Source organism: Micromys minutus (assembly GCF_963924665.1).
Source record: "Micromys minutus genome assembly, chromosome: X".
Lineage (NCBI taxonomy): Eukaryota > Metazoa > Chordata > Mammalia > Rodentia > Muridae > Micromys > Micromys minutus.
Genome location: NC_137970.1, coordinates 2,865,634 through 3,153,991, shown reverse-complemented (window position 1 = coordinate 3,153,991; position 288,358 = coordinate 2,865,634). Strand labels below are relative to the sequence as shown.

General features: G+C 39.6%; 3 protein-coding genes and 2 pseudogenes across 6 annotated transcripts; 2 read left to right on the top strand and 3 right to left on the bottom strand.

Annotated features, from left to right (window-relative positions):
- Positions 1–39,378: 39,378 nt before the first annotated feature.
- LOC308415824 (U2 small nuclear ribonucleoprotein B''-like) lies at positions 39,379–45,165 on the bottom strand (annotated as a pseudogene). Its single transcript has 2 exons — positions 45,100–45,165; positions 39,379–40,087 (listed from the first exon to the last, which is right to left on the bottom strand). The product of its transcript is annotated as a U2 small nuclear ribonucleoprotein B''-like (transcript).
- Positions 45,166–57,046: 11,881 nt separating this feature from the next.
- CHST7 (carbohydrate sulfotransferase 7) lies at positions 57,047–87,080 on the top strand. Its single transcript, XM_080910505.1, has 2 exons — positions 57,047–58,627; positions 85,998–87,080. The coding sequence occupies exon 1, from the start codon at positions 57,133–57,135 to the stop codon at positions 58,588–58,590; it is 1,458 nt and encodes a 485-aa protein (XP_080766631.1). The 5' UTR covers positions 57,047–57,132; the 3' UTR covers positions 58,591–58,627; positions 85,998–87,080.
- Positions 87,081–94,843: 7,763 nt separating this feature from the next.
- Positions 94,844–258,052, bottom strand: SLC9A7 (solute carrier family 9 member A7; the record flags this gene model as incomplete). Of its 2 annotated transcripts, none has more annotated exons than XM_080909638.1 (17): positions 94,844–95,095; positions 98,372–98,477; positions 107,115–107,197; positions 121,429–121,492; positions 129,163–129,222; positions 140,444–140,597; positions 141,275–141,386; positions 143,590–143,703; positions 143,802–143,890; positions 144,098–144,203; positions 144,649–144,790; positions 145,654–145,759; positions 157,864–157,976; positions 162,957–163,033; positions 167,590–167,667; positions 169,622–169,821; positions 257,725–258,052. In XM_080909638.1, the coding sequence occupies 17 exons, from the start codon at positions 258,050–258,052 to the stop codon at positions 94,844–94,846; spliced, it is 2,184 nt and encodes a 727-aa protein (XP_080765764.1). The 2 variants fall into 2 exon arrangements, with proteins under 2 accessions (XP_080765764.1, XP_080765765.1); XM_080909639.1 differs by having other exon boundaries at positions 144,098–144,212; positions 144,661–144,790.
- Positions 115,517–116,706, bottom strand: LOC308414411 (carnosine N-methyltransferase-like). The gene has a single exon (XM_080909640.1). It carries the CDS (start codon positions 116,698–116,700, stop codon positions 115,708–115,710), a length of 993 nt encoding a protein of 330 aa, XP_080765766.1. The 5' UTR covers positions 116,701–116,706; the 3' UTR covers positions 115,517–115,707.
- LOC308414413 (small ribosomal subunit protein uS10-like) lies at positions 190,795–191,124 on the top strand (annotated as a pseudogene). The gene has a single exon. The product of its transcript is annotated as a small ribosomal subunit protein uS10-like (transcript).
- Positions 258,053–288,358: the final 30,306 nt, after the last annotated feature.

The window sequence follows — 288,358 nt, the reverse complement described above, 5'->3', positions numbered from 1 at the left end:
AAGTTACCTTTCTGAAGATATGAGTTTTCACACTTCTTTTAACACTAATCATCTTGATACCTTGGGACACTAACAACTTCGGCGGCTCTGAGATTATTATGACCTCTGCATGGTGAAATAACTTCCAGACTTTCCTGACTGTGTCATTCATGGAAACAATTCTTGACTGCACTCCTTCATTCTCTTTCTCACTGTCAGCAATGGTGATAAGCAGCATCCTCAGCTTTGTTGAAGATGGTAGAGATGTCACCCACTTGAGTACGCAGTACAGAGGAACATTGCCTATCAAAATGCAGTATCTATAATTGGCTCTTACATGAGTGAGGTAGGGACTGTGTCTGAATTTCTTAATCTATTTATTCCAACAGCTCAGTCTACCTAGAGTAGTACAGGCAAATGTCCTTACCAACACTAAGCATCTTAACGGTCTCTGTAGCTACACTTTCCCAGACTAGCTCCACATGGCAAATTAATTTAAGGATCTGGTCTGACCTTTTTCAATAGGATGACTGCAGCCGAGTTTTTGGGAAGCAAAATTGTTTGTTTGGAACACTCTGAAAGTGAAGGGGAGAGAGGAGAATGGAGTTTATCCTTGTTTTTCCTGTGAAGTCTTAAATAACATAATATTGAATGTAACTCCCAACAGTAAAAATATAAAGAATGCTAAGCGTCACTCTCCGACAAGCTGTGATGCAAAGATAACTGTCAGATCAGGCCACAGTCCAGCTGCCTGAGAGAAGGATGAGACCAACTGAGTCAGCTGGAAAGAATACTGTGATCCAGTGAACTTCTTGCAGGCTGTATAGTGTACTCCAGGTACCTAGTTTTTGTGACCTATCATCGTTGCTCTAGTGGACTGTGTCTTTGAGTCATTTCTACCCTTGTAAGTAATCCTTTGCCCATATCCCTGTAAGTAACCCAAATAAAGCATACTGGTTCACTAAGTTGGACTTTGTGGTATCTGACTTTAGCTTAGGGTGGGCTCTCTGGAGTAAGTAGATGCATTTTATGTCTCCCCAGGAAAGGTCACACAACAAATGAAAATTGAATGCCTGGTGGATTCCATGATCACCTTTTACACAAAAAAAGTTTTCTGTGAAACTTTCCAGTTGCTCAAAATAATGGCTTGAGCACAGAAAGAACTAGATACATCTGGGCTTTGCCCCACCCAAGGAGACCTGCAGGGTTACTAGTCAGGTAAACACAGAGCATGCCCTTGAACTCTTGTTCCCAGAACCTGACAGGCAATGGCTATGCGCCATTTCACACTAGTTTCTAATAAGTACAAGCCCAGATGGTGTAGGGCACTAAGAACCAAAGTTCCTTCACCTCTTACAGGATAATTGGCTATCTGAGTCTCTTCCCTCATTTCCAGAGGATACAGTACTGCAGCTCCAGCTCCAAAGCCTCCAGGCCTCTTTCCTTTTGCATGAGCCACTTCCTTCTGCTCTTCCAGGTCCTGAGCAGCTATACCTCATCACGGATGCCTGTGGCATGAATCTCCTTTTTCTATCCCTAGGGCCCAATGAAAATAGAAGAGAGTGTTCAGAGAACAGGGCAGGGAACAAGCTTGGGAGGACCACTGGGAGAGCAAGAGGCCTTTGGTCTCAGATCCAGCACTGTCAGAAGAAAGGCTCCTGTGGGCTACCGTGTATAGTACCAGCAACAGTGTCAGCCCCAGTTCCACTGCCAATCCTGGGCTCGTATGTATGCATTGTGCCTGGCCTGGCAGCTACAAGAGTTAGGGAAAAATGAAAGAGCTGGGTTTCACCAGAAATCTGGATGTGGGAGAGTGTCACTGGCTACTGACATCCACCACAGAGGTTTCAATTGGGCTTTGTCTGAAAAGAAAGTGACAGCATTGATCCAGAGGGGTGGTGGGCCAGGGGGTTGAACAGGTGCCCCACAAGAGCCAAATGACGCAGGGCTCAGAGGTTTGTGGGCAGCTAGTGAATGAGAGATACAACCCTACAAAGACCTGTGCAGGAGTTTCACATCCCTACCTACAAGAGTGGCCATGCCACCACTTCCTTTATCTGAGCTTCCCCAGAAAAAAAAAAAAAAAAAAAAAAAAAAACAGAAGAGCTATGAAGAATCCCAAGGGTGTAAAACCGAGGCATGTACCTTCCTCTCAGTGTAGCCTTCTTATGGACCCCATATTTGTTTATCATGTATATCGTTTCCTGCCAGCCTCCCCACCAGGACTAAAAGGTCCGGAGAAGAATAGACTCTTGAGACTGTGTGCTGATGTGTCTCCAGGTCATACAACAAACATATCAAAGGCATTTTCAGATTAGTTCTAAAATGAGTAGAAGTGGGATAGTAGGCCTACCAGTTAGTTCCAGAGCCTTACAAGACTCCTTGTAAGTCTCAACTCCTCTTGAACCATTGGGCAGATTATAATAGCTAAGTACCACTTGAGTGTTAACTCTTGAAACTAAGAGAGGCATTGTGTCAATTCCTTGGAGCACGTGGGTTGCTAATGGAATCTCCAGGGTTCACTGTTTGCAGAGAAGTACTGATCACACTATCTATGCAGTTTAGAAACCAGCCCAACATCACCCTGCTTCTTCATTAGTCTATAATGTCCCAACCATCCTGAGACCTGGTGTGACGATATTCTTGACTGTCAACTTGATGACATCTGGAATTAACTAAAGCCCAAATGACTGGGCACACTTGTGAGGTATTGCATGTAGTTTTAGAAACATGCTTGCTCTGGCTAGGCTCTGGGATCAGTACCACTCACCTGCTGTCTACTCAGTCCCCATAGCTAGTCAAAACTTTCCTGAGTTCACAGCTATGTTCCAAGAACAGTTACCACCATGTTGCTGACTGGCATTTTCCTGAGATCACTCCCTGGTCCTTAGCAGCTTGCTAAGCTGCGCAACAACTGTCCCTCCTGGGAGTGTGAACATCTTCATGGAAGCAAGGGGAGGAGAAAGGAGTATGGGATAGGTGGGGAAAGGGGATAACATTTGAAATGGAAATACATAGAATACCCAATAGATAGGATTAAAAATGAAATGTCAGAATTCTATTGCAGAGTCTATGTTCTTTACAATGCTTTATGTTGCTTGTAAAGTTGACAAAATCTAGAGACACTTAGGATGCAAGCCTCCATGCACACCTGTGAAGAATTATCTTCACAGTAGGGAAGCTTCTGGGTATCCCTATGAGGTGGTTTCTTGATTGGGTTAAAGTGGGAGAACCCACACTAGATGGGGACAGGATCCCTGGGCTGGCTCTTTAACTGTCTAAGTGAGCTGAATGCTGGCATTCATTGCACTCTACTCAGAACTGTGCATGCAATGTGACCAGTTGCCTCAGAGTGTGAACAAGATCTTGAAGTAGGATCCCCAGTTCTGGGAAAAGCCTTTCTTCAGTTGTTTCTGTCAAGGTACTTTATCACAGTAACAGAAAAAGAAACCAAGTTCTTCCTGTTCCAAAATCTCAGCAAGCTCATTCTCACATTTCATGCTTTCCCACTTTCTACCACCGCCACCACAGGGCCAGCCACACCGCATCATCTGAGCAATAAGTCTGCTTTTAGTACTCCATGTTATTAGAAGCCTTTTCTTGCTTTAGGCCCCACTTGTTGAAAGCCAGCAACCTGGTTTAATGTGGAGATCTTTGATTCACTTGCACTTGAGCTTTGTACAAGGAGATAAGAAAGGGTCTATTTTCATTCTTCTGCATGCTGAGTGCCAGTTGAACCAACACCATTTGGTGAAGAGACTGTCCTTTTTCCATTAAATGTTTATAGCTCCTTTTTCAAAAATCAAATGACCATAGGTTTGAGAGCTCATTTCTGGATCTTCTATTCTGTTCCATTGGTTAACGTGCCTATCTCTGTACCAGTATCATGTGGTTTTTAACACAATTGCCTTGTAATATAGCTTGAGGTCAGGGATGGTGATTCCCGCAGATGTTTTCTTCTGGGCATATACCCCAGAGACACTCTAATATACAACAAAGATATATGCACCGCAATGTTCATAGCAGCTCTATTTATAATAGCCAGAAGCTGGAAGGAACCCAGATGTCCTTCAGTAGATGAATGGATACAAAAATTGTGGTATATTTACACAATGGAGTACTACTCAGCTATCAGAAACAATGACTTTATGAAAATCCTAGGAAAATGGATGCATCTAGAGAATATCATCCTGAGTGAGGTAACACAGTCACAAAAGAACAGACATAATATGCAGTCACTGATAATTGGATACTAGCCCCAGAAAGCTCTGAACACCCCAGAAACAATTCACAGGCCATATGAAGCTCGAGAAAAACAAAGGCCAAAAAATGAAAGCTTCAGTTCTTCTTAGGAAAAAAATAAATGTATAACACCCTCTCAGAGTGTGGTACACCTGGACCTTAAATCATTATTAATCCAAGAGCTAAGAATATAGCCTTGTGGCAATTCTTGGTATTCAAAGATCATTATGCTTAGTCTATACTCACCAAGAAATCTGTTTCCATGTTACATTCTGTCCTACATGTACTTCATGCTTATGGTAACTAGTGGGATTTCAATGCATGCTATCAAACCTCTAAAAGAATTAAGTACTGACAAAAATATTCATATAGTGTTGTGCCAAAATGCCTTTTAAATATATATATATATATATATATATATATATATATATATATATATATATATATCCCTCTTTTTTAAAAATAAAGTTGTAAGAGAGAGAGAGAAAAACAGAAAGCCAGCAACCTTCAGTGTCTATACATATATACATATATATATATATATGTATATATATATATATATATATAGAGAGAGAGAGAGAGAGAGAGAGAGAGAGAGAGAGAGAGAGAGAGAGAGAGAGAGAGAGAGAGAGAGAGAGAGAGAGAGAGAGAGAAGAATTTCTAAGTATGGACAGTATGCTTACCAGCACCTTACCAATGCTGTATTTTTCTTTTGTGAAGTTAGAAGCATGTCTTTGAGTCTGTGGTAGTCTTGGGCATTGTCCAGGATCTAGCCTGCTTCTAAAGAAAGCATTGGTTTAAATATGTTAGGGCCATCCTTTCTTCACCCCTTTTCTTTATTGTGGCACTAACCTTTATAGTTCCCTAGGGTGCAATTTTTTTTTAATTTACCATCTTGTTTCTCAGATGGGGAATGAGGCAGACTTTCCTTTGGTTTTCCTCATGATGAAAGTTTCACTTTTAGTCCAACTGCCAGATCTATGAATTCCAGTTAGACACTTAGAGGCTTATGAAATGAGATGCAACAGATTACTATGAATAAATTTCACACCAAAACTCCACTTATTTCCAGGGCCTAATAAGCTCTGACTCTGCCAGAAAGGCTATGATGATATTTAGGTGTGTATGTATTGATGTCAAATCATGTGGCTGGTAATTCTAGAAATTATGGGTAGCTCCTTTTTTATGTTATTTATTTATTTTTTTGAGACTGTCTCTTCTGTAGTCTTGGCTGAATGAGTACTTCTTATCTAGACCAGAGATTCTCCTGCCTCTGCCTCTTAGGGTTAAAGGTATGCACCACCACACCCAGCCTAGATAGTCCCATTTACAAGTATATAGTTATCCAAATAAATGGTCTTTTAGGGATGGATTAGAATAAGGATTATAACATAAACTGATGGTTTAAATTAGATTGGCCTCTATAGATTCATATATTTGAATGCTTAGAGAGTGGCATTGGAATGTGTGGCCTTTTTGGAGTAGGTATGGTCTTGTTGGAGGAAGTGTGGCCACTGTGGGTGGGCTTTGAGGCATGCTCAAAGCCATGCCAAGTGTTTCACTCGGCCCAACTCCTGCCCATCAGGATTAGAACTCCCAGCCATTCTCTAGTAGCATATCTGACTGCCTACCTCAAGGCTTCCTACCATGACAATAATGAACTAAACCTCTGAACCTGGAAACCAGCCCCAATTAAATGTTTTCCTTTGTAAAGGTTGTCATAGTCATGATGTCTATTCACAGCAGTGGGATACCAACTAAGCCATGCCTATTACAGTATTGTACAATCTTTTCTCTGAAGAAGTTTCTGGATCTGAAGATGGACTCAGGTCTAAGAACCAAGCAAGGGGATTTTAGTTTTTAACAAGGCAATTCACTTCAGACTTAAGATTCTCTGATTTTTTCCTCCTTTCTTGTTAGAATATTAACCAGCTACCTTATTAACTGCCCACCAGTCTTACTCCTAGGGTTATAGCTGCAGAAAAAATTGAATTCCAGAGAAAAGGTTTAGGCTTTTATGATTTAATAAGATATTCGCCACAGCTTTGTGAAGATGTCCCTTAGCAGAAAAAGGAAGTTCCTTTTATTACTGGTTTGCTGAGACTTTCTTTTCCCTCTGCCATGAATGTTTTCTGCTAAAAACACAAGTTCATTTGTGACTTTCCACAGTGTCATAATTTATTAAATAACAGTAAATTCACAATGTTTATAGGTTTCCATGTCAGCAATTTGTCACACAACCTGCCTACCCTAGTAGCTAGGCTGAGACAAACACAGGTTCATTATTCCCATCTTAATTATTAATACTCACCCATCAAATAGCATAGTAAATACATCTGTATGCATGTATAATAGGTACAGAAAAGATATGAGTTAAGGAGGCTCCAGTAAAGTTCGACAGGTTTCATCACTGGACTGAGAAGGACTCTGTGGTGATAGGGGTCTGGAGGAAACTGCTGTTGGAGCAGCTGGAGTCAGATTTGAGAGTAAAGAAGATATTTCAGCTGCCCCAGAAAATGTTGAACAGGTCAGAAATAGGAAATGGAGGAGGGGCAGCGAAAAGCTGGTTAGATTCAGGTTCAGATAGACACATAGGTGAACAGGCAAATAGGGTACCAGTAGGCAGTGTCAGCAGCAGGGGACGTAGCCAAGCAGAAGCCCCAGAAATAGTAAGGAGACCCTCAGTTCTTCGTCCTGTGCATACCAGGTATCAGATGACAGGTTGGTGCGGGAGTCACGCCAGCACAGTGTTAGGATTCCATCACTGCATGGGCTTGAGATGAAGGAGTCGTATCCTTTCCTTCGTCTGGCATGTCTGATAAGTTCTAGGCCCTATTTATTTTTAATAGGATTTTAATATACTCATATGCCTCCACAGTTTCAATTCACTAAATAGACATATAGGGTGGCTCTGCTTCTACAGTCATGAAAAACTCAGCATTTATCAGCCTGTGCCTGAAAAATAATGCCATTTCTGGCTCAAACCAGGGACTGTAGTCATTTTTTTGTGCCTCAAAATGTAGTCAAAAACTGTTCTTAAAATGGAGTCTCCCTAGCACAGTGCAAAGCCTGAAAACTGACTGTTATATACAATATGAAGTAACTTAGAGTATAGCCTGATTATAACACTCCCCATGAATATATTTCTGGCAATTAATTGTCTTGTGATCATTGAGATGATCACATCGCTTTTCTTTGTTATGGTAACATATTTAGTTATATTCAATTTCAAATAAGTCAATCTGGTATTACACTGTGGTGGTTTGAGTAAGAATGGCCTCCATAGGCTCACAGATTTCAATGCTTGGTCACTAGGGAATGGCACCAATTGAAAGGATTAGGAAGTGTGGCCTTGTTGCAGTAGGAGTGGGCTTGTTGGAAGAAATGTGTCAGTGGGGGTAGACTTTGGGGATTCAAATGATGAATCCAGGCTCGGTGGTGTTGCTCTCTTCCTGTTACATGCTGTTATGATGAGAACTCTCAGCTCCTCTCCAGTCTGTGTGCTACCACGCTCCCCACCATGATAATAATGAACTAAACCTCTGAACTTTAAGACAGCTCCAAGTAAATGTTTTTCTTTAAAAATGTTGCTGTGGCCATGACGTCTCTTGACAGCAATAAAATGTTGATTAAGACATACATCATTATACATTAGTTTTCTTTGTTGTGCATAGTCACTGAAAGTCTGTCCAATTAGTTTATCAGTCTTCTCGTTCTTGAAAAGAAATTATATAAAACACTTGGGAATTGAAACCTCTGAGTCCTCTAATAATGCCTTTTTATAGTGGGCACGGCTTGAACAAGTAACCAGACAATTGACAATTCTCCTTAGCTTTATATCCTGCTTGTACAGATTCTCAAGTTCAGCCAAATGTGAGAATGTAGGTCCTTCTAGTGAGTGAGCACTGCCTTCATAATGGTTCTAGTCTGTTTTTCCAGCAATGCTTGAGAGTGTTTGAAACCTTTACTGAAGTGCTTCATCTACAAGCCTCTTGCCTCCCCACTTCCCCTGACATTCTGATTAAGATGTTTGCTTCACTGCCATCTATCGCCTCAGGAAGAGGAGTTGATCTTATTTGCCTATAATGAATGAGCACTTATGCTCAGCTCTCTTTCTCCAAAAAGAGAAAATATAGTCCAGTATCCCAGCCCAGGGAATTGTGCCAACCACAGTAGGTTTATTTTCCCATTTCGATTTGCCTACACAATATACCCCACCCCCCACACTGAGGTATGTCTAGAGGCCTTTGTTTCAAGTGGATTGTTCTAGTGTTCATCAAGGTAACAGTTAAGATTAACTATCTCAATCACTGTGATTGCAATATCTCAGAATATTAACTTAGAAGAAAGATTTATTTCAGATGATAATTTCGTGTATTTTGCTCTATACTCACCATGTCCCACTGCTCTGGTCCTGAGGCAATGCAGAACATCATGGCAAAAACGCGTGGCAAAAGAAAATCTACACTCATTCCAACATAAGTAAATAAAAATATGAAAGCTCTCCAACCCCATCCATATAGCTCCTCATCCCGTCTTTCCCCCCAGTTTCCTCTCTCCATCCACCTCCGATGTATATTTTTCCCCTTCTGAGTGAGATTCACACATTCTCCTTGAGGACCTCCTTATCACTCAGTTTCTTTGTGTCTGTGGAGTAAAGCATGGTTATCCTTCACTTTATGGGTAATTTCACTTCTTAACACATACCAGATGTGTCTCTCTAGGTCTGGGTTACCTCACTCAGGATGATATTCCCTAGTTCCATTCGTTTGCCTGAAAATTGCATATTGTCATTGTTTTTAATAGCTGTATAATATTCAATTGTGTGGAGGTGCTTAGTCCTTCTGGAACTAGATGTCTAAAGACAGACTGGTACCCAAGGGAGGCTTCCCCTTCTCTGAGGAGCAAGTAATGAGGGAAGGGATTTGTAAGGTCAATACTAGGAGGAGAGGAGTCAGGGGGCTGCTGTGGGGATGTTAAAGTAAATAAAAATATAGAAATAAAAAAAAAAAGCTTGGGTCCCAAAATTTCCTTTAACCCCATGCCCTTCAGTAATCTAAAGGGGGGGAGGCAAAAATAAAAGCAAATTTCTAGCACTTTAGTAATCATCTACTGTCTACTTACAGCCTGCTTGTGCCTTATACAAACAGAGTCTAATGACCCATAGTAGCTCACTCCAAATAGCCAGTATCAGGAAGAACAACTGCTGTCATAAAATTGACTATGTAACAAGATTCTGAGCTGCCAATCTACTCATATATATATATATATATATATATATATATATATATATATATATATATATATATATGAAATAAATTTTCATAACTGCTATAAAAGGACACAACTTCCTCTGAAATGTATAATTCAACATCTTCCCTACCATGCATCTGTCTCTGAATTCACCTGTTATGCTTCTGTCTCTCCAGAAGTGTTTATTATTTATTAGAACTGTTATATGAATTCTGCCCTGGCAAGTACTTGCCCCAGTGCCTTCAGCTTGTTAATTCCTGCACAATGCTAACTGTTCTATGAGATCCTGAAGTTGAATGATGTACAAAGGACCGATTATTCAATACCAATTTATTGACTTAAAGCACTACTTGTACTGTTCACTTCCAAGCATGACTTCATTTAGTACCTTGAACAGAATTCTCTGAAGAAACAACTAAAATGATGGGACAGTGGCCTTAACAACCAGACCAAAGAGTTGAGACCTGTCACATATAACATATGCCTTTAAAACAGCCACAAAAGCTGTAAACTTTTATGTGTTTGCTCACCCCACATTGTGGATTTAGAGGATAAAATGAAAGTGCAAACTGTACCCAGGATCAAGGCCTTGCAGGAACTTTCCTGAGTTTTTCCCACTGGTAAAGACAGCCCCTCTCTTCTCTTGTCACTGCTGTCAGAGTACTTATTCCAGAAAGATTTTCACAACAGGCTGACCAGCTACATACTAATACTCTCATGGGCTGCTTTAGTATATAGGCCTTTGATGGGCATTTAAATCCAAACCATAAAATTTGTTCTGTTTTGGTTATCTAAATTCATAGATATATATCATATTTTCCTGTCTCTTCATATCTTGATGTTGGATGTGAAGCTACATTGCTTCTTGCTGAATTTGTTTTATTCTTTTAAAGACTGTTGTATTTCATTCTAGTAAGCAGCTATGGCAGTTGTGGATGCACCTCATTTTTGCAAGGCTTGCATTAGCGTTTTGAAGGTTGATGGTACTCAGGTTGATGATACTTAGGTTGATGGTACTTAGGTTGAGGATACTCTTCATCCTCAAAATAATCTGTAATCACTGCTAAGATATTCCCTCCACCTAAAATCCCCATTGCCTGGAGTGATTAACAAGAATTGGCCACTCAGACACAATTTCCAGTCCCACAGGTCTTTGGGAAACTCTTCAGCTCACAGTTTCCGTAATTACTCCTGTCTAGGCCTAGTGGAGCTTCACCCTGCACGTATTCAGAAGCTCAAGAAATTCCATGTAGACTTGTATCGATCTCTTTTTGACAACAGATTCCTACCTTATTGTGAGAGACCAGATTTTGAGTTCAGACTCCATCTTAGAGAACCTGAGCTAAGGTTTAACCCCGAGTTAACTAAAAAGCCAGCACTTTGCACCAGTTTCCTGGTTATCCCCCTAACAAACCTGCACTTAGCAGCAGTTTCCAGGTCCCCCCCCCCAACAAACCTGCACCTAGCACTAGTTTCCAGGTTACAAGCCTGCCCCTGGCTCTTCACTTCCTAACAACCACCCATCAGGAGGAAAGCAGAAGTTAAGTGGATCATTTGGCTTCCAGCATCAGCCAATTATTTTAAAGGGCTGCAAAATTTCATAACAGTGCCCCTCCCCTGCACGCCAATCAGATTTGTGCCAGGCTAGAAACTCCCTTGCTTGTTTGCTTACCTCTACAAATGCTTGCTTGTAACTGGGCTCAGGCTTCACCTTTCTGTCCTGCCTCATCATGATTGGCAGTGTGGCCAAAGCTCGAGCTTAAATCAAAAGCCCCTCGTGTGATTGTATCAGAGCCGATTCCCTGTCGTCTTTTGGGGTCATGAATGGGCACAACAGAAGCACCATGTCCTGAAACTTCTAGCTATCTCAGGAGCTGAGTTCTCCGCAACTCTGAGCCACCATAATGTTCTTGGTGCTCCCTCCGGTCGGTCTGTAAAGTGCCTCCAGGCCTAAACCAGGGCAATGAAGGGCTCACACCACCTGTTTCCTTTTCAGTTTTATAACCCTGCACTACTTTTGTTCAATATAGAAAATGACTACCACAAATATCTCTAGCTACCCTCGCTAACTGTTTATAACAGGTAGGTAATTTCACACCTGGCTACTTTCTGGTGACGAATTAAATTTGGCATATTATGCTTTGTACTTGGGGAATCTGGAACTTCTGGACCTCCCAGCTTGATCTCTTTTACTTTCATGTTTTAAAGTTACATCAGTGACCTCCATGTCTCTGGAGCTGACCTGACTGGAATGGCCAGGGAAGAAAGGCCAAACTTATATGCATATGTACAAAAGAAACCTAGGACACTCCAGCAATAGCCAGGAGACTCAAGGTGTTAGTTTAACTGTGTTCTTCTGTGTTACTTTTCAAAGTCCTTTATCAGCATCATGAGATGTGATTTTAAATTAGAATCTTGCTTTTCTGGTATGGTGCGATATCCAGTACTTGCTGTGGGAGAACTGGGTTCTGATGATTCCAAGTTGTCTTGGTTTCTGTTGCTTAGGTTATTGAACTTGCCTCTCACCATCTGGTTATCTGCAGTCTCTGAATGGAGCTTGTCCCTCTCGTGGGCCTGTGAACCTGTGATCTTAGGAGTGACAGCGCTCCTTGGAGACCACCTCTCTCTGGGCATGTTTTGGTTCTGGACTTCCTGAGACAGCCTTAGCTTTGGGCACAGATGGAGAGGGGAAGATTCCTGTCCAAGGCCACCCCATGGCTCCTGCACCCCTTGCACTCCTTGTCTCTCTTTGACAGTCAGTGGAGCGAAAGTGGGGTTTCACCTGTGGGCTTAGGAGTGAGAGTGCTCCTGTGAGACCAGGTCTCTATAGCTGGGTTTTGGATCCAGAGGGCAGTGGAACAGCCCCAGCTCTGGGTGCAGAGACTGCACAGTTTGGAGACTGGCAGTTTCTTTATTTGTCTTTAAATATAGTAATCCTAATTTATGCTGTGTCCAGTCTGCTTTAAAACCCTATAAATCAGTGGTTTGCAACCTTCCTAATGCTGTGACCCTTTAATACAGTTCCACATGGTGTAAGGATCCCCAAACCATAAAATTATTTCCATTGCAACTTTATAACTGTAATTTTGCTACTCCTATGAATCATAATGTAAATATCTGAGTTTTCCAATGGTCTTAGGTGACCCCTGTGAACGAGCTATTCTACCCCAAGTGGGGTCACAACCAAAATGTTGAGAGCTGTGCTAAAAAGTAAAGGTTTGGCTATTATATATTTTTCTTAATGTACATTTTTTAGAGATTCTCCCTTATTTTTATTAACCATTATATTCACTTAAATTTTGAATGATATCCCCCTTTCTGGTTACCCTTCCATAAAATCACCATCCCATTCCTCCTCTGCCCCCATTTGCCTCTATGAGGGTGCTTCTCCACCCACTCATTCACTCTTGCCCCTCCCCTCTAGCATCCCCCTACACTAGGGCATGAAGCTTCCTTCCTCTCCCATTGATGTCAGATAAGGTCATTCTCTGCTACATATGTATCTGGAGTCTTGGCTGCCTCCATGTATACTCTTTGGTTGGTGGTTTAGTCCCTGGGAGCTCTGGATGGTCCAGTTAGTTGATACTGTTGTTCTTCCCATAAGGTTTCAACCCCCTTGAGCTTTGTCAGTCTTGCCCCTAGCTATTCCATTGGGGTCCCCAGGCTTATTCCGATAGTAGACTGTGAATATCTGCATCTGTCTTGGTCAGGTGTTAATAAATCCTCTCAGAGGATAGGCATATCTGGCTTCTGTCAGCAAGCAGTTCTTAACATCAGCAATAGTGTGGGGGATTGGTGTCTGCAGATGGGATGTGTTCTAGGTGGAGCATTCTCTGGATGGCCTTTTCTTCGGTCTCTGTTCCATTCTTTGTTCCTGTCTTTCCTTTGGACAGGAACATTTCTGAGTTAAAAATTTTAAGATGCATGGGTGGCCCCATCTCTCAACCATGCTTACCTACTGGAGGTGGTCTCTACAGGTTCTATTTCCCCTTTATTGGGTATTTCGGCTAAAGTCATCGCCATTGGCTCCTGGAATCCTTTCACTACCCTTGAGTCTGTGACTTTCTAGGGGTTACCCCCAGTTCCCCATCCCCCATTGCTACATGTTTCTGTTCATTTTCCTGACCCTATGTACTTCTCTCCTCTCCCCTACAATACCTGTTCCCTCCCCCCTCTTTTTCCTCCTCCTCTTCTCTTCCTCTCAGGTCTCTCCCTTCCTCTACCTCTGCTGATTATTTTTTTCCCCGTTTTATGGAGGATTGACACATCTACACATTGATGATTTTTCTTCTTAAGCTGCACATGGTTTCTGGGTTGTATTGTGGGTATTCTGATATTTTGGCCTGAAATCCACTTATTAGTGAGTTCTGGTGGCAGGTCCTCAGTTGTCTTTGTGGGCTCAGGTGGGGGAGCTCTGGTGAGGCTGCTCTGGGAGCTCAGCCCTTTGCCCACTGGTCCTAATACTAGTGGTAGGGATCTGGCTCTTTCTCCAGGACAAAATGAACTCTTTTCCAGCAAGTACAGCACCCTCTGCTCACTGAGAACTCACGGTGTGCACTCCCTGGGCCTTTGTGTTAGGTTCACCTCTGGTGTGGGTGTAAAAGCGCCTGTGGAGCTGATATTTCAGAACAGCCTTCCCCAGGCAAATCATGATTCTCTCTTCCACAGTTCCAGGCACTGCCTCCAAGCACTCTCTGTCCTTTGGGTGCTCACTGCACAACCTCACTAGGTCTGTGCCCCTGATTACCTGCTGGTATAGCAAGGTCGTCATTTTTAATAGCTGAGTAGCACTCTATTGTGTAAATGTACCATAATTTCTGTATCCTTCTATTGAGGGATATCTGGGTTGTTTTCTGCTTCTGGATATTATAAATGAGGCTGCTATAAATATAGGAGCATGTTTCCTTGTTATATGTTGAAGCATCTTTTAGGTATATGCCCTGAAGTGATATAGCTGTGTCTTCAGGTGGTACTATTTCCAATTGTCTGAGGAACCACTAAATTGATTTCCAAAATAGTTTACCAGCTTGCAGTCCCGCCAAAAATGGAAGAGTGTTCCTCTTTCTCCACATCCTTGCCAGCATCTGCTGCCACCTGTGTTTTTTATCTTAGCCATTCTGATTGGTGTGAGGTGGGATCTCAGGTTGTTTTGTGCTTCTTACCCATTCAAGATTCCTCAGTTGAGATTTCTTTATTTATCTATGTACTCCATTTTTATAAGGGTTATTTGGTTCTCTGGAGTCTAACTTCTTAAGTTATTTTTATATTTTGAATATTTGCCTTCTATTGGATTGGTAAAGATCTTTTTTCAATCTGTGGGTTACTGTCTTGTCCTGATTACAGTGTCCTTTGCATTACAAAATATTTTCAATTTTATGAGGTCCAATTCATCAATTATTGATTTTAGAACATGAGCCATTGGTGTTATATTCAGGAAATTTTCTCCTGTGTGAATGTGTTTAAGGTTCTTTCCCACTGTGTCTTATATTAGATTCAGTGTATGTGGTTTCATGTGGATGTCCTTAATACATTTAGAAGAATTTTGTACAAGGAGATAAGAATGGATCAATTTGCATCCTTCTACATGCTCACCTCCACTTGAGGCTGTTTTGCTTGTTGAAAATGTGGTCTTTTTTCCCTCTAGATGGTTTTGGCTTCTTTGTCAAAGATCAAGTGACCATAGGTGTGTGGGTTTATCTCTGGGTTTTTAATTCTATTCCATGGATCTACCTGCCTGACTCTGTACCAATACCATGCAGTTTTTATCATGATTGCTCTGTAGTACAGTTTGAGGACAGGGAAGTGATTCCCCCAGAAGTTCTTTTATTGTTGAGAATGGTTTTGCTATCCTGGGATTTTTTTTGTTATTCCAAGTGAATTTGAGAATTCTTTTCAAATCTCTTTCTATCTCTGTGAAGAACTGAGTTGCCCATAAACATAAAAGAAGCCTAGAGAACACCAAGCAGATTGAATCAGAAATTCCTCCCATCACGTAATAATAAAAACATCAAATGCACAAAACAAAGAAAGAATATTAAAAGCTGTCAGGGTAAAAGGTCAAGTAACATATAAAGCAAACCTATCAGAATCACCCAAGACTTCTTAACAGAGATTCTAAAAGCCAGAACATCTTGGGAAGATGTCATACAGACCTTAACAGAACAAAAATGCCAGCCTACCCTACTGTACCCAGAAAAACTCTCAATTATGATAGATGGAGAAATCAAGATATTGAATGACAAAAAAAATTTAAACAATATCTTTCTACCAATCAACCCATACAGAGGATAGTAGAAGGAAAACTCCAATACAAGGAGAGAAACTACACCCAAGAAAAAGCAAGAAATTATTTCCCAACAAACCCAAAAGAAGAGAACCAAACAAATATAATTCCACCTCTAATAAGAAAAATAACAGGAAGCAACAATCATTGATACTTAATATCTCTCAGCATCAAATGACTCAATTTCCCAATAAAAAGACATAGGCTAACAGAATGGATAAGTAAACAGGATCCAGCCTTTTGTTGAATAAAGAAAACACACATCAGTGACAAAGACAGACACTAACTCAAAGTAAAAGACTGGAAATTTTTTTCCAAGCAAATGGTGCCAAGAAACAAATGGAGCAGTAATGCTAGTATCCAATAAAATAGACTTTCAACCAAAAGTTATCAAAAAAGATGTAGAAGGACACTACATATTCATCAAAGGAAAAAATCTAACAAGCTGAACTCTCAATTCTGAACATCTATGCTTCAAATGTAAGGGGCCCAAGTTTGTAAAAGAAATGTTACTAAAGCTCAAAGCACACATTGAACCTCACACAATAATAGTGGAAGACTTCAACATCTGACTCTCTCCAATACACAGATCATGAAAACAGAAACTAAACAGAGACACAGTGAAACTAACAGCAGTTAGACATTCTCTTATAGGTACAGATCTGAATCCCAGAGGAACCCAATGGATTTTCCAAGATCTTGTATACCTGGCCTGCCATAACGCCCACGGTTGGCTCTCTTCAAGGGAAATAAAAAAACATTTTTGTTGCCTTTCCACTGTGAAAGACCAGACAGACTCAACTCAGCTTCAGATTAAATTATTTTATTCTTACTGCTGGCAGATGGATGAGCCTTAGAGCCAAATCAAGAGTATCTCATGCCAAAGGGGGCTAAAGTGAGAGTTTATAATGTGAACATCACAATGCTCTCCTGCACTATGGGATTCACAGATGGATGAGAAATTACTTTACTCCCCTCTATTGTTTCTAACCCCAGAGCTGGTTCCACAGTGATAAGCAAATTCAAAATAGCCAAAGCAAGTGGTTAATTATCTCTCAATCATAGCACTCCTCCTCTTTCCCCTCCTCCTCCTTGTCATTTTGTCCCCCCCCCAAGACAGGATTTCACCATGTAGACTTGTCCTGGAAGTTACTTTGTAAATAAGGCCAGCACCAAACTCACAGAGATCCACTTCCCTCTGCCACCCAAGTGCTGGGATTAAAGCCATGCACCACCACCACCAAGCTAACACTATTTTTATTTTTATATCACAGCAGTTAACATCTGTGGGCTGCTAAAATCTCATAGGTATTTCAGGACAAAGGTCAACTATTATTAAGATGTGCCTGGTACCTACTTAAGTTTTTTAAATAATCTTATTGGATATTTTATGTATTTACATTTGAAATGTTATCGCCTTTCCCAGTTCCTCCTCTCCAATCCTCCCTCCCTCTGCTTCTATGAGGATGCTCCCCCTCCTACCCATCCAATCTCACCTCATGACCCTGGCATCCCCCTACACTGGAGTGGCCATTCTAATATCAAATAAACAATGAAATCCCCATCAAAATTCCAACCCAATTCTTCATAGAGTTGTAAAGAGCAATGTGCAATTTTATCTGGAATATCAAAAGACCTAGAATAGCGAAATCCATCCTCAACAACAAGAAAACATCTGTGGGAATCACTATCCCTGACCTCAAGCTATATTACAAGGCAATTGTGCTGAAAACTGCATGGTACTGGTACAGAGATAGGCACATGGATCAATGGAATAAAATAGAAGATCCAGAAATGAGCCCTCATGTATATGGTCACCTGATTTTTGACAAAGGAGCTGTAAACATTCAATGGAAAAAGGACAGCCTCTTCAACAAATGGTGTTGGTTCAACTGGCACTCAGCATGCAGTAGAATGAAAGTAGACTCTTTCTTTTCTCCTCGTACAAAACTCAAGTGCAAGTGGATCAAAGATCTCCACATTAAACCAGGTACACTGAAACTATTAGAAGAGAAAGTAGGGAAAACCTCAGAACACATAGGCACAGTAGAAAATTTCCTGAACAGAACACCAATGGCTCAAGCTCTAAGGTCAAATATCAACAAATGGTACTTAATGAGATTGCAAAGTTTCTGTAAGGCTAAAGACAATGTCAAGAAAACAAAACAGCAGCCAACAGAATGGGAAAAGATCTTTACCAACCCCACATCAGATAGAGGCCTAATATCCAAGGTATACAAAGAACTCAAGAAGCTAGACACCAGAGAATCAAACAACCCTATTAAAAATGGGGTACACTGCACAACCGGCACCTAGAATTCCTCTATGACCTTGGCAAGGGGGCTGCAGTTATCAGGAGCAAAGAGTCCTGGGCACCTGGGTCAGAGTATTCCTGGAATGAAATGGCTGGAAGGGTGCCCTTCAAGTGGGTGATGGGCCCTATGTGCTAGGAAAATCTCCGGTGCCACACACCATGCTCCACCTCAAGGAGCCTCTCTATGTTGGGGGAGCTGCTAACTTTAACAAGCTGGCTTGGGGGCCACAGTGTCCTCTGGCTTCAATAGTGCCATCCAGCTGGTGTCTCTAAGAGGCCATCAACTGCTGACTCAGGAGCATGTGTTACAGGAAGTAGATGTCTCACCTTCTGCAGACTACCCTTGTACCCAGACCTTGGGCAACCCCTGTCTTAATGGGAGCTCATGTGTCCCGAGGGAAGCCACTTATGTATGAATGCCTGTGACCTGGGGGCTTCTCTGTGCTGCACTGTGAGAAGGAGCTAATTGAAAAGTCAGTGGTGGACCTAGAAACACTGGCCTTTGATGGGCAGAGCTACACTGAATACCTCAATGCTGGGATTGAGAGTGAGAAGGCGCTGCAGAGCAACCACTTTGAACTGAGCTTACACACGGAGGCCACTCAGGTATTGTCTTGGCAAGGCCACAGAACGTGCAGAAAACATGGCTCTGGCCATTGTGGATGGGCACCTACAACTGAGCTATGACCTAGGTTCCAGCCAGCTGTGCTGCGCTCCACTGTGAAGATCAACACCAACTGTTGACTTCGAGCCAGGGCTCATAGAGAGCACAGGGAAGGCTCCCTTCATGTTGGCAATAAAACCCCTATGACTGGCTCTTCCCCATTGGGTGCCACACAATTGGAAACAGATGGAGCCCTGTGGCTTGGATGTGGAGAGCATTTTTGGCACCTCTGGACAGTTGATGGTGGAGTAATATTAATATTATTTCAGGACATCTTGCAACTGGCCAAGGCAGGAATCTGGCTTCTGTACTATGCCCAGTAAGGGCTAGTATCAAGCACATCTACATCTGAAGTTCAGGCAGGGCTCTGAAGAATAAGGCTATAAGGAAGTACATCTACATCAGAAGTTCTTGGCAGGGCTTTTAAGAATTCAGTATAGGAAGTACATTGGAAGTGCATAGGGAAGTACATTTGTATTTGTAGCTCCAGGCAGTATCCTTAGGAATGCAGCTCAGGGCAGGGTGGATTTCAGAATGTAAGTATCCATTTTTGTCTCTGACCTTTTTCACCTGACCTCCAGTAAGATGTTTACAGGATCTTTGGTTGTTACCTCCCTTGATCCTCAAGTCAGCCCGAAGTCTTGCTGCAGCTTTAACTAACTTGTCTCTTTTCTTAAATCCTCACTCCGGCTATGGGAGACCCATGTTGTTTGCCAGAGCTGGTCTCAGACACTTGGAGACCTGCAGAAGCTTCCTGTGGAGCAGGCTCACCCCAAGCCTATGGCACACGTTTTGTGGGCTGTCTGCAGGACGTGGTAGTGGGTCAACTGCATCTGCTGTAGGACACTGTCACCAAACCAGAGCGAAGACCCCGCCTCTCTCCCTGAGCTGCCACCAGAACTGCCACCTTCTCTACTGTAATTATTTTATATTTTTGTAAACTTGTTGCATTTTTATATGGTTTTCTTGACTGTGCGTTGGCCAGAAGAACAGCTGGCCTGGCCTCCTTTCTGTCGGGGCCTCTTTGCTACAGAGACAAAGTGGTGCTGAGGGACTCAAGTAGACCATAGACTTCATAGCCCTGGTCTTTGAAGGTGGCCTTAGGACACACTCCTCTGCCTAAGGTACCATGCTTCTGCCCCTTGCACTGTATGTTGCTGTCCACTTGTATTGGTCCATTGGGTCTCCTGGGCCATTTCTAGGCCTTGTTTGTGTGTAATTAAATGTGTTATGAATGAGAACTGTGTCCCTGAACAGGAGGGGGCTGTTGGGTTTGAGGGGGCCCTTCATTAAACCTTCATCCATCAAAGACCCAATGTTACCCAGTGTCGGTGATCCAAGGCTAAAGGGAGCTGCATGGTGTATTGTTACTAACTCCAGGTCAATGTCAAATACCATAAAACAAAGTCTGAAAACCTTTTTCAAAAAGGTATTGTACCTGTGGAACTCATTTTAAAATGTATCGCAAAGTTCTAGTGCTTGAAAGAAACTGTGGCAAACAGTGCAAGATAATTAAGAAATAAATGCAAGTTGGTAGTCAGTCAATCGAAAAAAAAACTGGGATACAGACTTAAACAAAAAGTTCTCAATCGAGGAATATCGAATGGCTGAGAAGCATCTAAGGAAGTGCTCAACATCCTTAGCCATCAGGGAAATGCAAATCAAAACAACCCTGAGATTCCACCTCACACCAACCAGAATGGCTAAGATCAAAAATTCAGATGACAACAGATGCTGTTGAGGATGCAGAGAAAGAGGAACACTTCTCCACTGTTGGTGGAGTTGTAAACTGGTACAACCACTCTGGAAATCAGTCTGGTGATTCCTCAGAAAATTGGACATAGTACTACCTGAAGACCCAGTTATTCTACTTCTGGGCATATACCCCAGAGAAGCTCTAACATACAACAAAGTCACATGCACCACAATGTTCATAGCAGCCCTATTTATAATAGCCAGAGGCTGGAAAGAACCCAGATGTCCTTCAGTAGATGAATGGATACAAAAATTGTGGTATATTTACACAATGGAGTACTACTCAGCTATCAGAAATGATGACTTTATGAAATTCTTAAGAAAATGGATGAATCTAGAGAATATCATCCTGAGTGAGGTAACCCAGTCACAAAAGAACAGACATAATATGCAGTCACTGATAATTGGATACTAAGCCCAGAAAGCTCTGAACACCCCAGAAAAAACTTACAGACTATATGAAGTTCAAGAAAAACAAAGGCCAAAAAAAAAAAGATCACAAATCATTATGCTTAATCTTTACACACCAAGAAAAGTGTGACTATTTCCAGGTTACATCCTGTTTTATATGTACTTTATGCTCATTGTAACTAGTAAGATTTTAAGGCATACTATCAAACCTTTAAAAAAATCAAGTACTGACAAAAATGTATTCATATACTTTTATGCAAAAATGATTTTAAAATCTGTACATTTATCTGTTTTTTAAAATAAAGTTGTTCAATTAAAAGAATAACTCTGTTAATTTATTTTCTATGTGAATCTCCCATCTGCCCAAGTGGACACACACACACACACAACATATATATAATGCTCTTTTTGAGCATTAGCCAGAGCTTTAAAAATGCTATATTATTATTATTATTATTATTATTATTATTATTATTATTATTATTATTACTATTAAAGAGCTTATTTATCTCTAAGTGTGCAGAAAGAGACTGCTCAGAAAGAAGGAATTTTATTTTTATAAATCTTTAAAAATTATTCACCTTTTACCCATTTTGGCTTTATTTCTTTCATATGCATAGTAACTTACAGTACGTTCTACTAATTCTAGAATCAAAATTATCTAAGTTTCCTGTATCAGTTTTCTACTAATGCAGAAGCAATTCACTTACTAGCTTGAAACTATCCATTTATCAGCTTAAAGTTCTGTGAGTTAAAAGTCCAGATAAGCTTAGCTAACTTGTCTCACAAGGAAAAAATAAAGTGTAGGCTCAACTATGTTCTTATTTGGAAGCTATGTTAAAAAATATGCTTCTAATATCAGGCAAGTTGTTGGCTGCATTCTGTTTCCTGTGGTTGAAGGTGCGAGGTCTTCATTTCCTGAATGGCTAAGCCAGTGCCTGCTCTCACATCCTGGAGGTCATTTTTAGTTCTGTGCCATGAACCTTCTCCATTTTAGCAACAATAACAACAACAAATCTTCCTTTGTTGAATCCTTCCCATCTGACTTCTTGTTTTTCTTTGGCTAGAGAAAATAAACACTCTTGCTTTTAAAGGGCTTATCTGAAAAGATTAGAGTTCCTCAGCTTATCTCCCTTTGACAAGGTAGCACTATCACAAAAGTGACATATTCACTGGTTCCACCAACACACAAAGGATAAAGAGAATTTTTAAAGGAAGTGGGTCCCTGGGGGCTATTCTGAAATTTTCTCCCAGCAAGACTATTACTGTCATCTTCTTAGCTGATTACTGAGCCTTTTTCACGACCTACTAATCTTTTTGTGATTGAGGCACTGTATATCTAAAAACTATTGAGGGTGGGTGAGTAAATTGGTTCAGTGAGTAAAGGCTCTTGCTGCCAAGCCCAGTGACCTGGGTTTGATTTCAGGGACCCACATGGTAGAAAAGAGAATTGGCTCTCATAAGTTTTCCTCTGACTTCTACATGTGTACTGTGGCACGTGGACATGGGCCTCCCTTCTCCTGGATACATAGATAGATAGATAGATAGATAGATAGATAGATAGATAGATAGATAGATAGATAGATGGATGGATGGATGGATGGATGGATGGATGGATGGATGGATGGATGGATGGATGGATGGATGGATGGATTGATGGATGAATAGACAGACAGATAGATGATAGATAGATAGATAGATAGATAGATAGATAGATAGATAGATAGATGATAGATAGATAGATAGACAGACAGACAGAAAGATTTGCAATTAAGAGAACTATAGAGGCTGAGATAGTCCAGTCTTTCCCACTATAAGTTGTGAAGTAAAGTTAGGAACCTATCACCTGAGACCAATGGAATAAGACAAATCCAGCTAATGTTCATCACTTTTTCAGGAATTTTTCTTCCTGTACTTTTGCTCAGAGTCTTTTATTTCCCTCTCTCCTCAGACTTTATTTCATTCTTTTCATGGGTTTTGACCCAAGTTCCTTTTACTTTTTCCCTGAGATTGTAGCATGTACCTTCCTCTCATACTGCTCTGTTTCAAAGTACAGAATTGATCTCTGTAAATTATTTTCAGTAAGAAGTTCAAATCTCATAGTTTTATACTGTGTTAGCACACTTACATAATATTCTTTAAAATCCCAAAATTTCAGGAGGTATTAACTGCTACCAAGGTTTAAGAAGAGAAATATAGTTATAAAATGGTAATATAGGGGGTCATTTAGTGATAGAAATATGTTTTATATCTTGATGTAATTAAGGACAATACCCTTGAAACAATCTTGTACTATAGTTTTTCAAGATTTTTCACTATTGTGGGAATAATGGGTAAAGTGAACAGGAACTTTGTAGTATTTTTTTATAATTGTATTAGAAACTACAATAATACAAAAATAAAAAGCTTAAATTTTAACAAGTAATCAAACATCCCAAAGTGGGGGAAAGGTGTAAAGTAGAAAATCAAACAGGGAGGAAGAAAAACCAGGGAATAACACTGATAGGATTAAGTCTAAACATAGAGATAATTTAAAAGGATAAAAAGACCAATTAATAATCTTTACACCTGTGTAACATTCATTCTGATAAAAAAAAATCCTGTCAGACTAGAAGGAATGATCCTTAACTGGCTATGAAAGACTAATGCACAAGTAAAATTATATCTAATGTTGAGAAGTAAATGTGTTTCCCCTAAGACTGGGGTCAAGTCAATTTAGTAACCTTTCAGCTTCTTACCAGAATTACACTGACAATCCTAGCCAGTAAAACAAAAAGAAGTAAAGACATCTGAATTATAAAGAAAGAAGTCGTCTTCTACACTGATATGAATGTTTATGTAGAAAATGTCAAACCATTTATAAATCTAACATATGGGTTTAAGATGGTCCCAGTATACAAAAATCAATGAAAGGAAATCAAGTACATTTCTATAAATTAGCAATAACCAATTAGAAAATGAAATATAAATAAAAAATGTTTGTGTACATACAAAGGCAAACAGGACACACACATACCATTTCTATTACCTTATAAGAACATAAACACAGTAAATTAAACAAAATATTTAAAGACTTGTCTATTCAAAAGGTATAAAAATATTGCCAAAATAAAAATTAGAAAGGCCTAAGTAAAATGGGAAGCTATACAATTTTATAAATTAAAAGACTCAATATTTTTAGCTTATCAGTGGTCCTGATCCAAAGCATTCCCAAACCTCAATGTAGCATATTGGTTTGTTTTTTAACTTTATTATGAAAAAAAATGCTTCAAACAAAACTGCTTTGCAGCAGTTTAATAGCTGATTCTAAAATATGTAAGTAAATATAAAGGATAACGAATAGACTAAACATTATGACAAGAAAAATAGGCTCGCTAACTCATGCTACATGCTTTGAGCATGTAATATAAAGCTATAGTCATAGTGTTCTAGTAGGATACAGACTGACACATGTGTTCACATAGTTTTCAAAAACATTACAATGTAAATTAAGAAGGAATACACTTTTCAAACGTGTTAGCTAAAATAATTTCAAATGCATATTCAGAAATTAATATAAATGAAAACCCTTAGATCAAATATAGAACACTTATCAGGCAGATTTAAAAGTGAAAACAAAGGGGGCTGGAGAGGTGGCTGGGGGATTTAGAGGACCTGTTGTTCTTGCAGAGGACCTGGGTTCAGTTTGCAGCACCTACATGGTGGCTCACAACTATCTGTGACGACAGTTCCAGGGATCCATTGCCTTCTTCTGACACATGTGATGCTCAGCCATATGTGCAGGCAAGACCCTCACATAAAAATTTCAAAACATTGAAAAAAGTTATAGATCTCTTGGGAGAAAAAGACTGTTACCATAAATTAGAGACTTGATAAATGGGACATTAAAAGCATGGTTATGAAAGGAAAACTTGGTAAATTGTACTTCATCAAAAATAAAAACACAGTTTTGAAAACATTTTTGAGAACGAAGCAAGCTGTAGCCTTGTAAACAGGCAGAAAATAGAGGTGGTAAAGTTTTGTAACTAGAGTACACAAAGAATTAACACTACAAACAACAAAAATGCCAAAAGAGTACAACAGACACAGACACTCAGCCATAGAAGTTACACAAATTGTAAACAAGCTCAACATCATTAATTATTAAATAAGTGTACATTTCAGTCACACTGATAGCCTTCAACAGAATTACTAGAAAGGTATACGAGTAGTAGGAAAATAAAATGGTATAACCACACTGGAAAATAGTTTCGTCATGTTGTACAAAGTTAAACATAAGCTTACTATGAGATCAAATAATCTCACTCTATCTACTAAACAAATGTGAAAAGTGAGCTCATATAAATAAATGCACAAGATGGTTTACAAGCTTGAATAATAATAAAAGCCCCAAACCAGGAAATTCAAATGTACATAAACTCTGGTCAATTAATGAGCAAACTGGAATACTACTTAGCTATAAAAAGGAACAAAGAGCTGATAAACGCTACAACATGGATAAATCTAAAAGGCAATTTAGTTGAGTGCTAGCCGTATCATGCATATGACATATCAGAAAGAACTAAACTTAGAAAGGAGATAAAGCTTTAGGTGGTTTGAGGATGGATAAGAATTAATTATATTTATTGTGATGGTGATGGTTTTAAAATTATATTTAGAACTGTGGAACTGGGGGTTGGATAAATTTCTCCGTGCTTAAGTACGTACACTGCTCTTCATGAGTACTTGAGTTCAGTGCCCAGAGCAAACATTTGGCAGCTCACAACCACCAATAACTCCAGCTTCATGGATATCCAAACACCTTTGGCCTCCAGAGGCACCTGCACTCAGGTACTCATACACACACACACACACACACACACACACACACACACACACACACACAAAACACACAAAGACAGAATTTAAAAGAATAAAACTAAGTCTTTAACACTATAGAACTGTATAAACAGGGAAGATTAATTTCATAGTATTTACATTATAATCCAATATATATCATTGTTAAAAGCATTACATTAGCAAAACTACATAATAACTATAAAAAGATAATACATACCACAGTGCTAATGTAGTTTGTTTCACTACAATTGTTCATAAGTGCTAATGTGAAACAAAATACTAAGAAAGATTGAATTCTAGCTAATTGCATGCCCGTGAAAGTTTTTGAGGTCAAGCATACCAATCTCACTCTGAAATGCACTGCAAGAAAAGTGGAATTACTGGAAGGAAAAAGAAACGGGCAGACAAGCAGAAGAAAATACAGTTCAACATTCATTGGAGAACTTAGGTCAAAGTAACAGATGGGCACTTGATGAGTTTGTACCACTGCACTGGACAGCTATGGCTATGGCTAGGTGTCATTTTATATATTTTGAGCCATTTTATTATACATATATATATATATGATATATATATGTTCATATTCAGGTAATTTTGTCATAGAAATGAACATCATATAAAACTTACATGAAAACTGTAATAATAAAATAAACTTTGAATTATGAAAAAGGTACTTTTAATTTTGATTTTATTTTTACTTAGTTACTTTATATTGCACTCACTGCCCCCTCTCAGCCCCTTCCACAATCCTTCCCCCATCACCCTTCCCTTTCTTCTCTGAGCAGGTGGGAGAACACCTGGATACCTTCCCACCTTAGCACATCAAGTCTCTGCAAAGCTAGGCGATTCCAAAGTGGGGACTTTAAAAGCTAGGTGTTTATTATTTCAGAATGACCACATAATTACCCCACACTTCATCTGTGGGTGGACGACATAATCCTTGAAAGAGACGTCAAGTCTGGATGAATGTGGGAGAAATGCCAGTGGGTTGCATGTCCCTTGGCAGGTTGTCTAGAAGTAAGCGCACAAGTACCCTAGCTCCACGGCAGACTCAGTCCCATGCCCGGAATGATAGCCTTCGCTCTGTGTAATGGACATGTGACAGGCCCAGTCTTAATATAAGTACCTACAGCTCATAGCAGGATTTCAAACAGTAAAATAAGACATGAATACCAGAACTCCCTAGAATGTTACTCAAGTACACACTAGATTTTCTTGAAGGTGGGGGGGGGCATGTTTCTGTGCATGCGTATGTGTAGAGGTCAGCCGTCAACCTGGGGTGTTGTATATCTTATTTTTTGAGACAAGATTTCTCATTGGACTAGAACTTACTGGTTGGGCTAAGCTGGCTGGCTGTGAGCCATAGGAACCAGCACTGGGATTGTAGGCACAACTCATGCTCTGCTTGTGTGTGTTGTGTGCATGTTTCTATGTGCATAGGTATGAGTACTTGTTCATGCATGTGTATGTGGAATCCAGAGAGCAATCTTGGGTGTTGTTCCTTAGGTGCCATCCACTATGTTGGGGAAGGGGTAATATGGTCATCATTGGCCTGGAGTAGACCCCACTAGTTAGGTTAGGCTAGTTGGCCAGTGAGCCCAAGGTAAACTCCTGGCTCTCCCTTTTGAGTGTTAGGATTACAATACAGGCTTTCACACCCACCAGCATCAAGTGGGTGCTGGGAATCTGAATTCTGGCTCTCACACTTAAGCATATTGAGCCACCTGATCAGCCACAGTCCAACCTTTTTTAACATGGGTACCATGGCTTGATATTGGTTCTTTTCCTCGGATACATTCCCAGCTTAAATTATTTCTTATTTGTATATTCTATGTGTGATGGTGTTTTCCTGAATGCATGTATGTGTAGAAAAGGGTGCCTGGTGCCCCTGGAGGCCAGAAGATAGCATGAGATCCCATGCAAATGGAGTTACAGGTAGTTATGACTCAGTGTGGTTGCTTGAACTTGAACCCAGGTCCTCTATAAAACTATCTGATACTCTTGACCACTGAGCAATCTCTCCATCTACCATACTCAGCTTTTTTATGTGCTTTCTGGGGATTAAACATAGGTCTTCATACTGCCTTTATATAGACTGTGCCTGGGAGTACTTGCTGTCCTTTTCAAAATACTACTAAAAAAAAATTTTCACTCTTGTGTTTCTGGTCTTTGCTCTCCTACTCTTATTTTCCCCACCTTGCCCCTCCTCTCTCCATTCCCTCCCCCCACTCCACATGCTCATGGCAGGCCTCTACATCTCTATGCCTTCTCTCTCTCTCTCTCTCTCTCTCTCTCTCTCTCTCTCTCTCTCTCTCTCTCTCTCTCTCTCTCCTCTCTCTCTCTCTGCCTCTACTACCCTCTTAACTGCCCCATGGCCTGAATAAACTCTATTCTGTACTATATAGAAAAAGAATACCATGCACAACTACTACAAATCCAGGTATCACTGGAAATCAAGGATGCCAACCAGGCATCCTTAGTATTTACTAAGCAGCGGATGTGGATTGCCCTAAGCCATGAGGAGAACATTACAGTTGCTAGAAGTCATCACACTTTTGAGAAGCTACAGAGTAGTAGCAGCTACATGGGCTGGCACATGGAGACGCTAGGATATGGAACACTTACTGAGTAGCGCTGGGCTCTGGGGAAGCCATGCAGAAAGTCACAAGTAGATCCTTAAGTCCTGTATCTGACAACAGCTAATGCTCTGAGGTGAATCTCTAAATGCAGTGCTTCTTGTTTTTCTTATGCCTGCATTTGCTCCCCAAGGCTTGTTAAAATGTGAGTCTGATTCAGTAATTGAAATGAGATCAGAGCTTCCTTACTTCTCTGTCTTGAATCTGACCTAGGTCCCTGGCCCATGGGCCATGCTCTGAAGAACAAGAGGATTTTGAACAGGCTTCTTTGGGGTGAACTCTTGAAGAGGGCACTGAAAATGGAAGGAGAAAAAGGAACCAAGAGATCTACAGTTCCCAAAACGTTATAAGCAGCCCACTGCAGATAACAACCAGTTCAACTAACCAATAGAGGAAGAAGGATGCTCAGAGCTGAGACTTGGTTTATGGAAGGATGACACTGTGAAATGACAGACTATCTCACGTTTCTTTACTTTCTGATAAATAATAATAATAATAATAAAATTACCTAGGATTTAGTGGAAAGGAGGTACTGAGAAGACAAGGTAACAGAAAATATAAAGCAAGATTGATTAAAAAGCAGAAAGAAACAGCATCAGTTTTAAGGATGACAGTGTTGAGTCTCACGGTAAGACAGATGAGAACAAGGTGAGGACCTAGCTGGACTAAAAGTCACTAGCAAAGCAATGCTGTTGATAGACACTCTACTGAACAAGATAGAATAATTTCCAAACCAATTTAAGACAAAAAGGGCCCAAAGTAAACTCAATCAAGAGAGCATCACTGCTTTACCCACATCTCTTCTGCTGAGAACGTAAAATCCCAAAGGTGGGGATGGGGGTCTGAAAGTTCCTTTCTCTAGAAAGGAGAGGAATGAGATGAGGCCGGATTGGGCACTTCTCATTAGCAAACCATTGGGCAAGAAAGTATAGATGAGATCAGGCAGAGAGCATAGAGAACTGGCAAAGACCTACAGGCAGGAACTCTGGTGGACATTCCCCAGACCAGAGCCATGTCCACAAGTCTCAGGGGCCAAGAAGAGCTCCCACAAACATCCCAGGGACCAAGCAGCCTCCCTCACATGGTCTGAGCTACCTGGCGTATGCTCACTTGGGTTCCTCTTGTTCCAGCCTGAAAACTACATTGGCTGGGTAATCAGATAACCTGTCCAGGGGAGGCAACATACGTCTTTCTTACCAATGATTGGTACACTCCAGACTAAGGCCCACAGCTGCTTGCTCTTTGAAGGTGGAATAATCTCTAAAGATGGCTGCCGTCTGTGTGACGCCTTGGCCTTCCTGTAGAGTATTGGCCTAGAAGACAAGATCACCAATATCCCATCCAAAGTTCACCTGCAACTAGGGAAACTGGACAGTGAGCCTCGACCCGAACTCACTGAAGGTTTCATGTCCTTCTCGGCTAAAGTATCTGGGAGTGGGAGACACTACTGGTGGCATCATCTTATATCCCATCATGCAGCAGCCCCTCACTCACGGACAGCATGTGGCTATAGTTCTCAAGCATCATATTCCTGTAAAGGTTCTCCTGGGTAAGTGTCCCAGGTCACACAGCTAGGAATTGGGAATAAAAATCTATGTGGTCTACTTTAGTACCTAGTCTTAAATGCTATGAAATAAAAATAGTTATATAATTTAAATTATTTTAAATTTCACAGAGGAAACCCATCATGTGTTAGAAAGATTTTGCCCTGAAAATTCAATTCACTCAGTACACATTTATTGAATGAATGTAAGTAGTACAGACGTGTGTGTGTGTGTGTGTGTGTGTGTGTGTGTGTGTGTGTCACTTCATATATTACCTCAGGCTATAAGGACTTACATTTGATCCCTTGCAACATGCTACCCCCTGCCAGAGACACTCTATCTTCTGAACTCAAACCTTAATTTAGCTGGAGAATAAAAGAATACTTACAAACACAACTCTGACAGCCAGACAGAGGGAGACGACTGCTGTCTAGTGTGGGCCCTGTGTCCAGGTGGCCCAGAGATCAGGAAGTTGTCTGCTTGAAGCTGATAACGCAGGCTTTATAAAGGATACAGAGATAGAAAATGCTAAATATAGATCCTAAATCATCAGCACTGTGTCTAATCTTAACTCATCAATCATGAGACAAAGAGCCAGAGAGTTTGTGGTCTGAGCACCCAAATCAGACAAAAGGGTGAGAGGTTTGTTTGTGGGTTTGTTCCCACCGAAGAGTAACTCCCTTCTATAAATGCCCCAATTCCTACCAGAGATCAAATTCCACTAGCTCCTGCTCTGAATCTCATTCTGCCATGCCACACTTCAGCTGGCGGTGTTCACTTCAACATGACCATGGTTACCCACAAGAACCAAACTGGACATAGTAGGCACTAGTTTTCTCAGAGAGGCAGAATATTGAAGGCAGCAAAGCCAAAGGGCAGTAACAACAGGTTTCTCCTGCAGGAGGGCACGTTGAGGTCACCATTAGCTATGGTTCCAGACTAATGAGCTTGCTGCTGACATTCAGCATCCCCTAAAGGATAAGTCCACCAACAAGTAGTCCAGGACATGATTCAAATTCATAACTCAAAGTATACCCTCTTGTAGAAGTTAATCATGGTTCTTCTTCCCAGTCCCATGCTCCCAGAAATGAGACTCAGACTCAAAATATATTTACAAACACCTTGGCCATATAGCTTACTAGAATCATAGCTTAATATAAACCATTTATTTTAGTATACATACTGCTATGTGGCTGGTTACCTGTGCTCAGGTACATTGTACCTGTCTCCTCTTATCTTTCCAGGCTGATATTTTCACACTTAGCTTCATCCCAGAATCCTTTCTGCCTCCCAGATGTCCCACCTTTCATTTCATGCCTAAGCCACGGGCCATAGGAATTTTAATTGACAGGTGTATATACTGAATGTATATTTCTCACAACACTGTAAAGTCAAGCCATCAAAAATCTCTGTAGAACAGATGACATTCTAAAAAGGCAGGTAGCATTATTGTAGGAGGGAAAACACAAAAACCTGGATTACTTTCCCACTCTGGATATTTATTTGATTTATTTTTATGTGTCTGGTGCCTATGGAGGCCAGAAGAGGCTGTCAAATGCCCTGGAACTGAAGTCAGTTGTGAGCTGCCATGTGGATACTGGAAATTAAATCCAGGTCCTCTGGAAGAGCCACCAGTGTTTTTAACTACTGCACGCTCTAGCCATCTCTCTAAAATTTTTTTAATGGTACCATAGATGGATTAGATATTTAGCTGTGTGTAAGATAGTCATAAAATTATTAAGCATTCTTATTACTTGGCTTTTCTTTGTTGTTGTTGTTGTTGTTGTGATGAATGCCCAAGAGAAATAATCGAATGGCAGGGAGCTTTATTTAGGTTCCCACTTTCAGATGTTTTCGTCCCTGGTTGGTAGCTCTGTTACTTTGGGCTTGTGGCAAAGCCATTTACTAAAGAGCATGGTACAGCACAGCTTCTCACCTCATAGCAACCAGCAAGAAGATAGCTCAAAGAGTAAAGAGCAAGGAATAAAAGCCATCCTTTAAAGCTATTTCCTCAAAGACTTAACTTCTTCCAACAGTGTTCCTCTCCTAGTCTCCAACACCCCCCAATTAGACAGCAAGTTATGAATTCTAGAGGCCTAATTATAATGTTATGTTGGCTAGTTTTATGTCAACTGGATACAAGCTAGAGTCATTGGAGAGGAGGGAACCTCAAAAAATGTATCCATAAGGCTGGGCTGCATTCAAGCCTATGGGTGTGGGAGGCCCAGCCCCTTGTAGGTAGCACCCTCTCTTGGTGGTGATTGTAGGTTCTATAAGAAAAAGCAGGCTGAGCAAGACATGGGAGCAAGCCAGTAAGCAGTACCCCTCCGTGGCTTCCGTATCAGCTTCTGCCTCCAGGTTCGGTTCTGAGTCCCTATTATCCTTAGGTTTGGTCTTCTCATTGTGTCCTGGGTATCCTGGATGTTTTGGATTAGAATCTTTTTGATTTTTGTATTTTCTCTGACTGTTGTGTCAATGATTTCTATGGTGTCTTCTGCACCTGAGATTCTCTCCTCCATCTCTTGTAGTCTGTTGGTGATGCTAGCATCTATGACTCCTGATGTCTTTCCTAGGTTTTCCAACTTCAGGGTTGTCTCCTTTTGTGATTTCTTCATTGTTTCTATTACTATTTTTAATTCCTTCAGCTGTTTGTGCTTTCCTTTAGCTCTTTAAGTTGTGTGTGTGTGTGTATGTGTGTGTGTGTGTGTGTGTGTGTGTGTGTGTTTCCTCTTTAAGGGCTTCAACTTGTTTTTGTGTATTCTCCTGGTTTTCCTGTACTTCTTTAAGTGTGTTATTTATGTGCTTCTCAAAGATCTCCATCATCATTGTGAAGTATGATTAAGTCTAAATCTTGTTTTTCTGGTGAGTTGGGATATCCACTATTTGCAGTGGTGGGAGAACTGGGTTCTGATGTTGCCAACTTGTCTTGGTTTTTATTTTTTAGAGTGTTGCGCTTACCTCTTGCCATCTTGTTATAGGTGATGCTAGGTGATCTTGTTGTCTCTTACTGGAGCTTGTCTGTTCTGTGTGGGTCAGTGGGTCCATGGTTTCTAGAGCAAGATTGTTTCTGGGTGTTCCTTTCTCAGGGTAGGTTGTGAATTCCGATGGCAGAGCCCAGTCCTGATGTACCTGGGCCTAGTCTGACCTTGGGCTGGAAGTGTGCACTCCCAGGCAGTACAGAGATTTCTGGGCCGGCTCTCCCAGGGTAGTTTGTGGGCAGAAGAAGTTGACTCACCCTTCCACTTAGGATGGAAAGTGCTTCTGCAGCTCTTCTGAGCTCCCAGGTACTTGTGGGTGGGCGGGCCACTGGTCCTGATGAAACTGGGCTGAGTCTGGCCTTGGGCCGGAAGTCGTATGTGTTGTTTAATAGTTAGGTTTTTAGTTTGGAAAAATGAAAACACTTCAGAAATAGATATGTTGATGTTTTACTGACAATTTCATCATGTCTGATGTTGTTGAACAATATATTAAGTAGCTTTGTGGCAATTTTTGGTATTCACAGATCATTATGCTTAATCTATACCCAACAAGAAATCTGTTTCCATGTTCCATTCTGTACTTCCATGTACTTCATGCTTATGGTAACTAGTGGGATTTCTAGGCATGCTATCAAACCTCTAAAAGAATTAAGTACTGACAAAATTATTCATATAATGTTATGCCAAAATGCCTTTAAAATCTGTAAATGTGTCTCTCTTTTTAAAAAAAATAAAGCGGTAAGAAAAAAGAATTTAAATGTCAATGATACTGTCAGAGACTTGTTTTTTTAAAAAAAAAACAATATATTAAGAAGACCAAGTGGTAAATTTCGTGTTGTGTATATTTTATCTCTTCCATACCCAGGAAACAAGATACACATGTGTTCAGAAAGACTCCAAACAGAAAATTCTGTCAGGAGATGGTCATTCTCCGGATGTGACTCTAAAATCTGGCCCATGACTACCTGAAGAAGTGCCGTATTTACTTCTTTCTGTCATTTTTGTTCTTCTTTTGGCCAATTTCCAGAGTCCTGGTTTACTTTGTTTTTGTTTTATATCTTATTGGTCATATATATATAAGTAAACCACTGCTTAGATTTTTTTTTAGATAAAAGCTATCACTAGCCTGGAACATACCATAGGCTGTGTTACATAGGCTTTCATAAGATTAAACAATATATTTCATAAATAAACTCCATAGGTTGGAACTGGCCATAAGCCAGGCCCATGGACAGTGAGCCTCAGTGGTCTGAATAGCTCTATCTCCCCAGTGCTGGGGTTACATGTTCATGCTGTCATACTCAGCTCTTTAGCAATATTCTGTATATTATAGTGCCCAGTACTTTAAAACATTTAAAAAATTTTTATTATATGAGTGTCTTTTCTGCATGTATGTCTACAGAAAATATACATCCTCGGTTTAGCATGGCTTTTTGAAGGTGGAATTAGTTAAGCTTATCTCTTAGCCATACTAAAAGTTCAACTAGGATAGTAGCTGATTTGGCTTCCTAATTCTTCCAAGTTAAGTGCTAAGTGAAAGAAGCTGAAGAGGAGAGAATGGGTGAGTGACGCACCCCTGCCCCTAGAAAGCTTACCTCTAAAATGTTTTTTGAAGGGCACTCTATGGAAATAGCCCATTAAAGAAAACATCACCCCAAACACAGGAGAATACTGAGTACTAATTGTCTGTATGATCTTGTAACTCATCAGCAACTGAGCTGATGTGGTATCTTGCTACAAACAAAAATTCCACCCACTAGAATCTATTCTAGATAATCACGTAGAATTAAAATAGCTCCTAACAGTCAAACTGAGTTGCACCTCTCTACTTCACCCAGCAGATGGAGACATTTTATAAGACATGAGAAAATGTTAAAGCATTTCTAAATATCTAAACTAGAAATTGTCTTTTATTTTCTTTCTCCTTTGCCAACACTGAAATCATTTACAAAATGGCATTAATCTAGAAGTTACATCTCTCTCTCTCTCTCTCTCTCTCTCTCTCTCTCTCTCTCTCTCTCTCTCTCTCTCTCTCTCTCTCACACACACACACACACACACACACACACACACACACACTCACCAAGAACAATTCTAAAAAGCAATAGAAAATTGCAAGTTCTTTCATCCCTTGTTTGCATAGACTTTTTATCAGACATTGTCTTATTTAGCATCAAATCACACACATCTACCTAGTTACTGACAAAAATAGAAGAATAGGACATGTAAAAATGGGAAAATCTATCTTCTCAATAATTGCTTTCTCTGTTTTCTTCTAACTACTTTCTTCAGCAAAGTTTCCTGACTCTTCTTTGTCTTTCTTATTAGTTATTTAAAATTATAATCCCCACCTCCACTCCATGTAAGTTTTCATTTCCTGCAATTTCAGTTACATGCATTCAACTATTGTTCAAAATTGTTGAGTGGAAAAATTCATACATAAGCAACTCATGACTCCTAGATCACATCATGTTCCAAGTACTGTGATTAAACCAAAGGCCTCCCTACTTTGACAAGCCCTACAAATAAATAATCCTTGGTCAAGAGTATTCATAGTGGCCGCCATCCCTACCAGCAAGTCTCTTATTAACCACCTGGGTTATCAGATCATCTACTAAAACATCATGATGCTTTGTTCAAAACGATGTTTGGCAACAAAGAGCAGGCCAGCCATACCAAAGAGAAACTACTAGAAGTATTCACCTATACGCAAAGGAGAAAATTCTTGACTTAAGGAAAGAAAATATTGTATACTAAGGTTACTAAGATGTGTAGAACCATAAGATGTTTTGAGACTAAGCAGAGCTTGTGTGCATGTGTGTGTGTGTGTGTGTGTGTGTGTGTGTGTGTGTGTGTGTGTGTGTTATTTTTGTGTGTATATGTGAGTGTGGTGAATGCACACACATGGAGCAGGGGCAGACATCTGGTGGCGGCAGGAGAGGGTCTCCCACTGAACCTGGAGCTAGGCTAACAGTCAGCAAGTTCCACCAAGCCTCCTGTCTCGTCTTCCCCACAATTCTGGTGTTACAGGCACATACAAAATCATGCCCACTACTTTAAAACATTTTTAAAGTTTTTATTATATGAGTGTTTCATCTGCATGTATGTCTATGCACCATGTACATGTCTGGTGCCTGCAAAGGTCAGAAGAGGATGAAATATTTCCTGGAACTGGAGTCACAGATGGGTGTGAACTATAATGTAGATGTACAGGATTGAACCCAGATTCTCTGGAAGATCACAGTGATCTTAACTTCTGAATTATCTCTCAAGTCTTCTGGGTTTTTTGTTGTTGTTGTTTTTGTTTTTTTAAAACAGGATTGCTGGAATATGAACTCAGGTTTTCATAGTTTTCAGCAAGCACTCTCATCTACTGAGCCATATATCCAGCCCACACACCTAACTTTTATTAAAATTTCATTGTGGCTCCGTAGTTAGAAGTACTCATTGCTTTTACAGAAGATTGGGGTTCAATTCACAGCACCCACATGGCATCTTGTAACTCTCTGTAACTCTAGTCCCAGAAGATCCAATGAGGTCTTGACCTCTTTGGGCCCCAGGCATGTATATAATGCACATAAATATAGTCATGCAAACCACTCATACATAAAAATGAATCATTAGTTATATCAAAGTGATTTTATATGGGGACTTTAAAATTTATGTGGAATAGCACAATCTATAAAACAGTATTTCAGGCAGAATGAATAATATGAGTTCAAATTTAAAAGCATCAAACTGTCTTGCAGATTTTTATGGAAGCCACAATACTCTGGCTACAACACACAGAGTTAAAAGCACTGTAATGTAGGATGGAGAAGTGATAGGAAATGGGACAGCAGAGACACACCGGAGCCACACACACCTTACAAGAGGCAGTAAGAAACACGGACAGCATTACCGCCATCTTGTCACTTAAAAAGCCTCACATCAAGTGTGGAGCCTGTAGAAGACAGAAGCAGAGAGATTAATTAAGAGAAGATAGGCTGGACAATGCTGGTGCATGTTTTTAATCCTGGCACTCAGGAGCAGAGGTAGGCAGATATCTGAGTTTGAGGCCAGCGTTCTCCACAAAGTGAGTTCCAGTAAATGGTGGCTTACAACCATCTATAACTCAGAACTCCAATTTCAGAGGATATGATTGACCTAACCACTATGATCACCAGGCTTGTACACAGAGTACACATACAGGCCACAGACAAAATTTTATACACATAATCTTGAATAGATAAATAGAAAAATATTTTTTAAAGAAGAGATGGTAGATGTTCGACTGGTGGTCTATATCCATAATCTTGAGAAATTGAGGCAGGAATATTGTTAGGAATTGAAGATCAGACGAGGTTTTTTAGTAAGACATTTTTGTGACCAAAAATATGTTAGATAATGGATCACACAAAATATAGACTCTTTGTGAGTTGATGAACAGTAGTTTCTTAAGAGGGGAAGCATTTAAGATGAGACCTTTAAGAAACAATAGGGGAGCTGATGCTATGGAACACTGAACAATAGGAGCAGCATAGGGACCTATTGTCACTTTTGCATGACACCTGACAGTTGGCAGGACCTACTGTTTTGTTCACTAAACAAAAGCCCCAAATGTAGCTGCCAGACTTCAAGGAAGATGAACTGAGACATGTTCTGGAGGAGCTGAAAACTTCATATGAACAACACAAGTCTGATGAGAATGAAGCAAAGCTAGCTAGATGAGATGACCTGACACCAACCAGAAAATTTTGGCATTGGTTAATGAATGCAGTCTATGCTATAGCATTCTACACTCTGCACTAAGGCTGGGTGCTTTGAATTAGAGCACTCGGGTGGAAATGCAGGAGCATCTTGCTAAGTGCTTTTCAGTTCCCCACATATACTGAAGAAATAGACTGGTTGCATCATAAAAAGTCTTTTGCTACTTAAGAGGCCACTGGGAGGAGACAAAGGTTTAGATTCACACAGGATGTGAAACTTCCAAAACACTAATATATTATAGTGTCTAAAAGACTATCAGTGTGGAGAGTTCTTAAAAGCTAAAAATAAATCTACTATATGACCCAAATATACCTAAAGGACTAGACATCATGTTCCTCAGATACTCACTCAACTATTCTTACTGCTGCTCTATTCACAGTGGCTAGGAAATGGAAACAACTTAAATTTCCTTCAGCCAGTGAACGGATAATGAAAATGTAGTACACACACTGTAGAATACTATTCAGTTGTAAAGAAAGATGTCATCATGAACTTTGCAGGTAAATGGAATGAAATTTGGAAAGATCATATTGAGTGAGGTAACCCAGATCCAGAAAGACAAATGCCTCATGTTCTTTCTTATTAGAGGCTCTTAAATCCAAATTTTCACACATAAGCACACATCCAAGAGTAACTGCAGAAACATGGGAAGTAAAATAGGACCATTTTTCAGGCAGAAGAGAAATCAAAAAGGGACAGGACCTTTAGGACCAGAGGCAGACGATAAGTCCCTGTTGCTGAAGATACCATGCCTTTCAGAAGCAGGGCCCAAAGATCCCTGAGCTGAAACTGACCTGAACGACCTCTCACTGAAGACTAGATTTCATGATAGTAGAAGGCACTGTCCAGGAGAAAGAAGTTTGTTGCAGCCAACAAAAATAAAAAAGAAGTAGAGATCTGAAGACTGCTTTGACATCAGACATGGAGATGCAGTTTGGAGTTTGCCAGCTGGCTTCTTTACTTGCTTTGGGAATTATAGTTAAGTGATTGGATGAATCTCAAAAGAGACTTTGAACTTTGGACTTTTAACATTGTCAAGACTGTTATAGACTATGGGGACTTCAGAAGTTGAACTAAATGTATTTTTTTTTATTATGCTATGGCTAGATATGGCCCCATAGACTCATGTGTTTGAACGAACCTATAGGGGCCAGGGAGTGGAATGTGATAGTTTTTATGTGCTTGGCCCAGGGAGGGAGTGATACTATTTGTAGGTGTGACCTTGCTGGAGTGGGTGTGTCACTGTGACCTCAGGCTTTAATACTCTTTTCTTAGTTGCCTGGAATCCAGTATTCTGCTAGCAGCCTTCAGATAAAGACATACAACTCTCAGCATCTCCTGCACCATGCCTGCCTGGATGCTGCCATGTTCCCACCTTGATGACAATGGACTGAACCTCTGAACCTGTAAACCAGACCCAGTTAAATGTTGTCCTTATAAGAATTGCCTTGATCATGATGTCTGTTCACATCAGGAAAACCCTAACAGAACCTAACAGAAAACCCTAACTTGCACCATGCAAGTTTCTAAAGGAGGGAGGGAACCAACAGTCTTTTTTTTTTTCAGTATACAAATAAAAGTTTACTGTACAAAATTAAGGCTTTGTACTAAGGGTGACTCTTTCTCCAAAACTTCACCTTCACTTTCAACCATTAAAAATGACTTGACTGAATGTGATCAAAATAAGAACTATAAACAATACCAAGTCCTTTAAAACTGGCCTTCCACATGTTACTTCTTGGCATAGTTAATCTTCATGGCATGGGACGGTGTGATCTTAAACCCTTGCAGAGCATCTCTGGCAGCTCCGGCCTGCCCATCATTCATTTTCAAATTCTACAAAGGCAGTGTCATGTCTCCCCAGTACCAAGCGAACTTCCTTGGAACCAAGGAACTGGTTGAACATGGATAACATCATCTCATTCGTCTCCTCTGGTATTAAAGAATAGGATAGAGTTTGGAGGGTAATGGTGCTGCATTTCCTTGGGTATTAGCTGCATTTGGTGTCCCTGACCAGGCTTCTTGTTTGCAGCTGCTGCAGCCTGTCCCATGCTTTTAGCTTTCTTCTTTCCGTTTTTCTTTTGTCAGTGAAGGTAACGTGTATTTTAGATATGATATCGGAATCTGTTTTTGCGTACAGAATTCTCATTGGTTTACCATAAATTGGAAGTACTGTGACTGCCTCAAAGCATTTTTGGATGAGCCCAGTTCCTTAAATATAACAAAAGCCTGTCCCCTCATTTTCATGGTCTTTAAAGCCACAATATTTACCATGTGTCCAAACTGAGAAAACAGGGCATACAGTGATGTTTTCAATTCATTTTTTTTTAATTTTGCCATTCATGTTGCTGATATAAATCATGTAATTTGGTCTGATATCTGTGTTTGGGTAAAATCCTTCAAATAGCCTGAAGTCAGTACTGTCTGCTTGAAGCCAAAACTGGAAGAGCCCCAGTTTTCTTCATTATTAATTATTTCATTTATTTACATTCCAAATGTTGCCCCCCTTCCTAGTCCCCCTTCTACAAGTTCTTCACCCCACCCCCTCTCCCCTTTGTTTCTGACAGGATGCTCCTTCACCTACCCTCCCACCTCACCTGGCTCACATCTCCCTTCCCTGGAGCATCAAGTTTCTACAGAATTTAGCACATCCTTTCCCACTGAGGCCAGACAAGGAAGTCCTCTGCTACATATGTAGTGGGGGCCACAGACCAGCCCATGCATGTATGCTGCCTGGTTGATGGCTTAGCCTCTGAGATCTCTGAGGGATCCAGGTTAATTGATATTGCAACCAACAGTCTTACCAGCTATGACAACTATGAACCATATCAATGACTAAGATGTCACATAACCCTAAGAGTGCGACAGTGATGCTCATACTTTGACAGTATCAAACAGCTCTCTCATTGAACTTAAGACTTTTTAACAAGAGTCAAACCATGCCTCATACTAGAAACTTGGATGACAATTCAATGTTAGTGAAGTCATGAATATTGGAGTAGAACCTACTGTAACAGGCCCCCCAGACTTTAGCACAGCTGACTCCATGATGAAAGTGTCATTGAGGCTGTAAAACTAAGCACATAGACATAGTACTGGATGTCAAAACTAAAATATCAAAAAAAAAAAAAAAAAGGAAAACATCAAATTCCAAATGTACCAAACTTGCTTTTTGGATTTTGTAGCTCTGCTCTGGCTAAATGTTCTTGTTAATGGAAATATGCCAACCCAAGACATGTCTTGTGTGTGTGTGTGTGTGTGTGTGTGTGTGTGTGTGTGTGTGTGTGTGTGTTTAAAACTTAACCCCAAAGAAAGGCACTGGGCTCCACTGGGATCCCAAACACCCAGTGTAGTTGCCAGCTGGCTAATAATGGCTTTCTATTGGCTGACACATATGTCTAAATAGTATTCTCTGGTGAATACCCCCACAATATTGCAATCATTGCTTTACTAAACCAGTTTACTTTATAATAACAATTTAAATATTTGTCCTTATACTAACAGATAGGTACTCTCCACCCCTCATTAAGGAAACTTAATTTTGTAACAGATGGAAACCACTACAGAAAGTCACAACCAATCAAAATGCAGAGTTGTGGAACCCAGTGCCAATGGATACATTTACAAAACATCCCTGCTCCTATGGTTCAGGGAACACTTTTGAAAAAGGGGTGTAAAGACACTAACAAGACAAAGTATCAGGGAGTTTACTGTGAGGTTGTATTTCCTTGTAACATCAGAATCCATACTGGTAGGTCTCATCAACATAATCACCCAAACATGAGTTGAAAAAGTATGAAACCAGTGAACATGTCCAACTGGATGAGGAAAATCTCAGAGGCTTCAATAACACACGAAGAACTACAGGCAACTATGAAATGCTGAGTGAGAGAAATAGTATTGTCCAGGGAAGAGCACACCATTTGGTATCCAATACCAATGGTCAATCCTGAAAACATTCATACAAGTAACATAAAGACTGACAATTTCATGTACATATATGCATATATGTGTATCTGCACATTTAAGTATACATATAAAGAGTGTAATAACAAGTAATGAAAGAAGAGGTCATGAATTTGAAAGAGAGCAAGAAGGGGTTCACAGGAGGACTTGGAGAGAGAAATGGGGAGGGAGTAATGTTATAACTATATTATTATCTCAAAAAATTAAGTTAAAAAGTCTATAGAGAAGTTAAAATTGACAGTAATACTTCAATCCTGTTTGAAAAAAAAATAACAGCATTTTTTTTTTGCCTTGGTATAATTGAGCAGCTGATAAAGGTTTCTAGACCATTCACTGTCGTGACTGCTTTACATGCCCACGGGCAGGGTACTTCTAGGCCTGTCTAGGTGTGAAGCTGAGGCTAGCTCATGACATCTGCAGTCAGAACTTCCCACCCTCATCCACCTCCTCCTTTGGTTTTAAATTCTCAAACACGGGCCAGAATTGGTGGCACATGCCTTTAAATTAGCACTCAGGAAGCAGTGGCAAGAAGATCTCTATGAGTTTGAAGCTAGCCTGGTCTGCAGAATGAGTTCCAGGACAACTGGTGCTACATAGTGAGACCCAAAAAACAAAATTTACAGGCACATTTTAAGAGAATCCAGAAAGGCTCTGAAGTAGTTAATTATGGCATTTTGGAATATAAAGATAACATTATTCAAAACAGAAAATACATCAGGATATTGTCTTAGTCAGGGTTTCTATTTCCGCACAAACATTATGACCAAGAAGCAAGTTGGAAGGAAAGGGTCTATTCAGCTTACAATTCCACATTGCTGTTCATCACCAAAGGAAATCAGGACTGGAACTCAAGTAGGTCAGAAAGCAGGAGCTGATGCAGAAACCACGGAGGGATGTCACTTACTGGCTGCTTCCCCTGGCTTGCTCAGCTTTCTTTCTTATAGAGCCCAGGTCTGCCAGCCCAAGGATGGCTCCACCCACAATGGGCTGGGCCCTCCCCCCTTGATCACTAGTAGAGAAAATGCCTTACAGCTGGATCTCATGGAGGCATCTCCCCAACTGAGGCTCCTTTCTCTGTGATTAACTCCAGCTTGTGTCAAGTTGACACAAAACCAGCCAGTACAGATATCTTATTTTTCAATGATTATACAAAAGTTAGCTTAAGAGGCCTGGAAAGATGGCTCAGCAGTTAAAAGCACTGACTGCTCTTACAGAGGAACCAGGTTCAATTCCCAGCAACCACATGGCAGCTCACAACTGTCTGTAAATCGAAGATAGGACACTCACATACATGTGGGCAAAACACCAATGCACATAAAATAAAAATAAATAAATGATTTTTAAAAGAATTAGATTGAGATTAAAATAAATTTGAAGTTTATGGGTGTCATCCTGATGTAACTGTTGAGGCAGAATTGAAAATATGAGGAAAAACTAGAGTTTAAAAGTGGTATTTGAGAGTAAACAATATAATTTACTAGAAGAATCCAAGGGAGTTAGAAGTGTCAGATGGTCTACTAGAACAAGAAGAGGAGTCCATGAATGTTGTGGTTTCTTAGGTTAGTTGGATACTCAGAGAGATTTAAAAAGAGCAGCTTATAATGTGGCAAGGTAATCACAAAAAGTGGAGCAGTGTTTAAAGAGAAAAGACAGTCACACCTCCTCTTGTCATGAAACCTCTATATTCCTCATAAATAATGATACCCAAACTACACCAGTTATTCTTGTCTTACTTGGGTCAGTTCTGGGGAACCCTGTCTGTTACCACATAGGAAAGCCAACATCTTCTGCACATGAGGGACTGAAGGCATTACAAAAATGTCCTGATCTATACTATGTAATAACTATTTTTCCTTTCTGTTAAAAAAAGGATTAAAAGGAACACACTGAAAAGTAAGTTCAACTAAACTTTAGATTCCAAAAATAAAATAAAGTAAAATAAACTTTAGATTCCTTCTAACTAGATAAATTACATGTATTACAATATGGAAGGAAGTTGTGTAGATGTATAAAAATGTAATTAAAATTCCAGGGCAAATCATTCTTTGGCTGAAAATTATTTGTTCATTTAAGTTTCTATCCCAAAACCCAAAGTGCCCTGGCAAATGTTCTGCTATTGAATTTAATCAGAAACTCAACATCTTAAAAGAGGTGTGTTGTGCAGTCAGATTGGCCAAGATCCAAAACTCAGATGACAACAGATGCTGGCGAGGTTGCGGAGAAACAGGAATACTTCTCCATTGTTGGTGGGGGTGCAAATTAATACAACCACTCTGGAAATCAGTCTGGCGATACCTCAGAAAATTGGATATAATACTACCTGAAGACCCAGCTATTCCACTTCTGGGCATATACCCCGGAGACACCTTAGTACACAACAAAGATATATGCACCACAATATTCATAGCAGCTCTATTTATAATAGCCAGAAGCTGGAAGGAACCCAGATGTCCTTCAGTAGATGAATGGATACAAAAATTGTGGTACATTTATACAATGGAGTACTACTCAGCCATCAGAAACAATGACTTAACCAAATTCTTAAGAAAATGGCTGCATCTAGAGAATATCATCCTGAGTGAGATAACCCAGTCACAAAAGAACAGACATAATATGCAGTCACTGATAGTGGGATGCTAACCCCAGAGGCTCACACTGCCCCAGAAACAACTCACAGACTGTATGAAGTCCAAGAAATAAACAAAACAAAACAAAACAAAAAAAATAGTCATGCTCAATCCTTATCCACCAAGAACACATTGACAAATTCCGGGTTGTACCCTGTATTACATGTACTGTCTTCTCATTGTAAAAAAAAAAAAAAGAAAAGAAAAGAAAAAATCTTTACACACCAAGAAAACGTTGACTATTTCCAGGTTGCATCTTGTTTTACATGTACTTTATGTTCATTGTTACTGATGGGATCTTTATCACACTATCAAACCTTTAAAAAAAAAAGTACTGACAAAAATGTATTGTATAATTTTATGCAAAAAATGCTTAAAATCTGCACATTTATCTTTGTTTTGTAAAATAAAGTTGTTAAAAAAAAAGAGGTGTGTTGTAAATGTGACCCAGATTCTCCTGTAAGAACAAAGGAAATACTTCCCTTATGCTAGCAATGTTGCCAGGTCCTTCTGGGACTGTCTTATCCAACAGGATCTGTTTTGCCCCAAATTATATCTCCTACAAGTCAGCCTGCAACTCATACACCTAAGTGACATGGGCCCTGGTTTCTCTTCTTGACTCGTCACAACTCTGAACAGCTATTTTATTTTCTAAGATTATCTTTCAGTGGAGCAAGAGAGATTTTAAACTTGAATTTCAACGCAACTGTAATGGTTTAAATAAAAAATGACTCTCATAGGTTCGCATATTTGAATGTTTACTCACTAGAAAGTGAAACTCTGAGAACGATAGGATATGTGGCTTTGCTGCAGGAGGTATATCCCTGGAAGTGTGTTGTGGGATTTCAAGAGCCCGCACCAGCTCTAATGTCTCATCTGCCTGCAGTTCATGATGTAAAAGTCTCAGCTGCTGCTCCAGTGCCATGCTTGTCTGCTCCCCAACAATTATGATCATGGACTAACAGTCTAAAACTATAAGCAGGCCCCTAATTAAATGATTTATTTTATGTGTTGCCTTGGTCATAGTGTCTCCTCACAATAATAGAACAGTAACTAAGACACCAATTTCTCTCTCTGCATAATCTTGTTTTGTTTCTTTCCCCTCCCATACTCTCCTCTTCTTTTTCTCTCATTCCCTCCTCTTCCCTTAAACATGTGTTACTTTCAGTGGTTCGTTTTAATAAACTTCCTGTATTTAGGTTGCAGAGTATGATTCTTAAAGAACTCAACTTATACCAGACCAAATTGAAAGAGCTTGGTCATGGATTGTAGGCCAACCATATACCAAACATTCCATGCATTTGACCTCTGAAATTCAAAATTGTTTGATCACTGAATGAAAAAAACAACTGAAAGAGTATTATAAAATGTTTTGAACTTCATTCTTAAATTTACCTACAATGACTTGTTTGGTGTGTGGTTTTATGACTTTGGGCATGTATACTTACATGACTTGGTGCACAGAGTTCACTGCTGGAATGTGTGCTTTGGGCGCATGTACCCTGAGTTGACAAAACATAACACAAAATGTTCTAATTATTCCCTTATCTCTCCCTTTGTAATCATTTTCTCTACTTAACTCCTAGCAACCACTAATCAGCTGATTGTCAATATACTTATACATGTTCCAGAATGCAATATCCATGGAATCATGGAGATTTGGAAGCTTGTCTCATCACACAAAATACTGCATTTGAGGTGCTGTGTATGGATGTGGGTGGGTGTGGCATGTGGCAAATGGATGTTTTGTCTGCATATATGCTTGTCATGAGAGTGTCAGATCCCCTGAACTGGAGTTATAGACAGTTGTCAACTGCCATGTGGTTGCTGGGAATCTAACGAAATCATCTGGAAGAGCAACCAATGCTCTTAACCACAAAACCATCTGTCCAGCCTGAGTGTTCTACTTTGTATTCCTGAATTTATTCCATTTTGTGGATCCCTAAAGTTTGTTTCTTTCTTTGCCAGGTGAATGAAAATGGAGTTGATTCCACTTTATTTTTAGCAATTATGACTAATGATGTTAGAAACATTTGCACATAGTATTGTATGTGAGCATAAGTTTTTGTTTAAATGTGTAGGCATGAAACAAGTGGGTCACATCGGTGTTTGTAATTGTATGGTAAAATGAAGAACTATTATTTTTCCTAAAGTAACTGAACTGTTGTTCTGCATTGCAATCAGTAGCATATCAATATTCCAGTACTGTAGTAATTGTATTGTCAGATTTTTTTAATTAATTAATTAATTTGTTCACATCCCAACACCGCTTCCCCTTCTGATCTCTCCTTCACTGATTCCCTTCCCCCTCCTCTCCCCTTCACCCGTGAGAGGTGGGTATCCACCCCCCAAGGCACATCAAATCTCTGTTACATTAGGCTCACCTTCTCCCACTGGTGCCACACAGAGCAGCCGTGAAGAGTGATCTGCCTGTCTGCTACATACGTACTGCAGGTCATGGAGCTCATTCCAGCCCTTATATGTTGTTTGGTGGCTCAGATTCTGAGAGCTCCTAGGGGTCTAAGTTTTTTACTCTGTTGGTCTTCCTTTAGGGTTTTCATCTACTTCTGTGCTTTCAATCCTTCCTGTGACTCTCCCATAAGTCTCCCCAACCTCCATCCAGTGTGGGTATCTGCTTGTTTCAGTCCACTGCTGAGTAGAACCTCTCAGAGGACAGGCTAGGCTCCTGTCTGCAAGCATACCAGAGCATCATTAATCATGTCAGGGATTGATGCTTGCCCATGGGATACGTTTCAGTGCTGGTTATTGGTTGCCCTTTCTTTTCTCTGTTCCATCCCTGCATTTCTTTTAGACAGGACAAATTTTGGGTCAAAAATTTTGTTGGTGGGTTGGTGTCCCTATTTTTCCTCTGGGGTCCTGCCTAGCTACAGGAGGTGGCCTCTTCAGGTCTCATGTCCCTCCCTACTATTAGGCATCACTGCTAAGGTCATTTGCATTGACTCCTGGGAGCCTTCCTTCTCCCAGGTCTCTGGGACTTTCTAGAGATCCACCCCATCCCACCCCAGGCAGCTTCAGATTTCCATTCATTCTCCTAACTCACCGAGCACCTTTCCTGACTCTCTCTACACCTGATCCTGCCTCCACATTCCCTTCCCATTCTGGGTGGCACAAACCACAAGCCAGCTGGTAGGACATGCTAAAGAGGCAGAGGCAGGAGGATCTGAGTTCAAGACCACTTTGGTATTATTTGGTTTTCAAGCGATTATTAGAGGTATGAAGTTTTTCTACAAAAACCTGTTAGGTGAAGACTTGGTCCCCATGTATTGGATCATAAGCATTCTGACTTAATCATTGTGTTGATTCATTGATGGATTCTTAATTTGACGGACTTATTGGAGGTAATGGAAACTTTTGGAGGTGGGGCTTAGTTGGAGAAAGTAAGCTACTTGGGGCATGGTCTGGGGACTGTATTAGTCTGGGTTTTCTAGAGGAACAGATATGATAGGTATGATGAATATATATGTTCAAATATATATATATATAGTAGAAATATTCATATATGTGCATATGTATGAATTTATTATATTGGCTTATGAGTTGTGGTCTAGCTAACTCGAAAATGGCCCTCTCCCAATGGAAAGGCCAAGAATCCTATAGTAGTTCAGTCCACAAAGCTGAATGTTTCAACTGGTCTTTAGTCTCTGCTGGAATTTTGAAGACATAGTTTCTAATACCAGTGAATAGATGTCTCAGCAACCAGATAGATGAACTTGTCAGTAAGAATAAAGGTAAGAGGGCAAAAAGTGAACGTTTTCTTCTTCCATAATTTTTTCTGTAGTTGCCACCAGAAGGTGTGGCCCAGGATTGGGATGGATCTTCCTGGCTCTGGTTATGCTTAAGGTTCTTCTGCTTCCTGACTACCTACTCGATATAACCAGCTGCTTCATAACTCACTGCCACAACAGTGAGTTTCCACTGCCATTATTGACTATATGCTTCGATCTGGTAACTCAAATAAATTCTTCTTCCTTTAACTTGTTTCTATCAGATCTTCTGTTATAGTGATGAGAAAGGAAACCAGTGCAGTATCATATGTTACTGTCTGACTGATCTCTGTGCCAGCATTGCACCGGCCTATCTTTTAGGCCTGAGACCATTGTAAATCAAAGAGTATATGGCTGATCTGGTATTTATACTTCTCTTTTTAGTAGCGTATAGAGTACCTTCCTGTACCACAGATGCTAAAACATAGGGGTGAATTCTTTATGCAGGTACCAGCTCAACTTCTCCATATTCAATAAATTGTACAAGTATTGTCTTCAGCAATGGAGCCATGCCATAAGTTTGTAGAGAGCAATCTATGTTCTTGGCAACAGCCTGGGTTACTCGGGGATTTCTATGGGAACCCTTCGGCCAACAACTCAATTAGATGTAACCTAATCCCATGACTGGAAACTTCATTGGCAAGAAATGGCCAGTTGTGGATCTGCCACTGCAATTATTTGTTGATTTCAGTTAAGTTACCTTCATATACATATATATTTTAGGAATATTCTACCATATTAACTTTCCTTAATACAAATATCTATTAATGTTATGTCTTTCCCTGTATTCTCTTCCTTATCCAACTTTTTCCGAATCTTCACCTGATCTTCCCATTCCATCCCCTCCCCCCAAACATAACTTTCTATTCAATATTCCTTTTTTAGGGAGACATATCTCCCCCTCCCCATTCCTCACTTTGTATATAACATATTTGGTTCTACAAATTGTAGCTTGGATATCACTGACTTATAAACATACAAGGGAATGCATACCATATTTCTCTTTCTGGATCTAAAATACCTCACTCGGGATGATTTTATCTAGTTTCATCCATTTGCCTGCAAATTTCATGATGTCATTTTTTTAGTAATGTAGTAGTAGTAGTAATAATAGTAGTAGTAGTAGTGATAGATTTACAATTCAGTCATTGCCCCCACTTCCTACCACCCCATCCCACAGTACCTCATCCCATTTCTTCTTCTTTTCTCTAAGAGAATGCTTCCCCCAACCAAACCTCCCCCATCCCCAGGGCATCAAGTCACTTGAAGGTGAGGTGCATCTTCTTCCACTAAGGCAAAACCAGACAGTCTTCAGGTTTATATGTGTCAGGGGCCTTGGGCCAGCTTCCTTGTTGTATAGTGTATGCTTCCTGGTGGGTGTCTGGGAGCTCCAAGAGATCAAGGTTAGCTGAGACTTCTAGTTTCCTATGGAGTCACCCTCCTCTTCAGCTTCTTCTGTCCTTCCCCTTAATTCAACCTTGGAGATCCCTGGCTTCAGTCCAATGCTTGGGTATAAGTATCTGTGTCTGTCTCAGTCAGCTGCTGGTTGGGCCTCTCAGAGGCCAGCTATGCTAGACTCTTTCTGTAAGCACACCATAGCATCAGTAATAGTGTCAGGCCTTAATGCTTCTCCATGATATGGATCCCAAGATGGGTCGGTAACTGAACTACTCAGTCTTCTCTCCATTTTTTCCCTGTAGTTCTTTTAGACAGGGGCAATTCTGGATCAGAAATTTTGACTGTGTGTTGGCATTTTTTGAACAGTTAATAATCCATTGTATAACCTTACCACATTTTGTTTAACCATTCTTCTGTTGAGGGATATCTAGATTGCTCAGAATTTATGACTACTATGAAGAGAACATCGATGAATCTAATTGAGCAAGTGCTTCTGTGGCAGGGTTGAAGCATCCTTTGGGTATACAGGTAAGAGTGACATAGCTGGATCTATAATTCCTGTCCTGAGGAACTGCCACATTGATGTCAATTGTAGCTGTACAAATTTGAACTCCCACAAGCAATGTATGAGTGCTCCCCATATTCTATATCCTCGACAGCATAATCTGTCACTTGTTTTATTTATCTTAGCCATCCAAATCAAAGTAGTTTTGATTTATCTATCCCTAATGGCTACAATATTGACATTTCCTTTTCTTCTTTTGTTTTTTGGGGAGTTCTATGTTTATATCTCTACCCCATTTTTAGTTGACTTATTTGTTCTCATGATATATAGTATTTTTAGTTCTTTATATATTTTGAATATTAGCCCTCTATAAAAATCTTTAGTAGTAAAAAACCTTTTCCCATTCTGTAGGCTGCTACTTTGTCTGAATGATAGTGTCTTTTGTGGTGAAGAAGCTTTTCAGTTTCACGGGGTCACATGTATAATTGTTCTTACTGCCTGTGTAAATTGAATTATTTTATTGTAAGTGTAAGTAGGAGATTAATCTGGTGATAGCATTTATTTTGTTTATGCCACTTCCCAATAACCACACAAATAAACCAAGATTTATTTCAAGCTGCACCTCAATACTAGACAATTACGTGATGTATAATAACCTCTATGCTAATCTGGCTGCCTCCCAGTCCCATCCCATGATATTTGCATATTATTGTTGATCTGGTTAGGGTTACTCTAAGATATATTATTTGTGGCTATTGTAAGAAGTGTTGTGTCCCTGATTTCTTTCCCAGTCTTATTTGTGTATAGGAAGGCTACTCAGTTTTGTGAGTTAATTGTTGAAAGTATTTATCAGCTGTAGGCATTCCTCAGTGGAATTTTTGTGGTCGTTCATGTATACTATCACATCATCTGCAAATAATGATATTGTGACTTCATCCTTTCCAATGTGGATCCTCTTGATCGCCTTCACTTGTTTTTCCTTCACTTGTTTTATTGCTCGACCTAAGACTTTAAAGTACTGCATTAAGTATGGAGAGAGTTAACAGCCTTGCCTTGTTTCTGGTTTTAGTGGAAATGCTTTAAGTTTCTTCCACATTTAAGTTGATGATGGTTATGGACTTACTCTAAATGGCTTTATTATGTTGAGTTGTGTCCCTGGTATCCCCAGTTCTCCAGTACTTTTATCCAGAATTGATGATGGACTTTGTCAAGGGCTTTTTCAGCACCTAATGAGATAATCATGTGTCCCCCCTCAGTTTGTTTATATGATAGATTGCACTTATTTTATATGATGTATTACACATATTGATTTGCATATTCTGAACCGTTCTTAAATATCTAGGATGATCACTACTTGATGGAGGTAGATGATTTTTTTTTCTTAGCTAAGGTTTTATTGTTGTGAAAAGACACCAAAACCATCTCATAGAGATTGGCTTACTATTGCATATGTTTAGTTCATCATCATTATGATGACATGTTGGCAGACATGGTGCTGGAGAAGTAACTGAGAGTTCTACATCTTGATCCATAGACAGCAGAAAGAGATTGTGAGCCACTGGCTGATGTTTTTGATGTGTTCTTCGACTTCATTTACAAATATTTTATTGAGAAATTTTGCATCTATGTTCATAAGGTAAATTTATCTGTAATTCTCTTCTTTAAGGTCTTTATGTGTTTTTGTTTTGTTTTGTTTTTTGTTTTTGTTTTTTGGTATCAGGGTAACTGTGGACTCATAAAACCTGTAGGCAATGTTTTTTTTCTGTTTCTACTTTGTGGGGCAATTTGAAATCAAATTTAGAAAACATTCCATGAGGTGCTAAGAAGGTATATTATATTGTGTTTGAGTAAAATGTTCTATAAATATCAATTAGGTCCATTTAACTCATATGTTAAGTTAGTTCCAGCATTTCTCTGTTTAGTTTTTGTCTGATGACCTGTCTATTCAGGAGAATGAGGTGTTGAAGTCTCCCAGTATCAGTGTGTGAAAGTCAATATATGATTTAAGCTGTAGTAGTGTTTTTAATGTTTTTAAATGAACTTGGGTGGCCTTGTTTGATGCCTAGTTATTAAGAACTGTCCTTGCCCTTCCCTATTTCTTCTGATTTTGGTTTGAAGTCTGTTTTCTTCTTGGTTTGAAGTCTGTTTTGTCAGATATTAAAATGACTACACCAGCTTGCTTCTGAGGTCCTTTGTTTGGAATATCTTTTTACATCCTTTTACCCCAAGGTAATATCTATCCTTGATGTTGAGGAATGCTTCTAGAATGCAGCAAAAGAACTGACTGGTTTCTGTATTGATTCTATTAGTCAGTGTCTTTTTTTAATGGACATTCTCCGCATTTGCATTTTACCTGTTATCCCCTTTCCCCAGTCCCCTCCCTCCTCCTCCTCCCATTGCCTCCATGAAGGTGCTCCCTCTCCCAACCATCCTCTCCACCTCAGCACATTGGCATTCCCCCACACTGGGAAAACAAGCCTTCGCTGGACCAAAGGCCTCTTCTCCCATTGATGCCAGACAATGCTATTCTCTGCTACACGTGCACCTGGGGCCATGGGTCTCTCCATTCGAACTCATTGGTTGGTGTTTTAGTCCCAGGGAGCTGTGGTGGGTTTGGTTAGTTGATTATTTTGTTCTTCCCATGGGGTTGCAGACACTTTCAGCTCCTTCAGTCCTTTCTCTAGCTCCTTCATGGGGGTCCTCGTGTTCAGTCTGATGGTTAGCTGCAAGAATACTCCTCTGTATCAGTATGTTTCTGACAGAGTGTCTGAGGAGTTATACATATCACGTTCCTGCCAGTAAGCACTACTTGGCATCAGCAATAGTGCTTGGATTTAGTGGCTGCATATGAGATGGATCCCCTGGTGAGGCAGTCTTTGGATGATCTTTTCTCCAATCCCTGCTTCTCTATTTGATTCTTTATTTCTTCCCATGAGTGTTTTGTTCTCTTCTAAGAAGAACTAAGGCATTCACCTTCTGGCATTGCTTCTCTTTGAACTTCATAAATTGTGTGAATTGTTTCTCGAGTAATCAAGCTTTTTGGGTTATTATCTGCTTATCAGTGACTGGGTTACCTCACTCAAGATGATAGCTTCAAATTCTATCCATTTGCCTAGGAATTTCATGAAGTCATTGTTTCTAATAGCTGTGTAAATGTACCACAATTTCTATATCCATTCCTCTGTTGGAAGTACATTTAGGTTCTTTCCAGCTTCTGGCTACTATAAATAAGGCTGCTATGAACATGTTTGAGCATATGTCCTTGTTAGATGCTGGAGCTTCTTTTAGGTATCTGCCCAGGAGTGGTATAGCTGGGTCCTCAGGTAGTGGTAACTATGTCCAATTTTCTGAGGAGCCACACTCTGAAAATCAGTCTGTGCCTTTATATTGGAGAATTGAGACCATTGATATGGAGAGATATGAATGTTTAGTGTATTTTAATTCCTGTTATTTTGTTATTGTGTGTGTGTGTGTGTGTGTGTGTGTGTGTGTGTCCTCTTGATTTTCTGGCCTATGATAATTTAATTCTTGTGTTTTCTTAGGTGTGGCTAACTTCTTCAGGTTGCAGTTTTCCTTCTAAGGCATTCTGTAAGGCTATATTTTAGATAGATATTGCTTAAATTTTATTTTATCATAGAATGTTTTATTTTCTTCATCTATCATGATAAAAAGTTTTGCTGGTTGTAGTAGTCTTAGCTGTTATCTGTGGTCTCTTAAAGTCTGTAGCACACATGTCTAGGCCCTTCTGGCTTTAGGATCTCCATTGAGAAGTCAAGTGTAATTCTGATATGTCTGCCTTCATGTTACTTGTTCTTTTTCCCTTGTGGCTTTTAATATTCTTTCTTAGCTCTGTACATTTAGTCTTCTAATTGTTATTTTCTCAATCGACTTTCTTTTCTAGTCAGTCTATTTGATATTCTGTATGCTTCTTGCATCTTGATAGGTATCTCTTACTTTAGGTTAGGAAAGTTTTTTTCTATGATTTTATTGAATATATTTTCTGGGCCTTTGACCTGGAATTCTTTCTTTTACTGTATTCCTAATATTATTAGATTTGGTCTTTTCATGGTGTCCCAGATTTCCTGGATGTTTTGTGTCAAAAATTTTATACAACATATTCACCATGTCCTCCTCCCTTGTAATCCCTTCCAGATTCACCTCCTCTCCCTTGTCCTCCTGTTAGCATCTAGACTACGCTCTGCTCCACAGTCATGTGGCAACAGCTAGGTGTGCCTGACTCATTATAAAAGGGGCTGCTTGCCCCTCCTCCCTCTCTCTCTGCCTTTCTCTCAAACCCCCATCCCTATGCCATGAATAAACTCTGTACTATACCACCATGTTGCTGATACCTCAGAGAAGAAAGGGGTGTCTCACTATGGGCCCCCAGGGGGAACTCCTTCCCCCGTACTATACCACGCCTCCACTAAACATATCCCTTCCTTTTTATCTCTTTATAAAACACAACACCCCCATGACTTCATATTCTGTTTGTTCATATTTTTTTGATTTTTAGAGATGACTATATTGAAGCACATAATATAAGTGAAACTACTGCTCCTCTAGAACCTCTGGTGGCCATGCTGGTCACTGTGATTCTAAGGTGTTACAGCTGGGTACGACTACTGATTCTTTTTCCCTGTTGGTACCTTTCATGGCTGCTTCCTGTATTATGAGAGCTATTCCTCAGTGAGGAGGCCTCGAGGTCATCTTCAAATCAGTTCCTCCAGTCCCACTTGTCATGGATACCAACATATTTATATATACTGACCAGGAGAGCCTGTGATAAACCTACTATGTACCTAAAGAGTCCCATTCATCCAAAAACTCCTGCCAACACTATTGTGGGGTTTTCAGCAAAGGATGTGGCAAGGTCTTTGGAACTAGGCCATGGACAGGTCAGGAAGATGCCTAACTTTGCCTTTGTCTTTACTAACAGTTTGGCGAGCACTACACTCAAGATGAGTAGCTAGAGCGTGGTCCTTGCAACTACTACCTTGTGTCTGTCAGCTGTGTCACTTTCAGCTTTTAGTAATTTTAAGTTTAATCTGCCTCTTGGGTTTCCTATTACTTTTTCATCTGTTATTTGGTCCAAGTCTCTTATGTGTTCTTATAAACCCCCATTTTGGGGGGCGGTGGGCGGGATTCACTATTTTCCCACTCTGGTTCTGTAACACCCTTGTGTACATGTGAATTAAACTGTAGGAACAATCCCTAAGAGGCGGAACCTTAGGATAATGGGAACCAAAACTTGGTCAGTTCAAAAGAGTAAATTGAACTGTCTGTAAAATGTGTAGAGTGCTCTAGGAGGGTACATTCCTATGCAAGAAACCACTTAGAATTTCACAAAGGCTATTATTAGATCTTACTCATTAAATTTGTTGCACGAATCCAGCAATGTATCTTGGCCCACACCAATCACAGTGTAAGGTACAGGTGGATTTTTTTAAAAAAATTTATTAGATATTCTCTGTATTTATATTTGAAATGTTATCCCCTTTGCCCACCCTGCTCCCATTCCCCCCCTCCCCCATACCTGTCCTCACAAAGGTGCACTAGCTCCCAATCACCTCAGTGCCTTGGCTTCCCCTACACTGGGAAAACGTGCCCTTCCTGGACCAAAGGCCTCTTCTCACATTGATGCCAGACACTGCTGTTCTCTGCTGCATATGCAACTGGAGCCATGTGTCTCTCAGGGCGTGCTCAATGGATGGTGTTCTAGTTTATGGGAGCTGTGGAGGATTTGTTTGGTAAACAATGTTGTTCTTCACATGAGGCTGCAACCCCCTTCAGCTCCTTTACCCCCCCCCCAGCACCCTCACCCGGGTCCCAGCGCTCCCTCAGTCTGATGGTTAGCTGCAAGCATGCTCAGCTGCATGACTCTGCAGAGCCCCTGAGGAGGCACCACTATCTGGTTCCTGCCAGCAAGCACCTCCCAGCATCAGCTATAGTGCTTGGGCCCTGGTGGCTGCACATGGGGTAGATTCCCAGGCGAGGCAGCCCCAGAAGGATTCAATCCCTGCTTTTCTACTTGATCCTCAACCTCCTCCTGTGAGTGTTTTGTTCTCCCTTCCAAGAAGAACTGAGAAGAAAAGAAGGACATTTTGGCCTTTCTTCTTCTTCTTTTTTTAAATTGAACAACTTCATTTTAAAAAACAAAGATAAATGTACAGATTTTAAGCATTTTTGCACAAAAGTATATGAATACATTTTTGTCAGTACTTAATTTTTTAAAGGTTTGATAGTATGCATTAAAATCTTACTGGTTACAATGAGCATAAAGTACATGTAAAACAAGATATAACCTGGAAATAGTCAAAGTTTTCTTGGTGTGTTGGCCTTTCTTCTTTTTGAGCCTCACAAGGTCAGGTCTGTGAATTGTTTCTTGGCTATTTCAAGCTTTCTGGGGCTAGTATTCACTTATTAGTGACTGCATACCATGTGTGTTCTGTTGTGACTGGGTTACCTCACTCAGGATGATATTCTCTAGTTCCATCCATTTGCCTAGGAATTTCGTAAAGTCATTGTTTCTAATAGCTGAGTAGTATCCCATTGTGTAAATGTACCACAATTTCTGTATCAGGTGGCTATCTTTTATCTTCGTTGAACTTAGCAATTTTTGCTACATTCTGGATAGAACACAGTCCCACCGCGGCATTGGTGGGGGCACTGTGTGTAGATGGGGGCAACCAATCATTTGCTTGGGACCAGGATGGCAAGACAGAAAAAAAAGTGTCATTCTCTGGGTGGGGATCATGTCCAGTCACTGGATGCCTTCTGCACACACGACCCTTCCTTGCCTGAAGTTGGTTGGCTAACAAACTTAACTTCGTTTTGAAGGAGTTAGGGAAAGGGAAAGGGAAAGGTGGAGGGCACTCAGTGTCCCTGCCCTGTGGCAGGCCTGTCCAGCTCTAGTGAGGCAATGAGCAAACCTGGGAGCCTAAGTGGGCGGGGAGAAGCTGGGTACCGTGGGCAGGGCCTGCTGCTACCGAACCAGCCAATGAGCGCTCTCAAGAGGCTGAGCCAAGAAGGAGGCTGAGTGAGCGGCCACCACTGCCTCCCAAGTTTCCTGTGGTGGATGCACCGCCCGGCCGCTCTGCTCCACCCAGGGTTGAGCGAGACCAGGAGCCGCAGACTCTGGGTGGGTTTTCACAACAGAACTACCAGGTGCCTACTCTTTTCTGGGGGTAGGGGGATTCGGTGAACTATGAAGGGGCGGCGGCGGCGGCGCCGAGAGTACTGCAAGTTCACGCTGCTCTTGGCGCTGTACACGCTTCTGCTATTGCTTGTCCCCTCTGTACTGGACAGCGGCAGCGAGCAGGACAAGGGCGGCAGGCACTGCCCGGGCCTGCAACGCAGCTTGGGTGTGTGGAGCCTGGAAGCGGCGGCGGCCGGGGAACGTGAGCAGGGCGCCGAGGTGTGGTCCCAGGCAGAAGAAAACCCGGATCGATCCCCCGGGTCCCCTGGAAACTTCAGCGCCGTCGGTGAGGCGGTGGCCCAGGAGAAGCAACACATCTATGTGCACGCCACCTGGCGCACTGGCTCGTCCTTCTTGGGCGAACTCTTCAACCAGCACCCGGACGTTTTCTACTTGTATGAGCCCATGTGGCATTTGTGGCAGGCACTGTATCCGGGCGACGCGGAGAGCCTGCAGGGCGCGCTGAGAGACATGCTGCGCTCCCTCTTCCGCTGTGATTTCTCCGTACTGCGCCTGTACGCGCAGCCTGGGGACCCAGCGGAGCAAGCACCGGACTCGGCCAACCTCACCACGGCCATGCTTTTCCGTTGGCGGACCAACAAGGTTATCTGCTCGCCCCCTCTGTGCCCCGCCGCGCCCCGGGCACGCGCGGACGTGGGCCTCGTGGAGGACAAAGCCTGCGAAAGTACCTGCCCGCCAGTGTCACTCCGCGCCCTGGAGGCTGAGTGCCGCAAGTACCCTGTGGTGGTCATCAAGGACGTGCGACTGCTCGACCTGGGCGTGCTAGTCCCCCTGCTGCGTGACCCGGGCCTCAACCTAAAGGTGGTGCAGCTCTTCCGAGACCCGCGGGCAGTGCACAACTCACGCCTCAAATCGAGGCACGGACTGCTGCGCGAAAGCATCCAGGTGCTGCGCACACGCCAGAGAGGTGACCGCTTCCACCGGGTGCTGCTGGCGCACGGCGTGGGTGCCCGTTCGGGAGGCCAGGCTCGGGCCCTGCCCTCAGCGCCGCGCGCAGATTTCTTCCTAACCAGTGCGCTCGAGGTGATCTGCGAGGCCTGGCTGCGGGATCTGCTATTCACCCGTGGCGCGCCCTCCTGGCTGAGGCGTCGCTACCTTCCGCTGCGTTATGAGGACCTAGTGTGGCAGCCCCAAGCCCAGCTCCGCCGCCTGCTGCGTTTCTCTGGGCTGCGGACCCTCGCCGCGCTTGATGCCTTCGCGTTCAATATGACCCGCGGCTCGGCCTATGGCGCCGATCGGCCCTTCCACTTGTCTGCGCGGGATGCTCGAGAGGCTGTGCACGCCTGGCGCGAGCGTCTGAGCCAAGAGCAGGTACGCCAGGTGGAGGCCGCCTGCGCCCCCGCCATGCGACTGCTCGCCTACCCTCGCAGCGGGGATGAGCGCGACGTGAAGACCGTAAGGGAAGGGGAGTCGCCACTGGAAACCAAGGCCAACTGGGCCACGTAACACCGGATCCCTGAACCCTGCCCTGGGGCGTATCTAGGTAAGGTGGCTCTAAACAGGACACAGGACAAGAAATGGTGTGTGTGTGGGGGAGGGCATCGTGAAACAACCAGCAGGTTTGGGATAGAGGAATTAGAGGGTTGTTAGAGGGGGCAATGCTGTCCTGAATCTCAGATGTCAGATCACATCCAAAGATCACATCCTGCTTGGTAGATTTGAGGTGCTTCAATTGGTTCACGTCCTTAGCTACCCCGCTTCTCGGAGAAGGACCTAGAAGTGAGAGAAATAGTGTAAAAGTAGCTGAAGAAACCTCTGGGCCTCTGCTCTCCCAGCCCTCTTTATAAGGTATCAGAAGTCCAAAGCCAGTAAGAGAAGAAAGTTGAAGCATCCCAAAGCAACTTGAAACTGATAACTAACTTGGAGTGGAGTATGGGGTTTAGAAAGCCCTTCCAGACGTATATTTGAGAAATAGGTGCCGTTTTGTCCTGTGGGACAACTTTTTGCTGTGCTGTCTGCTGTCAAAAGAAAAGACAAAACAAGACGTCATGAAAAAGTCTGAATTTTGCTCCTATTTATCCTTAAGTTTTCTGTCTGATGTTTCTTTGTCTGTCCTCTACAGCTCCAGGGCTTTCCTCCTGTGTACTAAGAGAAGCCACTCTTGCACCAGTTTCTGCACGTGTGCGTGTCATCGGTCCTATTACAAACAAGTAGAACTGACATCCCTGTCCTCTGGCTTCCCTGTATCCTTCTCCCTCTTTTCCTCCCCTCTTTCAGAGGCTGACTGCTGTTTGCAGGATATCTGACAAAAGCTGCTTGGTCAGCTTCCTCCGGTGCTCTAAGAAGGCTGGGCTGGGTTTTCCCCAACTCCATTCAGGCAATTTTTTTTGTTGTTGTTGTTTTTGGATAGAGGGTGCTTTAGACTGGCAGTTAACAATTTGTTAAGTAAAGCGCTCCTTTTGTCATTCACTATAAAGTCTATAAAGTGGTTGCTAAAATGGCCTCAAACAGTCTCTCCCTCTCCCCTCCCCCTCTCCCCCCCACGAGTGTGTGTGTGTGTGTGTGTGTGCGTGTGTGTGTGTGTCCAGTATCGAGTTAACAGATGGTGTGCAACACTGGGCCAAGGGAAGATTGTTCTGCATGATACTCAGCATAGGAATCTAGTCAGTGGCATGGGAATGCATTTCCCCAAACACTGAATTGGAAGAGCGCCTGCTGCCTTCTGTACAGTACAGAGCAGAGGAGGAAGCAAAGCAATGCAGGGAGGCCGGAAGTGACTTAAGTTTCCATTCATTATTTTATAGTGTAATTCAGTATTCCCCTGGGATGGACTGAAGGGACAAAGGTTGAAAATGTTAATGAATATGGATTTTTATTTATTTATCTTTTTTTTTTTTTTTTTTTTTTTTGGTTAATAGACCTAGGGTTTTAGAGTGGTTTTGGGAAGCTGGCTAATTGAATTTGCTTCTCCCAGTAATCAAATCAGTTTTTATAATTGCTAGGAAGTCTGTGTTCTTTCCTGATTTTCATAGAGAAGGAAGGTAAGACACAGGGTGACTCTTCATCTTAACAAAAACATCCTATCATCTGCTAAGCCATGTTTACATAGGGAAAATAACGGTTCCTAACTCACCATCACAGACTTCAAGAAACTCAGTCCCCGGTCAAAGCTGCAGCATTTTATGGTTTAAAGACATGAGACTTCCCTAGAAACTCTTGTTCCACATCCTTCTTGCAACTTGTTATGACACACTAAGTGATGCCCAAGACAGGGTGATAGAGAGGAGTGTAGAGGACTTTGTACAAATGGGTGTGGGTGACAGTTACTCTGGCCAAAGATGGTGGTGCTGCTGTTTGGAAGACTGATGTGGCTTCTCTGTAGGGCTGTGGGCACATCTGGGTAGAAGTTTTAGGCTCTTGTAAACTTTGGTGACTGAGCTTTTCTGTCTGCATTGGACACCTAAGATCACTATATGGATACATTAAAATGACTATTCCTGGCTCCTAGAAAGACAATCTTGTTACAAAGCTCTTTCTCAGAACCCACCACCTACTAGCTGAATTCATTCTCACTGGCTAGAACTAGCTCACATGGCTTGCCCTATGCCAATAATTGCATAAGGGAATGGATGCATTTTGAGTGGCTCATACCAGCGATTCTCAGTGCTGAGTGAAAGTTACAGTTGACTTCCCCTAATCTTTAGTGAAAAAAAATACGGGACAATAAATATCATTTAGTAAGAAGGCAATGTATTTGTTGGCATTTGCACGAAACAAGTCTAGGCGCATATGGAAGAAAAACCACAGTGGTGCTCGAGTGTGCTGCAGATGACGAGACAGGGCAGGTTATGTGCTCACTCCTTTCTCTACTGCTGTGGACAGATCTGTTAGTGCATCTGTAACACTAGTTACACCTTTTCTTGAGATAAACATATTCAGCCGGTCAAAGGAGGAAACCGCCACCCAGAGTGGGTACCAGGCCCTGAGTGAGAGAGGCCTTCAACGATGAAAGTGTTGCTTAAATCTATGGATGGGCAGGGTTTTAAACAGCAGAGCTAAGTACTAATTTTAAAATTATTTCAAGTGTGATTATAGAAAGAGTATCTTGTAAATTCAACTTTGTACATTTATATATAAATATATATTTATATGCACATAAGATCCAATTTTTAAAAACTATATATAGCGGTAAAGTGGTGCTCCATTCTAGGAATGGAGACTGGTGGGTGATCATACCCTTTTGTGCTGTCAAACTTTTTTTTAACCTCATGTTTCCATGATTTCTACACATTTGACAGACCCTCGTTTAAAAACTAGGAACACTTTATTTTAAACCTATGGATTATTTTATCACCCAAAAATAGTGAGCTGAGAAGAGGAAGGAGATAACACGTGTTCATCAAGGAACACAGTGCACAAAATAGGCACTTACTGAGTGAGTATCACTTCATTTTGGAATCTTGTGGAAATCCTCATTCCACTGATTGTGCTGGAGATGGAACCCAAGGCCTTGACCAAGCTAGATAAGCCTTTTACCACTGTACCATACTCTCAGCTCCTTGAAGTTTTTAAGGCAGGGTTCAGAGCACTCTCTAAAAGTTTGTTTTTAGTTCTTCTTTTTCTCATGAATACAAATGCAATATAAATCCTGGAAGCGATGCCTTTAAGAGAAAAAAAATATTCACAAGCAGCTGTTTTAGAATTCTTTAAATATGCCTCTTCTTAGCCCACTCCCAGCATGAGAAGCACAGAAGGAATGAAACTAAAGACACTAGTTGGGCTTGTTATGTTGCATCTAACATTCTGGTCAACAGGGTAGTTCCCAAGCAAAGCTCAGTATCTTTCTGTCAGGTCTTCTGACTCCCATCCTCAGTCTTCCAAATGGAACTGAAGGAACTGACCCTGCTGAAAGCAGAGTCTCAGGGTGAGTGCAGTATAGCATAAGAAACTCTTCTGGCCCGAGTTCAAGAACACTGGGAAGTGCTAAATTGTTTGGAAGCTGAACAGGAAGCCAGTTCAATTGGAAAAAAGTTGCAGAGCTCAGTGATGGCTTCAGGAGAATTAGAATTCTGCTCCCTTCCCCTTCCATGGCCAGGCACCCAGCCAGCAGCCAGCCTGATATTTGTGCGGCTGATCTTGTTCATAGTAAAGACCATTCTGCTAGATGCTAAGAATAAATTAGAATTTCAGCCAGTGGTGAATATTTTTAAGAGCAGAGGGTAAGAGGCTATGAAAGAGAGCCATCACATTAGACTTAAGCTCTGACTATAGTCTGAGTCAACAGGTCTCCTCTCCTGAACTGAACTGGACGATAAAGACTACCTTGTAGAACCAAACCCTAAGGTAGGCTTGGAGAAAGACATAATTTTGCTTATAGATTTGAAGCCTTTTCTGTAAAGATGACCTTACAGCTAGAGTGCTAAGATGCTGGGAAGGCAATCTGAGGAAGGCAGTTTCCCAGTTGAGATTCCTCTTACCAAATAACTACATCTTGTGTCAAGTTGACAGAAAAACTAACCAAGACATTAGGATATAATGATGATTTTGAAAAATGGTACTAGACACAGAAAAACTAGTGGGAATGTGTTTGGCTAAGAAATCCAAACAGGTTTGTTCAGTTTTAATGACTAGTGCTACTTATTCTTGTAGACAACCATAGGCGTGATGAAAATTGTATTGCAGGCCAAAATTAGACCTAAATTTAAATATTATCCATTACAATTGGTTCCATAATTGCTATACAATGTATCAGGAATGTCACAGATAGGTGTAGCCTTTAATGGAATTTTCCTACAGTTAGGGCTATTTGTAAATGAAAACTTCAAGTCAATAGGAAAGCCTACAAACTTAGCATTTGGATAAAATCTAATCCCATTGGATGCCAAAATCTGTCAATGCCAAAACATAGCACTCACCTTAAAATGAACAAGAGGTAGTTTTGGTTGGTGCAAACCATGTGTGATCCTGGCACCAAACAGATTTATGCTTATCGCAAGTATCCTATCCCAGGGATAGCAGTTTTATGAAGTTGTTACAGTGACAGAACAGAACATACAAATCAGGTTAATTTCAAGAAACATTGGTGGGAATATTGAGGGAGTGGGTTACAGCAAAGGGGGAAAACCTATTCACTCAGAACATGGTTACCTGATAGCTTCAGAATGAATGTTAGTTCCAACACCCAACAGGGAGGTACTCAGGGAATGGCTATTTAAGGGGAGTAAAGGTAACTCTAGGTAATTTGCCTCCTGTTGTGTGGCATTCTGGCTCTCCATAATTACTGAAGTTCTGACCAGTTAACTCAGTCTTATAGAGCTTTTAGCACACTAGTGCTGCTTTTTTCCCCTAAGAACTTTAGTTCACACCCATGTGGGAACCAAATGGCTATCTGAGTAGGTCTAAAGTCTGGTCACTTCCCAGACCCTCTTAAGCCTTTTCATCTTCAAGTGGTGGCTAGCCAACATCTGCAGGGGGCGCATCTGAATAGATACTATAAAACACTGGCCCATTCCTTTACTTCAGTTGAGAGCAACTTTACTCAAAATAGCACCACATTTGCCAATGGGATATCTCAGAACTGTTCAACAAAAGGAAAGACAAACTCAGCTGCTTTTTGCCAAACAGGCAAACTCAGCTGTTTCCCACTTTTATTGTTTGTTTTTTCTTTTCAGTTTTATTTTTAAAACTGAGGCATAGTGGCTGGGAATTTGGCCGAGTGGCAGAGCATTTGCTTAGCATATATGAGGTTCTGGGTTCAGTCTCCAGCTAAGAAAAATACATAAAATCATAAGGACTGGGAACAGCAGAGTATTTAAGTGCACTAGCTATTGAAGAGAAACCAGACTCAGTTTCAAACACCAACACCAGCTAAATCTACTGCAGTTCCAGGGTATTTGATGGTCTCATTGGGCACTTACACGCTGCAAATAAAATCATGCAGGCATGTTTTTCTTCTGAAACGAATACATTTTCTTCTAAAAGGAATCTTTAAAACCATAATTGTATGCAACAATGTCAGTTTTATTAGTACCATTTTGGTGTGTCTTCATTTGTTCTCAAACTAGATGAGAAATTTGAGGAAACTCTAGTTGTAGGTGTTATAAGATTACTTCCTTCCACTTTAGTGGAAGACATATAGGAGCCATTTCATTTTGCCTTGGCCTAGGCCAGTCCCGGTACAAAAGTGACCAAGTGGACTAAAGTCTCACTCTGAATTCCCACCATGATGGCTAGATGGTCTCCGTAATCATTCTCTCTGGGGCTACCTGGGTCCCTAGCATCCCCCCAACCGCCATATAAACTTCCCAGGCAAGAATTTTCTGATTTGGTTTGGTTTTGACTCAACCCATTTTTTTTACCTGAAAATTGTTTCAAATTAAATAAGGCTGAGACTGGGGTGAACTAGTGAAATCATGAACCAACAGTCCCTAAATCTCTCAGATTGAAAGTCTGGAAGTTATATTTGAGATTTATGTTGGTTGAAGTCTGTTTCCAGGAGCTCTCTCTCTCTCTCTCTCTCTCTCTCTCTCTCTCTCTCTCTCTCTCTCTCTCTCTCTCTGTGTGTGTGTGTGTGTGTGTGTGTGTGTGTACACCAGCGTGTGTGAGTGCACACAAACCATTTCTAATTATACTTCCTTTCAAACTGACAATAAAGAGATGTTGGTGCTCCCACACTGTTGGCATTTTGAGAATTATCTTACCATTGCCTCTAAGCAAATCTCTTACAACAAAACAACTTAATGGTTCTATTGTCAACATCATCAGTCATTTCCTTTTTCCTTGGCCCAGTATTTCACTGATTTGAAGCACAAGCAGGAAGGTTAAAAAAGTTTAACCTGGACTGACAGATAAGCCTCAGATGTTAGATTCATTCACAGTATGGTTCCCAGTTGGGGAGCTGGGAGATGCCCCAGAGCTCACGGCCCTAGAAAAGGAGACTACCACACTGGCCCATTTGCTCTGGGGGTGGTCTGGGAGGAAGGTTGCAACAATAAACTGAGTAGTAACGTAGCCCTGAGGATGCGACATACTGAATACACGGAAGTCTCAGCTCTCAGCCCAAGTGTTAAGGGCCAGTTCTAACTTTGAGCATCTGTTAAATAGTTTGGGGTGGTCAGTCTCCAGGGTTCCTCACCTGGCAGGAGTAGATGTGGTGGAACAGGACAAAGAAGTGTCAGTCTCAAGTACATAATCCCCACTTTCCAGGCAAGAACAGAACATTTGAAAAGAAGAACTGCAGGTCCAAAGTTCTAAGTGGTGTGTCTGAGGGAGAGCCCAGATCAGACTGTGGCTCCTTACCTGGCCTGAAAGGGACAGAAAGCCCACAGAGAATGATGGAGCAGCAACTTCATTTGGTTGAGCCTTCTGTTCTCAAACTTTAAAACCGGCAGGAAGTTTATTCTTGCCCCTCCCCCTCCTAGCTTCAAAGGTTGGAAACCGGCTGATTAAAACACTGAGTCTGTCTTCCTGAGTTATTCTACTACAGCCAGGGGAGGCTCAGCAGGGCCAAAAGCCTGCAATTGAGGCAACACAAACTGCAGCACACCCAGAAGGAAGTTGCTCTACGATGGCGCTCAGGCCAATTCACTGGAATATGACCAGATCTTTAAAGAAGCAACTCCATTTTAAAAAGTGAAAGCTAATTTGTGATTTCATTGAATACTAAGAAATAACCTCACATGACAATGCCATGAGTTAAGACCAGTCCTTTAAAGATCAAAACGAAAAAGTGTAGAAACCTTTTTCCTTTTTTTTAAACACAAGGTGCTCTGTCTTTTATTAATGATATGTTTTCTGTTATACAAGCTAGATTTCTAATAGGCTCAACTTGTTCACAACCCAATGGATCTATACTTGCTTCAGGCAGGGGAACACATGTTTTCATGCTCCCCAGACTATAGATCAAGAAAATTGGGAGCTTAGCACTGAGTTCTTCATTGTTTTCCATCTGCTGCCCGGAAAACAGGACAAAGTAAGATACTGGGGTCAGGGTAGCTTATTGATAAGTAGACTGTTTCATTTAAAACTATACACTAAATTTCATATTTCATTATTCCATATGAACATAGCCCCATAATACTCTTAAATTGGAGTCTAAAGACTGGAGGGATGGCCTGGTGGTTATAAACACTGGCTGCTCTTTCATAGGACCTAAGTTTGACTCCCAGAACCCACAACCTTCTATAACTATAGTTCCAAAGAATCTGGCACTTCTTCAGGCTTACATAATATGTGTAATACATTTAAATACACGCTACATATATATATATGCAGCTAAAATACCCATACACATAAATGAAAATTAAAAGAAAAGAATTGGAGTTTAGTGCTTATTAAATTCTTAGTATCTATATTTAGGGTATGTTTGGCTTAAAAGTTTTGGGAGGAACATCACACCAAACATTCATGGGCATCTTTATGTTTTGATCACAACAACTAGTAAGAAATTAGTTGATAGTTGATTAGCATCTCCTTGGGAACTGTCAGATCCATGCAGGTCTAAGTCAGCAGTAGAAGCTATCTATTGTGGCTCAGTAACACTGAGAACCTAAGGCAGAGGAGAATACCTAACACAGGAGAATAGGAGCCCATTCCTAGCATGAAGAAAGAAAGAACCTTTGGGAGATTGCTACCTACATAATGCTCTGAAGGCTGCAACAGTTTTCCAGCATATCTTCTCTTCCCTCATCTTGTCTTGTTCCACTAGTGATTTAATTGAAAGTTTGAACTTGAGGATCTGGCTATGCAGCTCAGGGATAGAATCTGTGCTTAGCAGGCATAAGACCCCGAGATCAACCTATAGCAGTACCACAACGAAAAACTGAAGCATGGAGAGACCCATGGCTCCAGGTGCATATGCAGCAGAGGATATCGTTCTCTGACATCAATGACAGGAGAGGCCTTTGGTCCACCAAAGACTCATTTTCCCAGTGTAGGGGAATGTCAAGGAGCTGAGGTGGGAAAGAGCGGTTGGGAGAGGGAGCACCTTCATGGAAGCAGTGGGAGGGGGAATACGGATGGGATTGGCAGAAAGGGGATAACACCTGAAATGTAAATACAGAGAATATCTAATTAAAAAGAGGGGAAAAGAACTGAAGTTGAATGAAAATGTTAAAGGTTTACTTTATAATACTAACTAAAATTATTCTCTAAAAAACAGTAATGTACATGCCTGTAATCCCAGCATTAGGGAGAAGGGAGGATTGGGAATTTCAGGTTATCCTTGGCTACATAGCTAGTTTGAGGCCAGCTTGGTATGTATGAGAACCTGTTTTTAAAATAACTAAGAAAAGAGTAATAAAATATTTGGACATAAAAATCTTTGCTCAAAAGATACAAAAAATGTATGGCCCAGGGGCTGGCTTGAGAGGATTCTCTATAAATGGTTGTTAGGAAGTGAGATCTGACTTGGCAACATTTAGCACTTGGTTAGTCATGGATAAAACTCCCCTGTATTCCTGCCAGGCTTATTTCTGGATCTTAAAGCAATCCAAGTGACGCTCTAGATATATACTACACAAAGAAACAGTGGTAAGATTTTTTTTTCTTCATTTTCCAGTTTGAATAATTATAGATTCACAGGAAATTGCAGGAACAACATACTCAGGTCTAGGGTAATCTTTACCTAATTTTCCCCAAGGGGATATCTTATAAATAGATTAATATCAATACCAGGAAGTTGATTTTGATATAATCTACAGAAAGTATAATTACTTTCAAGTTTTACATACATTTATGTGTACACATAAACAGACATGTATGTGATTGTATCACATACTAATTTCTGGAAACACCACTATAACCAATATAGAATCACAGTATCAACACAAAGAAATTATAGTGCCAACTGGTTATAGTTATGTACCCAACCCCACCCTACCATTTTCCATAGAAAACACTGATTTGTTCTCCAGCTCTATGTTTTTAGTTTCAAGAATGATGTGAATAGAATACTATTTATATAACCTTTTGATATTGGCTTTTTCACTGAATACAGTTCTTTGCAAGCACTCAGTCAGAATATCTTGTATGGTGGTAGTTTGTTCTTCATTGCTGAATAGCATTCTATGTTATCAGTATAGTACTTAAATCATTTACCAATTGAAGGACATTTAAATTATTTTGACCTTTTAGAAATAAAGCTGCTATGTGTAGTAATGTACAAGTTTTAAAAATATTTTTCCGAGTATGTTCATTGCACACAGTAATATGCTTTATAGATATTGTCATACAAGTATAGTACTCACCTGACTTATAGCATTTAATATGATTGTCTTCAGCTGAATCTATTTTTCAATAAATAACGTAATTTCATTCTTCTTTACGGCTGGATGAAACTCCATTTTATATGCACACCACAATTTTCTTATCCATGATTCCATATGTTGGCTATTGTGAATAGTACTGCAGTAAACACAGATGTGCAAGCATCTCTGTGGTATGATCATTTAGAGTCCTTCAGTTATATAGCTGGGCCAAAGGAAGAGACAGGCTCATGTGTAGCCCAAGATGGCCTCAAACTTCCAATCAAGTATTACCTTAAACTCCTGATCCTCCTGCCTCCATCCCCTGAGTGCTGGGATTATGGGTGTGTACCAGCACTCCCAGTTTTGTGATGTGCTGGGGATGGAACCCAGGGTTTCCTGCATGGTAGGCAAACACACTACCAAATGAGTTTCATACATCTCCAATCCCTCCTTTTAGTTTTTATGAGGTGTCTCCAAACTGACTGTTAGCTGGCAGCCAAGTCCTCCCAGAATTCCTCAATCTCTACCTGTTACAGGGCACTCCTGGATGGCATACTGTGCGCCCTACCCTGAGCTCTCCAGCCTACATATTGAGCTGGGTTTCCCTCTCCTCAGCTCCTCTGGCATCTACATAAATCTGCCATTTTGACTACTCGGGTCCTCTCCCCCTCCCTTCTCGATCTCCTCACATGGCACCCACTCAGCCTGGTCATGTTCACTCTGGACTCTGACAGATGTCCCTGTCTCTGCATATGCTATTCCTTTTACCCACGAAAAACCTTCCCCTGCAATGTACCTAGAAGCAGTCATATTCTTCCTTCCTTCCTTCCTTCCTTCCTTCCTTCCTTCTTCCTTCACTCTCTCCCTCCCTCCCTCTCTTCTCTCCCTCCTTCCCTCCATCCCTTCTCCCCCCTCACTCTCTCTCTTTCTTTTTCATTCACTGACTTTCACAGTGGTTGCACGTTTATATTGCCACCAGCATCCTTCAACCTCTTCATCCTTGCCACTGTTTATTACTTATGTCCTTCATGATTGACTGGTGATGAAATCTCAATACACCTCTAGTTTGCAGCTCACTGAGGGCTAAGAAGACTGAAGACCTTAATATATACTTGTCTGTTTTACATATTCTTTTGAGAACTGTCTCTTCACATCATTGGCTTATTTATTCATTAGATTGCTTGGTTTCTTTTTCATAGTTTTCTGAGTGTTTAGCATGTTATAGATATTAGTCTATGACCAGCTTTATAGCTAGAGAAGGTTTTCTCACATTCTGTGAATGTGTCAGAGGATATCTATGATGAACATAGTCTAACACATCATAAACTTACTTAAACTATTCTATGATTTTATTTTGCAGTTATGACTATAACTAAATTATGCAACTCCTGAACATGATGTTTGTAATTGAGAATATGATGTTGCAATGCAGAAAGATTGGACATGCCCACTAGACTCTGTTTTGATTGAATTCTTTCTTTGCTGTGCAGAAGCTTTTTAATTTCATGCAACCTCATTTGTCAGTTCTTGGCTGTATTTCCTAAGCTACTGGAATACTTCTGCAGAAAGTCCTGGCATATAAGTATATCTTAATGTGTTTACTATCTTTTTTCTTCAATCCCTTTCAGAATTCCAGGCCTATAAATCAGGCCTTCGATGCATTTTAAATTTATTTTTGTGCAGGGCAAGAGATATGGATCAAATTTTATTCTTCTAGGTGCAGATCAGTTTCCCACCACCATTTTGGTTAAGAGGCTTTCTTTGCTACAATGGGTTTGTCAAAATTCAGACGACTATAGCAGCATGGGTGTCTTAGCCAGGGTTTCTATTCCTGCACAAAAATCATAACCAAGAAGAAAGTTGGGGAGGAAAGGGTTTATTCAGCTGACACTTCCATATCGCTGTTCATCACCAGAGGAAGTCAGAACTGGAACTCAAGTAGGTCAGGAAGCAGGAGCTGATGCAGAGGCCATGGAGGGATGTCACTTACTGGCTTGCTTCCCCTGGCCTGCTCAGCCTGCTTTCTTATAGAACCCAGGTCTACCAGCCCAGGGATGGCACCACCCACAATGGGCTGGGTCCTCCCCCCTTGATCACTAGTTGAGAAAATGCCTTACAGCTGGATCTCATGGAGGCATTTCCCCAACTGAGGCTCCTTTCTCTGTGATTAACTCCAGCTTGTGTCAAGTTGATATACAAAACCAGCCAGTACAATGGGCTTGTTTCTGGATATTCTGTTATTCTATATGATTTTGCGGTTTTGGGCTTGTTTGTTTGTGTAGTGGTGTGGGTGGGGTGGGGGTGAGGGTGTGTGAAATTGAATCTGGTCATACTTCCAGAATTGTTATTTTGCTTAAGATTTCTTTGACTATTGAAGCATGTGCAAGGTTTTGTAGAGGTACTCAGTTCTTAAAAATGAATGACCAGGAAAGTAATTGTTAAATTATGGGGACGTGTACTTTTAATTTTCTGAAAATACACCAAACTGTCTTCTAGGATAACTGTACACATTTACATTCCCTCCAGCAGTATATGAGCTCAAGTTACTTCATTTCCTCAAGGGTACTTTGTATTGTGACCATGCTGCAGCTGTTTTAAAGAGCACATAGTGACATCTCATTATAGTTTCCATTTGCATTTTCCTGATGACCAGTGATGTGGAACTTGTTTTCAAGTGCTCGTTTGCTATCTATGACCCTCCTTTTTGGTAAAACGCTAGTCCAGATGTTTTGCCCATTTCTAATTAGACTTTTAAACTATGTCAAGGGCTATTTATATATTTTTAGATACAAGTCTTTCATCAGCTATTTGGTTACAAATTTTTTCTCCCACTGTTTATTTTGCCTTTTTATTCTAAGATGTTTTGAAAAGCTAATGGTATTTATTTATTGCAATGCGGAAGACTAAACTCAGGGTCTCATACACAAACCAAGAAAGCCGTCTACTGATAAACAGCACATCCAGCCCCAGAATGCCTTTTGTATTGTTCAAATATATGACTCCTTCCTCCTACCTTCAGACCCCTTCCAACACATGTGCAACCTGGCTTGTTCTTTTTCATTCTTTATTTCCTTGTTTTGAAGCTCTGTCAAGACAGCGTTTCACATTATAACTGTTGTTTTGAGCCTATGTACCCTGCATTGGCCTTGTCATGGCATCAATTCTCCTGCTGTGGGTTCTTGATGGCTGGGATTATAGGTGTGAGCCACCAAACCAGGCTTACAAAGCCTTTTAAAAGTCATGTGATTTCTCCCGGTCCTCTAAGATAAACTTTCTGATAACCCAGTAATGATTTTTTTTTATTATCCATTTCTGCTGATAAAAGTTTAAAGTGTTTTTCTCTATGCCAAGAACTTCTAGATATTGGGTTTGCAACAGTGAACAAGGAAGGACTTAAGAGAAAAATATGAAAACTGTGAGGTTTAAATGGGTCTGAGCAAACTTCTAAGGACCTGAAATTTCAGTTGAAGTTTAAAAGACCATGACAGAGAGAGGAAAGGTAGATCATTTCAAACAGACTATAGAGGATCTATAAAGGTTCCAAGGTAGGAAAGAGCCTGACATCATGAATATGACCAAAGACTAGTACAACTAGTTTGCTGAAGGGATGGCTCACTGCTTAAGAGCACTTGACACTCTTGAAGAGGACCTGGGTTTAATTCTCAGCCCCTACATGGCAGCTTATCTTTAATGCTAGTTTCAGGAGACCCAACAAACTCTGCAGGCAACAGGCATGCAAGCAGTGCTCAGACACCTAAGCACGCAAAACATCCATGCATAAAAAAATTAAGAAAACAGGTCAATGTGGCCCAAGCACTTTCAGAAAGTTGCATTGCTGTTGGAATTTGTCTGCACTTAGGTCTTCTATATTCTTAACCCTGCTACCAAATCCCAAGAGACAGACACTGATTGAAGAATCCCTTAAGAGAAAAGATTTTATCTCCCAAACATTATTAATTTTGCTAAGTCTAATTTATCATTTTTTTCCTTTGAGGAGAATCCATTTGATATCATGCCTAAGAACTCTGCCTAATCCTATGGTTCTGAAGATTTACTCCTATGTTTTCTTTCTAAAAGTTTTTTATTTTGCTTTGCTTTTAATTCTATAGTTCATTTTGAGTTTTTAAAAATATGGTGCATAAATTTTAGATCAAAGATTATTTTCTGCTTATTGCCTTACTGTAGGGAAATTTCTCCTAATTAATTGATATCGAAGAGAAGGAGGCAGACTTTCCAGGTCTGAGAGAGGAAGAGGGGACACGGGAGGAAGAGTCAGCCCCTTTTTACAGTAAGGCAGAAAACAAGAGACGGCAGGATGTAGACCGGGAACTCTTAGACCTGGTGGTGACCTCTGCCACCAGAGGATTTCCAGCATCGAATAGTTGATGAGTTCAGGATGATAGATTCCCTGCCCAGCAGTTGTATCATCTGATGATTTTAAACTAAGATTGTCTGGTGTTTTTTATTCACAGCAACTCGGGTAGGCAGGAGGGAAAGAACATAGCCAGGGCAGAATTCAGCCAGGCTTTGGAACTGTAAGATTGGGCAAAGGACCAAGCTCCAGGGGAGAGGTAACCACAGTGGAGCGTGGGCTGGCGAGAGTGCTCCCACAGTTGGTGGGATGGTGGGATGGTGGGCTGGCAAGGGAGTGATCTCAAAGCTCTGGAGAGGCTGAACCAGTGTTTGTGGGAGAGACATTGGCGAGGAGGAGCACACAGTCACAGTCTCAGGCTATGCACTGGACTAGGAACAGAGACCACTAATGCAGGTGCATAGCCAGAGTTAGCATTGGTTTCATTTTAAAACTACATGCTACATCGTAGGGTTTTACTGCTGTGAACAGACACCATGACCAAGGCAACTCTTATAAAGAAAGAACAACATTTAATTGGGGACAGGTTTGCAGGTTCAGAGGTTCAGTCCATTTATCATCAAGGTGGGAACATGACAGCATCCAGGCAGACATGGTGCAGAAGGAACTGAGAGTTCTACATCTTCATCTGAAGGCTGCTAGCCAAATACTGACTTCCAGGCAGCTAGAATGAGAGTCTTATAACCCACACCCACAGTGACACACTTACTCCAACAGGGCCACACCTTCTAATAGTGCCACTCGCTGGGCTGAGCATAAACAAACAATTATACTTATGGCTATCTAATTGCTCTGAAGTGGAAACTTAAGGGTTCTTTGGAAAGTCAGTCGTGTTGGATGGCGTTTTGCTAGGGCAGAGATGTGAAGGAGTGTTTTTCTGAAGTGAACACAAATGAATGGCTAAGGCAGACTCATGAGGGAACATTTTGCTGAGGCAGGCACAGGAGAAAAGATGTTCTGCTAAAGCAAACACGTGAAAAGATACGTGATGAAAAATTATTTGCCAACAACACTCATGTATTGGTTGGCTTTACAGTGAGTAGTTGAGCTCTATTTGTTGGGACTCCATGAGAGAAACGCACCAAAATAACACTGCTCTAACATCATTTGTTGAGAAGACAAGAACATGATTCTTCTTCCTGTAAACTTCATCTGGACCTTTGTAAAACAGTGTCCATACACTCAAGATCTAATTCTGACTGTTCCTTCTGCTCCATTGACTGGGAATCTGCCCCTCAAACTACACAGGGTTTTATACAGCTATGTAGTGTCTAACATTAGTTTCAATGGTTCATCCGACTTTATTACCCCTGCCAAATGTACTAACCATCAGTTTTCTCAATTTCCCCCTCCGCTCTTTTTCATAAAAAAATATGTATTTGGTTGTGTGTGTATGTGTGTGTGTGTGTGTGTGTGTGTGTGTGTGTGTGTGTGTGTGTGTGCATTAATTTTTCCTACATGGACATATGTGTTTCATGTTGGTGCCTGGTGCCTTCTAAGGCCAGAAATAATGTCTGATTCCCTGGAACTGGAATCTCAAGCATCTCTGAGCTGCCATGCTGGTGCGGGTATCTAAATCCAACTCTTCTTTGTGCAAGAACTGCAAGTGGTCATAACTGCTGAGCCATCCCTCCAGGGTCTTTTTATTATTTTTTTAAAATAAAACTATCTATTTTAGGGTGAAATTTAATACATGTCACTATATTATAACTTGATTTTGTAGCTTCCATTGGTCAATGTTAGCTGTTTCATTTTCAGGAAGCTGCTGAGGAATCAGCTCTTTCCACACAGGTTTGAGAGGGGTTTATTGAAAACTCTGCAAGTTCCTTCTATAGAGTGAAGTAGAAACTTAAGAGTTCTTTGGAAAGTCAGTTGGATGGTGTTTTGCTGGGGTAAACATGAGAGAACGTTTGGCTGAAGTGGAGACAGGAGAGAGGACATTCTGGTAAAGCAAGCACTTGAAAGGACATGTGATGACGAGTTCTTTGCTAATGACACCAACTGCTTTACATTTTATAGTTGGGCTGCATTTGTCAGGACTCCACAGAGAGAAAAAGCACTGAAAAAAAAAAAAAACTTCTGGGGGTTGCAGTTTCTTGCCAGGCTGATTATCAGTTGAGGCAGACCCATGGTGAGGCAAGGCACGTGGAGGACACATGATGTTTGGAGAGAGTTTAAAAAGGAGTCAATAGACAGAGACAGAGGCTCGGTTTGGCTTGCTCATAGAGCTAGCTGTGCAATTCTTGTTGGTCTTCCCTGATCTTCCCTTCCCTGAGAGAGACACAGCCAAGAACTTCTCGTAGCATTCCTCCAGGTCCCTTCTGATGACTTGAGGATGAGGCCTGACTGTCTCTGCTGGGTAGTGCCACCGCTGCTGAGTCATGTTTGCTCTCCTGACTCTACTGAACCGAACCACTGATGTATCCGTGAAGTGTTTGCTGGTGGACTGAGCTTCCACTGCTGACCTGTGAACTGAACTGCTGGTTTCCAGACAACACAGAAGGGGGTTGCTGCAAAGAACCTTTTTTAAACAGGTCCACTTCCCCCTGTTTTCCACTACCTCTGGTGGCTGGTGGACTAAAAGGGAGGTTGACATGTTTAAGAACCATCATTTAAAATTGGTTTTGAAAAAGAAAGTAAAGTTAACCTTTTCATCAGTCACATTTATTTTAAGATTAGTGATATCTTTTTGTTTTGCTTTTTTTAAAGCCTCGATACTTTTTTGACTGGCTTTGTGAAATAAATTCTTAGATATCTGCCCTTTAATTTGTTCTTGGCCACTGTCAGACTTTGGGGAGTTGTTTTTGGTTTTGGTTTGTTTGGGTTTCTTTATTGCTGTTGTTGTTTTAAGTGCTTGTGCTAGTGTGTATGAAGGCCAGAGGAAAACTTCGGGTGTCATATTTTAAGATGTCATTTATCTCCTTTGAAAGGTGCTCTCACCAATTAGACTAGACAGGCTGCTGATCAAGCTCCAGCTTATCTCTGCCTCCTCAGCCCTGAGATATAAACCTCTACTACACCCAGCATTACTACATGAATTTCAGGGCTCAAACTTGGGTCTTTATGTTTACAAGACAAGCAATTGAGTGATTCAACTATCTCCCCAATCTCTAGTGTCCATCCTTAGTTTTCATGTATTTTAAAGTAAACTTCTAAATATCTTTGATGGAATTTGACAGGAATTTGTGATCTTAGACGTCTGTTTGGATGAATAAACATCTTTACATTTATTTTGAGATATGAATTCCCAATCCTGTTTGTACGACCATAGTGCTGGGGTTACAGGCAAGCACCACCACACCCCACTGAAACTGTCTTTGAATCCACTGACAACAGTACACATTTCTATTGTTTTAACTCTTGTTGGGCTTCTTTTGGTGATGTTTATAGGTTTCAGGACAATTTGAGTTATACTTATTTAAGTAACTAAATGTAGTATGAATTTTAAATTTGACATAAACATAATCATTTCTAATTTAGAAAAACAAGATTTTTTAAAAATGTATGGATCTCATGGTTTATCCATTGAGATAGCTCAATGGATAAGAGCTTGCTACTAAAGCACTCTGAGCCTCGGCACAATGTAAAAGTTGGGCACATGTATGTAAACCAAGTACTATGACGCAGAGACAGGAAGATCCTAGAGGCTCATTTCCCAGCCAGCCTAGTTGAAAGGTGAGCTTTAGGTTCACTAAGATGTCCTTTGTTAAAACATTAGATGGAAGACTAGACAGATGTGGCTCAGAAGTTAAGAGAGCTGGCTGTTCTTCCAGAGTATCAGAGTCCAATTCCCATATCAGCTCACAACCATGTCCAAGTGGATCTGACACCATCTTCTGGTCTCTGCAGACACTAGTCACTCTTATGGTATACTGGCATACATACAGGCATATAAATAAACATATAAATACATAAGTAAATATGGAGAGAAATGGACATCTGAGATAGAAATGGACATCTGGTGTCAGCTTTCTGACCTCCATGTGTGAGTTTATGTGTTTACGTTACACACACACATTCACACACTGATCTTTCATTTTGAAGACTTGCTGCATTCTGTTATTTTGCTGTTAAACATTCATAGTATTTTTATGTATATCACCATGTCACCTGCAAACAAACATATTCTTTCAACTATAGTTTTTCTCCTTTTATAATCTTATTATAGTGGCAAGGACTGTGTATGTCCTGAATAAGAATCTGGCTTGGCCAGTGGTAGTGGACTATCATTCAAGAGTGAAAACTGCAAACATCTTTTTCTTATTCTTGATCTTGTAAAAAGATTTATTTCTTTATTTATGTAAATGGGTGTGTTGTTTTCTTGTACATCCACATGACAGAAGGGAATCAAATCTGACGTGGTTGCTGGGAATTGAACTCAGAACCTCTGGAAGAGCAGACAGTGCTCTTAATCACTGAGCCACTTCTCCAAACCCTTATTCTAGATCTTAAGAGAAAAAAGTTTGGTTTTTAACCAAAAAGAATAAGTCTACATGTAGGTTTATGCAAATGTTCTTTATCAAGTTGAGGAAGTTTTTTTTTTGTTTTTTTTTTTTTACCTAGTTTGCTAAGATTTTTATTCTTAAATCATAAAAGGTTGCTAAATGTGCTCAGTCTTTTCTATATCAACTGATACAATCATATTTTCTTCTTTTTTTGTCTTCCTTTATTAACCAGACCATTCTCTGAGTGAGATAACCCAGTCACAAAAGAACAGACATAATATGCAGTCACTGATAATGGGATGCTAACCCCAGAGGCTCGCACTGCCCCAGAAACAACTCACAGACTGTATGAAGTCCAAGAAATAAAGAAAACAAAACAAAACAAAACAGAAAAATCTCTATACAACAAGAAAACTTTGACTATTTCCATGTTACATTTTGTTTTACATGTACTTTATGCTCATTGTAACTATTAAGTTTTCAATGCATACTATCAAACCTTTAAAAAAATCAAGTACTGACTAAAAATATATTCATACAGTTTTATGTAAAATTTATTTTAAAATCTGAAAAAAAAGTACTGACAAAAATGTATTGAATAATTTTATGCAAACAATGCTTAAAATCTGTACATTTATCTTTGTTTTGTAAAATAAAGTTGTTAAAAAAACAGATACAAGTGCAGATTTTAAAAAGCATTTTGGCATAAAACTATATGAATATATTTTTGTCAGTATTTGATTTTTTAAAGGTTTGATAGTATGCATTGAAATCTTACTAGTCACAATATGCATAAAGTACATGTAAAACAAGACATAACATGGAAATAGTCCAAGATTTCTTGGTGTGTATAGATTAAACATAATGATTTATAATACCAAGAATTGCCACAAGGCTATCTTCTTAACTCTTCTATTATTAGTGATTTAAGGTCTAGGTGTACCAGACTCTGAGAAGGTGCTATACATTTACTGTTTTTATTCCAAGAAGGACTGAGACTTCCACATTTTGGCCTTTCTTTTTTGAGCCTCATATGGCTTGTGAGTTGTTTCTTAAGTATTCAGAGCTTTCTGGGGCCAGTATGCAATTATCAGTGACTGCATGTTATGTCTGCTCTTTTGTGACTGGGTTATCTTACTCAGGTTTATATTCTCTAGATACATCCATTTTCCTAGGAATTTCATAAAGTCATTATTTCTAAGAGCTGAATAATACTACATTGTGTAAATATGCCACAATTTCTGTATCTATTTCACTGTTGAAGGACATCTGAGTTCTTTCCAGCTTCAGGTTATTTTAAATAAGGCTGCTATGAACATGGTGGAGCATGTGTCCTTATTGTATGTTGGAGCATCTTTTGAGTATATGCCCAGAATTGGAATTACTGGGTCTTCAGGTAGTACTATGTCCAATTTTCTGAGGAACTCCCAGACTGATTTCCAGAGTGGTTGTACCAGCTTACAACAGTGGAGGAGTGTTCCTCTTTCTCCACATCCTTGCCAGCATCTGCTGTCATCTGAGTTTTTGATCTTAGCTATTCTGACTGATGTGAGGTGGAATCTCAGGGTTGTTTTGATTTGCATTTCTCTGATGACTAGGTATGTGGAGCATTTCCTTGGGTGCTTCTCAGCCATTTGATATTCCTCAGTTGAGAATTATTTGTTTAGCTCTGTCCCCCATTTTATAATAGAATTGTTTAATTCTCTGGAGAATGTCTTGAGTTCTTTGTGTATATTGGATAGTAGACCTCTATCAGAAGTGGGATTGGTAAAGATCATTTCCTAATCTGTTGGCTGCCATTTTGTTTTCTTGACAGTGTCCTTAGACTTATAGAAACTTTGCAATCTCATTGAGTCCCATTTATCGATTCTTGATCTAGAGCACAAGCCATTGGTGATCGGTTCAGGAAATTTTCCCTTGTGCCTATGTGCCTACTTTCTCTTCTAATAGTTTCAGTGTACCTGGTTTAATGTGGAGATATTTGATACAGTTACACTTGAGCTTTGTACAAGGAGATAAGAAAGGATACATTTTCATTCTTTTGCATGCTGAGTGCCAGTTGGACCAGCACCATTTGTTGAATAGGCTGTCCTTTTTCCATTGAATGTTTTTATCTCCTTTGTCAAAAACCAAATGACCATAGGTGTGAGAGTTCATTTCTGGATCTTCTATTCTGGTCCATTGATCTACCTTCCTATCTCTGTACCAGTACTGTGTGTGTGTGTGTGTGTGTGTTTTTAAACACAATTGCTTTGTAATATAGCTTGAGGTCAGGGATGGTGATTCCCGCAGAAGTATTCCTCTTGTTGAGAATAGATTTCAATATTCTAGGTTTTTTGTTATTTCAGATGAACTTGCAAGTTGCACTTTCCAACTCTATAAAGAATTTAGTTGGAATTTTGATGCGGATTGTATTGAATCTGTAGATTGCTTTTGGTAAGATGGCCATTTATACAATGTTGATCCTTCCAATCCATGAGCATGGGGGATCTTTCCATCTTCTGAGATCTTCTTCAATTTCCTTCTTTAGAGATTTGAAGTTCTTGTCATACAGTTCCTTCACTTGCTTAGTTAGCATCACACTAAGATATTTCATATTGTTTGTGACTATTGTGAAGGGTATCTTTTCTCTAATTTCTTTCTTAACATGTTTGTCCTTTGAGTAGAGGAAGGCTACTGATTTGTTTGAGTTCATTTTATACCCAGCCACTTTGCTGAAGTTGTTTATCAGTTGTGAAAATTCTCTGGTGGAATTTTTGGGGTCACTTAAGTATACTATTATATCATCTGCAAATAGTGATATTTTTACTTCTTCCTTTCCGATTTGTATCCCTTTGATTTCCTTTTGCTGTCTAATTACTCTGGTCAGAACTTCCAGTACCATGTTGAATAGGTAGGGGGAGAGTGGGCAGCCTTGTCTAACTCCTGATTTTAGTGGGATTGCTTGAAGTTTCTCACCGTTTAGTTTGATGTTGGCTATGGGTTTGCTGTATATTGCTTTTATTATGTTCAGGTATGGGCCTGCTTTTTCCAAGACTTTTAACATGAAGGGGTGCTGAATTTTGTCAACTGCTCTCTCAGAATCTAGTGTATTTTTTTTGATTGTTTATATGGTGGGTTATGTTGATGGATTTTCATATATTAAACCATTACTGCAGCCCAGGGATGGAGCCTACTTAATCATGGTGAATGATCAATTTGATGTGTTCTTAGATCAAAAATTTTATTGAATATTTTGGGGTGTTGAAATCTCCCACTATTATTGTGACTGTTACAATGTATGTTTTGAGTTTTAGTAGGGTTTTTTTTTTAATGAATATGGGTACTCTTGTATTCCATCTATTATTCTTTGTAGGGCTGGATTTGTGGTCAGATATTGTGTAAATTTAGTTTTGTCCTTGAATATCTTGGTTTCTCCATCTATGGTGATTGAGAGTTTTGCCGGATATAGTGACCTGGGCTGGCATTTGTGTTCTCTCTTTTATTTTAAACAACTTTATTTTAAAAAACAAAGATAAATGTACAAATTTTAAGCATTTTTGCATAAAAGTATACAAATACATTTTTGTCAATGCTTGTTTTTTTTAAAGGTTTGACAGTGTACATTAAGATCTTACTAGTAAAAATGAGCATAAACTACATGTAAAACAGGATGTAACGTGGAATTAGTCAAAGTTTTCTTGGTGTGTAAGGATTAAGCATAATGTTTTTATCTTTTATTTATTTATTTTTTTCTTGAACTTCATATAGTCTGTGAGTTGTTTCTGGAGTGTTCAGAGCTTTCTGGGGTCAGTATCCAATTATCAATGACTGCATATTATGTCTGTTCTTTTGTGACTGGGTTATCTCACTCAGGATGATATTCTCTAGATGCATCCATTTTCTTAAGAATTTGGTTAAGTCATTGTTTCTGATAGCTGAGTAGTACTCCATTGTGTAAACGTACCACAATTTTTGTATCCATTCATCTACTGAAGGACATCTGGGTTCATTCCAGCTTCTGGCTATTATAAATAGAGCTGCTATGAACATTGTGGTGCATGTGTCTTTGTTGTATGTTGGGCCTTCTCTGTGGTAGATGACCAGAAGTGGAATAACTGGGTCTTCAGGTAGTACTATGTCCAATTTTCTGAGGAATTGCCAGACTGATTTCCAGAGTGGTTGTACCAGTTTACAACCCCACCAACAGTGGAGAAGTGTTCCTCTTTCTACACATTCTCGCCAGCATCTGCTGTCATCTGAATTTTTGATCTTGGCCAATGTGACTGGTGTGAGGTGGAATCTCAGGGTTGTTTTGATTTGCATTTCCCTGATGGCTAATGATGTTGAGCACTTACTTAGATGCTTCTCAGCCATTCGATATTCCTCCAATTAGAACCTTTTGTTTATCCTGAGTGAGATAACCCAGTCACAAAAGAACAGACATAATATGCAGTCAATGATAGTGGAATGCTAACCCCAGAGGCTTGCACTCCCCCAGAAACAACTCACAGACTGTATGAAGTCCAAGAAATAAAGAAAACAAAACAAAAAAAAAATATTTACAAAACAAGAAGACTTTGACTATTTCCATGTTGCGTTTTGTTTTGCATGTACTTTACGCTCATTGTAACTATTAGGTTTTCAATGCATACTGTCAAGCCTTTGAAAAAATCAAGTACTGACTAAAAAATATATTCACATAGTTTTATGTAAAATTATTTTAATATCTGAAAAAACAGTACTGACAAAAATGTATAATTTTAAGCAAAAAATGTTTAAAATCTGTACATTTATCTTTGTTTTGTAAAATAAAGTCGTTTAAAAAAAAAGAACCTTTTGTTTAGCTCTGGACCCCATTTTTTAATAGGGTTGTTTGGTTCTCTGGCGTCTAGCTTCTTGAGTTCTTTGAATACCTTGGATATTATGCCTCTATCTGATGTGGGGTTGGTCAAGATCTTTTCCCACTCTGTTGGTTGCCGTTTTGTTTTCTTGACAGTGTCCTTATCCTTACAGAAACTTTGCAATCTCATTAAGTCCCATTTGTCAATCTTTGACCTTAGGGCATGAGCCATCTCATACTGACAAAGTTACAGTACTTCTGAAAATTAGTACTTTTCATCCAGAATATCAAGTATATCAAATATAAATGTCTTTTTAAACATTTTTCAAGATAAGGCCTCACTTTGTAGCACTGGATGTTCTGGAACTTTCTTTGTAACCTAGGCTGGCCTGAGACTTGCAGAGATCCACCTGCCTCTGCTCCTGAGTGCTTCTACCATTGTTATTTTATTATATATTCTCTGTATTTAAATTTCAAATGTTATTTCCTTTTCACCCAGTTCTACCACCCCTACCCCTCCACTTGCTTCCATGAAGATGCTCCCTCTCCCAACCACCCTCTCCACCTCAGTGCCTTGGCATTCCCCTACACAGGGAAAAAGCACCTTCACTGGACCAAAGGCCTCTTCTCCCATTGATGCCAGACAATGCCATCCTCTGCTACACGTGCACCTGGAGCTTGTGTCTCTCCAGGTGTGCTTATTGGTGTTTTAGTCTGGAAGGTTTGGTTGGTTGATAACGTTGTTCTTCCCATCGGGTTGCAGACCCTTTCAGCTCCTTCAGTCCTTTCTCTAGCTCCTTCATTGGGGTCCCCTTGTTCAGTCCTATGGTTAGCTACAAGCATCCTCAACTGTATCTGCAGAGCCACTGAGGAGGCATTCATATCTGGCTTCTGCCAGTAAGCAATTCTTGGAATCAACAACAGTGATTGGGTTTAGTGGCTGAACTTGGGGTGGACCCCCAGATGAGGCAGTCTCTGGATGATCTTTTCTTCAATCCCTGTTTCTCTATTTGTACCATTATTTCCTCCCATGAGTGTTTTGTTCTCCCTTATAAGAAAGACTGAGGCATCCACCTTCTCGCCTTCCTTCTTTTTGAGGTTCATAAGGTCTGTGAATTGTTTCTTGGATATTCAGAGCTTTTTAGGGCTAATATCCATTTATCAGTGAGTGCATACCATGTGTGTTCTTTTGTGACTGGGTTACCTCACTCAGGATGATAGCTTCCAGTTCTATCCATTTGCTTAGGAATTTCATGAAATCATTGTTTCTGATAGCTGAGTAGTGCTCCATTGTGAAAATGTACCACACTTTCTGTATCCATTCCTCTGTTGAAGGACATCTTTCAAGCTTCTGGCTATTATAAATAAGGCTGCTATGAACATAATGGTGCATGTGTCCTTGTTATATGTTGGAGTGACCTTTGATCAGCAATGGAATAACTGGGTCTTCAGGTAGTACTATATCCAATTTTCTGAAGAATTGCCAGAGTGATTTCCAGAGTGGTTGCACAAGCTTGTAATCCCACCAAAAATGAGGAGTGTTCCTATTTCTCTGCATCCTCACCAGCATCTGCTGTCACCTCAGTTTTTGATCTTAGCCATTTTGATTATTGTGAGGTGAAATCTTAGGGTTGTTTTGATGACTATGGATGTTGAGCATTTCTTTAGGTGCTTCTTGGCCATTTGGTATTCCTCAGTTAAGAATTCTCTGTTTAGCTCCATTTTGTATAGGTTTTTTTGTTTTTTGTTTTTTTTTTTTTTTGATTCTCTGGAGTCTAACTTCTTGAGTTCTTTGTATATATTGGATACTAGCCCTCTTTTACCCATCTGTTGGTTGCAGTTTTTTCCTCTTGACAGTGTCCTTAGCCTTACAGAAGATTTGCAATTTCATGTGGTCCCATTTATCAATACTTGATCTTAGAGCATAAGCCATTGGTATTCTGTTCAGGAAATTTTTCCCTGTGCCTATGTGTTCTAAGCTCTTCCCCACTTTCTCCTCTATTAGTTTCAGTGATTTAATGTGGAGGTCTTTGATCCACTTCGACTTTGAGCTTTGTACCAGGAGATAAGAAAGAATCGATTTGCATTCTTCTACATGCTTACTGCCAGTTAAACCAGAACCATTTGTTGAAAATGCAGTCCTTTTTTCATTGAATGTTTTTTTAATTTTTTCCCCAAATATTTTTATTGGAAATTCTCTGCATTTAGATTTCAGATTTTATGCCTTTCCCACAATCCCATCCCCCGTACTCCTTCTATTCCATCCATGAAGGTGCTCCTTCTCCCAACCACCCTCTCCTACCTCAGCACCTTGGAATTCCACTACACTGGGAAAACCTACCTTGATTGGATGTTTTTTAGCTCCTTTGTCAAAGATCAAGTGACCATAGGTGTGTGGGTTCATTTCTGGGTCTTCAATTCTGTTCCAATGATCTACCTGCCTTTTTCTGTACCCATACCATGTGGTTTTTATCACAAATGATATGTATTATAGCTTGAGGTTAGGGGTGGCGATTCCCCCAAAAGTTCTTTTATTGCTGAAAATAGTTTTTTGTTATCCTAGGGTTTTCATTATTCCAAATGAATTTGAAAATTGCTCTTTCTAGCTCTATTTAGATTGAGTTTTAATTTTGATAAGGATTGCAGTGAATCTGTAGATTGCTTTTGGCAAGATGGCAATTTTTACAATGTTGATCCTTCCAATCAATGATCATGGGAGACCTTCCCATCGTCTGAGATCTTCTTCAATTTCCTTCTTCAGAGACTTGAATTTCTTGTCATATAGATATTTAATGTGCTTAGTTAGGATCACACCAAGGTATTTTATATGATTTGTAACTATTGTAAAGGGTTTCTTTTCCCTAACTTCTTTCTCAGCATGTTTGTTTTTTTCAGTAAAGTAAGGCTACTAATTTCTTTGAGTTAGTTTTTATATCCAGCCACTTTGCTGAAGTTGTTTATCAGGTATAGGGGTTCTTTGGTGGAATTTTTGGGATCACTGAAATCTACTATCATATTATTTTCAAATAGTGATATTTTTACTTATTCCTTTCCAATTTGTATCCCTTTGATTTCTTTTTGCTGTCTAATTGTTCTGGCTAGAACCTCCAATACTATATTGAATAGGTAGGGGTGAGAGTGGGCAGCCTTGCCGAGTCCCTGATTTTAGTGGGATTGTTTCTAGTTTCTCACCATTTAGTTTGATGTTGGCCTCTGGCTTGCTGTATATTGCTTTTACTAGGTTTACCTATGGACCTTGAATTCATGATCTTTTCAAGACTTTTAACATAAAGGGGTGTTGAATTTTGTCAAATGTTTTCTCAGCATCAAATGAGAGATGATCATGTGTTTTTTTTTTTTTCTTTTGAGTATGTCTATATAGTGTATTACGTTTATGGATTTCTGTATATTGAACCTACATCCATGAGATAAAGCCTACTTGATCATGGTGAATGGTCATTTTGATATGTTCATAGATTCTGTTTGCAAGAATTTTATTGAGTATTTTTGCATCGATGTTCATGAGAGAAATCGGTATAAAGTTCTCTTTCTTTGTAGAGTCTTTGTGTGGTTTACATATGAGAGTAATTGTAGCTTTAAAGAATGAGTTTGGTAGTGTTACTTCTCTTTCTATTTTGTGGAACAGTTTGGAGAGTATTGGTATTAGGTCTTCTATGAATGTCTGAGGGAGAGAGAGGTGAAGATTTATAGATAGCCTACCTGTTTCCCAGGGCAGAGTTCCAGAAGCTCTTTTCAACAGACATCCACTTTGGTAGCTGTTTAGAGCACAGCAATATTTGCAGAGGGGCCTGTATTACCTTCTTCTCTTCACCTTCACTAAACACCCCAAGTCATATTTTCTCATTGTCTGCTTTTACAAACCAAATATACTAGGTACTGATTTGGTATGCATTCTCAATACTCAAAAATATATAACTTAGATGAAGAAAGCTATAGTTTAAATCACCAAGTTCAACAGACTGTGGATTTCTATGAAGGTCAAACGTCCTTTGTGTTTTCCCTTCCAGGTCAGTGGCCATAAACCGGTGAGCTCAGCATGCTGCACCAACACTGGAGAGGCTGCACAGTGGAGGCAATCAAACACTGTCAGACACTGGGACTGATTTGGTACCAACTGCTGTGCAAATCTGCTGGCCAGGAACATTACAAGCTGTTAAGTAATGACAGACACATTGGCTGAGATGAAGTTTCCAGAAAGGAAGTGATGGTGCAATGTGGATATTTGTAACCATTAAATAGGAAAAGCTTTACTTCCCAGGCTGAACTTGGCCCAGCTTAAGCCATTTCAACAAGGCATCCTCACAACAAAGAAGAGATGTGATCTGGTTCCATTTCACATCAGCAGATGTCTGGAGAAAACCATCAATGTGAATAAGGGCCACATGCAGTTATGTCTACCTTGATTAAATTACTTTATAGTAAATAAAATGTCTGGGTGATGTTGTTTCCGAAGGGCCTCATCCAGCTCGCCTTCAATTACCAGTCTTCATTCAGAAACATTTCGAAACAGTTTTCTCTGGTGGGTAGGAGAGCTGTAATAAACTAAAACTTTTTGTTTTCAAAATTTTCTATCTAGTGCTTTTGTAAATCTGCAGCTAAATGACATACTAATGACAGGATTTGGGGGAGGGGCTAAGCAGATTTCGGTAAGTGGCTCAATTGTATGAATTCAATAAAGGTAGTCTATATAAAAGGGTTATAAGAATCATGAAGGAAACTGTATATAAGGTTCAAGAATTCCCTTTTTAATTTGTATTTTATATGTGAGTGCTTTATCTACATGTATGTCTGTGTGCCATCTCCATAAAGGCCAGAAAAAAGAATAAGATCCCTTGGAACTGGAGTTACAGATGATTTTAAGCTTCCATATGGGTGCTAGGAATCAAATCTTAAGTCCTCTGGAAGAGAAGCCACTGTGCCTAACCACTGAGCAATGTCTATACCACTTGGATTACAAAACGTTAGCCATCATCCTATAAGAAATTAAGTCACTGGCTAGAGAGATGTCTAAGATGGTTAAGAGCACTGACTGTTCTTCCAGAAGTCCTGAGTTCAATTCCCAGCAACTACATGGTGGCTCACAACCATCTGTAATGGGATCCAATGCCCTATTTTTGTATGTCTGAAGATAGCAACAGTGTACTCATATAAATAAAAATCTTTTTAAAAAAGAACTTAAGTTACAAGGTCAAGTTTATACCCTTCGGTCTCACAGATTCATGCTGGCTGCCAACTCCTAGTGAGCATTACAATCCCCACTGTCAACCCTGTCTGTGCAGTTGAAGCTGGTCTCAAAATTGTCCCTGCCTACTAAGTGTGGCATTACAGGCGTGTACCAGTATGTCTAGATGACACCCGATTCTTTTTCCCTAAAGCTTTATGTGTATGTGTTTGCCTGTATAAGTTTATGTGTCCCACATTCGTGCAGTACTGGCAGAATTCAGAAGGGGTCATTGAATTTCCTGGAACTGAAGTTGCAGGTGGTTATAAGCTGCTCTATTTTGGAACTGCAAAGTGCGTCCTGATCTTTTCTGCAAGAATAGCAAGTGCTCTTAGCCAGTGAGCCATTTCTCTAACCCCCATCATACCCTATTCCAAGGTTGAAAGTTTAATATTCTCCAACTCAGGGATTGGCAAGGGTTTTCTTACTAAAAGGTCAGATAGTAAATAGTTCAGGCATTCTGTGCCACAGAATCTGTATCCTGACTCCTCAGCTCCCTCACTGTAACATAAAGCAACTCTAGATAGCATGCTAAGCAACTGCTGTAATGGATAACAATAAAACTTCATTTACAAATACAGGTTGAGGGCTGGATTTGCTTAGGGTTCAAGTAGATCTTTTCAAGTATGGTTTGAATGTATTCCCCAGAGGGAAATAGTTCCAAAAGTAAGTAACTTCTCAGTGAGGACAAGAAACATGATGGAAATAGGACCACACTGTATACACAAAGCAGAGGGCACTCTGAAAACACAACTCATCAGCTCAGCCACTTCATCTTTTTATTTTGAATTTTATTTTTAAAAAAAGCTTAGAGAAAAACATGTTAAGTATCAGTAAAGAACAGGACACATGAAGCTAGCTTTACAATAGCAATCTAGACAGCTCTAGGAAAATGAGAGTAAACGGTGAGGGGCAGAGAGCACAGCAAGGCTCCTACTGCAGTTTTCCCTATTGCACATAAAGGTTGCAGATAATTCCCCGTCTTTTATTTTCACAATGAAAACACACTTGTTATCATCTATAACATTCTTCCCAAATACACTATGTCAGCTCTCGATAAAAAGTTCCCCCAGAATGTCCCATCGTTGTGTGTTAAATTCTCCCTATTCTACTTTAGGAAATTTCTTTCCAGATACTCAATGAATCTTTATGGTCTTCTCATTTAATTATTTTAGTGGGCATAGTAAAACATGCCCACTAAAAGTAAAAGGAGGATTATGTGGATTTAGGTCCAAAAGGAAAGAAAACCTAGAAGGTAACGATGCTACTGTGAAGTTACACTTTGAGTGTAACTTTATACATTCACATATTGACTACCCACGAAACAGAAAAAGCATCCTCTGTTCCCCCAAGGCCTGCAAGTAGAATCATCACAGTCATCCCCCAGACACCCATGCAGGTAGTTATCCATGAACACCAGGACAATGGTTTCTGAAAGTGCTTTCAACCACAAAACTTCAGTGCTTTATGCAAGTCTCTGCTTCCTTTTCAGTTTCAGGTTTATTTTTTCCAGCATACACAGGCCCAGACAAATTTCCACTGGCCAAGAGTTGAAGGTGGACTGAGACACCATTATGGTGATGTGAGAAGATGTCCTTCGCTGTGTACTCTCATTTCTACTTCTCCAAAAGCAGCACTGCAGACAAACCCTCCTTGTAATGCTCCCCAATGCTTGGGTGGACAAAACATGGCTGCCCATATGTTCCAAAGGACCACAGTTATAGCATACCCGGCTTAGGAAAATAAAATGAACATTAAAAAATTGATTTGCTCTTCACAATTTGTCAGCAATTAATAATAAGATGTGTCTTCTAATTTAATAAATGTCCATGAAAACTGGGAGTGGAAAAATTTTGCTTTTAGGTCCTGTTTTGAAAGTATTGTCAAAGAATGGTTTTATGGTTTGACATAAGCACCCTCATTCCTATTATACCCTTCTCTGGGTTGTTCAACCTAAGCTTTAAAGGGCGGGTCATTTTAGGTATCAAAGAGATATGGGCAGCATTCAGATGTGTTGCTTCTAAACTCTTGGCTACTAGATTCAACTTACTACATCAGAAGACAGCAGCTGATGCTAGCAAGCCAGAGTCTCACTTAAACACAACAAAAGAGCTTTGTCATTCAACACACAGGAGAAGGACTGCCCCACCTTAATGGAGTCAACATCAAAAGGCAGTTGTGAGAGTGTCAAACCCACTCCTGGTATAACTATGAGCTCAGCAAGGTGCCACCCTAGCAGCTCTCCCTGCAGATGACATTAGACAGATGGTGCTGTCAGCTCCTGGCTACTTTTATTCCCTTAGAACTCATACTGAGAATAAGGAAGGTTACACGAGGATGCTCTGCACGTCTGGTGAGTTGCACAATTGTCTTCTGATTTCAGTGGTGTCTCTGTACCTGGGAACCAGTGGTTCACATTAAATAAATGTGTGATTACATTCACTTCTACTGGAGACAAAGCAAACGAGAGTCTATGCCAGAGCAAATATGAGGCAGATCTTTGCCCTGGAAGGATTTGTCCACTTAGAGCTGAGATAATTTTTTTCTCAAAAGAAGTCTTATTTGTCTATGGAACCACAAGGCATTTGGAGGTCTAGGGGTCTGACCCAGGGTGCTCCTTGCTGTTTGCTTGATGAGACATTTGATATCATAGTGTGATTAGTTTTGCTCCAAGGCCATTGTCACCCTCGGAAGTACCCTGCTTGGTTGGAGTTGATATGCCCAGTCTATGGTGTTGCTAGGAAAAAACACAAAACCTGTAAGTGTGGGATTTCCTTTTCTAGAAAAGCTTAGAATTTCCAGGTAGCTCCACAGAAGGATTATGACAAGGAATAAGTGGGTTTTTACGTTCTCTTTGTCAGAACTATACCACTGCTGGTATGTGATGACAGTGACCCCCTCCCATGCTGCTAGCACTAAATGAGGTCACTCTTATTCTGCAGAATAAGACGTGGGAACTAATAAGACAAAGTTTGACTACAAAAAATGGACTACTAAATTAATTCCATATCGAATTGGAATGACAGCTTCCCAGGATCCTTTGTCTGAATACTCAGCAGCTTGATTAGTCAAAGGAAATCCTCCCTTTCCTACCCATAAGTTGGAATGAAGACGACAAGTCTGAAAGTCTTCTATGTGAATACACAAATCCCCCTCCTCTCTCCTTCAAGTCTATTTTCATATGGAAAACAACCTTGAATTCTGAAAAATGAACACAAAAGGTCTACAGTGCCCTAGTCTGCATTAGTAATCAGTTTGGGTTTTTGGTTTTTTTTTTTTTTTTTTCTTTTTTTTTTGTCACTAACAATTACAAAATAAACAATCACTTAACTTAGCAGGTCATTTCAACTAAGCTTCCTTTCAAACAAGATTTCTTACAAACTTTATCCAAAAGGCTCTCAACCCTTCTGTATTCCATTAGCTGTCATCTACCTCAACTCAGAGTGAAGGGTGACTTGGCTGACTTTCTCAGACAAACCTGACCATTACTCAGCAATTCCAGTCTGGTTCTAGAATGCTAGCTGGCTTTGAAATAGGCAGTTTATGGGCTTTGTGGCATCCTGATGTTCTTCATGCAATCTGGGGACAACACTTCAGTGTAGAACCATTTCTATAAGTAGCTTCATCTTTGCAGGTGACTCCTGGGAAGTCAGGGTGAGGCTCCACATTTTATAAGCAAAGATCAGGACCATGTCTCAAAATAATTTACTTTCATTCACTGAACAAAAACTCAAATAAATAACCAAAATTCTAGTTTTCCTTCTGTCCTGGCAAATGCCAATACTTTCATATTTTACTGTGTCAAAGTAATGAAGATTATAAGACCCTTTAAGAGAAACACAACAGGATTATACTAAGACTAGGCTGCTAAGAGGGTTAAATAGGCAATGTCACTAATGATGTCTTAGTGCTTGTGGGGCACTATTCTTTTCTGTATGCAACAAGGAAAAACATACCATGTTATAAAAGCATCTTTTAGAAACCAGGTTACCAAAAAGTGCTTAGCACTGTAAGAGAGGGGAAGAAACTTTTTCCAAGATTTCTCTCAATATTTTACTTACTTTAGGAGTAGGTAATATATGATAGCTCATCCAGAAAGAATTTAAACTAAAATGCTACATTTCAAACCATGGCCATATTAAGCAGGTGTAGTAGCCTCTCTACCAAAAAATGGCCTCACTTTGTGTGGCACTCAGCATTAAGACATATAAATTATAAATTCCTAAACTTATAGAAAGCAGAATTTTCTACCAGGTTATGTCCCATTACTTTGTTCCCTTTTCCTCATGTAGCAACTAATATTGCATGTATGCATCAGCTCAATGTCTGAAGTTCTCTCTAGGCCTTAAGACTTCTATGGAGCACAGCTGGCCTCATCAGTGCTAGAGGAGCAGGCAGCTCCAGTGTGTACTGTTTCCTTTGGTGCCTGTGCTGCTTATAGGCCTGCAGAAGGTGGTCCTGACTCTGTAGCTCTGGGGCCTTGATAGAGATGTGTGTGTATCACAGCAGCTGTTCTAAGAGTTTAATTGCTGTAATGGGTTCATCAGATTTCTAATGATGGAGACTCAATAACTGGGACAGTTCCACCAGGTCTGATGGCAGAAAGCAAAAATATCTCAGTATATCCAGGAAATAAAGATGTCTCAAGCAAGCTTATTCTCAATGGCAAATGCCTTTCTCACAGTATACACACAAGAGAATATTGACCCTTCCATATCTTGATTAAGAGTTGACTAGTTTTAATTACATGGAGAATCCAAGAGTAAAATGACAAAGAAAGAATAAAGTATGGGTTCTGCTTTAAACTCTCTGGGTGAGCTATTTGTCCCTCACAGGAGAAACCTTGTACCTTAAGAAAATATGAAGACAATGAATCCAAAGATGGGAGGTGCTGTGGGTCATCTTCAGACCTGCTAAGCAACTCAGGAGCAACTAGAGTCCTCCACAAGGGTAGGGGTGGGGGAGCTTATGATGAAGGAACAAGAATCTACTGAAAAAAGAAGAAGGATGGTGTACAGAATTTATGAAGACATGTTGTAGGCTAAGCTAAGCTGTACAACCAGAGAACAAGAGCATGACATATAAAGGCCTGTCCTCACCAACTTACTATGAATGAGAAGAATGAAAATCACTCACAGCCATTATGAATTCTTTGAGAACTGGTGTAAACATAGGCTCCCAGAAATTGGGCAAAACAGAAGTGAGGTACAAAGAGGAAACTATTCATCTGAATGACTATGAATATCATCAGCAACACATTCTAGTGGAGAATGCTGGGTTTCTTCCCTTCAAAAGGAAACACAGAGAAACAGCAGATGATACAGGAAATTACCTGACAGGAGACCAAACTAGGGAGATGAGCATACTGGGCATGTGGGGTCTTTCCCACAAAATCTTGAGAGAGCAGCTTAAAAGCACAAGAAAATGGTGGAAAATATTGAAGTTACATAGAAAACTTGATAACCAAGTCACACAGTGTATGCTGAGAAGATTTGAATGATAAAGCTGTATTTTCATGACAAGACTGAACATTTAAGAAACTCAGGAAGCCAGAGTTAGATTCAGCAATGTAAAGAAATGATCAAAGGAGCAGCATTTCCAGCAGCTGCTCGCTACTGATTGTGATGCTGCTAGAACTTCATTCACAACCATGAAAAGAACTTTCAGACAAAGAAGCTTTCCAGAAGCCAGGTTTCATCTGGGATTGAAGAAAAAGGCATTCTATGAAGAAAAAGCCAGCTGGTTAAAGCAACATTTTAAAAATAGTACTGTCTTTGACCACTAGAACTCAGATAATGTGAAGCTTTGTAACACTTTCTGGAGAAGTTCTTTCTGATTTGGAAAATCTTAGGGCAGTTCATTGCCCCAGCAAAGTAATCCTCACAGTGTATGTACATGTTCTCCAGTTTGCAGGACGGATTGGACTAAAGCCCATCCTGCTTCACCTTCTACTTCAGACGTTAGCAGACAGGATTCTACCTATCAGAACACAGCTGAATATATCAAACGTAATTCCTGAAGAAAGTAAAGGAAGTCAGACTAGAAGAAAGGTTCAAAACTCAGATATGGAACATGGCAACAAGACCTGGTCCACAGGAAGGTTGCTATAGTGAATGCTCCTTGACCAACACCAACTCATACATAAGGAGATAACTCATCTTCGATTCCTGGAGTTATCAAATTTCACAAAAGAAGGTGGGGTCAAAGTGCCAGCTACCTAATAGTTTTAAAAAGTCAGATTTGGGAGTTTTTGTTTGTTTGCTTGCATGCTTGTTTTGTTTTTGGACTTTCCTATCTCTCCTAAAAGAACAGAAATGGTAACTCATTAAAAGGCTTTGGATGTGCATGTTTAGTAACAAAAGTTCCGATTGAAACAAAGCACCAGAATGATTTTCATCTTCTAGGTGTTGAAAATATTACCAATGGGGAAGTAATTATAAGTATCGAAGTTTTTGTCATAGAGATAGTTGACATTGGAAACTCAGTGTTTACTTGAACATACATATTTTTATAATTTATAGCAAAGCAAGTTCTATATTCTATGTAGTGTGATTTTGGAATTACTTTGTTTGGATTTTTTAAAGTAAAATTTATGTAAAATAAAAACAAAGGCTTCAATCTTTACTTTGCAGGTTAATTTTTTCACATTAAAATCTCTTTCCTCAAACTATAGTCTATGGCCTCTTCTGTTTCTTGCTGCCTTCTCTTCCCCAGATAACAGCAATTACATGTTATCTTGAACCCTGTGGTGGACACACCTCAGTCCTTATCAGTTACCTTCTAGGCAGTGAGTACTGCCGTGGTATCATCAGCAGTTTCCCAGTACCTCACGCCCTCAGCTTAATTCAAACAGAAGAACGAACATGATTTGCCTTTGGTTTTAAACATTTTAGTAACTCTTTTATAGAGATTTCCAGAGAAGGAAGTAGACTTCTCACACACCCCCAAATATTAAAATGCTCTTGGAAAACCCCAGTGCACACAGTTTTTGCAGCGCTAGGGTGGAACCCAGGGTCTAGTGAGCTATAGGCAAGTACCCTAGTACTTTCCAACTGAGATAAAACTCCAGCCTATGGACACACTTACTAATCCTCAGTCTAGGAGCAACACAAGGAGAACAGGCAAGACAGTAGGACACAGCCGTGTAAGTCTTCAGAGCCAGAGGTTCCACTATCTGCTGCAACACCAGCATCTGGCACCACTGGAATTCTGATCTCAGTTTCTTTTCTTCATTGTCATTTGTCTAACTTGTCCTCCCAACCTGATGTTTCTTGAGCCAGGTAGCCTGGCACGATAGCATAGCAATGAAGCCCCTTATCTGCCCCACCATGCTCAGATGCTAAAGGAGGATGAAGTGAGAGACCATTAAAGCATGCTATGGTTTTGTTTAACTCGGAAACAGTATACTAGTATGTGAAAAAGTGGAAATAGGTCTGCATTTGTCTTTAATCTAGAGACACTTCAGCTTTACCATCTGAGTCTTGGGTTAAGTGTTGAATGGTAAGATCAAGCCCCGTTGAAACAGAAGCATTAGTTTTAACAGAGTCAATGCAACATATCGAACACACTGGGGCATTTGGCCATCCTCACCCTTAGGAAAGCATCCCTGATCCCTCAGGATTTACAGATAAGTCATGCATTTTCCTGCAGTGGAAACACAAGGGGGGTTCCCCGACTGGAAACCTTCTGATCTCCCATTCCCAGGTCTCGCTCAAGTACTTCCTCGGAGCTGTTTTTTGTTTTACGACCACACTCGAGACTTGTGGAGGCTGTGTAGGAACTTGAGGAGCCATTTGCTGTCACGGTGCTATCTCCATAGGTCAAGGTGAGGTCACCTTCCGTCAAGATGAAATCAGAGTCATCTTCTCTCAGTGGCTCTTGGTTCTGAAAGGTACATCCAACAAAAGGGGAACCTGAGATTTTCCAGAGCTGTGTCCAACCTAACCCCAAATTCTTATATCCAAAAAAAAAAAAAAAAACAAAAAACAAAAACAAAAAAAAAAAAAAAAAAAAAAAAAAAAAACCAAAAAACAAGGAATTGGGAGGCTGCAGAAATGGTGCAAAAGAACTCTTGATCCTTTTACAGAGAAGACAGGTTCAATTCCCAGCTTCCAAATTAGGCAATTCACAGCTGCCTGTGATTCCAATCCTAGGGAATCCAAAACCCTCTTCTTACCTCTGTGGGCACCTGCACACATTTGGTCATGCTCATACACACATACTCAGGCACACAAATACATATATACATAAAAATCACCTTTTTTTGAAAAAGAATTTTATGAAACCTGCCTGCCTACGTCCTTTGTATGGTCACTATGTAAGAACTAGAGTGTTCTTCCCTGAGCCAGGACTTACAATACCAGAAGCAGCTTAGATTTCAGGTGCATGATAGCTCAGGGGTTGGTGTCTAAAGGAAGCAGGCAGGCTGGCTCCATTCTCAGCTTCCCCACCCAAATAGAAATAACTGGCTCTGGCTCTCTCCTATCTGCGCACGTCTTCGAGGTGGGTCTGCTGCCTGTTTCTACATGAAGAAGAGTTTCTGTAGTCTGCAGTGGCAAGAAAAGCCACAGTGAGCATTTCCTCCTTGTTTTCCCTCGACTGTCTTCATAGCTTCAGCTGGAGGAAGTGAACGACTGAAGTGAGTATGCACTTTACCTGCTGGAAACCTCACATGATCTCCCTACCTATGAAGGACATACACACTAACGTCAGTTTTTGAGTACTGTCTCCACTTTTTTATAGTTTATATTAATTGTACAAAATAACAGGTTTTTAGCATGACTATGACATGATGTCACAAGCCTCATGCTCTCAATTTTTTTGTGCATGAAATTATTATAAATATATAGTTAATTTCAGACTATATGTACAGGGCATATTTGGGACATACATGAGTTAAGGTTAGAGTGGAAATAATGGAGGATGAACACCTCAGAACTCTCCAAGTAAATTTTACCAATTAAAAATATCCTATAGGTGATGGGTAGGAAACATACAATAGCTGTCAAATGCTCATGAGACCCACCCAGTCAGCAGTCCTCCCCTGGCACTAACTATAAGAAACCCTTTTGTCTCTCTCAACTTCAGATTCTTCAACTGACAATACTGAAAAGGCTTTGCTTTCACTCAACAGGAGGCCTTGACATATCTGGAGGGAGCTGAAATGCTGGGCAGAAGAGCCTCAGCCCAAAGAATCAGCAATAGCACCAAGGTCAGCTCTTCCCTTGGTGGTTCAAGATTGGATGGGTATGTGGACCCCAGAGCCCAAACATTCCTAGACCAAACCTTGAGTAGTCTCTTTAAGTGGTGAGAGACATACTTGAAGTACATGACTGAGTTTGTACATGTGTTCATTCATATCACTGAACCTTACTGAGTTTATGCCGTCATCCTTCTAGTCTGCATATCCCTAGTCTCTAAACAAAGGGGACAATTAGTAAGCCTTAGATTACAGGAGTATTTTTAATAGTGAAGCTTTTATTTTAAATGCCCTCATCACAGCATTTTTTTACTTTTTCCCATGTCTGGGATGAAACCCAGGTTTCATAACCACAAGGTAGTCATTCTTCCATTGAATTAAATTCCCAAAGGCCTATTTTTCTTATAACTTGAAGTAGCCTATTCCAGGGGGTCACAAGCGAGGTTTCCCTTGTACAGGGCAGAAGGAGCTAGGGGTGCTGGTCAGCTCAGACATCTTTAAGACACAGCAAGTGAAAACGTGAAGAAAAGACAAAGGCACAACCCACTCTCCCAAAAAGACAGCCCACATTCTTTACAGGTACAAAGTTCTGATACCTTTGCCTATGCATCTGTGCTGCATGTATGTGTAGACATGTGCATATATGCATGCACCTACACATGGAGGCCAGTGGTTGCTTGAGTATCTTCTTCAATTGCTCTCTTCAGTTGAGACAGGGTCTCTCACTGAGCCTGGAGTCCACTTATTAATTAGGTTATTAATTAGGTTACAAATATGCACCACCATGCCTAGCTTTTTATGTGAATGCTGTGGATTCAAACTCATTTTCTCATGCTTGTGTGGCAGGCACTTACTGATAGCCTCTCTGTCATAATGGCTGTATTTCTCTAAGGGGGATAAGGAAGAGCACACACTGCCCAGTAGCACTAGGTTTCAGATGCACCATGACTTGGTATATGTAATCTTTGTTCTCAAAGGAAGAGTGTGACATCTATTAAACTGCTGCTTTCATCCTGGGTCTTGGGTGCAGTCGCCCTTATCTACTATCCCAACTACGCTAGCTTTAGCATACATACCCCTTTCTATGAATGTGTGCCACCTTTCCTGACCCCACTAACCTGTTTCAACTTCTTGAGAGCCCTTCTCCCTCAGACCTTGGGATGGCCTTCTGATATCTCATCATTGGTTAAATCAACTGCAGATTATTAACTATTTGGAGACCCATCTTAAATCTCAGTTTTGTCAGCTACTAATCACGGGACCACAGACAGCCTGAGTGACCCCTAAGATTGTACTCTCCTCACTATATTGCTGCAGCATATTCTCCTTTGCAGAGTGCTGAGAAGGAAACTAGCCTTTGGCATCTATGAGGCGGAACACAAATCTAAGAAGCTCTTTTCCCTCGGGCTAAGGACTCTATTATAGTGGGATGATGAGAGAGAGATGGAAGAGAAGGATTTTCTGTCTCCCTTTTTACTACTTCATTGTAGACAGCTGCTTGCTCTCTCTATCTATGTGCCCTTCCACCCACATTGGGAGTTCAAGTTCAGCCCTAAGTCTAAGACATCCACAGCAGGAGCATTCTTTTCTTAACTGTGGTGAGTCCATTTCTAGCACCAGAAAATGATAAGACAGAACCTAAACAAGACATGAATAAACTACTTTCAATTGAATCCTTAATTTGGTGTGCTGCCTTGTGGTTTATCGTATATTTTGATGAACCTTATTTAATGCTCATACCAGCTGGCACTAGTAGGCCCATAACACAGAGAAGAAAATGGGTTTAGCTATGGTTTCTTCTTCAGTAGCCTGTGATGGCTTGAAATACAATCTGGTCACTTGTATTCCAAACCACAGCTACTGTATTTGATGAGCAAAATCAATGATCTGGAGGTTTGAGTGTGTCATTTCTTCCAAAGGAAGAGACTACCCTTTAAGTAGCACCTACAAGTTTTACTTACATCATACACCTGGGGACTGGTCAGACATCGAGCTAGCAAGCCACACCAGGCTGGGAGAGTGGTAGTCAGCGGGGGACCACTGTGGGTGAGAATGGGCTTTAAGTAACTTTAAAAAGGAAATTAAGGAAAAAATGGCTGCAATTAAAATAATACACAAAGTATAAGCATTTTTAAAACCCAAAGTAATAAATTGTCAGTCATTCTACCACAAAAGCCTCCCACTCCCCTTCTTTCAGGACAACACAGAAAATCCTAACAGCCGTAGGAAGCGAAGATGAAAATCTACCTCCATGGTGTCTAAGTGCATATGCGTAACTTTTAGTGATTTCTAAAAGTCAATTAAAAGAATGTCAAATTAATTCAGTCAAGCACAACAGTACACACCTGGAATCCCAGCACTTGGAAGGTTGGGGCCAATATGGACAATATGGAAACAATCCAAATCAAGCAGGCAAACAAACTAAAAGAACACTGAACCTGGTGGTAATGCTGCACACCTTTAATCCTAGCACTTGGTAGGCAGAGGCATCTGGATCACTGTAAATTTGAGGCTGCCCTTGGTCTACAGAGCTTGTTTCAGAATAGCCAGAGATGTTACAAAGAGAAACCTGTCTCAAAGGAAAAAAACAAACAAAACACACTGGATCCATTAGAGTACATTGCTTACTAATTTGTTTACTCTAAGCAGAAGACTGAGGTATACTTCTGGTTGTGAACTATTTGACTCTTAAACAATGAAACAACTCTTTGTTAAAAGATGGAAACAAGGGCTTGCCTGGAGCTCTCTGCAGACAGAACAAGCTGCTGTGTGATTACTGGCTTTAAGAGCAGGCTTGGGTGCCTACACCTTCCACTAGGGCAGATCATCATCTTGTCTGCCCTTCTGAAGAACCCACAATCTGAAGGCCTCCCAGGAGATCTGCTGCACCCAGGGCTACAGGTCTCCCAGGAGAACTGCAGCAACACAGGGACACAGGAGGAAAAATCCAAACAGAGACATTCAGGCCAGTTAACACCAAAGATAACCAGATGTCAAGAGGCAAGTGCAAGACCATAATCAACAGAAGCTAATAAATATACTTTGGTATCATTAGGACCCAGTTCTCCCACCACGCAAGCCCAGGGGATCCCAACACACCTGAAAATCAGGAAGCTGACCTAAAATCCTATCTCACAAAGATAATAGAGTTCTTTAAGGAGGATATAAATAATTCACTAAAAGAAATACAGGAAAACACAGGTAAACAAGTAGAAGTCCTTAAAGAGGAAACAAATCACTTAAGGAAATACAGGAAAACACAATTAAACAGGTAAAGGAATTGCATAAAGCATCCCAAGACATAAAAGTGGAAGTAAACAATTAAAAAAACACAAATGGAAGCAAACCTGGAAATTCAAAAACCAACAGAATAGAGGAGATAGGAGAATCTCAGGTGTAGAAGATAAGTTAGAAGATATTGATACAATAGTCAAAGAAAATGCAAAGCATTCAAAAAACCTCCTAACCCAAGACATCCAGGAAATTCAGGACACGATGAAAAGACTAAACCTAATAATAATAGGAATAGAGGAAAACAAAGATTCCCAGATCAAAGCACCAGAAAACATCTTCAACAAAATCATAGAAGAAAACTTCCCCAAACAAAAGAAAGAAAGAGATGGCCAAAAATGTACAAGAAGCCTACAGAACACCAAATAGAATGGGCCAGAAAAAATTCCTCTCAGTACACAATAAAACACTAAATGAACAAAACAAAGAAATAATATTTAAAGTTGTAAGAGAAAAAGGTCAAATAACATATAAAGGCAGACCTATCAGAATTATACTAGACTTCCCAACAGAGACACTAAAAGCCAAAAGAGCCTGGATAGAGGTAATGGAGACTGCAAGAGTTGCCTAGGCAACTAAAACATTCCATGAGAAAACCAAATTTAAACAATATCTATCTACCAATCCAGCCCTACACAGGATTCTAGAAGAAAAACTCCAATACAAGGAGGATATTTACACCAAAGAAAAAACTAGAAATTAATCATCTCACAACAAAGCCAAAAGGAGTGAATCACATACACACAATGCCACCTACAACAACAAACATTATAATTATCTGTCTTTAGTATCTCACAATAACAATGGACTTGATTCCCAATTAAAAATATATATATAAGCTAACAGACTGGATAAGCAAGCAGGATCCAGCATTTTGTTTCCTACAGGAAACACACATCAGTGACAAAGACAGACACTACTTCAGAGTAAAAGGCTGGAAAAAAAATTCCAAACAAATGGTCCCAAGAAACAAGCTGGAGTTGTCATTCTAATATTGAATAAAATAGACTTTCAGCCAAAAGTTATCAAGCAAGATGAGGAAGGACTCTTATTTATCAGAGGAAAAATGCACCAAGAAAAAGTCTCAATCCTGAACATCTATGCCCCAAATGCAAGGGTACCCACATTCATAAAAGAAACTTTAATAAAGCTCAAAACACACATTGAACCTCACAAAATAATAGTGGGAGATGTCAACATCCCACTCACACCATTGAAACAGAAACTAAACAGAGACACAGTGAAACTAATAGAGGTTATGAACAAAATGAAGTTAACAGGTATATACAGAACATTTAACCCAAAAATAAAAGACTCACTATTAAGTGGATTATTAGCCCAAAAAATACAGAATACCTAGGACACCACAGAACTCAAGAAAGTTAACAAGCACAAAGGCCCAAGTGAGGATGCTTCAATCCAACTTGGGAGAGAGAAGAAAATAATCCTGAGAGGCAGAGGGAGAGAGGGACCTGGGTGAAAAAGAGGAGAGGGAAAAAAGGAACATAATCAGGTGTGGGGGGAGAGACAGGAGAAAAGCCCTGAGGGCTAGCAGAGTGAATAGAAATATGGTACCTAGGGGGATGGGAAGTGGGGGACCCTCCAGAATGTACAGAGTCCTGGGAGGTGAGAGACTCTCAGGACTAAAAGGGAGGGACCTTAGATGAAATGCCTTACAGTGGGGAGAGGAAACTTGCAGAGTCTACCTCCAACAGAAAGACAGGGTATCAAGTGAGGGATGGGGTTGCTATCCCACAGTCAAAACTCTGACCTATAATTGTTCCTGTCGGAAAGAACTGCAGGGGCAAAAATGGAGAAGAGACTGAGGGAAATGTGGTCCAATAACCAGCCCCAAGTTGGGATCCATCTCAAAGGGAGGCTCCAAGGCCTGACACTATTACTGATTCTATGGAGTGCTCACATAAAGGGACCTGTCATGACTGCCCTCTGAAAGGCCCAACAAGCAACTGAAAGAATCAGATGCAGATATTTGTACCCAACCAATGGACAGAAGCTGCTGCCCCTCTGTCTCCCATGGTTGAATTAGGGGAAAGCTGGAAGAAGCTGAGGAGGAGGGTGACCCTGTAGGAGGACCAGCAGTCTCAATTAACCTAGACCCTTGAGATCTCTCAGACACTGGATCACCAACCAGGCAGTATACACCCGCTGATATGAGTTCTCAACACATATCCAGCAGAGGACTGATGAGTCTGGGTTCAGTCAGAGAAGATGCACCTAATCCTCAAGAGACTGGAGGACCCAGGGAGTGGGGAGGTCTGGTTGTAGGGGGAAAATCCTCTTGGAGATGTGGGAGAGGAAAAATAGGATGAGGAAGTGTGGGGAGAGGAACCAGGAGGGGAGCAATGGCTGGACTGTAAAAAAATAAAAGTGTTTTTTTTTTTAAGGTGCAGGCTTGTGGATGAATGTGGGCCCCTCCTACGCAATTATTTTTCTTCTGTTTTTATCTATCATGTCATGAATCAAGCCTTACTGTCTATCCCAGCCTCAGACACATCAAAGATAAGCCCTTTTACCAAAGATAAGCCCTTTTGACTGACGTTGAGAAGGTCTAGAATAATTTCCTTTAAAAATACATATTTGGGAACATATACAATTTCTTAAAGTGTATTCATATTTTGCTATTATACAAATGATGTGTTTCATCGTGGCATTTACATGCATGTGTGTCATTTTCCTTTGTTTTTATTTGTCCCTTTTCCCCATCTTTCCTATCCTATTCTTGCTGGTTCCCTACCTCCCCCAAATAGTCCCTGCCTCTGTTTTCATATCACCTGTATTTATCTTTCTCTCTATTTAAAAATATCTAATTTTCTTTTAAAAGCTAGTTTAGTTCAAACTTCATTATAAGAATCTTGCAAATACAAAACATCAACCCACCAAAATAAATCAGACCCAAACTCTATGCATCAGAATGAACTTCTGTACAGTTATAATGGTCATTCTGAAGCTGTGGGGCTTCACACTGGATTTCACTGGACAATATACGTTTATGCATTTATCTGTCATCAAAATGCAAAATAATCCAAGGGAGTTAGAATTAAAGCCCATAGAGGCCAAGTGACATGGGCCCCTCTGTAGCCAACATTCTTCTCTCAACATGTCTCTGAACTTTTATTTTTGCTAATTCTTGAAGTATTTTCTTCAACTTTATTTTCCAAATCAATGATTTGTTCTTTACTATGCACAACTATTCACTACCCTTGAGGGAGGCATTACTCTTTGAAAACTTGAAACAGGGTCATACTTAGTCCAGGCTGGCCTTGAACTCCTGATTCTCTTGCCATAAGCATGTACCACAAAATTTATTTTTAATTTCAAAGATATTTTTTTCTTTTCTTTCAACTGTTTTCTAATAACTTGTCTTTATTTCATGACTGGAAAAAATCATCTATTTCTAAAATTGCTATTTTGGGTGTTTCTTATTTTTTTCTAAGACAAAGTCTCACAGTCTCACACTCAGAAAATAACAGACTGGCCTGTAACTCATTATTTAGGCTAGGCTGTCCTGTAACTCATGGAAATCCTCTGCCTTGGCCAACCGAAGTGCTGAAATTAGGGGTTTACATCAATATCAATATCATCATCATGCCTAGATAGAAGCTTTTAAGAGTAAACATCTGCAATTGTTTAATTACTTCAATATCCCTACTCCCTCGTGTATTTATTCAGTCTCTTAGTTCATCAGGCATGATGGAGACTCCTATTATGGTATTAAAAACAAGAACAGGGACGGTTACTCTGGGCACAAAAAATCTTTGGTCTCTACTAACACCCCTCACTGTCAAGGATTTCTACTGTCTCCAGATGTCTAAGGACTGAGGAAAAAGTGGCTACTAGTTAATCTGTTGACAAGAAGAAACTGTGACAGCTGTTCCCAATAGTCTTGAGTAATCAGCTAGGCTAACTGGCTAAAACTAACTTTTATCTTTGTATTCTGTCTGCTATAATCCCTTCTACCTTTCCTTAGCTTTCCAAGTTACCAAAAATAACTCTTTTGTCGTTTCTGTGAGGACTTGGAAAAGAAGGAAGAGTACGTAGACACTGAACCTTTCATTTTAAACTGAAAGTTTATCTGCACCATTTTAAGGCCTGTAGGGAAGGAGGCTCTGTAGACCTGTGGAAGTAATTCATGTTCAACTCAACTGTCTCATTTTTTGAGATGTGGTCTCATGTTGCTTGGGTTGGTCTCTGTAACTGTTTGAATGAGAATGGCCCCATAGGCTCAAATATTTGAATGTTTTGTCCCTGGGTTTCAGGAACCTTTAGGAAGGATAAGATTTGGCCTTGTTGAAGGAGTTGTGCCACTGGCGGAGAACTTTATGATTTCCAAAGCCCAAGCTATTCCCAGTCAGCTTTCTCTAGCCAGCTTTCTCTCTCTGTCTCTGTCTCTCTCTGTCTCCCTCCCCCTCTCTGATGTAAGCTCTGAGCTACTACTTCAGCACCATGCCTGTCTGCCAGTCTGCTGCCATGCTCTCACCACAATGGCCACGGTCTCTAACTAACCCTCTGAAACATCCAATAAATTCTTCCAAGGTCATGGTATCTTATCACAGCAATAAAAAAGTAACTAAGACACTCTTCAACTCACTGTATACCCCCAGAAAGTTTCTATGGAGCTTAGACTGGTCCTGAGTTCATGTTCCTTCTGCTTAAGTGTCATGATTACATGTGGGCACTACCCTGGCATGCCTGCCCAAATTTTCTTCTAATAGCAAAACTAAATTTTCTGGATTTGTGATAATGAGGAAGTAGGATGAATCATGGGTAACTTCCTCATCTAAGCATCTAAGCAGACTATGCCTACTTTAGTTTCTGTTCCCTGAATTAAGAAGTAGAAACCCCAAATTCTCTAAATTTAAACTCAGATGTGACTTTAGAGCTCACTTCTGTTTCTCTTCAAAGAATCAATTATCACTTTACCATTTGTCCTTCCTTGGATGCTCTTCAATAGTCTCTATCTTCTCCAAACCCAAGAAGCAACACGGTTTCTGGATCACCATTTAAACAAAGTTCACATGACTTTAAAGAAATCCCTGCAAGTTCTGTTTCAGAGAATAATGAATATAGCAACTTAGACTAGCCTTTCTATTAAGAATGGGAAATCCTAGCCAACAGAAAATTAAACAAGGCAAAGGCCTTTGCTTGATGGCTTCAGAAAATGGCCAAGGCAATGAAGAGAGCTTAAGTCCAGGAGGAGAACACCAAGTATGTGAGCCTGACCCTTGTCAAGCCCCAGTTCTCACCAAGCTTAGTATCTGACAACCTCAGATGGGACAGGCTGAGGCTGATGGAAAGTGGAGTTTGAAGGCCTACTAAGGAAAAAGGTGTAAACATCCCAAGCTTTAGGTTGGAATCCTAGATGAAAGTACAAAGAGAAAAATTAACCCCCAAAGGAACTGAACCTGGCATCAAGTCTCTTTTCTTGCTGCTTGGGTACAGGTGACCTGGAGCTGCTATTGCTTAGGTCTAACTATACAGCAGTCCTAAATTGAAATCTTTAAATCATCTCTGAAGGATGACATCATTCAGAGCATCTCAAATCATATCTAGATGTGGCCCTTGCCCATGTTTGTCACTCGGCCAATGAAAACACACACAGGAGATAAAGAATCTAGACTCTGAAGGTAGTTTAGGAAACTGGCTTTATGACATTGAGACAGGCAATGATTTCTGAAGGAGGACACAAAAGATTCTAACCAGAACAGAATTAATCAACCAGACTAAGAGCTTCTATTCCTCAAAAGACTTAATTGGGAAAGTGAATAGACAATGTACAAATTGGGAGATGATATATTATCATATATAACCAGCAAAAGGTGCATAATCAGATACATAATGGACTCTTATGAATCACTAAGAAAAATTCAAATAGATAAAAAAAGACAAACAGGCAAGAAATGTAAAGAAGCATTTCATTAAGAAAATAGCCAATGGCCAGTAAACATGTGAAGAGAGTCCTCAATCCTGTGAGCTGTCACAGAAATAAAAATTAGGGCAACAATAAATTATACAATAAAAGTCAAAAGAGTGACAATTCTTGCTGAATATGTGGAACTGGAACTTTCAGACACTAGGAATGTATGAAATAGTATCACCACCTTGGAAAACTGTCTTCTAATATTGAACCTACAAATGCCTTGTGCCACAGCAATTTTCCTCATACTCCCACTGAAAACATACACACAGTAAGTATATCAAGGACACATATGGATAATAATGTTCACAAAAGTTTTCTTCAAGAAGGCAATAATTTAAGGTCCATCAACAATAGAATGAAAATGTGGGATAGGTATACAACGAAACACTATGCACCAATAAGAACAAATGTGCTAGAGCAAAACACGACATGGATGAACCACACAAATAAACCAGACACAAAAATAGGCACACCCAGTATAACTTCACACACACACACACAAACACACATACACAATATTTTCAGTTATATATACATTTATAATACATGTCTGTGCCCTTACGTTATATATCATATATATAGCAAAACCGTAAAATGTTACTAATGTCAAAAACTGAAAAAAAAAAAAATGACGTGGCTATACTTGGGAAGGAAGAATAATATCGCTTCATGCCAGTTTCCATGTTTCTTGACTGGTTTAACATTAAAATGAGCGTGTTTATTTTGAGACAGGGTCTTACACAGCTTAGGCTGGCTTTGAACTCATTATGTAGTCCAGGCTAGGCATTATCTTCCAGTCTTCCTGCCACCATTTTTTGAGTGCTGAGATTACAGGTTTATGCTTTTACAGTTGGCTCTTAGTGTATGTGTTGACTGATAACATTTATAATTCAGTTATGTTTCTCTTCATCTTTTATATTTTCGGTAGAATATTGCTTTAACATTTTCTATGTCTTAAAAATATTCATAATAAGCCATCTACCCATTTGGTTACTGTATCAATTCAAAATATCATTCAGGTTTTTTTTTTAATTTGACTTAACAAGAATAGTGTGTGCCCTGCATGTGGCCATATTATGCCAAGATAACATTGGATATAATTGGCCAAATTTCACCAATAAGAATAATCCTTACTACAAAGATGTCCCAAGACTCCCTTCCCTTCCAGACTGCAGGGAAGATCACTATATAATTTTAACTAGTTTACCTACAAAGATACAAAGCTTTTGATAGCCACATGAGTCTGCCAGCCTATAGATTAACTGTTCTGAAATATCCATATTCTTCTTTGCTGGAGAGATGTTTACCTTGACCATCTATGATTGAAAGATCAATGCATTTGTCCCAAGAGAAGAGTGAGTGTGCCTGCTCTGTGCACACCTTTCCTTATTCATCAGGAGTGTTACCCACTGACCATTCAGCAAATGGTTGTTGTCAGCAATGACTCCTGAGCCCAGACAAATGCAAAAGGATACTTATGATCAAAGCTGTACCACAGCCTGAATATCCATGCACTTTCCTGCTTTGTCCGGCTTCCTCCAACAGAATCCAGGCCATCCTAGAAGAAACCAGAGAACACTAATTAGGGAAAGGGGCACTGAGAAGATGGAGAAAGGCTAGTTTTGAAACCCTAAATATTGTGTTTTGCCAAACTTAAGATTGAACCCAGAGCCTTGCACAAGCTAGGCCATTGCTCTCAACTTGGGCTCATCCAACTAGGTCAACTACAGCTTTCACAGAGGTAGAGTTCACAGTGGAGCACCATACACTACTAAAGATGCAGTTCTCAGTGGTAGAGAATTTATGTTTCATGTACAGGGCCTCGAGTTCAATGTCTAGAACATCTGCAGAGATATATTGAGAGGCAATATGCTAGCAGAAATCAAGCAAACCCAAAAGGGGGAAAATCAGTTCCCAAAGTTAAAAGGTCTAGTCATATTTGTGGGTAGATGGAGACAATATTAGCATAAACTCCCTTTTGGCATTTTTATTTTAATTTCCCTCCAAGAACCTTTCAGGAGTTACTTGCCCAAAAGTGATTTATATCCTTGCAGGACAAAATTGTCATGGCCAATAGTAAAGAAAGCTTATGTAAAATCAATGTTCCAGGTTTTCCCAAAGTTAGCTTAGTGAAAGGACAGTGCTGAGATTCCTGATTAACTAGCCTAGGGGCTCTTTGTGGTGCCAGTCCAGGTTAACAGGACTACACATCTCTCTACTAGCTTTAGGGGGTAGAGGCAAGGAAACAAGAGCCAGGCTACAAATTATGGAATTTTTATCTATTATAAAGTAGCAAGCCCGTCGTTCCTCTCAAACATCCTCAACCCTTAATTTTCAATATCTGTAAGATCAGGCATTCATTTGAGGATTAAGATGTCTTTTCTACATGAGTAGTTTATAAGCAGTCCAACTAATATAAAGATTAGATTGACTTCAGCAGTTTGAGGGTACTGTTGGGGGTTCTATATTGCTAGATAACAGGCTCTCCAAGTACAAGTATTGGTGAAACACACCTATTTTTTATAACCATCCTTTTTAGTACAACAGAGAGGTGCAAGTGTGCAAAGGAGGCACATTCAGCAACATATACTAAAGCTGGAACCAAATCTACAGGAAGAGTCATTCTGCAGTGGTAACAAAAGTGTCAGGGATATTGGAGAAGATGAATATACAGGATAGCCTTCCATGTGACATGAGCAAGACTATTTAAATTCCACCATCAAAGATCATTTAAAAAATATTTTCCATGGTATTTGAGGAATACATACTGATGGATATGGAACTGGACTAAATACACCCTTCTGTGGTTGAGAAATATACCAAGGAGAAACTACACAAACCAATTTTATTTAAAAATTTTATAAATCCATGTGGGAGAAAGGGGACAGAAAAATGTCATTTTTTATACCTATTGCTCCTCTCTAAGTAAGTGCTAACTAATGACAATGCTAGAAAGATATTTAAATGTTACATGACTTGGTGAAAAATATAATTTCTAGGAGTGGGCAAAACACTAAATGATACTATGGATATTATTTAAAAAAACAGTTATCTTCCCTTCTCTCTCTCTCTCTCTCTCTCTCTCTCTCTCTCTCTCTCTCTCTCTCTCTCTCTCTCTCTCTGTGTGTGTGGGTGTGTGTGGGTGTGTGTGGGTGTATCCTCTGTAGCTGCAGTTACAGATAGCACACAGGTACCCAAAACTGAAGCAGGATCTTTAGAGCATCAAGTGTTTCGTCTGCTGAGGCATCTTTCCATCCCCACAAAATTGTACTTAGGAAAAGGATGCACATCATCAAGAACACTATAAAGAAGGGGCTTCTTAAACTTTTTCCATTTGTGTCTTCTGTTCATCTAGAAATACTTTACATGGCCCTAGTTATATATAAAGTCAAATACTTACTGAAAATAAGCCATAAAGACTTATCTTAAAATAGTTCTTTGATATACATATAATCTACCACTTCTAATGCTAAAGATGAAATTAACTTTCATACAAATGAGATGAATATACTTAAATGAATGTAAATCCTGGCTGAGTATTTGATACTATAGGACATAGAGCATCTTCAACATTTGTAAGAAAAACATTTTAATTTTAAAATTGTTAATGTAGGGTTGTTGGTTCACATAAACATATAGCACAAAATATAAAATATGTTAAGGTCCATTTCAGAAACTGCTAGAAATTTTATCTAATCCTAAGTCAAAATTTATCTATTTTTTCCACACAAAAACTCAAAAGGGAAGAAAAATGGGCCACAAGTCACAAGAGTAAATTAGGAAAAAAATCCTAAGTGCTAACTTTTTTAAAGTTTAGTTTCTAGCTCCAAAGAGATGGTCCCAGAGGCCTGATTAGGGACAGGAAGAACTTTGCTCTACATGTAGTGGCTTTGAGGAAACCAGGGCAGGTTTCAACTACTTTAGAGCCCAGAAGTCAGGAGAGCCTTTCCTGTGGCCTTGGAACTAAACAGAGCTGATGGGGTAGCCACTGCAGAGGCAGGTGGGGTTTCCTTCCCCTGTACTTGGAGATGGGGTGCCCATTCCCTTGTTGTCCACAAAACAGGCAGAACTTCATTCTGTCAACATGCCTGTCTGTACTTTCCTACCATAACAGTGCTTTAGCTCAGATCACTTCTAGAGCCCAGCACACTCCTTCCTTCCTCTTGCTCTAGTACACGAATACCCCTTCCTGGTCAGCCCCTAATGGTCTTTCAAGTCTCTATAAGTATAAATGGGACCATCAATGTCCCCTTCTTAAAAGGATGCTGGATCCTGTGTTGTTCTTTTGCTTTGTGAGCCTAGACAAGTTACCTCACCTTCCTGTGCTTCAGTGGGCATATTAACTAGGAAATATTAATTATTACCAATGCTCTATGACTAAGAAACATATATTTGGTTTTTCCCACTTCATTACACAATGCTCCTAAAACTCTTGTGATTTCCTAACCAAAGAAGATTGTTATTTTGTTATTTATATTAAGTAAGTTTCAACTATTCCTGAGTTTATGTTATCAAGGTCATTTTTTAGAATCTGAGAACTAGTCACCACAGGAACCAATTATGTGACTAAGAATCAACATTTAGTTCTAACCCCAACCTCCAAGAAGGGAAGAAGAAATGGGGATTTAGTCAGTCACTTAACCAACGGACTCTACGTAATGGAACATCAAACAAACAAACAAAAATCCTTAAGTGATGGGATCTAGAGAACTCTGAGTGCTGGTGAGGTTCCAGAAGAATGATCTACCAGCAAAGAACATGATGGCTCCAGACAGTTCTAACCTGTCATATTCATTTATTTCTTCTGTTTAGTTATTCATAGGTTGTGTGGTTTACAGTACAATAGTAATGGTGAGCAGAGTGCTTTCCTGACCTCTGTGAACCACTGCATCACACCAGAGAGACAGAGAAGGAGGCTGTGGGAACTCCCACTTTATTACAGTCACTCAGAAATACAGGTCACAACTTGGGAATTACAACTGGCAACTGAAATGGATTTTACATGTCCATCAGGACCATTATCTGGCATTTCTCCATGGTACCTTAAAGGACTGAAAAAAAGGTAGGCCAAGAGCAGGTATCTGACAGGTCAATCGAGTTCTCAGGACTTCTGGCCCTCAGATGGCTTCTGGCCCACCTAAGCTACCTGATCAATATCCTTTCTGGAATTTGGACCTTGAGATTCCTGATCCTCCTGGAGGGAAGACAGGCTTTCATGCCATTTTCCTAGCTGAAAAGGTGCTTAGGAATTAAACCTACACCCTTTGCTGTGCTAAAACAGCATCTGCCAGCTTAGTGTCCATCACAGTGGGAGAGAATAAAAGTAAATATGTATTTTGATTTGGACGTACTCTAAGTACAGAGTTGTAAAAAATGAAGTTTGGCAGGTTTTCATTTTCCTCTTAGAGGCACACATGATCTTTAAGAAACCTAAAACAGGGCTCTGTGTAGTGGTACATGCCTTTAATCCAGGTGCTGAGAGGGCAGAGGCAGGTAGATCTGACTTTGATGCTACCCATACAGAACTAGTGAGTTGCAGACATCAAGGACTACACAGTGAGACCTTATCTAGAAAAAGACAAGAAAAAATCCAAAAAAACAAACAAACAACAACGAATGAATCTAAGACAGTATCTAATATGTGACACATAATAAATTCTGTCCCATTATCATTTTTTAACCATGTAATTTTTTGTGTGGATTATGTATTTGTAAAATATTTGTATTTCTAAAGGGAAGATATGTAACTTTGAACACATCCTTCTTGGGGAAAACATCTAGCCATTAATGTCATTGGGCTATATCATAAGGCTTCTTACACTAGGGATTTTTAATCTTCTAAGTCTCTTTATCATCATTTTGAAGCACTTAACAAGAGTATCTTTTTATACATGTATTAAGTACTTACCAAGTACTAATGTACTAAGTACATCATCATGCAAAATTCTAGACACACAAAGAAAAGAATGTCTTAGGACCTATCTCCTTTCACAGAAGAGAAAGCAATTTTACACACACACACACACACACACACACACACACACACACACACACTCACACGGGAAGGGGAGGGAAGGGGAGGGGGGCATCATGAAGAAAAAGAAAGCCAATTTAATAACTGAACAATGACAAGCAGTACAGTGTTGGTTTGGCTTCTCTGAGAACTATTTCACAGGCACTCCAAGGAGTGTAAATGGGAGCATCATCTGATGTTGTGTTACAGTTTCTTGCTGCTTCCTGCATTCCAGAGGGATGTCAGCTGAGACAGATGCATGTACTGAGGCAAGACATATGCTGAGGGAAGACCCGTGGAGGACACAGGATGTCTGCAGGGGGTATAAAAAGGACTCAGTGAACTGTAACTGAGCCTGAGCTTGGCTTGCTGGTACAGCTAGCTGCACAATACTTGTAGGTCTCACATCTTCACTGATCTTCACTTACCTGAGAGAGGCACAGCCAAGAACTTCTCCTAGCATTCTGCCTGGTCCCTCCTGATGACTTGTGCCAAGGCTGAGGTCTGACTGTCTCTGCTAGGTCGTGTCACCATTGTTGCTAACCCGACTATCTGAACTGGACCACTGGTGTATCTGTGAAGTGTTTGCAAATGGATTGAGGCTGCTACCGCTGACTTACGAACTGAACTGCTGATTTCCAGACAAGACAGATGCTCCAAAGAACCATTTCTAAACAGGTCCACTTCCCTATCTACTGGATCCTTTCATTCCCACTACCTCTGGTGGGTGGTGGGCAACAAGGGAGGTTAAAGCACTTAAGAATAGGTTCTGAAGGAAATTAAAGTTACATCCTCCAATTCTTGTGTTTCCCTTAGACTCCCTTTCTACAATATACTGACAAAACTGAAATAAGTTTGATCCTTATAACTTAAAGAAAAAGAGGCAACTATTTTCCTATAACACTGTCTATAACCCCAATTTAAAGTTACTGATTGGAGTTTTGGATGAAAGGGACTAAACTAGATCCTGATTAGATCCCTGAAGGGAAAGAGAAGCTCAGGGAGGGAGAAAAATAAAAGACAGGCAAACAGAGTATCTGTTAATAATCCTGTTCATAACACACACTTTCCCAGGTCAGTATTCAAATGGCTCAGCTCACAACAGCCCTTGGAGCTATATATGCAACAGGACAATAGTCTCCTTGCAGCAATAAAAATGGACTGAGACACCCATTACTTACAATAAAATCAGAGAGGTTACTCAAGGAAACAAGAAAACCCTGCTGTGTTATCCAACAGGCTAGTTGAGGTCTTCATAAAATTAAAGTTACCACAATTCCCCCTCCCTGTATCTACCATCTCTTTTTTTTAGATGCTGGCCAGAACCTAAGTATGTCTTTTCTGGCACTTTGAGCTGCCTTGCTTTTTCTCTAAACTCTGTGTCCCTGACTGATAAGTCACAGACCTCTGTGCTAGTAACTCAAATGCCATGACACTTACCTTTCTTTTTTTTTCCCTTAGAAGATTCCAAGTTTATTATAATGAACATGAATGAAACAAAGTGAAAATAGATACTGTACACCTTGGCAAACTCAAAGCTCAAATATTCATTGAGTTTCTAGACATTTGAGATTGAGTTGAGAAATGTGCCAAAATATTCTCCATTATAGCTACCTTTACATTGAGGGAAACAACCAAGAACTGTTATAGCAACTGGTAGACTTTAATATTTAATGAGAAATTAAGTCCATGTACACATTAAAAATATAGGAAATTTCATGCAGACATGAAGCTTCCAATTCAACTTTTCTGGTGACATTTAGAATGTGAATTACATATAAAATCTCATACACTTTACAGTTCTCACATATGATCATTTCATACTGTGAGTTCTGTAGCCTCTCTGTATATTTCATATGCCCTATCTTGCTCATTGATTAGAACCAAAATCTTCACCTCAGAAAATGTAAATTTAAAAACAACAAGCACAGGGCCACCTTATAAAAATGAGAACATTTGTGTACAGCACTAATCTAAGGAAAAAAATTTTAAATTTCAAGGCTTTCACACTTCAATAGCTAGACCTAAATATAAAAAATACAAAATTAAACTCCTCCAGTGACACTTCTTTTATTGATTTATACCATATCTTCAAGTTTAGAATATATTAACTTCAAAAGCCAGAAGAGAAAAAGTGATGCAAATTTATAAGAAATATCTTTAAAATATTCATGATATGAAGAAAAAAATAAATGAAATAACGGATTTCATAGTTAAGTAAAATACATAATTTAGAAATGTCAGTATTAATATTAAAGAGTAACACATAACAGAAAAAAATACCCTTAGGTAACAAACCCTCTGGTGTCAGTCTGTTCTTACTTTTGTTAAAAACAAACAAACAAACAAAAAAAAAAAAACAACTCAATGAACAAAAGCATTCCTAAATAACAACTTAAAGGATGCATTCCTTGCCGTTCACTGGATGTCTTTTAAAATACATTTTTTAGGTTAGTTTTTTTTCCCTTTAAAAAAATAATTGAGAGATTTTTTCCCCCTTGTACATAGTGATAAGAATTTCCACCAAATGAAAGTAGTGAGCAATGGAAGAACAAGAAATGATTTTAAAGAAAACCAAACTATAGATTTACATAGCCGACAAAGTAAAAATTGCTCTGTGGAGCCATGTACTGCATAATGGAAGGACAGATGACAAAATTCCATACTGTGTAGAGCTCCCCTAACTAGAAAGATGCCAGAGCGTATAGACTCCGAACCTAAGCAATACAAAGGCTCAAAGACAGACGGTAAGGTTCCTGTCAAAGCATGGCAACGAGCAGTCAGTCACAGTACATGTTAAATCCATCTGATCTGGAGGTCTCAGAGGTCACACATTTGTAAAACACTCAGCAAGAACTTTCTTGTACAAGTTAAAATACCACCCACCTCTGCGTTCCTGGCTAATGGAAATGGAGTAACAAACTTTAAAACTAACAAGGAAAACTAAAACTCCCACTGAACGAGCCTCCCTAGAGGTAGAAAATTAAAGCAGCATGCACTGTCTCAATTCCAACTCTATTAGGGAACAAAATTAGTTTTAATCTGAAATTCCATGAATGGCTGCTGCCTAGGATACTGAATACACAGACCACAGGCATTAATTTTTCCCTGAATTTCATACTCAGAACGTCTCACATTATTCTATTATAATTTTCACTAGAATACATGTTAACTAAAAAGTGCTTGCTTTCATAAGTCACATACTTTATAAAGACATCATTGTAAACATCACACTGACAAGCTTTGTAATTTCTAATTCAAAATTACGTATTCAGATGGTTAGATTTTATTCTTATTTTACCAGTTTCTTAACACTGCTTTAAAAAAAGAAACTTTTGGGCCTCCAAATATTTATATTTATACATTTCAAAGGGATCCAGGAATATAAGTTTTAGTTTAACACAAGACTTTCTCTATTACTGTAGTTCATGAATTTTAACCTCTGATAAAACTGACTTAGCATTTCATACATGACATGTTTGATGCTTTCTAAATGCAGCTGAGCTAAAAAAAAAACTAATTTGAATGATGAGAGAATAGTTTCAGATTCTCTTAGTATACTTTACTTAGGTCCAATGAGAACAAAAGTTCCAGTTCAGATGCTGAATGACAGAAGAGCCTTTCAGAGTAGCACAGGCAGTGCTAACGCAGCAAGGAGAGCACTGCGGACTTCAGTACCAGTCGTTACTTAAGATGGCAGACTTGCAATAGCTTCATGAAAAGTAGAGTTTGTTTCTTTTCTTAAAGAAAGAAAATTCTGGGCTTCAAAGAATAAAGTACTTGAAGATAGTTCCTCCATTAGATATCTGCAAGGGGGATATTTTCTTTATATATATATATATTTTTTTTTACTTGTGTGTTATAAATTTGCATGGTATCGTATATTTCTGAAAAAAGCAATAGACATCATTAAGAAAATAGACACTATTTTTAAATTTTGTTAGGAATAAGAAGGCACCACTGATTTGAGGTTGTGTCCTGTTGTCATTGACAGTTGACTGTGAGTTGTTTATTTTAGCATTTACTCTTATTAAATGTTTTTCTGGGTAATACCACTATTGTGGTTTCCGGACCACAAACAAAACACATTCATAGTAGTATTTCATCATAGAGAGATCATTCACAGTATATGTTGACAATACAGATTCTTTTTCCACCTCTAGCTGGAATCCATACTGCAGAACAACGTTTTTAATATCCTCATAGCTCAATTCTATAGACAGTTCATTTGTCAGATTTTCAAAATGGTATAGTAGAGGACCAAGATTTATCCAAATTCCACCTGGCTTGAGTATTCTCCATATTGTATCAATATAATCAATTACATTGTGAGCTGTGTCTATGAAGAAACAGGTGGCAATACAGTCCCAGGTATTGCATTCCGAGTAAATCTCCTGAAAGTCTCTTGCTGTCATCGAAAAGTTTGAACCAGAAGGAAGACTATGGGGGTCAACATTAGGGAAAAAAATGGGTCGAATCTGATCAGCTGACCTCCGATTATTGCTAAACTGATGGATCCAGGGATAAAGTTTGTATTTGTCAACTTCAGAACATCTGTTGAGTACAAAGTTGGAAGAAAAGAGCATAAAAAAACTCCATTCATTTCCTTGACAAGCATAACCTAGCATAGCTATTTCCCAGGCCAGTCTTCCTAGTCCAGCACCAGGTACCAGAATATTTACTTTAGAAGGATCCCATCTCTCTTTTGGAAAATTTTTGATAATCTCTTTAATGATTGGCTTATAGCAGGCATCCCTTTCTGCTTTCCCAGTTTCACTCCAGTCTCTTACAAACTGTTTCAGTGTAGATTTTAACTTATCCATGTCAAATGTAGATGCTGGCATAATCTTTCCATTGGCGTCTTCTCCATATTTCTTATTTTCAAACATATGTATGCAATCATTCACAATGGTCAGCAGTATTTCCTGATTGTGATCAATGCATTTCCGGACCTTGTCCAAGTGAAGAGGGAACTGAGGAAGCAGTTTCTGCTGGTTATCTGGAAGTGATCGAAACTGTCTTTCCGTCCTGTTCACTCGTTCTTGCATACTGGTGCCGTAGTAGCGGAACGCGTTGATGACCTTCCAGAAGTGCTCGTGCTCCAGCCGCTCCTCGTCCTCCGTGGTGCCGCGCGCGGGGGGGGGGGGGGGGGGGGGGCCCGGCAGGCGTGGCCGAGCCCAAACGCCCCGGCGGAGAACTGCACCTCCACCTCCTCCCCGAGTCCGCCATCCTGGGCCAGCTGAGACGCAGCTGCATCGCCGCTGCGGCCCAGGGCGTGACCCGCCTGCACTTCACGGCTCCCGAGTCGACACTTACCTTTCTTTCCCTCATTGTCCTTTTCTGCTGAGATTTATAGTTTGCACGCCTTGGAAGTTTTTTATTTTTAAATTTTATTTTATTTTATGTAAATAAATGTTTTATTTGCACATATATTTGTGTAACATGTGTGTACCTAGTGCCCAAAGAGGTCAGAGGAGGGCCGTAGGATCTCTTGAAACCAGAGTTTGGATGGTTATAAACCACCATATAGATTGTAAGAATTGAATCCAGGTCCTCTGGAAGAGCAGTCAGTGTTCCTAAATGCTAAGCCATCTCTCTAGCCTTAGAAATTTTCTTTTAAGATCTAATAAATTGCCCTAAAGTTTCTGTTTGAGTCTTAAACTATTTTATTAATAAGACCAAGAATCCTAAAATGAGACCCCAATTTTCATGCTATCACTGATAACCACAATGGGATGCTTCACAATTCAGAGAGCAAGGAGGGATTGAACACAGATCTTCAAGCTTACCGTCAAGCACCATTGCTTCTTAAATGCAAAAATGGTCTTATTTATATAACTCTACCAGTAGTTGTAGCCTTCCTTTATGCTTTAGTTTTTGTCATTGGCTTTCTTTCAGAATAGTGACATGATATAAACTAAATGGTAACAAGTTTGCATTTTAAATGGATTTTACCATTGGATTCTTCTTGTAATTGTTCTGTGTTTTGTCATATCCTCAATATGTAGCCATCAACATGTTGACTTTTTTGACAGTGTAAGGAGTATCATTTTTAAACTCGAAAATTAAATTGATGACAACTGTCTTCCAAGACCTCCAACCCTAGACATGAAAACAACAACCCCTCACGCAGAGAGGGGTTAATTAATGTGCAAAACAAATGCTGGTTCACAGACAACAGAGAACATAGCAGTTCCAGACTAAAGTCCTTGTGCTGCAGGGATTTCAGCCAATCTCTATGACAAGGGATCCTCCCTGACAGGTACGTAGAAGAGGGAGGGAGTTCACAGTAATTCCTGGTCAACAGCATAGAAACAGTTATAGAAGATGCAGCACCGTCCTTCAAGTCTAACCCTCTAAAAGTCAAGGGCCCACAGTTCTCAAAGACTTGAGGCAGGAGAAAAGAGCAAAGAAGGCAGGCGTGGAAGGCCTTACAAAATTAATATATGGGGAAAAAAACAAGCCGACAAAGGGGAAGGGCAGAAACTCCCTGAATAGAAATAGAACTTATTAAAATGGCTGGCACAAGCTGGCACTCCAGGTAACCCATGGCTCCATATGGTACTCAAATAAGTACAGAGATTTAAGATTTAATGAGACATGAAGTTATATGTAGAACTGGATGTTCTGACCATGTGTGGAAAAGCCTGCACTATGCAAATGAATCAAAAAGCTCATACTATATAATCATGTCCTTAAAGTCAAAAAAACAAAAACAAAAAAAACCAACCCAACTATGTATAGTAGGACCATATAAGGTACTAAACATTCTCTTTACTCTGGCCCACTTCTTCTCCCTTCTCGGTGTTCTATCTCTTAATAAACTATCTCTCCTACAACAATATGTCTCTGCTCAATTCTTAGTTCTGTAACACAAACAAGCAACTGGAAACCCTCCAGAGGCCTCCTATCCCACTATCAGCCAATTTCCCAACAGCAATGGATCTGACAACTTGAATGAGCTTGCAAATGTTTTCTCAGCCAAGACCTCAATACTGACACACTTTGACTTTGGCTCTGAATCCAAGAATTTAGCTGAACCCACCATATTTCTGCCAGAGATATCTTTAAGGAAAAAAAGACAATGTGGCCTATGTTTTTAATCCCTGCACCAGAAGGCAGTGGCAGATGGCCTCAGTTTGAGGCCAGCCTGGTCTACATAGTGAGTTCTTGGCCAGCAAGGGCTATGTAGAGAGACTGTGTCTAAAAAGAAAAAGAAAAAATGGAAGGAATGAAAAAATGGAGGCGAGAATAGTAATAGAGTATTAATGCTGAAGGAAGTCACTTCAGCAAGTGTTTCAAGTTAAAATATTTTGGGGTGGCTAAAATGTCAGATTTTGGCCATCGGGAGATTCTAGGGACAAATCAATCCAACTTGCTAACCAAGTTCTCTGTGAATACAACTCTAAACAGTTTATTTTCCATGGTTTTCACTATCTCTATGTAAACACAGGTTTATACAATACACACACACACACACACACACACACACACACACACACTTTTCCTTTCCTGGACACTCCATTAACTTATCTATTTCTTTGTTGGCCTTGCTAATGTCGTGGCTGGAGTTACCCAGAGGGGGCCTCACCAATGAGTGGTCTGCTGGAAAACTTGAGGAAGGAAATGAATGATGTGTCAGCATGTCTGGCCAACAGAAATCCCAGCTGTGTCTGATCTGGCATGAAAGCACCTCTCTAATAGGATGAGAAGCTACTAACCCCGAATCCAGGCAGCTTGCTTCTAGCTGAGCTTGTTTTTGTTTTGGTTGCAAAATTGCCAAGACCTCTAGAAAAACAAACCGTGTTTTAAGGTTTTGTTTTGTTCTGATGAATCCAGTTTGCCAGGAACAAAAAGAAGGAGTCTGCCCACAGTATTCATAAGCTTTCCTCACAGAGCCAAGTCTCAGCTAACTGCTCCTAGCTTGTAGCTCTGATACAGTTTGCAGCTTGGGCTTCTTGGAGCAGTAAGAAAAACTGTTCTGATTGTAGAAAATGCTTTTCCTTACTGTATCATAACACCTACCTACAAACAACTATTTATAAAACAAAGCCAAGAGAATTGCCCTTTCTAGAAGGAAACAAATCTCTGGATTTTCCCCACCTCTAATTCTAGTTTCATGATATCATCAACCAGGGAAACCACAAGAACCTGGGATTTCATCCACAAATGAGAAGCCCACTGGTTGCTTTGGTTGTTCTAGTCATTGAACACTCCAAAGCATGCTGTCATTCACTCCTTGGACCAAGAAGGCCAGGTGAGGAAGATGTGTAGAAACCTGTTTCTGTGTGAAGATTGAGTCATACAGGGGCTCTCGGGAAACTACAAGCCAAGTCAGCCTACTGTTTCCATCCTGACAGTAATCCTGAATGCTTTCAAAAGGCCAGCAGAACTGACTCTGAAAACATCTCCACGACTTCATGTGGAACTTTAGAAGAGGTCAAGGGAAGCTGTGACACACACCCAGTTCCAGGCAAGCAAACCAGAGGCCATAAGAAAGTAGCAGAAATCACTGCCATCCACATCATGGTCATCTTAGACCTGCCAGTAACCCAGAACTGACCTATTTGTCCAGGGTATCAAGTCACTTATCCTACCTGGAGAAAAGGTGCAAGTATGAAATACCAGAACCAATGCTTAAGAAAACTGCCTCTCGAAATTTCCATGGTTAAGTGACAGTAAGTTCATCATTATAACTGTGTAGATGTTATTGTGGCAAGAAGCTTAATAGTGAGCAGCAGGGATGTGAGACAGAAAAGAGACCCTTTAGTTCTCCGATTCTGCCTTCCACCTTGCTGGCACCCAGCAATTCCCATGCAATCATCCAGGCCACCTGAGAAATAGCATCATCTGAATGTCAGAGCCAGATGATTCCTGCTGCCTTAAGTCTAATCCCTTTGTGGCCTGTACGTTTAAGGATGCCTTGGTGACTATTTTCTCTCTATATTCAAACTCCTTTCTCCAGTTTCAAGCCAGTGAAATTTATAAAGAAGTCTCTGGTTAAAAAACAAAATTCTGTAGAAAACTAGTATCCCAGCATATACTGTCCCCAGTAGCTAAACTGTACTACAGATGAAGCAACTAAACACCCCCTCCAAATCACACATACAGCTATTGCTGAGACACTTGAGTGTATGTTTCTTCTACCATTCACATTTGACTCCCTTCATGTGCATTCTGTCTTCCGCTCAATCAACAAATCTGCCGACTTTGTGTTGAGTCAGCCTCAAGTTCTTTCCTATGGTAGATGTCAAGCACATAGATTCACCTCAGTAGAAGGTGGTCCCAAGACTTGATGGGGGCTCTTGGGGTTACACTGCTAGCAAAAGTTGACTTTTAAAAGTAACATTGTTGCTGTTAACATTGCAGCCTGTGGGTCTTAGGATACATACACTAAGCACTGCTGCATGAAACCAACCATGCCAACCCATTTACATTTTTTGCAGGTTCTTGAGTGCAGAGAGAGAGAGAGAGACAATATGCACCACTGAGAATGCAGATGTTTTGACTAGTATGGAATTATCTGGATAGAATCGCTCCTCACCCTGTTATCTTGTTTACTTATAAAATGCATTACTTCCTCATTACTTTGCCTAAGGTGACTCATTTAAGACTCAATTTTCAGCTTCTAACCTATAAACCTGAGTTTACAGCAGCCGTCCAAAAGGTTGTTGTCGAGATGACAATGAGGGAAGCCAGATACGAGGCTTCAAGTAAATGTTCAATTTTAGCAATTTTCAAGTTCCTTTCCCAGGAAGCAGCACTTTGTGACTTACCCCTTGTAAGACTTGAAAGCTGTCATTGTTAGGAGGTGGGTCTTGATCTGGATCAACACCAACTCTAAATGTCATCAAGGAAAAAGACAAGGAGAAAAAACAGAAAGCATTAGCTTGGCCCATGGCAGCAAATATCTTCCCAACGCAGAAGGAGTGGTTAGCTTCAAGGAGAGAAATCCAATCATGCAGAAGCAGATCCACACCACAGCAGATTGAGAAGAGTCTGGGGTTATAAGTACTCATGCCCTCAGTGAGGTGTCTGGGAAATATGCTAGTAGCTTTCCATTTGCCTTCCTATACCAATTGGCCCCTGCTACTAAACCAAGGGTCTCTTCTGCTTGTCTGCTTCCTCACCTCTACCATGAACTGCTTTGATGACCACAGTACTTTTTGTGAAATTAGACAGGCACATAAAGAAGCCAGGGAATGATCTGTAGTAAACACCAGCATGGCCGCCATTACCATTTACTGTAGTCTCTTTATTGCCATCTTTCCACTTCTCCATCCCACATCTTACTTCATGACACAAATGAAGCCGTGGCATTAATACATTTCTTCTGACGTCTTATGTAAATGCCTGTGTATGTTCACATGCACATATCTGTGGATGCTTGTGCATGTGTTGTGTTTACATGTACAAACACCTACAAACACACACACACACACACACACACACACACACACACACACACACACACACACACACACTGGTAGACCACAAGGCAAACAGGCATCATTCTTCAAAAGCCATCCACCTTGTTCTTCAAGACTGAGACATTTGCCCTAGAAATTACCAATTAAGTTATACTGGCTGGCCAGCAAGCCCAAGAGATCTGCCTATCTCCCCAGTGCCAGGATTACAAACATGCACCATCATATCCAGCTTTTGACCACAGGTTCTGAAGATCAAACTCAGGACCTCATGCTTACACAGCAACCATTTCACTGACAGCCATTTCCCCAGCCTTCCTTCTCCTAACTCCATTAGTATTAATAATAATGAAATGTCTCCTTTACCAAACCTGAGTCTGACTTCTTTGAATCATCTTCCTAACTATGACCTAACTTTTGGACTTCTTCCCTTTACATCACCAGGTTTTATCAAGAATCTTCTTAAACTTGTTTAGCCATAACTCCCACCTTTGATATCTGATCCCACTGCCATCTCCCAAATGATATCTGATTCCCATGGGCTGCCTTTGGGAAGAACACCTCCTGATATTTCCTCTTGGCATGTTTCATCCATAATTCCCTGTAATTCCCATCCACTGCAAAATCCCACCACCACTGACTCTACCTCACTCATAGTGATCCTCACTAAAGCCTACCTTGTCTGCAGTATCATTAACTGAGGTCTTGGTATACTTTTAGTTCTCATATTCACACATCCTCCCTATCAAAGATGAGCAGAGAACTCATATATTTGAGAGCAACTGAAGATTGTATATATAGATATACAGAGACAGACAGAGACAGACACAGAGCGAGACAAAGAGAGAGAGACAGACAGACAGACAGACACACACACACACACACACACACACACACAGAGAGAGAGAGAGAGAGAGAGAGAGAGATACTAAATGGCAAAAATTCACTTACAATAAATTACTGAGATGCACCAGGACAGCTGCCCTAGCTTTGCCATATGCTACCTATGGATGCATGCATGTTAAGTCTTTAGAGCCATATCTTCCCTATTCTAAGGCAGAACATTATGACACAAATAACAGAGATAACACAGAACAGTGGGAAAAGAAAAATAGCCATGAAAATCCTGTACTCCTTTCAATCTCCCAGTATATCAATTATTGAACATTATAAAATACAGCAGAACATCACGCTTTCAGCAGCCAGGCCATTATAAGCTTGAAGAGGGAAACCTTGCAACCTAATAAAAGGATATTTTAGTCCAGCAAGCAGAAACTGTACTGGACATACAAAGCTGCAAATGCAAACTTATTTTTTGTTTTCCTCTTCTTCATCACCAGTAACACCTGGGATCTTTCTAATGAAAAGAGACTTCTAGAAGAAAAGATGCATGAACCTCTACTTAAGAATCTGAAAGGCCTCCCAAAAAGTCACCTAAGATCTTTAGGGCACACTGACAATCTGTATGAAAATGGCTGGAGGTAAAATTGCATCCAGAACTTCTAACTGTTCTTCAACTCTCACCTGTTTTGAAGAGCCCCTTAATATATAATCCACTAAAACATCCTCTACATAGTGCTCTACAAGGTATCCTTGGTGGCATCTATAAGGCCAATAGAGAGGAGTTTACTATTAGACCTTATGAAGCAGCACAAAACTACTTTGTACCAGAGAAATCTACTGAAAGTGAGCTTCCCGGTGCAGACTCAGAAGAGCAGTATCTCTCAGAATGGTAAGGTAACATGTTTGTCCTCAAACAAGCCACAGAAAGACTCCTAAATGGATGGGGTAACCAAGAATATGACATTTCAGATCTGCCAGTAAGAATTTCTCCTCTCTGCACTCAGGATTGTCAAAAAAAGTTTGCTTCTTAAATGGCTTCTGCATCAGTACATGTAAAGCAAACTAATTTTATATGAGCCTAGATGAAATAGGAAGCCCACAGGGAACACTGTACCGTCTCAAGGAAAATAAAATTAAATATAATAAAAGATACGAAAGGAAAATCAGCTTTAGTCCTGTAATCTTTACTACAAGAAGAAAACATTTGACAAAATTATTTTGTTTTGTGGACACAGAGTAGCCTATTTAGCCTTGCCTGGCCTGGAATTTACTGTGTCAACCATGCTCTGAACTTGTGGTGATCCTCCTGCCTCTGTCATCTGAGTTCTAGTAAAACTTTAAATTGATTTTGTTTTAAAAAGAACTACTGGTAATAGCTAAGATTTATCTATATTAACTCAAATCACAGAAATACTGATGGAACTCATCATTTGCATTAGGTCTATGTGGCCAGAATTCCAAACAGAGCATAAAATACTATACTCAAAACACTTTATGGTAAACTCCAGAAATTAGAACCATCTTAACTTCACCACAAACTCATGACATTCACAATTTGTTCAGAAAACCTGAGAGTCCAGGTCTATGCACTATGACAGAACTTTCTGCAGTGTTCTTTACCCGCAGTGTCCAGTTCTAGCACCTGCTAGCCATGTGTGGCCTCTGAGCACTTGTGGTATAGTTATTATGAGTGAGAAATTACATTTTACACCTTGGTTTTTAGCTAATTAAAACTTTAAATAACCATATATAGACAATGAGAGTATAGGTTTTCAATCAACCCTGACTTTGGCCAGGTTGTCACACTGTCAGCACTGTGCTTTGTCCGTGCTAACACCCAGGTTCTTGTTAAGGTTCTGTAGGGACACAAGTTCAAATCTACACAAAAGAAGAAACTCTCTTGAACTGAATACCTAGACACTGAAGAGACTGCTTCCTTTATCCATACGTGAAATAAATTCCCAAACCCTCTATGTTTCTGTATGGAGACAACTCATTGTCTTAGAAGAGTGGAAGAAGCAGAACTAGAAAGTCTTCATGCTCTGTCCTCAGTGCAATTAGTAGTGAATGATTTCACTGCTGGCCCATTCATATGGTGGCAAAAGATCACTCTACTGATAACTTTTTAAAATGGATAAAGAAACTGGGCATTTTGACACTACAGGGACCTGAGGTCCATATTGTACAATAGCTAAGTGACTAAATAGAATGTCACTAATAAATGGGCAGCTCTCACCAACATTTACCTCCTAAAAGGATGCAACAAGAAACGTATAATAACACTTTACAGCATTTTTGACAAAATGACCGTTTGCCTCCGGTCATAATGAAACGTGAGAAAAATCCCAATTATAAGATGTTTTGTTAAGTAACTATTCAGAATACTTTAAAATCGATATTATAAGAGAGCATGAAAAGGGGATAAATTGTGACAAGACAGTAAACAGACATGCCAATAAGCATACACGTTTGTTGGGTCTTGCATGTGGAAAATTCATGTCACTTTTCTTAGGTGCAATTCCACAGGAGCTTGAGCTCCAGAAGCGTTTAGGAGTGGACCTGGGACACCCGACTCTAGAATAAAAAACTGACAAATTCTAGTGAACTGCTGAGTGCGAGTTAATAACAGAGTAGTCAGAGCTCCAGTCTTTCTTTTTGGGAGGAAAACTTAAATCACAGTTAAGAATATTTAATTATACCTTAGGTAAAGATGTTTCAAAAATACATCAGGCTATTTTCCTATTTGTAATTAATTAATACTGATAATTTATAAATTCATTTTATTTCAGGGTCTGAAAAACACAAATTGTAAAGATTCATAACATGGGGCACTAGAATTGGTAAGTACAGGACAAAGAAAATTTTTCTTCTTCATAATTTCAGAAATAGTTTTGCTGAAATTGTTTTCTCCGAAAAGTGACGGGCACAGAGAAAGTCTTGAGTTGATGAGGTGCTAAGCAATGCAGCCATATTTAGATCCAGTTGTGCCACTCTGTGGTGACTTGAAGCTCTAGAGACAGTCCTACTCAATATCTGATTTCCTCACCTATATCAGTGTTTTGTGTGGAAAATCCAATCTTCACTGGAGCCCCTTGCTATCTGCCTAATGTCTGAGATGTATAGAACCTAACTGTACAAAGCCTAAGGGAACTGTCTGGCTCCTCCCAGTCTGACTCATGGGGTCTTATGGAAGTACCAACTACTAATATAATGTGCTAAGGTAGTAGAATTCAAGAAAGGAAATAAATACCTCCTTTTCAGCTTAGCGTGGCTTTATAAATAACTCCAGGAAGACAGATGGGGCCATGACACAAGGGTTGTTCTGTATTTTCCCGATTTGAGGATGTTTATTTTAGAGTGACTTAATTTATTTTCTGGCATTTGGAAGGGCCAATCCTCAAGAATGACACACAGTATGCCGGGATTCCTAAAAAGGCCTCCACCCTTGGGGCACAGCCCAGAACCAAACTGATCTCTGTGAATAAGAATATAGCAATGGGCCAGGACACTTGGAATGGTGCTAAACAGCAAGTAAGAGACAGACACAGGCTTTTGATTACAGATTCAGAGCCCCCTAAGACTTAGCTTTTTCAAATTGCTGGTTTTGGCAACTGTTTGAAATATATTTATCTCCTTGTTATATCTGGGATGTTACAAAAACCTTAAGCTTTATTATATCATATTATATTTCAGCATCCAAATACATCTGGGGGAGTACACTGCAACAGACAGATCAGTCCTTTCCTCCAGAATGAACTCAATTACCCTTAGGTTCATGAAGAATGAGACAAATGTAGAAATTCTATGCCAAATAAGAAAAGGAAGAAGTCAAACAGATGTGTTTTTTCTATAATAAATAAATACACCAAAGTTAATAACTTTCATTCTAGAACAATATCTCATCTACTGTGGTTAATGGATAAAATGCCATGAAATCCCAGAAAAAAAATCTGTTTTAGCTAATACTTTTTTAAAGGAAGTTCTGGAGATTAAATCCAGGGCCTCAGGCACATTAAGCGTGCATTTCACCACTGATAAATATTTCTAGAAACCAATAATTTAAAAACATATGAATAATCAAAGTTCTTGTTAATCTGAGAAATATGAGACATGAATATTCAGATAAATCTTGAGCATCAAATTATAATCTGAATTCGCTTGTGTCCCAAGTAGTACTGGCCTAAAAACTTCTTCCTTGAAGGTAGGATACTTCATTAGAAAGAGTTCTTCTACAGCTCACCTAGTAAATGTGTGTGTATGTGTGAGCATGTGTGCACATGTGCACGGGCATCCACACATGCACTTTGCAACAGTAATAAGCATGAACCCAGTGAGATATTTCAACATTTCCATGAATTTTATGCATGCCATTACAGAATATATCTGGGCTGTATTTCAAGACCCACACCCTACTTACAGATATTGTTTCCTTCATCTTGTCTTTTTTTCCTACTATTTCTTTATTCTTATTTCTATCATCACAGTATAGTTTAATTTTGTAAGTTACCTTAAAAACTTATTTTGGTTTTTTATTAGATACTCTGTATTTACATTTGAGATGTTATCCCTTTGCCCCCACCCCACTCCCATCCCCCCACCCCCTCCACTTGTCTCCACAAACGTGCACTTTCTCCTAATCACCCCTTCCACCCCATTGCCTTGGCATTCCCCTACCTTGGGAAAATGTGCCCTCCCTGGACCAAAAGCCTCTTCTCACATTGATACCAGATAATATTATCTTCAGCTACATATGCAACTGGAGCCATGGGTCTCTCCAAGTGTGCTAAATTCCTTCACCCAGTCTTTAGTGAGAAAAATAGTTTCCACGTTCTGAGTTCAAGCCAATTTTGCAATGAATAGACCAGGAAGAAACCATATTATCTGGAGATCCAGAAAGGCAAGAACACTGGATGTTCTTCTTTTGCTCCAATATCACCACCCTTAAACACAATGACATCATACACAGTTGGATGTAGGCCAATAAACAAACTGTTAGTGAAAACTTCATCATTTTGTTTACTTTAAAAATGTTCGTGTAGGGCTGGAAAGATGGCTCAGTGGTTAAGAGTACTGGCTGCTCTTCCAGAGGTCCTGAGTTCAATTCCCAGCAACCACATGGTGGCTCACACCCATCTGTAATGGAACCCAATGCCCTCTTCTGGTGTGTCTGAAGACAGTGACAGTGTACTCATATAAATAAAATAAATAAATCTTTTAAAATGTTCATATATCATCTAAACCATTGTGAGAAATTATAGATACACAAATATATACTTAAAAATACATAACACTAAGGCACAGCCAGCCGAGACAGGAACCTAGCCTAACTGTCCTCTGAGAGGTGCCATGCAGAAGTCAATGGAAACAGTGCAGAGACCCACAGCCAAATATTAGATGGATCTTGGGGAGTCTTGTGGAAGAGTCGGGAAAAGGAGTGAGAGACCTGAATAGGACAGGACTCTACAGGAAGACCAACAGAATCAACTAGCCTGGACCCATGGGAGCTCCCAGAGACTTAACCACCTATCAAAAAGCTAGTGTGGGCCGAACCTGTGCCTTACTGCACTTATTTGGCAGAAGTGCAGCTTGCTCTTCATGCAGCTCCTCCAACATCTAGACTGGAAGCTGTCCCTAACTCTGTAGCCTGCCTATGGATCCAGTTCCACTAACTGGACGACCTTGTCTTGCCTCAGTGGGAGAGGATGAGCCTAGTCCTGCAATGACTTGATGAGCCTTAAGATGTGACTCCCCGAGGGGGCTCCCCATTCTCAAAGGAAAAGGGAAGGGGGAAGGATCTAGATAAGGGGTACTAGGAGGAACAGGTGAATATATATCCCAACACTGGCACTTAATTAAGACCACGTAGCTATCCTCTAGTCAAGGATGAAATATTAAATTCTAGTTCTCTGCATTAATTACAAGCCTTATTTAATAGATCAGAAGCAGGGCTTTCTAGGAAAAGTATAGGTGTCTCTGAAAATGAGCTGAATTCAGGCTTTGGGGTTGAAAACACATGGTTCAAAATGTGGAAAGAAAGCACATAATTTCAATAACATTAACACACAAATCAACGTGGAGGAAGGACAGAAAAGAATTATTAGAAATTATTTTCCTGTTGCCCATGGGGTAAGGATTGGGTGCAGTCAGGAAGGAAAAAGCAAACAGCATAATGAAAAATCATTTGAGTTAGAAGAGAGAAACAAAGCCAGTGGATTATTTTCTGAGTAGTCCCTGTGTCACCTGAAGTACTGCCATCGGTGCTCATTCTGGTCCTCTTCAGAGAGCTCCTCCACACCAACTCTGGGCAGCAGAAGAAGGAAATGTGAATGTGATAGGACAACACAGCTCCCAGGATTTATGGCATCTCCCCTGGACCATGCCTGGAAGAAGGGCTATCTCATCTTCACCAAAAAGTCATAGTCCCTGTTTTGTTCCAGTGCTGAGGATGGAACTCAAGGTCTTGAAAACACTAGGTAAGTGGCAACCATGGAGCTACATAACTATCTTTGGTTATCCCTATTATCTAAAATCCAAGAGCAGAGAGGTTGCTAAATTTAAAATAACAGTGCTAGAAGCTAGGTCATGAGAAACAACTGATCATGATGTTAAGCCTCGCAAAACAAAATACAATAAAATCAGACCAATAAGTGTACAGTATATAACTTAATCTACAAATAATTCTGGACATCATCTGTTCCATAAAATAAAATATGTTCATATAAAAACAGAAAATTATTACTAAACAATGAACATATATTTAGAATATGTGCATATTTTATAGCTAGTTAACAGAAAGCACTATATTACTATATTACTGAAAACACTATATTACTGAAAATCAACAATACTTATAAGACAAAAATAGCCAATTTTTTTCTAGATAAGCAAACAACATTGTTCACCTGAAGCCCAGGAACCCAACTCTGGCTCTTCTCTTTTCTTTGAGGTCACTGGCTTGATGTGGCCTTTCACTTTCCTTAATGATTTCTAGACTATTCAGACAACATTGAACTCCACCATCCTGCTACAGCATGGCTTTGCAAACCCATCACTATGAACATTTAAATCCACAATTATTCTCTGTTGGGAAACTATTCCCTTGTGCATGCAGAATGTTTAGTAACATCCCTGCCTTCTATTACAGAATTCCAACAGCAACTACCCCCTCTGTCCCAGGAGATAGACCTTTTTGGCTAAAAAAAAAAAGCAGTTGTTTTTGGTTTAAAATATTTTCAGATGTTCACAGCTGTTTCCCAGGTAGAAAATTGCTCTTAGTTAAAAACACTGCACTAAATTATGTGCTCTCAATGGGGTAATATAATTCTGTGGGTGTGAAAACTGGTTCTTGTGGAATATACATAAAACCAACCGCCTAAAATGCACATTGGATAAGTTTGAAGCCATCCTAAGCATTATAAAACACAAAGAACATAAAGATATGGCAGATCTGTGGTACTAAAATTTCACTGCGGTTATAGTGTGTAGCTTTTGCTACCCGCTTTAAGCTCCAGATGGACCATGATACCAGCCTAGGTTCCCTCAAATCTGCAGATGAAACACACACACACACACACACACAGAGAGGGAGAGAGAGAGAGAGAGAGAGAGAGAGAGAGAGAGAGAGAGAGAGAGAGAGAGAGAGAGAGAGAGAGAGGCTTATTTTTATATGCTTTAGCTCAATGGCCGGGCTCCTCTAAGCTGTCCTGGGCTATCATTCCCTTCTTTCACTCCCAGCTCAACACCCAGATCTGCCCTCAACTTAGTTGTTTCTAATCCCCTGCCTGCTACCCCAGGGCAAGTTGGGGAAGTGGCCAATGGCCACTCCACCCTAGACCTCACATGTCTGGTGGTTTTATCTTCCTCTGAAGCAAGGTTAATTCTTCTCCTCTTCTGTGTCTGGTAGCCTGCCTGCAGGAAACTGGAAATCCCACCTATTCCACCCAGCTCATTGATTCCACTAGCATCTTTATTGATTGATCATGAAAGTTCAGTGTTCACATGCAGATCCTGATCAAGGCATCACAACTATCCCCTATAGTTAGTTGATAAAAATGAGAAACATTGTAATAGACAATGCTCAAATTCTCATTATATTGTATTCTTTGGAAAATGCAAGAGACCATGACTTGTCATAAGGTGATACTTTCAATTAATTACATGGTCAGAATGAAAATATGCCTTAAACCATAAATTACTATAGCAAACAACAGAAAAATAAACCAGGATTTCTTGAGTGTAAGATTTGTTGTTGCTTGAGTGATTATAATAATAATATTAATGACAGATAATATGACAGCTAAAATTTAGTGAGTCCATGTGTCAGACAAATATTGAATGAGAAAATGCTTTGGGTGTTCTGGATGTAGTGGTAACACTGGGGATAGAGACCAGAGCTTTGCACATTCTAGGCAAGCATTCTGCCACAAAGTTGCACCCCTTTTCCCCTAGTACAAGAATTCTTCATATTTACTTCTAATTACATTGTATCACCATATTATGCTTGTCACTATTTAATTGGGAAGAAAACTGAGAGTTGGAGGTAAAATGATTTGCCCACACTCATAAAGGTAGGAATGGTAGAGGTACCCTTCTAAGGCAGACCTGTAGACTTAGGGACTCAAGTTCTTCCTGCTAAGATACTAATTCTGAGTATAATGATACATCTTAGAAAATATCAAGACACAAATCCTGTTATGTAAAGAGCCTGAGGTTTCTTCTCATCTGCATTCCTTATGTTATCTTGAAGAAAATGTTCCCAGAATGTCTCAGCATGAAAGGATTAACATCAGAGAGTTTGTACTTGCCCTTAAATGACTATATTACTTCCCTGTGGGCTGTGAAGGTTACTTGTTCGTTTACCTAGCTAAATGGGTGTCCTTTCACTGCCTCCCTACCCACTGTGCTCCCAGAAAACAGCCATCATACCACCACAGTGTGCCTGTGATCACAGAAATTCATCTGTTGAAATAATTCCATGAGCCCTCTAAGTTGCCAAAATTATGCCCTTTGTAAATAACAGCACTTACTCAAGAAACTAAGAAGAATAAGCAGTTTATATCTTAACTAAAATATTTGAATATTTAAAATATTACATTTTAAAATATCAATCATCAAATATTAATTTAAAATGTATAATTTGGGCTTATTATGGACACGAGTAACCTGGGTTTGGAATTATAGTTATACTCATATTTTTCTTCATAAACAGTCTTGAAGTTAGCAATGGTCAAAAAAATCTGAACTAACCAGGGATGGGGGCATATTTAATCCCAGCATTCTGGAAGCAGAGACAGGTGGATCTCTGTGAGTTTGAGGCTAGCTTGCTCTACACAGTGAGTTCCAGAACAGCTAGGGCTTCACGGAGATGTACCCCCCCCAAAAAAAAGGAAAGAAAGAAATTACAACTAACATCTATTTATAGAAGAACTGTAAAATCTGCCTTAGTGCTACTTCTGAGCAACTGCCTATACTCATCAGCAGTTGAAGAAATAAGGAACAAGTAAAAGAGTAGGCCCTACTTGAAAATTATCCTACTAAGTTCACAGGGTTCAAAATACCATTGTGAATATCAGGGGGTTTCTGAGTCAATTTAAAATAAGAACTAGGTTACAGAAATACTTGAGGTCACTAAGTAACAGCATAAGCCACAAGCCAAGAAAAGCCAACCATTCTCATTACCTTATTTTGGAAGGAACTTCTTTTGGTGCAATTTATGTAAATGTCAGTGCCTACACTTAATCATTACTAACACATCTGGAAAAAATATGAGTGGGCACCATATATATTTTTCAACAATAGTAAATATTGCTTCACTTGGAGTGTGTGGTTGAGCTGAGAAAAAAAAAACAAAAAAGGGTAGAAATAAAATACAGGAACAGAAATCAGTAAAATGAAAATCAGAAAATTGGTAAAATAAGTGGAATAAACAGGTAATAAAAACAAACAAAAATGCTTATATGACAAAAAACACCCACCAGCCAGGCATAATGGGATACACCTTTGAACCTTGCACTGGAGAGACAGAGGCAGGTAGATCTCTGTGAGCTCTATGACAGCATGCTCTACATAGTGACTAACAGGACACTCGGTGCTACATATGAGACCCTATATCAAAAAAAAAAACAAAAACAAAAAACTCTCTTCCCAAACCCCTAGGAAGTCTGAATTTTAAAAAAAAGGAAAAAAAATATACATTATTATGAGCAAAATGTGAAATAATACTACTAATACCAATACTACTACTACTACTACTACTACTACTACTACTACTACTACTAATAATAATAATAATAATAATAATAATAATAATAATGAAGTAGATATCACTGTAGACCCCAGAAACATCTAAAGAACAATCAGAGAACACTGTGTGTCCCTAGCACAATAGTTAGGGTTACTATTGCTGTGATGAAAGACCATGACAAAAAAGCCAGTTGGGATTCTTCTCTTCTTTCTGCACAGAAGCCTCATCTCTTCTTACTCTTTCTCCTCTCTCCCCATGGTAACTCCTGCAGCCTCAAGCCTTGGAGCCAGTGAGCTCACCCAAAGGCAGCTTCTCAATAAAGCTAACTTTAATATAACCTAAAAATGTTTTTAAAGAGAAAATTGTGGAGGAAAGGAAGTATTTAGATTACACTTCCATATTGCTATTCATTTCATCAAAGAAAGCTAGGATAGAAGCTTAAACAGGACAGGAACCTGAAGACAGGAAACAATGCAGAGGCCATTGAGAGGTGCTGCTTACTGGATTTCTTTCCCTGGCTTGTTAAGTTTTCTTTCTTCTAGAATCTAGGATCACCAGCCCAGGGATGACACTGTCCATAATGGACTGGGCCCTTACCCCATTAATCACTAGTTAAGAAAATGCCCCATAGTCTTGCATACAGCCTAATCTTATGGGAACATTTGCTTAACACAGGTTCCCTCTTCTCAGGTGACTTTAGTCTATATAAAGTTGACATAAAATTAGCCAGTATACTATGAATAACATTAACTTGACAGTGCATATCAAACTGAACAATTTCATAACATATCACAGTTCAGTTAATATGAAATATATAATCTAAACAGCTTCATTAAATGACATAGTTTAAAGATTTCTTAAAAGAAGTCTTATGGCCTAGATTGTTTCATTGAAGAAGTCTACGAGAAAGTAAAAGAAAATAACTAAATACATAAAGAAGAGTAGAGAACATATCCCAATTTATGTTGAGGGGCCACATTAACCTGATTATCTAAACCAGACAAATGCAGTAGAAAAAGGAGAACACAAAAATTAAGCAAGAATTTGCTCATAGAGTTAAGCATTATTCAAATAACATAACATAACCATGTAGGGTTTATTTCAAGAAAGCTAGATCAGTTCAAAATTTGAGAATTTGAGAATTGATCACTGCAATCTACCAAAATAAAGAGCTAAACAAAAAAGCAACTGATGTCAAAAATAAATTTGTTAAGATTTGCAGGATGGCTCAGTGGATAAAGGCATTTCTTGCCAAGACTGTTGAGCTGAGTTCCATCCCCAAGATAAACACAGTAGAAGAACTGACTCTCCAAAATACTGTCACCTGTCCTCCACATGTATACAATGGTATGCATTCCCTGCCCCCGAATAAATACAATGTAACTTTTAAAAACTAAAAAAAAAATCAATTAAGTAAACATGAGATCGATATTTATTCAAGCTGATGATGAACAGCTACAAACCTTAGAAGCTATGATGACACCCAATGAGAAAAAGCAATATGTCTCTGTTAATGTTAGGAGCTGGGTGACAACATCCACTAACAGTACTTTTATTAAACATAGGACTGAGAGTCAACCAGAGCAATAATGCATGAAAAGAAAGCCAAAGGCACATTGGTTGAAAAGAAGAAAATGAAAATATTTCACTTTGCATACTGATGCAAATAATCCAGAATTTTTTATCAATGTAGAAAATCCTTAAGACTACACACACACACACACACACACACACACACACACACACACACAAACACCTCCTAGAACTAAAAAAGAAATAAGCAAGGTGGCAGGATATAAATCTAATAAAACTTGCACAGCATTTTTATGTTAAAAATGACAAAATACTAATATAAAGAAACAACGGAAGGTTAAAATAAATCGGGAAGCATACTATATTCAGAGACTGGAGGACACAACATGATGAAGACACTGAGAACTCTAGTTGATAATATGCAAAAGCACAGCAAGATTTTATTTACTTTTCTTTTACCCATTTTTGAGGCTTTGTACACCTCTCTGTGTATACCTCTTAGGCTAGCCTAGAATTCCTGCATCAGCCTCCTAATTGTTGAAATTATAAGCATGTCTAGCTACAGAATGACTTTTTCTAAAGTTTATATGAAATAAAACTAAAATACCTACAATTTTGAAAGAAGACGAGGACGAGGAGGTAGTGGTGGAAGCAATCTGTCTGCCAGATGCAAAAGCATATTGTGTAACTATAACTCTCATTTTTTGAAAATCAACATAAATCTGTTGCAGTAAATATTAAAAATGGAGGGTTTACCTCTATACTGGCTCCTGAGGTCTCACTCCATGGGCATTGCTTAGTATGGAGCCAAACACACAGACTTTGTCACTCCATCCATAAGCTACACTCTCCATGCAATTCCCTTCCCAGGCGGTTAGCTCCACCCATCCTGGTGCTTTTGCCCCCACATGTTTCTTTACCCCACTGCCCAGCACAAACTTGACTCTAATGCCTGATGGCTTTTCATAAATATTTATATATTACATTCTCAATCCACAAAAACTCTATACCATAAGATTACATCAAATGAACAAAGATACAAACTGCCCTTCTATATGAGATAAAAGACCTATAGAATCCCTTAAAATATTCATATTTACCTATCCCCAATGAAGTCCACCTGGATCTAAGTCTGCTTTCACTAGCTCCATCTTGCTTTCTCCCTCCATCTTTGTTCCTCTTGCATTTTCCTACCTTTTCTCCGCCTATTCCTCCACTGTCCAATCATGTATCGACTTAACATAAATCTACATAAATCAATGAACCACAACCAAATTTTGTGATCCCCAGGTACATAGATAACTTATTTCTGACAAATGATCAAAGTATTTCAATGGAAAACCATGGTCTTTTTATTATACCACAACTAGATAGCCAAAGACAAATAAGACACAACCTTCTACCTCATTCAAACATTAACCAAAGGCAGCTCATAGACTTAAATGTAAGGTATAAAACTAAAGGTGTTTAAGGAAATAGCAAAGAAGAAAGTTTTAAGAGAGTTTGATGATTTCTTTAGGCATGGCACCAAAGATATGATCCAAAAAGGACAGATGGCAATTCTTCAACATTATGACTTCTGCCCTATGAAGACTCTACCAAGATTTCAATACAAGAAAGTGCAAAAATTTTTACAAACCATGTTATCTTACAAAACACTAGTATCTAGAATAAAAACATTTCAAAACTCACCAAAAACAACCATTTCAATTATAAAGTAAACAAAAGACTTGAACAGCTAGTCATGAAAGAAAAGATGGGAGTAATAATAATCACATGAAGAGATAGTCAACATTATTAGCCACAAAAGAGATGCAAATTAAGACCAACATGAGACAGTACTACCTATTAGAACTGGTAGAGAGAGTACTGGTGAGGATACCAGGAAACCAGAGCCTCATGTGCCAATAGTAGCAATTTAAATGGTAAAGCCACTCTGGAAAACTGTTTAGCAGTTCCTTAGAAAGTTACTCATTTGGTATCTTATATGTCAATCATGTTCTGGAAGCTGTATAATAGATATATGAATGCCCACATTAATATAAAAACTTATCCAGAAATATTCATTGTTGCTTCATTTATAATAATCGTAAACTAGAAACTAACCAAATGTCCTTCAAAGTGTGAACAATTTAAACAGACTCTGATACATTCATGTCAGGAGTATTATCCAGAAATAAAAGGAAACAAACTTTGACATATATAATGACCTACGTGGATCTCGAGGGTATTATGTTGAATGGGAGTAAAAGTCAATCTCAAAAGATCATAGATTATTTGAGCTCTATAGTTATCAAAATGAGAAAATTAAGGAGACAGAGACCAAATTAGAGGTTGCTGGAGTTAGGGAATGGTAGGAGGTGAGTGTGACATAAAGGATAGAGCTAAGGATATCTTTATTTTGGAACAATTTTATAGCTGAACACAGTGGTGCTTGCAAAAGACCTAGATGTAATAAAATAGTATCAAACCACACACATAAACCTACTTCAGTTCCTGGTAGTGATATGATACAACTATGTAAGCTGGGATCACAGGAAACATACATAATGCATACCCTGGACTCTCAGTTCTATAACTATTTTAGAATAAAAAATATGCTGAATAGCTTTTATGCTCTGAAATATTCTGGCTCACATATGAAAGAAACCTGAGTGATATTTCCTCAAATTTGATAATTTAGAAAAACTCACATGACATTATCAATGAAGAATAGTGAGGTCGAATCTTTTCTAAGACACAAATAATAACAAATTTTGATCACTCATGCCCCAAAGATTGATTTTTATTTCTTTATGTTATCTATGGTTGATACGACAAAATTATATGGAGAAGGGATTAAAAAGTAAATCCTATTTTAAAAAGTGGAATAGAAATATTCTAGGAACTGTGGGTTTTCTGCTCAACAACATTGCTCACTTCTTACCATCTCCATGATAAATACAAATATCACAGACACTAAGAAAATAAAATCTTATTTATTAACTGTCTGATAACAATACTTCTTGCTTGAGAAGTCTTTTTTTCTGAGCACTAATTATGCCCAGAGGGTAATGCTTTGTGTACAGTTGACCCTCTATATCTACAAGCTCTGTGTCTGGAAATTCAATCAATCCAATATTTAAAATATTGCTTATGTACTGAGCATATAAACCTTTTCTCTTGTCATGATTCTCAAAACAGCATGGTAATACAGTTGTTTATATTACAGTTATATTGTATGAAATCTCAAAGGCTTTTCAAGACCATTTAAAGTATTTGAGATGATAGGCATGGGTTCTGGACAAATACTACCCCACTTTTATAAGAACCTTAAGCATCTACAAGGCTTATTTTCCATAGGGAGTTCAGGAACAACATTCCAAATGCCCAATTATACATTCATTCATATATTATGTTGCATGTTCTGTAGGTAAAGAAGGGATTAAAGAAGTTAGATCATGGGGATGTGTTTCACTGGTACAGCACTTGCCTAGCACGCTTGAAGCTTTGAGTTCTATCACCAGCATTAATAAAGTCAGACACATTGCCTTTGTTCTTAGTTACATGATGGTGACTTATAGTTTTTAATGCATCTTTGAAGTCTATGTTTTCTCAATTCCTGGGAATAGCAAAAAGAACAATGAGAGGCCTGGAACCTTTACACAGTTTAGGAATCTGCTTTAAAGTACTCATATAAAATTACACATAACTGTGAATGTTTCCTGAATACATAAGTGAATTTTTATGAATGGAATGAGAAATTAATTATAATAGACTTCAAAGTTTTCAAAAACTCATATAGTATATATAGTATTATAGCTATATAGTATTATTCAACATAGCTATTATTCATATAACATAGTATTATTCATATAGCTATATAGTATTATTCAATATTTTCAAAATCCCACAATGCATATAAATATTATAGTGTCTGGGGAAGTTACAAAATTGTTTATTACCTGTCTAAATAATTCTTGATACAAGATGAGCACCCCTACTCCAAAAATCTGCAATCTGGCATAAAGTAACTTCACAGGTCACTGAATGCAAAGACTCTCAGGGTCATACAGGGTACACACTGTCAATCATCTGTCTTGTTCTCATGCTGCTACAAAGAACAAAGACAGTACCATCTGATGTGTCAAGTTGAAAGCCACATAAATATATGTTCTTTCTCCGGGTCTATATTCCAAAGGATGGACTGTGTTTCTTAATCTAACCCTTAGTATTAAAACTAGGAAGTTGAAATTCTAAACACTCCAAGTGTTATAAGGAAGGCAATTTTTAGCACCACAACCCTTCTTACAGATGGACAGTGCTGTGTATAAACCATGGCAGGACTTCCTGGAGTCCAGTCCTGCCTCATCCTCTCAGGATTCTATGACCTAGGGCAAAATTGTTGCTCTGTGTCTAATTTCTCAACTCCAAAATAGACTGCATTATCTCCACTATGGGGATGTTGTGAGAACCATCTTAATATATACACATGGAGATGAAAACAGCAGCAGCAACACAAGTATTAGTGAGAATCCTGATTATCACCAAGAAGCCCCTGCCTTGGTTTGCAAACAGAGACAAACTAGCCCAAAAATGGCATAACTGGCAGTAGCCAAACACAAGATTCTCTGCCTACCATCACCAATCCCTTCCACCTCAGGTGGAAATGGCTATTCTCTTAAATCCTGCCTTTCTCCTCCTAAGTGTGTAGGAGCTTCAACTGTCTTTGGCAGAGGAGGGAAGGCAAACTGAAGATCAACAGAGAAATATATACTGCCACCTTGTGGCTTTTTAGAGAGTGACTCTTCATGCATTTGCATTACCCAAGTGCCTAGTGGATAGGTCATAGTCACCCTGTGCAAACTACAGCAGGTGGCCAGAGTACGTCCTGCACTACAGAATGCAGAGGCAGAGTTTAAACACTTGGATGCAGAGGGCCCTGGGGGTACTCTAAACATAGGGCCTCCTTTCATGTTGAGGTAAACTGGAGCTCAAAGACATGAGGGATTGGAGATCGGCCATTGTTGAGTCTCTGGATTTCTGTTTCAATTGGTGCATTTTTGACTATACAGTAATGGTGTGGGACACAGTATGGAAGTCAGACAGCCTTTATAAAATAAAGCTCCTGAATCTGTGTATGGGGACAAGATCCTGTAAAGTTGATGCTTAGGAAGTAGAGGCAGGAGGGTCAAGGGGAAAAAAAAAAGAAACTCTGTCAACATCCTTCTAAGTTGCAGACCATACACAAAAAAGATGTCCCAAGGCTATGACAGATAAGGGTTACATAGAAAATACTATCTCTTTTTCTGCCCAGAAGCAAGAAGAGGCATGGGGTACAAATGCCAAGAAAGAAAAAACTCTATTTGAGTCTTTTAATTTCTGGCTAAGGAGCTTCTACTTCTGGGCCCGGCTTCCATCAGAAAGAAACAGGAAACATCACCAGGGCTACAGGTCTGTTCCCTTTTCCTGTAGCTTTAAGGACTCTTCCACAAAAGTCACTGCCCTAGTCAGAGCCAGCTCATTCCTGTGTATACTGACTATTTTAATTTTTTTTCATTTTTAGAATTTAATGACAATTTGTATCCTGTAAAATCTCTATACTCCAAATTTTAATTAAAAAAATACATTCCTAAACATACAGGTTGCTTAAACCAAAAGAATAAAATCGTTCACAAGTACAGCACGCATGGTGCTTCTCAATATTCTGAAGAATAGTGACAACTGACACCTTCAGACACAAAACTGACGTGGTTCCAAACTGACCTTATATTGAGCCATGACAGCATGGGTGTCGTGCCTCCACCGATGACCCACACAGTGAAGAAGACAATGAGCAGTGTGGTTGTGAACATCATCTGCCGGGCATAGGATGCAGTATCACGGATGGCCAGTGCAAATGCCATCGCTCCTCTCAGACCTGTGGGAACCAAACAAGAAGGTCTTTGGGTGATTTCGGGACATGGCAACTACTCCTCAAAATTCATTGCCACATGTGGTGGTAAAAACTCTAGCCACATGCTTTGGGAGCCAAGATGTCTAACTCAGGGAGAATCACCTTAGAAGTGTATGTTCTTTGCAGCTGGCTTTCACAGAATTTCCAGTGTGAGAAAAAAAAAACAGCACCTTCTAGAACACTAGCTACTATTACTATTTAAATGTTTCTCTTGCCAGTGAGTTGAAAGAAAAAGGAACATGCATAATAACAAGCTCGCTAAGTCTTCTATCCAAATACCACCCTGTCAACAGAAATGCTGGCTCAGTATGAATATGTCAAATGCACACTTGTGGAAAACAGGGTGGTATTTTTCTTAGCAAAGGAGGGGGTAGCTCACAGAATAGTGAAAAAACTGGTTGACCTGAAACAGGTTTTTTGAGACAGGGTCTCATATAGCACAGGCTGACCTCAAATTCAATATTTACCTAAGCATGTTTAAATTCCTGATCCCTTTTCCTCCCCCTTCTTAGTCTGTGATTACAGATATGTGCTACCAAGCCCAGTTGATTATATTCTAATCATATAACTGTTTGCTAAATAAAATTTTTATTTTCTTTATATATCCATATATATATCTGACTCCATGTATATATGTTTACCTGAAAACATCATCATGTGCTGAAAATTCCAGCCAATCTTATGCCTCCGGCCCAAGTTGAGGAAGAAGGAGAGTGGGTAGATATGTGCAGCCCTGCCCAGGAAGATGGCAACCTGACCACCAGGTGAGGTTAAGGAGACACACATTTCCAGGATGGCATACTTCAAAACACTCTGATAGACCATAATATTTTAGCAGCTGCCAAAGAAGCCAGAATACCTTGGTTCCCCCTGCAACAATCTCTCAGGAACAAAATGGGAATCATTTGGTCAACGTTCCCACTCCTTAGTTCATTAATTCCAAGCTTATAAACACGTAACTTTTGAATTAAACTGAACTGGTATTGGCAGAGTCCTTAGTTTCTCAAAGAAAAAAAAATGAGCCCAGAAATAATCTAAAGTATCATGGCAGGAGCTCGGACTAAACAAAGCACACACTATGTTGGGCTCTATTGGAAATAGAATGACAAGGAAAAAAGGAAGTCTAGATTCGAAGTGCAGAAAGTTTGCTGGGAAAGAGCCAGCAAGCTTCATTTGCAAGTAAACATCAGGGAGTTCAAGGCCCAGGGAGCACCAGAAAATTAGAAGTGAGGAAACTGGTATTCTTACCACAAAGAGACATTCACTCATACAAATGAACGCAGAGACAGTTCTCTGCCTATGTAGCTTTACTACCCTTTGGGAGTATAAATTGTAGAAAAGGATGAATAGGAAAAAGGAGTTCTACTGTGCAAAGCAAAGAATTCAGGGAAACTGGGTATCTTTTCCTTGCCAAGTTTAAACAGCACCCAACAGAGAGAGCTGCACAATCCCCTGGTCAGAGAAGGAAACTCAAGCAGGAGCCAGCAAACAGAGAGCTTCCGTCCAGCTATGCACCAGCTGCAGGAGCCACAGCTGTTTCAGACAGAAGCCAGGGCCAAACTATCTTCTACTTCCTCCAGGGTAAAGTGTAAAGTGTTTTTCTGCCTTTTTGTTTTTTCTTTCTTCCTTTCCTTGTTTGATTTTGCTTTTGACAAAAGGAAATGGGTAGTGCTTGTAAAGCACATTCTATCTCAGAGGTGAAGGAAAAATTCTCAAGTGGTCAGAAGTTTTTCTGGATTCCCAGAGGATGTGGCTGACCCAGCCAACGGGCCCTGATCCGTAAACAAAGCCCTCCTCCCACTATCTCTTCCAGGATGCCATGCAGGAAATACAAATCAGAGCAACATGCCAAGTCTTAGTGGAGAAAACTAATCCCACGGAAATGAAGCTGTTTCTTAGTGCATGTGGGAAGCCACTCAGTGAGAACCTAACTAGGATTCTGGCACTGTCACTATCTAGCAGCTAAGAAGGGGCAGCCCTACACTCTTGCACATGGAACCAAAATCCAAAGAAAAAGATTCCTTCTAGAAGAGTTAAGGATTCCCATGAGACCTTGAAAAGGCAACAAATAAATAAATAAATAAATAAATAAATAAATAAATAAATAAATAAATAAATAAATAAATAAAAAAGCAATAGGAACAGATCTTAGCAGCCCCAGAAAAGTTACTTCAGTGACAATACTACAACAGTATCTAAGACCACAGGAGCAAAGCCCTCAGCTGCTGAGCCACTGCTGAGCACTCACATCCCTCCTCTCTAACCCAAGCACCCAAAGTGTCCTGCTTTCCAAACACTACACTCCCAAGGGTTGCAGTAAAAGAACTAGGTGTTTTATCTTTCCTTCTCCTCTCTCCTTTTTCTTCTTCCTTCTCCTCTCCCCTCCAATAATATCAGATTTTATCTGTTCTTTTTTCCTCCTCTCTTCCTCCTTCCAAACTTCCTTTTCTGTTTTAGAAATACAATCGAGTCTCTCCTAGCATCATCTGCCAGAGCAGGACAGCTTAGCTGAAAGCATGCTCACTGTCTATACACACACAAGGCTAGGGCTACCCAAGCTAGAATCTGCAGCTGAGATCAAGAAGAGTGGAGCCTTCTAGTCACTCAGATCAGGGAACTGACTCTGTTACAGTTGACACGACAATATTATATCAACAATAATTCTGCAGACTGACGTGGTTATTGACTTTTAGATCTAATCAGGACAGAGCTCTACAAAACAAATGATTGCCCATCAAACACTAGCTTAAAACATGAAATGCCAGAAAAAAGACAGTCCCTTGAAATCAAATATATTCAGCTTTAGGAAGCTCTCCATTCCCTATTCAGCTGCAAATATACTGAACTAGAAGTGCCCCAGCTACCCATTCAAATCAGTCAGTAATCCTCTTAGTGATTGCTCGCCTTTCCCAGCAGAGGTCACTTCCCTCTACAATGTGGGACAGGAAAAGGATACAAAAGCTCCGATGATGAAAATGGGACTGAAAACGTGTTTCTGGAAGGTGAACAGCGCCAGGCCCATGTAGGAGAAGATAAAGTTCTCTGCCAGGAAGTGTAACACCTCAAAAAGCTACATGAAGAAGGAAAAAGTAGGCTGTGAACATTGTACTCCTGGCTGCAGTCCTCCTGTGCAGCTGGAAACCCAGCAGGCTCACGGGCCACTCTTACCTGCTTGCTTCGACTTCGAGATTCTACTGACAGGTTGTTATATGTGTAATGGGCTTGTGTAATCCCACAGAAAAGGACAGCTACAACACCTATCGAAAAGAGTTTGCAAAAATCAGTGGGAAAGAAGAGACGAGGGGAAAAAAAATCTACTGACATGAAAATTTATGGCATGTGAGCCTTACATAACTCCCAAACTCTTTCCCTCCTCCTTCCCTCCCTCCCTACCTCCTTTCATCTGTCCTTCCCTCTTTTCCTCTCTCCCTCCCTCTTTCTTACAGGCCCTGCAGTAAACCTACCTGTAAACCCGCAGGCTTCAGCCAGGAGAAAAGTGCTCCAGGACATCAGGAAAAAAAGCGCTGTCTCCAGCAGGGGGAAGCAGTGCAGCTTAGTAAACTTGGTCACGTCAGCACCAGGTTAAGGACAGCTCTGGACAGGGGCAGCAGGGACACTTAAGATCCCCACTCTTTTAGCTCTGAGATACGGCTATTCCCTAAACCTTGTTAGAGAGTCTTATCTCTTTTTTAAAATGTTAGTAATGTTGGGATGAAACTCAAGAGCCCAGAACATGCTAGACCACCACTTATTTATTTATTTATTTATTTATTTATTTATTTATTTATTTATTTATTTTAACAATTTCATACATGCCCAATTTCCCAGAGTTTTTCTCAGATTCTTACTTAGGAGCTCAGGCATCGTGTGTGACCCATATGAGGTAGTACCACAGCTCAACAGAATGATCAATCTAAAATTCTTGTCTGAAAGAAGGAACTGAGAACTTTCTCTTTGCAAACCTAATATATGTGTGTGGCAAGACAGGAGCCAAAAACATTTTTTAAAAGGATATTAGAGCAGTAACAACACCAGTTACAGCTCCCATGGTAAAAGAGCCACTAAATATACCTAGAAAAATGCCAACTGACTTAAAAAAGGCAGCAGCATCAAATGTGTGAGTGTTTAGTCCTGCTGGTTGATAGGCAACAATAGACCTGTAAGAGAGAGGGGGGTTAAAACCGAACTAGTTTTACAGCATGGTACACTGAGCAGGCCCCACCCTCCTTCACTATTTTACTTTCCACAGTCTGGTTACCTGAGGTCACCTCAGTCTAAGAATATCAAGTAGCAAATTCCAGAAATAAACTATTTATAAGTTCTAAATTGTATACTCTTCTCAATAGCATGATTAAACCCTGAATTGCCTGGCTGAATATGCTCATAAGATGAATCATTACTCTGTCTAATATGTTTACATAGTATATGCTACTTGACTATTACTCCCTTAGAAATAATGCATTGAGGTCATCAAGACTTCAGCACTTATGTTCAAACGACCTTTATTTTACTTAATAATGTTTCCAAGGAGAAAGACTAGTGTTGCTAAAATTTTGGATCTGCCAAAGAGAAGTCATAAAATGTCACATGTAAGTAAAAAGATGAAAATACAATTAAGCATAACTTTTAAAAATTAAAATACATTATTATAATTGTTCTACTTTATTATTAGTTATTTCCAACTTTCCACTTATCTAATTTGTGCACTGAACTTTATCACAGGTACATATTTGTTTGTATGTATGCATGTATGTATGGGAATATCATAAACAGGGTTCAGTATCATCAGTGACCTCAAGCATTCACTAGCAGTCTTAAACTTTACCCCTGGAGGATAAAGAGGCTCACTGTAACTGAAAATATCAATAAACATATAGTTTGCCAAGCACTGCCCAGAGAAAATACATTTAATTTAAGCTGCAGCTGCCATGCTATACTGGCATCAGCATCCTGAATGCTGCTGAGGGACAGAGCTAGAAGCATTACCTTGCCCCCTCCCTCCACAGAAATAGTTACTTACGAAGACAGTACAATGGCAACCGCATCATTCAGGACACTCTCTCCAAACAGAAGAGCATAAAGATCCACATCTGCATGCAGTTCATTAAAGATTGCCAGCACAGTCACTGAAATGTATGCCCAAAGCACAGAGATTAGTTTTGGTTCCTGCTCTTAAACTATTGGTTCCAGATTTATAGAAGCTATTTTATATATTAAGTAGGACATGGTGATTTGGTAGCCAGCAACAAGTCAAAGACAGATGATTTGTCTGATGGGAGGAAAACTAGTAAACCTAGGTGAGGTTTGATGTGGTCATGAGTCTGATGATCCCTGCACCTGAGAACAATACTGCGTACTCCCTCCAGACATCAAAAATACCGTATATAGAATTGGGGTGGGGCACTTTTGTGGGTTGGCAAATGTTTAAAAACAGAAAACATACAGAGCTAAACAAAGAATTATCAACCAAAGAATACCAAATGGCTGAGAAGCACCTAAAGAAATGTTCAACATCCTTAATCATCAGGAAAATGTAAATCAAAACAACCCTAAGATTCCACCTCACACCAGTTATCACAACTAACCATTGAACTGAGAACGGGGTCCCCAATGGAGGAGTTAGAGAAAGGACTGAAGGAGCTGAAGAGGTTTGCAAGTCCATAGGAAGAACAACAATAATAACCAACCAGACCCCCCAGAGCTCCCAGGGACTAAACCACCAACCAAAGAGTACACATGGGCAGAGCCATGGCTACAGCTAGAAATGTAGCAGAGGATGGCATTGTCTGGCATCAATGGGAAGAGAAGCCCTTGGTCTTGCCAAGGCTTGATGACCCAGTATACGGGAATGTCAGGGCAGGGAGGCAGGAGGGAGTGAGTGGGTGGAAGAGCACCCCCATAGAAGCAGGGGAGATGGGATGGGGGTTTATGGAGGGGAAACTGGAAAAGGTGATAATATTTGAAATGTAAATAATATAATCCGATAAAAAAAAGAACAGGGTACATGTATGCCAGTGAGCCTTCTTGATATACATGTTCTTACAACACTGATTCTATCTCAAGACATAAAAACAACTTCTGTTCAGCCTGATTCAACAGGTTATACAACCGGGAAATGTTTGGGTATAGAAATTTTTAAAATGTCATATTCTACATAATTTATTGCATGAATTTTATTTATGGTTCTTCATGCAAAACTTTGATCCTAGTAGTTTACTATTATATAAGAATTGTCTTTTTTTAAAAATGCAGGACGTCAAGTGGAGGGATGGGGTTGCCATCCCACAGTCAAAACTCTGACCCATAATTGTTCCTGTCTGAAAGAACTGCAGGGATGGAAATAGAGAAGAGCCTGAGGGAAAGAAGGTCCAGGGAAAGGCCCAAAAGGGGATCCAGCTCAAGGTGAAGCCCAAGGATGACACTATTACTGAGGCTGTGGAGCGCTCACAAAAAGAGCCCTATCATGACTGCCCTCTGAAAGATCCAACAAGCAGCTGAAAGAGTCACATGCAGATATTTGCACCCAACCAGTGGACAGAAGTTGCTGACCCCTGTGGTTGAATTGAGGAAAAGCTACAAGAAGCTTATGAGGAGGGCAACCCTATAGGAGGACCAGCTGTCTCAATTAGCTTGGACCCCTGAGATCTCTCAGACACTGGACCACCAACCAGGCAGCATACACCAGCTGATATGGTGGCCCCAAATCATATGCAGCAGAGGACCACCAGGTCTGGACTCAGTCAGAGAATATGCACCTTGAAACTGGAGGCCCCAGGAAGTGGAGATGTCTGGTGAGATGGGGAGATGGGGGTGGGAAAATTCTCAGTGGGACGGGGATGGTGAGGAGGAGGTATAGGATGTGGAGCAAACACTCAGAGGGTGAACTGGGAGGGGGATAAAATCTAGACTGCAAAAAGTGAAGAAAAAATAATTTTTAAAATGCAGCTCTTGAAGAAAAATTAACAATGATAATCACAAAATGCTGATGTCTTACCATGAAGCAGACACCATGCTAAGCATTTTGTAATTTTATTTAGTTCTTATAGAAAGAACCCTATGAGGAAGGTACTATTACTGTTTCTCTCATTTAAGGGTAAAAAGCAGACTCTATGCAATTCATGAGCTACTCTGTACTTTCAGTATTAAAATCCCCCAAATCCCAGTGATTGGTACAAGAGAGATTTCATTCCTCAGTTATATCATATGCCCACTGTGGACTACCAGGGAAACTAGAAGGGAGAACACATTACTTAAGGCTGAAAAACAGGGAACTTTCATCTACAGGCTTGAAGTCTTCAGGGTAAGGAGTAAGTACCAAAACCTGGAGATGTAGGAACTAGGTCACATAATCAGAGCTGTAACTTCTAATGAAGTGGTACAATTGGTTTGCAGGATTCCTTTACCTCCATCCCCTTCCACTGGCATCCACTATACACAAATCCAATGGGAAAGCAGAAAGAAAAGGAACCTATTTAAGTCAGACTTCTGGAGCCAAGAAAGAGGAAAGAGTGGCAGGTAAATGTGACAGGGCAAGCAAAAAGTATGCAATAGTCAACAGTTGAAGAATTTAGCACACAGCAAAGTCCAGAGATTGGGTAGGCTGGTTACTTTTCTCATACCTGTGACCTGAAAAGCAAAACATAAGGAAGGAAGGGTTTATTTTGGCTCATGGTTTGATGGGATATATTAATCATAATACCAAGAGCATGAGATGGCTGTACTGTGCCCACAATTAGAAAGAAAAGTAAGATAAATGCTGATATTCAGCTGACTTTGCCTCTTTTCCCTAACTAATCAGTCAAAAACTCCAGCTAATGGAATAGTAGTAGCCACATTAGAGCATGTCTTAACCCCCTCCATTAATGCCTCAAGGGCACACTAAAAATATTGCTTATTAATGCCCAAGTGTTTCTTAAACAAATAAAACCAGTTAAAAGTAATCATCACATTTAACAAAGTGATGGATTATATGATATAACTTCAAAAGCTTTTCTGACTTTACAACATGGTTTGCCTAAATACTATAAATACTAACAGTAAAAAGAATACATACTTGACTGTCCATTGTTGGATTTGAAAGCATATCTAATAACAACATATTTACGTAGAACTGGTATGAATCTTAATTCTTTTTTATTCCTGCTATGACTTTATAAGGCACTCTGTGGTGCCTTTCCTTAGCAAGTCTATGCCTGACCACATTGAGGAAACATCTACAGCAGACACCAGCATCCAAAAGAGGATAAAAAGTAGCTTCTAAAGAAAGAGATTTGCCCTAGTTTAGATGTAAATGTCCCTCAAACTTTCACAGGTATTAGATAGAAGCTCCTTTTTCTTTCTGTCAGTCAATAGCATTTCCATATTAGACTTTGTGCTAGATGGCATGGGAACAAGAAACCAATCTGATCTAGTCCCCTTAACACCAAGTCCTTGCTTAATGGCCCACAATCATCAGGTGAGCATTTATCAAGAGTGCTTACAGTTGTAAATATGTATATTTTGCTGCTCAAAAGCATCTCAGTGGCTCTCTGAACAGCCATTCTCGGGACTGTAACTATCCAAAGAAGACCTCAGAAGACTCCACAGGAAAACAGAGTCCCAAATCTTATCATTAGACAAACATCTAGATGTGGTAGGTAGTTCACACCTGTAATCCCAGTATTCAGAAAGGCAAAGAAAGCATCATTGAGATCTGCCTGTGATTCACAGTGAGCTCTAAACCACACTAAGCTATACAATGAGACCCTGTCTCCAAAAGCAAACAAGCAAGCAAGTACACCTCATCTAGTCCCAGTCATACCCAGCAATGCTTCGTCCTCTGATGTCTGTGATTCTCCACCCCCACACTCCCACTTAGTCACTTGCTTTCAGGAGAGTTTTAAAGTCAGTAATTTTGGAATTCACGCGACTAAACTATATTATTATTAGTCATTTGGGCCCTGCACTAGTTTGGAATAGATAATAGCTTTGACATGAGGTTCACAATAACAGCAGCAGTCTAAGAAATAACTTCAAGGCCATTTTTGTTGATAACCATCAAGTCTTCACTTGGGCCTGTGCAGATGCCAAGTCTTCCGTATGTCACACGGGTACTACCATTTTCTGATCATGTGTTGTGTGAAGACCCATGGAGATTGATTACAAGTGTGCTTAGACCACTGATTACTGCACCTCCAGCCACATTCCCCCCCCCCCATATCTTAAGTCATCCTGCTCCTTCATCCTATAAACAGCCCTGCCCCTCTCTTCAGGGAAGGAGATTTGAGAGTGGGTTTACTCACCTCCACCCTAAGCTGCTCAAGTGAATAGCTTTAATTTGCAAAATATGTAGATCAAGAACTTGATAAGCCTAATTCACTGAAAGCAAAATGGGCCTTATGTTGTGGTGTTGTGCTGTGTTGTGTTGTGTTGTTTTATTTTGTTTCTTTCTGTTTTAGTGACACAGTCTAACTCTACACTTGAGTTTCAATCACTTTTATGGCCCAAGTTTTCAAGCAGCAGATTTTTAAGAGGCTAGTAAAACACTTAAAACATACATCCCCAAAACTATCCTTTAAAAAGCAGCTAATGTCCTAGTGTTTAACAAGGTTAAGTCTCTAATTTTCTACAAATTTTATTTACATAGGCCAATCTTCAGAGGCCAAATAAAAACTATGTATACTGGCAATGTCACAACAAACACAAATATATTAAAATGAAATAAGCAGGTTTATAAAGTCTGAATAATAATGGTCTTTTAACCAATTAAGTGAAGCATAACTTAAGCAATACTGATCAGAAAACAGTATCTGCTGTCTTTATCACATTCACATATTATTTTGGTTATAGTGCTAATAAGATGATAATAATAAAGCCACATGTAAACATAAATAGTAATATATGTTTAGACAGCATAAACACCTTTCTGAGGCTTATGAAAAATTATTTCTCAATAGATTCTCCTCTGAAACTAGTCATGGACAGATTAGCATTTAAATAAAGCTACCTTTCAGGGTATTTTTTAAAAACATGCTTGAGTAGTGATCTATTATTTGTCTTTTAAATAAACATGAGAAGAGCAGAAATCTCTCCCTAAGTCAGATGTGCACAGAGGCCGACATAATCAGCAAATATTATGCTCAGTGCTTTGCATATGTGTCTGCATTTAATTCTCAAAGGATCCCTAGAAACAGGAAGCATTACTTCTACTTTACAGATGAGGATGCTGATGGGAGAAGGGAAAATGGGCCCAGTCCAGCTGATCAGTGACTGGCCTAACTAGAGCTTAACCCAAAGGTACCAAGACTCCATATCTCACCTTTTCACAAACCAAGTTGCCTCAAGCAGCCAATTCTTCAATACTATTTTAGAGTGTCTGTGATAATATATGGAGGTAAGAAAGGTCACTGTATCTTGGAAGATTGAGATTCTTCAGAACAATACAACTATCTAGCACTATGCTGCTCATGTGGTAACCACTAGTCATATGTAGCCACTAAATTTAAATTGTTTAATAGTAAATGAAATCTAAAGCTCAGGTTCAGTTACAATGCCTAACATTTCAAATCCTCAGTTGTAGCACAAGATCAGTGGATGCCATACTGAACTTAGTAGATTATAGAGCATTCTTTGCAGAAAGATACATGAAATAACACTAATCTAGAGAACCTATAAGAAGTATGGTCAAGTGGAAATGATCACTATCTTTAAGATTATTAATGTTGAGAGGGCTAGTATCCAATATATAAAAAGAACTCAAGAAGTTAGACTACAGAGAATCAAATAATCTTATTTAAAAACGGGGTACAGAGCTAAACAAAGAATTCTCAGCTGAGGAATACTGAATGGCTGAGAAGCACCTAAAGCAATGTTCAACATACCTAATCATCAGGGAAATGCAAATCAAAACGACCCTCAGATTTCACCTCACACCAGTCAGAATGGCTAAGATCAAAAACTCAGATGACAGCAGATGCTGGCGAGGATGTGGAGAAATAGGAACACTTCTCCACTGCTGGTGAGATTGTAAACTAGTTCAACCACTCTGGAAATCAGTCTGGCAGTTCCTCAGAAAATTGCACCTGAGGGCCCAGTTATTCCTTCTGGGAATATACCCAATGACGCTCCAACATACAATAAGGACACATGTTCCACCATGTTCATAGCAGCCTTATTTATAATAGCCAGAAGCTGGAAAGAACCCAGATGTCCTTCAGCAGAAGAATGGATATAGAAATTGTGGTACATTTGCACAATGGAGTACTACTAAAAAAATGTGTTCATGAAATTCCTAGGCAAAGGGGTGGAATTTGAAGCTATCATCCTGAGTGAAGGAACCCAGTCACAAAAGAACACACATGGTATGTACTCACTGACAAGTGGATACTAGCCCAAAACACTCAGAATACCCAAGAAACTATCCAAAGAACATATGAAGCTCAAAGAGAAGGCCAGAAAGTAGATGCCTCAGTCTTTCTCAGAAGGAAGAACAAAAGGTTCACAGGAGGAAATAAAGGGACAAATAGAATTGGAGAAAAGATCATCCAGAGACTGCCTCAACTGGGGATCTACCCCATATGCACCCAATAAACCCAAGCACTATTACTGATGCCAAGTAGTGCTTACTGGCAGGAACCATATATGGATGCCTCATCAAAGGCTCTAACAGAGTCATAGAAACACAGTTGAGTATGTTTGCAGCTAACCATCAGACTGAACATGAGGACCCCAATGAAGGAGCTAGAGAAAGGACTGAAGGAGGTGAAAGGTTTTGCAACCTCATGGGAAGAACAACATTATCATAAACCAACCAAACCCTCCACAACTCCCATGGTCTAAAATACCAACCAATGAGCACATATGGAGAAACCCATGACTCCAGTTGTATATGTTGCAGAGGATCTGGCAACAATGAGAGGAGAGGCCTTTGGTCCACTGAAGGCGTGTTTTTCCCAGTGTAGGGGAATGCCAAGGCACTGAGGTGGAGAGAGTGAGTGGGAGAGGGTGCATCTTAGTGGAGACAAGTTGAGGGGGAGGGGAACGGGGGCTGGGGATAACATTTGAAATGTAAATGCATAGAGTATCCAATAAAACAAATTTTTAAAAGATTATTAATGTTAAAAATGTTAGCATTTTTGACATCAAGAAAAAATTTATACTTTTATTTTTCAGACAGGACCAATCCTTTCTCCATAAATTATTTATAATATGCAAAGTCAGTTAGTCCTTGTTATTTGAAGAAAATCAGTTCCAGGAACCTCCTCATATGAACACCAAAATACACTGATGCTGTAGTCCCTTATATAATATTATATATATATATATATATATATATATATATATATATATATATGTACTCTGTTGCATTTAAAAGCATATCTAAATTGCCTGTATTCGTTAATACAAGGTAAATGCTATGTAACCAGTTGTTCAACTACATAGGCTAGGGAGTAAAACAAGAAAAAACTACATTATATGTTCAGTACATGCATAATTGGGCTTTTTGTTGTTGTTGTTTATTTTGAGATTACAACCTAATTACAACACTTCTCCATTCCCTTTCCTCCTTCCAAATATTCCTCCCTACTTTCCTTCAAAACCATGGCCTATTTTTTCATAGCCTTGAAAACATACATAAAAGTAACATTATATGGACCTGCAACATTATATTTATGAATGTATATTTATGCATGAATACATATATGCATGTGCCATTTATGAAAACTACATTTGATTTGCAGTTAATTAAATCCATAAACACGAAGAAGAATTCTTTTCCTAATAAAAATTTTAATTGGTCAAAATCACCTATTGACACAATAGTAACCTATACATTTTAAGCAAACATTCATACAGCTCTTCAAGAAATAGCATATAGGTCAGACACTATCAGAAAATACTATTCAATATAATAGCATATTTCTTAAGAAACTTGACAGATACATTCTGTGGTTTTATTGAAATTTTTCTCTAGAATGTAATTTTCAAACTACCATAAAAGGCCATGTCCTGATTTCATATCCACATAATCATAATTATATGTAATGTGTTTTTGAACAACTTTATTTTAAAAAAACAAAGATAAATGAACAAATTTTTATTTTAAAAAAACAAAAATAAATGAACAAATTTTAAGCATTTTTGTATAAAAGTATACGAGTACATTTTTGTCAGTGCTTGGCTTTTTTTTTTTTCAAAAGTTTGATAGTGTGCATTAAGGTCTTACTAGTTACAATGAGCATAAAGTACATGTAAAACAGGATGTAACCTGGAATTAGTCAAAGTTTTCTTGGTGTGTAAGGATTGAGCATATGGTTTTTTCTTTTCTTTTCTTTTTTTCTTCTTGAACTTCACAGTCTGTGAGTTGTTTCTGGGGTGTTCAGAGCTTTCTGGGGTTAGTATCCCATTATCAGTGACTGCATATTATGTCTGTTCTTTTGTGACTGGGTTATCTCACTCAGGATGATATTCTCTAGATGAATCCATTTTCTTAAGAATTTCATAAGGCCATTGTTTGTGATAGCTGAGTAGTTCTCCATTGTGTAAATATACCACAATTTTTGTATCCATTCATCTACTGAAGGACATCTGGGTTCTTTCCAGCTTCTGGCTATTATAAATAGAGCTGCTATGAACATTGTGGTACATGTGTCTTTGTTGTATATTGGCGTGTCTCTGGGGTATATGCCCAGAAGTGGAATAGCTGGATCTTCAGGTAGTACTATGTCCAATTTTCTGAGGAATTGCCAGACTGATTTCCAGAGTGGTTGTATCAGTTTACAACCCCAGAGAAAGCAAAGATGATACCTTGGAAGGGAACTTTAAAATATTATATGTATGAATATTTATATACCCATTGCAATACCCATATTGCAGGGTGTCCCTGCATGTGGATCTTCTAGAACTAGTGTTCCACCATCTGAGTACTGGATCTTGGCATGAGCAGTAAGTATGCTTAACTGCTGAGTCATCTCCCAACCCCCCCTGAATTGCTTTAGACATTCTAACCTGGAATTAAAATTATCTTGCTTGTTTTTGAGGTTACAGGGAGAAAAAACTATACATTAACTCCACTTTTAGGAATTGGTTCATCTAAAACTTGAAAACTACAAAATAAGAGACTTATACTGTAAGGCTAAGGACATCGTCAAGAAAACAAAACGGCAACCAACAGAATGGGAAAAGATCTTTACCAACACCACATCAGATAGAGGCCTAATATCCAAGGTGTACAAGGAACTCAAAAAGCTAGACACCAGAGAATCAAATAACCCTATTAAAAAATGGGGTACAGAGCTAAACAAATCATTTTCAGTTGAGGAACACCGAATGGCCGAAAAACATCTGAGGAAGTGCTCGACATCCTTAGCCATCAGGGAAATGCAAATCAAAACAACCCTAAGATTCCACCTCACACCAGTCAGATTGGCCAAGATCCAAAACTCAGATGACAGCAGATGCTGGCGAGGCTGCGGAGAAATAGGAACACTTCTCCACTGTTGGTGGGGTTGCAAGCTAATACAACCACTCTGGAAATCTGTCTGGCGATACCTCAGAAAATTGGATATAGTACTACCTGAAGACCCAGCTATTCCACTTCTGGGCATATACCCCAGAGACACTTTAATACACAACAAAGATATATGCACCACAATGTTCATAGCGGTTCTATTTATAATAGCCAGAAACTGGAAGGAACCCAGATGTCCTTCAGAAGACGAATGGATACAAAAATTGTGGTACATATACACAGTGGAATACTACTCAGCCACCAGAAACAATGACTTAACCAAATTCTTAAGAAAATGGCTGCATCTAGAGAAGATCATCCTGAGTGAGAGAACCCAGTCACAAAAGAACAGACATAATATGCAGTCACTGATAGTGGGATGCTAACCCCAGAGGCTTGCACTCCCCCAGAAACAACTCACAGACTGTATGAAGTCCAAGAAATAAAGAAAACAAAAAATATACATATATTCACAAAGCAAGAAGACTTTGACTATTTTCATGTTGCGTTTTGTTTTGCATGTACTTTACGCTTATTGCAACTAATACGTTTTCAATGCATACTGTCAAGCCCTTGAAAAAAATCAAGTACTGACTAAAAAACATATTCACATGGTTTTATGTAAAATTTATTTTAATGTCTGAAAAAACAGTACTGACAAAAATGTATAATTTTAAGCAAAAAATGTTTAAAATCTTTACATTTATCTTTGTTTTGCAAAATAAAGTCGTTTAAAAAAAAGGAAAGAAAAAAAAAACGTAAAAAAAAAATTCCATCATAGTGTGGTATTCATGGAAAACTCTGCACAAAATGTTTATAAATACAACTGTTTTTATTAAGGAAAAACCTTATTCAAAGCAAAACAGCACCCTTCCTAAAGGAACATGAAAGCATCATGCTGAAAAGTAGAACACAGTTCACATTGTGTCCACATTCTAAAGGAAACAACGAGAGGTGTGGGACCTGGTGCCAGAAATACCACACAGCTCTCTGGCTAGAAACAGGGGTGGCCTCTGCCACCTCCACCTCTGGGTCTGGCTAGCACATGTGAGCTCTGGGCAAATGGAAGGGGAAAAATGGGTTTGGTTGCTGCTTCACTGAGACCAGTCTCCCTGCTTCCACTGCTGGGTTTGACGGGGCACGCGAGCTCAAGCAAATGAAGAGAAAACCCAGTTTAGCTGCCTCTGCTGCTGAGCTGGGCTTGCCCACTTTTCCACCACTGCCACGGAGCGTTGGACCAGGCTAAACCAAGCTAGTGAGAGGCTTTGGATCAGGATATAATAAGCTTTGGGAGAGAAAATCTCTTCCCAGTCAGAGGTGTTATCAGCTCTCGCTCAGGCAGTAGAATGATACTTACACATATCTCATGTTCTCTCAACCCAAGCTCTAGTATATATACAGTTTTGAAATGGTTCAAAGTCTGACAACCAGCACTTACTATTGGCTTGGCCTGAGGGCTTGGGAAGATCTTGTCTACATATTTGGAGGCGATCCTGCTTCTGCCTAGAGTCACATCTGCTTACTTGACCTGCAGTCACATCGACATACAGGGGAGGAACTTGGGGCATGGCTGATCTGGATGAGGTCCACGTTACTTCCTCCTGCAGAGGAGGTACTTGGAGCATGGCCAACACCCTGAGGGGCCGTGCAATGTTTATTGCAGAGTGAAGATTCCTGATACTCTAGAGATTGGGAAGCTTCCTGCTGTCTCACTTATAGTTCACAGGGCTTCTACCGTCTCAACCAAGAATCAGGGTTCCCAATACGGCCTACCTGCCTGTAGAGAGGGAAATGCAGGTAGGGAGAACTCAAGTGTCCTTAAATAGAAGACTCAATAAGCGAAATGTGAAATAGTTTTCTACCTTAAAAGGAAGGAAATCATGGCATACGCTCTGCCATGAATGAACTGATGCTGCAGGATGCTAACTAAAATGAGTCAATGACAAGACAAATATTCTAAGAGTTCATATTCATGAGGAAATTATAGTAGTCAAATTTATAGAGGGAAAAGCAGGTGGTTGTCAGAAGCTGGATAGAAAAGCAAAAGCAAACTTGTTGATATATGAGTTTAGAGGATTTCCATTGTAAAAGATGAGAAAGTTTAAGAAATTATTTGCTAAACAAGGCAATACTTAACACTACTGAACCATATGCTCAGAGATTAAGATGCTGCATTGCATGCTATTTTCCTACAATAAAACATTAAGAAGGTACAGTTTCTTTTCTATAATAAACAAATGACCAGGGCAACTTATTGAAGGGACAGTTTATTAGGGCTTAAGGTTCGAGAGTGATAAGAGCCCATCACCATTATAGATTCCCCAGAAGTCAGCCAATACCAGGAATGGTGACTAGAGCAAACTGAAAGCTCCCATTTTAAACCACAAACACAGAGAATGAACTAACAATGACATGAGGCTTTTAAACTTTGACATCCTATCTCCAGCAATGTACTTCCTCAAAGAAGGCCACTTCTTCTAAGCTTTTCCAAACAGCACCACCAAGTGGGAACTACATATTAAAATATCGGAGACTATAGGAGACATCTTATTCAAACTAACAAAGAAGGTGAACACATACTTCTCTTAGAAGCCAAGGTCTGTTAGATCTAACTACTATTGCAGTCTTCCACCACCTGGTAAAGCCACAGTCTTTCTACTGTAACAAAAATCAATGACTCTTTGAAACTGATAAGATTTAAATATTATAGTAACATAAGGATCAAACCAAATGTCCAATTACCTGGGTCAGTAGCAGAAATAATTGCTCCGAAAAATAGACAATCTGTGTAGTAAAATTTATCAGAGAGCTGGCCCACAATCTTCATGAGTTTCACCACTCCATACATAAGATTTCTGTAAGATGGGAGATGAACATTGTCAGGGAAAAATCTTGCACATATAGAAACAGAGTACTAGAGTGCTTTTAAAAATAGTGTGCTTTAAGGAAGATTCAGGAAAGGAATAGGCAGCTTTTATGAATGGACAGTTACCAGGAACTTAAACAAATAAAACTTTGGCATGAAGGACTGGCTTGTACTTTATTATCATCTTGTAGAAGCATCTGAATATTTCTTTCCCTATTGTTGATGTTTCTGTGTGAATGGAGGTGGAGAGCTGAGACACAGTCTCCTGTAGACCAATCAGGCCTAGACTCACTAAGGAGCAGAGGATGGTGCTCAACTTCTGATGTATTCAACAATATCCTTGAACTCCTGATTCTCTTACCTCTGCCTCCCAAGTTTGAAATTACAGGCATAAAACACCACCACCCAAGGCTTTGTGCATGTGAGGTAAACTGCACCATCTTATACTCTCAACCCCTGAATATTTCTTAAAATGTTTCTTTTTTAATTATTTTATTGGATAGTCTCTGTATTTACATTTCAAATGTTATCACCTTCCCGACCCTGTTCCCATCCCCATCCCCCCTCCCCCTCCACTTGATTCCATGAAGGTGATCCCTCTCCCAATTACCCTCTCCACCTCAGTGCCTTGACATTTCCCTACATTGGGAAAACACATCAAAGGTCTCTCCTCACATTGATGCCAGACAAGGCTGTCCTCTGCTACATATGCAACTGGAACCTCCATGTGTACTCATTGGTTGGTATTTTAGTCCCTGGGAGTTCAGGAGGGTTTGGTTGGTTGATAATGTTGTTCTTCCCATAAGGTTGCAAACCCTTTCAGGATCTTCAGTGCTTTCTCTAGCTCCTTCATTGGGGTTCCCTTGATCAGGCCAATGATTAGCTGCAAGCATCACCAACTATATTTATATGACTCTGGCAGAGCCACTGAGGAGGCATCCATATCTGGTTCCTGCCACTAAGCAATTCTTGGCATCAACAATAGTGCTTGGGTTTAGTGGCTGCATATGGGGTGGATCCCCAGGTGAGGCAGGCTCTGGATGATCTTTTCTTCAATCCCTGCTCTTCTATTTGGCCTTGTATTTCCTCCCATGAGTGTTCTGTTCTCCCTTCTAAAAAGAACTAAGCCATCCACATTCTGGCTTTCCTTCTTTTTGATCTTCATAAAGTCTGTGAATTGTTTCTTGGGTTTTCAGAGCTTTTGTGGTCTACTGTCTGCTTATCAGTGAGTGCATGCCATTTGTGTTCTTTTGTGACTGGGTTACCTCACTCAGGATGATAGCTTCTAGTTCCATCCATTTGCCTAGAAATTTCATCAACTCATTATTTCTAATAGATGAGTAGTACTCCATTGTGTAAATATACCACAGTTTTTGTATCCATTCATCTACTGAAGGACATCTGGGTTCTTTCCAGCTTCTGGCTATTATAAATAGAGCTGCTATGAACATTGTGGTGCATGTGTCTTTGTTGTATGTTGGAGCATCTCTGGGGTATATGCCCAGAAGTGGAATAACTGGGTCTTCAGGTAGTACTATGTCCATTTTTCTGAGGAACCACCAGACTGATTTCCAGAGTGGTTGTACCAGCCTACAACTTCACCAACAGTGAAGGAGTGTTCCTCTTTCTCTACATCCTCCCTAGCATCTGCTGTCACCTGAGATTTTTATCTTAGCCATTCCAACTGGTGTGAAGTACAATATCAGGGCTGTTTTGATTTACATTTCCCTGATGACTAGAAATGTTGAGTATTTCTTTAGGTGCTTCTTGGCCATTTGGTATTCTTTACTTGAGAATTCCTTGTTTAGCTCTGTACCCCATTTTTAATAAGATTATTTGATTCTCTGGAGTCTAACTTCCTGAGTTCTTTGTATATATTGGATAATAGCCCTCTATCAGATGTAGGATTGGTAAATATTCTTTTCTAATCTGTTGGCTGCCATTTTGTCTTCTTGACAGTGTGCTTAGCCTTACAGAAATTTTGCAATTTAATGAGGTCCCATTTGTTGATTCTAGATCTTAGAGCATAAGCCATTGTTGTTTTGTTCAGGAAAATTTCCCCTGTGCCTATGTGTTCTATGCTTTTCCGCACTTTCTCTTCTAATAGTTTCAGTGTACCTGGTTTTATTTGAAGGTCTTTGAGCCACTTGAACTTGAACTTTGTACAAGGAGATAGGAAAGGATCTATTTTCATTCTTCTGCATGGTGACTGCCAGTTGAGCCAACACCATTTGTTGAATAGGCTGTCCTTTTTCCATTGAATATTTTTAGCTCCTTTGTCAAAGATCAAGTGACCATAGGTGGGTGGGTTCATTTCTGGGTCTTCAATTCTGTTCCATTGATCTACCTGCCTGTCTCTACCAATTTTTATCACATGCAATTTTTTATCACAATTGATCTGTAATACAGCTTGAAGTTAGGAATGGTGACTCCCTCAAAAGTTCTTTTATTGTTGAGAATAGTTTTTGCTATCCTGGTTTTTTGTTATTCCCAATGAACTTGCAAATTGCTCTATCAAACTCTATAAAGAATTGTGTTGGAATTTTGATGGAGATTGCATTGAATCTGTAGATTGTTTTCAGCAAGATGGCCATTTGCTGAGAAAGAAATTAGGGTACCAATAGCATTCATAATAGTCACAAATAATATGAAATACCTTGGTGTGAACCTAACTAATCAAGTGAAAGGTCTGTATGACAAGAATTTCAAGTCTCTGAAGAAAGAAACTGAAGAAGATCTCAGAAGATGGGAAGATCTTCCTTGCTCATGGATTGGAAGGATCAACATAGTAAAAAAATGTTTCTTAAAAGTTGTTCATATTACCAACTATAGCAACTGTGAAGTATGGCCTTTGAGGAATCATAAAGATCTTAAGCAACTGGGTGATAGAAGAACATGGAAGACAGAGCCTGAAATAATGTATAATAAATCACTATAAATGTAGAATTATAAGAAAGTTTATCTTGAGTCATAGAATTTAAGGGGCTGGTAAAGCTGGAGAGAATATTACTAATATCTCCATCAAAAAGTAGTGCAAAGATGGTAGAGATAGAACCCTCGTGAAATATCCTACTAGATCACCAGTGTCCCCACTGATATACCTGGCCTTTTGCTCTGTTTGGGTGAGGCAGGCTAACTGTAGCTATTATTATATTGGGTAGAATGTGACAAGGTCTAATAGAGACCACCATGTTCAATATTTCGGCTTGGCTGGAGCAAACTTCCTATGTGGCAGATTATAATTGGAAAACAGCATTAAGTGTTGAAAATATCCTACCATGTAGTATACATGTGTGTGTATATATCTGTTTGCCTGATGCATGCATGCATCAGCAATGATAGCAGCTTTAAGGGTTAAAAAAATAACATAGAATTAACTAACTGTATACTATAGTCAACCATTCAATGAGATTTGTGATGGTAAGGACCATGTCACAGTCTACCCTTTAATAGTCTAAACTATATATCGTGTCTTTACTGACTAGAATAATGGAACGGCTAAGCCAGAGGTGAAAAATGTGTTTGCAGTGCAGAATGGAATCCTTATAAGAACTGGCTAGAACTTAATGTTTGCCTAGCGTGTGCCAGGTACTGCTCCTATCAGCTCAACTTCAGTCCATGGCAGATCTACTACGGAACAGATCTGACTTGTTCTTTGCTGCTTATCGAAGGCTTCTTACATGTTCATACATTTCAAACATTTCCTGAAAGCGGACTTCCTTCTCCATTTCTTTTTACTAAAATCCTTGATCTAAGTCGTAGGTTTCCCTCTGGCAGCCTCATACCAATCTTGCCTCCCATCATCAATGCTGGGGAACCTGGTGTTCTCCAATTATCTGTCACCTTGTAAAGAAAAACTCCAAGACCCTCATTTTAAAGAATAGAAGATTCTTGCATTTATCTCCAACTTTCCAGTTTATTTTTAAAAGTTCTTCCTACATTCATATTTGCTAGTGCATTTTTAAAGCCTAATATCACCTTTCTGCTGCAAGATCCCATCTGAACTCCTACATAGCATTTAGTCATCAAATCTCCTGATCTCCTTCAAGTTGTGAAAGTTTCTCAGCCACTGCTTGTTTCTGATGACCTTGGCAATTTTGAGCAATGCTGGTCAGAAAGTTTGCAGAGTGCTTTTTGTCTGGCTTTTCTCAAGACAGAGGTGATGATATATTTGGGGCAGATGACCAGGGAGGCAGTGTCCTTCTCATCACAAATCTCAAGGACAGATAATAATGACATGACTTGCAATGTTTTCCATGTTCTCACCTTTCAAGCTACTTTCTTCTTTCCATACTTTCTGGACCATATTCTTTATAAGAAGCTACAACATACAGCCTACACTTAAAGCTAGGCTGCAGTGAAGATCTGGAGTCAGGTCTAAGTTCTACATCTTTGAAGGGGATATGCCCATAACACTTATCTACAATTTGGCATATGAATGTGCCTCTTCTCATTTGTTTCTTCATCAAATCATGTATTTTTCTCTATAGATTCAGAGATATTTATTTTATACTCTATATGATAATCTAATTTAAAGCTATTCATTTGTTGTGTTTCAGCTACTGATGGGCTCTGGCTATAGTGAGAATTTCCAGGTTGGCTTTTAGGTTCCTGTGGCATGCCTTGTAGCTTTACTACTGTCTTTTGAGCATTTGATTACTCTTTGGTATTAAAAGATACTCAGTCTTCATGTAAAGTTCCTTTTCCAGCCCTAGAGTAAGAGATACCTGGTTCTTTTTATCATGGAGTGCTATAAGAAATTATGATCTAGTAAATTTAGTTCATTTAAACTATTCTTAGTTTAAATTTAATGCCCACATGTAGCTAACAACTGCCATACTGGACAGGATAACTCTCTATCCAAGCTGCCATCCTCACACAGCATTAAGATACTATTTGTACCAAAGCTGATGAAGCTCACTCCTTTGAGTAGTTTGTTAGACTGATTGCACAACAAAGAATTACTTACCCGATAATGAAGCAGGAAACAGCAGTCCCCAAAAAGGCATAGGCCAGAATCGACCCAAGATTTCTGAAAAAGTGTCTCTGAATAAAAAAAAGGGGATGGGGGATTATAGTAATTCTTGACAGCAAGCAAAAAAGAATCAAAAATATAAAGAAAAACTTGACATTAAATGCCTCTAAAACCTGGTATTCTACACTGTTTGTAATCTAGTAATTGCAGATAAAACAATTCCAGCTTATATCAAGTTGTATTAAGTGTATGCATGTGCACACATGTATATAAGTAGACCAACTATTTTTTGAGACTGGACAAAGATCAGCTTATTCCATGATCCTGCTAGTTCTAGTGGGATCTTAGAAGATCATTAAAGATGTAAGTCTGAAACAAATGAATGGGAAAGTATCTTCTAAGAAAAATTCTACTTAATTTGATAGTGGAAAATAGACTCTCCTAAATATATGCTTATGGGACATGAGATACCTCATTATATCTTCTTATATCATCTGTTTTACTCTTTGGAGCCCAAAAAAGATAGACAATACAGACAGGAATGGAAAGTGAGAATGGTTAGAGTTCAATTCAAGAAGTTCATGTTTGTATAGTTAAAACCCTAGAACTCCATTCTCTTGGGTTCACAGCACCAATGAGAGTGGTGACACTTGAATTTCTTTTGACCAATTATTTCCAGGATTATTAGAAACACAGATTAAATAAATTTACATTCATGGTATCAGCTAAAGCATAAAACCAAAAATGTAAATCTACCAGAATATTTTCATAATATGTCCCAGAATCTCTCTCCACCACCACAAATTGTTCATTTCTTATTCAAACCAGCTAAATTAAATTTTTACTTTGAAAAGATATTCCACATGCTTGTATGTTATATTAGCACCCAAATGCACATTTCATAATACACAAAGTACTTTCATATGTACTAGCTTATCCAATTCTCACAACATCCCAGTGAGGATTCATTCAAACTTGCTTGCTAGCCTACTTGCTTGCTTGCTTGTTTGTTTGTGTTTGTTTTAGCCATACAGGAGATTGACTTAGAATCTTATGCATATTAGAGAAGTGTTTCACCACTGAACTAAATTATCAGTTATTGTTTAGACAGGGGGACTCACCCACTAGCGAGGCTGGCGTTAAACTATTGGAAGTCTCTTGATTTAGCCTCCCCAGTACTGAGATTAAAGGCATGAGCTGCCATATTCGGCTCTTGAACCATCTTACATGAAAAAAACATAAGGTTCTATGACATGCTTTAGAGTTTCCTAAAGTCATACATATAACATACTATAACCAGGAACTGGAGAGCCTGTCTCTGGACTCCAGTGTGTTGCTTTCTCAATCTCCACCACTCTCGGCTTTTTGAGGAGAAATGGACAGGAGTTACTGAATTAAAGACTAGCCCTTTCTTTCTATTTTTATGTGTCTACAATATAGTCATGACTTGTCCCTACTCTTCTCTCTTAGGCACAGAATGCCATGAAGAGAGAAAAAGAGATAGTGGCATATCCAAATAAAGCCTTCAAGAATCTAAACCCAGCAATGACCACAGCAAGGTTCACTTTGGTGAAATCCATTGGAGATTCCAGTTAGTAATTTGTCATTCTCAGCATATATTCCTACAGCTCAGGAATCAATAGTCTCACACCCATTCCCATAATCTGCAGTGTGTGTGCTCATGTGTGCATATGTATGTGAGAAAGAGCCAGACACAAAAGTTGCCTATATGATTTTTCCAATACTAGTGCCCTATAAACAAAGTACAAGCAATGGCACAAAACCAAAGGCAAAATCCAATGGCAACTTTTTTCAAGGTAGAAAAAAGATAAGTGGGTGCAGAGGTGTATATAATATATATGTATTCGTGTATATGTGTATAGTCAGAATATATCATATATCAAATGATCCAAATGTACTTATATACCATTAGTTAAATGGTAAAATCTTTATCACTCATTTAATCAACACTAGGTGCAATCAGAGATGGCAAGCACAGTAACAACCACCTATCTGGTGACTTAATAAGGATTGTTTAAAAAAGAAAGACACTAATGTTTGGTAACACAGAAGGCTAGCATGTCAAAAACAAGTTCAATTAGTTAACAGGGAAAGCTTTTTATTTGGGTTTCTTTTAAGAAAACAGAGCTGATAAAGGGAGGGTTATGCAAAAATAAAGTGCTTTTCAACCATTAGAGAAGCTTTTACAACCTATGATTTGCTATCATTTTAAAGCACCTATGACTTTGATTATATATTCAGATTAGGCATTTAAAATAAACTATCCAGTTGCTTCAGTGTCCTGGTGCAGTTAGTCACGTTCTGTGCATGCTCATTCAGCCAAAATGCCTGAGGAAACCCAGACCCAAGACCAACCAGTGGAGGAGGAGGAGGTCAAGATCTTTGCCTTTCAGGCAGAAATCGAACCCTCACTATTGTGGATACTGGAATTGGAATGACCAAGGCTGACTTGATACAGGTACATATACCTGTACAGTCATGGGTATACAACACACACACACACACACACAAAGGTAAGGTGCACACTAATCATCCCAGTGCTGAGAAGGTTGAGAAAACAGATCCCTGGAACTTCCAGACTTAGAGTTTCAGATCAGGAAATGATAATTATCTTTTTTTGAAATGAGGTAGAGGGTACCTGAAGAATGACACCTGAGGTTGACTTCTCCCTGCCACATATAATTTACTGGTACAAAATTGTTCTGAGTATTCCTTTATTAACCACTGAATATCTGAATACTTGTTGTGACACCCTCTTTTATGTTCATAATACAGTTTTCTCAGTTAATGTAGCCACAGTTTCTTCATTTAGAAGTTATTCTCTAATTCATAAAAATGTTGAGTTTTACTGTCTGCCAATATCTTTCTTCTCTAGAACTGGAAGGTTTGTCTCTCATTCTCCAAAGAGCTGAATAAGCTCTGTAGCTGTTATCCTAGGAAGGTCTTTGGGGAGCTGATCATCACAATTGATAGATACATAGATAGATAGATAGATAGATAGATAGATAGATAGATAGATAGATAGATAGATAGATGGATGGATGGATGGATGGATGGATGGATGGATGGATGGATGGATGGATGGATGGATGGATGGATGAATGGATGGATCGATGGATCGATGGATGGATCGATGGATGGATGGATGATAGATGGATGGATCGATGGATGGGTGTGGGGGATGGGGGATGGACGAATGAGTAGACAGACAGAAAGAGACAGACAGACAGACAGATTTAAAGTACTTGGTTTTTCAAATAAAAAGCTGTTTTGTCAAGTATATTGATCCCCAATAAGGAGGATAGTTAAATTTTTTAAAACTTTTTTTTTACTTTGAACAAACAATGAATTTACTGAAATAGCAAAGACATTGTAGAAAGGTTTTCAGTACCCCTCATCTACCACCACCACCATCAACTGTATCTTATGTAGCTATAGGACTGTATTCAAAACTAGGAGAATGATATTGGTCCAATGTCAATGTAATTTTATCATATGTGCAGATTGTATAACTACTGTCACAGTCAAGAAATAGAGCTGGCCTGGAGTAAAGCACTTGTCTAGCACGTACACAAGATTTTGCTTTCCATTCTTGGCACCACAAAAATACTAACATACAAAAATATTTCATGACTACAAAATGTCCCCTATGGTCTCCACAAACTCTACCTTACCATCATCTCTAATTCTAGGCAACCAAAAATGTGTTCCCTATCTCGATAATTTTGCCATTTCTGTAATGCTACATAAGTGAAGCAATATAGCATATAACCCTGAATCTGGATTGTCTGACTCAGCAGAATGCCTTATAAGCCTATCCATATTGGACACCAATAATGTTTCTATGTGATCACTGAGTATTTTTCTATGGTATGGGCATACTACAGTTTGTTTAACTGTAGTTAAACCCACAGAAAGGCATTTTGGTGACTTTGTGATTTTGTCTTACAAATCAGACAGTATGAAGAATAAGGCACAGGTGTATGTGTGAACACAAGTTTACTTTCTCTTCATGAAATCCTCAGCAGTGAAGCTGTTAGGCTTAAGACACCATCGACTTCACTTTAACAAGAAACCATTATGCTGTTTCCAAAAGTGGCTGTAGCATGTTACACAGAAATCTGAGAGTTTAAGGGGAAAACTAGAAATTATCCAGGTCAACACTGAGACTTCCACTCCCCCACCAAAAAAAAAAAAAAAAAAAAAAAACAAACAAAGAAAAAAAGAAACAGGAAACCATTGAAAAGAACTCTTAAAAATTGTGAGAGGGATGCTGAAGTGTAGCTGTTCACAGTTAATGGCTTCTGATGCTCCTGCAGGTGGGGAAGAACTCAGTTTTTTCTTTAAAGGGTCAGACCACTGGGAGTTTGACCATGTTCCAGTGAGTATATGGGCAACAAAAATTGAACCTGGTATTTTTTTCTTTTTCTTCCCTTCTTCTTTCTCTGAGAGTAGGTCACATGTGTAACAAGGTGCTGGGAGGTCTGGTAATGTCCTCCAAGTGATCGGGTACACTATGTGAAATTCACAAATAATCAATGAAAACATCATGTTGGGGAACAAAGGAGAACCATCTTAAGAAACCACTGGCAAACAATGCTCATACCTTCTTTAAGCTGTATCCAGCATGGAAAATAATTGGAGGCAGCAGAATGTTGAAAAATACCTCTGGATCAAATGTGACCTGAAAGTTTAAAAAGAAAAAAGTCAAATTTGAGATAAAACTCAATGGATTGGATAATATGCGTTTGTTTGTTGGTTGGTTGATTTAATATTGGAAGCCACTGACTAAATTGCCCTTTTTAGAACAGAAGCCACCAATGTGTTAAATCATTACAGCATATAAGCCACAATTTCCCGACATATTGGCATGTTCTCCCTGTCCATGGCCGCCCCCAGCACTTCTGACTTAAGATTCCAGTATTCTGTTTTAATACATATTGAGTCACAACAGTGTGAGGCAATTTGAGGAACTCACAGGCAGCTGCTGCCAATGTTTTTCAACAGAAAATAAAAACATCTTGATTTTCACACATTCATGAAGGCTTAATTGCAATAAAAATGCTATTATGAGTTTTTATTAACTTCCCATTTGTAGACCTAATTCTATGACATTTAAGTCTCTTTTGAGGGAGCTGCTTTCAGAAATACTTGATGTGACTCACAGTTATTGGTGAGGTTGGCTGCTTCTTGATCATCAACTGAAGTTGGTTGTTGTTGATAAAAAAGAACTCACACTTCTACACAACCAATCATGGTACAGCCCAAAGGAACTAAGCATTTATATACAGGCAACGCTTTGGAGGGTAGGAGTAGGCTAAATGTTTTAAATGATTAAGTGACACAAAATCAATTAATCTGCTCACATGAATAAATCTTTAATATTGATTTCTTGCCTATCCTAGAAATCACCCACATGTTAAGCATGTAATTTTTTCTGAAATATTTTTGCTATTCCATAATCAAATGAAAAACAATGCTTGAACCATACTGCGATGGTTTGTATATGTTCAGCCCAGGAAGTGGCATTATTAGAAGGTGTGGCCCTGTTGGAGTATGTGTGGCCCTGAAGTAGGTGTGTCACTGTAGGTATGAGCTTTAAGACCCTCATCCTAGGTGCCTGGAAGTCAGTCTTCCACTAGCAGCCTTCAGATGAAGATGCAGAACTCTCAGCTCTGCCTGCACCATGCCTGCCTGGATACTGTTATGTTTCTTCCTTGATGATAATGGACTGAACCTCTGAACCTGTAAGCCAGCCCCAGTTAAATGTTGTCCTTTATAAGAGTTGTCTTGGTCATGCATGGTGTCTGTTCACAACAGTAAAACTCTAACTAAGATGCATGCATAGTGGAGAATTCCTGTAACACTCTGAGGCTGAGGCAGGAGGATTATATATTTGAAATGAGCCTGAGCTACATTTTAAGACACTATCTTAAAAGAAGATGAAATGGAATTTTAATAAATGAGAAACAATACTTGTACTTAAATTCTAAAACAAGCCCTCCTTCACTTTGAATATTAGGTGAGTCTTTGCCATCAATCAATCATTAATATATGTAAGCACTCATATATTTGCAGACTATGTCAAGAAAGCCATGAAGAACTAGGAACTGCATTTTATAATATTGACTAAGCTAAAAGGGAAACTAACATTACTTTTTAATAGTTAAGTGCTGTGTGGTGATGGTGCATACCTTTCATTCCAGCAGTTGGGAGGCAGAGGCAGGTGAATGGGTCTCTGTTTGATTTGATACCAGCCTGATCTACAGATCTAGTTACAGGAAAAATCAAAGGGAAGGAAGGAAAAGGAGGGAGGGAGGGAGGGAGGGAAGAAGAAAGCAAAAGGGAAGGGAGGAAACGGGAGTAAAGAAGTGAAAGAGGCAAGTGGGGATCACAGCAACATGTGAAACCATCAACAGCCATGCAGGCTATGGGTCCTAGCCAGTTAAGCTGGTAGCTGAAGTAACAAATTTAAAATCTGGCTCTTCCTTCTCATCCTGACCCTGAAGCACCTTACGAAATTGTAAACCAGAAATGTGACAGATATTCCACTTGTTTGGGAGAATTCCTCTCCTCGAGGTCAAGATGAAGCCAGACGATCAACAACCTTGTCCCAGAAAGCCATGGTACCAGCTCACCTTCCGAAGCATGTCATTCTGCTCCACGTTGTTGATCTTGCCAGGGCTGATTTCTCCTTTCAGAGTGTATTCAAAGAACTTCCCACTGACATTCACTAATAAAGTGCTAAAGGCTCTGTCTTCCTGAGTACAGCTGAGTGACTTGTCATGACCACTGGTAGCAGGGGTGCCATACCTCAGGATAACTCCAACAATGAGCCCTGAAATAGGATAACACGCATAAAAATAAGTTAGTTGTGGCTTACTGTGTAGTCGTTAATGGATGTGCAGCCATGCAGCTGGGTTAAGCCTGCCCACTTTTCTGAATTGCTCAGAAAATCCATTTCCCCATTTCTTTTTTGTCTTTTTCTTTCAGAAACTGGCCAGAGCCTAAGTATACTTTCTCTGGTGTGCTTTTTCATTCTTTGTCTAAAACTACCTCCCTTTTGCCATATGGCTGTATGCCCAACTTCTATGCCTAACTCAAAAGGGCATGGCTTTCTCTTCCTCTTCTTCATCTACCTCCTCTGAGCAGATTTCTAGATTGCCTATCCTAGAGTTTTAAACACTAACAAAATAATCACTGAACATTTAAAAGTCAGTCATGTGGTAGAACAGAAAGTATGGAAGCAACATACCGCTGATCTGAGACCCTGGGCTGCTAAGGGAATTAAACAGGACAGTGCTTAATATGGCATCGTAAACAGACTCAACACCAGTTCTCTTTTATCTCAGTTCTGAGGCTTTTGGTAGACACAGATGAGGGAAGGGAAAAGTGTAATGTTTTCTGCACAGAACAGAATGAGGAAGAACTACTGAGTCTTTGTTTTTCCCCACGGTATCTTTCAAACCATTCCTACGGCCATCTGCTAGGGAGGACCAGGCCACTGGAATGTTTAATTGCTATAAACGTAACATGCTTTGCCACACACACATCAGAGTGGAAGGAGGAAAAATGTTTTTGCTTAAGTCATTCCAAGCACTGAGGATCATGGAGAAAGTGATTATACCCGCTGGGAGGCTAAAGGTTGCAGTGAAAACTTAGGCGATCATGATTCAGGGGCTTCTTAAGGCTACAAATTTAAAATGTTCTTAATAATCTCATCCTAAACTATTATGAAACAACCTTAAAAGTATAAGAAAAGTCAGACTTAATTTTAAAAGACATCTTTACCATTACCAAAATGAGATACCTAAAGAAAACAAACGAGCCCATAATGCAGATGTTTCAAATTATGTAGTGAACAGGCAAAAGACAAACACTTCTTTAGTGTCTACCAGGTCTTACAGCTAAATTTTTATTGTTATTCCCATATGGTGACAAAACAGATGATGGCGGAGATGGCCAGCCAGAATTTGCTCGGCCATGTTCAGCTCAGCTTGAGAACATTTTTCTCCACTGGTACTGTCATGGCTAGTTTGGGCTTGCCTTCTGGGCATCTGTGCTGGTCACATTTCTTTTTATTTTCCTGATCTGCTTCATTGCTGCTCTAGCAAGGCCTGATATATTATCGGTCTCTATCAGTTCTCATTCATAGGAGGCCATGAGAACTCTGATAAACGTCTGGAGTCCTCTGAATGAAGCAGGAAGGAAGTATATCTCTGTGTGCTCCTACAAATAACCCCAATTAAACTCATGGTTCACTAGCCTAAGCTAGTAGAATTGTTTCTTTGCATTGCTATCAAATCCTTATCTAAAGTGAAGAAAAGCCATATATCCCCTTCATTCTCCCCATACATTATTCTGCTCATTCCCTTGGTGAGTGTGTGGAAGGTCCCATGACCTCTCATGATTACAGTGTGCTGAGCATTTACATCCAGAAGTAGAACTACACCAGGGCCTGCATCTTTGCTGCCCGTGCACCCTTCTCTCCTTTAATAAAACAGAACTTTATAAATGGTCTATCCTTTTGGTTGCAAGGATGTTCCCTGGAGGTTATTATTCTCTGTGACAATCTAGTGAACAAGTTACATCTATTGATATCCTGTGGGTGAAACCATATACATATATATGTATATATGTGTATGTATGTATCTCTCTCGTGTACCTCTCTCTAGTATGTGTGTAAAAGAGAGACAGAGATAGACTGAATGTGTGTGTGTGTGTGTGTGTGTGTGTGTGTGTGTGTGTGTGTGTGTGTAAGAGAGTGGGGAGAGAGGAAAAGGAAAAGGGAAAGAAAGAGAGAGGGTGGGGAGAGGAGAAGGGATGGGGAATGGAGGGAGAGAGGGAGAGAGGGAGAGAGAGAACGCAAGGACATACATGCAAATCAGAGAAGTTTGGGTATCAGTCTTTGCCTTCTACTTTGAGATGGGACCTGTCTTTTTATCGCTGCATTTGACAGGCTAGCTGGACTGACTGTGTGCTTCTGGGTAATATTTTCTATTTCCTCTCTACCTCTCATCTCCAGAAGCAGTGGGGTTATTGATATACCAGTGGGGATCTAAACTCAGATCCTCACATTTGCTTTGCCCACTGAGTCTATGACCAATATGCTTCTTATATCAAACCATCTTATTGCTTCTAATCTTTCATTACGGTGACATTTTTGTGCCCGTGGTGCCACAGCTGATCCTACTTATTGTCACCATGATCTCAAATATGAGCAACAAAGCTGAGACATTCAGCATAGCACCACGGGCACTGGAGGCAGGAGGGTAGGGACTGGTTGATCCTCTCAGGGCTTTTCTCCCCAGATCTTTACGATGTCTTTTAGTTTTATTTCAGCATTTAGCTAGGAAATTATGTACTGATGAAGAGTTACTTGAAGCGGTTCCACAGGTCTTCAGCATTTGTCATGATACACAATAGTTTGTACTACTGAAGACGATGACCTATCACAGAATTTATATTAAACAGTATTTACAGAAACTGTTTACATTAAATTTGCTTTACATTCCTCACTGTTTCTTAACTTTATTTATTTCCTCATCAGATAAGAAAGTAAACTATACTCATAGGTCCTCGAAATGAATACTTACAAACAACAAGGTTTGGGGACTGGAGGGATGGCTAAGTAGTTAAGAACCAAGACCTATTCCCAGAACCCTCATTGTCAGAGCTCACAATTGCCTGCAACTTCAGCTCCAAAATATCCAATGGTCTCGTCTGGCCTCCACAAATACTTATACACATGCCGTGTGTGTGTGTGTGTGTGTGTGTGTGTGTGTGTGTGTGTGTGTGTGTGTGTACAGGTACAAAATTAAACCTTTAAAAAAGAGAGGCATATAGTTTTATACAAATTCTTTAGTCCCAGGAAATGCCTGGATTCATTAGCAGGTGCTGAATATTGAGTGGTGTTTAAATTTAGCAAACCTTTCCTTCTTTTCTCTGGACCAAATGCACCCATATTAACTAAGGTAAACAGTGAGAAGAATGATGCTGTGGTTAAACATGACAACACAAGCTATCACAGCATAGGTAACTGGTTAACACCATTCTAACCAAGTCCCATAGTATATACTGCTAACTCATGCTTTTCTCCAAGTAACTCTCCAAACCCAGTAGATTTCTATTTACCATCATCATTCCCCATGCTGTGATACTAAGTTTATAATGAGCAATTTCTGGTTGAAGGAAGAGCAGGATATCAGGACTTCGGAGGGATAGTGTTGTTGCTGCTGCTGTTTTGTGTTTGAGAAAGTGATTTTTTTAAAAACGGGAGATATTAACATACATAGTTTATTTGTTGGATCTGAATACATTCTCTGATAGAAAACTGTAAAAAGAACATAACTGAAAAGACTTAAAAACATGTAGGGCATTTTATTTTAAGCTCAAGAAGCTCTGTCCTCACAAGAAAATGCAGGGAGCCACATAGGCATTGATCTGACTGGCTCTACAGCACAGTGTTCTAGATGACAGAGAGGAATAAGCCCATGTCTGTGGAAAACCAGCTTAGCAGACAGCAGCTGAGGAACAGAGGGTCACTGATTTCACAGGCATATGACTAACATCAGAAATAATTTAATTGCAACTTTTACAGAAAGCAAATATGGATGGAATTACTTTGACATTTTGTGCAGCTGAATTGCAAATGGTAGACTCAAAAGTACAAAAATCCAAGCCTCTATATTGCAGGTCTGAAGAAAACCTACTTCCCAACTGTCTCAACAGATATTGTAGTAAAGGTATATGACTGCCAGCTCTTCCAACTTTAAAATAGAACTAAAGGACTATGGGCATGATAAAGAGATATGTGTATATGGATAGCTTATATCTGTGTTCATTGGTAGAATAAGAAAGAAATATAAGCCAAGTGTGAGTGAAATTCCAGAGAGTCATGAAGATACCAAACCCCATGAGAATGAGAGCACTTTCTCTCTGTGACTGAGGCTGTTGAGAGAATAGTTGAACAATGGACACACAGAGAGGTTTAATTCTACACTGCCATCCACCAGCTACATTATGAAAATGCTGAAATTAATAAGACTTCATTTAAAAGCAGGAGAGGAACAAGTGCTCGATGTACTGTTCTCTGACCTTCCCTTCCCTTATGCATGCTACCAAGGGTGAAGGGTCATCAATTTGGTTTGGACACTACCATGTAGTTATATAGAGTATAAGGATTGTTTGGAGTTATAAAGCTTTATTTGACATAATAAGAAAAGAAAGCATCAAGTCACAAAGCATTTGGAAATATGATATCCAGTGTTCATACAGGGAGATGGGAAGAGACAAAGGAAATAGTAAGAAGCTATTGGGCCAGCTAATCTGGCATGTTCAGCAGCAAAAATGAGTCCCTGCCACAAGGTGGAAATCGAAGGTCCACACCTAAGGTTGTCCTCTGGCATCACCTCTGGCAGCATGCACACCAATCTACACTTGCACACATGCATTCTCTCCATGTCTCTCTCTATCTCTGTCTCTGTCTCTCTCTGTGTCTCTGTCTCTCTCTTTCTCAAATGTGCGAGAGTACGCATGCACCCCCTCCCCCCACACAAGTTGGGGGTGTAGAAATAACTCTAAGTTGAGAATGTCTTACCTGAAATGCTTGAAAGTAGAGTTGTTTCTGACTTTAGCGTTATTTGATTGGGAATCTTTGCATAGACTTTACCAATTAAGCATCCCTAATCTGGAATCCAAAATGTACTATGCTCCAAAATCCAATTTTTTTTTGGCTTGTCATATTAGCACTCAAAAAAAATCATGGATTTCAAATTTTCAGATTAGGAGTATTAACCTACATGTCAAATTCAACAAAATAGAACCCAATGCATTCCAACAGTAACCATCACTTTTTAGGGCTAGGGAGGGTTTTGACAGATTTTGATAAGTGATTGTTAGGACTCTTTCCAATGTTTTCTTCTACTTGTTCTGTGTAAAAATAACCTCTTGTGCACTGTGTAAAAGCAATCACCTGCTAACAAAATGAGCCTATGGCCAATGAGCTGAGGCAAGAAATATGAGGTGAGAGCTCTGGCAGAGAGAAAGGAATTCTGAGATTGAGTGAGGCTTGGAGAGATTCACCTGGACACAAAGGATGGTCAGTCACATAAAACTGAGAACCAGATGACCAACCACATGGCGGGACTTAAAATAGAATAAACAGGATGATTAAGTTATGAGCTAGTTGGGGAACAGGCCCAAGCTAATGGCCTAATGATTTATTCATAAGTATAATTAAGTCCCAGAGTCATTATTTCCACGAACTCATGAATGGGTGGGAAAGACCACAATTACAGTTGTGCCACTGATACAGCTGTGCTTGTCACTGATAGAAGAGTAACTGAGAGTCACTATAGTGTTCTCCACCTGTCCAGTATAAGTCTTCTGTTACACATACCTAGGGGGATGGATGTCATTCCCCAACCTGAAAGCCACAGGCCACCATTCTACTTGGTAAGGTTCAGCAGATTTCTTCAATACATGTCCTCCAATTTGTTAGTTGATTATTTTTATAGATTTTAAATTATTACTTTTAACAGTTTTGTCCCATGTTGTTGTTGTGGACCACCCATCCTAACAATATGCTCTACCAGGCAACTGAAAGGAGAATATGGTGGGCTCCACAGGAAGCTTGGCTATGTTCTGTCACTTTCCCCTCAGCTGCCATGCAAAACAAGGTGCCTCTACTCTTCTTTCATAAGATCTGGCTGTTGGAAGAATGAGTGCAAGAGCCAAAAGCCTCTACAAAGCACCAACTGCTGCTCAGGTGCTGCTTTTCTACAAGTCTTTTGGAAGAATAACTTTCCTAACATTATCTCAATTGCTATAAAGATAGCACATATTAGAGAATCATGAAATTTGGAAGGGAGGGTTGGTGTGTGGGCTGGAACAACGTAGGAAAGCCACTCATAGAAAAGCAGCTATGGGGTTCTCTCTTGTTGAAGTCAGCCTGCTCAATGGAGGGCACAGGTGCCATGATTTATTTGCCTGCCCCCAGAAGCTTTGTGGGTGTCAATAAAATAATTATTTGTACAAGGATTTACCATTCTAAAGAGATTTGGCTAGAGGAGATTTTTGAGAATAGGTATAACTCTCTATAAACACTGATCTTTATTTTGAAAGACTTTTCTAGGAATTTATCAAAACACATAAAAGTCAATAATAAAATGATATAGCCAACACATCAGCATGCAGTACTCTACCTTAATAAACAAATGGAAAATAAACCATTTTACCAGTTGGGATGGAGAGATGGGTCCGTCAGTAAAGAGCTTGCTGTGCAAGCCTGAAGACCTGACTTAGATTCCCATATAAAACTAGATGCAGCAGCACATGTCTGTAATACCAGCACTGAGGCATGGGAAGGAAGCAGAGACAGGTGTATGTTTGGAGCTTACTGGCCATGCCTGCCTAGCAATTAATTGATAAGCTCCAGGTTCTGTGAGCTTATCCTGTCTCAAATGTGGGGAATGATTGAGAAAAACACCTGACAAACCACCTCTGCTACATCCACATGTACCCACATCTACATGTATGTGCACATACCCATACGAACATCTATACACAATATACATATACTCACGGAACTAAAGACTATAGAAAGATGGGTAGTGATCTGCCACTCGGAAAGGCGGCTCGTAGAGGCTGAGCAACTGTGACCTGGAACAGAACTTAGGAACTTCTGTTTCCACCCGGATGCGACTTCAGGACACAGAGCAGAGCCTGGCCCATCTGGCACCCGGAACGGCAGCTCGTAAAGGCTGAACAACTGGTGAGTGGGAGACCTAGGCTGCTGGGGAGCGGAGGGATCTCTGCGGAGTGCACACAGAAAGTACACCCCCTGCCTTGACCTTCCCTGTCCTGCCCGACCCAGTGACCTGGAACAGAACTTAGGAACTTCTGTTTCCACCCGGAGGCGATTTCAGGACACAGAGCAGAGCCTGGCCCATCAGGCACCCGGAACGGCAGCTCATAAAGGCTGAACAACTGGTGAGTGGGAGACCTGGGCTGCCAGGGAGCAGAGAGATCTCTGCGGAGTGCACACAGAAAGAGCACCCCCTGCCTTGCCCTGCCCCGCCCTGTCTGATCCAGCGACCAGGAATAGAACTTTGGAACTTCTGTTCCCACCCGGCGACTCTGAGGCATAAAACAGGGCTCGGCCCATATGACACCTGGACCAGTGGAGAACCAGGGACACAGACCAGATACAAGGGAAAGGCAAGAACATATCACTGACAACAAAATGGCAAGATGAAAGCTAAAGAGTATATCCCAAGGAAACCAAGACAACCTGGCAACACCAGAACCCAGCTCTCCCATAACAGAAAGCATCGGAATTCCAAACACTCCAGAAAATGAAGACACAGACCTGAAATCATACCTCAAGATGCTGATAGAGATACTTAAACAAGAACGGGAGGAAAAACAAAAAGATTCAGAAGCTTTTAAAGAGGAAACAAGAAAAACACTCAAAGAACTCAAAGAACTAGAGGAAAACAGAACCAAAGAAATAAAGGAATGGAAGAGGGAAATTAAAACAGAAATTGACACAATGAAGAAAACGCTAAAAGAGATAACCCTAGAGGTAGAACACCTAAAAAAGAAATCAGGAATCACAGAAGTAAGCATTTCCAATAGATTACAAGAGATGGAAGAGAGAATCTCGGGGGCAGAAGACAACATTGTAAACATAGACAAAACAGCCAGAGAAGATGCAAAAAACAAAAAGCTCCTAACCCAAAATGTCCAGGAAATCCAGGACATAATGAGAATACCGAACCTAAGGATAATAGGAATAGAAGAGGGAGAAGAGTATCAACTAAGAGGCACAGTAAATATCTTCAACAAAATCGTAGAAGAAAACTTCCCTACCCTCAAGAATGAGATGACCATGAGCATAAAAGAAGCCTTCAGAACTCCAAATAGGTTGGACCAGAAAAGAAATACCTCCCGACACATAATAGTCAAAACATCAAGTGCCCAAAGCAAAGAAAGAATACTAAAAGCAGTAAGGGAAAAAGGTCAGGTAACATATAAAGGCAGGCCAATCAGACTCACACCCGATTTCTCAACAGAGACTATGAAAGCTAGAAGAGCCTGGACAGACATCATGCACACCCTAAGAGAACACAAGTGCCAGCCCAAGCTGCTATACCCAGCAAAACTATCAATCACCATCGATGGAGAGATGAAGATATTTCAAGACAAATCAAAATTTACACAATATCTGACCACAAACCCAGCACTACAACGAATTATAGGTGGAAAACCCAATAAATACAATGAGGGAAAATACAGCCTAGTAAAAACAAGAAAACTCCTAAACAAGAAAACTAAAAGAAGAAAAAAACACAGACACAACTCAACCCACAAAAACAATAATGGCAGGAAACAGAAACAACTATTCCTTGATATCTATTAACATAAATGGACTCAACTCCCCAATAAAGAGACATAGGCTATCAGACTGGATACATAAACAAAATCCAGCCTTTTGCTGCATACAGGAAACTCATCTCAGAGACAAAGACAGACACTATCTCAGAGTTAAAGGGTGGGAAAAAAACTTCCAAGCAAACAGCTCCAAGAAGCAAGCTGGAGTGTCTATTCTAATATCGAATAAAGTAAATTTCCAACCAAAAGTTATAAAAAAAGATAAGGAAGGACACTTTTTACTCATTACCGAAGAAACTGGTCAGGAGAAATTCTCAATCCTTAACATATATGCTCCAAATAAAAAAGCACCCACATTCATAAAAGAAATCCTACTAAAGCTCAAAAAATATATTTCACCTTACATAATAATAGTAGGAGACTTTAATACCCCACTCTCACCAATGGACAGATCATGGAAACAGAAACTGAACAAGGACACTGCAAAACTAGCAGAGACTTTGAACCAACTAGAATTAATAGATATATACAGAACATATTATCCTAAAGTAAAAGAATATACCTTCTTCTCATCACCCCATGGCACCTTCTCGAAAATTGACCACATAATTGGACACAGAGCGAGCCTCAATTGATATAAGAAGATTGAAATACTCCCATGCATCCTCTCAGATCACCATGGTCTACGGCTGGTATTTAACAACAACAAAGACAACAAAAAGCCCACATATACATGGAAACTAAACAACGCTCTGTTAAACGATAGCAGTGTCAAAGAAGAAATAAAAAAAGGAATTAAGGATTTTCTAGAATTCAACTAAAACGAAAACACAACATACCCAAACCTATGGGATGCAATGAAAGCAGTACTGAGAGGAAAACTCATAGCCCTAAGTGCTTCCAAAAAGAAACTGGAGAGAGCTTACATCAGCAACCTGACAGCACAGCTAAAAGCCCTAGAACAGAAGGAAGCAGATATACCCAAAGAGAGTAGACGGCAAGAAATAATCAAAATTAGGGCATAAATAGACCAAATAGAATCACAAAGAACCATTGAAAAAATCAACAAAACCAAGAGTTGGTTCTTTGAGAAAAACAACAAGATTGATAAACCCCTAGCAAGATTAACTAGAGGGCAAAGAGAGAGTATACAAATTAACAACATAAGAAAGGAAAGTGGGGACATAACAACTGAAACTGAGGAAATTCAAGAAATCATCAGATCCTACTACAAAAACTTATACTCCACAAAATTGGAAAATCTGTAGGAAATGGACGAATTCCTAGACAGACACAAGATCCCAAAGTTAAACCAGGACCAAGTAAACCATCTAAATAACCCTATAACACCTAAAGAAATAGAAGAAGTCATCAAAAGTCTCCCAACCAAAAAAAGCCCAGGTCCAGACAGGTTCAGTGCAGAATTTTATCAGACATTTATTGGGGATATAACACCAATACTCTCAAAACTATTCCAAAAGATAGAATCAGATGGAATACTACCTAACTCATTATTGAGGCTACAATAACCCTCGTACCTAAACCACACAAAGACCCTACAAGGAAAGAGAACTTCAGACCAATCTCACTTATGAACATTGATGCAAAAATACTCAACAAAATCCTTGCAAACCGAATCCAAGAACACATTAAAACGATCATTCATCATGACCAAGTAGGCTTCATCCCTGGGATGCAGGGATGGTTTAATATAAGTAAATCCATCAACGTAATCCACCATATAAACAAACTCAAAGATCAAAATCACATGGTCATCTCACTAGATGCTGAGAAAGCATTTGACAAAATCCAACACCCCTTCATGTTAAAAGTCCTGGAAAGAACAGGAATCCAAGGTCCATACCTAAACGCAATAAAAGCAATATACAGCAAACCAACAGCCAGCATCAAACTTAATGGCGAGAAACTTGAAGCAATCCCACTAAAATCAGGGACTCGACAAGGCTGCCCACTCTCCCCCTACCTATTCAACATAGTACTGGAAGTCCTGGCTGGAGCAATTAGACAGCAAAAGGAGATCAAGGGGATACAAATCGGAAAGGAAGAGATAAAAACATCACTCTTTGCCGATGACATGATAGTGTACTTGAGTGACCCCAAAAATTCCACCAGAGAACTTCTACAGCTGATAAACAAGTTCAGCAAAGTGGCTGGATACAAAATTAACTCAAACAAATCAGTAGCCTTCCTATACTCAAAGGACAAACATGTGGAGAAAGAAATTAGGGAAAAGGTACCCTTCACAATCGTCACAAAAACTATGAAATACCTTGGTGTGACTCTAACTAAGCAAGTGAAGGACCTGTACGACAAGAACTTCAAACCTCTAAAGAAAGAAATTGAGGAGGATCTCAGAAAATGGAAAGATCTCCCATGCTCATGGATTGGAAAGATCAACATCTTAAAAATGGCCATCCTACCAAAAGCAATCTACAGATTCAATGCAATCCCCATCAAAATTCCAACCCAGTTCTTCATGGAACTGGAAAGATCAATGTGCAATTTCATATGGAATAACAAAACACCTAGAATAGCTAAATCCATCCTCAACAAGAAAAAAATTTCTGCGGGAATCACTATTCCTGACTTCAAGCTATATTACAAGGCAATTGTGCTGAAAACTGCATGGTACTGGTACAGAAATAGGCATGTGGATCAATGGAATAGAATAGAAGATCCAGAAATGAGCCCTCAGATATATGGTCACCTGATTTTTGACAAAAGAGCAGTAAACATTCAATGGAAAAAGGACAGCCTATTCAACAAATGGTGCTGGTCTAACTGGCACTCAGCATGCAAAAGAATGAAAATAGAACCTTTCTTATCTCCTTGTACAAAGCTCAAGTGTAAGTGGATCAAAGATCTCCACATTAAACCAGATACACTGAAACTATTAGATGAGAATTTAGGGAAAACCTTAGAACACATAGGCACAGGAGAAAATTTCCTGAACAAAACACCAATGGCTCAAGCTCTAAGGTCAAAGATTAACAAATGGGACTTTATGAGATTGCAAAGTTTCTGTAAGGCTAAGGACATCGTCAAGAAAACAAAACGGCAACCAACAGAATGGGAAAAGATCTTTACCAACACCACATCAGATAGAGGCCTAATATCCAAGGTATACAAGGAACTCAAAAAGCTAGACACCAGAGAATCAAATAACCCTATTAAAAAATGGGGTACAGAGCTAAACAAAACGTTCTCAGTTGAGGAACACCGAATGGCCGAGAAACATCTGAGGAAGTGCTCGACATCCTTAGCCATCAGGGAAATGCAAATCAAAACAACCCTGAGATTCCACCTCACACCAGTCAGATTTGCCAAGATCCAAAAATCAGATGACAGCAGATGCTGGCGAGGCTGTGGAGAAAGAGGAACACTTCTCCACTGTTGGTGGGGTTGCAAACTAATACAACCACTCTGGAAATCAGTCTGGCGATACCTCAGAAAATTGGATATAGTACTACCTGAAGACCCAGCTATTCCACTGCTGGGCATATACCCCAGAGACACTTTAATACACAACAAAGATATATGCACCACAATGTTCATAGCAGCTCTATTTATAATAGCCAGAAGCTGGAAAGAACCCAGATGTCCTTCAGAAGATGAATGGATACAAAAATTGTGGTACATATACACAATGGAATACTACTCAGCCACCAGAAACAATGACTTAACCAAATTCTTAAGAAAATGGCTGCATCTAGAGAATATCATCCTGAGTGAGATAACCCAGTCACAAAAGAACAGACATAATATGCAGTCACTGATATTGGGATGCTAACCCCAGAGGCTTGCACTCCCCCAGAAACAACTCACAGACTGTATGAAGTCCAAGAAATAAAGAAAACAAAACAAAAAAAAAATTACAAAACAAGAAGACTTTGACTATTTCCATGTTGCATTTTGTTTTTCATGTACTTTATGCTCATGGTAACTATTAGGTTTTCAATGCATACTGTCAAGCCCTTGAAAAAATCAAGTACTGACTAAAAAATATATTCACATAGTTTTATGTAAAAATTATTTTAATATCTGAAAAAACAGTAGTGACAAAAATGTATAATTTTAAGCAAAAAATGTTTAAAATCTGTACATTTATCTTTGTTTTGTAAAATAAAGTCGTTTAAAAAAAAAGATGGGTAGTAGTAAGTCAATAATGTAACCATTAACAATACCTTTAAAGAGCTATTAGGAACATAAAGTTGGATGGGTATGGAGGTGGGGAAGATCTAGGAGGAGTTGAGAAAGGAGAAAGAATATTACAAATATATTGAAAATTAAAATAATAAAATACTGAATACAAAAATTTCATTTAAATAGTCAATAATATATTTTTAAAGGTTTAGCCTGACATGAGTCATACGCCACTGGTTTTATTAATTAACTTATGTAACATGTTCAGCTCACAAATGACCTTCAGGTACATTATTTAAGAATAAATTTTCAGAATTGCTTAAGAACCAATCTTGGTATTGAACCATAAGATCTGAAAGCCATGATTCACAGAGCCATAGACCATTATCTGCTTGTCCACTTTCAAACCCTCTGCTCTTTGTTTACTAAACACCTAACGAATGACTAAGATGCCTCCACACTTACTTTATCCAGATCTCATATCACAGTTGTAAGATGTAATACAAGCCCAATTATCCATTACATTAATAAAACATGCTGCCTCGCTTAAGCTGTGGTATTGAGAGTGACCTGGAACATCAGCTGAAATTCAAAACCCAACCAAGGTCTACAGGTGATAATAAGATGCATTCAGCTCACAGAAAGTGTACAATCTAAAGGAGCAGATACTTAGTGTTAAAAGCTTTAACATTTTAAGGCTTAAGTACTGAGAAATTACACATATGCACATACCCTTCTGTGCTAGTTAGATTTTAGGCAACTTACCACAAGCTACTAGTCTCATTCTGGGAAGAGGGAACCTCAACTGAGAAAATGTCTCCATCAGACTGGCCTGTGGGCAAGTCTTCAGGACATTTTCTTTTTTTTTTTTTAAGATTTATTTATTATTTATATGAGTACACTGTTGCTGTCTTCAGACACACCAGAAGAGGGCATCAGAACCCATTACAGATGGTTGTGAGCCACCATGTGGTTGCTGGGAATTGAACTCAGGACCTTTAGAAGAGCAGTCAGTGCTCTTAACCACTGAGTCATCTCTCCAGCCCCAGGACATTTTCTTGATTAAGGATTAATGTAGGAGAGCCCAGCCTACTCTAGGCAGTGCTATCCCTAGAAGGTATAAGAATATGAACCTGGGAAGCAAGCCAGTAAGAGAGTTTCTACATGGTCTCTCTTTCAGTTCCTGCCTTGACTCCATTCATAAAGGACTGTAAGCCTACATAAAACTCTTTCCTCCCACCAGTTACTTATGGCTATGGCCTTTAACTCAGCAATAGAAGCCTAAAACACTTTCTCAATAATTTCCAAAGTAAAAATATAAGTGTAAATCCATTCCACTTTTTTGAACAGTATACAGAACTCATATTACAAGGGCCAGATGCTGGAGCTATGGCTAAAATGGACAGGAAGTGCAAGGTCTTCAACTCCATCTCCACACGAAAAAATGTGGCTCAATATCTGCACTATGGAATAAGTATACCTATTAATAATTCTTTTCTCCATTAGATACTCAGTCAGGGGGCTCATTGCTAGGGAAAGCTAACTCATCCTCTCTCGGCAGTTTTTAATTGCTTATAGTTCTTCATCAAGGCATGGAGTCCTCTGAGATTTTCTCCATCTGGGTTGGGATGTTAACTGTTGTTGGCATTATTTAGGTTTTGTTTCGGCAGCCGTATTGTTGAGATTTCATGGCTGTGGTTCCCTGTCATAACTAGATGGCACCATATCACAGCAACTTCATGGTTCTCCAGCTCTTACAATATTTCCTTCTCCATCTTCTACAATGCTCCTTGAGCCTTGGGTACAGGGGTTTTGCTTTAGATATATCATTAGGGCATCCCACAGTCAGTTGTTTCTTACATATTGACCAGTTACGGCTTTCTATAATTGTCTGTTTATGTTGCAAAAAGAAGCTTCTTTGATGAGGGGTGAGAGCTACATTTATATGGTATACAGCTATGTATTTAGGGTACAGTTAGAAAATTATAATGGTTTAGGAAAAATGGTAGTAGGTTTTTCTCTAAGACCTCTCCATCCCACAAGTAGCTGGCCAGGTTTGCAGACAAAACAATAGAATCTTCAATAGCTAAAATTGTGAATATCGACTAAACTCAAGATAGAAGTTCATATGATTGAAACACACAGAGAGACGAGGAGGGAGAGTAAGAGCACATAAGTTGCACATAGTGATATGCATCCATTCCCTAGAACTCAGGAGATTAAAGCAGAAGGATCACAAGTTCCAGGCCAGTGTAAGCTGGACAGCCAAACTTTGAGGGGAAAGGTTCTTCAACTAACCACCAACTCCATTTCAAAACAAAGCAACCTTTACTGTGAGCCTATTCCTGGAAACTTCTTCCTACCCTCCAAACCCTAACCATCTGTACCAGGTTAAACATTATTTAAATCATAATGGAGAGACCATGTGAAAGAGGAGGGCCATTAAGAGTCAACTGGCCATGCTGGCCATCCAGACTTCAAAACAATGAGAATATATATTTCTCCTAAGTCACACAGACTGTTGTATGACTTGACCATCTCTCCAAAACTCCAAAATGAAAACTCTCTGAAAGAGAAAAATCTTTGAGCTTCCGGTTTCTTCCTGAGCCTGGAGCTGACCATGTGCTTTCTATACCCAGACACCACATCACTGGGAGGGAGCTGGTCCCCTAGAAGTGCTGAAACACCTGAGAGCACACATGAGACCACCACTTCTGCTCTGAGGGACCCGCCTTGAGCCCTCAGGACACAGGAACCAAAGAGCACTCCACCTGCACCTGGAGCTGACCTAGTGCCAGAGCACTCTGGAAACAGATCCACTGGGAGAGAATCAGACTCACAAGAGAGCTGACACATCTGAGAGCCAGGAGAGACCACCACTCCTGCTCAAATTCCTGGCACAAGAGGAACCCGCTCAGAGCACTGGGGACACTGGAACCTAGGAGCAGCCTGGGACAAGATCCTTCCTGTTTCCACCTGCACCCAGAGCTGACCATGTACCATAGAACTCTGTACCCATACCCTACTGGGAGTGAGCTGGTACCCCAGAAGTGCTGAAACACCCGAGAGCACAGGTGAGACCACCACTTCTGCTCTGAGGTACCTGCCCAGAGAACTCTGGAGACTGGAACCAAGAAGCAGTCTGGAACAGGATCTTTCAGGTTTCTACCTGCACCCTGAGGTTACCCTGTGCCACAGCTATATCTACCCAGACTCTGCTGGAGAGAGCTGGTCCCCCTGTAGTGCTGACACACAGGCTTACAGGACTGTCGAGCCACTGTCAGAATCAGCAAGGCCAACTAACATCAGAGATCAGCAGATGGCAAGAGGCAAATACAAGAACCTAAGCAACACAAACCAAGGCCACTTGGCATCATCAGAAAACAGTTCCCCGACCAGAGCAAAGCCTGGATACCCAAACACACTAGAAAAGCAATATTCTGATTTGAAAATTACAACATATGATGTTAGAGGACTTTAAGCAGATCATCAATAACTCTGTTACAGAAATACAGGACAACACAGGTGAGCAGGTAAAAGCCCTTAAAGAGGAAACACAAAATTTCCTTAGAAACTTACAGGAAAACACGAAAAAAGGTGAAAGAATTGAACAAAATCATCCAAGATCTAAAAATGGAAATAGAAACAATAAAGAAAGCAGAAAGGGAGACAACCATGGAGATAGAAAACCTAGGAAAGAGATCAGGAGTCATGAACTCAAACAACACCAACAGAATACAAAAGATAGAAGAAAGGACCTCACGGGCAGAACATACCTTAGAAAACATTGACAAAACAGTAAAAGAAAATTCGAAATACAAAAAGCTTCTAAGCCAAAACATCTAGGAAATCCAGGACACAATAAGATTACCAAACCTAAGGATAATAGGTATTAGAAGAGATCAAAGACTCCCAATTTAAAGGCACAGTAAATATTTTCAAAAATAAGAATATAGAAAAAACTTCCCAAACCTAACAGAGATGCCCATAAACATACAAGAAGCCTACAGAACTCCAAATAGATTGGACCAAAATAGAAATTCCTCCTGTCACATAATAGTCAAAACACCAAATGAATAATACAAAGAAAGAATATTAAAAGCAGTAAGGGAAAAATGTCAAGTAACCTATAAAGACAGACCTATCATAATCATACCAGACTTCTCAACAAAGACTATGAAAGCCCCACTCTCATCTATGAACAGATCATGCAAGTAGAAACTGAACAGAGACACAGTGAAGCTAACAGAAGTTATGAACCAAATGGATGTAACAGATATCTAAAGAACATTTCATCCTAAAACAAAACAATATACCTTCTTCTCAGCACCTCATGGAAACTTATCAAAATTGGCCATAGATCACAAAACAGGCATCAACAGATATATGAGGACTGAAATAATCCCATGCATCCTATCAGATCACTTTGGACTAAGACTGGTCTTTAATAACAATAACAACATAAAGCTCACATACACATGGAAGCTGAACAATGCACTACTCAATGACAGCATGGTCAAAGAAGAAATAAGAAAAGAAATTAAGGATTTTCTAGAATTTAATGAAAATGAAAGCACAACATGCCCAAACCTATGGGATGCAATGAAAGCAGTACTAAGAGGAAAACTCATAGCTCTGAGTGCCTCCAAAAAGAAACTGGAAAGAGGATACACTAGCAGCTTGACAGCACAGCTGAAAGCCCTAGAAAAAAAGGAAGCAGATACACCCAAGAGGAGTAGACAACAAGAAATAATCAAACTCATAACAGAAATTAACCAAGTAGAAACAAAAAGAACCATACAAAGAACCAACAAAACCAGGAGCTGGTTCTTTGAAAAAATCAACAAGATCAATAAACCCTTAGCAAGACTAACTAGAGAGCACAGAGAGAGTATCCAAATTAACAAAATCAGAAATGAAAGGGGAGACAAACTGAAGAAATTCAAAAAATCATCAGTTCCGACTACAAAAGCCTATATTCAACAAAACTGGAAAATCTGGCTGAAGTGGACCATTTTCTAGACAGATACCAGGTACCAAAGTAAATTCAGGATCAGATAAATCATCTAAGTAGTCCATAACCCCTAAAGAAATGTTAGCAATCAAAAGTCTCCCCCCCCCAAAAAAAAGGCCCAGGACCTGATGGGTTTAGTGCAGAATTCTATTAGACCTTCATAGAAAACCTAATACCAATACTCTCCAAACTATTCCACAAAATAGAAACAGAAGGAACACTACCCAATTCCTTCTAAGAAGCCACAATTACACTTATACCTAAACCACACAAAGAGCCAAAAAAGAAAAACTTTAGACCAATTTCTTTTATGAATATTAAAACAAAAATATTCAATAAAATTCTCACAAATTGAATCCAAGAACACATCAAAATGATCTACTCATCAATAAATGCATCAATGTAATCCACCATATAAACAAACTCAAAGAAAAAAAATGCATGATCATTTCATTAGATGCTAAGAAAGCATTAGACACAATTCAACACCCCTTCATGTTAAAGATCTCGGAAAGAGCAGGAATTCAAGGCTCATACCAAACACAGTAAAAGCAATATACAGCAAACCAGTAGCCAACATCAAACTAAATAGTGAGAAACTTGAAGCAATCCCACCAAAATCAGGGACTAGACAAGGCTGCCCACTCTATTCCTACCTATGCAATATAGTACTGGAAGTCCTAGACAGAGCAATCAGACAACAAAAAAGAGGTCAAAGGGATAAAAATTGAAAAGGAAGAAGTCAAAATGTCACTATTTGCCGATGACATGATAGTATATTTAAGTGACCCACAAAATTCCAACAGAGGACTCTTAAACCTGATAAACAACATCAGCAAAGTGGCTGGATACAAAATTAACTCAAACAAATCAGTAGCCTTCCTCTACTCAAAGGATAAACAGCCTTAGAAAGATACTAGGGAAACAGCACTGTCCACAATAGTCCCAAATAATATAAAATACCTTGGTATGACTCTAACCAAGAAAGTGAGAAATCTGTATGACAAGAACTTCAAGTCTCTGAAGAAGATTTCAGAAGATGGAAAGATCTCCCATGGACATGGATTGGTAGAATAAATATAGTAAAAATGGCCATCTTGCCAAAAAGCAATCTACAGATTCAATGCAATCCCCATCAAAATTCCAACTCAGTTCTTCATAGAGTTTGAAATGGCAATTTGCAAATTCATTTGGAATAACAAAATATCCAGGAGAGCAAAAACTATCTCAAGAATAAAAGAACTTCTGGAGGAATCATCATCCCTGACCTCAAGCTGTATTATAGAGCAATAGCAATTACCAAAAAAAAAAAAAAAAACTCTAATTTATTGGTACAGAGACAGTAAGGTAGATCAATGGAATAGAATTGAAGAGTCAGAAATGAACCCACACACCTATGGTTACTTAATCATTGACAAAGGAGCTAAAACCATCCAGTAGAAAAAAAGATAGCATTTTCATTTTTTTTAAACAACTTTATTTTACAAAACAAAGATAATGTGCAGATTTTAAACATTTTTTGCTTAAAATTATACATTTTTGTCAGTACTTATTTTTCAGATTTTAACATAATTTTTACATAAAACTATATGAATATATTTTTTAGTCAGTACTTGATTTTTTTCAAGGTTTGATAGTATGCATTGAAAACTTAATAGTTACAATGAGCATAAAGTACATGTAAAACAAAATGTAACATGGAAATAGTTAAAGTTTTCTTGTTGTGTAAATATTTTTTTGTTTTGTTTTGTTTTGTTTATTTCTTGGACTTCATACAGTCTGTGAGTTGTTTCTGGGGGAGTGCAAGCCTCTGGGGTTAGCATCCCACTATCAGTGACTGCATATTATGTCTGTTCTTTTGTGACTGGGTTATCTCACTCAGGATGATATTCTCTAGATGCAGCCATTTTCTTAAGAATTTGGTTAAGTCATTGTTTCTGGTGGCTGAGTAGTATTCCATTGTGTATATGTACCACAATTTTTGTATCCATTCATCTTCTGAAGGACATCTGGGTTCCTTCCAGCTTCTGGCTATTATAAATAGAGCCGCTATGAACATTGTGATGCATATATCTTTGTTGTATATTAAAGTGTCTCTGGGGTATATGCCCAGCAGTGGAATAGCTGGGTCTTCAGGTAGTACTATATCCAATTTTCTGAGGTATCGCCAGACAGATTTCCAGAGTGGTTGTATTAGCTTGCAACCCAAAGATAGCATTTTCAATAAATGATGCTGGTCCAACTGGAAGTCATCATGTAGAGAGTGGAAATTGATACATTCTTACTGCCTTGTACAAAGCTCAAGTCCACATGGATCAAGAATGTCCACATAAAACCAGATACATTCAAACTAATAGAAGAGAAAATGGGGAGGAACCTTGATCGCATGGGCACTGGCCAAAATTTCCTGAACAGAACACCAATGGCTGATGTTCTAAAATCAAGAATAAACAAATGGGACCTCATAAAATTGCAAAGTTTCTGTAAGGTAAAAGATACTGTCCTTAGGACAAAACAGCAACCAACAGACTGGGAAAAGATCTTAGCCAACTCTATATCTGATAGAGGACTAATATCCAATATATCTATAGAACTCAAGAAGTTAGACTACAGAGAATCAAATAACCCTATTTAAATATGGGGTACAGAACTAAACAAAGAGTTCTCAACTGTGGAATATCAAATGGCTGAGAAGCACATAAAGAAATGTTCAACATCCCTAGTCATTAGGGAAATGCAAATCAAAACAACTATGAGATTCTACCTCATACTAGTCAGAATGGCTAAGATAAAAATCTCAGGTGACAGCAGATGCTAGGGAAGATGCGGAGAAAGAGGAACACTACTCCACTGTTGGTGGGGTTGTAAACTGGTACAACCACTCTGGAAATCAGTCTGGTGGTTTCAGAAAATTGGACATAGTTCTACCTGAGGACCCAGTTATTCCACTTCTGGACATATACCCAAAAGATGCTCCAACATATAACAAGGGCTCATGCTCTACCATGTTCATAGCAGCCAGAAGTTGGAAAGAACCCAGATGTACTTCAACAAAGGGATGGATACAGAAAATATGGTGCATTTCACAATGGAGTACTATTCAGCTATTAAAAATGAGTTCCTTTCTGAGACTTGGTGGTACGTGCTATGGGGCTCCTCCTCCAGTCTGCTCAGTCCTAACTCACCGCTGTTCGCTCCTGCTGAGGAACAAGTAGGTCAGAAAGCTGTGCCTCAGTCATGGCATTTAAAGATACAGGAAAGACACCCGTGACGCCTGAAGTGGTGATTCACTGAATTCAGATCACGCTCACCAGCCACAATGTGAAGTCGCTGGAGGTTTGTGTGGACTTGATCAGAGGCGCTAGGGGAAAGAATCTGAAAGTGAAAGGACCAGTGCACATGACATTGAGACTCACTACCAAAAAACACAAGACATGGGATGGATTCCAGATGAGGATCCACAAGCGACTCATTGACTTACACAGTCCTTCTGAGATTGTTAAGCAGATCACTTCCATCAGTACTGTGTCAGGAGTGGAGGTTGAAGTCACCATTGCAGATGCCTAAGTCAACTGTTTAAATAAATTGACTTAATTGTTTAAAAAAAATGAGTTCATTAAATTCTTAGGCAAATGGGTGGATCTAGAAAATATAATCCTGAGTGAGGTAACCAAACCACAAAAAAAAGGCACTCCCAGATAAGTGGTTATTTGTCCCCAAGCTTGAAATACCCAACATTCATTTCAAAGACCACATGGAGCTCAAGAAGGATGACCAAAGTGAAAGTGCTTCAGTCCTTCTTAGAAAGGAGAACAAAAATATACTCGGGAGAAAATATGGAGACAAAGTTTGGAGCAGAGACTGAAGCAAAGGCCATCCAGAGACTGCACCACCTGGGGATCTAAACATATCCAGCCACCAAACCCAGACTATGTTGCTGATGCCAAGAAGTACATGCTGACAGGAGCCTGATATAGCTGGGCTCTGACAGGCTCTGCCAGATCATAACAAATACCGAGGTGGATGCTCACAGCCAACCATTAAACTGAGAATGGGGTCCCCAATGGTGGAGTTAGAGAAGGGATTGAAGGAGTTGTAGGGTTTTGCAGCCCCATAAGGACAACAATACCAAGCAAACAGAGTTCCCAAGGATTAAACCACTATGCAAAGAGTACACATGGAAGGACCCATGGCTCCAGCTGCACATGTGGCAGAGAATGGCCCTGTTGGGCATCAATAGGAGGAGAAACCCTTGGTCCTGCCAAGGCTTGATGCTGCAGTGTAGGGGAATGCCAGTGTGGGGAGGCAGGAGAGGTCGATGGGTCCATGAACACCCTCATATAAGCAGGAGGAGGGGAATGCGGGAAAGGACTATCAACAATACCCATACAGCTCATTCAGACCTCACCTCCAAAATAGGAAATGTTTTCTTTATAGATGAGAAAATATAATATGCAATACAGTGTCCCTAATCACTACTTGAAAGGTCTTCTATTTACTTTAATTTTTCTTGGATTACCGTCATAACGAGGTTTCTTGATTTGTCAAAGGAAATGGTGGCCACATAGATCTCCTGACATGAATTCCACTTTTAAAGAAAAAAAAATTACCCTAATGCACTAACCACGAAACTAGCACATCTCTTTTCTCCTTGTTAAAAACTGGTGCATCCTCTACCTCCTGCTACACTGTGTCAGAGATGATCATAAGAAGACAGAGTAGAAAGACTACAGAAACAGTTTCTTCAGGACACAACAGGGCCACTGCAGTCCTGAGTACATGTAGCAGCTACATTCATCATTCTAGTTTGGAAGGGAGGACTCACCAGACCCCATCCGTAACCAAGACACCAGATTTCTGTATTTTTGCTATAATTTCCTGATAGATTTTTATTTGGGAAATAAACAAAGTCAACAACCAGAGTTATATTAATGACACAAGAAATGTTTCACATCATACATTATACATCCAGCATTTATGTGTTTCTAAGGGCAGAATAAGATGTAATTGAAAACTGTCTTTAATTCAGCTTTAGCTCAAAACTATGTAAATTCAACAGATTATTTGATAAAATGATTTTAAAACAAAACAGAGGGAAGGGTTCTGAGTTGCATACTCACAGGGAGGTCAGAAACTTGTTGACATACAGCCTGTTCTCCAAAGACCGACTACACAGATATATACACACACTTGTCCCACTTGTATACACATTATAATAAAGCCAATCAAAGTGTGTCAGACAGGACAAAAAAAAGGCACAAAAAGTTGACACAGCAGGGTGCCGAATAAATATTACTTCATGTGAACAAGATTGTTGAAAAAAAAAAGATTGTTGTAGAAAACTTCAGAGAAATGGTTATTTCTTGATCAGGCCGTATAAGAGGAGTGAAACCATACAGAGGAGAAGGAAAAAGGCTAGAAACTAGACTTCACAGAAAACCCTCACTCAGTATGTGGTTGGAAAATGAACATCATATGAGCCTGAGTTGGCTCATGCTGAGGAGAAACGGGAAGGGTTGGGGCCCAAGTGTCACGTGGAAGGCGGCTTCCATCCCTTGGAGCCAGGCTCACAAGATTAATGCTTACCACACAGGAAACAGAGGTCACAAAGACTTCTGGGCCGAGAAAGGGGCATATACAACCAAGTATGACTTCTAGAATGTTCCATAGGAAAAATACTGAAAATTAACTGCAGGAGAAACAGCAGTTTCCATGAGTTCCATGAGTTCAAGAGCTTTACCAGCTTTTTCCCAAAAGACCAGGGGTCCAGTGTCTTAGTTTCATTTCAGTTGCTCAAATAAAAAACAAAAAAGAAAAGCAAACAAAAAAAGACAAACAGCAATTTAGGGGAGAAAAGATTTACTCAGCTTACACTTCCAGGTCCATAACTAAGGGGAAGTCAAGACAGGAACCTGAAGCAGCTAATCACAAAGTCAAGAATAGACAGTAATAAATGTATGCAGGCCTTCTAATATTCAAATCACATTTTGCACTCATACGCTTCAAGGTCTGCTCTTATTAAATGGTGTCATCAGATTTTGCACTGAAACTTTCATATCAGTTGAGGTAACCAAGACAATACTGCCACAGACATGCCCACAAACCAACGGAATACAGACAATCCTCACTGAGACTTCACTGTGTCAAATTAACAACTAGAACTAACTATGATGTGGTGGGAGATATCGAAACAATTCCTCTGCTCAAGATTCCCCCATTGTCCAACATCTCTCCACTGCTTTCTTTCATCTGTTTGATGGTCGTGGTTCAGGTTCACACAACAGGTCCTAGAATATTCTGAAAATTTACCCATTCAATCCTCATAAGAAATCTACATATACCATCCAAATTCTATTGGAGGGGCCTTACTTGGATCTTAAGTCAAACTAAGCAATAAAAGTGAATTGGAGAAATATGAACTCATTGTATATTTGACAAATATCACAAAATTATTGTGAATTTTGAGAGTTAATAATGCATTATACCCACATTATTAAAAGATATTTTATCTTATGGTTATATTTATAAATAAAATAATAGAATGTGTTGGAGTATACCAAAATTATACTGACATAGGGTAAACCGGTTGGAAGGCATAAATGAAATAAGTTGGAATACAAGCCTGTGATTAATGAAGTAGGGTAATGAACTCATGGTTTTCGTTTATTATATTATTTCCTTTACTTTCGGGAATTTGAAACCTGCCACAATAAAAGTCACCTAACCAAAAATAGTCTTTAACAATATCATTCTAGCAGACATAAGGTGAGCACAGATTTGCCCTGCCCCACACCATGCTCTGGAACCTCTGTCTAATTCCCTGCTCATCAGCTCTCTGACACCTCAAACTCAATAGGTACGAGAGGTGCCTCTCACTCCTTCATTTCAGCATTGCTTCTCCTCCCCATTCCCTGACCATGCCACAGTTGTAATGAACTAAAGGTGACTCCCTGGGAGTCACCTTTAGTTCATTACAGCCACAGGCATTGCGTTACTGCATAGAGGCAGCCATTCTTCATAGTGTCTTCACCTTCCTGCATCCATCACACACTACTTAGCAGTCTACCTTAAAACCACCACAATGATTGTAATTCTGAAAGAAACGTCGCTACCTAGCTTAAAGACTTTGGTGGCTCTAGAAAATAAAAGCCTGGCTGCTCAGCAAAGTAGGCTCTGCTGATCGCTTTGTGCATATAAGACACTGAGGTTTCCTTGATACCATCTGAGGGAACTCAGTTCTCATAAAGATGTGAAAGCTATTTTACAACTAATTAAGGATCAGATTAATGAGTTTAATCTTACATAGGACATCCACACTCACATAACAGGACCCCTTAAGGCAAAGTGGCCAGGCAACCATTATAAAGACCTAGAAATTATAAAGACCAGACAATACTCTCAGTACTGTGCTCAGGCTAAGGCCTGCCTGGCTTCTCTTTCAGGAGAGGATCACACATTCATGGCAGTTGGGGGGGGGGAGTAAGCTATGGCCACATATCAGGGCCTAAATAACATGATGAAGACTCAAAGTAAAACCCTATCTACTAACATCTTTCCTCAGTAAAACACTAACAGCATCTAAGAGAAAGAACCAAAAAAACATATTAATCATAAAGAGTAAAGACATAAAACACCAGCAAAAGGCACATACAACAATGAGAATTACAGAGTTATCAATCCCATTCATTAAAAATGGTCAAAATAAGGTTAGCAAAATGCATACAGGAAGTGTTGAGAGGGAGTATCACATGTCAGCACCAAGAGTAAATTCTCATCCATTATGGTGTCTGTTTCTTCTTTCCACAGGCCTCTCAGTTGCTCAGCCTCAAACTTATATTTGCAGAAATAAAAAATGTCTCCCTGGCTTCAAAGCTACATGACTCAGCAATTCCAAGCAGGATAAAGAGAAACCTACAATTAGTGACTACAGTGGTTTAAATAGGAATGGCCTCCATAGGCTCAAATATTTTAATACTTGGTCATTAGGGAATGACACTACTTAAGACAAATTAGGAGGTGTGGCCTTGTTGGAGGAATTGTGTCACTGCAGTTGGGCTTTGATATGTCAGATGCTCAGGCCAGGCTGTGTCTCCTTTCCTGAGGATCAAGATCTAAAACTCTCGCTCCTACAGCACTATGTCTGCCTGCACACTGCCATGCTTCCCACCTCTGTAAGACAGCCCCCCAAAATGCTCTTCTTTATAAGAATTGCCATGGTCATGGTGTCTCTTCACAGAAATAGATCATTGGTCAAGACAGTGACAATACTCCATTTAGTGACAACACAGCAACTGGTACCTCTCCAGATGATATATGCAGGCAATAAGGGGGACATAAATTCTTCTCTCTCTTCACAGGCCTGACAGCCTGACAAGAAAATAACTTTTCAGATAAGATACCTAGGTGGTACATTATAAGCAGGAAACATGAAAATAAAGGAGGAAAAATTACACAGGGAGCGTTGTCGGAGCTACAAAGTTGGGACAGTGAGATATTAGCCAGAAAAGAGAAGGTTTCATTGGAAACAAAGAGAGGCTACATCACTGAATATGTTCACAACTCAGCTTCTTGTCAATCAATTTTCTGACAATGGTTACACTTTCCCATATGTTTAAAAATAAGATGCCCACATCAAGTCCTTGAACAAAACTCAGCGCTGTCTAGTCACTTTGTCACAGGCCGTGGGACATGAAACCGAGAGATAGAGCTCCATTGTTGCCACCTGCAGACGCCGAAGTTCTTTTCAGAGACTTCTATCCAGAAACAGCCTAGATTCTTAACCTGGCCACAGAAAAGAACTTCAGGATGACACAATAGTGAGCAGAGTTGGAGTTTGCGGGGACATTTAATATGGATTTTAAAACAGGTTAATAGTGAGAACATAAACTACTAAAAAGAAGCTATGACTAAAGAGCTAATTGACTGATGAGAACTTCAGTGATATGAAGAAGTTGGAATGTTGCAGGTCAAGAGCTAAATTATCTTGAGGTATTGTTATCTCCCCTTAATTGAAACTTATTACCCCCTCTATATATGACTTAACATCTTTATATTCATCAGGTATATCTTTTGAACTGTACCAACAGACCCTCAAGTTTCTTATCAATCAAAAAAGCTGTCAGCATCTAAGTAAGGAAAGACTATACCTGAGACTTCTCTGTCTGTAACCTGCCTACTGGATATACCTACCAATATATTTGAAGTGTTTTATCTCATGATTTAAGTATCTATTACTTAAAAAAAACAAAAACAAAAAAACAAAACAAAAAAAAACTTCATGAAACTGTTACCATGCTGAAACATGGTATTTGGGAAAACCTAAATCTATGCTCTTGGGCCATACTGGGCTCGGGAATAAACTATCTAATTTATTCCTTTGTGTTGAGAGCTGCTTTTCTGTCATGGGTGTGGACTTCTCAAGAAAAAGTTCCCCTTAAACGTCTTAATAGCCCAATGGATGAAATCACATTATTCAAATGGTTTCTAAGAAACTTCTTTCTGCCCTTTCCCCCCTTTTCTTGGTAAGATCAAAGAGTGGTATCTGATGTGAGTTGGGTAGGGCTACAATCTGATAAAGTAACACCACAGATCACAGGGGTTTCACAAGAGGCTTACGATTTACCGTTTTTACTGTAAAAAGGGTGTCTTGTGAAATTCCTTTTTTTTTAAATGAAGGTTTAGTGTTGGGAGATAAAAAAAAAAGTCGATACCTGGTCCAGAATATTGTCTCTATAAAGGCAATATTTATAGCAAAATGTGTCCGTTGTCCTAGGGATTCCTTACTCTCCATTGGAGAGAGACTTCGTTCAAACTGAGAGGGGTGTTCCTTTCTTCATTTCTGTCTTTCTACCTACATTAATTTGACAAATGCATGAGAACCTGCTCTTTAACTCTAGAAGACAGTGCGAGGCACTAAAAGGGGGAACCAGTTAGAAATAGTATACAATAGTTCCTATGGCCATCTACAGTCCACTAAAAACCAAAGGAGAGGGGAAAAAAGCACTGGAGCATTCTCCATCAGCATTCTTTCTAGTTCATATTATAGCAGTGGGATATTCAAGGCCCTCAGGGGAATTATAAGCAGTTAAATGTTGTGTGTGAAGGGAGTGCATCCCACCATCTGGCTAGGTGTGGATGGGAGTCTAGCATAACAGAAGAACAGGTCTGCTGCAGAATGCAGAGCCAGGAGTAAAGTGAGGCAAGCAGCCAGAAAGGAGTAAAAGAAGAGTCAAAGCTCACGGCTGAATAGAATGAACTGGAAACCACCTATGCAAAAATTACATCTAAAGCCATAGATATGAAAGTAAAAGTCATCAGAGCAGACTACCCCTTGAGCACATCTACATTTAGGTGAACAGAGAGAGACAGGGACAGAGAGCAGATGAAGCATACTTATGTGACTAGAAGAACCTCATTCTCAATTACAAGTAGTAAATGCACTGAGGTGTGTACCTTAAACAGAGACCAAGACAGTTGGGATCACACACCCCTGTCCAGATTTACAGATAAATAAATAGACATTTTCCTTAACACTACCTAGGCATTTCTCATGTGTTGAACCTAAGTGACAGACTATTGGTTGAATGCAGGAGCTTGGCTGTTTGTATGTTTTTAAGAGCCTGGAAATCCCCAAATCTCAGGGTGACTCACCTGGAATGTACCTTAGGTGCATGAAAGGAAACCCAGCACTGTGTTTAGCAGCTAACAATCAGAGGGTGAGGCCATCTATCCAAAGACACAGGTACTATCTTAGGCTGGGTAGGGGTAGGACAGGGGTGGGGCCATCACAGCAAGGAGATGGACCAACCAATCTTTCTTAATATGTAAGCACACCATAAGCAATTCTGTCCTTCCTAAGAAACCTAGTGCCGCTTGCACATATAAATGAAATCACAGTTCTACCTATACCTATATTCTGCTTGGCTTCACAAGCAGATATATCTCATTAAAAACAAATCAAGCGGCTTTATATTATGTTCAGGCTCTGAAACTGGTTAATTCAAGCCAACATTCAGAGCCAGACAATTTCTATTTTTGAGCTGGCAATATCATTGTTTTAAATCTCTCCTGAGGCAGGTGCGACATTACTTATGTGGTCTCTTATAATATTCCCACAACAGGCCTTAACATCTAACTCCAACATTTATTTTCCTTGTTCTATCTGACAGATAGTTCTGTAATACTACCCACGGCTATGTCCTTTTTCCTAATCCAGTCACTTCATGCAGAGTAAAGGCCACTATTAAGAGCTATCCAAAAACAGGTTTCCAGAAAGCAATCACAAACATCTCAGGTGTGTGTTCCCTGTACCATTTATCACTGTTTAACTAACCCACTCAATGTGGCTAAGCACTATACACAGAAAAGAGAGACTGGCCCATGGGGTAGCAAGAAGACAAGCTACATCTCACCATTCCTGACCTCAGTACCTCTCTTCTGCCTCTGAGACCACTAATTCATTTTGTTTTTATCCCTAGTCTAAGATTAACACATATCCACAGGTGTGCAATAGCCCTATCCTTATTTACTTTCTTTTTCGTGTGTATGTGTTGTATAGTGATTGTGCAACATGTAGATTTACTGTACAGGTGTGTGCACATGTGCATGTGGGTATGCATGTAGGTATCTGTACATGAGTGTGGAGGCCAGTGGCAGATGTTGGTTCTCTCTTGTGGCTCACTCTCCATCTGTATCTTTTGAGACAGGGTCTATTTCTGAACCTGACGCTCATCAATTTGGTTATATTGACTGTCCAATGTGCATTACGGATCTGCCTATTGCTGCATCCAGTGACGGGGTTGCAGGCATGCACCATCTTGCCTGGCTTTTTGTATGGGCTCTGGAATCTGAAGTCAAGTTTCTTAGGCTCACAATGGTAGGTACTTTACTGATTGAGCCATCTCCCATCCCCCTTTTCTGGTTTCAATGTACGCAGATAATATTTTCTAGAACTGGGAGGTTGTGTCTATGGAACAAAGAGCAAGATAATAATAGCTTGAATAAGGCAGAAGTCCACCCCACACACACACCCCGTCATATAGAAGATGGGATAAGCATTCCAGGGATGACCCCATGGCTCTCCCATTTAAGCAGAGGAAACTGGGGGGACAAAGGAAGATATTCTCTTTCTGTTTAAGGGCATGATTTCCAATTTGCATACACTACTTTATATACATCTTACTGGCCAGTAGTTGGTCATACTTGGACATATTGACACAAGAGAAGCAAGAAAATAGTCCTTTTTTTCTAGGAAGCCATTTATTCTTTTAAATTTTCATTAGTACAAATCATACTAGAAAAATTTCATGGCATCTGTCTTTTTTTTTTTCCCCTGGATGCGATTTTTAAAAGTCACTCAGGTTGAAACATATAGTCATGCATGTGCATTGCTGTGCAGTTGTATAGTTGTATAGTTGCTAAACTATGCTGCTACTGCTAGGAACCTGGGTGTATTAAAAACAATATATTTACAGACTGTTTGAAACCAGAAAAATGTTAAATTGGCTAAATGCAAAATTATGTGGATCAGTCTCAGGTATGTTCTTGTTATTTTGTAAAGCTTGTAAGTGTTCTAGACCAGGCCAATTTAAATGGGAACTGGCAATGCTTAGCTACATAGAAGGAAGAAATAAGTCCGAGGTCCACCTAGAGTTTCAGCTATTATAATTAAACCTTGCATGGTGTTCTGAGTCTCTTAACTACCCATCATTTGATACAGGTAACTAAGCAATTAAGAGATAAATGCTTGCTCAATTCTACATTCTAAAACAAAGCTGTCTTATATAAAGCTCAGTTAGCAAGAAAGGGTAGTGCCATTAACAATTAGTACATTAAAACAGAACAAGGCTTATTTAGAATGATTCTTGTTTTATCTTTAATAAGTAGGGGTTAATTAATCCAGTTTTTCCAGGCTAGGGATGTAGCTCAGTGATACAGAACTTGCCTAGTATGTGCAAGGCCCTTGAATTCATACTCAATACAGTATAAAATATTGGGGAGAGTCTCTATACAGAGGTAGATTAATGGCTCACATGCAAGTCAAAATATAAGATCTGGTAAGACGTGGTCATGTAAGAGGGATGGACCAAGGCTCTTGCAGAGTTTGAGAACTCCTCTATAGCTTTGTATTTTCAAAAATCACACTACTAGTTACCTTGGTGTCAGAGGCTTTTTAACTCTCTTAGAATTATTTCAAGATTTTACCCCATTTTAGAGACATGAAAAGAAACTAGTTATGTGCCTTTTTTTTTCACAACCATAAACAACCAAATATAGCATCCTTTTCATTTTTACATACATCATGGTAGACCTTTTTCCACGTATTTCAAAACTATTATTTGAATTACAAAAATATATGGGGTATCATATGGTTATTCAATACATGTATCCAGTAATAAAAATCCGGTCAAAGTAATTAGCATTTCCATTTCTTTTTTAATTGATTTTATTCAATATATTTTATTTACATTCAAATGTTATCCCCTTTCCCGGATTCCTCATCATATCTCTTATTGAATGGCCCCTCCCCCCTGCTTCTATGAGGGTGTTCACCCACCCACACACCCCCTTCTGACTTTCCCCTACACTGGGGCATCGACCCTTGGCAGGAACAAGGGCTTCTCATCCCACTGATGTCCAACAAGTTCATCCTCTGCTACGTATGCAGCTGGAGCCATGGGTCCATCCAAGTGTACTCTTTGGATAGTGGTTTAATACTTGGAACCTCTGGTTGGTTGGAATTGTTGTCCTTATAAGGTTGTAAACCCCTGCAAATACTCCAAATCTTTCTCTAACTCCATTAAGAACCTGGTTCTCAGTTCTATGTTTGGCTGCAAGCATCCGCCTCTGTATTTGTCATGCTCTGGCAGAGCCTCTCAGGAAGCATCCATATCAGGCTTCTATTAGCAAACACTTCTCGACATCAGCAATAGTGACTGGGTTTGATGGCTGTATATGGGATAGATCCCCAGGTAGGGCAGTCTCTGGATGGCCTTTCCTTCAGTATCTAATCCAAACGTTGTCTCCATATTTCCTCCTGAGAATATTTTTATTCCCCCACTTAAGGACAAAAGTATCTGCATTTGGCTCATCCTTCTTCTTCAGCTTCATGTGATCTATGAATTGTATCTTGGGTATTCTGAGCTTCTAGACAAATATCCACTTATCAGTGAGTGCATACCATTGGTGTTGTGTGTGTGTGTGTGTGTGTATGTGTGTAGTTATCTCACTCAGGATGATATTTTCTAGATCCATCCATTTGCCTAAGAATTTAATGAACTCATTATTTGTAATAGCTGAGTGAAAATTTAATAGCTCTGTTGTGAAAATGTACCATATTTTCCGTATCCATTACTTTGTTGAAGGACATCTGGGTTCTTTCCAACTTCTGGCTTCAAAGCTGCTATGAACATAGTAGAGTATGGGTCCTTGTTATATGTTAGAGCATCTTTTGGGTATGTGCCCAGGAGTGTTATAGCTGGGTCCTCAGGTAGTACTATTTCCAATTTTCCTAGGAACCAAAAGACTGATTATACAGCTTACAACCCTACCAACAATGGAGGAGTGTTCCTCTTTATCCACATTCTCGCCAGCATCTGCTGTCACCTAAGTTTTTGATCTTAGCCATTCTGACTGGTGTGAGGTGGAATCTCAGGGTTGTTTTGATTTGCATTTCCCTGATGGGTAAGGATGTTGAACATTTCTTTAGGTGCTTCTCAGCCATTAGATATTCTGCAGTTGAGAACTCTTTGTTTAGTTCTGTACCCCAATTTTAAATAGGGCTATTTGATTCTCTGAAGTCTAACTTCATGAGTTCTTTGTATATATTGGATATTAATCCTCTACCAAATATAAGATTGGTAGTGATCTTTTCCTAATCTGTTTGCTGTTTTGTCCTCTTCACAGTGTCCTTTGCCTTACAGAAACTTTGCAATTTCATGAGGTTGTATTTGTCCATTCTAGATCATACAGCATAATCCATTGGTGTTCTGTTCAGGAAAATTTCCCCAGTGCCCATGTATTCAAGGCTCTTTCCTATTTTGTCATCTATTAGTTTGAGTGGATCTGGTGTTTCATGGAGATCCTTGATCTATTTGAATTTGAGCTTGGTACAGGGAGATAAGAATGGATCAACTTGCAATCTTCTACATGCTGACTGCCAGTTGGACCAGCACCATTTGTTGAAAGTGCTGTCTTTTTTTCCACTGGATGGTTTTAGCTCCTTTGTCAAAGATCAAGTGACTATAGGTGTGCGGGTTCATTTCTGATTATCATCAATTCTATTCCATTGATCTACCTTCCTGTCTCTGTACTAATACAATAGAGTATTAATCACTATTGCTCTGTAATACAGCTTGAGGTCAGGGATGATGATTTCCCCAAGAAGGTCTTTTGTTGAGAATAGTTTTTGCTGTCCTGGGTATTTTGTTATTCCAAATGAATTTGCAAATTGCCCTTTCAAACTCTATGAAGAACTGAGTTGGAATTTTGATGAGGATTACATTAAATCTGTAGATTGCTTTTGGCAAGATGGCCATTTTTACTATATTAATCCTGCCAATCCATGACCATAGGAGATCTTTCCATCTTCTGAGATCTACTTCAATTTCTTTCTTCAGAGACTTGAAGTTCTTGTCATACAGATTTTTCACTTCCTTGGTTACAGTCACACCAACTCCTTCTATGAAGCCTACTTGATCGAGATGGATGATTGATTTCATATGTTCTTGGATTCAGTTTTCAAGAATTTTATTGAGTATTATTGCATCAATATTAATCAGTTTAACTGGTCTGAAGTTTTCTTTATTTGTTGGATCTTTGTGTGGTTTAGGTATAAGCATAATTGTAGCTTCATAGAAGGAACTGGATAGTATTTCTTCTGATTCTATTTTGTGCATTGGTTTTGAAGTGTTGGTATTAGGTCTTCTGTGGAGATCTGATAGAATTCTGCACTAAATATATCTGGTCCTGGACTTTTTCTTTTCCTTTGGTTTGGAGACTTTTGATGACTGCTTCTATTTCTTGGGTTATGGGACTGTTCAGATGGTTTACCTGACCCTGATTTAACTTTGGTACCTTGTATCTGTCTAGAAAATAGTCCATTTCAGCCAGATTTTCCAGTTTTGTTGAGTATAGGCTTTTGTAGTAGGATCTGATGACTGTTTGAATTTCCTCTGTTTCTGTTGTTATATTTCCCTTTTCATTCCTGATTTTGTTAATCTGAATACTGTCTCTGTGCCCTCTGGTTAGTTTGGCTAAAGGTTTATCTATATTGTTGATTTTCTCAAGAACCAGCTCCCAGATTTGTTGATTTTTTTTTTGTAATGTTTCTTTTATGTATGTAGGTGCCCTTGCATTTGGAGCATAGATATTCAGAATTGAGATTTCATCTTGGTGGATTTTTTTCCTTTGAGGAGTATAAAGTGTTCTTCCTTATTATTTTTGATAACTTTTGGTTGAAAAACTATTTTATTTGATATTAGAATAGCTACTCCAGCTTGTTTCTCGGGACCATTTGTTTGGAATTTTTTTTTCTAGCCTTTTACGCTGAAACATTGTCTGTCTTTGTCATCGAGTTGTGTTTCCTGTAGGCAGCAAAATACTGGATCCTGCTTGCTTATCCAGTCTGATAGTATGTGTTTTTTATTGGGGAATTAAGTGCATTGGTGTTGAGAGTATAGGGAACAGTGATCGCTGTTTCCTGATATTTTTGTTGTTAGAGGTGGAATTATGTTTGTGTGGCTGTTTTCTTTTGGGTTAGTTGAAAGATTAGTTTCTTACTTTTACTAGCATTTGGTTTCCCTCCTTGTGTTGGTGTTTTCCACCTATTATCCTTTGTAGGGCTGAGTTTGTAGAAAAATATTGTATAATTTTTTTCATGAAATATCTTGGCTTCTCCATCTATGTTAATTGAAAAATTTGCTGGATATAGTAGCCTGGACTGGCATCTGTGTTCTCTTAGGATCTAAATGACATCTGCCCAGGATCTTCTATCTTTCATAGTCTCTGTTGAGAAGTCTGATGTAATTCTGATTGGTCTGCCTTTGTGTTATTTGTTCTATTTTCCTTTAATGCTTTGTATTCTTTCTTTGTTTTGTTCATTTAGTGTTTTAACTATTATGTGTCGGGAGAACTTTCTTTTCTGGTCTAATCTATTCAGAGTTCTGTAGGCTTCTTGTATGTTGATGAGCATATATTTATTTATTTATTTATTTATCTAAAACATTAAATATATATTTATTTAGATTAGGGAAGTTTTCTTTTATAATTTTGTTGAAGATATTTACTGGCCATTTTAGTTCAAAATATTCTCTCTCTTCTACACCTACTATCTTTAGGTTTGGTCTTCTCATTGTGTCCTGGATATCCTGGATATTTTGGTTAGGAGCTTTTTGATTTTTACATTTTTCTCTGACTGTTAATGTTTTCTGTTATCTTCTGCCCCTGAGATTCTTCTGTCCTATGTAGTCTGTTGGTGATGCTTGCTTGTGTCCATGACTCCTGATCTCTTTCGTAGGTTTTCTATCTCCAGGGTTGTCTCCCTTTGTGATTTCTTTATTGTTTCTATGTTCGGTTTTAGATCCTGAATGGCTTTGTTCAATTCCTTCACCTGTTTGCCCATGTTTTCCTATAATTCTCTAAGGGCTTCTACCTGTTTACCTGAGTTGTCCTGTATTTCTTTAAGGGAGTTATTTATGACCTTCTTGCAGTTCTCTAACATCATCATGAGTTGTGATTTTAAATCAGAATCTTGCTTTTCCAGTGTGTTGCAGCATCCCAGGCTAGCTGGGAGAGGTTGGGGGGACTGGGTTTTGACAATGCCTTAGTTTCTGTTGCTTAGGTTCTTGAGCTTGCCTCTTGCCATCTGTTTATCTCTGGTGTTAACTGGTCTTGCTGATTCTGACAGTGGCTTGACCCTCCAGTAAGCACTACTGGAGGACCAGCTCTCTCCCAGCAGGGTCTGGATACAGAGAGCTGTGGTACAGGGTCAGCACGGGGTATAGACAGAAAACAGAAGGATCCTATCCCAGACTGCTCCTCTCTTCCCGTGTCCTAAGGACTCCAGGCTGGACTCACAGAGGGCACAAGGTGTTTCAGCACTTCTAGGGGACCAGCTCACTCCCAGCTGCATCTGGGTATAGAGAGCTGTAGCACAGGGTCGGCTCTGGGCACAGGCAGAAACAGGGTAGAATCCTGTCCCAGACTCCTCCTCAGTTCCAGTGTCCTGAGTGCTCCGGGTTGGTTCCTCCTGGGCCAGGAATTTGAGCAAGAGTGGTGGTCTCTCATGTGCTCTCAAATGTGTCAGCACTTCTTGGGGACCAACTCTCTCCCAGCGGGGTCTGGGTTTAGAGAGCTGTGGCACTGGGTCAGCTCTAGGCACAGGCAGAAACCGGAAGCACATTTCCATTTCTTGAGCCAATGAAATCTTTAAAATTAAATCCTGGAGATGGAGGTGGTGGCACACACCTTTAATCACAGTGCTCAGGAAGCAGTGGTGGGCAGATCTGTGAGTTGGAGGCCATCATGAGTTCCAGGATAGACAGGACTACACAGAGAAATTCTGTCTCAAAATCATTTAAATCCTACCTATAATAGCGTACCCCAATTAACATACTATCCTAAATATTTCATGCTTCTTATTATTACTCTAAGAAATTTACCTCCAAACAGAATCAGTACATTTTGGTACTGTTTCAAATCACCTAGAACTGTATATTGAATATTCACTTTGAACTATGGGCTGTATTTATAATAGTATCTCTCAAGTCTCACTATAACTTCATGATGTATGAATCACTAATACAACTTTCCAGTTAAGAAAACTGGGTATTTCCAGAGGAAATAAAGTTTCATAAAATCACAGGGCTGACAAACTATAGAGTTAAGATTTAATTTTACATACTTCCAATTCCATGCTTTCTCCTAGTTGCAAATGTTAAGATGGAAAGTAACTGTGGCTAAATTTTAAATCATCTTTGTAAATACTACATGTGCCTTCTGGGTTGAAGCACCAACTCTTTCCCAAAGCAATGATGTATACTGAAAGCTCCTATCTACCCAAAAGGTTTAAACAGCCTTTGTCCCCCCATTAAGCAAGCTGTCTCACTGAAGCTGTCTCCAGAGAGAATCTGTACTCCTGTGCTCACAACCACCTGAGGTCTCTTCCATTCTGGCCGTTCCTCCTTGCTTCCCCTCTCAGGATATACTGGCTACCTGAATGGTGGCATAACTGCAGATCTTCACCTAACTCTCTTTTCCTCGAAATCCAATCCCCAAGTCTTACCCTTAGATCTGCAGCAGACTTGATAGAACCAACCTTGCTTCCCTGTCCCGTCTCCAGGGGATCATACCACTCTTCCCAAAAGAAATGCTACCAGAGTGTAAATCATATTTTGACCCTCACACACTGATACCGGGATATTTTACTCTCACCAGGAGACAGATCATTCAGACAAATGCTTGAGCTACGTGATACTGCAAATCAAATGGGCAAAGCACAAATAAATATATACTTTCTTCTCAGTACTGCATGGAACTGTCTCAAAATTGACACAAATTCTCAACAGAAACAAGAAAATCTAAATAACATCTTGCATCCTATTTGACAGCCATGTATTAAAGCTAAATATCAACAACAGAAAGCTTATAAACTCATGAAAACTGAACAACCCTATTGAATAAAAAATATCTTAAAAGAGAAATAAAGAAATTACAGACTTTCTAGAGTTGAATGAAAACATACTCAAACTTATGGGACAGAATGAGGGTGATTCTAAGAGGCAAGTTCATAGCAGTAAGTACAAATATATTTGCACATATACATATATATATATATATATATATATATATATATATATATGGATTCAATGTGCAAATATTTTATTAATTTTTCCATGTGTGTTCATAAAGGAAATTGGTAAGTAATTCTTTGTTGGGTCAATATATATGGTGAGATCTCTTACAGACAACATAAAAGTAGACCTGAAAGCCCTAGAACAAAAAATACAGAAATTGAGCTAGAGAAATGGCTCAGAGACTAAGAGCACTGACTGCTCTTCCAGAGGTCCTGAGTTCAATTTCCAGCAGCCACATGGTGGCTCACAACCATCTGTAAAGGAGCCCAATGTCCTATAGAAGCAATCATTATGTCTCCCAACACACACACCCCCAAAAAGCTGAGGGCCAGCCAAATGATTCGAGCACAGAATTCTACCAAACTTTCCAAGAAGAGTTAATGCCAATAGTCCTCAAAATGGAAACAGAAGGTATATTGTCTAATTTGTTTCATGGGGCTACAGTTACCCTGATACCCAAACTGCATAACGGCTCAGTAAAGAAAGGTAATTACATGCCAATTTCTTTTATGAACATAGATGTAAAATTACTCAATAAGATACTGGAAAACTGAATCCACAAATACATGAAGTAGCCAGAGTTGCATGGATGGTTCAACATACTTAAATCAATAAATGTAATCCACCATATAAACAAACTGAAAAAAAAATTCCACATGAACATCTCATTAGATGCAGAAATACAAAAACCAATATCCTCCATGATCCTGAAGAGATTATGAACACAACGGACCTAGCTAAACATAATAAAACAACTTACAACAAGCTTATGGCTAACATAAATTTAGAAGGAAAGAAACTCAAAAGCAATTCCACCATATGATGCTCCAACCTACCATAAGGACACTTTCTCATCTATGTTCATAGCAGCTTTGTTCGTAATATCCAGAAACTGGAAACAACCCAGGTGTCCCTCAACTAAAGAATATGTGGTACATTTACAGAATACAGTATTACTCAGCCATTAAAATTAGAAACTAGAACTAGAAAAAAAATCATCTAAGCAAGATATTTCAGACCTGGAAAGATAAATATGGTATATATTCCCATATATATGGATATAAGCTATTATGACAATGATAACCAAGCTATAATTTGTAGAACCTTAGATGTTAGGTATAGAATAAGAAACTAGGTGGGAAGTGTTGGACCTTTGAGAAGTTTAGCTTCTCAAAACATAGCCACTTATTGATGCCCAATTTATACATATGAATAATGCCCACACTTAATGAGGTATATATTTGTGGAATGTTTACAAAGACCGATAATAAATTAAGACACAAGGAAAATAGTTATAAATCAAAGATGTGAAAAGGTCTTATTTTTACCTTCTTAATCATGATTTAATACACTGAAATCAAAAATAATCTTTAATTACTTACTGATTTATTTTTTAGAGACAACTTGGTCTTCATGTGTGTTCTGAACAACTGGAGTGGGAACTATCCCAAAAACTGTTTGTTGCCTGTCTGTGGGATATGTTCTTCAAGCAGGCCTGCCTTGTCTGGTCTCAGTGGTTAAGGATGCACCTAACCTTGCAGAGACTTGCCAGGGTGGGGGAGGATAACCAAGGGGCCCCCCACCTTCTCAGAGGAAAGGGGAGGTGGGAAGAATTGTGGGAGGGAGTGACCAGGAGTTGGCAGTGAGTAGCATGTAAAGTGAATAACTAAAATAAAATTAAATTTTCAAAAGAGAATGGGAAGGCTAGAGAGATGGCTCAGTGGTTAAGAGCACTGACTGCTCTTCCAGAGGTCCTGAGTTCAAATCCCAGCAACCACATGGTGGCTCACAACCATCTGTAATGAGATCTGATGCCCTCTTCTGGTGTGTCTGAAGACAGCTACAGTGTGCTCATATATAATATATAAACAATTTTTTTAAAAGAGAGAAAACGGTAATGGATGGTAACAATGTGGGAAACCATGGGTACAATGAAAAGGTATAGCACCCATACCCAGGGGTTTGCATAATGAAGTTTCTCATCAATTGAGAATCAAAAATTATACATAATTTTTACATAATTTTATATAAAATTGGTACATGATTACCAACACTTTCTCTGCTCCTAACCAAAAGCCTGTAACTTTTTAGGAATCTTATTTAAAAAAATACCATTTACAGGAAAAGGACATGTTCTGACCCCTCATGCAACACTAGTGCCTCCTTATCAGACTGTAATCTCATCCAAGATCTAGAACCATCCAATAATCTCATTTATTAAAGGGAGAATAATGTTTCTTAAGTCTTTGAGATGAATCTTGAGAGAACTATATATATAGAGAGAGAATATATATAGTGGGTGTGTATACACACACACACACACACACACACACACACACACACACACACACATACACATACACACATGGGTGACTCTCCCTAGAGAATCCCATACTGCATACTTGCTTACTTAGTCTCTCTTACTCCTAACTCCTATGTTTAAAACCTATGTTAAAATATCTTTTAATAAATTGAAAAACTCACACCCATATTGTTCTCAGTGTGCATTATTCATTCCCAGAATGACTTACTTTCTATTTTTAATAAATCCCAGCTCTGTTTTATTCTGGCTCATACTGAGTCTCTTTTCAGCCTTGAGCCCAAGGATTTGGAATTCTCTGAGTCGAGTTCTCTGGAAGACTAAGGGAGCTCTTCAAACATCTCAAAATGAAGAGTAGGGCTTTGACTCCATTCCTGCTGCTGACAGGACCACACCTCAGGATCCCCATATCCTGTCCTTTCCTGGGACTTCCAACACTACTTCTCTAGCACTCCTCCAGTCTTTTTCTTCTCCATACTATATTACCCTGCTTCAAGCCACAAATGGAGCTAGTCCCACTTTGCATGATGTCCATATCCATGGAAAATTAGTGCAAGCTCTTTCACATGACATCCATGATCTACAAACCTTGGGCTCCCCTTTTACTGTCTACCACCATCTGCTCCACACATAAATGCTTGTCGTAGTCTGCCTTTCTCTATCTAATAATATTGCCCTCTAGAATCTCCCTCCAGGAACTACCATGGAAGAGGAGGGAATACCAGATAATGGAGCCTATCTTCCAAATAAACAATGGACATGTTGGAGATGATACACCAGGGCAAAGCTACCCACATATTTTAGACTGCCAAACCTACATCTTGAATTTCCAAGATGAAACCTCTCAAAACACAATAAATTATTGCATGAATGAGTATTCAAGAACTCCCTAGTACATATGGGCTGAACAAAGAACTTCAAGTAACTATTGCCAACTATTGTCACAGAAGGACCATCTCTTGTCCTAATACTCATAAAGGCATTAATATTGGCTCAAATACACTTTTTTTCTATGTTGAGTACATTTGTGGTCTGATTTGAACATGTAATTGATTTATATTGAAACCTAACATAAAATTACAGAAAATAATTGTTTTCTATTAGCACATATTAATTTACAAAGAAATGGGTTTCGTGATGACATTGTTAGAGCCTGCATTAGCAGGCTTAGAAGGCACTGAAGATGGACCTGTTTCTTCACTAACAGCTTTGGACCTCGTTCCTGTTTCTCTGGTAACCCGTCAGTTTTAAGAGAAAGAAGCATCACAATTTAAAGTACCAGATGAAAGAAATGAGAACAGAGGTATCAGGATTTTGTTGAACCCCCATAAAATAAACCATTCTCATTCGAAATCTTTCTCTTTGTCTCCCTTCTTCCCTTCTTCTTATCCCCACTTTGCCCTCCCTTTCAGAACCACCACATCCACACAGCTGCTTACAAATTCTCACTGCTAAGTCAGCTCAGTTTTCTAAGTTGTAAATTTTTTTAAGGCATAAAGGATGCATTTCGACTCCTCTCTCTTTCTCTGTTTAGGCTACTAGCCATCCCTGAGGATATTTGACTTGACACTCTAGACATTCCCAGTCATTCTCTAAATATCACCCTCTCCCCATTCAGGTGTTTACAAACCTCCTTCACTGGGCCTGTTTTCTTGTAGCCTAACTTATAAGATATGGCCTTCTCTCTTCCTCTTATCCATGCCTGTCTTCTCACCAGCTGCCAAGATTTACAGCTTGCCTGCCTTGTTTTCTATCAAACTATAATAAAATTACCCTTCCTTCTAAGTCCATTTGTATCCATGAGACTAAAAATCTGAAAAAGGGAACACTCATTCCTGGTAACAACATCTGCATTCATGCATATAATATACTTTGATCTTATCCCTTCTACATCCCTAATATCCCACCCCTTTACTTCCATGTCTAGGAAGTAAGTCTTATTCTTAATAAAGTTTAAGACAATAGTCTATTTAGATGTAAGCACTCCAATTTCTAAGGTTTCCCACTTCTAAAATTAAATTACTTAATGAAACTACTAGAAAGAGATGTTGGTAATAATTCTTCAAAATGGCACAGACTACATGCAATGCTTTCCTAAACTTCTACTCTTATCAGCCAGCAGGGTTGAAATCTTCAACGATACAAATAATAACCTTCTCAGATCTATTACTCCGGATAAAAACCAAAGCTGTGGAAACACAGACCAAGATTGTACAGGCACACCCCTCAGCCTTTGGTTTCTTTGGCTTCCCTTCCCAAGATGGGAGCAAATGGCTCTGGTTTTTATCTATCCATTAAGCTTTTAAAGAATAAATAATATCACTTCAAAATTCAATATCCTGTAGAGCTGTGTCCAGATGCTGCACATTTCAAGTTATTATGATCATGGCTTCTTAAAATGAAGGCATCCATGATGCACATGTGTGCCATGCATGTGCGCGCACATACATACATACACCTTTAGTCCGGTGTGAATTATGTAATCAGGGGCCTTGCATTTAACGTAGGAATGGAAGTACAACCAATAAATAAGTAAACAAAAAGATGGCTATGCACTGTAGCAAGAGCAGTTAGTGAAGGCAACTGGCATCTCCAGGCAAACAATTCTTTTGCCATTTGAACACATACTAGAACAATGACGGGCTCCCTATCTTATTCCAAGGACTTATATTTTTAAAAAACAGTCTACTTTGTTGAAAATATTGTTGAACACCACCTCTTGGTTCTTGTCTTTGGTTGTGTAAGTGAGGTCCTGGATACTAGGTTCAACAATAGTCTTACTGTCCCTTTGCCCACAAATGCAAAGGCGGTCCATCTATATATCCATTCTATGATAATGAGTTTGAAACTACACATAGAGTCTTATCTTTACCTCCATAGTTTAAATGCTTTTTAAGGTCCTCCTAATAATAAGTGGCATGCACGAACCCATCTCTAGCTGAGAAGCCACTGATAGCTCATGGCTGTTAGGGGAGAGTAAGTCAGTTTTCTTGCTCCAGTGGACAGCCCCATACCCACACAGATATGGGCGGCACCACTTATACTCAGTAGGTTATGTTTCTAAGGGGAAAAAGAAAACATATAAAGTAAGGAGGAGGTTGCAGTGAGTTCCTAAGGGGAGTTGGAAGAGGAAGAGTGGGGATTAGGTATGATCAAAATACATGTGTACATGAATAAAATCCTCAAAGGAAAAATGCTTTATTTTGTAAAGGATGTACCTTTATTGTTTACAGCTGTTTACAAATATGAGTAAGCACTATGTCATCTCTAAAAAGCACTCTCTGTCAGGTGTGGTGCTAAATGCCTTCAATCTCAACATTCAGCTGACATAGGCAGAATGAGAAAGAGAGAGAGAGAGAGAGAGAGAGAGAGAGAGAGAGAGAGAGAGAGAGAGAGAGAGAGAGAGAGACAGAGAGAGAGACAGAAACAGAGACAGAGACAGAGAGACAGAGAGAGACAGAGAGAGAGAAAAAGAGAGAGAGGGAGAGAAGGAGAGGGAGGGAGGGAGGGAGGGAGAGAAGAAAAAACAGTTTTTAAAATAATCTAGATATTACAATTATTTGCAAAAAAAATTAAGGGGCTGGAGAGCTCATTGTGTTTAATTAATCAATGCTTCCCTCTCTACCTTTTGGCTCCCTGAATTATTCTAAGGTTATTTGTAAAGCCTAAAATCCTGTGAAACAAGAAAGAAAAGCCTTTCATAATGCCATTTATGCTATTTCACATCTGTGCTACACACAAAAAAACCGAAGCATTAAAGTAGCCAAATGAGAACTGGATGCTTAAATAATACTAAATTGCTGATCTGAGAATTGCAATGTTTTATATAACAAAATGAGTCCTTATTTGTGACTCCAGGTCATTGTAACACTGGGTCTGCAAAATACCACCTGCTTTATGCGAGCTCAATTATGGGTTCAAAGCAGAGATGCTTTCTTAGTTAGCAAGTAATATGCTGTCATTTCCAGCCACCGCACAGATTCAATTGTCACTCACAGCTTCTGTCTCAGTAATGCTGCTTTACTGTGAAGAATAAAACAGGAGGGGAGAATGTGCTCTATTTCCGAAGTTTCTGTCCACCTAGCAATTGGGAGGGCTGGAGAGCTGTAATAAAATATTAGGCGGCTTATCGTGCTGACCTAGAAACCAAACCAGTGCTTTACAGCACGGAATAACAACCATGATGAGAAAGTAAGTTACTCTACCCAGCTAGCAAGGATAGAAAAGAATCTCCACTGCATGGAATCCGAGGGCTACAATAATGGCTAATTATGCACATGTCACCAGGTTCATCTTACAAAAAGAACCAAACCCTTTCTTTTGCTGTTTAACATGCCCAGGTAGGGTAGCCCAAGTACTGACAATGACATTTCTTTTAAAATAAAGGAAAACACTGTCATCAGGAATGTCTGTATCCCCAAGAAAGTCACAAGTGCACACTCATGGATCAAGCCAGATTTCCTCCCTAAGCAAATTCATTTCCCTATGAAGAAGCAAGGGAGGAAGAAGCCTTCAAGAGCCTTGCCAAAGATGCTGAAAGGAAGGGAAAGTATCCCTTTGGACACAAATTAGGAGAAAGAACTCCGTAACAAAAATGGTCAATAGGCATGACAGGAGGTATATAAGCCATAGTACTAGCCCTGCCTGGTTACAATGGGAGTACAGGACACAGGGTACTGCTATCTTCCTCTAGGCTCCCCGCATGCTGAGCAATGGTACAACCCACTGCAGCTACAACCTGCATGAGAGTTCCCTCATTTACTTTCAGGAAGAATGGAGGAAAGTAGCTCCTGGATTCAAAAGGCTCAGACCAGGAAATGTGGAATCGGATTGCTTTAAAGCTCTATCTACTTTCCCATTTGGTAAGCCAGATGACCTGAGCAAAGCCCTCAATTTCTCTGTGCTTCCATTTTCTCATAAAAATGATGTTGAGTTACTATGAGGAATTAAGTTAGAGATTATAAAATTCCTAAAATAGGGTTCAATACATCATGTCTTATCATAAAATATTTCTTTATATTTATAGAAATATCAATTTATTATTTTATACATACTTTATATGTAATATATAAATATATTATATTTATTTTTTAAATAGCACAAAAGTAATAGTATCCCACAGAAATTTTACTTGTACTGTATTCTGAATTTGCTTCTTTACCAAAAGTAGCTAAACTATTGTCTTTCTGAGGTACGGTGATGAAGCTCTGAACCCATGAGAGAAACACCTGGCTCCCTACAGTGTACTAGGTGGCTGAGGTGTGGTTTGTGGCATATTAGGTGGGTTCAATTCCTTTGATAGGTTTATCAACATCTGTATTCATTTTTAATACTTAATTTAATGCTTAATCTTTAAATTTTTTAAAATGAAAACTTTGTAAATGCTGATACAACTAGAAAAAGACTCTGAGATACCAACCCAGTCACAAAACCAGCAACCCACAACCTGTTCTGCTTGCAAGATGTACTGGGGCAATGGTGGCTCAGAGCTTATGCATGTGGCCAGCCAACAACTGATCTAACTCAAGGCCCAAGCTATGTGAGGGAGCTCAGGTGTGACTCTACCTAGAGGGCCAAGATCAAGAAGCTGGATGCCTCCGCCAAAGAAAACTGATTTAAAAGATAAAAGTCAATGTAATGATTTCTGATGCTACTCCGCTTTAGTCATAGATTGGTGCCTAGCCCAACTGTTATTGGAGAGGCTTCCTCCAGCAGCTGATGGGAGCAGATTCAGAGACCCACAACCAAACACAGGGAACCTTGAGGGAGAAGAGGAGAAAAGATTGTAAGAGCCAGAGGGATTGAGGACACCATGAGAACAAGGAACACAGAACTAAGCAAGGCTCAAAGGGTCTCAACAGAGGCTAGTATGGCAATCATGGAGCCTGCATGGGTCTGCACCAGGCCCCCTGCATACATGCTGTGGTTATTTAGCTTGAAGATTTTGTGGGAATCCTAACATTGGGAGGAGGTAGGGCATCTCTGACTCTTTTGCCTACTTTTTAAACCCTTTTCTTCCTTTCTTCTTTTGCCTTGTCCAGCCTTGATATGAGTCTTATTACAGCCTGTTATGTCACGTTTGGTTGATATCCCTGTGAAGTCTGCTCTTTTCTGAAGGGGAACAGAAGAGCAGTAGATATGGGAGAGGAATTAGGTGAACTTGGAGGAGTAGAGGGAGTAGAAAGTGGGATCTGAGTATATTGTATAAGATTATGTGAAAACAAAAAGCCCCTGGCCCTGTCTAGGACCCTCACCTGAGGTGAAATTGGAGTTCTGTCCTCCTTTCTTATCCCAGAGCACCTCATGGACTTCCAGCAGGTGTACTGCTGCTTGCTCTGAATGTTCCTCATTCTCCTACTTTCTCATTGTCCTATATCCAATTCAGACCTGTCTCTCACCCTTTACACAACCTCAGTTTGCCCTGATAGTGTTTCAGCTTAAGAGGCATAGCAGTAGCACAGAAATGCTTATAGTATCCAGCAAGCAAGCAGACTCCCAACTCAGTTGCCACTGGTTACATTTACTTTGCAGACGATGCAAAGCAGTCACATTTCAACCAAAGGCCAATTAGCTTCTTATGTACATAGCTTGTTCTGCCCATCATCCACATGGGTCATATATGACTGCTAGAGAGGACAGGCAAGATATTTATAGGTCTTCTTGAGAACAAACAAACAAACAAAATCACAGCTTTTTTTCTTAACACTCTCAGACAAGACAATAGGCACACTCCCTGACCCGGAGCAGCCCTGTACAAAAACCAAAGCAGAAACTAACCCCTACAAATATCTTAACTCTACTGTTTGGTATGTTTTGAGATGTTATTTATGCATTAAACTGGTCTTGAATTCAGTGTACAGTCAGAGTTAACCCTGAAATTCTGATCCGTATGCCTCTGACTCCAAGTGCTGGGTTTAGACATTCATGCATCAACAGTGTTGTTTTAGACAATATTGGAAATTAAACCAAGAGCCTATTGGAATCTACCAAATACGTAGATCTTCAGCCCCAACTCCACTGTTTTCAAAGAACCCAGGTGATCAAAATCACCCTCAGGCAAGCCCAAAACATCCCAAGCCTTCATTCATCAATCTAAATCCACCTTTTTTAATAGAATGGAGCTCAGGCCAAAAGAGAGAAATTGTTGGCTCCCCACAATCCTGCCTTGTCTTGTACACCTGATCACCATATGTCTAACTCTAGCCACAACTGCATGCCTTGCTCTTTGGTTAAGCATACACAGTTGTGCTCCATTTAGGATGTAGCTTGTTGAGGGGCAGAAATGTTTTACTTCCTCTTTCTATTATCCAGAAATCAAGCATTATTTATTTAAATGTAAAAATTGAGGAGTAACTACCAATTCCATAGGAGCATGGGGAGGAAGACACCTAGTGTCATAAAGGTGATCTTAAAGCTAATGTCTCTTTTTAAAACAATTCTAGACATGGAACTCAAGGCTTCACACATGCTAGACAAACTATCTACCACAGAGGAACAACCTTAGTCTCATGAAACTAATTTACTAATGCCCTCTTCTGCACAGCACTCCTGCAGTCATGTTTGTAAGAGGGGCCGTTGTCCCTATATAACAAATAATCAAATGCTTCAGAGGGTAATGGCTCATCAGATGGAAAGAAACAGACTTGATCAAACTCTAAAACTTCTGTTCTACAAAATATATTGCTAATGAAATGAAATAATAAGCCAAAAACACAGAGAAAGTAGATAAGGCATGTTTATGAGATAAAAATCTGTGCCTTAAAATACAAACCTAAATGGGAGATCCAGAAACACAGGCCTGGTGAGACTGCGCTTTCAAGGCCACAATAACCCTCGTTCCTAAACAACACAAAAACCCTACAAGGAAAGAGAACTTCAGACTAATCTCACTTATGAACACTGATGCAAAAATACTCAACAAAATCCTTGCAAACCGAATCCAAGAACACATTAAAACAATCATTCACCATGATCAAGTAGGCTTCATCCCTGGGATGCAGGGATGGTTTAATATAGAGAAATCCATCAATGTGATCGACCATATAAAAAACTCAAAGAAAAAAAAACACATGGTCATCTCACTAGATGCTGAGAAAGCATTTAGTAAAATTCAACACCCCTTCATGTTCAAAGTCTTAGAAAGAACAGGAATCCAAGGCCCATACCTAAACATAATAAAAGCAATATACAGCAAACCAACAGCCAACATCAAACTTAACGGTGGGAAACTTGAAGCAATCCTACTAAAATCAGGGAGTCGACAAGGCTGCCCACTCTCCCCCTACCTATTCAACATAGTACTGGAAGTCCTGGCCAGAGCAATTAGACAGCAAAAGAAAATCAAAGGGATACAAATTGGAAAGGAAGAAGTAAAAACATCACTGTTTGTAGATGACATGATAGTGTACGTAAGTGACCCCAAAAATTCCACCAGAGAACTTCTACAGCTGATAAACAAGTTCAGCAAAGTAGCTGGATATGAAATTAACTCAAACAAATGAGTAGTCTTCCTCTACTCAAAGGACAAACATGCGGACAAAGAAATTAGGGAAAAGATACACTTCACAATAGTCACAAAAACTATGAAATACCTTGGTGTGAGTCTAACTAAGCAAGTGAAGGACCTGTATGACAAGAACTGCAAACCTCTAAAGAAGGAAATCGAGGAAGATCTCAGAAAATGGAAAGATCTCCCATGCTCATTGATTGGAAGGATCAACATTGTAAAAATGGCCATATTACCAAAAGCAATCTACAGATTCAAGGCAATCCCCATCAAAATTCCAACCCAATTCTTCATAGAGTTGGAAAGAGCAATGTGCAATTTCATCTGGAATAACAAAAGACCTAGAATAGCGAAATCCATCCTCAACAACAGGAAAACATCTGAGGGAATCACTATCCCTGACCCCAAGCTTTATTACAAGGCAATTGTGCTAAAAACTGCATGGTACTGGTACAGAGATAGGCACGTGGATCAATGGAATAAAATAGAAGATCCATAAATGAGCCCTCACATATATGGTCACCTGATTTTTGACAAAGGAGCTGTAAACATTCAATGGAAAAAGGTCAGCCTCTTCAACAAATGGTGCTGGTCCAACTGGCACTCAGCATGCAGAAGAATGAAAATAGACCCTTTCTTATCTCCTTGTACAAAGCTCAAGTGCAAGTGGATCAAAGATCTCCACATTAAAGCAGCTATACTGAAATTATTAGAAGAGAAAGTAGGGAAAACCTTAGAACACATAGGCACAGGAAAAAATTTCCTGAACAGAACATCAATGGCTCGAACTCTAAAGTCAAATATTGACATATGGGACTTAATGAGATTGCAAAGTTTTTGTAAGGCTAAGGACACTGTCAAGAAAACAAAATGGCAGCCAACAGAGTGGGAAAAGATATTTACCAACCCCACATAAGATAGAGGCCTAATATCTAAGGTATACAAAGAACTCAAAAAGCTAGACACCAGAGAATTAAACAACCCTATTAAAATATGGGGAACAGAGCTAAACAAAAAGTTCTCAACTGGGGAATACTGAATGGCCGAGAAGCATCTAAGGAAGTGTTCAATATCCTTAGTCATCAGGGAAATGCAAATCAAAACAACCCTGAGATTCCACCTCACACCAACCAGAATGGCTAAGATCAAAAATCAGATGACAGCAGATGCTGGCAAGAATGTGGAGAAAGAGGAACACTTCTCCACTGTTGGTGGGGTTGAAAACTGGTACAAGCACTCTGGAAATCAGTCTGGCAGTTCCTCAGAAAACTGGACATAGTACTACCTGAAGACCCAGTTATTCCACTTCTGGGCATATACCCCAGAGATGCTCCAACATACAACAAAGACACATGCACCACAATGTTCATAGAAGCCCTATTTATAATAGCCAGAAGCTGGAACGAATCCAGATGTCCTTCAGTAGATGAATGGATACAAAAATTGTGGTATATTTACACAATGGAGTACTATTCAGCTATCAGAAACAATGACTTTATGAAATTCTTAAGAAAATGGATGCATCTAGAGAATATCATCCTGAGTGAGATAACCCAGTCACAAAAGAACAGACATAATATGCAATCACTGATAATGGGTACTAACCCCAGAAAGCTCTGAACACCCCAGAAACAACTCACACACTATATGAAGTTCAAGAAAAACAAAGGCCAAAAAAAGAGGAAAGAAAATGAAAAACCATTATGATTAATCCTTACACACCAAGAAAACTTTGACTAATTACAGGTTACATCCTGTTTTACATGTACTTTATGCTCATTGTAACTAGTAAAATCTTAATGCACACTATCAAACCTTTAAACAAACCAAGTACTGACAAAAATGTATTCATATACTTTTATGCAAAAATGCTTAAAATCTGTACATTTATCTTTGTTTTTTAAAATAAAGTTGTTCAATTAAAACAAATACAAACCTAATGAGAAGGCTAAAATACATAACAGTAGTCAAAGTATAAGAGACAGGATGATAACTATGCAATAGAAAGAAGTCAATGCCATTTGTTAGTAAGAAAATGCAAACAGTAAGATACCACTTCACGAAAGCATGAGTAAAATTGAAACATCCTTAAAAAGCAAACATTGTGAAAATGCAGAATAAGGTACTGGAGAGGTGGCTCAGTGGTTAAGAGCACTGACTGCTCTTCCAGTGGTCCTGACTTCAATTTTCAGCAACCATATGGTGGCTCACAGCCATCTGTAATGAGATCAAACGCCCTCTTCTGGTGTGGCTGGAGACAGTTACAGCGTATTCACACGAATAAATAAATAAATAAATAAATAAATAAATAAATAAATAAATAAATAAAATCTTTTTTTGATAAAAGAAAATGTGTAGTGGTCAGACAACTTCTGTACTGCTGCTGGGAACACAAAATATTCATACCCTTAAAAAAACAGTACCTGGGGTTTGTTAAAATTATGCATACACTTCCTGTTCAACTAGAAATAAAAAACACAAACACATGCCTACACAAAGAAATTTAAGTGAGTGTTCATCAAAGCTTTATTTATGATACTCAAAAAGTAAAAACAACAAACATGTTCAACGGGTAAGTAACTCTGAAGCATCTATACAATTAAATATAACTCACAAACAAAAAGGGCATAAATTCATGATGACCATTATGCTAAATCAAAGAAGTCAGCCACAGAATATTACCAGATACATTATTTGTTCCCTCAAAAGGCAAAACCACTCAGACAGAGAACATAGCAGAAGTTGCCAAGAATTCAGGTAAGACAATGAGCATGTTCAGCAACAGTACATGAAGATTGTGGGAAATCAGAAATGCTCTATATCCTGATAGTGGCTGTGCTTACACAATTAAAGAAGTTGATTTTTAAAAGGCCTGAATTTCATTCTATATAAAGTATAAATTAATAAGCATCTTTTTGAAGGGCCAGTAAATAGCTCAGTTGATAAAGATATCTGATTCATTTAATATCCAAAACCCAAATGGTGAAAGGAGATAAAGGAGATGACCCATTCTGAAAAGTTGACTAATAACTTTCATAATAAGTAATGTGACACATATGCCCACACACATATATACTCATACAAAGGCAAGTACAAAGACAGAATAATTACATAACATTTTTAAAGAATATATCAAAATAAATAAACAATAAATATGTGTTGAATGAAACAAAAAACGAGGAATTGGTACTTAAAGAACTTAAAGAAAATAGTGCAGCTGGAAAACAGGTATCTGCATAGGAAAACAAATACCTAAAATTTAAATAAAACTAGTAAAATAATGTGTATCATATTGCAACATAATTCTGATTTCATCAGAAGCATTTGGTGTGTTTATAATGTTAGCATTTAAAATGTTACAACACAAACTTAAATGCATGTACCCTTTTAATTATTACACATGTAAAACCTAAAAGAATATGATTCTGAGAAATTGTTTTACTCTGTAATTTCAAACATTAAAAACCTGCTTATTAACATTTTAATATAATAGTAGATCTCTAAATAACATTTTTATTTAATTTGTACATTCCTTCTACTGATATTTGGTTTAAATTGGATAAAACATGGATTTTCTTAAACTTTTAATTAGATATTCTCTGTATTTCCCCTACTCCCATGCCCCCTCCCCATCCACGTCTTTCCATGAAGATGTTCCCTCTCCCAACCACCTTCTCTACCTCAGCACACTGGCATTCCCCTATGCAGGGAAAAGGCAACTACACTGCACTGAAGGCCTCTCCTCCCATTGATGCCAGACAATGCTGTCCTCTGCTACATATGCAGCTGGAGCCATGGGTCTCTCCATATGAGCTCATTGGTTGGTGTTTTAGTCCCTGGATGCTCTGGACAGTTTAGTTAGATGATAACGTTCTTCCATTGTGGTTGCAGACCCTTTCAGCTCCTTCAGTCCTTTCTCTAGCTCTATCATTGGGGACCCTGTGCTCAGTCCAATGATTAGCTGCAAACATCCTCAACTGTATCTGTATGACTCTGGCAGAGCCTCTGAAGAGGCATCCATATCTGGCTCCTGTCAGTAAGCACTTCTTGGCATCAGCAATAGTGCTTGAGTTTGGTGGCTGCATATTGGGTGGATCCCCAGGTGAGACAGTCTCTGGATGATCTTTTCTACAATCCCTGTTCCACTATTTGTCTTTATTCTTTTTCTAAGAAGGACTGAAGCAGCCACATTCTGGCCTTCCTTCTCTTTGACCTTCATAAGGTCTGTGAATTGTTTCTTAGTTATTCAAAGCTTTTTTTGGTTAGTATCCACTTATCAGTGAGTACATACCATGAGTGTTCTTTTGTGATTGTGCTACCTCACTCAGGATGATAGATAGCTTCTAGTTCCATCCATTTGCCTAGGAATTTCATAAACTTTGTTTCTAATACCTGAGTGCTGCTACTCCATTGTGTAAATGTACCAAATTTTTTTTATCCATTCCACTGTTGAAGGATATATGGGTTATTTCCAGCTTCTGGCTATTATAAATAAGGCTGCTATAAACATGGTGGAATATGTGTCCTTGATAGAGGTTGGAGCATCTTTTGGGTATATGCCCGGGAGTGGAATTTCTGGGTCTTCAGGTAGGGCTATGTCCAATTCTCTGAAGAACTGCCAGGCTGATTTCCAGAGTGGTTGTATCAGTTTACAATCCCACCAACAGTGGAGGAGTGTTCCTCTTTCTCCACATCCTTGCCAGCATCTGCTGTCACCTGATATTTTGATCTTGGCCAATCTGACTGGTGTGAGGTGGAATCTCAGGGTTGTTTTGATTTGCATTTCCCTGATGACTAGGGATATTGAGCGTTTCTTTAGGTGCTTCTCAGCCATTTGATATTCCTCAGTTGAGAATTCTTTATTTTTCTCTTAATTATGGAATCAGATTTTATTTTTAGCTCTCCAAAGAAATACGGCCTGTACTCTGTACTCTCATGATTAAAGTGCTAAATAATCAAAGAAAAAAAAAACATTGTGGTATATAATATTTGACAATACAATTAGTTATTTAAAATGTTAGATGAAGTTGTAAAAAATGATTGTCATTTAAATTAACAAGTGTCTATCAATTGTCTTCCCTTGATTAACTTTTCTTTAAAAGTCCCTATTAGTAAGTAACAAAGTTTTCTGAAGACAGTAATATACCATATTCCTTTACATTCTTTCTTTTATTGGCTATTCACTGTATTTACATTTCAGATGTTGTCCCCTTCCCTCAACCCTATCCCCCCTCCCCCTCCCATTGCCTCCATGAAGGTGCTCCCTCTATCAAACACCCTCTCCCACCTCAGTACCTTGGCATTCCCCTACAATGAGAAAACGAGACTTCACTGGACCAAAGGCCTCTCCTCCCATTGATGACAGAAAATGTTATCCTCTGCAGCATATGCACCTGGAGTCCCTCCATGAAAACTCACTGGATGGTGTTTTAGTCCCTGGGACTGTGGTGGGTTTGTTTAGTTGATCATTTTGTTCTTCCCATGGGATTGCAGAACCTTTCAGCTCCTTCAGTCCTTTCTCTAGCTCCTTCACTGGGGTCCTCCTGTTCAGTCTGATGGTTAGCTGCAAGCATCCTCAACTGAATCTGTATGAATCTGGCAGGGCCTCTGAGGAAGCATCATATCTTGTTCCTATCAGTAAGCACTTCTTGGCACCATCAATAGTGTTTGAGTTTGGTGGCTGTATATGGGATGAATCCCCAGGTGAGGCAGTCTCTGGATGATCTTTTCTCTAATCCCTGCTCTTCTATTTATCCCTGTATTTCCTCCCATGAGTGTTTTGTTCTCCCTTCTGAGAAGGACTGAGGAATCCACATTCTGGTCTTCCTTCTCTTTGAGTTTCATAAATTCTGTAAAATGTTTCTTGGGTATTCTGAGATTTTTGGTCTATTATCAACTTATAAGTGAGTACATACCATGAGTGTTCTTTTGTGACTTGGTTACCTCACTCAGGATGATACCGTCAAGTTCCGTTCAATTGCCTAGGAATTTCATGAACTCGTTTTTAATAGCTGAGTAGTACTCCACTGTGTAAATGTACCACAATTTCTGTATCCATTCCTCTGTTCGAGGACATCTGGGCTCTGCCAATCTTCTGGCTATTGTAAATAAGGCTTCAATGAACATGGTGGAACATGTGTCCTTTTTGTATGTTGGAGCATCTTTTGGGTATATGCCCAGGAGTAGTACAGCTGGGTCCTCAGGTAGTGCTATGTCCTAATTTTCTGAGGAACCACCAGACTGATTTCCAGAGTAGTTGTACCAGTTTACAACCCCACCAACATTGGAGGAGTGTTTCTCTTTCTCTACATTCTCGACAGCATTTGCTGTCATCTGAATTTTTGATCTTGGCCATTCTGGTTGGTGTGAGGTGGAATCTCAGGGTTGTTTTAGTTTGCATTTCCCTGGTGACTAGGGATGTTGAGCATTTCTTTAAGTGCTTCTCAGCCATTTGGTATTACTAAGTTGAGAATTCATTGTTTAGCTCTGTACCCCATTTTTCATAGGATTATTTGATTCTCTTGAGTCTTAACTTCTTGAGTTCTTTGCGTATATTGGATATTAGCCCTCTATCAGATGTAGGACTGGTAAAGATCCTTTCCCAATCTGTTGGCTGCCACTTTGTCCTCTTGATTGTATCCTTTGCCTTACAGAAACTTTGCGATTTCATGAGGTCCCATTTCTCAATTCTAGATCATAAAGCATAAGCCACTGGTTTTCTGTTCAGGAAATTTCCCCTGTACCTATATGTTCTAAGCTCTTCTCCACTTTCTCCTCTATTAGATTCAGTGTACCTGGTTTTATGTGAAAATCCTTGATCCACTTGGATTTGAGCTTTGTACAGGGCGATAAGAATGGATAGATTTTCATTCTTCTACATGCTGATTGCGAGGTGGACCAGCACCATTTGTTGAAAATGCTATCTTTTATCCACTGGATGGTTTTAACTCCTTTGCCAAAGATCAAGTGACCATAGGTGTATGGATTCATTTCTGGGCTTGAATAATGTTCCATTGATCTACCTGCCTATTTCTGTACCACTACCATGTGGTTTTTATCACAATTGATCTGTAAGTTCTTGAGGCAAATGATTGTGATTTCCCCCAGAAGTACTTTTAAGGTCGAGAATAGTTTTTGCTGTCCTGGATTTTTTGTTACTCCAAATGAATTTGCAAATTGTTCTTTCAAGCTCTATAAAGAACTGGGTTGGAATTTTGATGGGGATTGCACTGAACCTGTAGGTTGTTTTGGCAACATGGCCATTTTTAGGATGTTGATCTTTCAAATCCATGAGCATGGGAGATCGTTCCATCTTCTGAGATGTTCTTCAATTTCCTTCTTCAGAGACTTGAAGTTCTTGTCATACCGATCTTTCACTTGCTTGGTTACAGTCACACCAAGGTATTTCATATTCTTTGTGACTATTTTGAAGGGAGTAGATTCTCTAATTTATTTCTCAGCCTGTTTATTCTTTGAGTAGAGGAAGGATATTAATTGGTTGGAGTTAATTTTATATCCAGCCACTATGCTGAAGTTGTTTATCAGCTGTAGGAGTTGTCTGGTAGCTGACTTCTTCCTTTCTGATTTATATCCATTTGACTTCATTTTGCTGTCTAATTGCTCTGGCTAGAACTTCCAGTATGATATTGATTAGGTAGGGGGAGAGTGGGCAGCCTTGTCTAGTCCCTGATTTTAGTGGGATTGCCTCAAGTTTCTCACCGTTCAGTTTGATGTTGACTACTGGTTTGATGTATATTGCTTGTACTATGTTTAGGTATGGGCCTTGGATTCCTGATCTATCCAAGACCTTTTACATGAAGGGGCATTAAATTTTGTCTAATCCTTTCTCAGCTTCTAATCAAATGATCATGTATTTTTTTCCTTTGGGTTTGTTTATATGGTGGATTACATTAATGTATTTCCATATATTGAACCATCCCTTCATCCCTGGAATGAAGCCTACTTGATCATGGTGAATGATCATTTTTATGTGATCTTGGATTCGGTTCACAAGAATTTTATTGAGTATTTTTGCACTGATGTTCATGAGGGAAATTAGTCTGAAGTTTTCTTTCTTTGTAGGTTCTTTGTGTGATTTAGGAATGAGTATAATTGTGGCTTCAAAGAATGAGTTGGGCAGTGTTCCTTCTGTTTTTATTTTGTGGAATAGTTGGAGAGTATTAGTATTAGGTCTTCTATGAAGGTCTGTTAGAATTCATCGCTGAACCCATCTGGTCCTGGGATTTTTTTTGTTGGGAGTCTCCTATTTCTTTAGGGGTTATGGGAATATTTAGATGTTTTATCTACTCCTGATTTAAATTTAGTACCTGTTATCTGTCTAGAAATTTGTACATTTCCTCTAGATTTTCCAGTTTTGTTGAGTTTAGACTTTTGTAGTTGGATCTGATGATTTCTTGAATTTCCTCAGTTTCTGTTGTTATGTCTCCCCTTTCATTTCTGATTTTGTTAATTTGGATACTGTCTCTGTGCCCTCTAGTTAGTCTGGCTAAGTGTTTATCAATCTTGTTGATTTCCTCTAAGAACCAGCTCCTGGCTTTGTTGATTCTTCGTAATAGTTCTTTTTTTTTTTTCCTGCTTGGTTGATTTCAGCTCAGAGTTTGATTATTTCTTGTCATCTACTCCTCTTGAGTGTGTCTGCTTCTTTTTGTTCTAGAGCTTTCAGGTGTGCTGTTAAACTCTCTTGAGTTTCTTTTTGAAGGCACTCAGAGCTATTAGTTTTCCTCTTAGTACTGCTTTCATTATATCCCATGTGTTTGGGTATGTTGTGCATTCATTTTCATTAAATTCTAAAAAAAAAATCCTTAATGTCTTTATTTTTTCCTTGACCAAGTTATCATTGAGTAGAGCAGTGTTCAGCTTCCCTATGTAAGTGGCCTTTTTGTTGTTTTTGTTGTTGTTGAAGACCAGCCTTTGTCCATGGTTTCTATTTCTTAGGTTCTTGTGTTTGCCTCTTGCCATCTTGTTGTCTCTGTCTAGAGCTTGTCTCTCCTGTGGGTCTCTAGATCTGGGGGCTCAGGAAGGAGTTTGCTCCTGGGTGTTCAGCTCTCTGTGGGTAGACTGTGAGTTCAGATGGCAGTGGGCCAGCTGTGGCTTTGGGCAGGAACTGTCCTCCTTTCCCAGGCTGCACCATGCTACCTGCACCCTGGTGACCTCTCTCCTGATGGTCAGTGGAGAGAAAGTGTGGACTCACCCATGGGCTCAGGAGGGACATTGCTCCTGCGGCCCTTCCACATGCTATGTCACTGAGCTGCAGCCCCAAATCAACTTCTAAATCAATTCAGAATAGTCATATTGTTTAAAGAGATTATGGAAGGGTTGGAGATATAGATCAGTTGATAGAGCTTATGTGTTCCAGCTCACTTATCATGTGTGGGTTTGATACTCAGCACTGAACAAAGCAGATGTGGTGGCATGCACCATCAATTCCAGAAGTAAAGGCCAAAGAATCAGAAACTCAATGTCAAGTTCAAGGTCAGCCAGGGACAAATGAGACCCTGTCTCCACCAAACAAATAAAAGATAATAGATAAGAAAACCTCATTTATAAATATCAAAATCATAAGTATCGAAAATAAAATAATCCAATGTAAAAGTAAATAAAACATAAGTGGAACAAAAATACAAAATAGCTATGAACACATTTAAGAAATGAGCAAAACTTAAGACAATTCAAGAATAGGGCAGAAGAAAGCAGAGGAAGTCCCTGACTAAGAAGAATCATAAAAAGGACACTGCCCTTGTTTACACAGAAATTCACTGCTTGTCTCATAAAAATGCCAATGAAAGTAGGCACATTAATTTGAGAGCCATATGCCCAAACAAACAAACAAGAACCAGGAAAATTCATCAGTAAAAAAGAGAAAGAGAAAGGGAGGAAAGGACACTGGCCCAAGCAAACTTAAAATGTTATCTAAGGGTCTCAACAATTGTCATTGTGATAGGAAACAAGAATGGCCCAGAAATACACACAGATGTTTTAGTGTGCTGATCTGAACTTTTGCTACTATGTTAAAACAAAGAGAAAATGTGTTGAGAAACATTATCTTAGTCAGGGTTTCTATTCCTGCACAAACATCATGACCAAGAAGCAAGTTGGGGAGGAAAGGGTTTATTCAGCTTACACTTCCACACTGCTGTTCATCACCAGAGGAAGTCAGGACTGGACTCAAGCAGGTCAGGAAGCAGGAGCTGATGCAGAGGCCATGGAGGGATGTTACTTACTGGCTTGCTTCCCCTGGCCTGCTCAGCCTGCTTTCTTATAGAACCCAGGTCTACCAGCCCAGGGATGGCACCACCCACAATGGGCTGGGCCCTCCCCCCTTGATCACTAGTTGAGAAAATGCCTTACAGCTGGATCTCATGGAGGCATTTCCTCAACTGAGGCTCCTCTCTCTGTGATAACTCCAGCTTGTGTCAAGTTGACACAAGACCAGCCAGTACCAAACATCTAATGACAAACTCCAGAGAGCACTGAAAACATGAAGTCCAGGAGAACAGAAAACACATAAGCAGGGGCAAGAGTGTCATTCACAACAGATGTAAAGTGAACCTCTCTAATGTACTAAAAGCTCCTAGATTCAAGAGAAGGACTCTCATATGAAAGTTTTTATGTGAGAACTACAGAAACTATAAACATTACACAGAAAATCACATGAATAACCCAAAACTTAAATTAATTATGCTAAAAAAATAAAACACAAATTCAAACAAGAGAATATTACTCTCTTGTGATGACAAAAATTCACAAGTGAGAGCGCAGCTGTTAGCAAGAACTGTGACAAGCCAGGTAACTTCCTGTCAGTGACAGAAATAAAGAAAAAAAGAAATAAACAGCTGCTCTTGAATGAGAAGAATCTGCTATACCACCCCAAATTATAAGCCATTTCCCCCTCAATCCAATAATCTCATGTCTAGACCTCTATCTCATGATAACCGTGAATGTGAATAACAAACTCAAGGTTACCCACAAGGTAAGTAACACAGGAAACAACCCCAGTGTCTACCAACAGAGGACTCATTTGTAGCTCCTCCTCACAGAACATCATACAACTATAAAAAAAAAAATAAAGAAAATTATGAGAATCAACTCCTTATATGAAAGAGGTCAATACCACCAGAACTGCTTAAATAAGAACAGCCCAGGGTCCATAAGAGGCAGAAGTTAGCACACATGCTTCCATTTGCTTACCTTTATGAACCACAAAATAAACAAAGGAAACACTGGGACAACAAATCAATAACAGTGCTAAGAAATAGAAAGGAGACATGTCCCCCTTAAATTTCTTTTTACATGATGATCATATGAATGTATTATCTATTTTTTAAATAATCTTTTTAAAAGCATACTGGTATATGCTTTTATATGCTCAGGAGTCTAAAGCAGAATGATCACTTGAGCCCAAGAACTCAGAGCTAGTCTGGACAATAGTGTAAGAATCCCAACCCAAAATAAAAATATTGCAATAAATACTTGGGGAAGGCCACAACAGAAAATAATAAACAATATGTTATTTAGGGCCACCCACACATTATAAACCTATAATGAATATTTCAACATTGTCAGATTGCTTTTTGCTGCTGAGCTTTCTGTTAATACAATTAGGATGTAGGCTGGTTTGAAAGCTTTGGTTTCCATGGTTACATTTAGAGTACCAGAGCTTTCAAATGCCTCATCTTTATGGAGTAGGGTAACTTGCCACAAGGCTTTTCTCAATGTCTTCTTTTCCTTCCTTGGCTTTAAACCTCTCCTTGGCTCTGAGCTCTGGGCCCTGTTGCCCATCTCTCTCCTGTAGCCACCTGTGTTGTATTATTTGATGTTTGTTGGCTTGGTAATAGGGGGACTGGGGAAATTTTCTCTGGTATTATGAAATATCTTCAATTAGGCAGATAGGGAATCTGAGTCTCAGGCCTTCACAAGTGTCCTTGATCCTCCATGTGCAGTGCTGAGACAGGCAGAATTATTTCCCCTTTGCACTGCCTTATGGCCAGTGGATTTCCACCAGTACCCTCCATGCTACTTCTTTGCCAAGGATTAAGACTAGTTCTGATGTCGTTTGGTTTGGTTTTGTATTGGTTCTGATTTGCTTTGTCTTATTTGTTTGTTTATCAAGACTGGGGTGCGTCTCTGTGTAGCTGTCCTGGAACTTGATTCGTGGACCAGGCTGGCCTCAAACTCATAGAGATCTGCCTACCTCTGCCTCCAAAGTATCCAATTGGAAGGAAGGGAGGGAGGGAGGGAGGAAGGAAGGAAGGAAGGAAGGAAGGAAGGAAGGAAGAAAGAAGTGTGCTGCCCTTCAGAGCACCCGGGGTGGGGGGCGTGAGGGGCTGGACACATGGCTCAGTGGTTAAGGACACTAACTGCTCTTCCAGAGGTCCTGAGTTCAATTCCCAGCAACCCAAGTGGCAGCTCACAACTGTCTGTAACTTCAATTCCAGGGGATCTGATGCCTTCACATTCATACATGCAGGAGAATCACCACTGCACATAAAATGAAAGTACATCTTTAAGAAACAGCACCTGGAGGGCATCCTAGAGGGAAAGCTTGCAAGAAGGTGAGAATCTATGCACCCCCATTCTCAGGCAAGTCCTTAAAATCCTGTTTTAGCCTTCTTAATGTTTTACACAGCTTTCAGCCGTTATCTGCCCCAGCCAAACAAATGCTGATGTGCCACCTGTGCCTCTCACTCAAATCAGGCTTATTTGCTCTGAAGCCTGTTTTTGCTTGGATTCTAGAAAGTCTTTAATTTGCTACTTGTTCAGCGGCTTCTAACTGTAAGAATATGAACTCTCCATACCAACATCTCTCTCTGAGCCACAACCAGATTTCTGTGTATTAGTTTTTTCAAATACACACACACACACACACACACACACACACACACACACACACACAAGTTCACAAGTATACCTTGCATATATGACAAATGCTGTATTATTGAGCCACACTCACAGCCTTTCATTAAGGTTTTCTTGATGTTTCCCCACAAGGACTGGATATTTGTAGTATTGAAAGAGCAAATTATACAAAATAACAATTCATTAAAAGCTCTGCTATTCAGACAAACACTGAACATTTGAAAAGCCCAATATTATTAATAGCTAATAAAGGATTCTGGTAAGTTTCAGTTGCAATTAAAGACAGCACTTATTTTTGTTAATTGCTATGTTGTTGCAATACACAAAAGTCTTGATTTCCACTTGGCATCTGAGTGGAAATAATCCAAACTTGTACCTTAACATGTTGAAGTTGCATCACTGGCCCAGCCAGGTCCTCCTTAACAATAGGGAAAAACAACCAGGACTAAGCTGCCCTCCCCTGGACTGTCTCTCACAGAAACCCAGATATAATCAGGAAATCGTCTAGCAGTACCTGAACTGCAGAAATGAGAGTTACATCACTATAAATGCAAATAACAACAATTCAAAGAGATTAGTACCTTCCCCATGCAGTCTCTCTAAGCTCATCCAGCAGAGGTCTTGAAGGTATCAAGCTATTACTGCTAGCATGGCTCCATGAAAGAAAGCCATTGTAATAGAAATGGCTATCATTCTGATTATTCAGGTTAATATAAACATGAAATTACAATGTTAGTTACATTATAGGTGTCTCCTTCTGTCCCATATACCATCACATTCTATCCCTAAATAATAGATAGAAATTTTTAAAATATATAGCACTGACAGTTACACTTACACAATAGCTCAGATAAGGATTTTTGTTTGTTTGTGTGGTATTGGGAATTCAACCCAGAGCCTTTAATATTTGGCAAATGCCCTATGACTGAGACACACCCCAGTCCCTCATGTAAGTTTTCTTTAACTCATCGAGTCAACATTTCAAATCCAAAAAACTGTTTGTTGTAATTACCTCACTACATCCTTTAGGGAAACATAGCTCCAGTCAGTGCTTCAGGGCCCAACTTCCTTCCTCCCAAGGTTGCTAATAGGAAGAATTCTTCTTCACCTTAATCACACATTTTTTTCTTTCTTCTGGACATATCCATATATTGGATATATAGCACAACAGACCAAGCCCTGAACAGTGGCTTTTATGCCAGCCTTGGGCTTAAGGACCCCAGCCAATTTTCTACCTTTCCTTGCTCAGCTACACACTGCAAGAAGTGGCAAGGAAGCTCCTACCAACTACATTTTAAGGTCTCCTGTCACTTCTAGTCAGTCCAAGAGAGTTATGAGGAAGAAACTAGACGACAGTAGGGATGTAAAAGGCAAGGCAGATCATTCTTCCTCTCCCTCCATTCTCAGTCCCTCTCCCTGTGAGCCTCCACCTCCTTTTGCTCTCACGTTCTCATAGCTGAAGTTCCCACAACACAGCCCTCTCCCCAGGCCCCATGTTTTCCTAGTTTTCTCTCCTAGTGCTCCAGTTCCTCACACAAGACCTTGTCCCTGAGTTCTAGATAAACACAATTAACCTGTCCTGGTGTCAATCTCTTAGTTGTTTCAGCTACCTAGAATCATCATTCTTCCAGGTTTTTAGCTAATTGTTGCCTCCTACTGAACAACCTGCAGCTTTTCTCCTGGCTGGACTGGTAGGTAGGTCTTCATCAGCCACAACAGATCCAGATTACTCTGCAATAGATAAAATCACCACGATTACCACCTTGTCTGTCTCTCTTCTGTGCCATCATAAACAATCTGCACAGCACTGCCATTGAAAACAGACAATTCTCACATTCATGCTACTGAAGAGAACCATTCTGGCTAGTTCATAGCCTACACTCTGAATGAAAGCCATCTTTTCTTTCTCTAGTTTTCTCAGAGCAAAAATACACAGCCACAGCCAACAGAGTCCTAGACTAGAAAAAGACACTCCATGGTAAGCTTGTTTTAAGTGTGTCTGTGTGTACATAATTATACCAAACCACATAAACACATATATACCAAGTCCACAGTTCAAGAAAAATAAATATCAATGACAGACTGTATGTCTACAGGGTTTCAAAAATGAGAATTCAAAATTTCGGGAATCCAACCAAGAGCCTTTAATATTTGGCAAATGCCCTATGACTGAAACACACCCCAGCCCCTCATGTAAGTTTTCTTTAACTCATGGAGTCAACATTTCAAATCCAAAAAACTGTTTGTTGTAATTACCTCACTACACCCTTTAGGGAAATGTATTTAAAGATTTAAAAAGAGACCTAAATGGAACTTCAGAGTATAAGAACAAGAATGTTTAAGGATTAATATCCAAGATAACAAATCAAATTACATAAAAATGTTAAATGGAGGCCAAAGCACCAGACACAGTCCAAAATGAGTCAGACAAGGTGGCATATGCCTATAATTTTAGCACTTGGGAGGCTAAGGCAGGAAGATCACAACTGTGAGTCAAGTCTGAGCTACCTATGTAGAAACTGTGTTGAAAAGCACGAATAAATAAGTCAAAGCTCAAGACAAATGAATAATCAACTCATTCTATGAAGCTAGTTACACTAACATAACAAAGCGAACCATATCATTCATAAGCACAAATACAATACTATAATAATGAGCTCCCCCTGACATACTTAGGCTAAAAAAAATGCTGCTTTAATCCCAGCACTTGGGAGGAAGAGGCAGGCAGATCTCTATGACTTTGATGCCAGCCTGGTCTACAGAGTGAGTTCTAGGCTAGACATGGCTGGATAGTGAGACTTTTGTCTCAAAAAAAAAAAAAAAAAAAAAGAAAAAGACAGTCAAAAATATCCTGCAGATTAGAAAAAGAGAAGTAAAACTATCATTACCCATATATTGCATATGTATTGAATATGTATAAAATCTGATGGAATAATGAAAAAGCTACTAAAATAAACGCATGAATTTAGCAATGTTTCAGGATACAAGATTCGGATACAAAGAATGTTACAGCTCTGTATACTTGCAACAAAGAACTGGACATTAAAATTATAAAAATAATATCAACTATAATGCTACCATAAACCTACCATATGGAAAAATAAAGCTTATACAATTTTTTAAAACTGTACATTTAGAACTAGAAAACCATGCTAAGATGAACTAAATAAATCCCAAGTAAATGTGAGCTGTGTCACACATACTCATTCTCTTCAAATTAAGTACCAATTGACTATGTCAATCAAAACACCACAGACATTTTACCGAGAGAAATAAAGCTGACTCTAAAATTTACATGGAAAGGTAAAAGAACTGAAATAGCCCAATCAATCACACTACTTAACTGGAAGTCCCATTATAAAAGAGCAGTAAGAAAAATATGGTTCTGTCAAAGACAGTTACAAGGTCAGAGGCAGAGCTACACAAATATAGGAAATTGATTTTGACAGCACTGCAATGTAAATCAATAGAAACAACATATTTTCAACAAAATTACTAAAACAACTGAGTATTCCTATACAAAAAAAAAAACTGAATCTCAACCAAAGTGTCATACCATCTCCAAAAATTAACTGAAAAGAAACTGTAGATCTAGATGCAAAAGTATCAAACATTTAGATGAAAACAAGAAAGACAGTATTTTAAACCCACAGTTAGCCAAGTAGAGATTTTTGGATAAATAATGTTAGCAAGCCCATCACAATGTAAAAGTTTAGTTCTAAAAAGAGCCATGGTTAAGCTGGGTGTGTTGGTGCTAGGTGAGCTGTGCAGCTGCTCCGGAAAACAGTTCTGCATTTTTCATGGGAAGTGAAACCAGCAATTAATCTACTACCCAGCAACTTTATTCTTCATAGCTTACTATTAAAAAATGAAAACTTTTAAAATAAAATTAAAAACTAAGAAACAGTAACAAGTAAAAGAAGTATAAGTAGAAAACTAAGAAAGCATATAGATACAAAAATCTAAGAACTGTCAGAGGACATCACCTTGATCTACAGGAAAGAAGTTCACACAACAGTCCTGATATTGTGACCCCTTTTACATGAGAAGTCCTTGCGATAGTTCCTGGGACACTGGTCTGTGAAATGTTCTCTATGCTGCTGGTGGATAGACAAGGTGATTTTGTGTGCCCAGAATACTAAACTCTGCTATACTGTCCTAGCAAGGTCATTTTCACAAATGTCATTTATAAGTAAGCACCTGTTTTCCATCTGAGTGCCAGAAATTTCAGAGGGAGGGCTCACTGGTAGGGCACCTGCCTAACATGTGCAAGATCCATATTTAGACCCTCCAGCCTACAGGGATTGAGGGGCCTACAGAAACACGTGTGTGTGTGTGTGTGTGTGTGTGTGTTGCCAGAGGATAAAGCTTGTTCTGTTCGGCTGTAGTAACAAACTTACTCTCAACTCTCCTGTGAAAGGACTTGAGACGCTCACATCAAAGAATCTAGTCATTTTGGCTTTTTCCTTTAGTGATTTGTCTGTGTCTCCTTTCATTGTAATAAATCACAGCCATGAGTGAAACTGTCGGACTTCTAGTCCATTAAATTTAGTATTCAGGTAGTAGTCAGATGCCTAAAACAGGTACCAAATATAAGTTGTGATTAAAGTTTGAAGCCCTTCCTCGAGCTCTTTCTTTATAATTGAACAACTTTATTTTAAAAAAACAAAGATAAATGTACACATTTTAATCATTTTTTCATAAAAGTATATGAATACATTTTTGTCAGTACTTGGTTTTTTTTAAAGTTTGATAGTGTGCATTAAGGTCTTACTAGTTACAATGAGCATAAAGTACATGTGAAACAGGATGTGACCTGTAATTAGTCAAAGGTTTCTTGGTGTGTAAAGATTAAGCATAATGGTTTTTTCTTTCTTTCTTTCTTTCTTGTCCTTTGTATTTTCTTGAACGTCATATAGTCTGTGAGTTGTTTCTCGGGTGTTCTGAGCTCTCTGGGGTTGGTATCCAATTATCAGTGACTGCATGTTATGTCTGTTCTTTTGTGACTGGGTTACCTCACTCAGGATGATATTCTCTAGATGCATACATTTTCTTAAGAATTTCATAAAGTCATTGTTTCTGATAGCTGATTAGTATTCCATTGTGTAAATATACCACAATTTTTGAATCCATTCATCTACTGAAGTATATCTGGGTTCTTTCCAGCTTCTGGCTATTATAAATAGGGCTGCTATGAACATTGTGGTACATGTGTCTTTGTTGTATGTGGGAGCTTCTCTGGGGTATATGCCCAGAAATGGAATAACTGGGTCTTCAGATAGTACTATCTCCAATTTTCTACGGAACCGCAAGACTGATTTCCAGAGTGGTTGTACCAGTTTACCAGTTTAGGTATGGGCTTTGAATTCCTGTTCTTTCCAAGACTTTTAACATGAAGGGGTATTAAATTTTGTCAAATGCTTTCTCAGCATCTAGTGAGATGACCATGTGATTTTGATCTTTGAGTTTGTTTATATGGTGGATTACGTTGATAGATTTCCATATATTAAACCATCCCTGCATCCCAGGGATGAAGCCTACTTGGTCATGGTGAATGATCGTTTTAATGTGTTCTTGAATTCGGTTTGCAAGGATTTTGTTGAGTATTTTTGCATCAATGTTCATAAGTGAGAATGGTCTGAAGTTCTCTTTCCTTGTAGGTCCTTTGTGTGGTTTAGGAACGAGGTTTATTGTGGCCTCGAAAAATGAATTAGGTAGTGTTCCACCTGGTTCTACGTTGTGGAATAGTTTGGAGAGTATTGGTATTATGTCGTCAATAAATGTCTGATAAAATTCTGCACTGAACCCATCTGGACCTGGGCTTTTTTTGGTTGGGAGGCTTTTGATGACTGCTTCTATTTCTTTAGGTGTTACGTGATTATTTAGATGGTTTACCTGGTCCTGGTTTAACATTAATGTCTGGTATCTGTCTAGGAATTCATCCATTTCCTCCAGATTTTCCAGCTTTGTTGACTATAGGCTGTTGAAGTAGGATCTGATGATTCCTTGAATTTCCTCAGTTTCAGTTGTTATGTCCCCACTTTCCTTTCTGATTTTGTTAATTTGGATACTCTCTCTTTGCCCTCTAGTTAGTCTGGCTAAGGGTTTATTGATCTTGTTAATTTTCTCAAAGAACCAGCTCTTGGTTTTGTTGATTCTTTCAATGGTTCTTTTTGTTTCTCTTTGGTCAATTTCTACTCTGAGTTTGATTATTTCTTGTCATCTACTCCTCTTGGGTATATCTGCTTCCTTTTGTTCTAGAGCTTTCAACTGTGCTGTCAAGTTGCTAGTGTATACTCTCTCCAGTTTCTTTTTGGAAGCACACAGAGCTATGAGTTTTCCTCTCAGTACTGCTTTCATTGAATCCCATAGGTTTGGGTATGTTGTTTTCGTTTTCATTAAATCCAAGAAAATCCTTAATTTCTTTCTTTATTTCTTCTTTGACCCTGCTATCATTTAATAGAGCATTGTTTAGTTTCCATGTGTATATGGGCTTTTTGTTGTCTTTGTTGTTATTAAAGACCAGTCTTAGACCATGGTGATCTGATAGGATGCATGGGAGTATTTCAATCTTCTTATATCTATTGAGGCTTGTTTTGTGACCGATTATATGATCAATTTTGGAGAAGGTGCCGTGAGGTGCTGAGAAGAAGGTGTATTCTTTTGTTTTAGGATGATATGTTCTGTAGATGCCTATTAATTCCAATTGGTTGATAACCTCTGCTAGTTTCACTGTGTCCTTGTTCAGTTTCTGTTTCCATGATCTGTCCATTGATGAGAGTGGGGTGTTGAGGTCTCCCACTATTATTGTGTGGGGTGAAATGTATTTTTTGAGCTTTCGTAGGGTTTCTTTTATGAATATGGGTGTTCTTGTATTTGGTGCATATATGATAAGGATTGAGAGTTCCTCCCTACAAATTTTCCCTGTAATGAGTAAAAAGTGTCCTTCCTTATCTTTTTTGATCACTTTTGGTTGAAAATCTACTTTATTAGATATAAGAATGGCCACTCCAGCTTGCTTCTTGGGGCCGTTTGCTTGGAAGGTTTTTTCCCAACCTTTTACTCTGAGATAGTGTCTGTCTTTGTCTCTGAGATGAGTTTCCTATATGCAGCAGAATGCTGGATTCTGTTTATATATCCAGTCTGATAGCCTATATCTTTTTATTGGCTAATTGAGTCCATTTATGTTAACAGATATTAAGGAATAGTGATTGCAGTTTCCTGCTATTTTTGCTTTTGGAGGTAGAATTGTGCCTGTATGTCTTTCTTCTTTTGGTTTTCTTGCTTAGGTATTTTCTTGTTTTTACTAGGATGTAGTTTCCTTCTTTGTATTGGGTTTTCCACCTATAATTCGTTGTAGTACTGGGTTTGTTGTCTGATATTGTGTTAATTTAGTTTTGTCTTGGAATACCTTGGTCTCTCCATCTATGGTGATTGAGAGTTTTGCTGGGTATAGCAGCTTGGGCTGACACTTGTATTCTCTTAGGGTCTGCATGATATCTATCCAAAATCTTCTACATTTCATAGTCTCTGTTGAGAAGTCGGGTGTGATTCTGATTGGTCTGCCTTTATATGTTACATGACCTTTTTCCCTTACTGCTTTTAGTATTCTTTCTTTGCTTTGGGCACTTGGCATTTTGACTATTATGTGTTGGGAGGAACTTCTTTTCTGTTCCACTCTTTGGAGTTCTATAGGCTTCTTTTATGCTCACGGTCATCTCATTCTTAACGGTAGGGAAGTTTTCTTCCACAATTTTGTTGAAGATATTTTCTGTGCCTCTTAGTTGATATTCTTCGCCCTCTTCTATTTCTATTATCCTTAAGTTTGGTCTTCTCATTGTGTCCTGGATCTCCTGGACATTTTGGGTTAGTAGCTTTTCAGTTTTTGCATCTTCTCTGACTGTTTTGTCTGTTTTCAATGTTGTCTTCAACCCCCGAGATTCTCTCTTCCATCTCTTGTAGTCTCTTGGAGATGCTTGCATCTGTGACTCCTGATTTCTTTTTTAGATTTTCTACCTCGAGGGTTGTCTCTTTTAGTGTTTTCTTTATTGATTTCATTTCCATTTTAAGTTCCTTCTTCAATTCCTTCATCTGTTTGGTTCCGTTTTCCTCTAGTTCTTTGAGTTCTTTGAGTATTTTTCTTGTTGCCTCTTTAAAAGCTTCTATTTCTTTATGCTTTTCCTCCCGTTCTTGTTTAAGGATCTCTATCATCATCTTGAGGTATGATTTTGGGTCTGAGTCTTCTTTTTCTGGAGTGTTTGGCATTCCGCTGTTTGCTGTGATGGGAGAGCTGAGTTCTGGTGTTGCCAGGTTGTCTTGGTTTCCCTGGGGTATGTTCTTTTGCTTTCCTCTTGCCATCTTGTTGTCAGTGATTGGTTCTCGTCTCTCTCGTGTACCTGACCTGTGTCCCTGGATCTCAGCTGTTCCTGGTTGCAGATGGCCTACGTGCCTGTTCTGCACGCACGGGCCGCCATGTGGAAACAGAAACCCTAAGTCAGGGTTCCTGCACCAATCTGGGGTGGGGGCGCACTTTCCAAGCGCTCGGCACAGACCTCTCTGTTCCCTGGCTACTCAGAGCGCCTTCTCACCAGGCCTGTGTCCCTGGATCTCCTTGCTCAAGCTCTTTTGTCTGCTTTTCATTTTCCAGTTTAACTCCAAGAAGTGCCATATGCATCTGCATCTGTACCTCAAGACACCCCATGCTTCACATTTCAATTGAAGGAACACTAAGAGCTTGAAATGAACATTACAACTGGGTTCAGCAAGAAATGGAAAACCAGCATTACCTGGAGTACAGAAGTATGCAACCCAGGCCCAACATGGTAGCTCTGTACTTTCACAGATTCTGGCAAATTCTGCTTTACTATATTATTAAAAGTGTTTATCATTCCTAAGGTCATCTCTTGATCCAATATGGCTGCTGGAGCTTAAGCATTTACTTCCACATCCCAAGAACAAGAGAGATCACATGTGTTCAATAAGAATATTTTAAACAACCCATCCAACACTTCATTTTGCTTTCTACTTCTAGCCAGAACTTAGTCGCATGTCTGTACCTAATAGCAGAAGCTCTGTTCACTGCACAGCAACATGGTGAGCTGAAAGATCAGGATCCTACTAAGAAAGGCACAATCAGTATTGAAAGGTGACTGCAATCTCCGCTGTACCTACTTAATTCTACCTTTAATGCAAAGTAATCTGGAACCAATCCTTTCAATAACCCAAAACAAAATAAGAAAAACATAGGTTTACATAAAATGTGTTTTAGGAGAAAAACTGGAGAAGCAACATGGGAAAAAAATTTATTGGGTATAAAACTAAATTTATACCCCTATTAGAAGTGTCTTATTTTCTGGGTTCTCTGCAAAAACATGTGATAGGAGCCAACAGTAAACAACAGACTGACCACAGGGCATTTACTATCTTAGTAACAAGTTAAAGAGGTTAACAAAATGTAAGTCTTAACACTGTTTTTTTTTTTTTTTTTTTTTTTTTGGAGATTTCAATGTCTCTGAAAACACAGAGAACCTTAATTTTTAAAAATAGGATGTGGTTAAGAAGCAAGAGCAGCCTGGGTGTGGTGGTTTACACCTCAAATCCCAGCATTCTGGTGGCAGAGACAGGCAGATTTCTGTGAGTTCCAGTTGCCGTGAGACAGCAACTTACACAGTGATTATAAGATCCTGGTATTTGGCTCCAGAAGAGGAGAAGAATTTACTTAGTGCTTTTGTGTGTGTGTGTGTGTGTGTGTGTGTGTGTGTGTGTGTGTGTGTGTGTATCTGTTTTAGGAAACTATTCAAATTAATGGTTCAAGGTGCTCGTTTCCCCACTCATGGTAGAGAACCAGCATGTAAAGATGCAATTCTGTACAGTAATACAAAAGGACAAAAGCAGACGTAGCTTGGAGCAGAGTATTTGTAGACCATTGTTTTAGGGTATATGTGTTTCTCTACATAAAAGAAGGCTCTACTAACAATGTGAGAAGGCAGCCCATAGAATGGGAATAAATATTGGCAATCCACATATGTAACTAATGATTAATATGCAGATTCTGTAAAGAATTCTTACAACTCAACAACATATTAACTCAATAGCTGTTTCTCTAAATAAAAATGCAAATGAACAGTAAGCACAAAAGAGGAAGTCCAATAACAAGTGTTGGAGAGACTGTGAGGAAATGTGAAGTCTTGTACCTTGGGGCAGGGAGGACTACAACATAATGTTGCTGCTAATGAAAACAGTTTAGCTGTTCCTTAAAATGCCAAACAGAGAAACACTATAAGAACCAGCAATTGTATTCCTTTGTACATTCCCAAGAGAAATGAAAACAGATACTCAAAGAGATATGTGTATGTGAATATTCACAGCAGTATAACACTTGTTCTACAGTCTAAATATCTATATAGAATGTGATATGTATATATAGGTTGGAATATCATTCAGTCACAGAAAGGGATGAAGCTCATTCACATTACACAACATAAAGGACTCTTGAAAGCATTATGTTCAGGATAGAACACTTCAGTAGTATGCACAAAGCTCAAAGCTCAATCACCACTGCCACCAGAAAAAAAAAAAAAAAAACTTAAGCTAAGTAAAATAAGCCAGACACAAATATTACAGGAATCTACTTAAATGAAATGTCTAAAATAAACAAGTTTTTGGGGAATAAAGAAATATGGAAAATTACTACTTAAGAGATACAGAGGTTTTGCTCAGGACATTGACTTTTTTTTTCCAAAATAGTGGTCCTGGCTACCTGACTTTGTACATGTTATGAATGTTAGTTACTAAATGGTAAAGTCAAAATGGTGAAAGTAATTTTAAGACATATTTTATAAAAGTTAGGAAAAAAGCAGACACCTATAATAACCTTTAAGGAGGTTGAGTAAGGAGGATTACAAGTTCAAAACTACTCTAGACTACATAGTAAGGTTGTCTCAGAAAGGAAGTCAAAGGCTAGGGGTACATTTCAGCAGTACATGGACAAAACACTTTGTTCATCCCTAGCTTTAAAAAACAAAACTACCATGAGGCTCTCAACCAAACACACCATATTCTAGAAATACACATATTTATGTCATCTGTCCTTTCATTGTCCTAAACAATCTGTTCCCATTTGTGCGGATATTTTTGCTCATTATATGCTCATGTCTTTACATTTTTCCTCTTGGTATAAATCTGAAGCACGGGAACTCAGAGCAAAGGCATTTCATGCTAAACCCTGCTACAGTATATTGGTCTTCCGTAGACTACAGTGATTTAATGTTTACAGAGTACCTCAATATGTCAGGCACTGTTCTAAGAGTTGGACAAACAGAAGTAAACAAGTTATACGGTAAGATTCAGGTTATGCTATATCTTGGCCAAACACATCCTACATATTAATCTCATCATTTAAAAGACCAAATACCCAGTTTCAAACATGTGACTGTGAAAAAAGAACAATCTTGAACCAAGTTTCATTTTCTTCAACTGGAAAATTGGTTCTCACACATTTGATGAGACATTTAAATGGCTCAGTGTAGGCAGAGTATTTAACATGATAATTTGGCTATTCTAAAAGATGATAAAGAGATATCATTTTCTACTATTGTTTACCTACAAGATCCCTATAAACCAACCATTAGTGCAACAGAAATCAGACATGATTATTAGAGTTGGTAATGTGTTTGTCACATTGAACCATTAGAGAGAAAAACTGTTTGGGGAGCAGTCTTGTAACTTGAATTTTTTCTTTTTTCTTTTTTTTAATGTTTAAGACTATATCAAATGGGGGGGGGGGCTGGAGAGATGACTCCATGGTTACCACTCTTCCAGAGAAGCAGAATTCAGGTCCATGCATCCACATTGGGCAGCTCACAGACACTTGTAACTCTCCCATAGGAGACCCTCCACTGACTCTATAGACAGACACAGACTCATAAACAACACTTCAAAATCAAACCTTAAAACTACATCAAATCATTGTATTATTGAATTGTAAATTACATTATGGTTTTCAAATGTTTTTTTAAAAAATGAAAAAAAAAATAATTCTAAAGCCAAAAAAAAAAAAACCCAAAAAATCTTGTCCTGATGGTACACAGTAATAACTCCATCACTGGGTGAACTAAAGCAAAAGGAGCATGAATTTGAGGCAAGCCTGGGCTGTACAGTCAGACTTGTCTCAAACAACAGCACAAAACAATGCACATATTTACCTGGTACATGTGCAGGAGTAAGAAGATAATTGTAGGATTAGTTCGCTCCTTCAGTAACATGAGTCCCAGGGATCATACTCAAGTTTGGAGGCAAGTACCTTTACCCACTAAGCTATCTTAACACCCCAAAAAGCTCTAAGACTAAGTCTCTCTACATAACCCTCACTGGCCTAGAACTCACTGCACAGACTAGGCTGGCCTTAAAATCATAGAGATCCACCTGCCGCTCCTCCCAGTGCTGGGATTAAAGGTGTGCCAACACACCAAGCCCAAGAGTTAAACTGCAAAACTTAGAAATAACCAAATATCCTGTAGCAGGTGAGTGGTGAGTGTTTACAAGAATCTATCCAGACACTGAAATACCATTTCAGTGCTAAAAACAAATAAACTATGAAGTCATTAAAGGTATGGAAGAAGTCTCAGTGCATATTGCTAGGTAAAAGGAGTCCACCTGTAAAGTCTACAGTATGTATGATTCTAAATATTGTGTAAAGGCTAAAATGATAGAACAGTACCAGTGGTTGCACGGCAGTGGAGGATGGGGAGACAGAGTACAAAAGATTTCAAAGCAGTGAAAGTACTGTATGTGTCACAGTAATGACGACTATGCACTATCACTATACACTTTCCTGAACCTATAGGACAAACAACACTAAGAATGCGTACTAATGCAAACTATGAGTTTGAGCTGAATATGTTATGTCAGTACGGGTTCATCATCAATTTTTTAAAAAGATGATGTACCACTCGAATTGGACTTCTCCCATTTCCAAACGGGAGAGGAGAATAGATGAGGAATCTGTTTGCTGTCAGCCAGTAACTCTGAAGCTTCAATACAAACAAGTAAAACCCTGATAATATGTTACAGCAAGACTTCTAGGCCCCAGGCCTAGAAAATCTAAGTCAGGGTCATAGTTCACTGTTCCAAAAAGCTCTCAAGGGATCCCCATGCTGCTGGCCCTGGGACCCGATTTGTGTAGCAACAATAAGTGAAGCCAACAGAAGTAGCTTCACAAAATCAATATGAATATGCAATTCCAACTGAATTACTTAGAATACAGAATTTAGTTTATTAACAATTGGCAACAGACACAAAAACATACTTGCGATTCCTACTTCTCTGTTCTGAATTCGGTATGACAATACTCATCATATTCTACAACTGAGTGTTTGGCTGCTTTCCAACCTGGTTTTTCCTCCAACTACACATTTCCCTTGCTCCTTTCCAGTTAGGCTTTCTACCCAACGGAAGTAAGCAAAATGATAAGCAATATTTGTTTGTGTAGCATAAATATCTTCCCATGCAATCCTCCTTTCCTTTCTACATTTTTTTCAACTGGAAGGGGAGGATTCCAAGGCCCTACGGAGTAGGAAAGACACAAAATGGAAGATACCTTATCCTTGTATAACAAAATGGAAAGCCAGCCTCTCCTTCCTCTGCCCCTTTACATGGGTGAAAATGAACTTCTCTTATGATAATCATGGAAATGTGCTGTTGGTTAGTTGGTTTTAATAACGAACATTATTATCCCAACACAAATACTCATACTGAATTAAAGTCATATAGCGATGCTTTAATCAAAGTCAAAAACTCTGCATACATATATTCTCTTGTAAGCAAAGCACAGGCAATTTTCATTGGTTTTTAACTCTAACATGCGTTTTATGCTTCTGTATGTGCAAATGTGTTTGTGTGTGTGTATGTATGTGTGTTCATGTATGCATGTGGATGTCAGAGAGTCAGGCCAGCTGTCTTCCTCTACTGCTTTCCACCCTAGCTCAACTGAGATAAATTGGTTGGCCACTGATCTCTGGATATGTGCCAGCCACAGCACAACCCCAGTACTAGGGTCGCAGATACCACCATGCCTGATTTTTAAGTGTGTTCTGGTAATCCAAAATTAAGTCCTCATACTTATGTGGCAGACACTACCAATTAAGCCATCTTTCCATCCCCAATTTTGTTGGGTTTTTGGATGTTTGGTGTGATGGTTTGTGTGGGTGTATACATATATATATGCTTAGCCCGAGGAGTGGCACCATTAGAGGGTTCAGCCCTGTTACAGTAGGTGTGGCCTTGTTGGAGTGGGTGTGTCACTGTGAGTGTAAGCTTTAAAACCCTCATACTAGCTGCCTGGAAGCCAGTATTCTGCTAGAGGCCTTCAGATGAAGATGTAGAACTCTCAGCTCCTCCTGCACTATGTCTGTCTGGATGCTTCCATGTTCCCACCTTGATGATACTAGACTGAACCTCTGAACCTGTAAGCCAGTCCCAATTAAATGGTGTCCTTAAAAGAGTTGCCTTGGTCATGGTGTCTGTTCACAGCAGTAAAACCCTAACTAAGGAAGTTGGTTAATTGTTTGTTTTTGAGACAGGGTTTCATGTAGTTCAAGCTAACTTGCTGTGTAACTGGGGAATACCTTCAACTCATTCCCCTGCCTCCATCTTCCAAGTGCTGAGAATACAAGTATACACTACCACACCTGGAAAAGCCTAGACATTGTTTTAAAGACAGGTGAATTTAGAAGCAAATGGAAAGTGAAATTAAAACAACTCACTGATTCTCAACTCAGGTCCAACATCTCACATTAACTAATGTTCGAGTTAGTGTTTAAAACCCCAGCTAGAATTCCAGCCGCCACATGTAGAGCTCAATCTAGTTTGTAGGGAGGATAAGAGTTAACAGGTTAACAGGTTAGCTACTCTACCTCATTATTACTGAAACAGTTTTATATAGCCCAGGATAACCTGAACTCCCTGTGTTTTTGAGGATGACCTTGAACTGCTTCTCCAACTTCCTGAATGCTGGGATTACAGACATGTGCACATCTGGTTTATATGGTACTTGGAATCAAACCCAAAGATTCACGAAGCTAGGCAAGCATTCTACCAACTGAGTTATATCCAAAACTCTTTCTTGGCATATTTTACTTTTTGAAAATTCAAAATATACAGAAAATTTTAAGCAATATAACACACACCATTTTACTGTCCACCTGTGTCTTAGGGTTTTACTGCTGTGAACAGACACCATGACCAAGGCAACTCTTATAAGGACATTTAATTGGGGCTGACTTACAGGTTCAGTGGTTCAGTCCCTCATCATCAAGGCAGGAACATGGCAGTACCTAGGCAGGCCTGATGCAGGAGGATCTGAAAGCTCTACATCTTCATCTGAAGGCTGCTAGAAAACTGATTTTCAGATAGCTAGGATAAGGATCTTAAAGCCCAAGCCTACAGTGACACACCTACTCCAACAAGGCCACACATCCAAATAATGCCACTCCCTGGCTAGGCATACTCAAACTACCACAACCTGCATTTAACATTTGCCAGGATATTGCTATATTTGCTTTTGTTTTATCTATATATTCATATATGCTATGTTTGGGTTTTGACAGAATTTTTACAAAAACTGAATATATTAGGATCCAGACCATTTCACTTCCAAACAATTTAGCCTATATCTTAAGAGAACAAGTATATTCCTCCACGTTACTCCAATTGTCCTATGAAAAGAATGATAATTTTCTAATATTATATCATCTATGCAAGTCTATAGTCAGGTAACACTAACTGCCCCCAAAACAAGCATTTATAAGGGACCAGGAGCTAATCAAGTTTCCTGTGACACAAGTATCTAGTTTTCTTGGTCTCCCTTAATGTCGAACACCTACCCTGCCTGTTTCCCAGACCATTGACTTTTTAAAGAGATTCAAATGTGAGGATAGCATGTATTCTCCATTTGTCTGATTGTTTTCTCATCCCATGTTATAACTCTGAATCCTTTATTCCCTGTAAACTGAAAAGAGAGGTCTAATCCTGGACTAAATTCAGATTAATTTTTAAAATCATATAGTTCTTTACTAAATAAATAATATTTTAAAGTAAAAGTTATTCATATAGTATCAGCTAGAACATCAATTCTCAACCTGTAAGTTGAGAGATCTTTATAAACCTCTATCTTCAAAAATATTTACATTATAATTCATAACAGTAGCAAAATTACAATTATGAAACAGCAACAAAATTAATGCTATGGTTCTGGTCAGTACAACATGAGGTACTGTATTATAGGGTCACAGCATTAAGAAGGGTGAGAACCACCAATCTAGAGCTAGAATCTCCTGTTAAGATGACTTTCTTCCAAAATAAATTAGTGGTTGTGGATTCTCTTCCAACAGCCATGACTTCACTAGCACTGAGGATTTAAAAAAATAAATAAAAGAAATCAAGCACACAACAAATTACCATATTAGTATATCGATGGTTTTATTAAAAGCTATAGATTTTACATTTTAATGGGTATAAGACCTTAATTCATTTATATTGTCTTCACTCCATTAAGAAATAAACTCCACCACAGACCCAGAGAAGCATAAGTAGCAGGGAGGGCCCAGGGGAAGATGATCAATCTCACTCAGAAGGTGATATAAAATAAACACTGGAGGTGGAGGGATGGAGGAAACGGGAGGGAGAGTGGGGAGGGGAATGGGGGTAGGAATCAGGTGGGACAGGAGAGAACTGGGAGAGAGAATGGAAATCAGTGGGGAAGCCTCTCTGGGACTGGGGACAGAGAAGGGTCCTAGGAGTCTATAGAGGTATCCCTAGCTGAGACCCCTAGCAGCTGGGGATATGGAGCCTGAAGTAGCCATATCCTGTAGCCAAGTGGGGACTTCCAGTGAAGGGGGGAAGAACCCACCCACAAAACCTTCAACCCCAAATTTGTCCTGCCTAAAAAAATGTGCAGAGATACTCTGTCATGTGTGTATACAGGAGCCTAGCCTAACTGTCCTCCGAGAGACTCCACCCAGCAGCTGACCAAGACAGATGCAGCGATCCGGAGCCAAACACTGGACAGAGCTCTGAAAGTCTTGTGGGAGAGTGAGAAAAAAGGATTGAGGGAGCCAGAGGGGTCAAGGGCACCACAAGAAGACCTGGAGAGTCAACTAACCTGGGCCTATGGGGCCTCACAGACACTGAACCACCAACCAAAGACTGTACAGAGGCTAGACCTAGGACCCCTACACATTTGTAGCAGATGTGCATGCAGTTTGGTGTTTCTGTATGTCACCAGACAACTGTAGTGGGGGCTATCTGTGACTCTGTTACCTACCTTTCGATCCCCTTCCCCCAAATGGACTGTCTTGTTTGGCCTCAGTGGAAAAAAATACAGTTAATCCTGCTGCAACTTGGCAAGCCAGAGTGAGTTGGTACCCATGGTGGGTTTCCCCTTCTCTGAGGAGATGAGGAGAGGATAATGAGGGGAGGAAGATGGGAGGACGGGACTAGGAGAGGGGAGGGAGTGGGGCTGCCAATGGGATGTAAAGTGAATGAGTGAATAAAAAAATGAATGGATTGATGGATGAATATTAAAAAAGAAACTCCAGATGTAGTTACTCATGAAGTATGGAAACCTACTTCAGTTTTTCCCTGCCATATTTTCCTGGTCTTCACTAGAGATTTGTGCCTATCCAATCAGTACAAACCCCAGCTAACTGGCACATGCAATGAAACTCCAAATGCTCTCAAGTAGTCAAAAACTGAAGGAATGAATATTCCCATCTTGTTGCTCAAGTCACAGTCGACTACAATGCAGAGGAGATGCCAGGCTAGTAATTAACCCAAACAGTCAACTCTAACTTCATATAACTTACTACTTTTATGAATTTGCTTTTGCTGTTCTCATCTTTGAGGAAGTTTTTGGTTTTTTCATTTTATTATTTTTTATCTCTTATGAAATGTGTTCTTTGGCAATTTCATATACGCACACTTAATGTACTCTCAATACTGTCACTCTTTTATCTCTCTCCTGCCCTGAATACCCTACCCTCCACCTTCCAACTCCCTCTCCCACATTCATGTCTTTTGCTTTATGATCCTCTGAGTTTAACCAGTACTGTCTGATTGACCATGAGCTTGAAGCTATACTTTGGAGGTGGAAAGGCTTTGCAGATGGGTACACAACTGACTTTCACCTATGACTGAAATATACTGAAAATGCTCATCCAAATCAGTTATCATTAAGGGCTACAAAATAGTAATTTTCTAATGACAACTCATTTCTAAATGGCTAATTTTTGTGGTACTATGGTTTGACCAAGGTATTTGCCCACTGTAGGCAGGGCCTGTATCACTGAGCTATATTCACAGCTCTTTTACCTTTTGTATTTTGAGACAGAGTTTTATTAAGCTACCCTGTCTGGCCTTGAACTCACTCTGCAGCCTAGGTAGTCCTTGAACTTAAAATTCTCTTACATCAGTCTCCTAAGTATATAGAACAAAGGGCCTATACTACCAGGCCTAGCAAAAGGTTAACGTTTAAGCTAGAATATATGTTTGCAGGGTGAAGACTGACTAGGTTCACAACCAAAAATATATATTCCTAAAAAAAGTCATCTCACTCATTATACATGTTTATGTGTTTATATTATATAATTATTGATAGATCAAATACAATGTTATATATAATATCCTGTACCTTATCTTCTCCCACAACACTGCTATGTGAACAGCTGTCTTATAAGAATGTCTCATACATCTCTTTTCACTGGCTGCATAATATTCTTTCATTGGAATGCAGCATCAATTAACTAGTTCATTCTTAGACAGCATTTTTTTTTTTTTTGCTGCAACAAATACACAATGTAATATTATTAACACAAATTTCTGGAGGACAAAGGACAGGGAGTGAAAGGGTAAGTGCAGTGCAACTTTCTTCTAGGTATTAGCAAATAATACACACATATATGTATAATAATATGCAATTCTCCTCACCACTAACTATGCCTTCATGTATCTTGAAATGATGCCAGCTCTCTACTGAACAAACTTCAAGATGCAAAACTTGCCAAAAAATCGCAAATGTGTTAAGTGAGAATAGAAACTCAGTTATTAAGCATCAAACCGTGCATCTTAATCTTTTAGAATACATCAACCCTATGAGGTGAGCGATTTTATATTCATTTCCCAAAAGAGGAAACTAAGGTTCAGAGAACTTACCCAAAGCATTTCAGCTTTATAAGTAGCAAACAAGCAATTTGAATCCAGAGACATTTGTTACCAAAGTAGGACTACTCTAACCTTGGGACAAGGTAAGAAGATCTTTTGATGAGAATACCCAATTAACTCAGAGATAAGTAGTACAATGTTTGGTCACATGTTCTTGATTCTCAGCCTGAATGGATTAACATGCACCTAGGATATTGGTAGAACACATCTGAGTATGTCTATGAGTACAATTTCTGGGGAGACTACTAAGAGGTCAAGATTTATACTGAATGTGGGCAGCAGCACCCTATAGACTGGAGATCCAGATGGAATAAAAAAGGAAAAAGGAAAAATTGCAATGTCTCTCTCCCTGCCACCGCCCCCATCATAATGTAAGTTGCTTTATGATGCAATGTCCTAACTGTCACGATAAAAAATTTCTAAAACCATGATTCAAAATAAATTTTTCCTCCTCTAAGCTGTGTCTCTCAAAAACAGCAATAAGAAAGTCTCACACAAATGTGGTACTAGAAGTGAGGCTGTTGCCATGACTACCTGATAATGCAGTTCAGAAGCCATTGGGGTTGTGAGAGGAATATGAAAGTGTTTGAAGCTGTGGGCTGAGAAGCTCTAGACTGCTGTAAGCAGAGTTTGGGAGTGAGTACAATAGGAGGTCAGAAGACCACGATGCATGCAGAGTGAAGCAAAGTTTCAGATGAAAACCAAGACTATTAGAAATGGGATCATAAGACATTCGTGTTGCATTCTGACAAATAACATGTCTGTATTTTTATACCTGTCCTGAGACTTTTGTAGAAGACTGTCTTTTATGACAATGATCCAATTCATCTTTTTAAAAGACTTATTTACACACACACACACACACACACACACACACACACACATATAGAGAGAGAGAGAGAGCACTACAGTGTGTACCAGAAGAGACCTATTATCTCTCCAGCCCCCAAGTAAGACATTTGATTGCATCAAAACCATTCAAGCTGTAGTACGGATGCTATTGGAAGCTCTTAGCCAGGTTTCCAATGAGAATAGGCAGAAAACTAGAGAACAGAAAGATCTAAAACCCTTCCAGTACTCCGAGAAATGCCCATCAAAAGTTATGGCCTAAGAAAGAGTGAGGTCTGAAAAGATTAAAATAATTTTTAAAATAATTAAAAATTAAAGAAATTGCTCTGCACTTAAGATTGAGTTTCCAGATGACCTGAATTCAGTTCCCAGCACTCACTTCAGGTAGATCACAATAACCTGAAATTTCAGCTTCAGAGAATCCAACACACTCTTTCTAGCCTCCTCAAGCCCCTACACACATGTGATATACACACAAACACACAAATACATATAAAAACAAAAATCTTAACAAAAAACTATCTTTTTAAAAAGTCTTTTGGGCTGGAGAGATGGCTTAATGGTTAAAAGTACCTACTGCTCTTCCAGAGGTCCTGAGTTCAAGTCCCAGCAACCACATGGTGGCTCACTGCCATCTGTAATGGGATCTGATGCTCTCTTCGGGTGTGTCTGAAGACAGCTAAAGTGTGTTTATATATAATAAATAGATAAATCTAAAAAAAAGTTTAAAAAGTCTTTCAAGCTGAGCAGTGGTGGTACATGCCTTCAGTCCCAGCACTTTGGAGGCAGAGGCAGGTGGGTCTCTGAGATTGAGGCTAGCCTGGTCTATAGAGCCAGTTCCAGGACAGGCAGAGCGATTCAGAAAAACAAATAAACAAAAAAGTCTTTCAAAAGCAGCCAAGTATTTTGTAACAGTACAGTAAGAAAAGTGTAGGTGGTATCTTAAGGACTGACTATACACCCACAAATTGGAGTCTCAAAAGTGACAGACTTAAGTGTTTTCCAAGTGATTCTAGTTTTACGTGCAAGCAGAATGAGCTTCAGCGTTGTTGAAGCTTTCACCCAGACTTCAAAGGAATATCTGGGAAGCTAGGTAATCGCAGCCCCGAGAGGCCAGTGTATGAAACTGGGCAAATGAAATCAAAGATGCAATGGAGAGCCAAGCACAGCTGCAAGCAGGAAGCAAGGCCAGCTTAAGAGAAAAACACATGTGGACTACAACCAGCAAAGCTATAGGATGGGGTAGAGCTGCCAACCCCTCAGAGCTCATGTCACACCACCACATGCTAAACATAAAGCTAGAGAACTTCATTTTTCCCCACAGGGTTTCAGTCTTGCTCTTGTCTGCTCCTTCTTTTCTATTTCCCGATCCTCCCTTTTAGAATAGACAGTTATTTTGTCCCATCTTTCCCCTTGGAAGTACGTAAGAGTTTTGGTCTGTATTTGTTTTATTTTTACAGAGGTTCACATGTAAAAGTCAAATTAATTATTCAGAGAAAATTATGAACAACTTTTTTGTAGCACCATTTTATTATATTAGTTGCTCAATAATTATATCCTTATTTAGTCTATTTTACTGGTATACTGCATAATAAAAGGCTACCTTTTGTGTTTTCTTTAAAAAAAATATTAAACTTTAAATCAGAAGTTTTGGGGTTTTTTTTTGAAAAAAGTAATTAGACTTGAACTTTTGAGCAGTGCTAGAACTACTGAGCCTGGGGATATCAATTTTGCAATATGAAATGGTTATGAGCCTTTAGGAACCCCAAGCTGCAACACTATGAGTGAAAGACATGTGCTTGTGTACTGGACTTCAGCAGGTAAACTCTGAGGGGTAACGCTAATCGATCATATGACTGGACTGAGAAGCTCCTTGACTCTGAAATGCACCTCTGGTTATGACTGGGAAGGTGTTTCCAAAGAGGATAATCTAATGAAGGAAGACTTTCTCTGAAAGTAGGCAACACTACTTCATGGCTGGGGATCTGAATGAAATAAAAAGGATGGTGGGGAAAGCTAGCCAAGGCAGCAGGCATACATTCTCTCTTTCCTCAACAACATGATGGGAAGCCCTATGCTCTGTGACAGGCTGAAACCAAAGAGGAAACCAATGCTCCTTCTCTTAACTAGTTTCTCTCTAGTATCTGGTCAGAGCAATAAGAAAGTGTCACCAAAACAGATTCCCAAATGGAAGCTTAACATGACTTTAAGTCATATTTCCCCTTCCATGTGTTATAATGCCCACCCTTCGGACTGTGCTTAGCAACCCAGGTCCAATCAGCAGCAAAGAAGCATCACAGAACCCACAACCCATAGAACTTACAATGGATGACCAGTACATTTTCAGAAAGCTGTCAGGGCAGATATGAAGAAGGGAGAACTAAGAAAGCTACTATGGTATGTCACAATGATATTATTATGGATACATATCAGTTGCCACAAAAACAATATGGAGGAAGTAGAACTACTTACTGTAAATGTGAGAGAGAACCACAATTAACTGACAGTCTGTTATTTCCACTCTGCAGACAGATATGCAGGACCCAGTAACTTCAGACTAGTGCTTAATCCCCTACAAGACAACCAGGAGCTCCCCAGCCTAACCAGGTCTACAACGGGCATGTCAAGGTCTGGGGGCTGCTTTCCAAATCCCTGGAAAGTTAGATGTGAGAACAGTTTGCCTTGGTTTATCAGTGTCTTTTGGTGTTTGTCTTTTACCACAAATGCTAAACATTCATAATGTGTCTCTTACTGTCCTTGGGTCTTTTATACCAAGCAAATACTTAATACTACAAGATCTATTGGTGTAAATTTCTAATGTAATAACTATTCCCTGGGGAAAATAGAATGGCATACTGTGATTTAAAGAGGGAGGTGTGGGTGTTAAATTGAGTGATGTAAGAAGCACACACAGCACAAGTGCTACAGAAAAGAGGCATGGACAAAAAGTTCACAGTGACATCTGTCTTGACTCAAAAGTCACAACTATTTGCTGTTCTGTCCCCTAAGAAACCAAGGCGTAGTCTGTTACATATACCTCCAGAGATTTTTATAACTACGCTAGCTTATTTGTTAAATACCAAGATACTTCTCTCACATTACATATCCATTCAACAGGAAAAAAATGGAAGACTCCTGGATAGTTACTCAAAGTATTCCAAGATAAGACATCTCAAAGGTACTTGCACATCCATGTTCACTGCAGCAGAACTCCCAAGAGCTAAACTATAGAACCAACCTAGATTTCTGTCATCAGAGGAATTAATAAAGAGAATGTAGCATACATACATAATGAAATTTTACTCACCCATGAAGGGTGAAATTATGTGCTGTGTAGGAAAATGTGTGCAGCTGCCGATTATCACAATAAGTAAATTAATTCAGACTCAAAATCCAAATACTGCATATTTTCTGTCCTTTGTGAATCCCAGACTTCATAGATGTAACATAAAATCATGCATATATGCATGACATGAAAATAGCAGCGTGAACGTCTAAAACAGTGTCTCAGCCTGTGGGCCCCAACTCCTTTGGCAAACCTCTATTTCCAAAAATATTTACATTCATAATATTTACCATTCAGAATAGTAACAAAATTACAGTTATGAAGTAGCAACAAAAATAATTGTATGGCTGGGGGTCAGCACAGCATAAGCAACTGTGTTAAAGGACGGCAGCAGGAAGAAAGTTGAAAAACACTGGTCAATGGAAAAAAAGAGGAAATGGCAGGACAGAGGAGGAGAAAACCCTGGAGGATATAACAGGGTATGAGGAAAACACTGTCAATATGTATCAAGTACTTGTTTTAAATTTTTCATATGAAATCCAGAACTATGTACAATGAATATATGCCAGTAAAACAGACAAGAATGGGACTTTCAAAGGACTTTAGGGGGTTTGGATTTCACAATTGAACATTTTCATTTACGAAACCATGACAAGCATTTTAAATTTAAATTGTAGCTTCCAGAAATTAATATGCATGACCAGCACAGAGCAGATACTCAACATACTCAACAAGTACTTCCCCTGAGCCTTCCTGCCCTGTATTACTCAGAGACAGGAGGATGACTACTCACTTCCTCTGTTGACACTGATAAATAAAATCTGATTTCTTTGTCTGTGAGCAGACACATGTGTGTGCACAGGTATGTTCAGGCGTGTACACCAATATGCCTGTGCAGATCAGAGCCTCCTGCCTTATCACTAATAATCTTGAGTATATACTGAAAAATTAGTTAATCAAATAACATTAGAATTCAGACTGGGATCGAGGAGAGGATTGAAACAGAAGCTCAAATATCCTGAAGAAAAGGGTTTACTCACAATTACAAACAGCCCACATTACCATAGCAATATCTGACACAACGCAGGATGTTACACCCTGACACAATACATTTTTCAATACACTATAAAGCAGCAGGAAGGTCCAAAGACATAGGACAAAATTATACAAGTATATTATGAGATTTATAGCACGACTATCCACAAAACGAAACAGCACACTGGCATGTGGTCCCAATGACTGAAACACTCGGGAACAGCAAACCCCACTGTTGCTTCATGACTTAAGCTGGCTGTTTAGAATGTCACCCCAGTTCTCAGGAGGCTAAGCCATGACTGCCCTGAAATTCAAGGCCAACCAAGTCTACACAGTGAGTTTTAGGACAGCCTAAGCTACTGTGTGAGATCCTGTATTGAACAAGACAAAAGCCAAAAATGGCTATTACTGAATTTCTATGAACATAGAATAACCCTCAGAACATATACTTTTTATCCCCATTTATTTTCTGTATCTTTGAGGATGCATTTATGAGCCCGCCAAATGTACTTCCTATTTCACATTGTTCTTTAAGGAGTGGGTTTTGAGTCCTATAAAATAAATATATTCTCATAGTTTTCTAGAAACATACAAAGGCTGTGTTCATTTCCAACATGGCTCTGAGTCAATAACCTAAAATGGCAACGTACTTCAGTTCCTCACTCACTATCTGCTCAGGAAGCATCTCAGTTTACCTGCTTTCCTCATGTCAGCCATTTGTGCCCAAAGAACACAAACCACAGAGGCTCCATGAGCAGGTATGGAGGCCAAAACCTGTCCTGAGACCTGTGCTTCCCAATAACTAACTAGGTTTTTTATTTTTCTGCTTCCAAGATCTATTTAGGCCACTAATTCCATACTGGAAGATCCCTGGCAGCACTAGTCCCTTATACAATTTGTCTGAAAGGGTTTAGGGGCCATAAGCCCTGGTATTAATAACTCAATAGGAACCATAAGACCTAAAAGACCCAGGACCAAAAGGAATTTCCACATTAAAGATTTAGCTATCTGCTCTCCATTCTCTGTCAGGGATCCCTGAATGGAAATTGATTGGAGTATACTGTGATGAAGTAAAATACTCTGGCTTGGGAAACAGTCAGTCAGTCTCAGTCTCTCTCTGTGTGTGTGTCTGTCTCTCTCTGTATGTCTCTGTCTCTGTTTCTGTCTGTCTCTGTCTCTCTCTGTGTGTGTCTCTCTGTGTGTGTCTCTGTGTGTGTGTCTCTCTCTGTCTCTCTCTGTGTGTCTCTCTCTGTCTCTCTCAAGATGGGATGCTGGTTAGGGGGATTTAACAGCCCTGAATTCAATTTAAAAAGAATGCTTGGCTCCAGTTTGGACTCCATTGGGGGGCAGTGACAGGAGGCACACACAGAGAGAAAAGAGGATGACTCAGATTGTGGCTGTTATTATCCACGTCCTAACCCTACCCATGTAATATGCTGCGTACTACTAAATCACTAAATCCAGAAAGGATGGTGGGATCAGCCCATCCTTAACAAAAGGATACTGACTCCAGGCCATCACGTTTCCCTCCACACACTCAGAAATAGATTTTCATATTTGCTCCGTGTTACATTTTAGGGTTACAAGGCTACCCTTGGCTTGCAAAAAGCAAGGAAGCAGGTTTAACTTCCCTATGAGATGTAAGAGTACCTGTCTCTAGTTAGGCCTGACATTGTGGTGTCACCAGTCTGGGTCCTAAACCACACTCACCTTTCACCTCATCGCGCTTTATTAACAAGAAATGAAGAAAAAAAAAAAAAAACAGACATCAGAAGTGCAAAGACAACCCTGAGCAACCCAAGTCAAGACTTAGAGTCAGCCCTCTTTCTCACTGCTCTGTGGCCTGTCCCCTGGGGTGGTACAGCTCCCTGGGAAATCCCCAGCACCCGCTGCAAGATCTAAACTGGGGCCAGGGAGTGGGGATTGATGCTGATGGAGATGCACAACAGAGAGAAAATCAAGCAAAGGGGTCAAGGAGCCACCTCTGTGTCTTTCATCTTGGTTCCTAGTAAAGAAACGTCGAAACGGGACAAAAAAAAATGCTTTTTAACTGTAGCAGAAAGCCAGAAAAATGCAGACAGTTGACCTTGGAGACCCACGGCGTCTCAGCGGGAAACGCAAAAGAAGAAACTCATTGGGAAGTGAAACAGGAGCACTGCGCGGGCACCTGGAGGAGCACAGCCAGCCGCCCTAGGGATGTGGGCCGGGGCAGTGGCAGGAGACTCACCATAGATCATGGCCAGCCCGGTCTCATGAAGGAAACGCACCCGCCGGTGCTTGAAAAGCCAGATGGTGAGGATGGTGAGGGTGAGCAGTAGGATGAAGGTGAGCAGGCTCACGCTGTCCTGCCGGTGGCTCTCCTCTGCCTCCTTCTCGGTGGCAAGCTCCTCCATGGCGCTGCTGTCCTCAGCCGCCGCCCCAGAGGAGGAGGCCGCGGCCCCGGCCCGCAGCCCCCGACCCAGCAGCACCGGCAACAGTGGCAGCAGCAGCAGCCGCAGCGACAGCCCGCGAACAGCTCTCCCCGGAGCCGCGCGCGCCGCGTCACTAGGCTCCATGACTCCGGGGTCGCCCGTACCTCTTTCACGCGGGAACCAGCAACAGCCCGCGCTGTCCGCAGCTTCCCGCGGTGCCGCGGACCTACCCGGGTGGCCACGGCCGCAGCTCCTCCTCCCGCTGCTCGCGCCTGGCCGGGGCTGCGCCAAGCTGCGGGGGAGGGGCGCACGCAGTGCGCAGGATCCCCAAGCACCGCCCCCCGCCCGCGTACCTGTTCGTCCCCCGCCTAGAGGAGCAGCAAGGCCACCCCGCTGTCCGGGCGGGGCGAGCTCTAGCCTCCCTCTCTGCCAGGCGGGCAGCCAACCCTTCCCCGGCGCCAAGCCGCTGGCCCTGTCCAGGCGTACCTGGTCAGACTGTCTGGGGTCGGCTAGCCAGCTCCTGAGTAGTAGCTGCCACACCACCTAAATGGGAAGGCAGAGGTCATTTGCTCCTGGCAAAGAACATCAATTTGGATCGGATCGATTCGTTGCGAGGTCTCCAGGCCTGTCCTTAGTGTCAGCGCTAAGAGTTTGAAGTTACACGGGTCTGTGGCCTCTCTGGGCCCAGGAAAGTTGGGGCTCCCAGGACTTACAAAGTCACGTCACTGTATACACACACACACACACACACACACACACACACACCTCAGTTTTTCTCACCTTTCGGGCTGTATCTAGAGTCTCAGGACTCTAGGCATTATTCAAATGAACTGTGTTCAAGTCAGCCTCAGGGTTAACTTGATCATATGGCAATCCTTGAGAGCCATGAAATAAATATCTCCATCATCTACATTGCAACTAATCCCCTTGGGGGAAAAGGAGGCTGAATTAGAAGGAACTAAAGACTGCCATTTTGTGTAGAAGAATTGCAGATGGTGTGCCCTAAGGTCATCAAGAGGACCACTTTCCTGATGACCCCTTTAATTCTGTCTTCCTGTTAACTCCAAAAACAAGGGAGGCTTTAGTTAAACTTTTAGGACCAAGCCCAGCAAATATTCAAAACTAGCAGAGGTATTCTCTGGACTAACTAGAGCAACCACCTTGTTTCTCTAGTCAAAGAAGAAAGCTTAATATGATCAGTCACATCCTGATGTTGAACACTATTTACTGAATCTCTCATATCCCTACCAACTGCCCATGCTTTCTCTGTCAGAGGAGTTTACAGTCAGGAAAATTCACTGAAGAACACAGGACAACTCTACAAAACACCCACCATCCTCTTTAGGTGAGCATTTAGCCAAGACCACTTAGTACCTTCTTTGTACACCATGGGACCTCTTCAGTCTTGATTTTAGCTAGGATCTTTCCCTACTCCTCCACAAATATTTGAGACACTTCAATCAAGAACCACATCCTTGAGCCTAGTCCATGCCTCAAACTGTAAGATAATGAAATGATTGTACCTGTTTTAATTAACCATTTTATTTAAAGACGATTTCTTCTACAACACTAGATAACCAGAAGACGAATTCTTACATAAAGTAGTTGACTTGGGAAGAGCATGAAAAGTCTCACCTGACTATTCACAAATATATACCAAAGAAAACACATTGTCGTCCATACATTCTTTTATTTGCAAACTAGCTTATGCAACACAAAAATTTTGATTCCAATTACCACAGACTAATCGACACAACAGATTCTCCCCAGGTATGGTAGCTCTACGCCCAGAATCCCAGCTACTCCAGAGGCTGAGGAGAGAGGAATTGAATAAGGGAGTTCAAGGTTAGTCTGGGTAATGTAACAAGATTCATCTAGCCATCCCAAAACAAACGTGAGCAAATAGTGTAGAAAGGCCATTAAATATTCTGAAAAGAAAACGGTGACTGGTCACTGTACTAGCTGGTTTTGTGTCAACTTGACACAAGCTGGAGTTAATCACAGAGAAAGGAGCCTCAGTTGAGGAAATGCCTCCATGAGATCCAGCTGTAAGGCATTTTCTCAACTAGTGATCAAGGGGGGCGGGCCCAGCCCATTGTGGGTGGAGCCATCCCTGGGCTGGTAGACCTGGGTTCTGTAAGAAAGCAGGCTGAGCAAGCCAGGGGAAGCAAGCCAGTAAGTGACATCCCTCCATGGTCTCTGCATCACCTCCTGCTTCCTGACCTGATTGGGTTCCAGTCCTGACTTCCTCTGATGATGAACAGTGATATGGAAGTGTGAGCTGAATAAACCCTTTCCTCCCCAACTTACATCTTGGTCATGTTTGTGCAGGAATAAAAATCCTGACTGAGACAATCACTTCATGAAAACAGTAGAACTGAAGCAAATCAGGATTAGTGGTGAGTTCACCATTTATTTTTCTTCCACTCTTCACCAAAATATACTCAAGCCAACCTAGAAGGATGAATCTACATGGAAAAAGAGTGCTCCAGAAAGAGGAGGAAGTAGGTCTCCTAATGCTCAGAGAACATAGAAGAAATGCCAGCGAATCTCTTCCTTTATCATCTTCTGCACTATGGCTGCTGCGCAGTGAAGGGATCAGCAGCTCAAGCAGTCAGATGGACAGGAGTGGAGACGGTCTTCCCTCTGGTTGAGGGGCTGTAGTCCCCCCAAGACAGGGATGCTATTCCCCAAAGCTTCATCTCTCTCTCTCTCTCTCTCTCTCTCTCTCTCTCTCTCTCTCTCTCTCTCTCTCTCTCTCTCTCTCTCTCTCTCTCTGAATAATTCTGTATCATTTTCAAAAATGTAATTAGCTTTGGCAGTCCAATTCACAAAGTAGAGGTCAGAATTTGTGGTCTAAACCAAATCATTTTGATTATAAGTTAAAACAAAATCGAAAATATTTCTAGATAACATAAAACTTTGAAATGTCCAACTTTTTTGTTTTGTTTTCTAGAGACAGGGTTTCTCTGTATAGCCATGTCTGTCCTGGAACTTACTCTGTAGACCAGGTTGGCCTCAAACTCAAGAGATCCATCTGCCTCTGCCTCTCAAGTGCTGAGATTAAAGGCATGTACCACCAACACCCAGCAAATGTCTAAAAATCCAAATTAAATTTTTCAGCACCTAAAAGATATGAAACTCCCAACTCATATGGGAAAGGGCAATTAATAGACACCAGTGCTAAGATGATGAAGATGTGGAATTACATCAGAAAATATTTTTTAATTATTATAAAATTCCAACAAGGACAAATGTTCTTTATTGTTTATTATTATTGATAAGTACTATTTAAATAAATGTAGATATTAAAAGTTTCAGCAAAAGCCAAGCATTGATGGCAAATCTCTTTCATCCCAGCCCTCAGGAAATAGAGGTAGGCAGATCTCTGTGAGTGCAAGAGTAGCCTGGTCTACTGGGACTAGTGAGTTCTGGGATGGCCAAGGTTACAAAGAAATAAAGAAATTAAGGACTTTCTAGAATTTAATGAAAATGAAAGCACAACATACCCAAACTTATGAGATGCAATGAAAGCAGTACTGAAAAGAAAACTCATAGCTCTGAGTGCTTCCAAAAAGAAACTGGAGAGAGCATACACTAGCAACTTGACAACACAGTTGAAAGCTCTAGAACAAAACGAAGCAGATCCCAAGAGGAGTAGACATCAGGAACTAATAAAACTCAGAGCGGAAATCAACCAGATAGAAATAAAAAGAACTATTCAAAGAATCAACAAAACCAGGAGCTGGTTCTTTGAGAAAATTAACAAGATTGATAAACCCTTAGGCAGACTAACTAGAGGGCAAAGAGAGAGTATCCAAATTAACAAAATCAGAAAGGAAAGTGGAGACATAACAACTGAAACTGAGGAAATTCAATTAATCATCAGATCCTGCTACAAGAGCCTATATGCAAAAAGACTTGAAAATCTGGATTAAATAGACAATTTTATAGACAGATAGCAGGTACCAAAGTTAAATCAGCATCTCTTTTAGATGAAAAAATGAAATCTTTTCTTTAAGATCAGAAAAAAAAAGTCCATGGTCAACCCTTATATTCAGTATTATAATACTGAATATATTTGCATGTAACTTCTAATTGATACAATAAGGCAGGATAAAAGAAAGCAAGAGACAAAAAGATATGTCAAAACTAGTGCATATAGGTTTAAATGATCTATTGGAAAAACAGAACAAAAAGTAAAAGCAAGAGGAAAGAGAAAAGGAAAATTTAAAAGATACTTGAGGGGTTTTTTTCCCTCTTTTCAGGTGACAGAATTTTCTTAGAAAATCCCAAGGGGTACATAAAATCCTAGAATGAAATATATACAAAGTTCAGAAATGACTCAGGATATAAGATTGATATGAAATCTAGTAATAGTCTCAAATGCAAGCAATGTGTAGAGGTAAAAACTGTTAAAAACACATTCACATTGCAAAAGTGATAGAAATATTTAGATATAAATTTAACAAAAGATGTTTAGCATCTATATGCTTAAAAATATAAAACACAGGTTACATAAATCAAAAAATACTTAAACAAACAGAGACACATAGCATGTTAATTAGTAAAAACAGGAATTCTTCCTGACAGTATTATTTATATAAAAAGTGGTGGTTGGGAGTGGGAGCATCTTCATGGAAGCAAGTGGAGGGGAGATGGGAGAATTGGTAAAGGGGATAACATTTGAAATGCAAATACAAGGAATATCCAACAAAATAAATAAATAAAATGTCCACGAAATATAATGCATTATGTTATTATATATTATAAATATATAAATGATGTATAATATAAATAATAACTATATTATAAATATATAATTATAAATATATTATGATAGGAAATTTTTAAATAACTAGGACACTTGAAACAACTAGACCAACCAAAACAATTTTGAAAATAGTTATCAACTTAAGACTCATTCTAAAGGTAGTATTAAACTCATAGTATACAATCACCAAATCTGTGTATTTGGAATTACTAGAAAGAAATATGTCTTGCACTAATCTTTATACTATATTCAGAACTTAATTTGGGTAGCTTGCAGATTAAATCTAACATGTAATTCTGTAAATATTTAGAGAAAAAAACTTTCTAGCTTGGAGCTAGGCAAGGAATGCTTGGGACACTGAAAGCACAATTATTTAATGACAATTTTGATGATTGGACTGTATCACGTTTGACAATTTTTGGACTTTTTGTAAAGGACTTCCCTCATCTTAGGCTCTCAAGTGCTATGTATAATTACAACTGTGAACTACTATGCTCAGCTTCTGAAAAAAGAATCTTTCACTTTTGATCCAAGGTCTCATGTAGATCAAGATAACTTCAGATTTACAGAGATCTGCCTGCCTCTGCCTCTCTCTCTGCCTCTGCATCTCACTGATTTTTGAAACAGGGTTTGACTATATAGCCTGGAACTCATGAAGATCCACCTGTCTCTGCATCTCGAATTCTGAGATTAAAGATGCACACCACTGCACCCTGCTCAAAAGATTCTTTTAAGTGGTTGTATAGTAAGTGAATCCCATTGTAGTATATCATTTTCATATATGAATATAACATACTTGGATTATATTCACTGCTTCTTTTCTCTTTGAAATCCCTAAAAGGAGGACCATTTTGAAAATCAAAACTATTGCTACATTGAACAGACCAGTAGTTTTTAGGGAGTCAATAGAAAGGGAGGATATAACTGTGACCTATGAGTCAAGGAAGTTTGGGGGAGTGTATCATAAATGTGAAAGTAGGTATATAAATCAGTACATGTTGAATTGTTCTAACTGTGCTGTGCGTTTTGAGTGAATTTCACTACAGGTCAATTTAAACAAGTCTTCCTTTTGATTACTCTCTTAAGTACTCTCCAGTTTGGCAAAGATTTAAAAAGCAAGTGATGGCCTTAAATCCTTTACTGGGTTGGAGAGATGGCTTCACCATTGAAGACTAAGCTCACACCAAAAATATAAGATATCCTTTACTGATAACTTCAGTTACCATGAAGTGTGGTAGTAAGTGGCAAGGAGAAAAGCTGAAGCCTGGAACTCAGGCATATGCAGCTGTGAATGTACAGGAATAAATAGGACCCTAGTCATGAGCCTGCTTTTCTCAAATAGGAAGCCAGAGGAGGCAAAAAGAAAGTAGCTAATTTACTCAGAATGTAACAAGAAAACCCAAAATGCCTTTGAATATTCACAGCAGAAGAAATTCCAGGCAGATAGTTGAGTCTATGGGTGTAGGAGGGCTGAGCTACAAGCTCACAATGGGACAAGAGTAGCACTGAACTCCACAGGCTGGAGCCATAAAGGAAAAGGGAGTTTAATCATCGGGATTACCTTTTTCCTTCAAAGAAGGGACCAGAGTCATATGAGAGAAGCTGTCACCTCAGCAGCTTATCACACTTGGAGGAGGGGCAATATGAGAGAATGGAAGGCAGCCTGGGGGAGAAGGACTTCCCCCCTTAATTCTTGTCGCTCCTGACTACATTGCTACAGCACTAATTTGTTCCAATCTGAAGTTTCTTTCATCTCTAAGCAGATCAAAGTCAGCAGCAGCCCCTCCTTATGAGCTCAAATACCAGTGCCACAGGATCTGGGTGCTACACTGAATCCCCAGTTTCTTGTACCACTTCTTCTCTGTTCTCCCAATCTTAGTCATGGTAGCTAGCCCTTCTCCTAATTGCTGTCTTGCACCTGCCTGTGTGGTGTTCTCAGTTCTCCAATACCTACGTGACAGATTTCCTAAATTAAACAACTAATGCTCTGTTTTCTTCTCTGGACTGTGGACTTAAAGTATAAAGTCAAGGGCAACCTCTGGTTAGACTCACCCTGAATTCCTCTTGTTTCTATTGCCTCTGCTCACGTTTATTTATGTATTTGAGGACAAAATCCTCAGTTGTATATTAGGGCATATTTTTCAGCAATTTCTGAAATGTGTAAAACATGTAAGCATGATCTATAAAGCCTTCAGTAGACAATGCTGGGAACCCCTAATATTTGTGGTGCACATACAAGGTGGATTAACATTTTCAACTCTTTGAAGTTTGTGGTGCCTTTATTATCTATAGCTGATGAAATGAACATCATTGATGGGCAGAAGTTTGTAAGGGCAGTTCAGTGATTATCTGGACTCCCTCCACTTAGAGTCGTGAGTCCTAAAGCCCTGGGCAGAGGTGGTTGCATTCTAAGGTAGACAAGTTGTCTGAGTGATAATTTGAGTTACTTAGGGTTGTTACCACAGTACGGTTGTCCTCAATATTCACAGAAATTTGTTCTAAGGACCAAAATAAACAAATGTCCAAGTTCTTTACGTAAAAATGGTGATATATATATATATATATATATATATATATATATATATATATATATATATATACTTTTGATCTAGAAATGTTATAATCTGGATCGGAAATGTCACCCCCCCCCCGATGCCTTTGTGTTAAAGCACCATGACATTGTTGGGAGGTAGTAAAATCCTTAAGACATGTGGCCCACTGGGAGGTAGTTAGGTCACTGGACATCACATGAGATTTATTAGGACCCTAGCCTCTGCTTTTTCTTTGCTTATTGGTCACCCTGAAATGAACAAGCTCTTCCTGTGCCAAACTCCCCCATTATGATGTGTCACCACATGCCCAAAGCGGCAGAGCCAAGAAACCATGGACTGCTGTGAAACCACAAGCCCCAATAAACACATCCTCCTTTAATTTGTTTATCTTAAATATTTGTTCCAGTGGTAGGAAGTTAACACAAGATTATGCATAATACCTGATACAACATAGATGCTGTGTAATTAGTTATTACACTACATTGTTTAGGGAGTTAAAAAACTATACATGTTTATAATATACATAGCAATCATGGGCCTAACTGCATGTCAGAAACAATAAGAAATGTTATTTATTCATTTAGTTGGTTTTTTTTTAAAGCATTCTAATTCCCAATAGGTTAACTCCATAAAGTTCATGAAATGGAATTGTGGATGAGGAAGGTTGATTGCATAGTCTAGCATCTAGCCTATCGAGCCGAAACATCTACGATTTGTTCCCTGCTCATCTCTCCTTCAAGAGTCATCTCTACAACTGCTCTGCCTCTCCCTCTTCCCTACATGCATCGAGTTACCTTATTCCTGGAAAACATTCCATTTTTTGCCTTGCCAATTTTTTTGACTTCTGATCCTTGTGGCTAGATGCTCAAAGCTGAGTGAAGATGTTAACTACTCCTAGAAGCCCCCCGAATCTGAGGTAGTCTTAGCTAAACAGTGTGCTCAGCACAAAAACTGGTACATAGCAGATGCTCAAGAAAAATTTTTTTAAAAAAAAATTGACTAAACATATTGCCATGCCAGAGAAGGCACTGATTGGCTCCTGACTGCACTTACCAACAAAGTAGAGTTCATCACATACACTCTAGTACAGCTACTACAGGCAAAGCAGTAGAGAGAAATTCTTTTCGTAGAGGTGTCCTAAGGAGTTGCTTTTGTTTGAATAAAATTCCACATCAACTGCCAAGCAGTGTTTCAATGTCACAGTGTCCTGTAAAATTTGCAGTTGGAACTTATTTATCATGGTTAGCAACAGCCTGGCCTTGAGGCAAAGATGGTCTTGCCCTAAGTCAGAAGTGACTCACGGCCACCCTTACTGCTAAATTGGCATCTGCATATTTTTCTGCACAGGCTTGTTATGGTTAACAATTTCTAATGGGATAATGGTCCTGCTTGGAGACAGCAATGACCTTTCTCTAAGCCCTCACTGCTCTGGTGCAAAAGAAAAAGGAGTCTCCTTGTAGGTCTAGAATGATGTAGCCCTGCCGTGTATCCCAGAATGGCATCTATATATGTTTGGTTTCAGGCCCTGGGACAGGGGACTAAGGTGCATATTTTACATATACCAAGGCACACCTGGCCTCCAGGTTCTCCCAGCATCCTTCAGTCTCCACATGACATACCCTGCCCCCAACCCCAGCCTAAGGGCTGGGCTGCTCTTCCCCAGAGGTTTCCCCACAATATAATCGAGACATTTTGCTCTCTTGCACCCCCTCTTCTCTCTCCCTCTCCCTCTCTCTCTCCTCCTCCTCCTTCTCTCTCACTAGAGAGGAGCTACCCAATAAGTCTTCCTTTTTATATTCTAATCTGGCTTGAATTTGTTCATTCATTTCACAAGGAGAGAAAATTATATGTATATGTGTGTGTGTGTGTGTGTGTATATATATATATATATATATATATATATATATATATATCACAATTTAATTGGGAGTCATTTGGGCTATTTTATATTTTAACATACTTTATATAGATGACTGGACATCAACTTTATTTAGAATTTATAACTTTAAATTATCATTTGTTTTTTGTAGAATTATATTTTGCCCCTTCTTACATCCTTTACTATCAATGATCACTTCCTGGTCCATGTTGGTAAATCAGCATTGTTCTAATTCAGTGCAGTCCAGAGGAAAAAAAGCATTTAAATATTTTCTTTTATATTTAGGGCTATAATAGCTCTATAGCCTGAACCAAATTAAATTTAAAAGACTCTTTTAAATATGAAAGGAAAGTTTTTTTCAGCTGCTTTATCATCTACTAATTAGAGCTGTTTGCTTTTATTCTATTTCCAAAGACCAAAATCCCCTTTTGACTCAACTGCAAAATACAGTCTCAATTCAGACTCTTTAGAACAAAAGCAAAGTCACTTCCAGATACTTGTCATTTTGTTTTATGTCTCATTGTACACACTGAAATTCCGCTGTGAGTCACTTAAGAATCCACATTCTAGTTTACTTTTCTTAAAGTGACAAGAAAATATTTCAGCAAATACTTGAGATAATGCCCTTATTGACAAAATGTTTTAAAAATCATGAAGAGCCTATTAGGAGTTTGAGAGTCCTAAAGATTAAAGATTTTACAAATAGTGCACGTTGTCCCTTCTGTCTGCCTATTCTTGTCTCACTCCATCAGGTGAGATGTAGGTATTGCATACTTAAACTCCTTTCAGCCTCCTCCAGCATCTAGAGTTCCCACTGCGGTGCACCACTCTGTGTTGATGACAGGTTAGGTCAAACAACCCTTGGCAAACCCTCATGGATGTGTTGACAAAGGTACCCAATCCTCTTCTTAAGAAGCAGGGTAGGCAGAAAGACACAGAGAAGCCCTAAACACTGTTGCCCTCCTTCCTGTACAATAGTACAGAGCCTGCATCTTTATATTTTAGTAGCCTTCGGAGTCTCTTCAGGAGGTATCCTTCCCAGGGTAGCTGTACATTTTTCATCTATCATGTAAAGGAAAGTGATCACTGAAAAGGAATGTAGCAGCTTTATTAGAGTACTTAGGCTATAAGAAACAGAACTTGCATCCCATGCTAAATTCTCTTGTTCATTTAGCAGTCATTCTCTTTCTTTAGGATGTAAGAACTACATCTCCTAATGGTACAACTGACTGACAAGTCCTAAAGCTTCAACCATGAGGTCTAATTTCAGAGCAGAACACAGAGGAAGAACATGTGTACCCTATCTCCTTTAATCAAGAAAGCAAAATCTTCTCCAGCCTATTTCCCAGAACCCAGTCAGCTTGTGTGTAGATCTCATTGTTTGGAGTTTTTTAAGTGGATAGCTACCTCAGGCTGCAAGAGAATCCAGGATAGCAAGAAATAGATTTGTCACAAATGGCTTAGTTGAGCTAGGAGCCATTGTCTGGGTTGAGGTAGCTGCTGCTTCAAAAGTCAAGGAAGTATTGTTAACTGTGGAGTCAACTGATAAGGTCTGCGTCCTCAATGGTCAGGGGGCAGTACACTGAGTTATAATGCAGCTGATTAGTGCTGGTGCCTTTGTTTAGAACATGAGCAGGTTAGATGGCACTACACTTGCTAAGAGGATCCTATCAGGTCCCAAAGAAACCCAGGACAAATGGCTAACTCAGGTGCACCAAAGCACATTCTGGCCACCAAGTTCCCTCAATTCTCTTGGCTTTTCTCTCCACTCTTCTTCACCCCGCCCCATACCCTAAACCTCTTCAGCCCAGGGACTTCCCTTCCCTTCCCCCAGCTTCTCTTTCCTATATAATTCTGCCTTTCCTGGGGCCCTTTGTCCTCCTGGTTCTTCTCATGGTCCTGAGCTCCTCTCTTGTTCTGCTTGCCCTCTTTCTTTCTCCCACCGCCCCTTACCCCTCTCAGTTCAGACTGCTGCTTATGTCTAGTCCACGACTCTCTCCCTGCTCTGGGCTCTTCTAGACACCTCTGACTCTATTCTCTTTCTTTCGTTCTTCTTTTTTTTTTAATTTTTTATTAGATACACTCTGTGTTTACTTTTCTTTTTTTTAATTTTTTATTAGATTCTACTCTCTTTCATATCTACAGTTAAAAGCCTTTTCTCCTCAACTATACCTTAGAGAAGTCATGTCCTCATTTTCATCCATATCCTACTCTTATATTTGGCCATATAAAAATAATACAGATTGGCAGTTATCAGAGGCAAGAGGGGTGAATTTTATGTTACATGAATTTCACCTCAGTAAAAAGTTTTCACTTCTCTGGGGGAAAAAAAACTAACACTAGCCTTATGTAAATCGGTTTTGTACAGCATTTATACTTCCTGCAAATCCTAAACCTGTGAGCTATGAAGAGAAAAAACCAACTCCTCAATTGTTCAATTAATGCAAGGTGTTTTTAGGGGTGCATCCAGATCTAGGCAGTCAGCTGTCTCTCTCTAAACCCAGATTTGAGACAACAATCCCACTGGCCTCTTGAAGTCCCCTTTATAGGAGAGATAAAACTATTTACAAGGGCAAGAGGGCTGCTCTATCTTTTTACAAAGAGACAATGAAAGGGAAGGAACAAGTGTTAAAGACAGATATCATGTGAATGGAGTCACAAGTTTAGTATAGGTTGAAAAACATGTTTTGCAATTTTACATCAGCTCTAAGAAACAGGAACTTATTTTTAATTACAAATAGAAACTTTAGCTTGTAAAGACTTAACACAGGACAAACAGGAACTTACTGTTAACTGTCTTCACTACAAATAGAATCCTTAACCTGCATAATGTCTTTTTCCTGTTTTGGTCTCCCATTAATTTGAAAGGCAGTTTGTTCCTGCTTTGATCTCAAAACTCATGGTGGTAGTAGTGATTTTAATAAGAGCCTCGTGGCTTATGTGCAACTGAGTCAGAGACAATTAGTTACCCTTCAACATTTTTTTCTTTCTTCCTTAGTAACTAAAACCTAGTTAATGTGCCTGGCAAAAGCAAACAAGCAGTAAGTAAATGGCCTAAAGAGATGCCTCAGTGGTTAACTGTTCTCATCGCCCTTGCAGAAGACCAGCACCTACATGACATGAGCAGGTTACAACTCAATTACCTATAACTACTAGATTTGGAGAGCACGAGCACACACACACACACACACACACACACACACACAAACATACACACACAGCATATGCTTACAAAGGCATATACACACAAAAATAAAAATAAAATAAGCCCTAAAAACAACAAAAGCAAACAACAGTCTACATTTTTCATTCTTTCTTTCAACGGGGTATTAACATAATTTAAAGCCATGTCCATAGGTATGTGAGTGGGGCCTTTTCCAGCCCAAAGACAGAGCCAGGCCACAGTCATCAAGACTCAGACCTGCCAGCAGAAGGCTTAGCATCCAGAACAGCATCACAAACGCTTCCCCACCTGAGCCCACAGTGAACCTGCCACACATTCCCACTGGATGTCCTGGGAGGGAACACCTGGAACTCTTGGGGCACAGGTAGTGTGATGCTCTCTGGGAACTGTTCTGGGTCACGACCATCAGGATTCGGGACCTAGGACCTGCTGCAGACTGCTTAGCATCCAGAGGAGCCTCACAAGCATACTCCCACCCGAGTCCACGAAGACAGAACCAAGTCACTGCCTTCAGAACTTACTGCCTGACCACAAAAAGCCAAACACCCAGGAGAGATCTCCTTCCTGAGCCCATGGGCCCTCAGACCCACAGGAGAGACAAGCTCCAGTCAGAGTCAACAAGATCACCTAGAAACACAGAAACAAGATGGCAATAGAAAAGAGCAAGAAACTGAGCAATGGAAACCCAGACAACCTGGCAACATCAGAACCCAGTACTCTCACAACAGCAATAGTGGATTAACACACCAGAAAAACACGTTTAAAACTGAAAAGCCTACTTCATGATGATAATGGATGTCTTCAAGAAGCACATGAATAAATCCTTTAGACAATTACAGGAGAATACAGGTAAACAAGTAGAAGCCCTTAAAGAGGAAACAAAAAAAAAAATCACTTAAAGAGCTACAGGAAAACACAACAAACAGGCGAAGGAATTGAAAACAGAAATAGAAACAATAAAGAAATCATAAAAAAGACAACCCTGGAGATAGAAAACCTAGGAAAGAAATCAGGAGTCATAGAAACAAGCATCACCAACAGGCTACAAGAGATGGAAGAGAGTATCTCAGGGGCAGAAGACAACATAGAAACCATTGACACAGTCAGAGAAGATGCAAAAACCAAAAAGCTCCTAACCCAAAATGTGCAGGAGATCCAGAACACAATGAGAAGACCAAACCTAAGGATAATAGGTATAGAAGAGGGCGAAGAATATCAACTAAGTATTTTATACAACATTCTTTTCTTTCTGTTAAACTCTCTAAAATGTTTTTCTAAAGTCTTAGACAACCAGGGGACTATTGCCTGCAAATATTCACTGCCTTATTTACCATGTGGAAAGAGTTTGGTTAAATTCTGTGTATTAGAAACACTGTGCTTCTCCTTTAGAAGTTTTGTGTACTATTGTTTTTTCTAGGAAACCCCATTGTGGTTTTTATTGTTTCTATGTGCCCTTTTACCAATAAAAGACGGTCTATGGGGAAAAAAAAGAATATCAACTAAGAGGCACAGTAAATATAGTCAACAAAATTGTAGAAGAAAACTTCCCTACCATTAAGAATAAGATGACCATGAGCATAAAAGAAGCCTACAGAACTCCAAATAGGTTGGACCAGAAAAGAAATACCTCCCGACATTTAAGAGTCAAAACACTGAATGTTCAAAACAAAAAAGAATCCTAAAAGCAGTAAGGGAAAAAGGTCATGTAACATATAAAGGCAGACCAATCAGAATTACTCCAGACTTCTCAACAGAGACTATGAAAGCTAGAAGAGCCTGGACAGACATCATACAGACCCTACAAGAACACAAATGACAGCCCAGGTTACTATATCCAGCAAAACTCTCAAGTACCATAGATAGTGAAATCAAGATATTCCAGGACAAAACCAATATCTGTCCACAAACCCACCTCACAAAGGATAATATATGGAAAACTCCAACACAAAGAGGGAAACTTCACCTTAGGAAAAGCAAGAAATAATCTTGCAACAAACTCAAAAGAAGAAAAGCACACAAACATAATTCTACCTCTGGTAACAAAAATAACAGGAAACAACAATCACTATTTCATAATGTCTCTTAACATCAATGAACTCAATTTCCCAATAAAAAGATATGCTCTGTCAGACTGGTTATATAAACAGAATCCAGCATTTTGCTGCATACAGGAAACTCACCTCAGAGACAAAGACAGACACTACCTCAGAGTAAAAGGCTGGGGGGGGGGGACAATCCAAGCAAATGGTCCCAAAAAAACAAGCTGGAGTGGCCATTCTAATATCAAAGAAAATAGATTTTCAACCAAAGGTTATCAAAAAAGATAATGAAGAACACTTTTTACTCATCACAGGAAAAATCTACCGAGATGAACACTCACTCCTGAACATCTATGCTCCAAATACAAGGCACCACATGCAAAAAAGAAACCCTACTAAAGCTCAAAGCATATATTGCACCACACACAATAATAGTGGGAGACTTCAACACTCCACTCTCATCAGTGGATAGATCATGGAAAGTAGAAACTGAGCAGAGACACAGTGAAACTAGCAGAGATTATGAACCAATTGGAATTAACAGACATCTACAGAACATTTCATCCTAAAACAAAAGAATACACCTTCTTCTTAGCACCTCACAGTACCTTTTCCAAAATTGAACATATAGTTGGTCACAAAACAGGCCTAAATAGATACAAGAAGATCAAAATACTACTATGCATCCTATCAGATCACCACAGACTAAAACTGGTCTTTAATAACAGCACAAACAACAAAAAGTCCACATATACATGGAAGCTGAACAATGCACTACTCAATGATAACATGGTCAAAGAAGAAATAAAGAAAGAAATTAAGGATTTCATGAAATTTAATAAAAATGAAAACACGACATACCCAAACCTATGGGATACAATAAAACAGCACTGAGAGGAAAACTCATAGCTTGACCAAATTCTTAAGAAAATGGCTGCATCTAGAGAATATCATCCTGAGTGAGATAACCCAGTCACAAAAGAACAGACATATTATGCAGTCACTGATAGTGGGATGCTAACCCCAGAGGTTTGCACTGCCCCAGAAACAACTCACAGACTGTATGAAGTCCAAGAAATAAAGAAAACAAAACAAAACAAAACAAAAAAAATCTCTATACAACATGAAAACTTTCACTATTTCCATGTTACATTTTGTTTTACATGTACTTTATGCTCATTGTAACTATTAAGTTTTCAATGCATACTATCAAACCTTTCAAAAAATCAAGTACTGACTAAAAATATATTCATACAGTTTTATGTAAAAATTATTTTAAAATCTGAAAAAACAGTACTGACAAAAATGTATTGTATAATTTTATGCAAACAATGCTTAAAATTTGTACATTTATCTTTGTTTTGTAAAATAAAGTTGTTTAAAAAAAATAAGGAAAATACCAAAAGCAGGGTTTACCACATTTAAATGTCAATCACTCATAAATATTCATGACCAGAATGTAGTTATACTAAAATGAAATACTCCCAATTTCTTCTCAAATTTAAATTAATATTTCTCTGTATTCATTTTCTAATGGCCCACTGTTACAGAAGACAATAGAATTGGGAGAGTGCCTGCCAGGATTTCCTTGCCTTCATGTCTCAGCTGCCTTGCTTCTATGTGAACATGACCCATAGAATCAAAAACTATATTTAATGTGAACATCTTTGATTCATGTAGCTGAGTGTTTGACACTGTAACATGGCACTTCCATCTACAGAGAAACTGCATGAGTTTTACTCTATTAAATTACAAAATAACGTCTCCACACTTTAACTCAGAAAAAAAAAAAAGTCTTGGAAAGATCAGGATTTCAAGGCAGATACCTAAACATTGTAACAGATACAGCAAACCAACAGCCAACATCAAACTTAATGGCGAGAAACTTGAAGCAATCCCACTAAAATCAGGGACTGGACAAGGCTGCCCACTCTCCCCCTACCTATTCAACATAGTACTGGAAGTCCTAGCCAGAGCAATTAGACAGCAAAAGGAAGTCAAAGGAATAAAAGTCGGAAAGGAAGAAGGCATAATATCACTATTTGCTGATGATAAGATAGTATACTTCAATGACCCCAAAAATGCCACCAGAGAACTCCTGGACTGATAAATGACATCAATAAAGTGGCTGGTTATAAAATGAACTCAAAAAATCAGTAGCCTTTCTCTACTCAAAGGATAAATGTGCTGAGAAAAAAATTAGGGAAAAGACCCTCTTCACAATAGTCACAAAGAATATAAAATACCTTGGTGTGACCCTAACTAAGCAAGTGAAGGATCTGTATGACAAGAACTTCAAATCTTTGAAGAAGGAAATTGAAGAAGATCTCAGAAGATGAAAAGATCTCGCATGCTCATGGATTCAAACAATCAACATTGTAAAAATGGCCATCTCACCAAAAGCAATCTACAAATTCAATGCAATCCTCATCAAAATTCCAACTCAATTCTTCATAGAATTGGAAAGAGCAATTTGCAAATTCATCTGGAATAACAAAATACCTACAATAGTGAAATCTATTCTCAACATTAAAAGAACTTCTGGGGCAATCACCATCCCTGATCTCAAGCTATATTACAAATCAATTGTGATAATAACCACATATTATTGGTACAGAGATAGGCAGATAGATCAATGGAACAGAATTGAAGACCCAGAAATTAACCCACACACCTATGGTCACTTGATCTTTGACAAAGGAACTAAATATATTCAATGGAAAAAAGGGCAGCCTCTTCAATAAATGGTGTTGGTTCAACTGGCAGTCAGCATGCAGAAGAATGCACATAGATTCATTCTTACCTCCCTGTACAAAGCTCAAGTTCAAGTGGATCAACGACCTCGACATAAAACCAGGTACACTAAAAATATTAGAAGAGAAAGTGGGGAAGAATTTAGAACACATAGGCACAGGAGAAATTTTCCTGAACAGAACACCAATGGCTTATACTCTAAGATCAAGAATCGACAAATGGGACCTCATGAAATTGCAAAGCTTCTATAAGGCTAAAGACTCTGTCAAAAGGACAAAAGAACAACCAACAGATTGGGAAAAGATCTTTACCAATCCTACATCTGATAGAGGGCTAGTATTCAATATATACAAAGAACTCAAGAAGTTATACCCTAAAGAATCAAATAATCCTATTTAAAAATGACATACAGAGCTACACAGAGATGTCTCAATGGAGGAATATCAAATGGCTGAGAAGAACCTAAAACACCCAGTGACAAAAGAACACTCGTGGTATGCACTCACTTATAAGTGGATACTAGCCTCCCCCCCCCCACAAAGTACCCAAGAAACCATCACCAGAACTTATAAACTCAAAAAGAAGGAAGACCAGAATGTGGATGCCTCAGTCCTTCTTAGAAGGGAGAACAAAACAGGGGAGGAAATACAAGGTCAAATAGAGGAGCAGTGATTGAAGAAAAGATCGACAGAGACTGCCTCACCTGGAGAACCACCCCATATACAGCCACCAAACCCAAGCACTACTGCTGATGCCAAGAAGTGTTTACTGTCAGGAATCAGACATGGATGTCTCCTCAGAGGCTCTCCCAGTGTCATATAGATACAGATGAGGATGCTTGCAGCTAAACATCAGACTGAACATGGGGACCCCAATGATAGAGCTAGAGAAAGGACTGAAAGAGCTGAAAGGTTTGCAACCTCATGGGAAGAACAACATCATCAACCAGCCAAGGCCCTGAGGTGGAGAGGGTGATTTGGAGAGGGAGCTAATTCATGGAAACAAGTTGAGGGAAAGGAGGGAGGGGAGTCTGGGGAAGGGTAAAACATTTGAAATGTAAATACAGAGGATACCCAATAAAACTTTAAAAAATGAAAAAAAAGAAATTAAACTCCAGAGAATCAAACAATTCTATTTTAAAATGGGGTACAGAGCTAAACAAAGAATTCTCAACTGAGAAATACCAAATGGATGAGAAGCACCTAAAGAAATGTGCAACATCCCTAGTCATCAGGTAAATGCAAATAAAAATAACATCAGATTCCACCTCACACCAGTCAGAATGGCTAAGATCAAAAACTCAGATGACAGCAGATGCTGGTGAAGATGTGGAAATCAGTCTGGCAGTTCCTCAGAAAATTGGACATAGTACTACCTGAAGATCCAGTTATTCCACTTCTGGGCATATACCCCAGAGAAGCTCCAACATACAACAAAGATCATGCACCACAATGTTCATAGCAGCTCTATTTATAATAGCCAGAAGCTGGAAAGAACCCAGATGTCCTTCAGAAGATGAATGGATACAAAAATTGTAGTATAGTTACACAATGGAGTACTACTCAGCTATCAGAAACAATGACTTTATGAAATTCTTAAGAAAATAGATGCATCTAGAGAATATCATCCTGAGTGAGATAACCCAGTCACAAAAGAACAGACATAATATGCAGTCACCGATAATTGGATACTAACCACAGAAAGCTCTGAACACCACAGAAACAACTCACAGACTGTGTGAAGTTCAAGAAAAACAAAGGCCAAAAAAAGAGAAAAGAAAATGAAAAAATATTATGCTTAATCTTTACACACCAAGAAAACTTTGACTATTTCCAGGTTACATCTTGTTTTACATGTACTTTATGCTCATTGTAACTAGTAAGATCTTAATGCATACTATCAAACCTTTAAAAAAATCAAGTACTGACAAAAATGTATTCATAAAAAACATTTCAAATGTACATAGAGAGTAATTAAAAATAAAAATAAATAAAATTAAAAAAAAATTTTTAAAAGGAATGTCAGTGGGGTATTGGGTAAAACTTCCAGGTAACACCTTCACTAATCAGAACATTTCTATTCTCTCCTCCTTTGTTCTTCTAGCTTGAAAAAGAAAACATGTGAGGTCTGGAGAACCACCAACCAATCTGGATCATAAAGTAGCCATTAGGTAAAGAACATAAGGTAAAAGTGTAAGAAATGGGTCAGCAGCGAGAGCTCTATAGTGCTAGAGTGTTCATGAAACACAGGTCCAGCTTTCCTTTCCTGAGAGAAATGGGATAGAAACTTTCTCCAATTACCATCTGCAGGAATGGTCTTGTTTACAGCCAAGCTTACTCATAACAGAGAAAGCAACAGAACTCTTTAGATGATTCAGCATTTATCAGTTTATTTAAGATAATACAAAATAAGCATATATTCTTCTTCCAGAGGAAGGGACCTATCTACAGCTTATAATTTCTTCTATAATATGTGCCATAGCCATATATTTGGTTTGTCTGGTAGATTTATCAAGCACAGATTTCTATTAACATACCTAACAGGTCATAAATTGGTCAAAAACATTCTATAAGCGTGCTTTGTTTAGCTAGCACACTTATTTCCTATACTACTGAAACTGTTATCAATATTTTTACTACTATCACCACTAGAATACAATTTGGGAACATGCACTCTAGCTTCTTGTGACCCTCCTGTCTGTATTTTCTCGTGCTCTGGGAACAACTTTTTCTGAAAAATACATCAACTTTTGCCAGACCTTGCAACCAAGTTAAAACTATTCTTGGAGAGACCATTTAAAAGTAGGTACTGGACCCTGTTTTCCAGCCATATGTTCAGCCTATTTTTGTTTAACTTGCTTTTGAGGAAACTCCTTTGACTTCCCATAAATCAGCTTTTACAACCTAAACCAAATAAATAGCTCTAATCTTAAACTATGAACTTTTCCATGCCCCTGACCCAGAATAATGTATGTTTGTGTCACGATAATTGTCAGGTCTAAAGGAAACTCCACTCAATTCCGGTGCCCATTTCCCTCTACCAAAGAACCCTTCCTTATCGCACAGAAAAACTGGCTATCTGTGGTGCCTATTAACATAGCAAAATGCATGCTGGCCACTCAGTACCTGTGGCTCTTCTCACCCCACCCCCTACCCTAAGCTTCGCCAGCTCATGGGTTTCCCTTCCCCCACCTTCTCATTTCTATACAAGCTAGCCATGGGCTCTTTTGGTCCTCTCTTTGTCTTCCTTTCCTAGTGCCCTCTCTTTTGCCCCCCTCTCTTTGACTTTACACACTTTTTTTTTCAAGATAGGATTTTTCTGTGCAACAGCCCTGGCTGTCCTGGAACTTACTTTGTAAACAAGACTGACCTCAAACTTGCAGAGATCCGCCTGACTTTGCCCCACCCCCACCTCAACCCCAGTGCTGGGATTAAAGGCATGCACCACCATGCCCAACCTATACTCATTTTCTGAAAGCAACCAACAGATTGAAAGTAAGCTTTAACAATACAAGCCCCCACCATGTAAATATTGGGAAAAAACAAACAAACAAACAAAAATGCAGATATAGGTTAATAAGATCTAAGTGCAACCCCTGGTTGGGGGTCAATGAAACTTTTCCATAATATAATTCAGTTAAGATTCTCTTCAACAAAGAATATCTCATTTTTTTTCCAATACGATGTTGTCTGTGCTGTTCAATAAATATAGAACATAGCTCTTTGTTAGGGACAGGCATTAGACCCATATCAAAAAACAGAACATGGACCACAGACAATGGACAGACACACATCACAGATAGAGAAGTAGAAAATCCAAATTTGGCTTGCTTTTGACCTAAACGTCTTTAAGAGAAAGAATTGATTTTTATTCTTTAAAAAAAAAAAAAACTTTTTACTGATTCTTTCTAAGTTTCACATCATTCGTCCCAGCCCCATCATCTCCCTGTCCTTCATATCTGCCTCCTGCTCTTGCAACACCCCCCCCCCAATAAGACACGAAAACAAGGGCATAGAAAAACATCTCATCATGGAAGCTGTAATGTGTCATACTGTGTCCCACAGTACATCCCTCTGTCCACACAAGTACACTTGCAAATGTTCGTTGCAATGAGTTCGTTGTACTGGTTCAATATCTGTGACTTCTGTGATACCGTCAATACTGGATCCTCCTCGGGACTCCACCCAGTTATTCTGTTGTTGCCCTGTGTCAGGGAAATCCTGTAGCTTCCACACATCTCAACCATAAGCAGATGAGACAGACTTTGGAGTAGGCCAAATCAGAGCCCCGGGTCTGAGCCTGGGTGGTAGCTGAGCTGGTCAGCTTTCCGGCTCTTATCCTCAGTACCAGAGCAAGTTCTCCAGGACTGCTCTGGCTAGGCCACCCAATGCTGCCATGGGCAGGGGGCAGGATTAGCTTTCTGAGCAGGCTTGTCCATACCTAAGCCTACAGAGGCAGCTCCACTGTGATACCCAGTCAAGGGATGGGGCCCATTCTCCCAAGAGTTGCAGACTGTGAAAGGCTGGGCCGGCTCTCCCCGCCCCCCCCCCGCCCCCTCCATACCCTAGAGGCTGGCTCCTGTGTCTTTGCCATCAGGACCAGCTCTATTGTGCTGCCCAACCCCAGCTGTAGGACCTGCTCTCCCCTAGTACTTAGCTGGTGAGGAGCAGGGCCAGTAGACCTGCTCTCATGACCCCGAGGTCAGATCTCCCACTGTCTCCAGTGGCAAGGGGCAGAGCACATGAATGGTGGGGACAGTTTTTATATACTCACACGCCTCAAGGCTGACTCAACTGTAGTACCCTTGCCACCTGGGCCAGCTCTATTATGCCGCTCAATCGAGGTGCCTGCTCTCCCATGTGGTGCAGCAGGCAAGGGACAGGGCCAGCTCACCCACTCTCATGATCCAGGGCCTACTCTCCCAACAGCCACCGGTGGCAAGGGGACTTTGTTATTGCTTGAATGAGAAATGCTCCCGCCTAGTGGCGATGACGATTGTGAAACACTAGGTACCTGGGACCTAGATGGTGGAGGGAGGTCACCGGGAGCATTGAAGTCTATGCTGTCTTCACCTCCAGTTTCCATTTAGCTCTGTTTCCTGGTTGACCTACACAATACGACCATCTACCTTGTGTTCCAGCCACCATGGACCAAGCTATTCCTGCCCACCACCACTGGTTCTCCACTACGATGAACTGAAGTTCCATGAAACCATGAGAGAAAAATAAATCTTTCCTCCCTCAAGCTGCTACTGTCAGGTAAGTAAGAGTAGATCTGCCTTGGGTGTTTTGTTTGGTTTGTGCTTTAGAAAGGTTGCTGTGATGTCATCGAGAATAGGAAAATAAAATAGATCCAAATCCAAAAAAGCCAGAGTACCCACCATATATCTATTGGCTTCTGCTGTGGCAGGAACTACTCCCTAAACTTAGTGACTTACGGAACATTCATACTCACATATTTCAGAACGTTAGTTTGACATTCTGAATTGGACTCAACTGGGGAATTGTACCGATCTACGTCAAGCTTAGCTGAACTTGACTCGGATCGTTCATGTATTTGTTTCCAATAGCCAGGTCATCCTGGACAGGGAGCTCTAGCATGGCTCAGATGGGATGACTCATCTTTGTCCCACATAATCTCTCACTCTCCTGCAGGTAGGAGTGCTCAGAACTGTTGGAGGGACACAGAGGCTCATTAGCTTCACACTTGGGACTCTCACAGTATTGTTTGAATTACAAAGCAACTCTCAAGAGCAGCCTGAATAAAGACTAAAGAAAGATTTTTCACCTCTTAGGACTGCAATTATTTGTTGCAATCTCTGTAGTCTACTATGCCAGGTATGTAATTTAGAAGGAAATAGTAAGAACAGAACCATATCAATGATAATGTACACAGATGAGAGACCGACTTGGAGAAGTCATTAATCACTGCTTCTGACTTAGGCAATGAAAAGATTGCTGGCCTCCATTTACAAAATGAGTGTTAAAAACAATGTTGATTGTCAGTCTGACCACAACTGTATTCGGGTTAATTTATGACATTTGTAAGCACCTACTCTTGAATACATACATACATACATACATATATATATATATATATATATATATATTACTATATATTTTTTACTATATATATTTATTTTATATAGTATATTGTATATATTTTACTATATATATTAGAATATATAGAGATAGAGATATAAAACGTTTACTGTTTTTTCAAGTAGCATAGAAAAAGACCAGAGTAATTTTTTTTCCCTTTTTGGGAACTTGGAGATAATCCCCAGATGGTAGTGTCACTTGGAGAGATTCTGGAAACTTTATGAAATAGGGTCTAGATGGAAGAAAGAGGTTGTTGGGAGTATGTCTTTATGTGTAGTCCCAAGAGTTTGTCTATCTGTCTGTCTGTCTATCTATCTATCTATATATCTACCTATCTATCTATTCGTCTTTATCTCTAACTCTGTCTCCCTCCTTCCCTTCTCTTTCAAGAGATAAACAGCTCTCCTTCTCCATTATGTTTGCATCACAAGCCCAAAATAATGAGACCAAGTCACTCTGAAACTGTGAGTCAAAATAAATATTTTCTTCCTTAAGTTGTTTCTGTTGGGTTACAGTTTTTTTGTTTGTTTGTTTGTTTGTTTGTTTACAGTAATTAACTCAAGCTTCATTTCTGGATCCTCAGCCTAAAATGGGGATATCATCTGTAAGGTAGCCACTCTCCTTGGCCTCTCTCTAAAATATAGCTATTCATTATATTACAAGGCAACTGTGCTGAAAACTGCATGGTACTGGTACAGAAATAGGCAGGTGGATCAATGGAATAGAATAGAAGATCCAGAAATGAGCCCTCACGTATATGGTCACCTGATTTTTGACAAAGGAGCAGTAAACATTCAATTTAACAAATGGTGTTGGTCCAACTGGCACTCAGCATGCAGAAGAATGAAAATTGACCCTTTCTTATCTCCTTGTACGAAGCTCAAGTGTAAGTGGATCAAAGATCTCCACATTAAACCAGATACACTGAAACTATTAGATGAGAAAGTAGGGAAACCTTAGAACAAATAGGCACAGGAGAAAATTTTCCTGAACAAAACACCAATGGCTCAAGCTCTAAGGTCAAAGATTAACAAATGGGACTTAATGAGATTGCAAAGTTTCTGTAAATGCTAAGGACATTGTCAAGAAAACAAAACGGCAGCCAACAGAATAGGAAAAGATGTTTAGCAACCCAACATCAGATAGAGGCCTAATATCCAAGGTATACAAAGAACTCAAAAAGCTAGACACCAGAGAATTAAACAACCCTATTTAAAAAATGGGGCACAGAGCTAAACAAAAAGTTCTCAATCAAGGAATATTGAATGGCTGAGAAACATCTAAGGAAGTGCTCAACATCCTTAGCCATCAGGGAAATACAAATCAAAACAACCCTGAGATTCCACCTCATACCAGTCAAATTGGCCAAGATCCAAAACTCAGATGACAACAGATGCTGGCAAGGATGTGGAGAAAGAGGAACACTTCCCCACTGCTGGTGGAGTTGTAAACCGATACAACCACTCTGGAAATCAGTCTGGCAGTTCCTCAGAAAATTGGACATAGTACTACCTGAAGATCCAGTTATTCCACTTCTGGGCATATACCCCAGAGACGCTAAAGTTACATGCACCACAATGTTCATTGCAGCTCTATTTATAATAGACAGAAGCTGGAAAGAACCCAGATGTCCTTCAGTAGATGAATGGATACAAAAATTGTGGTACATTTACACAATGGAGTACTACTCAGCTATCAGAAACAATGACTTTATGAAATTCTTAAGAAAATGGATGCATCTAGAGAATATCATCCAGAGTGAGATAACCCAGTCACAAAAGAACAGACATAATATGCAGTCACTGATAATGGGATACTAACCCGAGAAAGCACTGAACACCCCAGAAACAACTCACAGACTGTGTGAAGTTCAACAACAAAATATATATATATATACTTTAATTAAAATAGAACTGTATCACATCCCCCTTTCCTCCCTACAGCCCCTCCTAGTCTCTCTCCTATCCCCTCAAATTAATAGCCTCTTTTCCTATATTATTGTTACATATATACATATGTGTATGTATATGTACCATAAATACTTAATTACAACCTTAAAATGTATTCGTATACTTTTATGCAAAATGCAGACAATTTGTACATTTATCTTTGTTTTTTAAAATAAAGTAAAAAACAAAATAAAATAAAATATAACTATTCATTTAATAGTTCAAGACTTCTTCCTAGCAAAGCAGCTGGACTTCAAAAGGAAGAAGAAGGAAGCTTCTGTAGTTATCTAAGGGGCTGGGATCACATATCTCATAAGATCATTTTAACCACAGTTCACTGGTCAAAGCGAGCCACAAGCCCATTTCAGATTCAAGTGAAAGGAAGACAGATTTCCATAGAATTTGTGGCCATCTTTAATGTCGTGTGCAAACCAACAATGGATTTTGTGACATAGTTTTCAGTTGATGGAAGACAAAGTCTCCATTCTCACGTAATCAAAAATGTTGACCTAGGGGCTAGAAAGTTAATACAGAAGTTAAAAGCACTTACTGCTCTTGCAGAGGAGCCTAATTTGGTTCCCAGTACCTACATCAAGTACCTTATAACCACCTTTAATTATAACTCCAAGTGATATGATGGATGCCCTCTTCTGCAGACACATACATTCATATGCATTTATCCCTCCACAAAGGCACACACAAAGACATATAATTTTAAAATGTTTAATCTTTAATAAAAGGATACTGGCCTCTTGGCCTCTCTTGCCTCCTGTCTCTCTTGTTCTCCCAACCCTACCCCTCCTCTTCCCTTTCCCTTCCCCCATCTCTCCCTACATGCTCATGGCTGGCCTCTACTCCTCTATTCCCCTCTCTCTCTCTCTCTCTCTCTCTCTCTCTCTCTCTCTCTCTCTCTCTCTCTCTCTCTCCCTCCCTCCCTCCCTCCCTCTCTCCCTCTCTCCCTCCCTCCCTTCCTCCCTCCCTCATTCCCTCCCTCCCTCCCTCTCTCCCTCTCTCTCTCTCTCTCTCTCTCTCTCTCTCTCTCTCTCTCTCTCTCTCTCTCTCTCTCTGCCTCTACCACCCTCTTAACTCTCCCATGACCTGACTAAACTCTATTCTGCACTATACCATCATGTGGCTGCTCCCTCAGGGGGAAGGGATTCCCAACATGGACCCCCAGAGGCATCTCCCTTGCCCCCAGACCTCACCACACCTCCATGGGCCATATGGCCCCCACTCTCTTCATTCTTCCCCTAACATTGGTGCCAAAACCCTGGACGTCATCTTTTCACAACATTGGTACGCTGTGACTTTTCCTTTCAGTGACTTTTCCTTTCATTGGTGCCCTGTCATCTTTTCCTTACAGTAGCACCCTCAATCCCAGAGGGCTGGGATGGCTCCACTCACCATGAGCAGGTTTCAATTCTATTATAAATGCTTCGTTTCCTGTGTGCTGACTTTCTTAATAAAAACAAACCAACAACAAAACAAACCAAAAAAAAAAAAAAAAAAGGATACTGGCAAAAGATCTTACTTCTTACATTCTGAAATAAGCCAACAAAATATTTCTGTGTAAACAAGTACATTTATTTTTCCTTTTTACTTTTTTTCAAATTTGCTATACTAGAGGAAACAATGCATTTATTATAGCTAAAAAGGAAAAGTTACTTTAAAACCTAGCTTCTAGAAATAAAAAGGTAGACTCTGGAGTAGGCTACAGAACAAGCAAATCTAAATCTCTCTCTCTCTCTCTCTCTCTCTCTCTCTCTCTCTCTCTCTCTCTCTCTGTGTGTGTGTGTGTGTGTGTGTGTGTGTGTGTGTGTAAGAGAAAGAAAGTCATATCTTTTTTATGTCCTTACTTTTAAATTTTTATTTTAAAAAAATTATAAAATCTGTTGCAGATTATAAAATAATCACAAACTGAAATTAAACAGACCCAATGACTACAAGTCAATGAACCTCTATATAGTTAGAATAGTCATTCAAAATGGAAACTGGAGAGTACCACATTGGGTTTTACGTTTACACTGTCAACAATACTTTTAGGTATTTATCTACCATCAAAAAAAGAAAAGCCTGTGGCAGAATCAGAACCAGAAAAACAGTAAGCTAGATCTTTTCTGTCAGAACTTATTCATTGCCTGCATTCAGTCTTTTCTTATCCCCCAATATAGATATAGAACCTTTCTTGTTCTCTTTTTTACATTATGAAAAATCCAAATAATCATTTATTTATTTGCAGACATACATATAATATTGACTAGATTCAGCGTATGAAGGAGAACATGCAGTTATTTTCTTTCTGAGATTTCACCATCTCAGAATTAATATTATATATTCTAAGTCCATCCACTTTCCTGTAAAGTTTCTGGTTGTGATTTTTTTCTTTAGAGCTGAATTATATTTCATTTTATAATTTGCATTATCCATATTTTGATAGACAAACACATTGGTCTGATTTTTTGCTATAACTCCATTTTCTTATTTTTTTTACATTTTATTTTTGACTTTCCACGTTACGTTTTGTTTTACATGTACTTTATGCTCATTGTAATTAGCAAGATTTCAATGCATACTATCAAACCTTTAAAAAAATCAAGTACTGAAAAAATATATTCATATAGCTTTATGCAAAAATGCTTTTAAAAATTAAAAATCTGTACATGTATCTGTTTTTTTAAATAAAATTGAAAAAAATAAAATAAGAGAGCCACATCCTAGGGATTGAAGGCATAGCTCAATTTTAAAGCCTATATTTGCCATACATGAGATGAGATTCTGGGTTCCATTCCTTCCACCACAATATATTTTAAGGAAAAATGGTTGATATTCAAAGAAGTAAGCTGAATTCTATGGGTAAGTGAAACATTACAGGTATATATGTGTGGGCCATGGAGGTATGGTCTTATTGGAGGAGGTGTGGCCTTGTTGAAGGAAGTCATCACTGAGGCTAGGCTTTGAACCCTCGGGTGCTCAAGCCACATCCACTGTGGCAATCTCTTCCTGCTGCCTGCAGATCCAGATGTAGAGCTCTCAGCTTGTCTCTAGCACCATGTCTATCTGTATACCGCCATGTTTCCGTGATGATAATGGACTAAACCTCTGGAGTTTAAGCCAGCCCCAATTAAATGTTTTCCTTTATAAGAGTTGCCTGGATCACGGTGTCTGTTCACAGCACTAGAACATGACTGAGACCATTGGGGAACACTGGAGTTGTAGCAGGTGAGATTAAAGATCTCTGCTCTCAGCAGCTGCAGCCAAAACTAGCTGCTTCCTTGCACCCTGAATAAGAATGCATACATTACCATGAGCTCAAACCCATGAAGGGCACGGGTCAGAAGAGAAAAGTGAATCTAACCTGGCCTCCAAATGTCAACTTGTGCTTCTTAATGTTCTTTTTCTTCCTCTCCCTCTTCCTATTATTATTGTTGTTGTTGTTTCTTTCACCCTTTTTTACAGCCCAGTTGTTATGCTTGCCCCCTGTTCTGCCCCCTGACAGCTTCTCATCCCATTCCTCTTCCCACATCTTCAAGAAGATGTCTCCACACCCTCATTCCCTCCCACACACCCCATCAGGCCTCCCCATTCCCTGGGGCCTCAAGTCTCTCAAGGGTAAGGTACATCTTCTCTTGTTGAGGCCAGACAAAGCAGTCTTCTGCTGTATTTGTGTCAAGAACCTCAGACCAAGCTAGTGTATGCTGCCTGGTTGGTGGCTCTGTGTCTGAGAGATCTTGGGAGTCCAGGTTACTTGAGACTGCTGGTCTTCTTAGGGGGTTGCCTGCTTCCTCCTGGAAGTTTCTTGCAGTCTTTCTCTAATTCACCCACAGGGGTCTTCAGCTTCTGTCTATTGGTTGAGTGTAAGTATCAGCTTCTGTCTCAGTCAGCTGCTTGTTGGGCCTCTCAGAGGCCAGTCATGCTAGGCTCCTATCTGTAAGCACACCATAGCCTCAGTAATAGTGTCAGGCCTTGGGGCCTCCATTTGAGCTGGATCCCATTGTAGACCTGTCTCTGGACCTTCTTTCCCTCAGGCTCTTCTCCATTTTTGCCCCTGCAGTTATTTTAGACAGAAACAATTCTGGGTCAGAGTTTTTAACTGTGGGATGCCAACCCCATCCCTCCACTTGATGTCCTTTCTACTTGATGACTTTCTACTGGAGGTGGGCTCTACAAGTTCCCTTTCCCCACTGTTGTGCATTTCATCAAAGGTCCCTCTCTTTGGGTCTTGGTATTCTCTCACCTCCCAGGTCTCTGGTACATTGTAGAAGGTCCCTCCACCTCCCAACTCACAAGGTTGTATATTTCCATTCATTTTGCTGGCCCTTGGAGCTTCACTCCTGGCCCCTCCAATACCTGATCATATTCCCCTTTTTCCCTGACCCTCCCCCTCCCCTCTCCCACCCAGTTCCCTGCATCTCTCTGTCCCCTGATTTCTTCTCCCTCCCAAGTGGGATTGAAGCATCCTCACTTGGGCCTTTGTGCTTGTTAACTTTCTTGAGTTCTGTGGATTGTGTCCTGGGTAATCTGTACTTTTTCTGGATACTATCCACTTATTAGTAAGAACATATCATGAATGTCCTTTTGGGTCTGAGATAACCCCCCCCCCTTAGGATGATATTTTCTAGTCCCATCATTTGCCTGTAAAACTCAGAATGTCCTTGTTCTTAATAGCTGAATAGTATTCTATTGTGTAAATGAATTACATTTTCTGTATCTATTCTTCCACTGTGGGACATATGGGTTGCTTTCAGCTTCTAGCTATTTCTTAATGTTCTTATCACTGATCTAAAAATGATAGCTGAGGGCTGGAAACATGATTCAGAATTTAAAAACACTGGTTGTGGATGATACCAGTGAATATGCCAAACTGGATGGAGAAAAGCCCACAAGGCCTTAATACTACATAAAGAACAATCAGCAACCAAGGAAACCTGGCAGCCAGAGGGGTGGCCTATCCGAGGAATGTTGGTTTTCTAGCACCAAATACTCAGCCTTGAGAACATACATACAGGTAGCATTATAGGGGCTGAACAGGCTATGTTTAGGAATGAATATAAATATATATATATATGCAATAACAGCAAAAATAAAGAGGCTATACATTTTAAAGAGAGCAGAGAGGAATATTTGGAAGTGTTTGGAAGGAGAAAGGGAAGGAAGAAATATAATTATGTAATAATCTCATTAATACAAAAGAGAAAATGAAAGATAATATTAAAAACAA

Excerpts from the sequence above, each read along its gene's own strand:
- CHST7 (XM_080910505.1), top strand. The coding sequence starts at position 57,133 with ATGAAGGGGCGGCGGCGGCGGCGCCGAGAGTACTGCAAGTTCACGCTG.
- LOC308414411 (XM_080909640.1), bottom strand. The coding sequence starts at position 116,700 with ATGCAAGAACGAGTGAACAGGACGGAAAGACAGTTTCGATCACTTCCA.